This window comes from Rhinolophus hipposideros (assembly GCF_964194185.1).
Source record: "Rhinolophus hipposideros genome assembly, chromosome: 24".
Classification (NCBI taxonomy): domain Eukaryota; kingdom Metazoa; phylum Chordata; class Mammalia; order Chiroptera; family Rhinolophidae; genus Rhinolophus; species Rhinolophus hipposideros.
In genome coordinates, this window is record NC_138070.1 from 22,211,105 (window position 1) to 22,418,209 (window position 207,105).

General features: G+C 50.5%; 10 protein-coding genes across 22 annotated transcripts; 5 read left to right on the top strand and 5 right to left on the bottom strand.

The window, feature by feature from the left end:
* Nucleotides 1-12,726: 12,726 nt before the first annotated feature.
* On the top strand, nucleotides 12,727-29,296 carry YPEL1 (yippee like 1). The gene is made up of 5 exons (XM_081036677.1): nucleotides 12,727-12,940; nucleotides 21,089-21,371; nucleotides 24,145-24,188; nucleotides 24,678-24,786; nucleotides 26,214-29,296. Exons 2-5 carry the CDS (start codon nucleotides 21,255-21,257, stop codon nucleotides 26,301-26,303), a joined length of 360 nt encoding a protein of 119 aa, XP_080892803.1. The 5' UTR covers nucleotides 12,727-12,940; nucleotides 21,089-21,254; the 3' UTR covers nucleotides 26,304-29,296.
* Nucleotides 28,721-54,272, bottom strand: PPIL2 (peptidylprolyl isomerase like 2). Of its 6 annotated transcripts, none has more exons than XM_081036671.1 (21): nucleotides 54,135-54,272; nucleotides 52,382-52,431; nucleotides 49,590-49,635; nucleotides 47,351-47,413; nucleotides 46,303-46,354; nucleotides 44,758-44,809; nucleotides 43,209-43,300; nucleotides 42,278-42,367; nucleotides 41,213-41,288; nucleotides 40,377-40,537; nucleotides 39,203-39,278; nucleotides 38,485-38,591; nucleotides 38,015-38,104; nucleotides 37,721-37,754; nucleotides 36,991-37,108; nucleotides 32,790-32,846; nucleotides 32,050-32,122; nucleotides 31,885-31,947; nucleotides 31,656-31,795; nucleotides 31,287-31,409; nucleotides 28,721-30,364 (listed from the first exon to the last, which is right to left on the bottom strand). In XM_081036671.1, exons 1-20 carry the CDS (start codon nucleotides 54,164-54,166, stop codon nucleotides 31,313-31,315), a joined length of 1,569 nt encoding a protein of 522 aa, XP_080892797.1. In that variant the 5' UTR covers nucleotides 54,167-54,272; the 3' UTR covers nucleotides 28,721-30,364; nucleotides 31,287-31,312. The 6 variants fall into 6 exon arrangements, with proteins under 6 accessions (XP_080892797.1, XP_080892800.1, XP_080892799.1 ...); XM_081036674.1 differs by having other exon boundaries at nucleotides 28,976-30,364; nucleotides 46,303-46,510; XM_081036673.1 differs by lacking the exon at nucleotides 28,721-30,364 and adding an exon at nucleotides 30,405-30,652.
* Nucleotides 54,273-55,880: 1,608 nt separating this feature from the next.
* On the bottom strand, nucleotides 55,881-64,320 carry LOC308492654 (uncharacterized protein; the record flags this gene model as incomplete). The annotated part of the gene is made up of 6 exons (XM_081037808.1): nucleotides 55,881-56,055; nucleotides 60,516-60,620; nucleotides 60,915-60,985; nucleotides 61,684-61,898; nucleotides 63,737-63,860; nucleotides 64,099-64,320. 6 exons carry the CDS (start codon nucleotides 64,318-64,320, stop codon nucleotides 55,881-55,883), a joined length of 912 nt encoding a protein of 303 aa, XP_080893934.1.
* A 6,533-nt stretch (nucleotides 64,321-70,853) lies between these two features.
* On the bottom strand, nucleotides 70,854-72,914 carry SDF2L1 (stromal cell derived factor 2 like 1). Its single transcript, XM_081037653.1, has 3 exons — nucleotides 72,699-72,914; nucleotides 72,197-72,393; nucleotides 70,854-71,250 (listed from the first exon to the last, which is right to left on the bottom strand). Exons 1-3 carry the CDS (start codon nucleotides 72,883-72,885, stop codon nucleotides 70,969-70,971), a joined length of 666 nt encoding a protein of 221 aa, XP_080893779.1. The 5' UTR covers nucleotides 72,886-72,914; the 3' UTR covers nucleotides 70,854-70,968.
* Nucleotides 72,915-76,257: 3,343 nt separating this feature from the next.
* CCDC116 (coiled-coil domain containing 116) lies at nucleotides 76,258-81,308 on the bottom strand (the record flags this gene model as incomplete). Its single annotated transcript, XM_081037809.1, has 5 exons — nucleotides 76,258-76,427; nucleotides 77,348-78,020; nucleotides 79,016-79,828; nucleotides 79,949-80,506; nucleotides 81,237-81,308. 5 exons carry the CDS (start codon nucleotides 81,306-81,308, stop codon nucleotides 76,258-76,260), a joined length of 2,286 nt encoding a protein of 761 aa, XP_080893935.1.
* Nucleotides 81,309-84,223: 2,915 nt separating this feature from the next.
* Nucleotides 84,224-87,206, top strand: YDJC (YdjC chitooligosaccharide deacetylase homolog). Of its 5 annotated transcripts, XM_081037686.1 has the most exons (7): nucleotides 84,224-84,403; nucleotides 84,491-84,650; nucleotides 84,850-84,949; nucleotides 85,056-85,233; nucleotides 85,456-85,625; nucleotides 85,959-86,077; nucleotides 86,483-87,206. In XM_081037686.1, the coding sequence occupies exons 1-6, from the start codon at nucleotides 84,240-84,242 to the stop codon at nucleotides 86,060-86,062; spliced, it is 876 nt and encodes a 291-aa protein (XP_080893812.1). In that variant the 5' UTR covers nucleotides 84,224-84,239; the 3' UTR covers nucleotides 86,063-86,077; nucleotides 86,483-87,206. The 5 variants fall into 5 exon arrangements, with proteins under 5 accessions (XP_080893812.1, XP_080893811.1, XP_080893813.1 ...); XM_081037685.1 differs by lacking the exon at nucleotides 86,483-87,206 and having other exon boundaries at nucleotides 85,959-86,222; XM_081037687.1 differs by lacking the exon at nucleotides 86,483-87,206 and having other exon boundaries at nucleotides 85,456-85,544; nucleotides 85,959-86,222.
* Nucleotides 87,207-90,867: 3,661 nt separating this feature from the next.
* On the bottom strand, nucleotides 90,868-147,821 carry UBE2L3 (ubiquitin conjugating enzyme E2 L3). Of its 3 annotated transcripts, XM_081037322.1 has the most exons (5): nucleotides 147,643-147,815; nucleotides 137,718-137,894; nucleotides 123,251-123,346; nucleotides 97,530-97,716; nucleotides 90,868-92,298 (listed from the first exon to the last, which is right to left on the bottom strand). In XM_081037322.1, the coding sequence occupies exons 2-5, from the start codon at nucleotides 137,880-137,882 to the stop codon at nucleotides 92,144-92,146; spliced, it is 603 nt and encodes a 200-aa protein (XP_080893448.1). In that variant the 5' UTR covers nucleotides 137,883-137,894; nucleotides 147,643-147,815; the 3' UTR covers nucleotides 90,868-92,143. The 3 variants fall into 3 exon arrangements, with proteins under 3 accessions (XP_080893448.1, XP_080893449.1, XP_080893450.1); XM_081037323.1 differs by lacking the exon at nucleotides 123,251-123,346 and having other exon boundaries at nucleotides 147,643-147,821; XM_081037324.1 differs by lacking the exons at nucleotides 137,718-137,894; nucleotides 147,643-147,815 and adding an exon at nucleotides 127,839-127,856.
* Nucleotides 146,308-151,251, top strand: LOC308492395 (RIMS-binding protein 3A-like; the record flags this gene model as incomplete). The annotated part of the gene is made up of 1 exon (XM_081037321.1): nucleotides 146,308-151,251. One exon carries the CDS (start codon nucleotides 146,308-146,310, stop codon nucleotides 151,249-151,251), a length of 4,944 nt encoding a protein of 1,647 aa, XP_080893447.1.
* Nucleotides 151,252-164,211: 12,960 nt separating this feature from the next.
* On the top strand, nucleotides 164,212-192,209 carry HIC2 (HIC ZBTB transcriptional repressor 2). 2 transcript variants are annotated; one of them, XM_081037904.1, is made up of 3 exons: nucleotides 164,212-164,337; nucleotides 183,864-183,962; nucleotides 185,569-192,209. In XM_081037904.1, exons 2-3 carry the CDS (start codon nucleotides 183,937-183,939, stop codon nucleotides 187,391-187,393), a joined length of 1,851 nt encoding a protein of 616 aa, XP_080894030.1. In that variant the 5' UTR covers nucleotides 164,212-164,337; nucleotides 183,864-183,936; the 3' UTR covers nucleotides 187,394-192,209. The 2 variants fall into 2 exon arrangements, with proteins under 2 accessions (XP_080894030.1, XP_080894031.1); XM_081037905.1 differs by lacking the exon at nucleotides 164,212-164,337 and adding an exon at nucleotides 182,051-182,068.
* An 11,056-nt stretch (nucleotides 192,210-203,265) lies between these two features.
* TMEM191C (transmembrane protein 191C) lies at nucleotides 203,266-205,668 on the top strand (the record flags this gene model as incomplete). The annotated part of the gene is made up of 10 exons (XM_081037563.1): nucleotides 203,266-203,420; nucleotides 203,750-203,873; nucleotides 204,109-204,159; nucleotides 204,304-204,381; nucleotides 204,545-204,601; nucleotides 204,702-204,761; nucleotides 204,905-204,969; nucleotides 205,048-205,120; nucleotides 205,333-205,373; nucleotides 205,464-205,668. The coding sequence occupies 10 exons, from the start codon at nucleotides 203,266-203,268 to the stop codon at nucleotides 205,666-205,668; spliced, it is 909 nt and encodes a 302-aa protein (XP_080893689.1).
* Nucleotides 205,669-207,105: the final 1,437 nt, after the last annotated feature.

Genomic DNA, 207,105 nt, shown 5'->3' on the forward strand with positions numbered 1-207,105 from the left:
AACACAGGTCTCTGTGGGCAAAGGAATTCCAAAGGAAAGCAGTCGCACCCCCAGCCACCCGGGTGGGCCACTGTCTGGCCTCCGAACTGTTGACCAGGTCCCACCTAGGTCCAAGTACCAGGTTTGTTTGATTCGCTGCTCCAGCGAGAGGCACAGATGAGTTGGGGGCCAAGTAGAGAATGGGACATAATCTCGTCCTCACCTCTGAGTACCTGAGGGACTTCAGGCAAGGCCATCTCAGCCCTCAGTCTCTGCTGGTGAAATTGGGCTGACAGCACCTGCCTCCCAGCGCCTCTAGGAATCACGAGGACAGGTGTGTCCTACACCTGCAGTGGGTTCCACACCTGCACTCCCCTTCCCATTTCATTTGTTTTCTGTTGGTTTGGCTCTGCATTTTGTCTTTTCTTGGAGTAACAGATGTACATGTTTTGGTTCTGAAAGTCACGTCAGACCCCTAAGGAAGCCCCCTCCCTACCACTACTATCTCTGGTCCTTGGCACCATGTCCCCACCCTTTGTCCCACTTTGACAGCAGTCACAGGGCATCAAATCACCAGGTCACAGTGATCTCTGTGAAACCACTCCTGCGATGGCCCCGACCTGGCTCCCTACCCACAGCTCCAGCCAACTGATCCCGTGCCCTCTCCACCCAGCCCTGGGGGTGAATTTGTTCCCGGTGTTCTGGTTCCAGTGTCAGAACAAATTGGAGGACAGAGGAAAGGCCCAAGATCACAGGCCAACAGCCAGGCCAGGAGCAGGGCACTGCCTCCCCACTCCCACCCTATGGCAGCTCCGCTGCCGCTCGGGTTGGCCTGACAAATTGTCCCAGTGTCCTAAGGTTCAGGTAGCATTCTGGTACGCAGGGGAACTTCTATAGTGAAGTCGACAGAAAGGTATGTCAAGGGCCGCCCGGTGGCTCAGGCGGTTAGAGCTCCATGCTCCTAACTCCGAAGGCTGCCGGTGCGATTCCCACATGGGCAAGTCGGCTCTCCGGTTCGACTCCTCGAGTCCCACAAGGGATGGTGGGCTGCGCCCCCTGCAACTAGCAATGGCAACTGGACCTGGAGTTGAGCTGCGCCCTCCACAACTAAGACTGAAAGGACAACAACTTGAAGCTGAAAGGCACCCTCCACAACTAAGATTGACACACTGTTCCCCTTCCCCAATAAAAACATTTTTTAAAAAAAAGGTATGTCAAGAGGTGTTGTACTTTGTATCACTTTGGTAAGGGAAGCATTAGAATTAAAGAACATTTCGTGAAGATGCCATATCACATAGTAGGGAGCCTGCATATAGACCTAAGAATTCTAGTACATTCTGTCCACAAAAATCTTTCATTTCACCTGTTCCCATCAATGCCTTCTTCTGTTTACACTGCAAAAAGTAGACCTTGAGCTGTATTTACAACTGCATTCTACCCCCCAGGACTCTAATATGTGCATTGAATCTGGAAAGCAGTTAATGTTCCTTTGTCAGAATCCTCTCAGATCATGGGGAGCCCGTACCTCTCATTGACGGTGGTTCTCATATTCCCTCTTAGTCACTTCCTGATCCCCACATCCCCCGAGAGCTCCTCTCCACCAAATCTGGCCACTCAGTCCCTCTTGCTCATATCCTTCTTGTTTTTAGTAGACTTGTTCTTTTTAGTACAGTTTTAGATTTACAGACTGATTGAGCTGGTAGCACAGTGTTCTGTATACCCACTCCTCTCTCCTAGGCACACCTCTTCACCCTTTCCCTAACCTCCAGCATCCACAGATCTTTTTACTGTTTCCACAATTTTGCCTTTCCCAGAATGTCATATAGTTGAAAGTATACAGAATATAACCTTTTCAGACTGGCTTCTTTCATGTAGTGATGTACAGTTAAAGTTACTTTCTGTCTGTTCATGGCTTGATAGCTCACCCCCCCCCGCCCTGCAGGTTTATTGAGATATTGACAAATAAAAGTGTACATATGTAAAGTGTACCTGATGATTAAATATACATGTGCTTTGTGAAATGATTACCACTGTCAGATGATTCACGTATCCATCACTTCACATAGTTAGCTTTTGTGTGTGTGTGTGACAAGAACACTTAAGATCTACTGTCTTAGCAAATTTCAAGTATACAATACAATATCATCAACTAGAGTCACCAGGCTGTACATTAGATTCCCCAACATTTATTCACCTTATAATTGAAGATGTGTACCCTTTGACCAGCATTTCCCCATTTCCCCCACCCCCCCAGCCCCTGGTAACCACCATTCTACTCTGTTTATGATAGCTCATTTATTTTCATCACTGAATAATATTCCATTTCTTGGATGTACCACAGTTTATCTATTCACCTATTGAAGGACATCTTGGTAGCTTTCCGTTTTCAGCAATTATGAATAAAGCTGCTATAAACATTCAGGTGCAGGTTTTTGTGTAGACATGTTTTCAACTCATTTGGGTAAATAAATACCTAGGAGCATAATTGCACCAGGCACAGATGTTTTAAGGAAGAAATTATATGAATTCTCTGAAATTTCTCCCAGAAAATAAAAGCAGAGGGAACACACCTAACTCATTTGATGAGGCCAGCATTACCTTAATAACAAAACCAAGACATTAAAAGAGAGGAAACTACAAGCCTAGATCATTCATGAAAATAGATGCAGAAATACTCAACAAAATAATTAGAAAATCAAATTCAATAATGTGTAAAAATAATTATACACCATGACCAGGTGGGATTTATTTCGGGTATGCAAGGACTGTTTTTTTTTTTCGTTTTTTTTTTCGTTTTTCTTTTTTTTTTAAGGACTGGTTTTATACTCGGAAATCAATTAATGTAATCCATCACATCAACAGGCTAAAGAAGAAAAATCACATGATAGTAGATGCAGAAGAAACATTTGACAAGATCCAACACCCATTCATCATAAAAACTCTCAGCAAACTACCGAATAGAGGGGAACATCCTCAACTTGATAAAGAACATTTGTAAAAAACCTACAGCTATCATACTTAATGATGAGAAACTACATGCTTCCCCTCTCAGATCAGGAAAAGGTAAGGATGTTTCCTCTCACCACTCGTGTTAAACATCACACAGCAACCTCGTATTTTGTATCCAGAGAAATTATCCTTCAAAAATGGAGAAATAAGTAGTTTCTTAGACAAACAAAAACTGAGGAAATTGTTGCCAATAGATCTGCTTTGCAAGCAATGTTAAAAAAAAAATTCTTCAGAGAGAAGGAAAAATAGTATGTCAGAAACTCAGATCTACTTAAACATTTTAAATATTCCAGTCCTCTCTCTTCTTGCTTGCATGGTTTAGGACAAGAAGTCTGATGTAATTATCCTTTTTTCTCTATAGGTAAGGATTTTTTTCTCTTCTTCTTCTGGCTTCTTTCAAGTTTTTCTCTTTGTCTTTTGTTTTCTGCAGTTTGAATACAATATGTCTAGGTGTAGAATTTGGGGTATTTATCCTACTCAGTGTTTTCTAGGATTCCTGGATTTATGATTTGGTTTCTGTCATATTTTGGAATATTCTCAGCCATTATTACTTCATATATTTCTGCTTATTTTTCTCCTTCTGGAATTCCCAGTATGTATATGTTACACTTTTTATAATTGTCCCACAATTCTTGGTCATTCTGTCCCTTTTCCTTTTCCATTATTTTTTCTCTTTGCATTTCAATTGAGAAAATTTCTAGTGGCATTCTGTTAGCTCACTGATTCTTTACTCTGTAGTGTCCAGTCGGCTGATGAGCCCGTCAAAGGCATTCCACATTTCTGTTAGTTTTTTTCTTCTAGCATTTTCTTTTGATTATTTCTTAGAGTTTCCATGTCTCTGCTTACTTTGCCCATCTGTCTTTGTATGTTGTCCACTTTTTCCATTAGAGCTTTTAGTATATTAATCATAGTTGTTTTAAATTCCCAGTACAGTAATTCCAAAATCTCTGCCATATCTGAGTCTTGTTCTAATGTTTGCTTTGCTCTTCAGACTGTTTCTTCTTTTCTTTTTAAATTCTTGTAATTTTTTGTTGAAAGCCAGACATATTGGGTAATAGAACTGAGGTAGATTGGCCATTAGTATGAAGTTCTGTTTTTCTGACTAGAGTTAGGCTGTGTTTACTGTTTGCTCAACTGTAGGTGTCAGAGGCTGAAATTTCCTTCAGTATCCTTGTTTTTGTTTCCCCTGTGATTTTTGGTTTTCACTAAAGACCCCTTCTTAAAAAGAAGCTGAGCCTTGCCATTCCTTCAGCTGTTAACCTCTATAGTGTACGGGAGCCCTATTGATGGGGTGGTAAGGCTTGAAGGAATGGGAAGTGTTCCATAATCATATGATTATGTCTCAGTCTTCTAGTGAGCCTATCTCTTTGGGCTGTGGCCTTCACAAGTGCTTCTCAGGGTCTTTTTGCCCCCTTATGTAAAACAGAAAGTCTAGAGGGGCTGGAGTTAGGTGTATCCCTTCCCCCATGTTGGCTGAGGCTCTGAGGAAGTCATCTACCTTGCTGGCTGGACTTTGTTATGGAGAATGAACAATCTGGGAGTATTTCAAATGGTTAATTTTCCTATCCCCTAGTCAAAACCAAGGGGATTTTGCTCCAGTCTTCACTGTAAGAATCTGGTGGGGATCCTTGGAGGTAAAACCTACGAAAGTGTGGGGTTCCCTTAGAGTAGGTCCCCATGAGTTTTTAATGCTCAAGCTAGTCCACTCTCAGCCTCCAGCATTTCATCAATGTTACCATTTAAGAGATCATTTTGAGTGTTCCTACTAGTTCCTAGCTCCAGTGGCTTCTGGTGAGCTGTGATTCTCTGTCTTCTCCTGTCTCTACAGTTTGAGGTGAGCAGGAGAAGGGGTGGGGAGTTCCTGTGACCTCAATTCTCTGATGGATCTAAGAACAGTCATGGGATTTTAGTTTGTCCAGCTTTTTTCTTGTTTTGAGGGCAGGAATGATGATTTTGAAGCTCTTTGCATGTAGAAACTGAAAATCACCCCAGTTTTTATTCTTGCTACCCATGCCTCTTCCAACAAGTGCATCTAGAAGGGCAGGGTATTCACTCAGCAGGTGTGGTTGGAGAAAAACTAGTAAATCCAATGTCTTGGACAAACTGAAGAACTGGAGGGAAATACCTCTGCATCTGGTTTCAACACAGACTAATATGGATAACACGGTGTGGGAACCACAGAAGCTAAGGGCATATCTGCCATGAGTGACTAGTAATAAAAGTCAATTTTCTAAAACAAAATGAATCACAAAAATACAAACACTTTGCCTCATTCCCAACTGATAATCAATCAAAGAATATTGTCTGCTTCCATGAGAAAAAGCATCCAGGTCCATTAATAAATAGGGAAATGCAAAGTAAAATAAAGACGAACTGCCATTTTGTGCCTAACCTACTTTCTGTTTTTTCAGCAAAAGCAAAATTACAAAAACCAAATGTTGTGAAGTCGTAAGAACAAAAAATGTGCCCTTTGGCATTGTTAATAATGCCATAAATGAATACGGTGGAATCTGGCAGATGTGGCTGGAGTCTATCAGAAGATGTATTTTGACTCAGTAATTCCATTACAGGGAATTTTTTCCCTAGACAATAATTGTAGAGAGAACAGCCACATATACAAAGGCCTATGTACCAGCATTATTTGTAATGGCAAAAAAGAAGGTAAGTGGCCTCTATGCCCAGCGTTAGAGAATGATCTAGCAAACTTGCAAGTCAGAACAGCAATGACAGAGTTTTAGGTGTCTTCATGTTACCTCCTCCAGGCTTTGATCCTCCAGCACGCAAACCCCAGCCACACATCTGAATCAGGCAGCTGTCTGTCCACTCCTCAGAAGTGATGTTGCCGCTTATTTTGTCCACTTGCTAGGAAGTTCCTGGAAAGCACACTGTGTGTCTTGCTCATTTTGATACTCCTGTCACCTCCCTGAGGCTCTGGTACAAAGAAAGGCCTGATGTACAAAACATGGGCCACTTACCCGCAGCATTACCATCACCTAGAGCCTGTTAAAAATGCAAAATCTCTGGTTTAAGATTGTAAAGTTTATGTTATGTATATTTTGCCATAATTAAAACTTAAAATGAAGAATCTCAGGCCCAACCTCAGGCATACTTTATTTCAGCATCAGCTTTTTAACAAGATTCCAGGTGATTTGTTTAAATTTTGAGAAACACTGTATGTTGGATATATACTGGGGTGCCAAAAAAAAAACGTATACAAGTGAACACTTGGGTCAATGTTGCTCAAGCAGTAGTTTGCTGTCATCAGAAGTGTCTGGGCAGCCGAATGGCTCAGTGGTTAGAGCAAGGTGCTTATCACACCAAAGTTCCTGGTTCGATTCCCACACGGACCAGTGAGGTACGCCCTCCACAACTAGACTGAAAAACTATGACTTGACATGCAGCTGATGGGTCCTGGAAAAACACAGTGTTCCCTAATATTCCCCAATTAAAATGAAAAAGTGTCTGGACGCTGATGGGAACCACTTTGAGCACCTCTTGTAATTGCCGAAGTCAAACGTGACTTGTATTCATCTTTTGTTATCGGTATATATTGAGTATTACAATTTTAATAGTTTTTTTACTTTCTTAAAATGTGTATACATTTTTTTGGCACCCTCTGTAGTTACTCTTAAACTGTAAATTCCCATAATTAGTTACTGTTTCAAATTAAGATATATACTTCATTTTTCTTCTCTTGGACTACTTCATTTTCAGGAAAAAGGGGGAAATCACAGTGGCAGCTGGCAGACTGCAAGAACAGCATGATGCCATGGCAACCACTTTCATTAGTAACTTAATTTCATCTCTGCTTTTACATCTTTCTCTGCTCAGTTCTGAAGCTGGGAAATTTTTAGTTTGGAAAGAACATAAGATGGCTTGTGGTTGCTATGCCGACAGTAGCTGCATACTTGCTAATGCACTTGACTATCAGCAAATCATAGAATTTTAGACCTCAAGGGACTACCAAGAGCCTTCACTCCCCTACTTGGCCGAGGAGAGCCCATGTCAGGAGGTCGGGTTCCCTATCTGCTGCAGGGCAACCAGCCAGCCTAAGCAGAATGCTTGGTCTGCAACCTGAGGCTTTCAGGCAGAATTTGGGGACAGAAGGCAGACTGGAAGACCCTGTAGAAGAACTGCGTTAGGTGTCTGTCTACCCCTAAAACCCAGTGTACTAGCTTGCGAGGGCTGGCATAACAAAATACCACAGGCTGGGTGGCTTAACAAAGATTTTTTTCCTCACAGTTCTGGAGGCTGGATGTCTGAGATCAAGGTGTCAGCAGGTTTTGTTTCTCCTGTGGCCTCTCTCCTTGGCTTGCAGATGGCTGCCTTCTCCCTGTGTCCTCACACGGTCGTCCCTCTTGTGTCTGTCCTAATCTCCATAAGGACGCCAGTCCGACTGGATTACAGCGCACCCTAACAGCCTCATTTTAACTTAATTACCTTTTTAAAGATCCTATCTCCAAAAGCAGTCACATCTGGGGGAAAACACTTGAGCCTGCGCCACCCAGCCAGACTGGATCCTCTGGGAATGCTGACTGCCCTAGCCTTCAGCCATCTCTGTGTGTGAGCCCCATGCACCTGTCAGCCCTATGCACCGGCCCCATGCACCTGTGTGTCAGCCCCATGCACCGGCCCCATGCACCTGTGTGTCAGCCCCATGCACCGGCCCCATGCACCTGTGTGTCAGCCCCATGCACCGGCCCCATGCACCTGTGTGTCAGCCCCATGCACCGGCCCCATGCACTTGTGTGTCAGCCCCATGCACCGGCTCCAGCACCTGTCAGCCAGCACATGCTGTAGTACTTGCTGCAGGAGGCTGGAGAGACTCCAAAGTTTCCCAGGCCAGCTCTGGGCCATCTTGGAGCTCAGTGAATCCTCAGTCATCCTGCAGGAGTTGCTCATTCAGCAAACAAATGCCGGAGATACCGTTGAGAACCAACTAACTCCCTGCCCTCAGGGGTTCACATCCTGATGAGGGGAGACAGACAATAAACCAAAGAAGAAAATGCAGATTCTGGGGTGGGAGGTGAGCAAGGAGAAAAACCAAACCTGGGTGAGGAGAAAGAGGGGAGGATGGGTGAGGGCCGCTGGTCCCCAGAGCCGAGCAGAATCCTGAATGGAGAGAGGCAGCAAGTGCAGAGACCCTGAAAAGGAGCAGCCAGGAGCGGGTGTGTCCAGGGAGCAGGAAGCAAGGTGACTGCATAGGAAAGAATTTAACCTTGCCCCCCCAAAAAATGATCTGGCCTTTGCCCTCTGCTCGGAGGTAATCTTGTAAGCCCTGACAGGAGTGTCTATCTGCCTGGGGGCCTGGGTCATTTCTGATAGTCTAACAATGTGATTTAAAGTGGGAACACCACGTCAGATAGTGCCAGGGTGGGGCTGAGTACAAGAAGGACCAAATACAGGATTTATGGTGGGTGTTTTAGGTCATGCCTACCCTAGAGGGTTGGAGACTGATGTCAACCACATGAGCATTCAATCAATCATGCCTGTGTGCTGGAGCCCCAATAAAAACTCTGAACCCCCAGGCTCTGTGACTCCCCTGCTTGGTCACTCTGTGAGTGTCGTCACTCGCTGATGCCAGGAGAGGAGGCTCCACAGTGGACACTGTCTTCTCCCTATATAGGCCAGTTTGGCACTTTCCTGCACTCTCCAGTGTGTGCTTTTCCCCAGGGCTTATTTTAAAATCTGTATCCTTTCTCTGTTGTAAACTGCAACTGTGAGTATAACAGCTTTCCATGAGTCCTTCTCGGAAATTACCAAACCTAAAAGCCTTGTCAAGCCTGTAGTTGGGGTGAGAAGTGAGGGTGGTCCCGTATGGACTTTTCCATCTAAACGTTCAGGTTCGCTAACTGCCTGCAGGGACAGAAGTAGGAAACGAGAGACAAGGAGAAGTGAAGTCATGTGGGGCCATTGGAAGGACCCTGCCTTTTAGTCTAAGTGAAATAGAAAGCTCCTAGGGGCTTCAAGGATTGACAGATCTGGCTTTTGTTCTAAAAGAGTCTATGAAGAATACAGTTACAGAGGAAAAATGTGCCTCTCACAGACCATTTCAGCTATGGCAATAATCTAGGCAAGAGATGAGAGTGGCTCAGGCCCTGGGTGCTGGCAGCAGGAATGGGAGTCGGACTTGCTGAGGGGTCGGCAGCGGGGTGTGACAGGAAGAGGGGAGGTGAAGGGGGCTCTGAGGCTTTGGCCCGCGCTGGAAGGAAGTGGTGCCTTTTGCCAAGGTGGCAAAGACTAGCTTGATTTAGGGCATGCAGAGTTTGAGGTGTATCAGAGACCTCCGAGGGAGGCTCCAAGTGGGCAGTGGGAAGTGTAAGCCTGAAGTTCCGGGGGCGGGGAGGTCTGTGCTGAGCTGTATGTTGGGAGCTGTCAGGCTGCGGCTATTCAAGGTCATGAGCTTGGAGGAGACCACCTATCACAAGAATGTAGGAGAGAGAAAAGGCCCAAACATGGAGCCCTCAGGGCCTCCAACCTCAGGAGAGTGGAGAGAGCTGGTGAGCTGGTGAAGGTGTGGCCAGTGAGACAGAGTGGATCCCCGGAACCAAAATAAAGAGTGTTTAAAGAAAGCACCTGCCTGTATGAAATGCTGCTTGGACCATCCAGTAAGATGTGGCTGAGACCCGACATGAGGTTTGGCAACATGCAGATGGAGTGGTTGGGATGAAAACCTGAAAATGGGGGTGGGGCAGTTCTGCTGCTCCTGGGTAATCCTTGCTCTGAAGAGTTGCAGGAAGCACGATGACAGTGAAGGAGGGACATGGAGATGACAGTATGCCTCATTCATCTGGGACAACTCAGTAAAGATGGGATTGAGGCTGCAGGAGAAAGAGAAGGTCATGATGAAAGCGACCCTCCAGCATGCACAGGGATGGACTGCATGTGACATACGGGTTTTGGAGAGAACACAAGTGACAAACTCGTGGGGGAAGGGCAGGGAGGTAGGCTGGTGGAAGATTAGTGGTGGGAGCAGGAGGTATGCTCTCCTGTTAGTGTGGGTGTTTTCAGCAAATTAGGACACAGAGCTAGCAGGGGGGGAACGTGTGGGATCATCTTCCAGGAAAGTGGGAAGCTGAATGGACACAAGAGGTGGAGCAGGTGTAGGGTTGCCAGGAGGACTGCACTGCCCTAGAAACTAGTCTCCCCAAGGTAAAGCATTTCTCCAGCCACACAGTCGCATTTACCCAGGACGGGGGTCTGCCAGGCAAGTATGTGGTGTGAAAAGGGAGCTAAGGGAGGAGGTGAGCACATGAGGGAGGAGGGCGGCCAGCAGGTAGGTGGAGGGGACAGTGTGTTGTGGAGATGACTGTGATCAGCACGCTAACAGGAGGGAGCCAGAGAGCACAGCAGTGTCCCAGAGTGCCCAAAATTGAGGTTGTAGAGGGTGGTGACGACAGTGACAGTGGTGGCAGACTGCTGTCCATGGCTGGTGGGCACCTTGTGAAATCACGTAGAGAGTCACGTGCAGGATGTCATTAATAAAAACAAAACAGAAAAGGATAGAAAATGTTAGGACATTGCACACAATAAGAGTACATATTAAATCATGAAACTTTGCTTATATATGTGTGTGTATTGGATCATAATGAAGAATGTATTTTTATTATTTTTTATTGTAGTACTATAAAAGAACATAAAAGTTGCCATGTTAATCATTTTGAAGTGTATAATTCAGTGGCATTAAGTACATTGACATTGTTGTGCAACCATCACCACTATCTAGTCCCAGAAATTTTCATTATCCCAAACAGAAACTGCATACCCATAAAATGTATCTCTTACTGTGGTCATAGTTAAAAAAAATAATAATAAACTTTGAAAGGCACTGATCATTGGTCAGCAAGAGTGTTTCTATTTGGGGCCATGCAGAGGACAATATCTTTGCAGGAAACAGGCCAGTGAGCTGACAGGCCAGGGCGCTAGAAGGATCATCTACGATTCACATACACACTGGAATAACTTACATTCTACGGAAAAGCTATGTCTCCAAAAATGAAGTTAGGGACCGTAATGCAAAGAACAATACCGTATTTCCCCAACAATAAGACCTATCTGGACCATCAGCTCTAATGTGCCTTTTGGAGCAAAAATTAATATAAGACCCGGTATTATATTATATTACACTACATTATATTATTAGTATAGTATAGTATAGTATAGTATTATATTATATAAGACCTGGTAATATATTATAGTAAAATAAGACCGGGTCTTATATTAATTTTTGCTCCAAGAGACATTAGAGATGATGGTCTGGCTAGATCTTATTTTCGGGGAAACACAGTAGCGAGTCTGGTGCTAAAATTTTCAAAGAATGAAGGGGTCTGCAGAAACAGAGCAGAAATAATTGAAGTACCCAACCACCACACATAGTTATGTAGATAGGTATATGTTAAGTTTAACACTGTGCAGCCACTAAACGTATTTATAGAAAACTGCAATAACAGAAAAATGCCCCTTCAAAAAGCAGAATACAAAATTATATAAACTTTGGCTCACATCAAAATTAGGATTTTTTTTCCAACAAAGAATTGTCTGAGAAAAGACATTTGCAATAGCAAAAACAAAAGTCTAATATTTAAGACAAAGTAATCTTGACAAGTCATAAGAAAAAGGAAACCCAGAAGGAGACTTGAAAGGCTTAACAGTTAATGAAGAGATGCTAACACTTATTTGAAAAAGACATCTTAACTGATCATGAGGTCTTACTTTGCAGCCAGGTTTGTGGAAGCAGGAAGCTGGAGACATCGCTAGGAGAACGGCTGAATTCCCACAAATGTTTAAAAGGCAATATCCAGCAGCTTTGTAAGTAGTAAATCAGGTGCACATCCAAAGACACATAGAGACCTTTACAGATACATTGCATTGCAAAAAAGAAACAGGATCTAAAGGATGCTAATATGTATCAAAATGTTATATACATTGTGACCTCAACAGTACGGGTTTTTAAAAATTATTATGTAATTTAAAAATCAATCTATATTGAAAGGCTGTGGGGCCAACACAATAATGTCATGAGAGGCGTGGGGGACGAGTGTGGACACCGAGAGGGGCCGGGCTGCCTGGGGGCCGGGAGAGCTGCCCCAGGAATGGGTTTTCTGTCGGTTCCAATTTGGGGGTTGCGGAGCAAACTTAGGGGCCAGGTACAGATACAGAGGTTCTTAGTTAGAATGGCTTGGAGAGTTCAGGGAAGGTGGTCGGAGGAGGCGAACACGCAAGACCCCGTACTCTGGGGACCAGGTCGAGCAGGGTCTGGCCAGAAAAACCCTGGCCCCACGCCCCGCGGACCCGCGTGCCCCGCGTCGGTCTCGGGAGCTATGGGCCCAGCGTGTCCTCGTCCGATCCACGCGAGCTGCGAGTGTGGGTGACGCATAGGTTTCCCCGGACGCCGACTCCGAAACCTAAGAGAAACCTTCGGGCCCAGAGCACCAGCCCGGGTCACCCCGCGCCTGCGCACTCGGCTTCTCCCTGAGCCCACCCTCGCGCCCCGCCCCTTGTGGCCCCGCCACTGAGCCCCTCGGCCTTCACAGGTTGGCTTCGAGGCTGCTCTCGTAGGATTGGCCAATGGGAGCGCGGCGCGCCCCGTGGCACGTGCGCCTCCGCCCCGCCCCGCGGAGTGCGAGCCGGCCGGGCTCCCGGGCTCGGAGCGCGCAGGGCGGGGGCGCGCGGGCGGGGCGGGGCGTCGGGCGGGGCGCGGGCGGCGCGGCGCGCTGATTGGCCCGCGCTGCGTTCCGAGGCCGTTAACGGCGGCGCGGCGGTGCCGTGGCTCCAAAACAAAGGGCAGGCGGCCCGCGGGGCGGCGGCGGGAGGATGTCTCGCGCTGTGCGGAGGCGCCAACGGCCGCAGCGCGTCCCGGGCCCTACTGGGGTCGCCTGAGAGCCGATCCCGCGCCGACCGAGGCCCGGGCTGGATGGGTGCTGCGGGCCGGGGCGCGGACCGCCGAGCGGCCGTGAGTACGGGCGGGCCTCGACGCTGTTGCGCGGGCGGCTACTTTGTGGCGACCCGAGGAGCCTGCGGCTGCGGGCGGGGCCCCGAGGCACCTGTTGGGCGTCCGGGCGGGTGGGCGGGGCGCGAGCGGACCGCACCTGTAGAGGTTTTCCTCCTGGTTTGATTATTTGATTTGTTAGTACTCGCTGCACTCCGTTTTGGAGAAGACCATAAAACCTAAACCTTTTTTTCCACCTTTCCTTCCCTCCTCCCCGCCCCCTCCCGACGCGGCCATGGGAAATGTACCGAGAGAATGAGCTACGTGGTAACAGGCTTTTCCCTCTTAAAAAAAAAAAAAAAAAAAAAAGTCGCGAGAGGGGAGGGAAATGAGGACAAAAGAGGTTTCCTAGGAATGAGAACGATTATGAAAAGGGGGAAACGTTTTCAAGTTGCCCACATGAAGATCGTGACTAAAACGAATTGCCCTCCGTGTTAGTTCACCACTTGTGGCACTAGTCTCTAATAAAGCACAGCCTGCAAAAGCCTTGGCTTCGGAGAACTGCTAAGTAGGGTCCTCCTCCCCGAAGCCTGCCTCTAATTGGCACCTCTGGTGGACAAATTACGTGCTGAGTTCTAGGATGGCAGGAGGCTGGATTCCGCTTTAGATAATGGCTTTGGAAGACATCAATTTCCCCACCCCCAAGCCTTTTCTGTTCAGTTGCATTTCTTCTTCCTCTTTGTGTCCAAAACATGCACACCTTAACCTGTTGTTTCCTTTGCCAAGAATGTTATTGTTTCCATCAACCAGTAACCCTTCCCAGCTTAGGCTACCCAGGCCTCAAACGAGGCTTGCCTCTTGGGGGAAGCCTTTCAGGTGCCTCACCTGAGCAAGCTGCCCCTCCCCTTCCTATCACCTGCGCATCCTCCAGCCTTTGTTCTAGTGGAGGTAACAGGATTGTTGAGCCCTTGCCGGGTGCCAGGCACTGTGCTGGATCCCAGTGTTACTGGGTTTCATAATCCTACACTGGTTCCCTCTCCCCCAGCCATGGGCTCTTGGGTGACAATAGCGGAATGTCTGAAGAAGGCTAATACTGAGGCTCTCCTAGACGCTCATGCTCCCTTGCCTTGCATCTCACAGGGTACAGGTGTCTTGTGGGAACCCCTCAGAACTAGGACCAGGGCAAAATCATGTCGTACCATGGCCATGTAGCTCAGGGTCTGGCCTGTATTGGGCACTTCAATAGTGTGTTTTTTAAATGAAGTTCTCATTTTGGAATAACTTTAGATTTACAAAAAAGTTGCAAAGATAGTACAGACGGTCCCAAATGCTCCATACGCAGTGTTTCCCCATTGTTACCATCCTACATTTGGCCGAATTAACAACTGACATGGGTACATTCCTTTAACTAACTTCCAGACATTAAGACTTTCCATTTTGAAGCACAAAAATTTGTAAAGTTTTTTCTTTACACGTTGAGAGCGGTGTTCCTAAAATGTCTGTCTTTGATTCCGCCTGTCTTCACTAAGTCTATGAAGACCCTGTGTCAAGGGACAGGGTTGGGAATGCAGGGGGCCGCGGCTGCCATGTAGTTTTAATCTATTTTTATCCCTAGACGACTGATAAAGGGAAAATAATTGAAAATACAAAGCAGCAATAGAAGTCCCTCTGCTTTAAAACCATTCTCTGACACTCTTCACTCGAGATTTATTTGGTCTAAAATTTTTAGAAAAGTAGTTAGATATGCTAATCAACAAAACCTCTAGGGAGAATTTGGACAAGAGATTTTAGCAGAGGTTGGAGAAAGTTCTGAACAGCCAAGTCACTGGAGGGCTAAGAGTTCTGGGTCGGGCAGTATGAGTAGGTTTCCGAAAGAAATCAAGAGGATGAGATGGAATTGGCCTGCCTTTGAGTTGTGACAGAGAAGAAGGCATTGCGTGAGGAAAACCTATCTACTGCTGAGAGTAAAATGGAAATCCTGGAGCCAACCCACTGATTTCCATGCCCCGGGAGGGGACTCCTTCTCTGGCACCTGCTGCGCCTCAGAACTAAGACCAGGGTTCCCTGTGGGTTTCGTGAGGTGCTTACTCTTTGCCATACTGTAACAATGCATGACCTCTCGTGTGATTCTCTGGGCCACCTTGTGAATTGCGTATTACTCCCATTTTACGAAAAGGTAACAGCTTAGCCTCTAAATTTGTGGCACAATTTCAGTTGAGTCTTTTTTCAGCCTTATCCAACCCTCACTGCTGACAACCTGTCTGTTGCCAAATGCCACAATGCCACCTGTCTTCCCAGCATCATCACACCCTTCCCTGAGCACTGGCCCCCTTTTTGATTCCTCTTGTTTCAGGTTTTCCCTTTTCCCTTGCACCAACACAGGGCTTGGAGTGTTTGTTGTATTTAGTATGTGACTAATAGTTTAAGATTCCCAATCTCTTTCCTCCTGCTTCTGTCCAGTCCCAATCCTGGCAACTGGAAAGAAGGCCAGCCTTGCATGTGTAGTTCCTGCATCTATCCGCTTCTTGTTAGCAAGGAGGCAAGCAGCCTCTGCTAGGATGTGTCCCAGGGCCACACTGGGAAACTTTGTTACTAGTGGGAGAAATAAAGAAGAATGTATTGAAGGTTCTTCCCAAAGAAAGTGCAAACTCATTAATCAGTCGTCTCGACACGGAAGGAGGACCAGAGCACAGGCAAGATGAGAGCTGAGGGTGAGAGCGTGGAGGGTAGAGGTGTCCCGGCCACTGGGCGATGCAGGGGCCCAGACCCCTCCGGTTCTCCAGAGAGGCAGGGGCAGTGGACTCCGCAGAGGGCTGAGGTGACTGGCTAAGGACAGCCATGTAGGTGATAGGACTGAAGGTGTCTTCTTGCCCCTCCCAGTGGATCCACTGGTCCATCAAGGTTGCAGTTCCTGAAATGTGGGGGAAAGCTTTTCATCCTGTAATTCAAGTAGGAAGGAAGTCTGTGTGTGTGAAGTGGAGCTGGTACTGCCAAAGGCAAATTGTACCCTTACTGTCACCCTTTGATGCAAATCCTTCTAGGCCTTTCCACGCCTGTGTGTGCATGTACTGTGTTTGAGAGTCTGAATCATCAGTACATACACTTGGTGTCAAGATCAAAAGTTGCAAAAAAAGCAGACAGTGAAAAGGAAGTCACCTTCTCTGTCCTTCCTAGCTTCAGCCTGAGGTCCCACCTTGGAACTATTTCTGATTCATGTATCAGGACCTTTGGCCAGTCTCTGGGTTAGACTTGTGGTTTCTAGTCTTTTGTTATTATAAGCAACATTGTAACACGCAGTTATTTTGCACATGTGCAAGTCAGTCTGGAGGAAAAGGCCTGAGCTGGACCCTCGGTCCAGGGGTGTGTACCTGGCAGCACTGATGGGTGTTACCAAATGGCTGCACCAGAGCCAGTGGTGTTACCAACGTTCTGAAAATCTTTGCCAACCTGCTAGGTTGTAAGGCAAATATCAGTGTGCCTTTAATTTGCATCAATGAGTAAAGTTCACGTCTGTCCACCTGTCTATAAGCACAGTGGTCCAAGGTGTAGACTGTCTGGCTTCAAACCTAGCACCTCAGCTGTGCAACCTTGGCAAATTGACTAACCTCTTTAGGCTTCAATTTCCCTGTCTGCACAGTGGGACTAAGTTTCTTAGGGCTGCTGTTAATTCATTTGATTTTCATAGATTCAGCTGCTTAGAATAGTGCTGGCTGTAGCTATGAGGCTCTGTGGGAGCTGCTGCATTTCCTTTTCTTTGATGGACGCTGATGTCCCCACGCATGCCCCCCTCCTGGGATTCTATCTGGCTGGACACAGCAGGGCGCATGAACATGCTGTGCGTCTTTTTTTTTTTTTAAGATTTTTTTTTTTTTATTGGGGAAGGGGAACAGGACTTTATTGGGGAACAGTGTGTACTTCCAGGACTTTTTTCCAAGTTGTTGTCCTTTCAGTCTTAGTTGTGGAGGGCACAGCTCAGCTCCAGGTCCAGTTGCCGTTTTCTAGTTGCAGGGGGCGCAGCCCACCATCCCTTGCGGGAGGTGAACTGGCAACCATGTGGTTGAGAGGACGCGCTCCAACCAACTGAGCCATCCAGGAGCTCAGTGGCAGCTCAGCTCAAGGTGCCGTGTTCAATCTTAGTTGCAGGGGACACAGCCCACCATCCCTTGCGGGAGGTGAACCGGCAACCTTGTGGTTGAGAGGACGCGCTCCAACCAGCAACTGAGCCATCCAGGAGCTCAGTGGCAGCTCAGCTCAAGGTGCTGTGTTCAATCTTAGTTGTAGGGGACGGAGCCCACCATCTCTTGCGGGACTTGAGGAGTTGAATCAGCAACCTTGTGGTTAAGAGCCCACTGGCCCATGTGGGAATCGAACCGGCAGCCTTCGGAGTTAGGAGCATGGAGCTCTAACCGCCTGAGCCACCCGGCCCGCCCGCTCTGCATCTTTTTGAGCTATTTTCTTCCCCTGCTCCCCTGGAGCTCTGTCCACCAGCACATCAGCGACGGGGAGACCCCAGTTCCCTCTGACACTGGTGAGCCCGCTGCTTTGCCTGGTGTCTCCCTTCCTTCTCACAGGTGAAGTGAGGGGCTGAGACTTGAGCTTACTTGCCAGGCAGTGGTAACACTGAAAGGAAAGGTAAATGGCATTGGGAATAGAGAGTATGGGGCATCTGAGGGTCTGGTTCCCTGTGGGTGTGAGGACCCGGCCAGGTGGTTTAGAGAGAGGCAAGGGAGCCCTCAGGCTCCTGAGGTAGAGGATGCCTCGGGCCGGACACCAGATATAGCAAAAGTGGCACTGACAGGCGTAGGTCTGTTTCTGTCACTTTGACCTGTTTTCTGTCCTGAGCCAGTACCACACTGTCTTGATGATTCTAGTGGAAAATAACAGGACTTGCTCTCTGGCAGACTCCAGTAGAGAACATGCTCCCATCTTGCTCTTCACCAGTTTGTATCTTTTGACATGGTAAGATTCATAACACACTACCCCAAAATGTGGCACCGTGGCATATTGAATATCGTAAGTTGATGGAGTTTGAGAAAATGGCAGAAGCAGGAAGATCATTCTGACCTCTCTGCCTTACCCTTATGCCCTGAAACAGGCCATAAAACTCCATGAAGATGTTCTTATCACCAGAGACAGGGAATTTGGGGCCAAGAAATCTGTATAAACAAATCTTGTTAAACTAACCCTTATCTTTCTAGTTACTTCTCCACTGCTTTGTCAGTTCTTCACAAATGTATCAATTCTTTGTCTAAAAGGTATAAATGCTTCCTGCTCTGGTCTCTTCTGGTCTTCATTTTCTTGGGATGGCTCACATGGTAAAATTTCTCCTCTTGGTGTTGGTTAGAGCGTGGTGCTGATAACACCAAGGTTGCTGGTTCGATCCCCACATGGGCCACTGTGAGGTGCACCCTCCTTAAAAAAAAAAAAAAAAGAAAGAAGAAAACTTTTCCTTTTACTCTCTTTGTCAGTTTAATTTTCAGACCTAGCCAGGGTACGAAAAACTTTTTCTTCCCCTACAGACACTTCTCTAGGATAAGTTTTAGAACCAAGTCTCTCTGTCTCTTTCCGACTCTCTGGCTTGCGTGCACACACACACACACACTGACACACACCAACACACCTTCCCGGATTTTGATTAGAATTGCATTTAATTTAAAGGTTACTTTGGGGAGAATTAATTTATTTATAGTATCTTTCAGTCCTAATCATTTATTTCTCCATTTATTTAAGTCTTCCTTAATGTCCCTCAAAGTTTTATAATATTCTCTGTAAAGGTGTTTCATGTCATTGAATTTGTTCTTAGGTACATTGTACTATTACACTCTTGTGTGGAAGGCACCCTGGTTTTTTTCCTGATCTCAAAAAGAATGTTTTCTAAAGTATTACCATTAAGTGTGATGTTTACTATGGGTTTTTTAGTAGATAACTCTTAACAGGTAAAGAGGTTCCCTTATAGTTTTATTCGGCATGGATGTTTTTTTAAATTGTGAATGGATGTTAAATTTTGTCAGATGCTTTTTCTGCATCTTTGAGATAAACAGATTAAGAGAACGATAGGTGGTGAATATATTAACCAGATTTTTTAGTGTTAAATGATTTTGTTTTCCTGTGATAACGTCAACTTAATTGCGTCATCCTTTTAAAATGGTATTCGATTCTGTTCAGTAATATTATTTAGGATGTTTGCATCTTGGTTCCTGAAAAGAAAATTATAGTGAATTTCATTCACATACAGCCTTGATCAAGGTTTAGCTGGCTGCATTAGATGGTTGGAGAGGGTTCCCTCTTTCTCTTTTCTGGAAGAGTTTGTGTCAGATTGGAATTTTTCCTTCCTTGAAGTTTAGAATTTACCAGTGATGCTCTCTGGGCCTTTCAGTTGGGGTGTGTATGTGTGTGCGTGTGTGTGTGCGTGCATGCGTGCGTGTGTGCGTGCGTGTGTGTGTAGAAAACATTTTACCAGTGATTCCATTTCTTTCACGTTAATGGGGTTATTCAGGCTTTCTATTTCTTCTTGAGTCAGTTTTGTCTGAAAAATATCATTTCCCAAGTTCTTGAAAGATATTTTCACGGGATATGGAATTCTGGGATAGCAGTTAATTACCTTTCAGAACCTTAAAGATACCTTTCCCTACTGCCTTCTGGATTCCCTTGTTTCTCTTGGGAAGTTGTTCTGTTGAAAGATGATTTTTCCCTCCCCTTTTGGATACTTGTTTTCTTTTTCTTTTTTTAAAGACTTTATTTTTTAATTGGGGAAGGGGTACAGGACTTTATTGGGGAACAGTGTGTACTTCCAGGACTTTTTTCCAAGTCAAGTTGTTGTCCTTTCAATCTTAGCTTTGGAGGGTGCTGTTCAGCTTCAAGTTGTTGTCCTTTCAGTCTTAGTTGTGGAGGGCGCAGCTCAGCTCCAGGTCCAGTTGCCGTTGCTAGTTGCCGGGGGCGCAGCCCACCATCCCTTGTGGGAGTCGAACCGGCAACCTTGTGGTTGAGAGGATGTGCTCCAACCAACTGAGCCATCCGGAGCTCAGCGGCAGCTCAGCTCAAGGTGCCGTGTTCAATCTTAGTTGCAGGGGACGCTGCCCACCATCTCTTGCGGGACTCGAGGAGTTGAACCGGCAACCTTGTAGTCGAGAGCCCACTGGTCCATGTGGGAATCGAACAGCAGCCTTCAGAGTTAGGAGCACGGAGCTCTAACCGCCTGAGCCACCGGACCGGCCCTTTTTTTCTTTTTCTGTAGTGTTCTACGGTTTCATTGTTATGTGACTAGGTTTGGCTTTATTTTTATTTATCCTACTTGGAATTATGGACTTCTAAGTCTGTGGATTGGTGTCTTTCTTCAATTCTGGAAAATCTTTAATCATTATCTTTTCAGAATAGTGTCTCTGCCCCCATTTTCTTCTCACTTTCTATAAAGCTACATACATGTCTGTGCTTTTGGTGTAATATTCAAAAAGTCACTGCCAAATCCGATGTCATAAAAATTTTCACTATATTTTAAGAGTTTTATAGTTTTAGTTCTTACATTTAGGTCTCTGATCTATTTTGAGTTTATTTTTGTATGTGATGTAAGGTGAGGGTCCAACTTCATTCTTCTGCATGTGGATATTCTGTTTTCCCAGCAGCATTTGTTGAAAAGACTGTCCTTCCCCCATTGAATGGTCTTGGCACCCTTGTCGAAAATCATTTGACCATAATGCAAGGGTTCATTTCTGGACTGATACGTAATTTCTTAAGATTAATTAATAGTGGATCATCACTCATATTCATAAATGTCATGTTGCTTTGAGTCATTAATACCATCGTTTGGGACAAGATGTCTCCAGTGCTCCTGCTGGCCTCACTCTGACAGGGGCCTTGTTGAGTGCTTTTCCGTACACATTTCCTGAAACCACACTTGATACAAGGTGTATCTGATGAAATATTTTTCTCAAATTATTTGTATGTAAGAGTAGTTCACCTGCCACTTCCAACTAAATTTAGAGTGGTTAAATGGGGATTAAGTATTTGTATTCTTTTTACGTACAATTAATATTAAAGAACTAGATCTTTAACTTCTAGTCCTGCCCACCCTCATCCCCTACACCCCCATTCTTCAAAATACATCCATCCTAAACATACCTTCTCGATGTATTTCATTCTCTCTGTAACTCGCTCTATGTCTTGATTTGTTGACAGATTGTGACATTTTTCTCTCGTCCCAGCTGTGTGGACAGTGCCACACGCCCTCTGAACAACAACGGCTCTTGCGTGCATATTCCAGTGTTTCTTCTGTCAGAGAGCACAGCAGAGTCGTAATTCTTCCAGTGCCAGCCCAGAGCTGAGCGAGGAGTGCCCAGCAGAGATGGTGAAGATGACAAAATCCAAAACTTTCCAAGCTTATCTGCCAAACTGTCACCGAACGTACAGCTGTGTCCATTGCAGAGCCCACCTGGCCAATCATGACGAGCTGATCTCTAAGGCAAGTGGTTTGTGTCTAAAAATTAACTAGATACCCTTAACAATGATTATCATACCTAATTAGTGGATGGGTATTGAACTATCACATGGCTTCCTGGGTTTACTGTGTCCTAAAAGTCTAGAGCCTTCTGGGCAGTGTTGATGACAGTTTTGTGCGTGGCTGCATCACGGTTTGGGTTGTGATCTTTACACAGTGGGTGGGTTTGGAGGGCCGGGCAGCTGGGACTCCCAGATATCACGAAGAGCAAGATGAGTCAGTTACTTGTCAGAGCAGTAAAATTAGTGTGAAAGCAGAGACACTGAAGGAACAAAGGAAGTCTAGAAAATCTGTGGAAATAGTTTAATAGTAAAGGAATTAAGAATTTTTAAAACTCAGAATGGTTAAGAAGAAGAGGCTATAATATTGAATGTTAACTATAAATGAAAAAAAAGAAAACAGAAGAAAAGGCTATCATGGGGGACGTGGGGTCTTTCAGGAAAATGCCCAGGAGACAAACTGTGGGCGCCCTGTGCCGGATGGGGAGCAGCCTGGTAAATGTGAAAAGAAGAGCATGAATCTTCCGTATTAAGTTGAGCACTTTATTAGCAAGTAGTGTGTAATGTTGATAATGAACCACTTATGAACATTTATAACACTCCCAGCATAGTGGATGAGTAAATGCTCCCCTGGGAAACAGTGACAGTCCTCTCCCACTCATCCTCACAGGTCTTGACCCCCACTCATCCTCACAAGTCTGCCTTCCAGGGCTGCATGAACTTCAAGCTCGTTTGAAAACAAAGTCCATCAGGAAGTTGTTCCTTTCAGGAATCTCCGCTTAGTCTTCTTATTTCACTCAGAAGAACGTTTATCTACTTGTGTTTTAACTAGGTAACAATGAGGGGCTGTCTCATTTCCATTCATCATCTAAAATAAAAACTGTTAAACAAGGCAGACTTTCTGTTCTCTCATTGCTTCTGTGTCTCCATTGTTCATTCAGAAGTTTCAGGTCAGAAGTGGAAGTACCTCAGGCACCTATTTTCTTGGTTGCTTTCTAAGGCTGAGCTGCTCCGAGGCCTCTGGGTTGGAGCTTTGTGGGTTGGCGACCTCGCTGAGCCGGTGACACCTGAGCAGGCATCAGTGGCAGGCACCATTATGGTCTTTGTTCTGAAGCATGCCAGTGGATCCATCATGAGGTGGGCCAAAAGGAATTTGAGCTGCTTCTTTCAAAGAACCTTAAAGCCATTAAGCTGTTTTTTAAATTACATCAAGAGCAGAGGCCTGCTACGTGGAAACAGTCATGACATTGAGTGAGCGTTTCAGGATGAAAGGGTGCTGAGAACCTAAACTCTCCAAGCACATGGGCTGCCAAGAGGCATCAGACTTGTGTTTCAGCTGGTGATAAAGTAAACAGCTGCTTGTTCTCCCTTACATTGTTATGCCATGGCACGTACCACGGAGAGTAGAACTCAATTCACAGGAGACTAGAGGTACTGTCCTGAGAGGGGCTCATCAGCCTCTGGGTCCATCTTTGCACCAACAAGCAGTCCCCTGGCCCAAGGGATCCTTCGTGGTGTAGGCAGGTCTGACTGTTAGAAGGTCTTTCTGGTTTGCAAACTGTATCTGCAGGCCACATCTCGCACCCCACCTGTTTCTGCAGTTTTATTTATCACGTGCGGCTACTTTTGTGCCACAATCGAGTAGTTGCAACAGAGGCTGTATGGCCTGCAAAGCCTTAAATATTTATCATCTGGTCCTAATTTACAGAAGTTTGCAGAGCCCTGCTGTGGGCAGCCCGTGGCCTGAATCTGAACCACAGATCTGGTCACATCATGGATCTAAACCCTGTGTAAGAAATAAGGAATCGCAGAATAGGTGAGAACTAGGAAAATCAGTCTAGAAAATTGAAGCCTGAAAGGGATGTGTGGAAAGTCCATAAGGTGATTGTTAAATTGGACATAAAGTAGGATTCCTAATTCTAGGAAGTCACATAAGGGAAGATCCTTTTTTTTAAGTCTGAAAGCTGTATATTTAAGCCAAAACACTGCTAACCTCAGGCTAGGTTCTGCTGCAATAACAAAGAACCCCAAATCTCAGTGGCTTAAAACGAAGGTTTATTTCTTGCTCAGGTGAAACAACCAAAGACAAGTTCTTGATTTGGTTTGTGTTTCATTGATTATTTTTGTGGTCTGTCTTTTCCATTTATTTGGTCTTGAGCCTGGAATCGGAGCAGATGACTCCCTGCAGCTGGTGTCCCCTCTTGTTCTGTGAGAGTGAGGGTTGCGGGAGCTATGACCCAATTATGTCAGGGAGGTACAAATCCCCTATTCTGCCTCCTTAGTCATCTTAGAATACATGAATATGCTACAAGGTATTTCTTGTAACTCTTTCCTGGGGTGAGCTGTCACTAGAAGGTCCTTTCCTCCAAGTAAGGGGCCATCTTAGGCAGTGACCAATTTTTATTTCGGTGGAAAAGCTTGGAAATGCCCTCTTGCCCCTAAAATCTGACAGATGTGGTCTGTGTATCTTGTCCTAGTGGATCGAGTGAGAACAGCGGGGCAGCCCCCCGGGGCTGTAGGAGCACTGGGATGCCCCGGGCCCTCCTTTCGGGAAGACGCTTGTCCTGCTCAGGGCCCTGAGTGCAGCCCCTTCATGCTCTGCAAGGCAACCCTTCAACTCATGTCCAGGTCCATGACCTGAAACCCAGCTTCTCCACTTGTCATTCCAAAATGCAAAACTCACCATCACTTTTTGTCATAGCACAACAAATCTTTTATAACTTTTTTCTTCTTTGCAGTCCTTTCAGGGAAGTCAGGGACGTGCCTACCTCTTCAATTCTGTGTGAGTATCGCTGCCTTAGCCTTGCAGACATGCAGTGTTTGCTGTCATCACAGTTATTGCTCCCGTACATACTCAAAGCTGGAATACATAGTGTTCGCCGATGGTCTAGATTACCCAGTGTCTCTTACATGACCTTAAAGAACTCTATCTATAGTCTGAGAGTTTGGGGAAAGCATAATGCTCTTAACTGAGGAACTAGCTCCCGCATACATGCTGTGGTTTGTTTCCCATTTGTGGTAGGTTTTGAGTTTTGCTACAGCAGAGCTATAGTCCCCTCCCCACAGCCTGGCCTGTCCTTCTAAGAGGTGGTGGTGGGCAGGGGGTGGGGATGGTGGGGAGTTAAGAAGAAACACTGCTGCATCTCTGGTAACCTATTGGTTCAAGAAAGGCGGGACCAGGGTGGGAGCCGGGGCGCCCCCTCCAGGTGGGGGAGGAAATGCCCCCGTGAGGGCAGAGGGTGTCCGGCAGCTCCTACCTCTTTCCCTGCAGGGTGAATGTGGGCTGCGGCCCTGCGGAGGAACGAGTCCTCCTCACTGGCCTACACGCTGTCGCAGACATCTACTGTGAAAACTGCAAAACCACGCTCGGGTGGAAATATGTGAGTAACCACCTTTTTTTGTTAAGAGAATGCAGGTTTACTGTAATAAGTGAAACAATTACAAATGGAAACAAAATTTGCAAAGGTGTAAGACCTGCCCCTGGAAGTGTGATCCTATCAGTAAAAGAAGACCTTTTAAAATAGAATTGATTTTGAGCCCATTAAAGATGTATGGGCATATCTTCATTTGCAGGCCAGGAGTGACAGCCACGCTGGTGGGGGGCAAACGGCCCCAGCCCACAGACCCGGTGCTCTCTGAAGACCTCATGGAACAAGGGGAGGGAGGCAGTTCCCCCCATCTGGGGGACACTCACTGGCTGGCCAGAGCCCAGGGTAGCTGGTGTTATTTTGCAATAGTGATCGCAGCAGACTCTGCGGCACTTGGTGCCTGCTTGCCGGGGACCACCTCTGCCACGGGCTCTTTCTCCTCGCACCTGTGCCCACTGTGGCCCTCCCAGTGGGCCTTTACCTCTCCCTGGCCTTGACCTCCGTGGCTCTTCCCTCTCGTGCTCCAAGCTTCCTGCAGGTACAGGGGCAGCTGCCCTCACCGCGGCCCGGCCTCCCCCTGCTTGCTGAGTGCTCAGCCTGGGGAAGTCCCTCCTGCTCCACACTCTGCTGCTTATTCTTCCCGCCTCTCTGGCTGACCCTCCTCTGATCTCACCGTTTTGACCTCCTGTCTGTTGACAACTCCCAAACTTGTCCCTTGGCCCCAGCTTCTGTCCCATGTACCCAGTGCCTCCAGCCATCTCGTGCACAGCCCCACCCCAGACTCGGTATTGAAGAGGCCCGTCTGCAGTGGTACCTCCTGGAAGTTGTCTTCTGCAGCCATTCTGGGTTTCTTGGTCAAGGCCACCTGCTCTCCTTCCTTCTGGAATTCTCGATCGCTGGTGTCCCATATCCCCATCAGATGAGGGGACACAGCCCCCAGCCTGGGGACAGGCTCAGTGAGGCCTGCATGCTCCCCTAGCCCTTCCACCTGCTCGCCTGTTCCATCCCTGGCCATCCCCCTCAACCCCCCCTCCCCGCAACGAAGGGCCTTCTGTCCCACCAGCATCTTTGAACTGTGCCCGGGGCTTCTGGTGCAGTTACCTTCACTGGTGCAGTTACCCTTTGGAGTCCCTGGAAGGGCATCTTGGGCCTTTTCCTACCTTCCAAATTGCCCTGCACATGGTAGGTGCTTATTAACAAACGTGAATTCATTTCTCTACAAGTTTAACCATGACTTGATGACAAGTGTACCAGAGGCCTACACTGGCCCCCATGCGTTTGTCACCTGAGACAGACCCCTTCTGCCCATCAGCCTGGCACAGGGGACATCTGGGGAGACGTGATGCTATAGACTTACTTTCTCTGACCAGAGTGTGAAGAAGTTGAAAAATGAAACAGAGTCTGTCCTAAAACCTCTTCTTTCTACTTTTTTTTTTAAGGAACATGCCTTTGAGAGTAGTCAGAAATATAAGGAAGGAAAATTTATTATTGAGCTTGCCCACATGATCAAAGACAACGGTTGGGAGTAGAGTGAAAACTTCCTGTTCTCTTTTGAATACTATTTTGTGAAAGAGACTGTAATATAATGGAAACGTAGGAGCGTCCTGGATGATAATACTTCTTGAACTTGAACCTCGCAAGCCACCTCTCCTGGCCATTCCTGTGGGTAAGGCTCTATCCGGTCTATGTCCTCTTCACGTGCGTGGTCATTTCTGAAATGTTTCAGTGACCTTTTCCTAACGTCTCAAATTCTAGAGAAAGAATTCATCGACTGATGACTTATCCATCTAGTTAATACCTTCTTTAACCTACGCCTTTAAGATGAAGTTTGGCTGTGCTCTTTCACGTTCGATAGTAACAGACCACAGGGCAAGGGCTCGAGACAGCAGGTTCACCCGCCAGAGTGCGGGTGTTGTAGCCCACTCTTTTCCTCATTTGCAAAATTACAAATTGGTTAATCCTCTTGCAGATGAGCTGTTGTCATAGTGCTCATTTAAGAATCTTCCAGAAGCAGTTATCAAATCTGTAAACAAAGGGTGTTTTTTTAGCCTTGTTCAAAAACAGAGGACACCACTGATGTATTTAGGTAAGCTGTGGAGAAATGTGTCTAACGGAACCTCTTGGTTATTTAGGACAATACCTTCCTTGTGTAGAAAGCAAGTTAACAGTCGTTAGCTAAGCCTGTTCCAGGCCCTGCAGGCGTATGTCCGTCAGTCCGAGTGGCTGGTCCATGGAGTAATAGTTTAACACACTGGACTGAGTAAATGAGATTTCCTTTTCTACTCTGATGTACTTGAAGACAAATAATTATTTGTGTATGAAAGAGGCCAAAACTAACAGGATGAACTTCCAAACTTGAGATTTGCTAGATTGTTTTAATATTTTCAGAAAAGGTTAAAGTTGCAAGACAGGTTTAAACTTTGTAAATGAGATGTTTGGTTTGCTCGACAGGTCCCCCTGCCCCACCTGGTTCTGTCCCGTGGGCTGACACAGAAGGGACCTGGACGGTCCCCTAAGTCCTGAGTTTCCGCCACGTAAAGTTCCGATCCACCTGCGCTTCTGCAGGGAGTGGGGCATATGCAGGGGTTTGCAGAGAGTGGAGACCAAAAATCATTCCCAAATAAGTTTTGGTTTTCACTGTTCTAACCAATGCCAGCTGGTGGGCCTGGCATGGCGCCCTAGGCATCTGGGGAGGCCTTTGGTGTGGTCACCATGGCATGAGACTCATGGGACCCCAGCTCCAGGGGCAGGAAAAGGGCCTGGGGGAGGCAGGCCAGGAGGAGACCGGGGTGCCCAGGTGATTCTCAGCCTGTGGACGGCTCTGAAACTGCCTGTAGACAAGGTTAGTCCAGTGGCAAGGAGTGTTAGTTGGCAGGGGACATGAGAGAAGGGAGGCCCCTTCCCTGACTCCCGCCTCCCCTGAACCTAGAGCCCGTTGCCCATGCAGACACTGGGCTAAACTGCCTGGTTCTGGGTCAGCAACTCACCAAGTCCCTTTTGGCCCCATCTCTGCCTGATTCAAAGCCTTGGAATGTGGGAAACGTCGCAGCCCTGGGCATGGACGTCAGGGCAAGTTAGTGCACGGAGGAGCCCCTCACGCGTACCTTGGACTATGAAGGGAAGATCTTTGTGCAGCTGTGGAAGCCTCTGCGCTTAGCAGGCACTCCAGCCGGCTGCTGCTCTCTGAGCTGGTGTCCCCACAGATCGAGGCTGTCCCGGCTCATCCCCGTGTGTCCAAGTTAGTGTTCGGCTGTGCAGCCGTCGAGCCCCCAGGGCAGGGTCATTCACGTGGCACAGCCACTCCCGGTGCTCTCGCTGCCATGGTCCAAAATCTGAAGATGCTTCACTTGCACGCTGGCATGTGAAACTGTAAACATCTGCGGCTCAGTCCTCAGTGAAAATGTGGGACTGAAAGACACCTTCCTTGAGGAGTACCAAGCACTGAAAACGTGGCCTAAATTGACATTTCCCTTCTCGTCTTGGTCCCTCTACAAACCTCAGTACTGCATCTGGAGGCGAGGACCAGGGAAACGGGGCCGTGGGACTCCGAAGGCAGGCCCTGAGGGCGGCGGCTCCTGAGCGCTCCTCCACAAGATCTTCACTTAAACCGAAGAATCTTCTAAAATTCTTTTGACTGATTTTTGTATATACTAAACTTACATTTAAAGCTTTTGTATGTTCTGGGCAAGTTTACTGCTCCTTTGATTTGAGCACTTTGGTTTTTGTATCGTCTCTTGTGATGGCATTGAAACCTTTTCCTAGTGGCTCTGAACGAACTTGTAGTTTTTTGTAATTGATGCCAACACTCTTACCACTTTTTTGTTGGTCTTTTGCAAAATCCAAGCTCCTTTTGAAACCAAATGAACTGACCATGAGCTGGCTTCAGGGAAGGACGTCCACGAGACCATGATGTGATGGTAAAGTGCTAGAATGTTCCACCCTCTTAAATTCCTAAACAGTAAATATCAACCCTTTTATTTAAATTATTTAAAATATTTTTTTCCTTGAGGGGAGTGGGAGGTGATGCCAGATTATAAATGCATTTAACTTAAACTACGTTGCGTCCTCTGGCACAGTACATTTGCTTTAGAAATGTGGTTTAATTTTGTTGCCATTTTATATATACATACATATAGTATTTTTATACCTTAGCACTTATTCTTGATGGCATCTGTCAGATATTAGGAAGGATCAAAAATGGGAATTTTTCAAGTCATTTAATTTACTTGATGACCTCACCAGATACTTAACAAAATCCAAGTGGTTTTAATATCTGGAAAACTACAATTTAAAAGCTCCGAAATGACCACAGAAATGTAAGCCCTCATTTATCAAAGGCGCTGGGCTGGCCTGTTCTCCCGCTGTGGATCGGCTCCTGGGGCTGCAGCCTGGGCCGGCCCGGAGGTTTGCCCCTCGGAACAGGACTGACAAGCTCAAGTGCACAAGCCTCCCTTGGCCTCCACGTCCAGCATTTGGTCCTGTGTCTGTATGAGGTTTACAAATAAAGCTTCCATGTCCAATGTCTCCTTTTCAATAGCACGCCTGTCTTAGGTGCTCTGAAGCTGAGGGACAAGGCCCTGGTGTCCTGCACTGGGGGTGCGGGGTCCCCTCTCCATAGGCGGCTTTGGTCCTGTGCTGTCATACGTGGCCTGCAGCACCGGCCACCGGGCTCCCCACCTGTTTGGGGCCTGTGAGCGTGGCATAAGAAAAGCCTACCCCTGCAGTTAGGCGGCTGCAGCTACGCTCCACTCACCTGCTGCTTCTGAACTGCTGAACGGTGAGGCCCCTTCCCCTAAGGAGTCCAGAAACCCTCGGTACACTCTACCCCATCCCCAGGGCCTTCACCCCCATTCGCCCAGCCCTCTCGTCCCGTGAGGCAGGCTTTTGGAGAGTTGGTGCAAACAGCGGTAAGCCTTTCACAAGTGAGTTCTCTCTCAGACGTCTACAGCTGGAAGGTGGTCGTGAAGAAGAGCGGGACCGGGCCTGGCTAAAGGTGCAGAGGGCCAGTGACTGTGCAGCTCAGGTCCCTGGCCGGCGGTTCTGGGCAGGGAGACAAGCTGTAGGCGGGTGCAGACCTTGTTCTCAGTGCAGTGAAAAGCCCGTGACTGGCCTGAAGCAAGATGACCGCGGGCTGGCGAGCTTTGGGAACGTGACATGGCATCTGTGTGGACATGCATGAGGGGCACGGACAGAGGCAGGTGAGAGACAAAGGGCTTGGGCCTGAAGCTCAGCATCAGAGGGGAAAAGAAGAGCCATGGTACATTCTGGAATTATGACCTGTCGAGACTTCTTGGTGGAATTGAGGTTTGGAGTGGGCGGGGGGGGAAGCAAGGATCGAGCCAAGTTAGAAGTTTGGTGTCATGAGTGTGGAGGGGTGGGCTGGGGGTTAGCGGGGCAGCCTGTGCCATCCCGAGGGCCATAGGCATTGAGAGGCTGTGACGGGTGCACAGTGACCGGTTCAGAGCCCCAGGGCTGGAGCAGATGGGCGTCCTGGGAGGAGGTAGCTGTCCCCACGCTTTTGCAGAGGCACTTCGGGCAAGCTGAGGTAGTGGTGTCAGGGTCAGGAGAACGGAAGCTAGGCTGGCATAGGCTGCAGAATGAACGGAAAACAAGAACGGGCAGGCAAAAATAAGTTTTTGAAGACATTTATAGAAAAATAAGGTCAGGGAAGGGATCTTTTTAAGTTAGGAAATGCTGGTGCGGCTGGCCTGGAAGCCCTAAGAGCTGGGGCTGAAGGTGTTTGAGCATAAGGACAGGCCCTGAGGCTGGCGGGGAGGTGGGGGCGAGGGGCGCCTCCCAGTTCCCCGGGGCCTTCTGCACATCCATTGGGAACAGCAGGAGCCAGCTGGCTTCACCCACGTGTGGGCTCGTCACCACCCTGAGGCAGAAAGGTAGGTAGTCCTGGGTGAAACTACCTGAGCAGGTGTGCCAGAGCAGGTGTGCAGTGGGCATGGCTGTGACCACCCATGGTCCTTGCTGGGTGGGCTGCACTCAGCAAACCCAAGCAACAGACAGCAGAAAAGGTTTTTGAAAATAAACATCAAGGTTCTAGTCCAGGGTCCTTAAACCCGAGGTTGTCAAAACACAGACCTTGGAGCCCTGCCCCTAGCCTCCAGGTCAGAAAGTATGGGGTCTGAGAATCTGTGTTTCTAACAGGGTCCCAAGTGACACCACTGGTCAGGGACCACGGTGAGATGATGGCAGTGAGTGGACGGAAGATAACCGGAATCAGGCCAGCAGACATAGCCCTTCCTCCCAGGCCTGCGCCCCAGGCTGGTCTAAGGGCCACTCCCAGTGCCTGGGAGGCTAAGACGTGGGCTCTGGCTGGTCCCAGGCCTGGAAACAGGGCCAGGCCATTCTGCACTGGGTGCAGGATGAGGAGGCCATGGCTCCTGGGGCCAGGAATGGGGACCCAGGCAACAGGTAAGAACTTTATTAGAGTTGCAGCCCAAAGGGTAGGCTGATGAGGGCAGAAAACTCAGGGGACACAAGACCCAGCCCTGCGTCCCTACCAGGGTCCAGAGCAGCAAGCCTGCTGCTACCATGAGCTGAAATCCCCAAAACCGCGGCTGGGCTTTTTCTTGGCTACAGGGACAGCTGTACTGGTTGACGGTTCTTCCTCTGCTACACGTTTCCTGGGAAGAAAAGAACCAGACTCCAGCTGCCTTGGGAGTATCAGGCCCCGAGCTAGGAGTCACATGCCTAGAAGTCACCTCCAACCCAGAGTCCCAGAGCCTGGACTGAGGCCCCCAGCACCCGCTCACTGCTTGATCCAGTGCCTGGTGTCCCTTCCCCTCGCCACCAGCGGGCTCTGACCTGTGGGCATCGGTAAGCATGTGGCGCGAGCCATGGAAATGGATGCCAGCCCCCACCCTACTCACGTGGCTGCCGGGTTGATGTACTTGCCCACCCCTTGGCGGTATGTCGGGGGGCCCTGGCTCCCTGGCTTGGGCTGGCTTTTCTTCACTGTGCTCTCTGGCACGGCCTCCTGGAGCTGCGTCGTCTTCCGCTCCTCAGCAATCTGAGGTGGAGCAGGACAGCGGCTGTCCCCGAGCCCGGTGGCTGGCTGAACTCCCTGGGGCCCCTCCCAACGTGGTCCACCCTCCTCACCTGAGCGTCAGCCTCCTCATAGGGGTCCACAAACACCGTGGTGGAGTCTATGCGGATCTCCTCCTACAGCGGGGGTGGGGGGGAGGTGAGTGAGTAGGGCCCACACCCCCGCACCTGTCCAGCACCTAGCCAGAGGAGCAGACTGTGTGCTTCGGGAGTGCATACCTTAGGGCGATCAGTTTTGGGGTCACTCTCCACATTCTCCATGGCTGTCAGTGTGTCAAAGCCTCCAACAACCCTGCAGCAGAGGGACAAGGCACCTGTGAATGTGCCCAGCCCAGGGCACCCCAAAGGCCTAGCCCCCACAGCATGCCAGGAAGAGGGGCCGAGAGTGGGTCCAGGCTGCGGGCCCACAAAGGCCCCACATAGGCAAAGGGCGCCGACAGACTAGAGTCAGAAAGACCCACAGGCCAGGACAGGGCTTTGGGCCTGGAGAGGAAGCCCCGAGAGGCAAGTCGAGCTGGCTGGCAGTGTTTTATTGGGACCCAGCACACCACTGCGTCCGCACTGTGGCTGCTTTTCCGCTACAACCAGAGCTGAGGAATGTGACGGAGACCACGGGGCCACAAAGCTGGGCCTTCACAGGAAAAACCTGCTGACCCCTAGACGAGAGGATGGAGAGAGACAGGAGGCAGCCCAGACGTGGGATTCAGGACTGTCCAAACGAGAGCCCGAGGGGTTGACTGGGCAGCGCAGTGGGGCTGAGCTGGCCTCTCCTCAGCCAGCGTCCCCCACCCACCAGAGAAGCCCGAAGGCCCCCTTCTGCACAGCCACGACCATGACAGGGACAGTCATAAGGACAGAGGAGTGGAGGTCCAGGCCTGGGGAAAGGCAGTGAGACACCCCATCTGGGAAAGGAAGCCGCTCTCCCAACGCCCCAGATGTCACGCAGCAGCGTCTCTTACCGCCCAAAGATGGTGTGCTTCTTATCGAGGTAAGCGCAGGAACGGAAGGTGATAAAGCTGGGGGAGAGGACAGGAGAGTCAGGGAGAGCGTGACCACTTCCTTGCCCGGCCTGCTTTGGCCCCCTAGGACACACACAAACCAGGACCCACACACACGCCCACCAGATCCCACTCGGGGAAGCTGCTCATCGTGTGCTGGGCCCACACACCCTGCCAGGGCAGGCACCGAGGCCCCTGGCTTCCCAGGAGAAGGCCCAGGGCACGGCCACCAGGAAGGGCCAGGTGAGGCTCTGCCTCGAGGCCCAGCCACTGCCAACTTCCTGTCAGGCAGACACTGTGCCCAGAGCCTGGATGCGGAGGTTTCTCTGGAGAGGGCCCAAGTGGAAGACCAGAGCCCTTTCCATCAAGAGACCGACTAAAGGACCAAGGACTCTGAACCAGAAGGGAGGAGAGGAGCAGGAAAGGGAATAAAGACACTGAGATGCAGGTACACATACAGAAACAGTGACCTAGAGAATGTTCACTTCTGATTTGGTATAAAAATGGATGGAATTAAAATCCCTGACTACACTAACGTGTGGATGGTTTGGGGTGATGACAGATTTTGTCTGGGAGGGAGGTAGAAATATTAACTAGTAACTTCAGATTTTAAATAGATGTACTTGACTTAAGGCCAGAAGTAAAACATTTAACTTGCAAATCGAGAAAGAGGAAAGGAGGAAATGAAATATTTAAAAAGGGTAATCAGAAAGTACAAATTAAGATAATAGCAGTGTATTGACTAGAAAGTTAAGTACAGCACTTAAGGTTATCAGGTTGAATTAAAATGAACCAAATCTAGGTTGTGCCGTTAAAAAGACAGCCCTAAAACTTTAAGAATCTGAAAGGCTAAAAGTAAAAGGATAGAAGATGATATCAGACGAGAGAAAGGCAAAAACTGTTCCAGGGGCAGTTACTGTGCATGAAGCCATTTCCCAGAGAAGCGGTGCAGGTGGAGAGGTCCTGCCCGCTGTCACACAGCGCAAAGCTGAGGCAGAAGAAGGGGGGGGGGGGAGGCAGGAAACAGAAAAATAATGAAAACAAAACAAAGATATGACAGAAAGTAAATAATGTCTAAAATTAGTTCTTTGAACTAGGAAGAAATTGAAATGACTAAGGACCAGCAAGCAGAGAAAAGGGAAACGCATGACCTCCCCGTGTACAGACTCAAATGTCCTCACTGGTATAGAGAAAGACATGAAAGTGAGAAAGGAGAGAAAGAGAAAAGAAACAAGGAAGAAGTTAAAGATGGAAACTGAAAATAATTACACAGAAGTAAAAACAGACAAGCCCTTCATAAACCATTAAGGAGAAAAGGAATACAGGTGTGTTCAGGAATGAGAAAGGAGCCGTGAGCACAGGGGAGACACCAGGGAAACGAGTTTGGATGAATTAAATTTGGCAAAATACAAACTACCCAGTTGGCCCGTGAAATGGAACCCGACTAAAGAATGAGCATGAATGATCTGCAAGCTGTCTTTGACCAGCTAACTTAACAAGCAGCTGTCTCCAGTTTAAGTTAAACTACCCCAGGCCATAAAGTCACAGCAGGCTCATTGCACATGGGCTGCACCCCGCTAACACTCAGACCCGATCAGACCAGAGCAGGCTCCCGTATGAAGACAGTGGCACACAGTCAAAAACAGTAGCCAGTGGAAAACCACAGCACAGCAAGAACCAGCCCGGGTTGACTCTAGGACAAAACCGTGACAGAAGGCTGGTCGACCCACAAGTTCTAGGAGGAAAAGAAAATCATATGACCATAGTAACAGATGCTAAGAGAAAAGCATCTGGAAATTCTACGACCTCTCCTAAAAACGTAGGCTCAACAATACTTTGATCACATGGGCAACCAGCATGTCACTTAGAAAGGAAGCTCATGTCCTCTCCCTCACAGGCCTGTTAGTGAGGTAACTGGTTCACACCGGAGAAACAGAGGGGACACCCCCTTGTGCTAATAAGTGAGAATATCTAGAAAATCCAAGACATTCTTAATAAAAACTATTGGAATTATAGAATTTGACAAAGTGGCTAGATATGAAATAAACAGGTTCTCTATATGAGCAACAGAATTGGGAAAAAATTCCATTTATAAAAATGTCACAAATTATAAAATACTTAATGAGTAGGTTTATCTGGGACCCATGTGAAGAAAAATATAAAATCACACTAAAAGATATGAAACATATCCACAGGTAAAGTCAAGCCAAATTCCTTGATGGAAGATCTCGTATACATGTCTACTCTTCCAAAACAGAGATGTCACGTCATTCCAGTTAGAGTCCCACCGTAATTTTCAAAGCTGTAGATAAAATGATCTTAAAGTTCAGATTAGAGAATAAACAACCAAGGAAAGCCACAAAGTGAAAACAGCGAGAGTGGACCTGCCTACAGGACTTGCTACAGAGAGCCAATAAAATCAAATAGTAGAATATTGGTGCAGGAATAGCAAACAGGCAGTGAACAGAATAGAGTCCAGGATGAGAACCCAATTTACATGGAAATGGAATATGACTGGTGAGGAGAGGAGCCGGGAACCTGTTGTGGATGCCTGAGGAGGAGCATCTTCTCTGCAGGGCGCTCAGGAGGAGGACCATGGTTAAGGAAGTACAGGATTTATGGGAAAATCACCTGAAACTAGTCACCTCTAAGCTAGGGGACCGTGGGATATAAAACGGTCCCCACGGGAGAGGCCCAGAGCCCCGAGTGGTCGCAGCCCCTCCCTGCTCCACCTGTGCCCGTGAGGCCTGGAGCCAAACTTGACAGGTAAGAGCTCAGATGGGCGACCTCACTCTGCATAGTCAACAGCGAGGCTGTAATTTAACTGGGAAAAGGAGGGATTACTCTAGGAGTGATGTTAGAACAACCAGAAGAAAATAAAAATGCTTTGTTCACATTCATATACAAAAATGTGTAAATATGTACTACAGAAATAAAATCTTCCCACCTTCAAAAAAAGTAAAGCCTTCCAAAAATTAAAAGAGAACCAACGTCCAATTGAAGTGGGGAGACCCCCTTAAGTACAACTGAAAACTAGAGAGATACTGGAATATATGACATTTAAAAATATTGTGATATCATTCCAACCAAATAAAAATATCTGGAAAAAATATTTGGAATACAGATGACTTATCTAAAAGGCTCTTAGCAAGAAAAATACAAACCACTTAGTAAAAAGTGGGCAAAAATTAAAGGGTCGACAAAAGTACAAATAGGAATGAAGGATTTTTTAAAACTGTAAATAATGAAACTCAGATGAAATCATAAAGCTCCTAGAGAAGATGACTAGGCCAATTAAGAGATAGACAGACCCCCAACTAGATGGAACCCCCCCAAATTCCTCCACGCCAGGTGCTTCTGTAGATAAATCCTATCAAACATCCAAGAAAGCTGCCACTTCAAACCACCCACACCGGCCTCCATCACCGGCCTCCACGTTGCCCAAACCAATCCCCTGCCCTGCCTTGGTCCATGGCTTGTGGCTCCTTCACAAAACACTCCTCCCACAGCCTTGCAGACACCCCTCCACTTCCGCCAAGCTGGGGCCAGCCACTCCTTTCCCCACCCTTGCTCCTGGTGGGCCCGTCACCCCCGCCTTTACATCTGGACTTGGGGACGCCCAGGCCTGTATATCTAGCCCATCCCACCTCCTCAGCGCCCACTAGGACCCACCAGGACCAAGGTGGGTGTGACACTTAAATGTTCAGGGCACAATTCCTGCACCAAGTGCTTCCATTTCCATGTACCACAGCCAATGGCTGCTCATGCTGGACCTCGATTCCAGCTCCTCCTGCATAGCTGCTCCTCCCTGCCACGCCCTGGCCCGGGTACCCATGCCCACACCCACATCTGCTTCCCGTGGCACCTTCTCCAGGAGGCCTTTCTGGCTCTGCTGGGAACTCCCGACATCTCTTCCTTCGCAGGCCCGTGCCCCAAGGCGCAGTGCTGCCTGCTGACTTGTTCTGTGTGCACAGAGGTGCACACGCCCGCGCCTGGGCAGGTCTGGGCCATGTCGCGTGAGGGCCACCTACCCAGGGGTGTGCTGCACATCTTCTGGATTGGATTCAGGTCAAGCACGACCTTCAGGGCAAGGCTGACAGGGAACCTGCAGGGAGCCCCAGCCGCCTCCCCATATCCATCCCATGGCGACCCAGCAACTCACAACTGAGACTTGTTGGTGTTGGGCCCCGAGTTGGCCATGCTGAGGACGCCCCGGCCCGTGTGCGAGAGGTTGGGCCGGAACTCATCTCTGAAGGGTTTTCCCCAGTGCGACTCCCCACCTGGAAGAGCAAGGAGCACGGATGGCAGCAAGAACGACTGGTCCTAGCCAAGCGCAGCCAGCAGGCCACAGTCCAGCTCTGCAGATCTGCTGAGTTTCAAGGGGCGCTGGGCATGCCGGGGGGTGTCTGGGATAGGGGCACCTGGGGGGCAGCCTCGTCCCCAGTCCCATCCGATCCCCTACGTGGGCCTGGCCCTGAGGACAGGGAGTAAACGGTGAAGGCTAAGTCGCTGCGCTCACATCACACAGGATGAGGGAGAAGGTCTCAGCCCAAGCAGCTGACAGGCTTAGGGGGGCTGTGAGAGGCGGCGGGGAGGCAGCTAGATATCGGGGGCTGGGTGACACCTCCCCGTGGGCTCCCTGTACCCTCCCTTGGTCGGCTGACAAAGGTGGGTACCCTGGAGGCGTGTGGAGGCAACATGCTCCCACTTCCATCTGTCATTCAGGCCTTACAACAATCTCAAAATGACAAACCAGGGACAACCCTGAGGTCGAAAAGCACATTGGTGGCTGTTCTATCAGATTCCACATCTCGGCGTGGCCCCCACCCACCTAACCCCACAGCTGACAGGACAGCCACAGCTGCCCAGGGAGTCCCAGCACCAGTACCTACCTGTGCCTGTGCCGGTGGGGTCACCCCCCTGGATCTGCAAGAACAAAAGCCAGTGAGCAACCCGTCCCCATGGCCTCACGACCCTCCTGCGGTTGCCCACCACACATTGCCCACTGACGGAAGCAATTCCCCACCTGCCAGGCGGGCTCAAGGGGGTCTGTGGCCGGGCTGGGGACTAAAGGGGTGAGCCTGCAGGCCCCCTACCCCTGAGGAGAAGGGGCTCCCAGGTATGACAGGCGTCACTTCCAGGATTCACCTGACCTTGTGCAGCCAGTGCGGACCCACATGACTCACCACAAAGTTCCTGATAGACCTGTGGAAGATGGTGCCATCGTAATACTGCTTCTTGCATAGCTTGATGAAGTTTTCGCAGGTTCTTGGTGTCTGCAAAACAGCCCAGATACTCCTGTGAGGCACGTAGCAGCCAGTGAGAGGGTCACGAATGCCACGTGGGCCCTCGTCATGCAGCGGATGAGGCTCAGCTGCCCGGCCCGGACACAGTAAGGACACTTGCAGTCGCTGAGCCCCAGAGCTCCAGGGAGCCTCAAGCAGAGTGGCGGGGAAGCCCGACGCCTCGTGAGCTGGGTGTGTGCTTGGCTGCCCAGACTCGGGCCAAGGAAATGCAGCGCACGGCTGACAAGGTCCCTTCTGGGGCCACACCTTCTAGAAGACAATTTTCTACTACAAGCACATCCTAAGTGCAGCTCCTCGTATAAGACCCCGGAAGTACCCTGGACAGGGAGAGGGATGGCTGCCACACCCACCATGTCACAGTGCAGCTCCAGATTGAGGTCGCCCCTGTTGGTGTGCAGTCGCACATAGCCCTTCTTCTTCACAAACTGGTAGCGCAGCACGTCCTCGTCAATGGCGGCTGCAAGCAGAGGCCCAGCTCTGTGCCTGCCCTCAGCCTGGGGGCAGCCACACCCCATGCCAGGCACGAAGGCAGGAACGTAGCCGCAGCTCTGGGGAGAGCCCAAGGGTCTGCCCTGGCTGAGCACAGGAGGAGGGCGCAGAGAGGGGCTCAGCAGTCAAGGCGGGGTGCTGGAAAAGCCTGCCTCCAAGGTGGGAGAGGACTGAGGAGGGGGTGGGGAGGGGAGAGCTGGTGCGTCAGGACGGTGGGGGCCTGATGGGCCGGAAACACAGAGGAAGAGGGCCTGGGGACCATGCCAACGGCAGCCTTGGTGGAGGGCTGCTGCCAGCGGGCAGCTTGGGCGGAGGCCAAGGAGCGTGCGTGTGGGGGGGTCCCAGCAGGCAGGACATGGTGGGGGGAGGGCCTCCTGCCCCCTGCCTAGCCTCACTACAGCCTCCTCCCTCCCAGACACAAACACAGTTTCAGAGGGTCCGACGCTCCTGACCACTCTGGAGCTGCCTAAGAGCCCACGAAGCCAACATGACAGAACGATGCTGAAAAGGCAGGGTGCCCCACCCCCCTCAGCCAGTATTAAGCAGCTCCACTGGTGATGGAGGAGCAAAGGCAGCTACCTGCTTCATGCGTGGTCTCTGGAACCATGGCGGTGGAGGTGAAGGAGGCACTAACCTTCCCAGTGGAGTAGTGCGCCTGCCAAGAAAGCCACGTCAGCACATTAGTGGTGCCCCGAGAGGCTGGTGCGGGACGTGGAAGCTACGTGTCCCCAGTGCTCAGGGCCTGCTTGGCACCTCTCCTCCAGGAAGGCACCCTGGCCACCACCCACAGACACCAGCAGGAACCTCCTGGGGGACAGGACCGCCCAGCCCACACTTGCCTCTCCCTAAGGGCCCAAGGAACAAGGGACTCTAGTTTCTCTTTACAGGTTTTAAGTTACTACAATAAACATATTACATTTTTAATTAGGAAAACATAAACCCCGATAAATATTTTTTTATCCTAGGCAGAGGGAAAAAATAAAGAGGGATTTCTCCCCACCAGAAGGAAGTACACCAAAATGCTAAGAACTATTGTTTCAGAGTAGAGGGATTATGCAAAACAAACTTTCTTTTCTTACTTTTGCCAATTTTCCTCAGAGCCCTACCTCCCTGCCCCTAAAGCCCCAGTTCGCCAGGCCCTGCCTGAAGAGGGGAAGGGACAGCTTTGGGGCCAGACAGGCCAGGGCACAAATCCTGGTGCCACCACTGCCAACTGAGGCCTCAGGGCCAACTACTGGGTGTTGTGAGAAATGAATGTGCCTGCCCAGGCGCAGGGGGGACTACGCAGCCCCAGGCACCACTTGTTCCCTCCCCTCAGCACCATGGCACCCCTAAAACACCCCTGCCGTCTCTCTCTGGGTTTACTCTGGGCACCAAATAACCAGCTCTGTACCTCAGTGACTCTGCACCCCAAAGGACATCCCCTCCCTGCCACCCACAGACCAAATGCCTGAGGCTATGTCACGTAGTACTACAAGAGCCACCAGGCAGCTAGCCACCCAGAATGTGCATTCCCGGCTGTCCCGCTTGGGCCAGAGCACAATACAGACTTTCCACGGCAGGGGCCACCTTCCGTGTGTGACCCCAGCACAGCTGTCTGTCAACCCCAGCCTCCTCAGTACAGCTACCCTCTGCACCCCCAGGGGCACCTCGGCTCTGGGGCGCCCAGCCGCCTCCCCTCCAAATGTATCCCAGAACCACTCCGACAGGCAAGGTGGCTGAGCTGGCAGTGTGCAGCCCTCCACCTACTCACAGCATTCAACTTGTCCACCTTCTTCTTCTCTGGGACCTTCATGGTGGCCGCCAGGACCTCGTCCCCTTTGAAGTCCCTGTACAGCTCCTGCAGCGTCTCTCGAGTCTCAGCATTTGTATTTTTCAAATAATACGATGGGTCTTGTTTGGCCTTTTCTTCATCTACAAAACAGCATGGTGGCACTGAGCAGCTGAACACCCAGGAATGTGCCCAGATGTGTGTCACGGGGACAAAAGGCCAGAGCTGACTGCAACAGCGGAAGCCCCGAGGCCAGGACACAGGCCAGCGTCCCCCACAGTGACAGCTCGTACAGTAGCTGCTACAAACCCAGGGAGCCACCTGTGGAGGGAGAGCGCGAGGGAGCAGCCCGGCAGGGCAGCAGTCTACCCGCATGGCTCCCGCTGCAGTCACTCGGTCTCTGTTCCCCAATAGTGTCTAGAAACCGGCCGGCACCACCGATCCGGTGGTGGTGACCGGCCAGCTAAGCAGCACCCACACTCACAACCCCTCACGGGACCCGCCTACCTGCCTACCCACGTGTCCCGGCAGTGGGAACAGAGACAATTCTCAGGAGCGAGGACAGGGCCCCATCCAAACACCTGAGGGCTCTGGAGCTGAGTCGTGAGTGGGGCAGAGGCAGCGCCAGGCCTCCCCCACGAGGCTGTGGGCACCTGGGTGTAAAGGCCCAGCTGGCACCCATGTTACACCCCTGTAGGTGGGTGTGGGCCAGGGTGGTCCTGTCAACTTCAGGCCCCAGGAAGGTGGGGGCTTTGCCCAGGGAGCACTGGCCTATTCCCTCCAACTCTGGCACCCGGACCAGCTCTGGCTGTACATACCTGGGTCTGTCATTTTCATGTTATTCTTAACATGAAAGAAGTTGGAGACGTTGAATTTGTCCAAATTGGTGGGGTCCTGCAACAAAAAGAAGAGGCGCAGCAAAGTGAGCCCAGCACCACAGGTGGGTCCTGGGCTGTGGCCACGTGGTTGCTTCAGGCAGCAAAGCATGGACAGGTAGCGTGAGGGTCCTGGGGCCAGGAGGGGAGAGACGCCATCCGTCCTGTGGCTGCCCGGAGGCCTTGGGGGTTGAGCAGGCAACAGGGGCCAGGGGTGGGGAGAGGGCTCTGCTCCAGGCAGAGCCACGAGAAGCAGTGGGGTGGGGACAGTGGCACCAATGGCGAGCTGCCCACCAAACTGCATCCGCTTCTCTACAGCACACAGCTGACATGCGTCCCTTGTTATGCAGCCACAGGACAGATGGAGTCTTCTGGAGGGGACATGGGCAGGCATGGGGCACCTACCTTCAGGCCTCCCACACACAGCCCTGCACTCCCTTCAGCCTGGCTGCCAGGCACAGACCCCACAGTGCTTGGACCCTGGGGACAGCAAGCCCACCCCTTTGGAGGGAACATACGCTGACCTCCAATTACAATGCGACAAGCCACAGAAGGGAATGGCCCCCAGATTTTCTAAGTCCATGTTTTTCATTAACTCACTCAGGGTTCTCTGATGCCTACAGGGGTGCCCTATGCCCAACACTGGGGTACAGATCACACACCAGCCCCCACTCTCAGGGGTGGGAGTAGAGTCAGGCCTGCAAAGGGGCCACTCGGATGCCAAGATGGCGCTGGGGGCAGAGATGAGGGGCCCTGACAAGCGGGGGCAGGCATCAAAGGGGGAGATCTGAGAGCCAGACTAAGGAAGTGGCATGTGCAAAAGCCCAGGTGACTGAGCAGAGAGGGCAGGAGATGGGGGCACTGCCAATAGCAGCGGGGGAACTGCAACCAGGCAGGTGGCAAGGAGGCCACCGAGCCTGGACAGAGAAGTGGGGTTGGCAGAGGGGAGCCATGCCAAGGTTCTCGGGGTGGTCCCTCCTGAGAACCACAGTGGGAAGGGACACCCACCTGGAGGGTGATGATGTCCTGCCGGGAGAAGGGCTCGTCGGTCAGCAGATCTCGAAAGTTCTTGGCCTTGATATTTAGCTGCTCCACTGCCTAGAGCCAGGGGGAAGCCAGCTGTTACAGTGCCTGTCCCCAACCCAGCCCTGGGAGCCCGCAGCCAGTCCAGGCGACGGCACCATTCCAGCAGTAAGGAAAAGGATGGGACAACCATGTACCCACCACAGGCTCATAACAACAGCCCAGCCACTGGTGGTGGGGCTTGCTGTGCCCCAAAGACTCCAATTCCTCCCTCTGAGCAAGGCTCCTCAGAGGACACTCATGTGACACACGTCTTACACATCAGCAAACAAGCTCCACGAGGCCGCCCATCTTTACCAAGCCCCCTTCCATTCATGCCTGCTTCAGGCACGCGTCACTCTGAGTCATTAGGGCAGCACTGGCCACCCAGCCCCTACCAACAGCCAGGGACAGGCATAAAAACAGCTCAGGGAGAGCTTTCCCAAAATGTGGGGCCCACACCCCTGCTGTCTGTACCCTCCGCCGGTACACCCAGGGCAAGAGGGCTGTTGTGGAAACCGGGTCTCCTCTTCCCCACACCCACCCCACGGCCCGCATCCAGTCCTCCTGGGGACTCCGCCAGGAGCTGGGGGCTCAGCTCTCCCCGCGAAGCGCTGGAGCTTGCCCTCAGGGCACAGGCTCCCTCCCAGGGCCTGGCCAGTAAGTCTGCAGAAGATACTGTGAGGATCCCTGGGTACAAAAGAACTACCTGGGTTTCAGGTCCGGAGACCACAGCAAGGCCCCGCCTTTCCTGGACTGTGCCAGTAGCTCTCAAAATGTCAGCTCCATGGAGACAAGCTGTGCCCGCTGCCCAGCTCAGGGTTCCCCAGAGCACACCCCGGAAAAGCCTGATGCCACACAGTCCCTGAGAACCCACCTCGTAGGCGTAGACGTTCCCGCTGGTCCTGATGGCTACGATGTGGGTGTTGTTGGTGAACACGGTGAAGAGCACCGGGCAGTGGTACTTGTCTAGCGAGAAGGCACAGAGAGGCGAGTCAGAGAAAGGCCCAAGGTCAGATCAATGGAGGCAGAACCCTGCATCAGCAGGCCCACTGCAGGGCCCAGAGGCACAGCCGCCTGCTCGAGCCCCCTCCTCTAATACTTCTAGAAAACTCCTATTCGTCCTGCAAGACCCAACCTCCACATGGCCTGCTCACAGGTGTCTGCTCCACCAGCCCACAACCCGTCACTGCTGACCACTGCCCTGGCCTCCTCCTCTACCTCACACCCTGTGACACCCCTTACCCTGTCGCCTGGGTTATTGCAACAAATTGCTTCCTGCCCCTGCCCCGCAATGCCCCAGAGGCAACCAGGAGCCTGTTCAAATAACTCCCAACAAATAAACTGCAAAAAAGGGGGTGGAGGGAAACACTTATAGATTAAGAGACTTAGAGATCAACCACATGTATTTGTGTGGACTTTTAAAAATCCTGATTTGAAAACCACATAAAAATAATTATGTGAGCGTTCTTGTCAGATTTCCACCCAAACCCTCTCTGTGAGTCTTCCTCCGACCCTCTCTCCTCACCCTGCTTTTCTTCTGTCCCTGGCAGAAGCAGCATCTGACACAGTATTGCGATCCATTTTCCAGTTTCCTCTCTCACCATAATGTAAGCTCCTTTCATTCCAGGAGAGATCTGGCCTGTTCTGCTCTCTGCACATGGCAGCTACTCGGTAAATATGTGCTGAACGAGACACACTGTGGACCTCCCCAAATCAGCTCACCTCTGAGTAGGGAGGCCCACGGCACTAGGCCACAAGGGCGGAGCTTCCTGACCCCCAGGGACTGCCCCTGAATCGCTGAGGCCCCCTCACTCATCACTGTGAACCAGCACCTACCATGGGCCAGGCACAAGTGTCGGATGGGCCCCACTCACAGGTGCTTCAGCTCACACCCAGTCTTGGCCATGGCATTTGTACGAGCCAAGAGAACTGTGCCAGGTCCGCAAAGAACCCAGAGCCCACAGGGGTTGCCTAAGCTAGGGCGTCTGGTCAACGGGAGGACGCCAGGGCAGTCCTGGGGCTGTATGACCAGTGGTGAGGAGAAGACCAGCCCAAGAGCTACCTGGCAAATCCCACTGCCCGGCTGCCTGCCCTGGGCTGCAGCCTGCGCAGCTTCTGCCTCCAGCCACAAGCAGACCAGAGCCACACGGCCCACCTGTGCCCACAGAAGCCACCAAAGGCCCACATGGCCCGACTGCTTCTGTGGGAAGAAGTACCCAAAACCCAAGGATTTTCCCCTCCACCATCACCTATAGAAACTACCTGGACCTTTAAGGAAAAATTACATTACATCTTTGAGAAATTACAAGCAAGTGTCCAGCCTGATCAGAAAGGAATGATTGGTTCTGCAGAGAACGTGGTGAGAGGCAGCGGCCGGGTTCTGCAGGCCAGGCCTTGAGTCCACTGTAGAAGAGATCCCTTACCTTCGCTGTTCTTTGCAAAGTTAAGCTTGATCAGGGACCGCCCATCCAGTTTCTAAAAGAAGTAGAATTAATAATTAATAACGAAGACGTGGCTGATATGAAAAACTGCTGAGGCTGGGTGTCACAGACGAAATGGAAAAATCCCTGACTGTCCAAGCCTCTGCAGCTGTAGGCAAGAGGGTAAGGCTTAGGTGGTGACCTGAAGGTCCCAAGACACAGCAATCAACCTGGATAAGGGGGCTGCACAACGAACCCCAGCTTCTGAGCCAGCAAACCAACCCTGGACCCAAGGGTAGGACCCAGGCTGGAGGCCGTGGCCAAGGGAAAGCTTTGTTTATACACTCTGTGATGTTAACACAGTTTTATAGCAAGCACTGATTATTTCTGAAATTAAAAACTGGGTGGTGTTTACCTTACTCTTCTGTCATATGACTATTTAAGAAAGATAAAGCACTAAAAAGTGGGGGGCAGGAATAAACGCACCCAAATGTTAAGAGCAACTGTGATGGGATCCTCTCTTTTTCAATGTTTCTATAATGTGTCTGAAATGTACCTGTTCTACAGGAAATTTCACAACAAAACAAAGTCCAGGCGGCCAGAGGAAAGAAGCCATCCAGGTGTGGAGGCCTCAGCGGAATGAATGAGGGCAACTGAATAGATGGGCCCAAGCTGCAGCACGAGGGAAGGAGAGAGACCTCTGAGAAGTAAAGGGACCAGGAGAACACAGGGGGTGATTAAGACGTGGGCACACCAGGGGTTTATGGTGAAGGCATGCAGCGGGGGGAGAAAAGGAGAATAAGCTAGAACTCGACCTCGGGGATCTCCTCCTGAGCAACACAGAACCTGTGACACTGGGCCTGGATGCACGACACATAAAAAGCTACTTAACCCAACTCACAATAAAAATACAAATTAAAACAATCTTTTTGCCCACAGTAGCAAAAAAACCAAAGAAACAGATGCTATCCCATGTTACCAAGGGTATGGGGAAACAGGCATTTTCTTTCACACACTGCTGTTAGGAGCTGAAACAGGTGTAACTTAGACGGAAATCTGCCAGCGACCAGACCCAAAACTGCACCGCCCCATCCCCAGCAGTCCCGGGAGAACGCTCAGAGAAAGCCTAGAGAAGCGTGCACAAGGGCGCTCCCAACCGACCGCTGTTTGCAACAGCAGGCCACTTCTGATGCCCTGCAGGGCCCCCACAAGAGGGCGTACACAGGCACCACAGGACGAGGCAGGGCTGCCTGCGCTGCCACGCTCAGCTCTCTGACACACTGGGGAGCGGAAGCAAGGTACGGAGGGGTGCATGCATGGGACGGCACCTGCGGCCCAAGGGAAGATGATGGATGCCTGCACAGACATGTGCACTCGTAGGGGACATTTCTGGAAAGGAATGGGTGTGGAGAGGGGTGGACAGTCCCCTCACTGTGTGCCATGAATGGTCTTCTCCCACGTTCGTGTGTACACGAAAACCACAGAACCAAAGGAGAGGCGAGAGGACAGCGTTCACCCGCATCGTTTAAATTCCTGCACAGCACCTACCTCGCCATTGCTGGGGTTGGTCCCATACTTCTTAAGCCACGGGACGATGTTCCTGAAGGGAGGAGAACACAGCATCAGCGTGGGGGCGGGCACAGCCTGGTGACGACAGCACCCACCCACAGTCCAGGAGGTTGCTTCCGGCGACAGATGTGAAGGGGCTTCACCTGCCTCACTTCTGCTCACAGGAGCCAAGCAGTTGGCGCCTTACCTTGTCAAAGGAAGCAGAGGATATTTCTGGATCCATAGGTTTCTAAGTATGTTCGGGGTTTTTATTGCAGTTATGTATAAACAACACAAACTAGCAAAAAAAGACGTACATAAATGTTGCTATGTCCATACAATGAGATACTGGGCCATCATCAAAATTGTAACTTCCAGAGACTTCTGAATGACATGGGGGAAAAGCTCCCATCACGACTGAGTAGAGAATGGATTCAGAACTATCTTCATGGTATTATCTCAACCATGTAACCACAAATACACTCACAAAAAAAGATGAGTGTAAGTATTGACAGTGCTTACCCCAGTTAGTGCAATTATGGGAAATTTTTCCTTTCCCTTTACAGTATTTTCCCATTTTTTTAAAATAAGTCTGAACCATGAGAAAATTATATAAGCTGACTTCTGTGGGACCATAAAACTGAGCATAATGCTTCAAAATACAGCACTGGAGAAGTATGCAGCCTGATCATGGCTCTGCTTTCATCAAGTGAAAAACACTCAGTTCATTAACATTCCAAAACAGGTACATAGGTGCCCACCAGCATACTAGGACCCCACGCGGCGGGAGGTCAATGCCAGGAGGACAGTAGCGCGTTCCGCAAAGCTGCCCGCCCCAGATCACAGCAGCGTTGCTTCCTCCTCCTCTCTGAGGCCTGGCAGTCCCTCCTGGGTCCCCCAGAGGCCCACCCAGGGCTCCCGAGACCTCAGCATGGCCTGGCTTGGCACTCCCCGTAGCCGCAAACCCTGCGTGCCACACATTCCCTTCCTGAGTGGGTGTCAACAATCTCACCCCATGTGTTAGCCCAAAAGTCAAGAGAGAACTCACAGCAAGTCGAAGACAACGCCTTCCGGGGTGCAGACTGGGTAGGTGAAGGGCTGCAGAGAGAGACTGAGAAGGGACATGGTCACTCCCAGTCATGCAGTGGGCTGGCCAGGTCACTCCCACGGGGCCCCTGTGACTTCTCCCTCTGCCCCTCCCTCATTCAGTCATTCCTTCAACAATTATGGCGCTCTTCTCCACAGCCAGGGATGGGTGCCCGCACGAAGGTGACTCCCACATCCCTGCCCCCTCAGAAGCTCCCAGGACAAATTGGTAAGTACAAGGCAAGGGCTCCAAGAGGTGGTGAGGGGGCTTTGGGACAAGAGTAACCTGGTCCTCCTCACACCCTCTGCTGTGACATGTCATACACAGGTAATCACGGTCAAGCCCAAAAGAGGTCCCTGGTGGTGGCCTAGGTGAGGCAGGACTAGAATTTGCTCCCCAAAACCTCACCTAGCAAGCACGACGTTTTCCTACTGAGAACTGTCCTCTCCCATCTCAAGAGACTCTAGTGGGGTTCTCACGGTCTGGGGGTGCCCTGCCTACTCCTGACCACAGAATGTGAACCCAGTTCTCCCCACATTTCTCCAAGAGGGGGACATGTAACTCAGGCAAGACCTGAGGCCCTGGGAGCCCTGCGTAAATTCTGATACGTGGATGGCGGAGGGTAGAGGGCCCTACAGAGGCCCAGACTGCCACAGGCTGTTTGCCACCTCGCAAAGGGTCTCCTTAGGAAAAGCAGAGTCCACAAATGAAGGGAGACTGTAGCTGGTAGACTTCCTTAAGCCAATACTTTTTTTTCTTGCATAGGGTTTCTGTCATTAACCATCAAGAGCGCCGGATGAGCTGGCTTGTTTATACACTGGTCACCTGTAAGTTTGGTGAGCACAGGTCCCCAGGACCTGGACAGCCTGGCAGTATGGAGGTTACCTCCCACATGCTGCCCTCATGGGGCAACCTCACCACCTCCCTCTCTGACCTAGTGGCGCTGTTGGTTGGGCTGAGGACTGACCAGAGCAGGTCCTATCATCCTATCAGGTTCTAAGCAGCAAGAAATGTGCATGCATCCTCTCGGGACCCAAAGGGCAAATTCTCAAAGCCCACTGTTACCCTGAGTCCCAGGTAGTTCAAAAATGGGCGAGACACAGATCAGAGTCTTCTTAGAGAACTGGGAACCAAGGATGGAAGTATTTCCATAAAACCAAACCATACCCAATCCGAATAAGACACTGTCATGAGGCTGATGACAAAACCTGGTGGGGGTGGGGAGAAATCCAACCAATGACACCTGGGCCTCATTTGTTCACTCTCCCTGAGCAAGTGCGTCTGCAGGAAAAGCCCACACACACTACTGCGTGAAAGCCCCCTGGGGGCGCCTGGGCAGAGCCAGCGGCTGCACCCCTCGGCCTTCCCTGCGCTCACACTGGCCCTGTGTTATCTGGCTGACCTGCTTCAACTGGCGTGCTGGGTCACCAGGAGAGCTCTGTCAGCTCTCAAGGCTCCCCCTGATCATGGAAGCAGAACTTGGGGGGTGGGAGAGAAGGCCATACAGACATGCATGTGTCCAGGGCAGAGATGACCATGGCTTGAGCTTGGGGAAACTCAGGCCCAAGGGGATCACCAGACCTGCCCACCCCCACCCCCCCATGTGTTGGGGTTCATTAGTCCTAGTCCCACTTTTCCAATAGACCCACCTTCTGTTCATACACATACCAACTGGGGTGAGAAGAAGCATTTGACTGGCTCTGCAGCTGGGTGCCTCCCTACCCCTAGCAGTGAGCTGAGTTCTCAGGGAAGGGAGAAGGGGCTCACGGGACCATGACTATTGCTGCTATGTTACTACTTAGACTGGACCAAAAGCAAAGCGTGAAAGGCCCTGGCCTGGAGTAGACCACTGGGTTCAAGCCTCAGTGGGACCACTTCCTGGATGTGACACCTGGGCAAGGAACTTCCCTCTTCTAAGCACTGATTCTCTCAACTGTAAAATAGGCTTAACATCAGAGTCTACCTACCTCAGAAGGTAAAAATGAGGTGAAAACGACCACGCACATAAACACAGACTCAGAATAAGCGGAAAATAATCATTAGTTCATATCATTGTTGGGTCACCTTCTCCCAATTCAGGGAAGGGGTGGGGGAATGCAGACAGAACCCACATGTTCATCTCCAAGGAATAGATTCATTGCCAAATAACTAGTATGAGAGAATAATTACAAGGGAAAGATTAAACTCTCAAAACTCTTACCTGCAGTGGTCAAAAGGTAAACGACGAAAATTTGTTTGTGGGATATCTGTTTAAAATGAAAATAAAAGACAGAAAATTTATTCTGTAAAAAATTTCACATTATGTGTTCCGACCAACAATTCAATTACATTTTAATAAAAAGTTCATGTAAATTACCTAGTGCAGCAATTGCTGTGGATTAAAAACCTTTCAATAGATAGAACCAAAACACATAGGGTATATCAGTTAAGAATTTAAGAGGAAAAAGCACATACAGGCATAACTCGGAGATACTGAGGGTTCGGCTCCAGACTCCCACAATAAAGCAAACATCGCAATGAACTAAGTCACACGAATTTTGGGGTTTCCCAGTGCATGCAAAAGTTATGTTTATACTATACTGTAGTGTATTAAATGTGCAATAGCATTATGTCTTTAAAAATGTACTGCACGTACTTTAATTAAATAACACTTTATTGCTAAAAAATGCTAACCATCATCTGGGCCTTCAGTGAGTTGCAATCTTTTTGCTGGACAAGGGTTTTGCCTCCGTGTTGATGGTTGCTGACTGATCGGCGGGTGGTTGCTGAAGGTTGGGTGGCTGTGGCCATTTCTTAAAATAAGCCAACAGTGAAGTTGTGTTGCACTGATTGACTCCCTTTCCCGAACAATTTATCTGTAGCATGTGATACTGTTTGATAGCATTTACCCACAGAGCTTTCAAAATTGAAGTTCAATCCTCTCAAACCCTGCTGCTGCTGTATCACTAAATTTATGTAAAATTCTAAATCCTTTGTTATCATTGCAACAATCTTCACAGCATCTTCACCAGTAGAATCCATCTCAAGAAGCAACTTCTCATCCATTAAAGTTTTATAAGATTATAGCAATTTAGTCACATCTTCAGGCTCCACTTCTAATTCTAGTTCTCTTGCTATTTTTACCACATCGGCAGTTATTTCCTCCACTGAAGTCTTGAACCTCTCAAAATCATCTGTAAGGATTGGAATCAACTTCTTTGAAATGCCTGTTAATGTTGATATTTTGACCTTTTCCCATGAATCACAACTGTTATTAATGGCAGCTGGAATGGCAAATCCTTTCCAGAAGGTTTTCAATTTACTTTGCCCAGATTTATCAGAGGAATCCCCATCTATATCAGCGATAGCCTTACGAAATGTATTTCTTAAATAATAAGACTTGAAAGTTGAAATGACTCCCTGATCAATGGGCTGCAGAATGGATGTTGTTAGCAGGCACGAAAACGACATTAATTTCATTCTCTTGGATGACCAAGTGCATTGTGAATGAGCAGTAAAATTTTAAAAGGAACCTTTTATTCTGAGCAGCAAGTCTCAACAGTGGGCTTCAAATATTCAGTAAACCATGTCGTAAACAGATGTACTATCATCCAGGCTTTGTTGTTCCATTTATAGAACAGAGGCAGAGTAGATTTAGCATAATTCTTAAGGGCCCTAGGATTTTTGGAATGGTAAATGAGCACCGACTTCAACTTAAAGTGCCAGCTGCATTAGTCCCTAACAAGAGTCAACCTGTCCCTTGAAGTGATGAAGTCTGGCATCGGCTTCTCTCTAGCTATGAAAGTCCCAGATGGCATCTTCTTCCAATATAAAGTTGTTTCATCTACAATCAAAAATCTGTTGTTTAGTGTATGAAGTCACCTTTATTAATTATCTTAGCTAGATCTCTGGATACCTTCCTGCAACTTCCACATTAGGACTTGCTACTTTACCCTGCACTTTTATGTTATGGAGACAGCTTCTTTCCTTAAACCTCATGAACCAACCTTTGCTAGCTTCCATCTTTTCTTCTACAGCTTCTTCACCCTCTCAGCCTTCACAGAATTGAAGACAGTTAGGGACTTGCTCTGGATTAAGCTTTGGCTTAAGAGAAATGTTGTGGCTGGTTTGATCTTCTATCCAGACCACTAAAACTTTTTCCCTATCAGCAATAAGGCTGCTTTGCTTTCTTATTTGTGTGTTGGCTGAAGTAGCACTTTTCATTTCCTTTTTGTTGCATTCACAATTTAGCTAATTGGTGCCAGAGGCCTTGCTTTCGGCCTATCTCGTCTTTCTACATGCCTTCCTCCCTAAACTTAACCATTTCTAGATTTTGATTTAAAGTGAAAGACATGCAGCTCTTCCTTTCATTGGAACATTTACAGGCTATTGTAGGGTTATTAATTGGTCTAATTTCAAAACTATTGTGTCTCAGGGAACAGGGAGGCCCAAAGAGAGGGAAAGAAATGGAGAATGGCCAGTTAGTGGAGTAGTCAGAGCACACAACATTTATTAAGTTTGCCATTTTATATGGGCATGGTTCATGGTGCCTCAAAACAATTACAATAGTGACATCAAAGATCACTGATCACAGATCACCATAACAAATATAATGAAAAGTTTGAAATATTGTGAGAATTACCAAAATGTGACACAGAGACAGGGAGTGAACAAATGCTGTTGGAAAAACGGCACCTGTAGACTTGCTCAAAAACGCAATATCTGCAAAGCACAGTAAGGCAAGGTATGCCTGCCTGTATTAATTTGATAGAATAAAGAATGTTATTTTAACCCATGTTAAAAAAAAAAACCACCACTAAAATTAAACCGTTTCTCATATGTTTAGTGTATTTCCTCTTTTCTGAATTTTCTGCGTCCACAGCCCATTTGTCTCTACCAGTTTCCATATTCTTGTTAACTGTTCATTTTTACAGGTTCATTGTATAGTAAAGATATCATTTTTTAATTATACCCCACACATACTGAGGGGAACAGAAGGATTTTATGCCTTACCTGGTTTTTTGCCACCATAAAAGTGAGTGTATTCAGCACAGGTAATGTACCTGAAGAAGAGAGAGAGAATCGTACTACCATCCTCTTTATAGAGAGGACAGAGTTTCTGGAAGTAATGGATAACTGAAGCATTTCAATCATTCAGCAAATGCCTATTGAACACCTTCTCTATGTCAGGCACACAATGATAAACACAACAGACATGGGGATACACAAGTTGGTAAACAAAGACAAACAGTCGTGCTTTGCTCTGAAGCAAATGAACTAAAACTAATAGGCGGGTTGGTGATGAGAAGGAGCTAGCCATGTGAAGATGTGGGGGAAGCGCTTTCCAGGCAGAGGGAGCAAGCAGGCCTGGCATGCATGAAAGCCCTGAGGCACAAAAAGCGGTTGTGTTCCCAAACAAGGGCAAAGTCAGTGAAAAAGAGTGTGCACGGGGGCATGTGGCAGCAGATGGAGAAACAGGTCCCAGTGGTCTGATCACCGGGGGCCTGGCAGGCCGCGTAAGGACTGGATTTGTGGGATGGAAAGCTGCTGGAGGGTTTGGGGCGGGGCCTTGATATGATCTACCATCCGTCCTCAAAGCCTCACTGACTGCTGCGTGTAGAGGGACAAGCAAAAGAGGCAGCAGAAATCCAGTGACTACAACGGTCCAAGAAGGAGCTGGCATACACTCCACCATAAATTGGTGGACAAGTGTGGTCAGTTCCTGGAAGAGCCAGCAGGACTAGCGATGGACTGGAGGAGGAGAGAGCGGAGGGACAGAGGCACCAAGGCTACCGCCCAGACTTCTGACCTGAGCAAACCGAGTGGCTATGTGACCACTGAGATAGGGAAGATGGAGGAGGGGCAGGCGCGGAAAATCAAGAGTTTGGGGCGTATTAAATTCGAGACGCCGGTGAGAACTCCCCGTGGAGATGTGGAGTAAGCAGCTGACTACTCTCCACAGACTGGAGAGAGCACCCAGGGAGAATGTAAACGGGAGACGACACCGGGGGGATGTCGACCTATGAGCTCTGGGGGGGGGGGGGGGGACCCAGCACAGGAGACTGAGAAAGGAGAAGCCACCGAGGTCGACTGAGAATAAGGAGCAGGTACCAAAGGGGGGCTTCCAAAGAAGAGGGGTGGCCAACTGCCAACTGCTGTCGACAAGGCCCACAAAGAGAGGACTGAGAATTGACCGCTGGATTTAGCAACATAGAGGTCACTGGGATCCTGATAAGAGTGGTAACTAAGGGGCGAAAGCCTGACCGGCGTGGTTTCAAGAGACGGCAGAAAACAGCAAGCAGATACAGGTCTTTCACGTAAGAAAACATGGTGGCAACGGGAAGGGAATACGGGCAAGGTTCGTTTGTTTTAAACGGGAAGATTCTGTAGCGTGTGTGTAGGCGGATCGCCGCGAACCAGCACACAGCGAGAGACGGGGGGTGAAGAGAGAGGAATTGATTCGGGAGCAGAACTCGCGAGGGGCCGGGCGCGGTCCGGGACACAAGCTAAGTGGGAGGGACGGTGCCCGCGCGGCGCCGAGGCGGTGGGAGGGCCGCGCTCCGGCGAGGACACGGACGGTGTATTACAGCCGGGATTTCGAGAGACCTCGGCGGCTGGGGAAGAAGCGGAGGCGTCCTGGAGGAAACGACATCAGAGAGGGACCCCCGGGACCAGCGCTGAGAGAGAAAGGGGGGCGGCGCTGAGTGCGGGACAGGCGAAGACTGAGGCAGAGTGGGGCCGCGCTGCCGGCTGAGGCAAAACTTACATCTTGTCCTTCTGATGCTGTCGCTTCCCCATGGCGGCGGCAGACGCAGTGGCAGCAGCAGGGAGCGCGGAAAGACAACACACAGCTCAGTCCGCTGCGTCTCCGCGGAGCTCCATAACTGGTTCCGGGTCCCGCCCCGGAAGCGGTCCCTCGGCTCGCGGAGAACTACGGTCCCTGGCGCCCAGCACGTCCGGTCGCCGGCCGTTCCGAGTTAGAGCCGTTTTGTCCGGGCTGAGCTGCCTCCACCTCGAAGCCCTATGTTCTTCGGGGGTCTCTCCCCGCAGCGCCTCGCCTACCGGTCCAGCTCCAATCGGCGCCATCCCCTCAAAACCCGCCCTGGTTTGACCTGGGTTCTCAGGTCTTTTAAATACAAGTCAGCCTGGAGCCTTCCGTTCCACCAGCCTTTGTCGCATCTCTGCTCCCGTCCTTGGCTGAGGCCTCCAAAGCGACGTCCACATTTGCTGTCAACACACTCACCTCCCAGTTCCCTCCACCTATACCTTTCCTACCGCCTCCGCCTCCGAGGCCTTCTCTTGAGCGGCCCAGGGGCAGGTGGCCATCAAGCCTCAAGGTCAAAAGCCCTCCCTGATCCCTTCTGTCTCTTCAGAGGACCCTTACCTCAATCAGGTCACTGTGTTGTGGGCCCCAGCCTACGCCCTGGGCCTCTGTCTACACACGAGCACTGCTTGATCTTCCCCAGGCTAGTGGCTTTAAATACCCTTTGACTCCCAACACTGATACACCAGCGCTCCAGATTCCTGACCTCTACTCGGGAACCCACTGATCTCAAATTTAACGTGTCTCCTCAAAGCAGAATTCTCCATTCCATTACTCCCCGCAACGGCACCACTATCCACCTAGCGACCCAAAGCCAGTTGTCCTTGCCTTTCTCACCTCATAGCTGGCAGCTGGCTCCTTCTCATTAATAGGTTTCACCTCCTCAGAGAAACCTTCTCTGACCAGCCACCCCATACATCTCCATCTCAGTTCACATAGGTCTTATCACAACTTGTAATCTGTATGAATTTGACCTATGCACTGGTTTACTTACACACACACACACACACACACACACACACACACACACACACACACACGAGATGGATGTAGTAAGCTCCTTAGGGCAGAAACCCTAACTGCTTTATTTAGTATCTCCTGTCCCAAGCAAGGTATGGGGCATACACAAAGGTTCAGGGAATATCTGCTAATGTCCAGCAGTTATCAAGCATTTTGTGAGGACTCACACCTCACATCAGGTTTGATTCTAAGGTCAGAGTGAGGCAGTAACGAGTCACTCACTGTCTTTGAAATTCCTTAGGGAGGTGCAAAGTTGGAAACTGACACACCAGCTCATTTTCTTCCAGGGAGGGAACAGATCCCTGATTCTAAACCTGCACCCAAATAAGGCTTGTGTTTAGGGGCCAGGTGTAGGATAAATGGTAGACTTGCATCTCAGTGGGGTAGAGGAGCCACAGAATCACTGTGGGGAAAGAGTAGCACTTTCTCCTCACTCATTTCTCTTTCAAAGTGCACATGGCAGAATTCCCATGTTAGAGGGCAAGCAAAGTAGGGCTGACCTGACCACCTGCTGCATGCAGGCTTAGGCCTCAGGATGGCACTACCCTAACAACCTGTTAAGGCTGGAGGGAGCCCATTGGATTACACAGCCCCCTAGAAAGCCCAGGACAAGGAATCCACCTCCATGGGAACTTTATTCATTCCTCCGCATGGTCTGTAGGGAAGAGGTTATGGGCCCCTCTTGTGGGGCACAGACTCTGCACTGCCAGGGTCATTCTCTGAGTCATCTTTAGGTCTGGGCACAGGCTGGAACTTGAGGAGGACAGGCGGAGTGAAGATGGAGGCCTTCACAGGAGAGGATGGTGTCTCCTCGGTGTTGCGGGAGTCACTACAGGCCGAAGTCCTGTGCAGGAGATAGCCAAGATACGTCCATGAGGTGGGACACCAGCACACAGGGCCATAAGAGGTACACTTGACAAACCCCCAGGTTGTGGGATGGCTCTCAACACATTTCTACTTCCAGAAATCTCTCCTATGGATGTTTGTTCAAGGCTGTTCATTGCAGCAATGTTTTGATTGTGAAAATCTAGAAACAATGTAAATGCCCATCGGGAATCAAGGTACAGCCATGCAGTGAACTATTCCACAGCTGTTTAAGGAATGAGGTAGGTCTGTATATTCCAACAAGTAAAAACTCCCCAGTGGTACAGTAATGGAAAAAAGCAACTTGCTGAGAAGTACATGCAATATGATCCTGCTTTGGTTAAGAAATTAACGTGTGTGTGTGTGTGTGTGTGTGTGTGTGTGTGTTGGAAGGGTACACACAAAACTCTTAGCAGCAGAGGACTCATATTTTATGTATGCATTTCTGTATTATGGGCTTTTATCCATGGAATATGTTCTGCTTTTGTAAACTTTTAAAAACCAATTTAAAAATAACCCACTTTTGGTGATGGCCTCATGAGAGCACAGCTCACTCAGAAATCAATACATAATTAGAGCCTACCTATTGTCCCTATTAGCAAAATATTTCAACAAGCAAGAATGGTTGAGTAAATGATGTTCCATCCACACAATGGAGCATTTTGCATCAATTGTTATTGGCAAATTTAAAGGTATTTTTAATGACAAAGGAAGAAACATATTCAAGAGCTGGCTACAAAACTGCCAAACAGGATTATGTAACAAGCTACTGTATGTGTACATATACATGTATCCACAGGAAAAAGCCTACATCAAAAGACAAATATATGGTAATAGCAGTTAATTCTGGCAGTGGGAATCAGAGTGACTGGTGTCTTTTTTGTGTAGTTTTCAAATTGTCTACAGTAAAAACATAGTGCTTTAGAATCTGAGAAAAGGTAGTCCTTTTGAAAACTGTTCATACCCTTTCCCTTGTAATTCCACCTCAGAAAATTAATCTAAAATTCTAGAACAGCTGAGCACATAAAGTTGTTAATCCCAGCACTAACTATACTAGTGGAAAACCAGATGCACCTCATGTGTCTCCCAGTGGAGTTAAATAAGCGATGGCACTACATACACCGGATGTTTGTTACACAATCCATGAAGCTTGTGTTCAAAAGACTGTCAAGAAGTGTACAGCTCACCAGGGCCTTAATGTTAAACGGCAAAAGAAAAAAATGACACTGTCAAATTGAATCACAGCTTTTAAAACTATGCCTAGCTTTATACATGATGTAATACAGAATTGTACACCTGAAAGCTATGTAATTTTACTAACAATTGTCACCCCAATAAATTTAAAAAACAAAACAAAACAAAAAAAACATTGTTTAGAATTAACATCACTGTTATGTTATCTGCCTCAATAGAAATGCTTTCCTTCTATTGATGTAGTTGTTCCCCTTCCGTTCCTCACAAATACCCATCGCAACTGTGTGGGCTTCTACCTGAATCAGTGCCTCCCAAATAGCATTCTTTGATTTCAAATAAAGTCTTTTTGCCTCTCAAAAAAACAAAAACAAAAAAACTATGCCTAGCAAAAGCTAGGAGATGTCACGACAGAAATGTCCTGATAATAACCTAACCCCGCTGTGTGGCTCCTGTTCTGTGAGGACTTAGTGTGCTCAATAATGCTTTATTTTTCAATTTCTCTTTGAAACAACATGAGAAAAGTGTTTGCTGCTGACCTCTCATTCTCTGTAACTCAGCAATCAGTCACCTTCCTACCCTTCCATTCCACCTCCTTCTCATCTGATAGCCTATTGCTTCCATTTAGACATAATTTATGAATCTACATAATCATGTTTAAAATTTTAATTTCTGCATAATATTCCATAATTACGTGAGTACACATGTAAGCTGTTTCCTGTTTTTTCTCTTTTCAACTGATATTGCCATAAACATTTTTATACACATGCACATATTTTCCCCATATCATCTCCTTGGGGCCAGTTTCCAGGATGAAAACTACTAGATTAGAGAATTTGAAAAGTTCTGTGGCTCCTGACATGTTTTGAAATATCGTTTTATTTTAACTAGTTTCAGTTGTACCAAACAATGTAATAGTTAGACATTTCACCCCTCACAAAGTGATAACCCCCCTCCCCCAATCTATTGCCCCTCTATCATAATATCTATTATAATTCCATTGACTCTATTCCCTATGCTGTACTCCATATCCCATGACTATACACATATATAATTATAGTTGACATACACTACTATTCAGCTTCAGCTTCAGGTGTACAGTGCAGTGGTCAGGCATCTACACCATCAATGAAGTGGTCTCCCTAATAAGACATGTGCCCATCTGACACCCTGTAAACTTTTTACAACATTATTGATTATATTCCCCAAACTGTCTTTCATATCCCCGTGGCAATAGTGTAGTTACCAATTTGTGCTTTCTAATCCCCTCCCCCCCGTCCTCACCCGTCTCCCATCTAGCAACCATCAGTTTTTCCTCTATATCTCTGAGACTATTTCTGTTTACTGTGCTCATTTATTCAGTTCGATATATTGTTTTCCAAAAGGAATAAGTCTTAAACTTTTGTGCTGCAAAGAACATCAAGAAAGTGAAAGACAACCCACAGATGAGAGGAAATATTTGCAAAGCAGATGTTTGATAAGGGCCTTGTATCTATGATATATAAATGTGTCTTACAAGTCAATAATAAAAAGACAATACAGTTTTAAAATGGGCAAGTATCTGAATAGATATTTCTCCAAAAGAAGATACATAAATGACCAATAAGCACAGGAAAAGATGCTCAACATTATTAGCCATCAGGGAAATGCAAGTCAAAACCAAAATGAGATAGTACTTCACACTAGAACTGCTAAAATCAAAAAGACAAGTGTTGACAAGATGTGGAGAAATTAGAACCTCATATACTATTGGTGGGAATGTAATATGATGAAGCTGCTTTAAAAAATAGTTTGGCAGTTCCTTAAAATATTAAACACAGTTACCATATCACCCAACAAGTCCACTTCTAGGAGTATACGCAAGAAAACTGAAGACTATGTCCCACAAAAACTTGTATACAAATATTCATAAGTATTCATAATAGCCATAAATTGGAAACAACTCAAGTGTCCATCAACTGAGAATGGATAAATAAAGTGTAGTATATCCATACAGGGGAATATTATTAACCATAAAAAAATTCAACCTGGGCAGCCAGATGGCTCAGTTGGTTAGACCATGAGCTCTCAACAACAAGGTTGCTGGTTCAATTCCCACGTGGGATGGTGGGCTGTGCCCCCTGCAACTAAAGACTGAAAACAGCGACTGGACTTGGACTGAGCTGCGCCCTCCACAACTAGACTGAAGGACAAAGACTTGGAGCTGATGGGCCCTGGAGAGACACACTGTTCCCCAATATTCCCCAATAAAATTTATTAAAAAAATTCAACCCATAGAATGTACACTACCAAGAGTGAACCCTAATGTAAACTATGGACTTTGGATGACTATGAGGTGTCCATGTGGGTTCATAGCTTGTAACAAACGTACCTCTCTGTTGCGGGATGCTGATAGTAGGGGGTGCTGTGCGAGGGGTGAGGGCAGGAGGGCATATGGGAACTCTGCACTTTCAGCTCAATTTTACTGTGAACCCTAAACAACTCTAAAAGATTTTTTAAATGATGCATCCTACAACATAATGCCAAGTGAAAGAAGCCAGACACAAAAGACCACATATCTTTTGATTCCATTTATATGAAATGTCCAGAATAAGCAAAACTATAGAGTATAATTCGTGATTGCCAGGGTCTGGAGGGGAGAATAGAGGAGTGATGGCTAAGGGGTTCCCTTTTGGGGTGATGAAAATGTGCTAAAATTGTGGTGATGTTTTCATAACTCTAAATATACTAAAAAACATTGAATTGTATACTTTAAATGGGTGAATTATATGGCATGTGAATAATAGCTCAATAAAGTTTTTTTTTTTACAAAAAACAGTTTTATTGAGATATTATGCAATGAAACTGCCAGTCTAAATCATATTTTGGAATAACACTCAATGACATAGGAAGTACTGAACAACTATAAGGGGAAAAAAAAGGTGATTTTTAAAAAAACCCATATTCAGTAAATCCCTGCTTTGCAAAACACACGTGTATATAAATCATAGGGCTGCCCATAAGTGATACAACTGTTCCCTTCTGTTAGCCCCTGGGCTGTTTGTTTCAGATTTTCACCATTGAGAACACTGGGAGGGGAGCAACTTTTCCAGCAACCCTGATTATATTAGGGTTCTTCCAGGTAGAAGAGACCATCATAAAGAACATTTGGTCAGCCCTCAGCCTCACCACCACAATGCCAGTTAGAGGTGGGGCAGGGGCTGAGCCAGGATGGTGTCTGGCCCCAGGGAGGCTCTGAATCACGCTTACCAGGGGAAGCCAGGGCAATGGAGCTTGTGCGCACTGTTTCCGGGCGGGTACGAGAAATGGAACCCTCCAGGGTAGAGGACCAACGGGGTCACATCAACCATGCGGCTGCAAGACGGCAGAGGTGGGGACATCAGCTCTGGACTCCCAGGCATGGCCTCCCCAGCCTCGGTGGGCATGCCTCTCACATGGGACACCTCTGATATGGGCACACGGGCTCTCTCACGCAGAGCAGATCTCTGAGCCCAGACTCCTTCCCTGGACAATGAGAATAACCACTCAGGACTGTGGTGAGGATTAACTAAGGGATGGGGAGGAAACAATAGCTGAGCCTGGCGCATGGCATGCTCCCCAAAATGCTCCCTTTTCATTTGCCTCAAGCCCAAAATAAATTCCTTTCACCTCTTTGGGTTCAATGACAGGCCAGTCCAATTTAATTTCACTTCAGAACTTGAAATTTCCAATTTCTCCACCTGTAGGGAATAAAGGTAATCTCAGAACAAGTTTGGGGGCCTCACTGCGAAGAAAATCACCTTATACAAGAACTATTACTATACAACTTTCAATCAGTGAATATGTCAGGCTCATCCTGTGTGCCCACCTTGAGCTTGGTGTTGGGGAGCAGGGAACAGGATAGGGGGGCTAGGAGCCAACTGAGGAGGTCCTAACCTAGCCTGGGAGACAGCAGGCTGGCTGGAATGAGAGTGCAGGATAAGCAGGACTCAGGAGGGCAGTTAGGAAGGGCCCTGTAGAGGCACTTAGAGGGCGGGGTGGAGAATGACACCCACAGGGAGAGGCAGAAGTGGGGCTGAGTCATGGTGGGGGACCCGTGGTTCTCCACCAGTCCTTTGGCAGCCCCAGAATTCTGCATGGTGCACTTGGGGCGGCCTTGTTCCGCTGAGGCCATGCAGGTAGAACTCTGTGCCTTCAACCACCACCCTGACTCTTCAACCAGAACGGCTCCCCTTTTATTGACTTTATCCATTGCCATTCTACCCAAAACTTTGCCTAGTCTTAAAAAGTTTCCTACTGCTTAAAAATAAAAGTTCTTAAAAATAAAGTTCTGAGAGCCACTGCTGTGGAACTGGGAGAACCATTGGGGTGGCTCTGAGCAGGGGGACAGTGTCTGTCCCTCCCAGGGCCCCATGGAGGGAGCAATGCACCCACTGACCGACTTGTTGGGTAGTGGAGGAAAGGGGCCAAAGACCCTGGGCATAGTGCAGACAGGGGGTGATGGTAGTGGCACCACAGAGGCCATGGTAGTGGCAGGTGGTGGCAGTGGTGGTGGTGGCAGCAGTGTTGGCAGGCATGGGGAAGTTGACCGGTCCTCCAAGAGGATGGGTTCTGGTTTCTTCCGTTTTAGCTTCCTTCTCTTCTTCTTGGCATCTGTGACAAAAGGTGCCAGTGAGTGCCTACCCTGCAGCCAGAACTGGGTAGAGTGGGGGCCAAACATGACGGTGTGGGGTCTTCACACACTCTCTCCAACAAGGAGGGGAGGTAGCCCCCACTTCAAAGCACATAATAATGCCTAGAGCCACCAACATGCACCATCTGCGCCATCTCACCAACCCCATAATTGCCCCACAGGAAAAGGGTACTTTCGTTTCTATCTTACAAGCGGAACTGGAAGCTCCAACTGTACAAGGCACAGCAGGATCCACAACCAGACTGTCAGACTCTGAAGGGCAGAATCTCATAGGAAGTGAGTGGCACTGCCAAGGAGGGCTGGTCGTGGCCTAGGCAGCTGGGTCTGCTGCCCACCCTTCCCCCCCAAGCATCATGGAAAGTTCCTGAATCTGCCAGTACTCTCAGGAGGGTATCCAGGCCCTGGGCAGTGAGCCCACTGACTACACCCAGCTCCAGGGCCATGCTGTGGGTGTGCGAAAGGACCTTCTGTGAGAAAACCCACGTGGAAGAGGTCTCGCAGGGGAGGGGCGGGACTCAGGGAGGGAATCTTTTGAGTGGCAGGACCCTGTTAGGTCTTCCTCCCGTATCCAGAGTCTGGCTATTTCTACTGTTCAAAGGTGAAGACTACCAGCAATGCGGGTGTTAACAAGCTCCTCATACAGCCCATCAGAATAGCTCATCTACAATGACAGTCACCAATGCCAGGGAGCACTGTCCTGAAGGCTAAGAGCCTGCACCCCAGAACAACCCAGACCTGAGCTCAAGTCCAGACTCCGTGACTTACTATGTGACTTTGCACATGTTGGCCAACCTCCCTGGGCCTCTGCTTCCTCTTCTGTAAAACAAGGATAAGTAACATCAATGCTACCTCAGCAGGCCGTGGTAAGAGCTACAAGTGCTATGCATCTTGTCATCGGATGAAATGGTAACGTGGAGCACTCACACTCAGCATCACGGAAAGTGAGACCCCTGCAGGTGGGCTGGGCCTTCCCATGTGGTGCAGAGGAAAGTAGCTCCACCACTGGCGTAGTCTATCACTGAACACAAGCACCAAAAGAACTGAGCCCATATCTAACCAAGGCTTTACAGTCACTGTCCAAGAAATACAGGCAGAGAGGGGACACAGCTACCACCACCAGTGACCATGACAACAGATCTAAACCCATAAAGTGGGTACCCCAAAGAATAACACCGTTCTTCAGGTTGATGGCAGGGAGTGAAAAGTGAGGGCATTCCATATCAAAAGGGACTTCCGATGTGGCTATGAATGCTCATTGGCCATCCCTGTGGGGTCACTATATGGCCCCCTTTCATTTCATCCTCACAAGTGCCCCAATGTGGACACAAATTATGGGGTCCCTCTAGTGAAAAGGAACCTAAGAGGCCTATCACCCACACCAGTGTGTGAGACTTGTTGGGTCCTGACATGACAAAGTGTAGACTTTTTGTGGACCACGAGGGAGACCTGATGATGGACAAAGTATCAGCTAATATTAGGAAATTGTCTAGCTCAGCTATAACGTTGTGATTATGTCAGAAACTTGTTTTTAATTAAGAAGCATTCTAAAGTATTCAGGAATACAGTGATGTCTAAGATTTCCCTTAAAATGCTCAAAAAAAGAAAAGGGGGTAGAGAGAGTGAAACAAGCATGGCAAGATGAGGCTAACTGCTGAAGCTGGGTAACAGGTACTCAAGTGTTCAATGCAGTCTCTAGTTTTGAGTATGTTCATTTTCATAATGAAGACTTTAGGACCAGGGACACGGGGTCCAGTCAGGTTTACTGGGTTACTTGATCCAGGCAGAGGTTGGGCCTCACCCTGGGAGTAGAGGTGCACGCGGTGGATGGTCCTCTTCAGCTGATCCAGCCGCTGGTGCATCTCCAGGGCGCCCATGCTGTTGCAACAGTTCAGCTCCCCCTGGATTGCACAGAAGAACTTCGCCTGCGACAACAGCGGAAGAGGTAGGGCAGGAGGAAGCTGGACGGGTGAGACGCCTGCTGCTGCCACTCCCCAAGCTGTGCTGCCTCGGGCTTCACCTGGCAAACCCAGCCAGGCCCGACGGCGCCTCCCTCCACCTCCGATCCCGCTCGGCTCTCGAGGACAGCCGGCAGGGGTGGTGACAACACCCACCCTCGTGGTCCCCACCCTACTCCCCCGCAGCCCCGCCGGCGGCCCGCACCCAGAGAAAGGAAAGGAGCCCGCGCCGCTCGCACTCGGCCTGCTTGCCCATGCGCACCACCCTCTCGGCCAGTGCCGGGTTGCGGTCGAGGCTGCGGAAGAGGCGGCGCAGCGAGCGCTCCGTGTAAGTCGCCGCCTGCCTCTCGAAGTCCTCCTTGGAGATGAGCTGGCAGAAGGTCACACTCTGGGGGAACTCGGGGTCGAACTCGTCCAGGACCTCCATCCCGGAAGGGCTGCGGGCAGGCCGGGACTGCCTGCTGGTGGAGCGGACGTCAGGATGCGACAACCCCACCTGCCCCTGGTCGGGGGAGAGGGGCGGTTCCCGAAGGCCGGGGTCGCACCCACTCTGACCCCCACAGCAGGTTCCCTAGGTAACTGCCGCAGCGGCCCGGTCCGCTCCAGCCAATCCCCGGGAGATCACGGGCCGGACCAATCTCGCGAGACGGCCGCACGTGACAATGCCCGCCGCTCTGGGCATGCGCTCTTCCGTCTTCGACGGGGCGATCGCCGCTGAGTAGGGGCCCGGCTTAGGGCCCCACTGGGAACTTAGTGTCGGAACTCTTACCCTCACCCGTCGGCCTGTCTCCAGCCACTTCCCATCCTGGATGCGCCCCCTCCTCATGGTCTGTAGCCTCCCCATCCTCCTTCCAGAGTCCTGCTACCCCCACCCCCCACCCCCCGCCAGACAACGCCCCAAGGATTTCATTATGGCCGGAACTCTTCCATCCTCGGAGTTTTCCTCTTCTTACCCTCCAGCATCAAACCCACTCGTCTCCAGCTTCTGTCTTCTCTTGTCACCTTCATAACCATTTCTTTGCTCTATACTCGCTGTTGCCTCTTCACCGTCATCTCCACCCCCAACTTATGCGTTTCAAAAGGCCCCTTCTCCACCATACCATCTTGGAAGTTCCTACCCCAGAGCTGACTTAACCTCTGACCTGCGTTGCATCTCAGGCTAAGACCTCCCTTGAGCTCCAGACCCACATCCAGGTTCCAACGGGGACGTTTCTTGGGCATCTCACGCCGAGCACATCCAGATTGGCACACAGCTTCTTTACCCCTCTCCTACTTGGTCAGTGGCTGACACCACCCCCACCCCAGCCACTAACTAACGCGGTGGGTGCACCCTGGACTGCTGCCTCCCTGTTCCCTCCACATTCCAAAATCAGCCCTGAGATCCATGGAGTGCACCTGAGAAGTATAATGAGGTTTTTTCACCTCCCACCGCCAAACAACCAGCCTTCTAGCCCCATCACAGAAGGTGGCACTCACTTCAACCTACTTTGGGGACAACCAATTAAGATCTGGCCTGTATATTTGCCTAGTGGTGCAGGCAGATACACCTGGGTTCAAATATACATTCTGCTTCCTGACCTCATGTAACTTACAAAAATGAGACTTTAGAACACATAGGACGTGCCTTTTTATAAACAGGAGAAACATCCTCTGAGGGGTCAAGCAGAACGACCCACCGCCCCCCCATCATATTATGCTAATATTACTTCACACTTTATGTATGTTTATTTGTATTTTTAAAAAGCATAATGGGCCCCCCCTCTGTGCCAAGCACTGCCAAGAGAGTGAAAAAAGTCATGGTCTCTACCCTCAGGGGTTCCTGAGCTAATGAGGACATCAGCCACAGGGAGAAAATTTCTATCTAACAGGCTCTGCTGGAGGGACATCGGATGCTGTGGATCCCAGAAACGTCTTCCCCTAGGAGGGAACATTTGAGCAGTCCTGAGTCCACAGCTACAATGGCAGGTGGGGGTGTCTCTGGCCAATGGGTACAGAATCTGCTCAGAAGTAAGGTGACCACCTCTAGCCATGGCACCTGGGAACTCAGGGCAAGAGAGGACAGGCCTGAGTCAAGTGGCCTTAGGATGGAGGAACCTCAAGGGGTCAGGCCTAGGAGGCAGGGGAGCATGTATCATTGCCCCTTATCCTCCCCACGGACGCCAGGGCTTCTACTCCCAGGGTGGGGGTGAAACTGGTATCCCAGTGTGCTCAGCCAAGGGTCAGGGGTACTCCCAAAAGCCCATCTGGAACCTGGACCTCCTCATAAGAAGACAGGCTTGAATGACTCTCACCGGGCACATAAAAACCTTGGGCATTGTGTCACGTCCTGATGGTGGATGTAGCTTCCCTGCCAGTATGCCTGGGGCCAGGCTCCTTGGCAGTTCAGCTCTAATCCCCCCAATTCCAGCTTACGGTGAGCATGCCAGGCACCTCACAGTCCCTATTGCAGGCTCAGGGCAGCATATCTCCCTGTAAGAGAACAAGATGGTGTAGTTGGTGGGCATCACCTGTGGGCTTTATATCCCAAGACCACCCCCCCAACACACACACCACGGATAATGCTGCTCTTTGTGAGAACCCAGGAGAACATTCTCTCCAGAGCCTGGTTCTCCCCAAAGCCTTCAAGGAGGGCTCGGTCCAGTTCACTTCCACATGGTCAAGGGTGAGCTGTGTCTGAGCCAGACCCAGACAGACCCTCCATGCAAAGCAGTGGGCCTCTACTTTTCCATAAGGCCCTGACCAAACCTGGAGTTCACAGGCTTACCCAAGGTGCTAGTACGAAAGATCCTCTTCAAACCAGACCTCTGAATCCGGGGCTTCTGCCCTTGCACCTGTCCAGCCATGACTCAGATGGAGAGCTTGTGAGGCAATCTCCCAGCTCTGCACTCATCTAATCCTCAGATAGAGGGTCCAGCTCAGCTCCGGACCTGTGCCTAACTGCTGGGAAGTGGAGTGAAGCAGCAAAACTCCCTCTCCCCAGGCGCTGTGGGTGGTGGGCTGGACCTGACCGATGCCCTTTCATCATTGCACTGCCTCCCAGCGGCCCACAGTAGTGCAACAGGGAAAGAGTGTCGGGCAGGCCTGCCAGCGCCTCTCCCGGTGGTCGGTGGGGATCTGAGACCTGAAATGCAGGCCCACTGGGGCGGGGCCTCCGCCTGGGGGAAGGGTGCCCTCTGACCCCAGAGGCCCAGGCCTGGCCAGGATCTCAAGTTTCCATGGAGAAGGGAGCCAGCAGGGCAGGGGGAAGGGAAGGGCCTGCAGGCCCAAGGGGCCCAGGCTGGGGAGGAGGTGGTGGAGGTGTGGGGGAGGGGGTCCCCAAGGCTGGTCCTAGATGCTTTGACAATATCATTGCACTGCTTCTCAGAGCAAAGTAGTGCAACCTCGTCAGAGCACCTGCGGCCAGCAGGGGGGACCCCACCTCCCCCAGTACACGCAGGATGGAAAGCTCAACCTTGGATGGGTGGGGCTAGAGGCCCGGTCCTGGACATCAAGGCCAAGAGGGGGAATTTTAGCGGGGCTGCAGTCCTCGAGGTCCTCAGGACCCTAGGGCATCAGGACCTTCCTGAGCACGCTCCAGATTGCGGTGGAGAGACCCCCAGACTGAGGGTTAGCTCCAACCCCGGTGCGGTAGCTGACGGGGGAGGGGGCGCACACACAAAGGAGAGGGGCTCGCGCTCCACTGCAATCCGAAGCCCACAGGCGCCCGGAGCGGGGGTGGGTACAGCTGGAGGACATTGCGCCCTCACCCGGCGCGCGGCTCCGGGAGAAGGGTGGTCCCACTCGGGGACGACGCACCCCTGCGGGCTCAGGCCCCCATCCCTAGCCCCCAACTTGCGCTCCGCGTTCTGTCTCAACACTGCCCCGCGGCCCAGAGCGTCTCAGAAGAACGGGGCGGTGGGGGATTCCTGCCCTTCTGGAGTCTCCTACCCAGAGAGGCACCCGGAGTCCGGGCTGCGCGGCTCCACACAGTCCGGCCAGGAAGAGCCGCCCTGCTCGCGCCAGCCACCTCGGACCCTGCTACTCACGCGGCGGGACACCCCTTCCGCCCTGGGCCGGGGAATGATGCAGAAAGTTAGCGGGAGAGAGGTCCCGCAGTCGTCCACCCCCGTCGTCTCCACCAGAACGATCCCGCACCTCGTGGCGCCGTCTCGTCCCCGGGCTCCATCTTTAACCCTCTGACAGTCGGCGGGGCCGGACCCCCGGCTTTTTAGCATAATGCCGCGCTCATTGGCCGGCGCCGGCGCGGGGCTTCGCCTCCCGCACGCCTATTGGCTGAGAACGGAGCTATTTCAAAATAGCCTCCCTGCCGGGATTGGTCCGGCGCGGACCGAGTCTCGGGCTCCGTGGTTTTAACAATGAGTTTTACAGACACTTTCTCCCCATTCATAACTTATCAAAAGGAACTTTGCCCGCCTTTTCTCAGCTCCAGCGTCCGCGAGTTTCCTACCGGCGCGGACGAGAGCACTTGGAAGTCCGGTGGGGGGCGCCGGCGGCGCAGCTGAGCCCTCAGGGGACCCTTGGAAAATACCCGAACTCGCGCCGTTCAAGCCTGTGGTGGAGCAGGGTCCCAAGCTGCTTCATTTTGCATGCTGATATTGTTCCCTGTGCCTCCCGAATTGAATATTCAGCTGCAGTGGGCTTCCTGGCTTTGGTGGTCCCCTCTCCCCTCCACACACGCACACCCTGCGCCCGGCTTGACCCGAGTGGGCTTTGGCGGAAGCCACCCGGGCAGGCTGGCTGCGGAGACTGGGTCCTGGAGCCGGTGGAGCCTTGTGGGAGGTACGGGAAAAGGGTTGTCGGCTTGGGTCCCTGAGGATTGCGATCCACTTTGTGGATCAGCATTCATTAAGTGCCGCTCCTGGGCTGATGACCTGGAAGGATATATACAACCTGGCCCTCACATAGCTGCATGTGTGTGTGTGTGGGGGGGGGGGGGGTTTTAGGCTACTATGCATCTGGGCCCCCTCCTGTATTCTCTAAATTCGACGGCGGAGAGCAAATGTTTTTGAGGCAGGCAGATCTGGGTTTGAATCTTTACAAACCTCGGTGCCTCCTCTGCAAAATTAAGAAAATAATTGAACCTACCTTATAGGTTCAATTATTTGGCGCTGGGCATGCCATGGACCTCAAACTGCCCACGGATGGAGCTCCCATACTGCTCACTGGTGAACCTACTTCGCTGCCAGGAGCAAAGGAGACGCTGTGTAAATCGTTGGTCCAGAGCCTGGCATTTAGTGTTCAATAAATGAGAGCTCTGCTGCTGCTGCTGTAGTTTTAATTTTTGGTCTTGTCCTGCAATCGGAATCGTTTTACCTGCTCCCACCTTGGTTTCCCAAGGATTCGTACATCCTCTGCAGTTTGATTCTGCTATTAACACTCAGTATTTGTGTGTGGTGGTAGTGAGGTAATGGACCAGAGTATCCCCTTGGATCTGCAGAGTGTGGTCCACACTGTTGGTGCCCTGCCCACAGCCCTTTGGCACTCACCTCTGTGGAAAGGATGCTCACTGCCAGCACCCGTGGTTCTGCCTGAGGGCTCCCCCCACCTCGCATCTCCCCTCCACCGCTGTGGAATAAAGTCCTCAATCACACTTCCCAATGTACAGGGCAAGTGGGAAGTGCTATAGAGTAAGTACCCCACCTATTCAGGAGCCCTCAGCCAATGAGGACAGATACTTGGGTTGGATAATACACCCCACTTCCTTGTCCCTTGGTTGGCATAACTTTGATGCATCCTACACTGGGTCCCAAAACTCCTCAGTGGGATTAAGCTCCAGTTGCCCACAGGGGTAACTTGCTCAAATAATGCAAACTTCACCAGCTGCCTTGCTTTCTCTCAGTCTTCAGTTTTCTGCCCGTGTTTTCTGGGATCACATCCTGACAATCCATTTGCACTCTAATCCTGTCTCAAGTCAGGTAAGTGATGGGAGAGGAGTGTAGACTTGTAGACAATGCTCAAGAGGTTTGGCAATGGAGGGGTCAGGAAAGGGTTTGTGAACAAAGCAGGAGCTCATGAGGGCAAGGATGGGGAGTAATGGGTCTACATAGGATCTGCCTCCCCTCAGGCCTCACAACTGGCTGCAGCTTTTCTCCCACGCCCATAAAGCCAATTGATTTCTCAAATGTAAGATGTTCTGCCCACACTCCTCCAAAGCCCCTTCCAACCAGTTGCTACCCCCAGCCTCTCTCTTAAACTCTTACACAGAACCCCCTGGGTGGAATTAGCAAATCCAAGACGCCTGTAATCTCTGCCATAACCTCTAGAGGTCACCCACACAACAGCAGAGCTGTTACTTTTATTTGGGCTCTCCCATTTATTGTTCCTGCCTTTAAGTTGTAATGCTGTGCCTGCCCAAATTGTGCCTCTTCTTCCAGGAAGTTTTCTCAGATCTCTGCAGGTAGCAGTTCTTTGCGTTTACCTACCCCTGCGATATATTTTGACGTTTTGTTTTCCCTTTGGGACCTTGAAGGTCAGAGTGGGGGCCTGAGATGCCACATGCCTAGACAGGCTGGTGTGCATAGGGTGCCATTTGTGCCAAAAGTGAGGGAACATGTGATGCTAAGTTCCAGCAGACAGGCAGAGTCCCAACCTGGTGCTTGCTCAAAGACAAGTGTCAAGACTGCTACAACTGCTAGGGTTGGGGTGCCAGGAGAATGAAGGGGCCTCACCTCAACGGATGAGAGGTCTGGGGGTCCCACTCATCCTGCTGAAGCCCCGGCCCCAGCCCTTAATAAAAAGTTTCCTGAAGCTCAGGGGTTAGGGAACAGGGATCCGTTGACATCAGACCATCTAAGGGTGATAGGGCAGTATTGGAGTGCATGGAAAAGCATTAAAAAGGTTTAGATGGGTTCAGCTGTCAAGGCTATGCAGGAGACATCGGTTTTGCACTGAGGAAGAGATAGTGAACTGAGCCCGGGAAGCTGGCACCTCCTGATCACCTCCAGGCTCACAACAAAGCAATCATAGACCAATATTCTTTAATTAACAAAGGCACTTGAGAACCCCTACAAACCCAAAGTCTCCTCCAAGAGTGGCCCTGCAGATGCCCCACCCTCTGTCCACAGATCCACGGCTCTCAGAGTTCATCATGACCTGCAGAGGGATCCACACTGGGTTTGATGAAGATGCCTTCCATGGCCTTCCACGTATTGTGTGTATTGGCGCTGGGCATACCATGGACCTCAAGCTGCCCACGGATGGGGCTCCCATACTGCTCACCGGTGACTGACAGGAACACAGAAGTGCCCATGTGCTGGAAGCGCACAGCAGCCTCCCGCTCCCAGTGCTGTCCTGAGCAGCGCACCATCCACAGGTCAAGGTCGTCACCCTCGCCGTCTTCCCCAAAGGCACTCACCTCCTATGGGTGCAGAGGGTGGTGGGGACAATAGTCACCACAGAGGGCACACTGAATCCCCTGTGGTCACTTGCCTGGCAGCAGCACTGACACCTAGGGCACTGGGCCTCAGGTCCTTCCCTGTACCTCTCTGAACCTCAGCTTTCACAGCTGCAAAATGGGACACTACAACCCCCAACCCCAGCACCCAATAGGGCCTCTCCAACACAGGCTCTTCAAACACATGCATCCCCCATCCCATCTGTCTGGGTGGTGACCACTTGGCCCCACAGAGCCAAGGACTCTTTGCTCTTTCCATGTTCACTGTCATAACTCCTCTGACCTTCAACAAAGTCCAACCCCTGAGGAGGACAGTCAAAGTCTCTATTTTGCTCACACTTTTTCTTCTGACAACCCTCCAAAAGCACCCTCTGTTGTAACCCGCTCCCTCCCTAACCTCCCACCCTTCCTCCCCCACACCCCCTACCCAGTTTCAGTGAACTCCATGCACAAGGTCTTTCATGCACAATCTCTTCCCCAGGCCTAGAAAGATGCTCTTCTCCTCTCTATGGCCTAGAGGACTCCTACTCATCCTTCCAGACCCAGCTTGAGTTCCTCCTCCCCTGCAGGGTTTCCTGTTCCCTACCCCAAAGGTCATGCGGATGCCCCCGTTGGGTCCAACTCTCCCCCAAGGAGTGGAGCTAGGAATGGAGCTATCCACTCTTCCTTGTTCATCTCCCTGCTGGGCTGAGAGCTCAAGAAAGCAGGACCCTAGCCCAGTCGCCTCTGTGTCCCCAGAGGGGGCGCTCAGCAAACATTTACGAATTGAAATTTCTATTGCACAGAGGAAGCTAAAGCTCAGAACAGGTGAGAGGAAGAGTCAAGTCTCGGTCGCCAGCTTTATCTCACACACACACACACACACACACACACACACCAGAAGCCTCTCGGGCTGTGGGAGGGAGCTCACCTGGTTGTTAGACAGCGGCGACGGGAAGTGGTGTGTGTGCAGGTTCTTACCGGTGAGCACGTGCGTCAGCCTCACCGCCTGCCCGCAACGCACCGGGGACCCGCGCGGGCACCCGCCCTTAGAGTCGCCACGGATCCGCCAGTAGCTATTGGCGTCGTCAGATGCCTCCACGCCGGTCACCGACTGCTGGCCGCTGCCTGAGGTGCGACACCCACCCCGGCGTCGCCGTCAATCCCGGAACTCGTTACCCTCGGCCGGGACACCCTCAACACTGGGACCCCAACGGCTCACACCCCAGCCCCCATTCCCGGCCTCCTGCTGAACTCCAAGTCCTTCGGCCACCCTCCTTGCCCCCCATATCCTGACGACCCCCTCGAACCGCCGGTCTTTTTCCCCCTCGGTCCTCCAACAACTCCAGCCAGATAACCCCCAGACTCCTGGCCCGCAGACCCTCACGATCGCCCCGTCCTCTGGCGATGCCCCAGTCCCGGGCCCCGCGCACCGGATCCGTATTTGATGTCGTGCGAGTGCAGCCGCACCCTGTGCTGCGTGTTGAACAGCTTCAGCACCGACCCGCAGGTCACGAGCCCAGCGCCACTTTTGGTGGCACCGCTGCCCGGCGGCAACAGGCCCAGCAGTAACCCCAGCAGTGCCGCTCCAGCAGCTGCGCTGCGGCCCGCGCTCCACATCGCCCCAGCTGGGCTCCGCCAGCTCGGGCCCTTCGGCCGCTTCCGTCTCCGCCGCCGGCCAATCCGGTTCTGACCCAGCCCGCCGTAGCAGCCAGTTGCCGGCCTGCACTGCTCTCCACTTGCCCTACCATTGGGTCGGCGTGGAGAGGCCCCGCCCCCAGCTTTCGAGAGCGGCAGCTGGGGGGGGGGGCAGGAGACACGAGGAGCGTTTTGATTGGTCCACGCTTCCAAGGACTCACCAATGAATACCAAAGGAAGGCTGATGCGGCGCCAAGCTGTAGGAGAGCCGCGGGGGAACCGTGGTAAGGGAGGACACCCCACCCAGCGGCCGCTGAGCTCCTGTTCACCAAGCTCCTTCATCATAGGTCCCCGAGCCCTCGATCATGGTCTCTCCCCTCCGATCCTAGATCCGCATCTGCACGGTTTTGAGGTTGCTCGACCGCTAGTTTGTGGTCACAAGGTCGACAGATCTCAGATACTGAACCACCTGGTCCTTCAGTTCCTGGACCCCAGGATTAACTAATTGCCTAGTCACTCGGTCATTGCCTCCTCTCTGACATTGGGTCATCTCAGTCCCTGGACCCTAGGGTTCCTAAATTCCCGTGGCCACTCACTGACTTCTTCCATGGCACTATGGCCATTGGGCAGCAGATGGCAGCGGGGAGCTGCGTTGTTGAGGATACTAGCTTGTTCTTGCAAGATAGCCCCAAAGCTGTTTTAGGAAACTAAGAGCCCTGCCTGGGAGACCAAGTGACTGTATGAACCAAGACTGGGTGACTGTTTTCCCCAGCATTCTGACATGTGCAAGTTCCAGTCTCACTGCCTTCTCAGAGGGCTGTCAGCTAAGTCTTCAAGGGTGGGAAACTTACACCACTGCTTATTTATTAATTAGTGGAACATTCTTACGTCGACTTCACTCCAAGCCCTATGCTGGGGCCAAGTGGGAACTGGCTCTGGGCTGACTACCCATGCTGACTACCACTTGAGGCAGTAACAAAAGCAGGGAGAAAAGTTCACATTTAATTAACTCAGCCAGAATTTTACATTCAGAAAATCCCGAGTAGAGTCATTTTAATTACAGCAACATGTTATTTTGGGGTTTTCATGTTAATGTTGTTTTTATTTTTCATTACGTAAGGGCACCTTGATCTTTCCAGCACTTAGAGTGTCTAAATTGCTAAAGATTTGCCTTGAATTGGGCAGACCCTACACTTGAGGGACCTCCAGTTCAGGTTGGAGGGGTTAGAGTTATAATCTGGGAAGCAGTGGACATGTCTGTTGGACATACTAACAAACATCTCAAACTTAGTATATCTAAAGCAGAATTTCTGATCTCCTCCCTCAAACTGCTCCTTTCCCAGTCACCAGCTGCTTAAGTCCAAAACTTGGGATTCATCTTTGATTCCTCTCTTTACTCCTCACATCTAATCTAATACGCCTTGATGGCTCTGACTCCAAAACAAATTGTGAGGCTTCTCTCCTGTGTCCCCCATAACCACCATAATCGAAACCACCTCATCTCCCCTCCAGATATCTACCACCACTTCCTAACAGAGTTCCCTGCTTCTGATACTTGGGCCTCTCCAAGACATTTTCTGCACAGGAAAGTGACTTATGCCTTAAAAAGCATAAATCAGATCAAGGCAGGCACCTGCTGAACGTCACCAATAGCTTTCCACTGGACATGGGACCACAGGATGGTGAACACAATGCAAGTAGTCTCCTTGACAGGCAAAGAAAGGATTCCTAGACCCAAAACTGGAGTAGGGGAATCCAACGTGGCTCTTCCTCAATTCTCTTGGGGCCTCATAGTTTCTCCTAGCTGTTCCTTTTTTCTGCCTCCCCTACAGAGCACCTTCCCCAGCTCATCCTATAGGCAAATGCTCAGGGCCAATTATGGCATCTCCAGGGCCCTTCACAATCTGGCCACAGTTTGTCTTCAACTCGACTTGGTTCCAGGGACTGCTCAAGGTACAATCAGCTATGGGAGGGAAGGGTAGCTAGGTTCTGAATACGGCCACTAACAATTCCTCCCATTCTGCTCAGCGCAAGCTGCTTTTCTCATCAAGACATGGAGTCCATTTCTCCTCCCCTTGAATCGGGGCAGGCATTGCAATTCATTTGACCAAGAGAATACTGCTGAAGTGCTATTTTGGGACTTCTGTCTGGGCACGGGCTGCAAGAGCAGCAGTGGTTCTTGCTGCCTCCCTCTCGGAAGCCAGCGGCTGCACCCTGCACCATGCTGTAAGGAAGTGCAAAGTAGACAAATGAATGGTCAGGGCCATGTGGAAAGAGACCCTGGAGAAGGAGAAGCCATGTGGAATGTTCTAGCCTCAACTCAGCCCCCAGCTGAAAGCAGCCACATGAGCCATTCTGCCTATACCTCTGCCAGTTGTCAAACCCCAACATCATGACAAATGGTTTGAAGCCACTTAAGTATCAGAGTGGTTTCCCCCACAGCAACAGATGCCTGAAACAGGAGCTAAGATCAGATGTCTCTAGTACCATGTACCAGAGGTTCCCAAAGGGGCTGCTCCCTCTCTAGGGACAGTTCCTAGACATGTGCCTTTGAGGCTGGGGTGGGGAATATGTTCAATTCTCCTTTAAGGACTTGGCAATGGGACCTGGGAAGCTGGTGGGTATCACAGCAGCCGCTCTCTCGGGGCCTTTGGGCTCCCCTTGTTGTCTGCTTTCTGCCATTAGAATTTCTTGCCTCTCTAAAGAGGGGTGGAAGATGGCTGCTTCACACCATCCATGCTTGTCTTCAGCCATCAGTGCAAACTGAACCAGAATCTCTCAGTACATCCCAATTGCATGCTCCTGGGAAAGAACTTGGCTGGCCTGAGTTGGATTAGGATGCACTACTAGGGCCGAGCAACTGTGGCCAAATGGTATGGCAATAAGGTATGAAAATGGCTGTTGTCACCCTACACAGCTGTGGTGATGGCAGTGGATGTCCTTCAGCGAATGGGTCTTTATGAGCTGAGCATGTGCCTTAAAAGATTCTTGGGGTGGCCAGTTAGCTCAGTTGGTTAGAGAGCGGTGTTCTTAACAAGGTCGCTGGTTCAATCCCCACATGGGCCACGTGAGCTGCACCCTCCACAACTAGATTGAAACAACTACTTGACTTGGAGCTGATGGGTCCTGGAAAAAACACACTTAAAAAATAAATAAAAGTGGAAAACAAAGAAAAAGAAAAAAGATTCTTGCCAAAAGACCTCTATGGAGAAATGCATCCCTGTCCCCCACTCCCCCTGCCCCCACCTTAAGACCCTAGTCCCTCTGACTGGCAGCGGAGCAAGTCCTCCTTCCTGAATTGCAGGGTGTGGGTAGGGTGTAGAAGGTTCACCCTGCCTGGCTCGAGAGGAAGCTCTACAGTTGCTGTGTCCTCACTGTGTGGCCACTGAGCATGGTCGGGCTATAGGCCTGTCCTCTCTGCACCCAGGTGGGCTTCAGGGCGAGGCATGAGAAACCCCCCAGGCTCCCAGCAATGGCAGCCTGCACAATGAGGCAGTGTGGAGAATCTTCACATGTTCTCTCAGCTATAGGAAAGGGTGGTGGGGAAAGAGGTTGAGCTTATCCCTGGCTGAAGATGTCTGAACAGGGGAGCAAACAGGCTGCCCGAGGATGGCAGAGGGAAGGAGGGTGCTGAGCAGGTAGCACAGGAAGGCCAGAAGCCCCACGGGAACACTGAAGAAGAGACCCACCATGCCCACAGACCCTTCTAGAGAGAGCTCAGGGCCACTGCAGAAGGAGTAGTCACGTGGCCAGCCTGAGGCAGCCAATCCATAGCTTGGCCGACAAGCAGCCCCCATGTGACCTGGCATGGAACCTCCAGATTCAGGAGTTGGAGGTGAGAAATACAAATTAGGAAGACAGGTGGCCATGGGAGCAGCAGCAGAAGGTGGTTCTTCAGTCGGAACATGAGGGCGTGGCATGCCAAAGAGAAGAGGAAGCTGCCCTGGAAGAGGAGGAGCCCTCTGGAAGCAGGAGCCATGATGTACAAAGGCTATGACAGAGGGGGACCATGAGCCCTGAGAGGCTTGAAGATCCAGGAAGATGCAGACTGGAGTGGAGAAGAGCCACAAGCCAGGGACTTGTGTTCAACACAGCATCTGAGTTCACGGGGGTCAGAGCACTGCCAGCTGTCAGGAAGGCCAGCTGTAGCCGGCCTGGCCCGCTGGAGTTGGCTCTCAAGGGCAGGTGCATGGAAGGGAGGCTGAAATTACCAGACAAAAAAAACTGCTTTATTTCTCCTGTTGGCTTCCCTGAGAGGCTGAGCAGAGCTCCTCATGGGCATCTGGCCCATTCTGACCTCTGCTCAGGGCAGAGGAGCATTACTCTGCTCAGTAATGCTCCATAGCATTACTATGGAGCAGGAGGAGGAAGAGGGAATCCAGTGTTCAATGTGGCTTAGGGGAACTCATTGGGGGCCTCCAGGGCTGTGTGCCGAGTGGCTGACCTCGGCTTCCCCTTGATGCTTGGGGGGGCTCTGGGGCTGTCACCCCCAAAGAAGTTGTAGTCTCTTCCTCCTCATTCTCACTGCTCAGGCTCTTGCCCGTGTCCACTGTTTCCTCAGCTGTACTGTTTTCCTGAGGGGTGGACAGCTGGGGGCCCAGTGACTCAGTGTGGAGGCAGGACTCTGCGGCCACCTCCTGATCCACGACAGTGGCTGGCTTGGGCAATGCGGAGGGGGACTCCGTGCTGTGCTGGGAGGTGCTGTGGCGGGTAGTGCCACTGTGGGAGGCAGTGCGCTTGGAGGCCTTGAGATGGGAGGCCTGCAGGGACATGGGCTGAGACCCTGGCCGGGAGACCTGCCCGGCCCACTGGGCCTCCTCCAGCTTGTGCAGCAGGCAGCTCCAGTCAATCTTCGAGGACAGGCGGATATGGGAGCCCTTCACTTTCTTGAAGCCCAGGAAGAGGTCCATTAGTGCCTCAGTGACAGGGAAGGAGATGAAGCCCAGCTGCTTGGTGAGGTTCCTCTCAAACTTATACTTACTGACAAGCAAAGAGACAGCCTGCTCCATCAAGTAGTTGACAAGCTCCTCGTACCCGGGATCAAAGAAGTGGGACACAGTGGACTCGGATGCGATGGAGGGCAGTGGCTTCTTCTTCAGGAAGATGTGACTGGGGCTCTGTGCAGCAGCCGGGAAGGGAAAGGGAGACATGTCATGCCCCTCCTGCTGCCCTGGGATGATGCACCTCACAGCCAGAGCACCCCCATGTCACCCACATGGACATCACACTTTTCACACTTAGGGTATGGCCTCGACACATCTGCTCTGCTGTCCTGCTCAATAGCTGAGCACAGGTCCTGCATGGCAGGCAACCCTGACTCTTTCCACACCATCATCACACCGACCCTACCAGTCAGGCCCAAGGCAAGGCCGGTGACTACAGTGACAATGGCAGCCAAACTCGAGTTTGGACCATCTGAGCTCTAGCAAGCACTCACCCGGGCCAGGGTTCAGAGGAGGGAAGCACGCCTGGGCCTTGATGGGTAAGAGGAGGGTTGGGGCAGTGCTGGAGACCCACCAGGGTTAAGCCACCTACATCTCCATACCCATCCTGGGTAGCTCCCTGGCATCAGGGTATACACAGTGGAGCCCTGTCCTAGGCAGCAGAATCAGAGGATGCTAGGCCTAGGATGCAGTGCCCCACTCTGGATCAGGCTGCTGTCCACAGGGGACAGGACCCTTCCCATGTGGGAGGGTCTCCGAGATTCATGTGCAAATATTAAAAAATACCCCAAATTAAAAATAGTCTTTATTCATCTTTGACAATGCCTGGCAGTAGCTAGGCCAGGGTTCCTGGTCCCTCATCAGCTTGTCCCTTGCTCAGATGGTTTCCACAGTGCAGCACAAGAGACCTGAACTATGGGCACCTGCCAGTAGCAGTGGCCACTAGGAATGGTAGCTGAAGGGGCTGTTCCCTGCAAACCTGCCCCTGAATCCCTCAGCCCTCGTCCCTTTGAGGAGCTCGTCTTCGGATGCAGTGAAGTGAGAGATGGGGAGAAGCTTCTAACCAAGGAGGTGAGTCGTGAAAACACAGGGAGGTGGTGGGAGGAGAGAGGGCAGGGGGAGGCATGTGGAGCTGGGACCTGGGTGAGGCGAGTCTGGCTTAAGGGCACCTCCACCTTGATCCCAGGGGCAGGCAGTGTGAGGTGTAGTCTCCGCCAGGGCCGGGCCTTCTGGTTGGAGCTCAGGGCCCCAGAAGTGGACATGGGCGGTCTCTGTACTTTAGGGTCTTGGTCAGGTGCCTCCTGCCTGGAGTGGGGTGAGGGGATCTTGGGCTTTTCTGTAGGTATCACCTTTAGCCTGATGCTGGTGGCCTCTTGTTCACTAGACATGGAAGAACCATCTTCCTTTGGCTTGTCCCATCCTCCGGACTTGGTGCTCTTTTTGTGAACCACCTTGAGGCTGGAGGCAGTGGTGGGGAGCGGGTAATCATAGCGCTCCTCCCCTTCATCGGTTGGGGCCCACTTGGAGTCAGGTGTGACTTCCGAGTTCAAGTCAGAGTTCAAGTTCGGCTTTGTGGTGGGCTCCCATTCTGACGGAAAGAGAGGGCAGCCATTGTGGCGGCAGGCGCCACTAAGCTTGTCCACAGCCTGGCTGACCACTCTCTGTAGGGCAGGGAAGAGGTGGTGCTCAGCCAGGAAGTCCAGGGTCCGATGGGGCTCTCGGAGAGAACAGTAGCCAGGCAGGTCGAAGGACGCTGGCTGGCTCAGCAAGGACTTGATCTCCCGTTTGAACTCTCGCTTGAGGAAGATCAGCTCCCGCTTTCCAGGCCCCAGCTCTGATGCTTCAGGAGTGCCCAAGCTTGAGTCCCGCAGGCCTGAGAACCCCAAAAGGGGATGCTCTGGGGTCCACTGGCTGCTGGATTGGCTGCCCATTGAGTCCCACACCAGGGAGTCCCGCTGTGAGCAGAACTGCCCCAGGCTTTTCTGTAGAGAGAGGAGCACTCTCAGAGGCATCCAGGAGCAGCCAAGTCAGGCTTGGCCCTGGCCCTGGGTTCTGGGCTGAGCTCCATCCTAACCACCCCAGGTGATGGCCCCAGATCTCACCCCTCTGTTCTCCAGCTGCAACAGTCGTTTGAGGCTCTTCTCCTGCAGGAGTTTGTCCTTCATGGGTGGCAGTGTGCCCAAGCTGTTGTAGCCCAGGTTGCTGTCCCGGCTATGGGAGCCGTGCCAGCCAGCTGTGAAGTTGCTATGGGAATCAGACATGGAGCTGGAACAGGATGGGTAGTTGTTGGGTTTCCCAGTGCAGAGGCTGGGCCGGACAAGGTGTCGGTGCATGGTACTGAGGCTGGGCCTGGCACGAACCCGCCGCCCACCTGCTGGCACCTCCACTGGGTCCTGCACCTCCACCAGTGGCACCCCGGCCTCTGTCTTCATGGTGGCTATGCGCTCAGTTGCCTTATCCACCACCGTCTGTAGGCTGTCCAGCACCTGGCCCTTGACAAGGAAATCCAGGAATCTACCAAAGTGCTGAGGGTCCCTCGAGTTTCGGTGTTGCCTGTGGAGTGCTGAGCTGGGGCTGTACTTTGACGGTGGGTGTGGCATGTGGCCCAGCTTGGAGGCTTGCCTCATTTCCGGGAACGCTGGCTTCTTAGGTGGCTGCACCTGAGCAGACAGACATGTCATAGTGGGCCGGAATGTCCCCACAGGAGGAGGGGTCCCTGGGGTCCTCCTAGGGCACAAGGAACTGGGTGGGGAGTGGGCAGTGGGAGGAACTCTGTTTTGGAGTCAGGCAGGCCATAGCTCTGCCACCTTGAGGTTGTGTGATTCTGGGCACAATGGTCCCTCTTGAGGTCCAGTTTCCTCTTCTGCAAAGTGGGGATCTATTTAGCACCCTGAAACTTCCCTGACACATACATTTCATGTACACAAGCCCAGGCCAGGGAGTCTAAAAGCCTGCTTCTGCCCTCTCATGGGGCATGAGTGGGTAATCACAAAATCTTTCTGAGTCCCACTTGGGCTCCTTATCTGTCTGTAGAGCAGGCCAGCCCTGCTCCACTGCACAGACCACCTGTGGTTCTGAGCCCTGCACGCTCCATGGATGTTTCTGAAACTTGAACCCCAGGCCCTGAGTAGACTCCATGCTCCCACTTGGGGGCCCAGTCCACCAAGCACCTCTCAGGCCACTGGAGGTCAGGTGGACACAGAGAATGAAACTGAGGATGACTAGGGCCTAGCAGGGGCTCAGAAGAGTAATCAAGGAGATAAGGACTCACTTCCAAGCCCAGAGAGAAAGTCAATAGGAAATGAGAAAGGGGGGCTGTAATTCAAGGCGCTGGAACTAATGAAGAACACGATGTGGGCCTCAGAGTTGGGTCCTGCCAGGCACACTTACCCGAGCCAGATACGTGGGGTGGCCGGCCTCGTCATCCGCCAAGTATCCGGAGTGGTGGCGGCAGCTGGTCATGATGTGGGTGGCTCGGCCGGCTATCGGCCTCCTCTCTCTTCAGTTCTGCGGTACAGCAGTGGATTCCTCTCTGTACCAGGCGGGGAGATGGCGTAAGGGTCTCCCCAGGCCATGGGTTCAAGTCTCCGTCCGTCTGTTGGACACTGCGTCAGTGGCCCGGGGGTACCCCATGTCCCTCACGTGTCTGGCTCTTCCTCTGCTCAGAGTCTCTTGCATACCATCTGCGTCCAGAATCCTCAAGGGTGGGGTCCCCGAGACCGTCCGCATCCTGTCTCTGACCATCTCCGATCCTCTCTCCTCCCAGACCCCTGGTGTCCATCCCTGGCCCAGAGCCCACCCGCTCACCAGAGTCCAAGCCTCGCTGGAGCCAGATAGTACCTACCATCAGCGGCCGCTGGAGGATGGAGACACTGTGCTCTGGGGTTGCCCCAAGTCCACCCGCTTGCTCATTTGCATGCCGCGTCCTGATTGGATTGCAACAGGCCGCTCGTTCTCTAGCTCCCCGACACAATGGTCGGGGGAGGGGCCCACATCGGCTCCTCCATTTGGTCCCTCTTAGTCCCTTACACATTCTCAGTGGGAGCTGGGGTTGGGGAATACTGCTGACCCGTGACTCGGCCCCCACCTCCGCCAGGAGCAGCCCCGAGGCTGAGACTCTGATCCTCGCTCCACATCTGCCCTGAAGCGAGCCTAAAGGACAAAGCCAGTGCCGCCTCTAGTGACACAGGCACCTTCCTGGGCTCCTCTCTGGTCACTGCGTTGTCCTGGGCCTCCTGCTCTCTGTCTTCGCCTTCCCAGTATCCCCCCTAGCCCAGTATGGACAACCCCAGGATCTGTCTTGAGCCCTCTCCCCTCTGAAGTCTTCCTGAGTCCAGTGGAAAGAGTCCTTGCTCTAAGTTACAGACCTAGCTCCAATTCCTACCTCTGCTGTTTTCTGCTTGTGTGACTCAATTTCTCTGATCCTCTGCTCCTCCTCTGTAAATGAAGTTGAGCGTTCTTCCACATGGGAGTATGGAGATTAAATCGACATTCTATAAGAGCCCTGTATATCTTTACTTCCTCTCCTTCTTTTCCCCCTCTGCCTGGTAAACTCCTCATGCAGCCCCCCTCCCAGGTGTCACTTCTTTGGAGAAGACTTCACAGAAGTCTCGCCATCTCCAACAGAATGATCGCACACCCCATCCCAGATTCTGCCACACTGTGTTGTTACTTGTCTACTGTTACTTGTCTACTTGGTGCTCCTTGCAGGTAGAAACTGAAGCGCTTGCCCCTAATCTCTAATATTTCTAGTATCACTAGTAGTATTAGAATAGGTGCTCAATAAATGTCAATTTCTTTCTTTCTTTCTTTCTTTCTTTCTTTCTTTCTTTCTTTCTTTCTTTCTTTTCTTTTCTTTTTTTTAAAGATTTTATTGGGAAAGGGGAACAGAACTTTATTGGGGAACAGTGTGTATTTCCAGGACTTTTTCCAAGTCAAGTTGTTGTCCTTTCAATCTTAGTTGTGGAGGGTGCTGTTCAGCTTCAAGTTGTTGTCCTTTCAGTCTTAGTTGTGGAGGGCGCAGCTCAGCTCCAGGTCCAGTTGCCGTTGCTAGTTGCCGGGGGCGCAGCCCACCATCCCTTGCGGGAGTCGAGGAGTCCAACCAGCAACCTTGTGGTTGAGAGCCCACTGGCCCATGTGGGAATCAAATCAGCCACCTTCGTTGTTAGGAGCACAGAGCTCCACCCACCTGAGCCACTGGCCGGCCCAATGTCAATTTCCTCTTTCCAATTTTCTGACACACAGGGTCTCTGGACTTTCCAGGATCAGCTTCCCAGTGGAGAAAGACGGTTCAGGTCTGACCTCATGTATGAACAAAACAGTGATTTAATGATCACGTTTGAAGACAATGGTCCCTATGTCAAGAGCTTGGTGAAGGGCTCTTTGAGGCCTCCCATTCTTACAATGCCCCCACAGAAGTATTATTTGTTATTATTCAGCTTGGCTCTGTCCTCTCTGCCCCTGACCTAGGGGGCAGCCACGGCCTAGAGGACTGAAGCCAACCCAGATGCAGGCCCAGAGTTTCAGAGGCCAGACCCAGTTCCTTTACTACTGGGAGGGCCACTTTGGTCAAGAGACTTCTGTTACCCGAACCTCAGTTTCTTCATCTATAAAACAGCTTGGTAAACAGGAATGACATTACCAATGTCATAGGCTGGACACAAATACTGCACTTCCAATGAGAAAATGAAGACAGCCACATCATAATGAAAACCCTGGCTATCAACCATGTGACTATTTGTATAGTCATGGGTAGGGAAAGCTTCTCTGGACCACAGAGAAAAAAATGAGGTTAGCCCTTAGTGTTACATGTTTTCTTTCATTTTCTTATTGTTTAGAGTTTTTACAAATCATAAAAAAGCCTCCTCTTAGAAAAATCAGCAAAAGACTAATGGGCAATATGAAAAAGAAGAAATGCAAAGAACTAATAAAAACGTGAAAAAGTTCATAGTCACTATCAAAAAAATGAAACATTACAAGAACAAGATAACATTGATTTATTTCTCAAAACAACAAAAATAACTTTGGGGTGGGGGAGAAGAATTGGGTGTGTCTATCTGCTTAGCGAAAATACTGGAAAAACACTACCCAATAAGTTAACAGTGGTGATCTCTGGAAAGGGTGAGAGATTTTATTTTCTGTATTTTTCATATTAAATATCATTTTTGCAGTTACTGAAAGTTTCGCGGTGCAGTAAATCAAGCCGTGGTCTGGTTAAGGGCGGAGCACACTGTGTGGAGATACCGAGTCGTTGCAGGGCCACGGTCGGACCGCTAGGTGGCGAGAACAAGGGCGGGGTGCAGGAGCGTCGGGGCGGGGCCTCGGGCTGCATTTAGAGGCCGGGCTTGGACTGTCAGTCCACTCCCCTTGGTCTAGCAGCCCGCGAAGGCAGAAATGGCCTGGCCGCGCGTACGGCTGGTGGTCACCGCGGATGACTTTGGTTACTGCCCGCGACGGGATGAGGGCATTGTAGAGGCCTTCCTGGCTGGGGCTGTGACCAGCGTGTCCCTGCTGGTCAACGGCGTGGCGGCGGAGAGCGCGGCGGAGCTGGCCCGCAGGTGAGGGGGCCCCTTATAGGGTCAGGGAGGGCTAGGGGCGCCGCCGCCCCGTGGCCGCTAGTGCTCCTGATTGCGTTCCGCCCGCAGGCACCAAATCCCCACGGGTCTCCACGCCAACCTGTCCGAGGGCCGCCCGGTGGGTTCGGCCCGCCACGGCGCCTCATCGCTGCTCAGCCCCGAAGGCTTCTTCCTGGGCAAGATAGGATTCCGGGAGGCGGTGGCGGCCGGAGATGTGGCCTTGCCCCAGGTGCTGTAGTGCGACTGCAGGAGGATACCCCCTTACCAAGGCTCCGCCCCGAGGATACCGTGACGCCATCAGGGGCCGGAGCAGGCGCTGGTTGCTTCCCTGGTTCCAACACTGGAGCAATCACACGGAAGCACCGGGATGGGTCCTCCTCTGTAGCTGCTCCGGGATGTTCGAGGTGCCCATTGTCCTCTCCTTTCAGGTGCGGGAAGAGCTGGAGGCCCAGCTGGGCCGCTTCCGGGAGTTACTGGGCAGGAACCCCACTCACGTGGACGGGCACCAGCACGTGCACGTGCTCCCAGGTGCATGGGTTGGTAGTCCCAGGCAGGGGGGCAGTATGCACGGGTGGGTTGGGAGATGCTCCCAGGTGGGGGGATGTGCACCTTACTGACTCCGCCCCGCATGCAGGCGTGTGCCAGGTGTTCGCTGAGGTGCTACAGGCCCACGGGGTGCGCTTCACACGGCTGCCGCTAGAGCGCGGAGTGGGTGGCTGCACTTGGCTGGAGGCCCCGGCGCGCGCTTTCGCCTGTTCCGTGGAGCGCGATGCCCGGGCGGCTGTGGGCCCCTTCTCCGGCCGTGGCCTAAGGTACCCCCTCACCCCCAGCACCGTGCCCTTCCCTCTGCCCGGCCCGGGTCCCAGTGGGTGCAGCTGGGTATTTGCTTGGCCAGCTGAGCCCCGTTTCTCAACCTCAAAGGGAGTCAGGTTTCGCCCAGCCGCACCTCTACCCCAGATCCGTCCAGTCTCCCGGCCTAGTCCTGCCCGTTGCTGTTCAGCCGGTTCCTGCCTCTGATGCCTGGGTATCCACAGGTGGACGGATGCCTTCGTGGGCCTGAGTACCTGCGGCCGGCACATGTCTGCTCACCGCGTGTCAGGGGCACTGGCTCGGGCCTTGGAAGGTACACCCACTGGTCACTTCTTGACAGCTGAGCTGATGGCCCACCCAGGCTACCCCAGTGTGCCTCCGGCTGGCGGCTGTGGTGAGGGCCCTGACGCCTTTTCTTGCTCTTGGGAGCGGCTGCATGAGCTGCGTGTCCTCACAGCTCCCACACTGCGGGCCCGGCTTGCGCAGGATGGGGTGGAGCTCTGTGCCCTCCAGGACCTAGACTCTAAGAGATCAGGGGAGGGGGTTCCTGGGGAAGCCACTCTGGTAACCTTCCTGGAACCCTCCCAACTGTGACCCTGACAGCCAAGAACTAATGCCTTAGTGCTCAAGTAGGGGGCAAGGGTTGAGTTTTGGCACAGTCCAACACCAGGCCCTAGAATGGGTGCTGTGACTTTCCTGGGCAGAACAATGTCACCTCTATGTCCAGGTCCTCATGACTCAGAATGGCAACCAGAGCTTCAGCAAGCCCTCTTGGCTACAGGCAGGTCAGCCTGTGACATCTGGGCCCGGAGCCTGCCAAGCATTTGGTGACCTTCACATTTCCATGTAAGCATCTCCCTTGTTTGGGAGTAGTAGGGAGAAATCGCTGTATTAATAAAACAAGGTGTCTTGTAAACTTGGTGAATTATAAACTGTGTCCAGAAAAACCTTCACAGACACAAGAATGGACACAAAGCAACTCCTTTGGGGGCCCAGAGCAGGTCACTGTTCCAGAAAAGATACGTAAAACAAGTTCCACAGTCTAGTTTTGTTCATGCTTAGGTTTTCTTTTGGGGGGTTGGGGGAGAAGAATGTCTCACCAGGGCTACTTTTGGCTCCGGAGATATATTATAATCTCAATTTTTATTTAAAAAGAAGTCAGCTGTTTTAAGTAAGTAGCCCTTTGCCATCCTAGAGGACAGATCTGAGGAGGTCCTGCAAGCTCAGAGGAGTGAATTTAAATTTTTCCAGGAGGGAAGTCTTCTGTGGAAATGGGATCCTGGATTCCCAAATGGACCCGGTGCTGTGGATGCCCTGTGTCTGGAGTCCATGTGGCTTGGATGAGGAGATGGAGAGAGCAGATGGGGAAGGGGGTAGGGAGTTCTCCGGAGCACACGAGTCCTGCCCTACACTGGAGGTTGGAAAGGCAGATGGTCCTTCTTGTCTCACGTAAGGGCCTATGCACAGGCACTAATGTCCCCATTTTACAGATCTAGAAGTGGGAGTGGCATAGCAGGGATCTGAAGCTACCCGTTCATGTATTTGCCATGCACTGCGTCAGGCATGGAATCAGGTGACAACAGAGCTCTCTCCTGGCCTATGCAGCCTTGAGGGATGTGCAGCTTTCTGAAGTTGGTAAAGGGGGGGGGGTCCTCTCATTCCTCCCTGCCCCCACCCACCCACAAACTCACCCTTGACTGTGGCTTCAGTCCCCTCTTTTCTGGCTCTATCTGTAACCTTCCCTTGACCTTGACTCTTCCAGGCACTGGCCCTTCCCTCCTTTTATGCATGTCTGTCAAGGGGAATCACTGTTTGATCCCTCCTGTTGCCTCACCATCGCCTCCTCGCCTCAGTCCACTGGGGTCTGGCCACACTCCTGCAGGCTTCGGGCCGGTGCTGGTAGGGGTGGTCTTAAGGCAGCTTGTTGCCACAGGGGTACCTCCCTTTGAGGCAGGTTCTTAGGTTCTGACGAAGAGACAGCTAGCTATGTCTCTGAGGTTCAGGATAGAGGTATGGGTGGACAGGAAAGAGATTGGGGGTCTGCACAGATGCTAGATGAAACTGGGAGTGGCTGTCACCCAGGGAGGGAAAGAGGGATGAGCAGAATTGAGGGAACAGACTAGCCCTAGGGACCATGAACTCATTTAATAGTGAAGAGGGTGGGCATGGCCAGCCTGGGAGGATAATCAGGAGAGCAAGGTCCAGCTCACAAGTGGAGGACAGGTGATAAGGCAGAGGGCACAGGCAGCACAGCGCCCATTGGGCTGGGCTCGTGTCCTAGCCACCAAGGAGATGGGGGTATTTCTTATGCCAAACCTGCTGTTTGCTGAGTAGCTTAGGCAAGGGGTTCTGTTATCCACCCATTCATCAGTCACATATGGAGCATCTGCTCTGTGCCAGGCCAGGGCTGGGTGCTGGGACACACAGCCCCGCCTGCAAGGAGCTCAGTCTGCTACACAAGGACAGATGGTGTGATTCTGGCTGCAATGGGGAAAAGGAACACACAGCTTTGTGTGGGGCCAAAGGGGATTCCTAACCCAGCCAGGATGGGTCAGAGAATGCTTTCCAAAGGAAGTGACTTTCCTCCCTGGGCCTCACTCTGATCCTCTGAGGCCTGCACGATGCCCCCAGGAGCACCCAGTCTGCAAGCAAAACCACTTCCAATCACCCAAGCTTGGCCATTGATCAAGTACTGCCTAGGACAGACACTATGCTGAAGTCCCAACTTCAGCTCTGCTCCTCAGGTTGGTACCACTCCCCCATGTTTCACAAGGAAAGCAAGGGGAAGCTAATGCAGAAAGGGCAGGAAGAACTCAGACCATTCCACTGGGTCAGGTCGCTGCCCTGCAGGGCGGGGCATGGCAGTACTGCCAAGTGAAGATAGTGAGAGCAGGGCTGAGAGCCACCAGCCTATGGACTTGGCCCTGAGGAAGTCCTGAGGCCCTTGACAGAGGAACCTCAGGGGGCAGAGGGTGACAGAAGCCAGGTTGCAGTGGGCATAGGGAGGGATCAAGTAGGTGCGTATTTCGAGCTGAACAGTGAATACAGGAGGAAGGCTAGAAAATGATGGCTCCAGAATTCAGGAAGTTGAGAGGGTCGTGTGGGACTCTGGCTTTGGGGAGGGGGAACTGGACCTGTGTCTGGGCTCCAAGAGACCAGTGGTGGAATGCAGCAGGAGCCAGACTGTGTAAAAACACAGGCCAGGTGCCCTTGGCTGTCACTGAACCTCGATTTCCTCCTCTGTAAAAACAGGAATAGTCCCGTGGGTTGTCCTGAGCTTCACAGAGGATAAAGTGATGGGACGTGGCAGAGTCCTGGGCAGATGATCAAAGAGTCTGCTCCTTGCTTCCTGGTAAAATGACACTCCCGGAAGTTTCCCTCCCAGAAACCTGCAGGCCTGGCAGACTGGGCAGGCTTGGTCCCCACGCTCGTGTGGAGTTACAGGCAGGGAACTTAGCTGACTGAAAAATGAAGTGTCAGGGCCCTGGGCTGAGTCAGCGCCTTAGCAGTCCATTGTCCTGGGGACTCAGGCAGCTGTCTGGCTGGAACCCTTCAGGAGGTGGCCTACCCACGCCCTCAGGCACACCCTCATTAGTTCCCCGACCTTCTTTAAGACTGCCAGTTTGCTTCTCTGCTAAATGGGATTATCACTCTTTTGGGGCTGACTGCAGGACTGAAGTGATGCATATGGTAAGTCAGACAATTAAGTTCGCAAACTGGTCCTAGAAAAAGTGCTGCATACCCCACTGCTGAATGTCACTACGGTCCCCTTTGAAGTCCTCCCCTTGGGAAGCTATGCACCGACGCCAGTGCCTAGTCCACCCCTCCAAGCAATTTTAGAACTCTTTTTCTGGAATGGCGGTCAGAGCTGTTGTCATATTACCCTTGATGTCCTGAATGTCATCCAAATGTCTTCCTTTCAATATTTCCTTTATCTTCAGGTAAAGAAAGAAGTCACTGGGGGCCCAGATCAGGTGAGTAGGGAGGGTGTTCCAATACAGTTGTTTACTGGCTAAAAACTCCCTCACAGACTGTGCCCTGTGAGCTGGTGCATTGTCGTGATGCAAGAGCCATGAATTGTTGGCGAAAAGTTCAGGTCGTCTAACTTTTTCATGCAGCCTTTTCAGCACTTCCAAATAGCAGACTTGGTTAACTGTTTGTCCAGTTAGTACAAATTCATAATGAATAATCCCTCTGATATCAAAAAAGGTTAGCAACATTGCTGCAACAAGTTTGCCAACATAATTGTCAGACCTCTATAGAGGTGCTGTCCGAAATCCAGACACCCAAGGGGTCCCTCTGCAGGCCCCAATGGTCTGGACTCTCCAGCCTTTTCTGCTTCCCTTAGGGAAGGGCGGGAATACCTCTGCGCACCTCTTTAGGAGGCTGGGTGTGGGAGAGAGAACAGGCTGAAGCTGCAGGAGACCGGAAGCCCCAGGACCTGTCCCCTCCCTCCCACCTCTCATCGCCTGAGAGCACAGGCCCCTGGCACTGCCCACCACCAGTAAGGAAGAAACCCACACGATCAAACCAGTGCCGGAGAGCAATTTTATTAAGGGCAGCAGAACGGGATCGCAACATCTTAGAAAGCCTATTCTCTGCCATGTGTGGCAGGGGCAGGCAGAAAGGCGAGGATCAGGCGCACTTTGGATTGGGCGGGTGTGGATTCCTGAGTGGGCTTGGGTCAGGGGTGGCAGCCCAACAGCTCTCCTCTTCCCCAGCTGGATGGTTGTGGAGCTGCCAGGGCTGCCTGCCAGCGTGCTCAAAGCCGGCTCCAAGGGCTCGGCGACCACCCGGAACTCCTTGGCTGCTGCCCGGCTTATTAAACTGCCCAGGCCCGAGGGAGGGACCACCCGTAGCCTCGCTCTCCGAGGGCCAGGCTTCTCCTGACTAGGACAAACCACAGAGAGCAATGCCAGGGCTGAGAGTCCAGAGGGGCTGCCAGCTTTGACAAAGGTATCCCTCCTTGGTGAGCAGAGAAGTGAGGGGTGACAGGCAGGTAGAGCTACGCTGGTAGAAACATGAAGCAATGGGAGTTTCCAAGAATGGCAATAATTCTGGATTCAGAAGCAACGAGAACAGATGGTGGCTTATTTGGATAGCTTTTGACAGAATTTGGCATTTTGTTACAAATCTGTGTAGGAGTGAAATAAGGTTCATCATCACCTTTCTGCTAACGAAGAGACAGATGTGGGAAGGCTGGCCCGGCGCTCTTGCCACACTGGGCACACAGGAGCCGCCAGAACCTGCCCCTGAATACCTAGCACTAAAGAAGATGAGTTCGTTGACAGACCGCAGGGGCCACACACCTGGACAACTAAACAATGTCGTGCTGCCTAACCTACCCATCACTCCCATTTCTGCATAGGTAAAACCAAGCTGTCTCACAGGTCATAAGCCCTGGAAAGATCTCAAGTTTTAGTACTAAAAGAAAAACAAAGCAAAGTTTCTTTAAGTCATTTCTCCACAGGATCTAGTCCCCCCCGAGAGCCAAGAGTGTAGCAGTGATGGTGACACATGGCGTTTGGACCATCGGCTTCCTTTGGGTGTGACATGTATTCTCTACTACTTCAGGGACAGTCCCACTTGCTTTGAAAAAGACATTCACATCCAATCCTTACAAGTTCATCTGATGATAAATTCTAAGGTCAATTTTTATTTCTACAAAAAAAGGCAGTCAAAACAAATGTTTTTGTTTTTGTACATAAAACACATGTAAAGGATATTACTGAGCTTCAAGTGGAGCTTGACTCTGCAAAGGCTGTGAGTCCAGAGGGAGAGGGAAGGCCATCTTGTTCCTGGGCTGGCCTGGTTGGCTGCTCCAAAGGAAGGGGTCAGCAGGGCACTGGTGACCCCAGACTGGTGCTGGCTATAGCCGAGTCCTGCCAATTCCAACCCCGCAAAGGGTCAAACCGTGTTGAGGGAGGGCCGCGGTGGGGCTGCTGCACTGAGGAGTTGGAGAGTGAGCTCCGTGGCACATTCGGATGGAGCTTGGTGATAGGTGAGCGTGGAATTTCAAATGGACATTCTGGCTTTAGCGTTGTCTGCAATGACCAGCACATCTTCTAAAATGGCTGCAGAGAGGAACGCCAACCTTTGACCTCAGGAGGCTCTCTGGTGAGAAATTCCTCACACAAGTGCACTGTGTCCTCTGGCTGGCAGGCCCTCTCCTGGAGTGGCCACAGACCTGACATTGCAGGGTTTCCCCAAACAGGCTAGGCCAGGCTGGAGTTGAATCACACACACAGACATGAGGGCTGCCATTTAGTCAATGTTACTGTGGTAACACTGGACAGATTTTTACATAAGAGCTGGGCTTCCCTTTGCACAGCTTTGTTTTTAGGGATGGTGGTGGTTTGCTTGTTTTTAAAAATTTTTTTAAAAGGATGTTATAAATTGGAGCCAGGAGAATCAACTCCCACACCAGGCAGTGCAACATGGGAGAAGAGAAGCCACCAGACAGGACAGAGCTCTCTCTTCTTTGTGGAGGAGATAGGCCTGGGTCTGGGGACGTGAATGAGTGAAAAATAAACTGTAGGCAAGAAAGTGGGAGTTGCAAGGGGATGAAAGGGGGAAAGGGAACCACAACCTTTTTTTTTTAAACCTTGAGGTCTAAATGTAAATTGAAAAATTTGGATAAATTTGGACAAGTAAAGAAACACCATTCTTTTAAGGAGATTGAAGCAGTGATTTTTAAAACAAAGAAAGCAGAACTAGAACATCTTAAGTTTTTAATCCTTTTATAGGTTACCTAAACCACTTTTGATTAAGAAAACTGTAGAAAGTTAGTAACTGCCACAAGCAAACGCCAGGCGGTGGCACATGTCAATTTTCCACAGAGTCCTGCTTTGCGGGGTGTCTGCACTGCTCTGGGTCTCTGCTCACACTTGCTGGAATCAATCGCGGCAGAATTTAGTCCACAGGTCGCTTTTCCCCATATTTCTTTGTAAACTCTTCAGCATTCTTACAGAATTTTTTACGGTCCTTAGAGTATTCTTCAGCTAGGTCAGCCCGAAGCGGGTGCTCGGGCTGGGGGTCGTTCACCAGTGCTATGAGGGACTGGATTACTGCCGAGAAAAGGAGAAGGCATCGCTGGTTAGAATGGGCTCAGAAAGGGCCTGGGCAAGATATGCAACTCTTACTCCACACCGATTTACATCTATGTGTTTCTAAGTCAACGGCCTCTGAGGTATCCACAATCTAACCACTAGCACTCAACTCCTTTCCTCTGTAGGAGGAAAGTGATGGACAACAAGCAGCCAACACTCCAGGGGATCACTGTTCACAGAGTACTGCCTTCTCCTCCTCCTCTGGGAAGCTTCCTGAACTGACACCCCAGGAAGAGCCCAGCCCCCAGTCACTCCCATCTCTCTCCGGAACTCTGGAGGCCTCAGGCCAGTGTGCGTGTGCTGCTCACTGGCCCGATCCTGCCTTCTCCCTCTCCCTCAGCTTCTCTGGGGCAAGGCATGGGGGATGCATTCCAGAACTGCACTCAGTTCAGAGCAGTTTCAATGAGTGACTGAGAATGAAGAGGGCGTGGCAGGCCTGCACCACGTAAATGCGTAAGGCGCCCACTCTCGAAGACCCTGGGGAGCTTCTGAACCAGCTGAGAAAGGTGCATTTGACCACCGTGTCTAACCACTGGGAGGGTTACAAGCCCCAGCAGGTCACACTGTCCATTCCAGAGGCAGAAGTCACATCGGTGGCTCAGGATGGGTTCCACAGTGCTCCCCCAGGGGGCAGTAAATTCTAGATGTGCTGGAAAGCTAGCCTGGGAACGGAAGGACCATGAGGGAAGGGCGGGGAAGGGAGGGAGAAGAAGGGAGGAGTATGGAACATGAAGGGCCAGGAGCCTCAGTCTCCTCAGAGGGTACACACAGCCACCACAGCTTCTCACACACACTTCTCTTCACCCTCTGGCCAACGTCAGGGCCAGGACTCTCAGAATGTTTCCTTCCTTCTCACTGCCACATTCTTAGCAAAAAGGCATCTCTCCTCTGGATTGCTGAAGTTATGGTTTCCTTCAGCAGGGCCCATGTTTTTCACCCCAGTATTACAAGGAATGGATTAAAATGCTGGTGCTGGCTGAGTCATACACAAAGGCATAACCAGTCAATAGCAGCACGCTGGGTAAGGGGGACAGCACAAAGTACTCCTGGCCAGGCATCCAAAGACCACCTACCCCCACCTCTGCTAATTAGTCCTACTAGGTGAGACGGAGGCAATCAAGGGTTCCTGTGAGCATGGGGGGCACAGATGAGGCAGTGGGGAAAAGTAAGGAGGGGGGCCTCTGCAGGGCTGATGGGGGCCAAGGTGGAGTAAGGAGGAGAGGCGGCTGGGCAAGGAGGGTAGACTATGAAGAGCAAGCAGGGGTCAAAGGCTCTAATTCAATCTCCACACCACCCCAGGGGCAGACGTTCTCACCTCCCTTTCCACACCACCTGGAGTATCTCTGAGAGGAAGCAGACCCTGGAAGTATATTTTGTCTCTTTTATTTCAAGATTTATCCCTTCTATATTTGATTCATGCCTAACTGAGCAGAAATGATGAGAAAGCTATTTTGCTTATTCCTATTTCCCCAACTTTAACCATTGATATTCCACTGTTTGCCATATATCCATCCACACATAGCCTAAATGAGAATTTACTTAATATACTCGTACTTCTCGTAAATCTCACTTTTTAATATAAATAGTTTTTAAAGGTAAGTAAATGTTAGTACCTCCATTGGAAAATCACTTTCACTTGCCACAAACAGAGGCATGCATCAACAAGGGACAAGGTATTGCTGGATGGAATAGTCTCAGACAAACATTAAAACCAGCACCGAACCTAAAGCTCCCGCCTGTCCAGCCAGGGGACAAACCCTCTTCCAAATGGCACCTTCACAGCTCCTCTAAGACACTGCCCTCAGCTCACAGGCCACGCTGTATTTTAGCACATTCTGAGATTCTCCACCCCACGCTCAGACGTGACTGCTCCATTCTCTTTCGTGTTCTTGATTTCATACATAGCATACATATATGCTACTTACAGCACTGAGGAACAGAGTGAAGAAATAAAATGGACTTACTATGGTCAAGCTGCTAAATTATTCAAGTGCAGTAGACTGAGGAGGTATGAGGCGTGCCTTGACCAGTCAGTCTTAAACTTCTGAATCTGCCAGTCTTATGTCAATACGTGCACGCACATGAGATCACTGTGCGTCAGCGCCTACACATACAGCCAACCTGAGGACCATCCATATGACTTCCAGAAGAAATTGTCCCAATGTCCAGACCACCGGACATCTGAAAATTATCTTTTTGGACCAATCCAGATGCTAAGAAGGCAGGACTGCATCTTCTTAGGAATGTACTTTTTACTACAAGAACCCTCAGCGTTTCTTTCTCCTTCGGAACACTTGCAGGTTTTGTCTAGCTGTGTTTCCAGTTTGCAAACTCTAAGAACCTTGAATCAATCTTTGTCATTTATTTTCAACAAAGCCCCTTCACTCTTCTTGAGTTCGTGTGACAGCATAAATAGATGGCGTGTCTGTTTCTGGGATTACAGATGGTTCTGCAGCAGAACTGCTGCTTCGTTAGCGTGTCAGGAACCTCACAGGGTTGAGCGCTGTGTTTTCCTGTCACAGATGTTCAGGCTCTCTGCTTTCTACTATGAGCATCTTGCTACCTAATGTATTAGTATAAAACCATTTGTTAATTATTAAAACTTGCTTTGCAAAAGATATTTTCACTTTGCAAGTTTGCTGTTTGTCTATTTAATTCTTTTCCAAGAACTTGCTTTTACTGATTTGATCAAATCTAAATATTTTCAAATTTATTTAGTAGTTCTGATGAGTACTTCATTCTTTCTCTGTTCCTTTGGGTGCATTTCTGGCTCCTCAGTTAAACCATAATAAAACCCAGCTGAGCTGAGCTTGTTATGACTGCTTTTCAAACTACATTTATGGCCCCATTGCATCATTTTTCACATACCGAATAGCATGCTCATCACAAAATTGGTTTCTTGATCTCTCCCTTGACCCAAATGCTCCTCAGAAGCATTTTTTTCTCTCCAAAATGTGGGACTAAAAAACAATAAAAATTTACCTTTTATTCTCTCTTGTATAAAGCCTATAAAATATTCTCCTTTTTGTTCTTATTAACAGTTTCTTTGTAATAGAGGATGTAAACACTATCTGTAATTTCCCCCTTTTCAGGGAGATCCAAGGGGCTCCATTCTCACAGAGTAAAATGAGAAGGGTGCCTTCCGTGGAATTCACCATAAAAAGTTAACTAATCTTATCCAGTTTGTTATATTTCTTGAGTCCTCTTTATAAATTCTATGTACTTGATTCGTTATAATAGTGTATGGCAAATTGAAACACTGAAGTTATGAATTGTTTGATTTTTCTCCTCATATAATTTTGTTATGTTGTATGGTACATAGAGTCAGTATTATGCTGGTTTTATTACTGGCTGTACTTTGTATGATATGGAAGATCTCATTCATCCACCAAACTAAGCCCTTGCTCAGCTGCTAGACATCTATTAGAACCAGACACACGGCTGAACACACCTTTGTTTCTACATTCTTTCTTCCTGTATTATTATTGCCAACTCCTATGATCTCCCTGTTTGATACAGTTTTCCCTTGTTTCTTGACTTTTCTCACGTTATTTTTGCTCAATTTTTAATGCTTCTTTACTTTCTTTTAAAGAAATTGAGATAAATTCTTAAAAGTATACAAATAAAGTGTTAGTACATTCAAAAAGTTGTGTGACACCACCACTATTTAACTCCAGAACATTTTCATCACCTCCCAAAATAGGAATAATACTACCACAGCCCTCTTGGGCAACCAGCCCTGTAAGAGGTGGCAAAGTACTTTTACTTGTGTCTACCTCCTGGCAAGCCTCTCTGCCCGGGTTGTGTCACGTCCCATCCTGCCCGCCCCCTGCCCCCCTCTCCACCCCAGTTCTCAGTAAAGGAGGAGAGACCTTGTAATTCTTTGTGGCCCAGCAGTCTGAGGTGCAGGGTCTGCCTGGGGTAGCCTAGCCTGGAAGCACTTTCTCCCTCCCCAGACATGGTGTTCAATACACACAACTCGGCAAGGTCTCTAGGAGTTGTGTGAGGGGCTGACAAGGCATTCCTGAACAAGTACAGCTATACGCTTCCAACAGACAGCTAGGAATTTTGTATGGGGGAAAAAAGAAAAAAGGCGTGTGCACTTAAGAGTAACTTTGTCAAGCTTTTCTAAAGACCAACTTGTAGATGACCAAGTGTCAGGTCCACTGGAGAGCGTTTAGCACCCACTCCTTTCTACTACTCAGCTGCGTTGAGCCTGAGCTCAACTTTCCATGTGAAAGGCTTTCAACTCCATCTTCCATGGCTTCCACTGAAAAATGACTATGTCAGTCACTGAAAAACTACCTGCAGCCAAGCAAATTCCAGCCTCAATCACTCTAATCTAAAAAGACCTTACAGTGGTTCAGCTGGTTATTTACAAGAAAGCCACCAAAAATATGAGATTAGGACTTCAAAAGAAAGTTCTGGAATTAGGGAATAAAAACTAGACACGAGTCATAACAAAATCTAGTAACTTCCAGGGGACGACAGAGGCTAACCACAATAACGAATTAAGTATTTTTCCCAGAAAAATGAGCATGTGTATGTTCACACAGAGACAACCAGACACATGGGACATACACAGCCACATCCAATTCCAGAAAGTTCTAGGCCTGCTAAAGCCAACTCTGCTTTCATCTGGGCACACAGCCCTCGAGTATGAGCATGCCCTTCCCCCCACACCACCCACTCTGCCCACTGGCTTTCTGCTGCCAGCCTGGTGGCTTTGGCGTGTGCCCTTCTTTAGTCTGGAAAGCCCTCTCCAACCTCCATTCTTCCCTCAAGTCTGAGTTCACATGCTAACTGCGGTGTGAGGCCACCTCCAAGAACAGCCCCCCTCCCCTCCTGAGGCAGCCCCATAATCTCCATGAAAATTCCCAGGAACAGTGCCCATATCTCTCATGGCTCATGCAGCAAGCACTGGACTGGTCTGTGAGCACGTGTCCCTGCTGGGCTGCGAGCACAGGAAGGGCCTCCTCAAATACCTGCGCAGGTCAACAGTCTCATTGCGACATGCCACGCCTCCAGGACGGGCGGGATCCCAGCTGCACGTCTGCGTGCACTGGGGTTGATATGGTAGGATTTCTCAGGACTCGGTGTGGCATGGCATTAGGAGGCACCGAGGAGCCCGTCCCCTAGCAGCGTCCCCAAAGAGCAGCATCCCAGGAAGACACAGGAGCACGCCTTACCTTGGTCGGTTTTGGTTGCTGGCTTCCAGTTTTCAGCACTAATTACTGGCAGACAGACCTGCCCCTTTTCATCAATGTTGGGGTGATAGATCTTTGTTTTAAATGTGATCTTCGGTGGTTTGAATGGGTACTCTGCTGGAAAGTTGATTTCGATTCTGAAGGCCCCCTTATCATATGGAGGGTTATCCTGCAGGGCAAGAGAAGAGATCAAAATGAACACACCATGGTTCGCAAACCTGGAGCTGAGACAGGAATGTTCAGTTTACCTGAAAAACTAATTTATTTCAAGCGGTATATCAACAGACTTGTTACCTTCAGGACAACCAACAATCAATCAGTATTTCTAAAGCAAGATGTCTTCTAAGCTGTGGAAAGGTCTGAAATCGATGTTCTGGCTTCTTTTTTTCAAAATAGACTATTTTAAAGAGTTGTATTAGTGTCATAGCAAAACGGGAGAGGAAAATACAGAGTTCCCATGTAGCCCTTCCGCTACACACACAGCCTCCGCCTCTATCAACAGCTCGCAACGGCGCAGTACATTTGTTACAACTGATGAACCCACAGTTTACATCAGGGTTCACTCTTGGTGTTGGACATTCTATGCGTTTTGGATTACCAGTACCATACATTTAGCTGGAACCATATAATAAGTAGCCTTTTCAGAAACTCTTCTTTCAGTTAATAATACACATTTAAGGTTCTTCTGTGTCTTTTCATGGTTTGATAGCTCATTTCCTTTTAGTGCTAAATAGTATTCCATTGTCTGGATATACCACCATTTATTTATCCATTCATCTACTGAAAGACACTTTGGGTGTTTCCAAGTTTTTTGACAATTCTGAAAAAAGCTCCTATAAACATCCGCATGCAGGTTTTTATGTGGACCTAAGCTTTCAACTCCTTTCGGTAAATACCAAGGAGCAGGATTGCTGGATTATAGGGTAAGAGTATGTGTAGTTTTGTAAGAAATGACTAAACCGTCTTCCAAAATAGCTGTACCATTTTACATTCCCACCAGCAATGAGAGTTTCTCAGACATATCCTCCCAGCATGTGATGTCAGTGTTTTAGGTTTCTGCCATTCTAATGGGTGTGCAGTGGTAACACATATTGTTTTAAGTTGTAATTCCCTAATGACATGATGTTGAATATCTTTTCATATGCTTATCTGCCATCTGTGTATCTTCTTTGGTAAATTTAAATTAATAAGAATAAGAATGCCGGTGTTGGACTGGCCCGGTGGCTCAGGCGGTTGGAGCTCTGTACTCCTAACTGAAGGCTGCCGGTTTGATTCCCACATGGGCCAGTGGGCTCTCAACCACAAGGTTGCCAGTTCGATTCCTCGAGTCCCGCAAGGGATGGTGGGCTCCTCCCCCTGCAACTAAGATTGAACATGGCACCTTGAGCTGAGCTGCCGCTGAGCTCCCGAATGGCTCAGTTGGTTGGAGCACGTCCTCTCAACCACAAGGTTGCCGGTTCGACTCCCGAAAGGGATGGTGGGCAGCGCCCCCTGCAACTAGAAAACGGCAACTGGACCTGGAGCTGAGCTGTGCCCTCCACAACTAAGACTGAAAGGACAACAACTTGAAACTGAACGGCACCCTCCACAATTAAGAAAGGACAACTTGACTTGGAAAAGAGTCCTGGAAGTACACACTGTTCCCCAATAAAATCATGTTCTCCTTCCCCAATAAATCTTTAAAAAAAAAAAGAATGGAAGTAGCTTTACTGTTATTTTTCATAGAAATATAACATTAATCTTTCCATCCCCCAGGATAGTGGCTGAGTTCCCTGCCGAATGGCCATGGTACGTTCTCCATGCACACACAGTGCACACAAAGGCTTTTCATTCTGGACATATACATACTACTCGCGTAGTTACAAAACTAGAGTCATACTGTCTACATATTCTTTCGTGGCTTTTGCTCATGCTGCTCTACAATGTCTTCCAGTCTGCAATGCAGACACTTCCCTCTTCTGTTAGGCCATCGCACCTGTGGCTTGTGTTCATAAAGCCTGTGTCTGGCTTATGCAAGGAGCTCCTCGGCCTCCGCCAACATGGAGGCATGCTCCTTCTCCTACGACAACCCCAGTGTACCCTGAGGTGGGCAGCAAAATTATTTTTATGTGTGGCCCTGTTTCAGAAAACCGGGCTCCCCTCATTTGGTGTCAACCATTATAGCTACAGAAAGGGAGAAGGAAGAAGCCACTGAAGAATTAGCAGGAAAGCGGAAAAGATTGGGAAACAGGCCAGTGCTGGGCCCCAAGGGAGGCGGGAGGAGGCTCCATCTTAAAGCCAGAACGACAACGCAGAAGGAAGGAAGGGGTCTGTCCAGTGGCTGATAATTTCGTGTGCAATGGGCTGCACAAATGAGGAAGAACGCAGAAAGGAAGGTGAGAGATCTGAATCACAAATGTAGCTACAAAAGGTGAAAGAAGGGAAACCACAGCCTCAAATGCACTCCTGGAGGCAGGGCTGGGGTTGAGGGAAATCTTCCTTCTTCGTTCACTGAAAAAATAACCTCTAACATTGAAGGAGCTTTTATATTGTGTCCAGGACTGTGCCAAAGGCTTTGAATTAAGAACACCACAACAATCGCCAGAGGCCAGCGGAAAAGAAGGGGGGGGGCGGCACACAAAACTGCCTCACAGATATCCAAACGTCCTACCAGCTTCAGTAAGTTTTTAGAGTTTGTTACTAGTGAGAAAAACGATTTTTAATTGAGGTGAAATTCACTTACAATTAACTATTTTAATGTATACAATTCAGTGGTATTTAGTGAATTCATAATGTTCAACTACCTCTAACTTCAAGACCCACGGCCCAGGCTTATTGAGAAATAACTGACATACATCACTGTGTAAGTTTAAGGAGTACAGCATGATGGTTTTATTTACACATACGAATTGTGAAATGATTACCACAATAAGTTCAGCTAATGTACACCTTCTCATGTAGATACAAAGACAAAAGAAAGAAAAAAGCAAGGAAAGGTTCCTCCTTGTAATGAGAACTCTTAGCTTTTACTCTCTTAACAACTTTCCTATATATCATACAGCACTGTTAGCTGTAGTCTCAAGGCTTTTTCATCACCCCAGAAAAATACTCTGTACCCACCAAGTAACAAATGGAAAATGGAGGCAATAAAATTTTGTTCAATAAATTACATTCTTGCTTCAAGGGAGGCCGAGGGGGCTTGGACAGAGGTGGCTAAGTTCTCCCAGGAGGCAGAGGAAAGGAGCTTAATGGCGAAAGATGTACCCTCAGGTAGCGGGCAAGCAAGCCAAGAAAGAACACACTTTCTTCTTAAAACCCAGCCTCCGGAGTTACTAAAGTAACACTCGTTCCTCTTAGAAGAATCCATGTTTGTTATAGAAAACATGAGATGCAGCAGGCACAGAGGAGAAAACACACTGCCCCAGTCACCTCCCTGAGAGAACTGGGGCCAGCACCCCAGCACATGGCACTCCTGCAACCTTTTTTCTAGGAGAATGAACACACACACACACACACACACACACACACACACAGCACTGTGACCACCTTCACTGCAGGTTGTTGCTCACATGACCCTCATCACCCGTGCGTTCTGATCTCCCAGATCTCTGTACTGGCTGCAACGTGTCCTGTCGCCTGCATGTACGATTTCTTCACTACTGCAGGGCAAGGACTCCATTTCATTTGTCAAGAATACATCAACAATGCCACGAGTATCTGTGGCAGTATTAAAGAACTCACATATATTTTTATTAAGAAACAAAGCAATCATGTATTGCCAAGATATCACTGGTGAGCATCGTAATCACTGTAGGAGAAAACCGGGGTGGCAAAGCTGTGGGGACCTGAGAGGAGGTGGCAGACACCCACACTGGGAGCCCCAAGATCAAAGATGATGTTTTCCAAGGAGGAAGAAGCCTGGGTTTATCTAAGACAGAGGTAAGTGGTGGTGAAGGTCCTTTGCTGTCCTGGTGGAATCCTTACAGCATTCTGATGGTTGCATTTTTATTACCTGTCTTCTCCATTAGTCCAGGAGATGCCTGAGAGCAGGGACCCGACGTGCCCTCGGAACCAGCTCTCCAATATTTGCTAACTGAACTGCTAACCTATCAGATTCTCTTCTTAACAATAAAATCATCAACATGTGTTTATGCTATTCTTTTGACCATGAACAAGAACGTTAGCTCTCAGAATAATGGCTTACCATACCTGGAACACAATGACCCCAGAACCCAGAACCAGCCTGGAACTTGCTATACAGACAACATTTCTACACCTCTGTACCCCACTCATCAGTCACAGCTTATGGTGGCTAATAAAGGAGAAGGTAGGAGAACCTCACCGCAAATCCACTAGGTAGGGACTCAATTCGAGGTCATTCACATGGAAATAAAGCTAACTTCTCGCTAGGAAAGAAAAACTGATCTTACTGCTTTTAAAAATCAAAACTAATTACAACTGAATAATTTTTTAAAAACCCCAATTAAAAATGGGCAAAACTGCTAAACAACATAAGCCAGACAGAAAAAGTCAAGAACCATATGATTTCACTGATATGTGGTATAGAAAACTGAAAACAACAAAAGAAGAAAAACAAGTGAAGAAACAAAACTCATAGACACAGACTATAGTTTAGTTGTTACCAGAGGCTAAGGGGGTTGTGAGGGGTGGTAGATGAGGGTAAAGGGGATCAAATACATGGTGATGAAGAGAACTGACTCTAAGTGGTGAACACACAACGGATTTATAGATGATGTATTACAGAATCATACACCTGAAATCTATGTAACTTTGCTAATGATTGTCGCCCCAATAAACTTTAACTAAAAAAAAAAAAAAAAAATGAGCAAACTACCTGAACAGACATTTCTGCAAAAAAGATATACAAAAGGCCAATAAGCACATGAAAAGATGTTCAGCATCTTAGCCATCGGGGAAATAGAAACCAAAACCACAATGAGAAACCACTCTACCCCTACCAGGATGGCTGCAATCAAAAAGACTGACAATATCAATTGTCAGCAAAGATGTGAAGAAAATGGAACCCTCTCACACTGCTGGTAGGACTGTAAATGGTACAGCCATGGTGGAAACGGTCTGGCAATTCCTCAAATGGTTAACCGTGAGGTTACCACATGACCCAGCAATTCCATTCCTAGGTAAATACCCAAAAGAAATGAAAACATATGTTCATATAAAAACCTGTACACGAATGTTAATAGCAGCATTATTCATAACAGCCAAAAGTGGAAACAACCCAAATATCCATCAATTGATGAATGAGTTAAGTAAACTATGATCTATCCATTACAATGGAATATCATTCGGCAATAAAAAGGAATGAAGTACTGATACGTGCTATACAACATGGATGAATCTTGAAAATATGCTAAGGACAGAAGCCAGATACAAAAGGTCATATATTGTATGGTTCCATTTACATGAAATGTGCAGAATAGCTAAATCTAGAGACAAAGTAGATTTGTGGTTGCTTAGGCCCGAGGGGCTGGGGGTGATGTCTAAAGGAAGGGGTTCTTTTGGGAGTAATGAAAAAGTGTTCTAAAATTGTGGTGATGGACACATAACTCCGTGAATCGACTAAAAACCACTGAATTCTATGTACGCTTTAAATGGGTGAAATGCATGGTTTGTGAATCTCAGTAAAACTTTTAAAAAAAAAATTAAAGCTAACTCAGGAAAAGTGGTTCTCAACTGAGGACATTGTTGTCCTCCATGGAGAGGTTTAGAGGTGGCTGAGGGTGTCTTTAGGTTGTCCACAATGACAAGGGTGGCTACTGGCATCTAGTGGACAAAAAACAAGGACCATCCCGTACACATAACCCATATGCACACACCAAAATGCAGTTTGCGATGCAATCCCATTGAGAAACACTGCTCTAGTATAACTACAAATTCGATTTAAAAACTATGGGGTGCTGGCGGCCGGTTAACTCAGTTGGTTAGAGCACAGTGCTCGTTAACAACAAGGTTGCCGGTTCCATCCCCACATGGGCCACTGTGAGCTACACCCACCACAACTAGATTGAAACAACAACTTGACTTGGAGCTGATGGGTCCTGGAAAAACACACTTAAATAAATAACAGGTAAAAAAACCCACAAAAAAACACAACTACAGGGTGCCTACTATGTGTAACACATAGTGCTAGGGACAGGAAATGGGAGGGAAACAGATATAGGCTAAAGGCCTCTGCTTGAACCAGAACTCACTGAGACAAGACATTCCATACAACAAATTACAAAGCGAAAGCTATAATGTGAGAAGTGCCCAAATAGGGGGTACAACGATGCTGGAGCTGGACCACAGCAGACCCGCACAGACTACCCAGACTATCCAGTCAACAGCCATTCCTCCTATTTCCTTGCTGCCCAAACCCCAGTTTTGTTTGCATATGCACTGCTCCCTCTTTGTGAGCCAGGGGTACATTCTGACAGGTCTAACCTGGCCACTTGTCCAATATTGTGGCGATAGTGTATGTGAAATGTGACTCTTCCGAGTTGACATGTGCTGTCAATGTAAAATACCACCTGGATTTCAAAGACTTTGTACAGAAAATATTGTAAACTATTTCATTAATAATTATTTATACTGATTACACATTGAATACTATTTTAACATATGGTGCTAAGTAAAATATTTATCAAAATGAATTCCATCTGTTTCTTAATTTTTAATGGGAGCACCAGAAAATTTTAAAGTATGGTTGTGGCTCACAGTATATTCCTATTGTGTTATTTTCTGACCACTGTGTTACTTGCCCCGGCCAGCGACAGACATGGGGTAGCCACGTGTCCTGGTTCTAGGTAAGGGGCCTGTGGGAGGGGGTCCTGGGATGTCTTTGTTCTCAGTCACACCAAACTACACATGATAAAAGTGCATAGGGGGAGGGCTGGCCCAGTGGCTCATGCTCCTAACTCTGAAGGCTGCCGGTTTGATTCCCACATGGGCCACTGGGCTCTCAACCACAAGGTTGCCAGTTCAATTCCTTGAGTCCCGCAAGGGATGGTGGGCTGCGCCCCCTGTAACTAGCAACTGGACCTGGAGCTGAGCTGCGTCCTCCACAACTAAGATTGAAAGGACAACAACTTGACCTGGAAAAAAATCCTGGAAGTATACACTGTTCCCCAGTAAAGTCCTGTTCCCCTTCCCCAATTAAAAAAAAAAAAACCTAATTATTTTTTTTAAAAGAAGTGCATAGGCGGAGGCCAGTTAGCTCAGTTGGTCAGAGTGCGTGCTCTCAACAACAAGGTTGCCAGTTCGATTCCCACATGGGCCAGTAAGCTGTGCCCTTCACAACTAGACTGAAAACAACTTGAGCTTCTGAGCTGCCGGTGGGGCGGCTGGATGGCTCAGTTGGTTAGAGCTCGTGCTCTTAATTCCAGTTCAATTCCCGCATGGGATGGTGGGCTGCACCCCCTGCAATTAGATTGAAAATGGCGACTGGACTTGGAGCTGATAGGTCCTAGAAAAAACACACTGTTCCCCAATATTCCCCAGTAAAAATTAAAAACTGGAATTCTCAACTTTCTTAAAAAAAAAAAAAAAGTGCATAGAAGTAAACACACACATTACAACTGGAAAACCTGAATAAGATCAGTGGATGGTATCACTGTCAATTTCCTGGGTATACTATGCAATGAGTGAAGGGTATTGGTGATCTCTCTGCATTATTATAATTGCATGAGAATCTACAATCCTATCAAAATAAAAAGTTCAGAGACAGAAGAAAAGAGAAGTTCCCTTTCCTATCCTGGACACTGAGGGGCCTGCATGAGTCTCCAGCTATCTGATGGTTGGGCGGACAGCTTGACAGAATAGAGCTGAGGACAGAAGAACAGACAGGTGGAATCTAGGTCCTTGCTCACCTCACTGAACTGCTGGATGAACCAGCCCAGGGCACCCACCACAAAACTTTTTGTCAGGTGTAATAACTTTCCTTTTTCAAAGCCGAGTTGGGGGTTTCCTTACTTGCTATCAAAAGTGACCTCACAAGTATGGATGTTGACGGCAGAGAACACAGAGAGGACATGATTCACTGATACCAGGGAATGGAGAGTTTCACAGAACACTCAGGAGGAGAGGATTAGGGGCCCTAAGTAGATGGGGTACACATGGCTTCATGAACAGGAAGAGGCGTGATGAGTCCTGAGAAGGCCTCTCTCTCTCTCTCTCTCTCTCTCTCTCTGAAAGCTAATAAACAGGGATTTAACGCAACAATTAGTTAGCTTTCAGTTCCCCAGCCCCAGACCAACTCAGAGTCAGCTGGTGGAAGGCACAGACCTGCAGCCCATGGAGCAAGGGAGCAAAGCTCATCCAAAGAGCCCAGATATCTGAGCCCAGGTTGGGGAGACTTGATGCTGAGCCAGTGAGGTGCTGCAAAGAACCTCTGAGATGGAAAGGCCTGCACAGAGGCAACGGTAGCTCCAGCTTTTGAAAGGCGACATTATTAATGGACCTGATGCCCATCGCCAAAAATACCCTAAAGGGAGTCACCAGAAGCTGGTGTGTGTGGGTGCTCAAAGGACAGCAGGGAGTCCCAGGAGCCAGCACGGAGGTCAGAGAGACTTCTTCATTCCCAACAGGCTGGCGAGGTGAACACCAAGGCAGAACAAGGCCTCTCCAGAGAACCTTCATTTCATTTTAAAAATAATGATGGAGGCAGACGCTGAAATACAAGGCCTTGGGGACACAAAGATGACTCACAAGTCTGTGCTTCCGAAACCCCAAGGCAAAGAAATCCAGGAGCAGGCGGGCTGGGGCCTTAACCAAAACATGACCCGAAGTAAGCATGGCCAGGCCCATGAGTGTCCTCCTGACCACTGAGAGAGGCAGGTGCTTACAAGCTCCATTTGACAAATGAGGAACTGAGGCACAGAGCACAGACAGTGAGAAGGAAGGAAGACTTACTGTCATTGTTGGAATGTTTCTCCCCTGTGCATGTCTGGCCTTCTCAATAAAGAATAAGAGCAGCAGCACCACAAGTTCAGGGTGACAATGACATGGGATGACAGTGGCCCAGGAAAGAAAGGAACTCAAGCTAGAATGAATTACCCACCTTAAAAAATGAAGTGTTCAAATACTGCAGTTAGAAAAGAACAAAGAGCAAACATCACAGAAAACAGAAGATATCATAACATAAAATCAGAAATTACCACGAAAGCAAAGATTAGCATATCAGAACATAGAAAAAAGAATGAAATGTCTACTTCATGATACATGAAGCCAATATGACCATCTATCAAAATCCACTAACATACAGAAAACACAATCCAATTTCACATATGAACACAGACATAAACACACTACAGACTAGCATTAAAGACAAAACCACAGGCCCAAAAAGACATCACTCATGTTAAAAGTACACAATACCAAACCTAGATTTAATACCTGATCTAACTGTAGTTTCAACATCTCCCAGAAATGTAATCTTAACCAACCTGGAGTTTTCTGGTCAAGCACCAGTAAGGTAATCTGTTATACGGGCCCGCTCTACCCTCCCCCCAATAGAAGATGTCCTGGTCTAAAAATAATCCTTTTTCTTTTGTTAATAGCTCCCTTGCCTCACCCTTCTTTCTATAAAGACCTTCCATTTATTTTATACAACCTCACAGAGCGCCCCACTAGTTGCTAGATTTGATGCTGCCTGATTCATGAATTGCTAAATAAAGTCAACTAGATCTTCAAATTTACTCAAATTTTGTGCTTTAACATTAGTAAATTTAATACAATGGACTATTTAAAAAATACAGGTATATCTTGGAGATATTGCAGGTTCAGTTCCCGATCACTGCAATAAATCAAGTATGACAATAAAGCAAGTTATAATCTTTTTGCTGGTGGAGGGTATTGCCTTCAATTTGTAAGCAACGCAACATCTGAAAGAGCGATAAAGCAAAGTCCAATGAAACAAGGTGTACCTATAGTCCACTGCGATGAAGGAAGAGTTAATCCAGAAAGGGAACAGGGGTTTAATTAACAGACCACTTAAAAAACCTGTGCACCTCCGAGAAGAAAGATTCATTTGAAGTGAACTCTGAGAAGGAATTTATCTGCTGAGATGGACTCCAGGGTCAACTGAGGTCCCAAATTTTACGAACAATAAGAGTTTAGCATTAGCCATTTGTTTACAGGGGCTCTCCTCACATACCTTGTTTCCCCGAAAATAAGACCTAGCGGGACAATCAGCTTTTATGCGTCTTTTGGAGCAAAAATTAGTATAAGACCCGGTCTTATTTTATACTATAAGACTGGGTATAACATAACATAACATAACATAACATAACATAACATAACATAACAATGGGTCTTATATTAATTTTTGCTCCAAAAGACGCATTAGAGCTGGTTGTCCGGCCAGGTATTATTTTCGGGAAAACAGGGTACTCTGTACACCTGGAAAAACGGAAAAACCTCAGACAGACGTCACTAGGCTATAGAAATTTTTCAGATCCATTATAATCTTACGGGACAACCATAATATATGTGGACTGTCTGACCAAAATGTCATTATGCAGGGCATGACTGTAATATGGCTTTTAATGAAATTCACTCATTTCTAATTAAAAGAGAAAAATGTAGAGAGTGTCATCAGCAAAATAGCAAAGCAGACAGCTCCAGACTCCCATCCCTCCACAGAAATATATACGTATACATATTACAGAAACTGTCAGAACTTTGTCAGAACTCTGGAAAACAGTCAAAGGTTCACAGCAACCAGATGAATGCACAATCAAGAAAAAGGCAACTAAAACAGCAGGAAATCTTTGCGGCGATTTTACTTGTCCATATCTCACCCCTTTCCTGGCTGGGCAGCAGACGTCTTGAAGATGGCAGCGTTCATTCCCAATGTGGGACCCTAGTCCTTGGTTCCAGAGGAAGCAGAGCAGATCTTATTCACAAATTACTATGTCTGTTCTCACCTGTCTGGGGGCTACCTAAAGGGCTGACACAAGGTGCTTATCTGTTTTATCTAACTCAGAATCCACGCAGGGTGGAAAACTGCAGGCATTGTTGAGAAAGACTGTGCAGTAATGAAAACCCACAGCTGTCTGAAGCAAAAGAGAACAGTTGACACATATAATTGCCTAAAGCCTAGAAGGAAAGCCAGGGAGAATCCTGGAGGAAATCAGGGCACATAAAAGTATCTAGGTATACAGGGGAGATGAGAAAGCCACACAGAGGCCTAGGGCATGCTCAGAAAAGACCTGCGATCTGAAGCTTTCACCACTGGCTAACTAAAGGTGCAACACAAGCAAGAAGTGAAGGCTGAAGCAGAATAGTAACAGTCCTGGCTACATGTTAAAGTTCCCCAACAAAAAGCCAATCTACAAAGACTGAGAGACTCTTTTTGAGCTCCTGGCATTCAAGAAAATTTCAATCAAAACATCTGTGGAACACAAGCAAAGCCTTCAACAGTCAAGAACAACAAAGAAGAAAAAGATCTGATTTCCACATTGTAATATTCAAATGTCCAGTTTTCAATAACAACAACAAAAATCACAAAGCATATAAAGAAACAGAAAAGTATGGTCCATTTAAAGATAAAAAACAAATTGACAAAAACCATTCCTGAAGAAGTCCAGACAATGGACTTATTAGACTAAGGATTAAAATCAACTATCTGAAATATGCTCGAAGATGTAAAGGAAATCATGGACAAAGAACTAAATGAAACCAGGAAAATGATGTCTGAACAAAATGAGAACACCAATAAAGATATAAATTATAAAAAGAAACCAAACAGTAATTCTGTAGTTGAACAATACAACTGAAATGAAAAACTCCCTAGAGCAATTCAGCAGTGGATCTGAGCAAGCAAAAGAATCAGCAAACGTGAAGTTAGGACAACTAAAATGATCCAGTCTAGGAAACAGAAAGAGAATGAAAAACAGTGATCAGGGCCTGGGGGCACCATCAAGCTGACCAACACACATTATGGGAGTTCCAGAAGGATAAGGAAGAGAAATGGGGTAGAAAGAATATTTTAAGAAATAATGACCAAAAACTTCCCAAATTCCATGAAAGATATGAATGTACACATCCAAGAAGCTCAAGGAACTCCAAACAGAATCAAGCCAAGATACAGAGTAAAATCTTTGAAAGATAAAGAGGGGCCAGCCCAGTGGCTCAGGAGCCCTGTGCTCCTAATGCCAAGGTCGCCGGTTCAATTCCTACATGTGCCAGTGAGCTGCGCCCTCTATAGCTAAGATTGTAAACAACAGCTCTCCCTGGAGCTGGGGGGCTGTGAGCAGCTGGAGGTTGGTGTGAGCTGTGGAGGGCCACAGTGTGCCGCCATGAGTGGCCAGTGGTCATCGTGAGTGGCCGGCAGCCGGCGAGAGCTACCATGAGCGGTCAACCAACCACTGGCGACTGATCTCCTCAGCTGGGGGAGCAGGGGAGTGCAAGGCTCATAACACCAGCATGGGCCAGGGAGCCGTGTCCTACACAACTAGACTGAGAAACAACGGCTTGAACCAGAGTGCGGGGGGTGGGGCAGAAGAAAAGGGAGAAAAAAAAAGAAAGATAGAGATAATCTTGAAAGCAGCAAGAGGAGAGGAATGACTTGTCACGCAGAAGGAATCCTCAATAAGACAAACAACTGATTTCTTACCAGAAACCATGAAGGCCAGATGGCAGTGGGATGACATACTCATATTCAAAGCACTAAAAGGAAAATACTTTCAGCAAAAAGTATCCTTCAAAAATGAAGGGGAAATAAAGATAAATAAAAATTGAGAGAATTCATCACTGGTAGACTTTCTCTAAAATAAAAAAATTAACCAAGTACACTTTCGGTTTCTACTTGCGTGTGTGGGGGGGAGCAGTCTGCAAACTAATCACCCAAATAAAGTTTCTTCTTTTATCACACCCCAGATTGGGGACTCCTGTCGATATGAGATTGATGGCAGCAAAGTTTTGCCAACAAACCCTAGCTAAAGTATCCAGCTGGGAACTTCTGCAAGATGGGATATTTGAGAAAAAGAACCAAATTATCAAGAGAACATAAGATTTATCCAGCCTTCCTTAAGTATCATCCCCACCTATTTAAGTCAAAGACAAAACATTTAAGCTCTTAAGGACTAAAATACCTATGTAAGGTTTTGCTGCAGAGGATATTATAGCTAATTAAACTTACAGCTTTGGACAGATTTCTGAATAACCAATAAGTGATCGCTTACGGAAGCGTACTAGCCACCATTCACACTGATACCAACCATAGCTCCCATTCTCCAGAACTTCCTGAGCCACAGATTTCACATAAATTATCTAGTTCACCTCACAGCAATCCAATAAGGCAAGCACCCTTATTATGCCCAATTTCCAGTGGAGGAAATTGAGTCTCACAGTGGTTAATGTTCCTTGTAGGCAGTCAGTCAGCGGGTGAATGCAGAGCCGGAGTTTAAACCCAACACTGACTGACTCTACATCCCATGTTTTACCCCATGACTGCATGCATGCACTTCTATACCCCTCCCAGCCATGAGCCTCCGACCAAGGGAAACCAATGTCCTGATTTCCACATCAGAGATCAGTCTTGTCTGTATTCGTACTTTATATAAATGGAATCATACAGTGGAAAAAAGAAAAGAAATATAAAAGGGAGTCCTTCAGGCTAAATGAAAGGACACTGGACACTAACTTAAAGCCACATGAAGAAGTAAAGAACAATGATAAAGGTAACTGCACAGAATATATAAACCAGTATTACTGATTACTGTACTTTGGGTTTGTAACTCCTTTTTGTGGTAGTAACAATACAAAGGGGAGAGGGGTAACGGAGATGTATGGGAGGAAAGTGTTTATATAATATTTAAATTAAGTTGGTATTATTCAAACTAGGTTGTTAAAAGATTAAGATGCCAATTATAATCTCCAAGGTAACTTTTAAGAAAATAACAACTACACAGAAAAGAAGAGAATCAAAATGATATGCTACAAAAAAATTAACCAGATACCAAAAAGGTACCTTTTTTGTGAAAAATTAGGAAAAAGCATTTGAGACATCCAGAAAACAAACAGCTAAATAAGAGAAGCAAATCCTTTCTTATCTGTTGTAATTACTTGAAACGTGAATACAATAAACCTTCCCCTTAAAAGGCAGATATTGCCAGAATGGATAAGAAAACACTATCTATATGCTGTCTACAAGGGACTCACTTTACTTACAAAGATATAAAGAGGTGGGAAGGATAGAAAAAGACAGTCTATGCAAGCAGTGACCAAAATAGAACTGCAGTGGCTATATTATTATCAGACGAAATAAATTTCAAGTCAAAAAGATTACAAGAGACAAAGCACATTATATATTGAGAAAAGGTTCAATCCATCGGTCAGATATGACAATTATAAACCTATACACAACTAACAAATATATAAACCAAAATACATGAAGCACAAATTGACAGAATTAAAGAGAGAAATATGTTCTAAAACAGTTCTAAAATAAAAGGTGGTGATGTCAATACCCCATTTTCAATAACAGCAGGCTACAAGAACAAGGAAATAGAGTACTTAACAAATTAAACCTAACAAACATATACAAAACACTTCACTCAACAATAGCAGAATACACATTCTTCTCAAGTGCGTATGAAATATTCTCCAGAACAGACCATATGTTAGTCCACAAAACAAGTGTTAATAAACTAACAAAGTATCTTTTCTGACCACCGTGGAACACAACTAGAAATGAATAATGGAAGAAAAGCTGGAAAACTCACAAATATGTGGAAATTAAACGTACTCTTAAACAACCAATGAGTCAAGGAAGAAATCACAAGGGAAATTAAAATAACACCTTGAAATGAATGATAATTAAAACACGAGATATCAAAACTTAAGGGATGAAGTGAAAATAGTACTCAGAAGGAAATTCACAGCTATAAACACCTGTAACAAAAAGAAGGATCTCGGGGCCGGCCTGGTGGCGCAGGCAGTTAGAGCTCCGTGCTCCTAACTCCAAAGGCTGCGGGTTCGATTCCCACATGGGCCAGTGGGCTCTCAACAAAATAAATAAATAAATAAATAAATAAATAAAATAAATTGCTAAAAAAAAAAAAGAAGGATCTCAAATCAAAAGCTTAATTGGATACTTAGGGATGAGAAAAGGAAGAGCAAACCGAACCCAAAGCTAAAAAGAAGTAAATAACAATTACAGAGGAGATAAATGAAACAGCATAAAAAAAAAAACAGAAAAATCAATGAAACAAAAAGTCGGCTCTTTGAAAAAATCAATAAAATTGACAAACCTTTAGCTAGATTGACTAAGGTAGAGGAGACTCATATTACTAAAATCAGAAATGAAAACAGGGACATACTACCCATTTTATAGGACAAAAAAAAGATTATGAGAGTACTATGAAGAGCTATACACCAAAAAATCGGATAACCTACATGAAACAGACAAATTCCTAGAAAAACACAATCTACCAAAACTGAATCAAGAAGGAAAAAAATCTAAATAAATCTCTAACTAGTGAGGAGGCTGAATCAGTAATCAGAAACCTCCCAATGAAGGAAAGTCCTGAATTAGATGGCTTTTTTTGGGTTAATTCTACCAAATATTTAAAGAATTAACACCAATCCTTCTCAAACTCTTCCAAAACATTAAAGAGGTGGGATCACTTCCTAACTCATTCTATAAGGCCAGCATCATTCTGATACCAAAGCCAAAAAAAGACACTACAAAAGAAAACTACAGACCCAAATCCCTTATTGTATAGATGTGGCTCTATATCAAAAATATATAGATTGTATATTGTATAGATTGTATAGATGAACAAAAAAGCAACTCTTCGTGCCCCAAATTTGTCTCATTTTTAAGTTCCATGCTGTGACATTTGACCAACCTTACAGCCCTATGTAAGCATACCAAAGCTGTCTAGTTGATGAGTATCTGTGTTCCTTAAACTTACACAATGTGGCCATAAATATCTGTTAATAACAGCCAGAATGGCATGACAACAGAGGTAAACATCAAACTGATGATAGCATTGATCATAAACAATCATCAGGAGGTATGGCCCCCACAGCATACTGCATTCTTTGTCCCTTTGTCTTGTCAATCATTAGTACCTGAGTTATACCGTTAAAAAAAAAAAAAAAAGGTACTGTTAACAGGAGTCTAGTTAGTGGAGAATAATCTGCGCAGAACTGCCAGTCGTCTGTCCTCCCCAACCCTGCATCTCTGCAAATAAATTACTCATTAATAAATTTCGTTATATTCTATGGAGTTGCCTGCATTGTTCTTTGGTCTGTAGATATCTTCTTGTTGCAGTGGCCATTACACCTTTGCCCCATTGTCAGACACTTATGAATTTTAATGTTAAAATCGTCAACAAAATACTAGCAAACTAAACTCAGCACCATATTAAAAGGATTATGCACCATGACTAAGCGGGATTTATCCGAGGTATGCAAGCATGGTTCAACATACAAGAATCAACCAATGTAATTACCACATTAATAGAATGAAGGAGGGAAAAGTTCATCCCAATTGATGCAGAAAAAGCATGACAAAATATAACACACTTGGGGCCGGCCCGGTGGCTCAGGCGGTTAGAGCTCCATGCTCCTAACTCCGAAGGCTGCTAGTTCGATTCCCACATGGGCCAGTGGGCTCTCGACCACAAGGTTGCCAGTTCGATTCCTCGACTCCCGCAAGGGATGGTGGGCTCTGACCCCTGCAACTAAGATTGAACACGGCACCTTGAGCTGAGCTGCCTCCCCGATGGCTCAGTTGGTTGGAGCGGGTCCTCTTAACCACAAGGTTGCCGGTTTGACTCCCGCAAGGGATGGTGGGCTGTGTCCCCCGCAACTAGCAACGGCAACTGGACCTGGAGCTGAGCTACGCCCTCCACAACTAAGACTGAAAGGACAACAACTTGACAACACACTGTTCTCCAATAAAGTCCTGTTCTCCTTCCCCAATAAAATCTTTAAAAAATAAATAAAAAAACAAGACACTTGCATGATAAAAACATTTTAAAAACTAGAAATAGGAAGGAACTTCCTCAACGTGAAAAAAGGCCACATACTCGCATGAAAACCTGACAGTCCATATCATACTCAATGGTGACCATCTGAAAGCCTTTCCCCTAAAATCAGGAAGAAGTCAAGGGTGTCATATGACACCACTTTTGCCCCTTCTATAGAACACAATATTCGGTACTTCCAGATAGGTCAATCGGGCCAGAAGTAAAAGGCATCCAAACTGAAAAGGAAAAACAACCTCTATTCAGAAATGACCTGATCTTATATGTAGAAAACTCTCAAGACCAAACACACACACCAAAAAATTGTTTCAATAAATGAATTCAGCAAATTTGAAGGATACCGAATCAACACGCCACTATCAGTCGCATTTCTACACACTAACAATGAACAATCCCAAAGGAAATTTAGAAAGCAATGCCATTTACAATAACATTGAGAAGAATAAAATACCCAGGAATAAATTTAGCTAAGAGGGTTGTTATACACTTGTGTTTCCTCCAAATTCAAAACTAAAGCCCTAACCTGTGTGGCTATATTTAGAGTAAGGAAGCAATTAAGACTAAATGATGTCATAGGATAGAGCCCAGATCCAAAAGGACTGGTGTCCTTATAAGAGACACCAGAGAGACCCATTGCTCTTTTTCCCCATGCACACAAAGGCAATGTGAGCACACAGGGAGAAGGATATGGAACAGACTCCTCACCAACAACCAACTCTGCCAGACCTTCATCTGGGGCTTCTAGCCTACAGAAAAGTGAGAAAATTGATTTTTGTTGTTTAAGCCATCCAAACGTGTGTGTGTTGACAGCCTGAGTTGAGCAATATAGAGATGTAAGGCTTGCTCACTGAAAATTATAAAATAGTGATGAACGATATGAAAGAAGATCTAAATAAATGGAAAGGCATTCTGAGTTCATGAATTATTAGACTTAATATTATAAACATGATGATACTACCCAAAGTGATCTAAAGATCAATATAATCTCTATCAAAATCCCAAGTGTTTTTTTTTTTGCAAAATGGAAAAACCCATCCTAAAATTCATATGAGATCTCAAGGGACCCTGAATAACCAAAAACAGTGTTGAAAAGATCTAAGTTGGAGGACTCACATTTCCTGATTTCAAAACTTAATACAAAGCTACAGTAATCAAAACAGTGTACTACTGGCAAAAGAACAGACATACAGACCAACAGAATAGAGTCCAGAAATAAACTCTCACATATATGCTCAATTGAGTTTTGACAACGATGTCAAGATCATTCCATTGGAAAGAACAGTTTCTTCAAGAAATGGTGCTGGGAAAACTGGACATCCACATGCAAAAGAATAAAGTTGTACCCTTACCATATCATCCTTATAACATATACAAAAATTAACTAAAATGGATCAAAGACCTAAGTTTAACAGCTAAAACTATAAAAATTCTTCAACTGTAGGGGAAAACCTGCATGACCTTGGATTTGGCAATGGTTTCTTAAATATGACACTAAAAGCACAGGCCAACAAAAGAAAAAATACATAAAATGGACTTTAAAAACTTTCATACACCAAAGGACACAATCAAGAGAGTAAAAACCCACAGAATGGGTGAAAATATTTGCAAACAATATGTCCAATAAGGTTTTAATATCTAGAATATATAAAGAACTCCTACAACTCAAAGACAGAGACAACCCAACTAAAAGTGTTTACAGCAGCTTTATTCATAACTGCCGAAAGTTGGAAGCAACCAAAATGTCCTTCAGTAGGTACTTTAGTACTTTAGATGATTATGATGTGTTGAAGTACATTTTTCGATTATAACAAACATATCACCCTCCAGGGAAAGTCAATCAAGACTATGCAGATATGGAGGAGGAGTGTATAATAAGCCAGATAATAGATTAGGGGTTACTTTTTATCTGGCTTATTTTCCTAAGCATAAGTTTTTCAAGGGTCTTCAATGTTGTACCATGTATTAGAACGTTATTTTTATGGATGAGTATTCTGTGTATATACCATATTATGTTTATCCATTCATCTGTTGATGGACACTAGGGTTGTTTCTACGTTTTGGCTGTTGTGAATAATGATGTTATATTATATGAACATTACATGCAAGTACCTGCTTGAGTTTTTGTTTTCAGTTCTTTTGGGTGTATATGTAGGAGTAGAATTGCTGGGTCATGTGGTAGCTCCATGTTTAACTCAGGAACCACCAAACCATCTTACATTCCCACCAGCGCTGTACAAGGGTGCCAATTTTTTCACATCCTCACCAATACTTATTTTCCCTTTTTTATTTTTTAAAGATTTTATTGGGGACGGGGAACAGGACTTTATTGGGGAACTGTGTGTAAATAAGCCAGATAATAGATTAGGGGTTACTTGGGGTTGGTACAGGAGAGTAGTAAGTTATTATTTAATGGGTAAAGAGTCTCTGCTTAAGGGATGAAAATTTTTGGAAATACAGTGATAATAGTTGCAAAACATTCTGAACGTAACTGTCACTGAATCGTACACTTAAAAATAACTAAAATGACAAATTTTGTTATATATATTTTACTACAATAAATTAATGAAGCAAACATTTTTCAAAAATTTTTAGAGAAGGGGTGGCCAGATGGCTCAGTTGGTTAGAGTTCGAACTCTGAACAACAGGGTTGCTGGTTCGATTCCTGCATGGGCCAGAGAGCTGCGCCCTCCACAACTAGACTGAAGGACAACAACTTGGAGCTGATGGGCCCTAGGGAAACACACTGTTCCCCAATACTCCCCAATAAAACTTTAAAAAAAAATTTTAGAGAAAACCTTCAAATTATTAATAGAAATTTTCAAATAAATAAAATTAAAAATAAAACAGTAAACTGAAAAATATTTGTCCCAGACACAAAATTAATCCAGAATTTCTATAATTCAATGAAGAAACATTCTAAAACTCTGATAGATTAAACAGACTGCAGAAAAATAAAGTCAATAAATAAGTGAAAAGAAACTAACTGTAATAACAACATTAAAAATGCAAATTACTATGTTCTGAATGTTTGTGCCCCCACCCTGCCCAGAATTCATATGTTGAAACCTAATGTCCAAGGTAGTGGTATTAGGAGGCAGGGCTTTTGGGGGTGATTAGATCATTAAGGCAGCGCCCTCATAAATGGGATTAGTGCCCCAGAGAGCTAGCATGCCCCTTCTACCATGTGAGAATACAAGAAGTCTGTGACCCCGAAGAGGGCTCTTACAAGACTGCACCCTGACTCAGGCTTCCTGCCTCCAGAAATGTGAAATAAATTTCTGTCTGTAAAGTAACCAGTCGACTAGTATTTTGTTATACAGCAGCCTGAATGGGCCTAAGACACAAATCAAATTGAGAACTTTTGCACCTATCAAATTGGCAGCAATGATTTTTTCCTGTCTGTTTCATAAGCTCTTTATTACATATTGCCAAACAGTTTTCCAGAGAGTCCCAAAAAGGCTTTAATAACAAGAGAAAAGCTAAGCACTTCGCACACATGCCTTATTGAACTTTTACACCAACCAGAGGTAAGTATTCCTTTAGAGGTGAGGATATTAGGACAAACTGCATAACTTGCCCTAGATCACCAAGCCAGTTGGGAACAGAGCTGGGGTTCTCACCTCCAGCAATCGGAACCCATAGCCTGGGCACTGAAGTATGTGCCACTCAGATCTCCCTTTAAAAACTCCCAGCAACCTCCACGACAGCCAAGGACACACGTGGGAACTTGTGCAGACAGTACCCATAGGAATGCAAATTGCAACAATCTTTTTGGAAAATAATTTGACCATATACATACAGATACTCTCGACTTATGATGGAGCTACATCCTGATAAACCCATCACAAGTTGAAAACATCCTAAATCAAAAATGCATTCAATTGGGCAGCCGGTTAGCTCAGTTGGTTAGAGCATGTGCTGTAAGTTGCAGGTTCGATTCCCACATAGGCCAGTGAGCTGCGCCTTCCACAACTAGATTGAAGACAACAACTTGAACTGAGATTCCGGAGGGGCGGCCGGATGGCTCAGTTGGTTAGAACGCATGCTCTTAACAACAAGGTTACCAGTTCGGTTCCCACATGGGATGATGGGCTGCGCCCCCTGCAATTAGATTGAAAATGGCAACTGGACTTGGAGCTGAGCTGCGCCCTCCACAATTAGATTAAAGGACAACAACTTGACTTGGAGCTGATGGGTCCTGGAGAAAACAGTTACCCAATGAAATTTAAAAAATAATAATGAAAAATAAATAAAAATTAAAAATAAAAGAAAATACTGATAAATTCAGCTACATAAAACAAAATAACAAGAAAAAAATGCATTTAATCTATGGAACATCCTAGCTTTGCCTAAACAATTTCTACTGAATGTGTGTTGCTTTCGCACCATTGTAAAGTTGAAAAGTCGTAATCTTATATTGGGGACTCTGTATAGCCCTACAGATGGTCCCTTCCTTATATATAACCCCAATCCTAATGGAATATAGAATATAGAATATTATATCTTAAGATCAGAATCTAAAATAAAGATGCACACTAAATTTTCCACATGAAGATGTTCATGGATAAATTATTTTAAAAATGGAAAAAGATCCATAATCGAAATAGCTAATATGAAAGGAATAATTAAATAAATGATCATATAAATATTGTGGGTATTGTATAATTATTAAAATTATATTCATGAAGAGTTTGAAGACAATGGCTAAATAATGATGAAAGTATGACATGATCCAATGGCCCACTAAAAAATGCATGTAAAAAGGCTGGGAGGTGTGCTTACTTCGGCAATACATATACTAAAATTGTCCGTGCAAAACAAGGATTATTGATGTGCTCTACAACGCATCCAACAATGAACCGGCCGGACTCTAGTAAAGAACTGCGTCCTGCTCGTTGACAGCACAGCGTAACAACAGCGGTACCAGTCCCACTACGCACTGCCCCTGAGCTGCAAGAAGGGGGCAAGCTGACTCCTGAGGAGAAAGAGATTTTACAGAAAGAGCTATCTAAGAAAATTCAAAAGAAACATGATGCAAGGAAAAAGAATGCCAAAATCAGCAGTGTTCTAAGGAGCAGTTCCAGCAGCGCAAGCTTCTTGCAGGTATGGCTTCAAGACCAGGCCAGTGTGGCTGAGTGCTAGAGGGCAAGGAACTGGAGTTATTCCTGAGGAAAATCAAGGCCGGGAGAGGCAAATAAATCCTCCGCCCTCCTGTCTTAGCTCCTCATCAAGGTGCTTATTGTTCTTAAAAAAAAAAGAAAAAAGCTGGGAGGAAATTTCTTCATGAAGGGATTAGGGGATTATTTGCTTCCTTGGATATCACATCTGAATTTCAAATAAAACATTTTTATATAAAACTTGTTTAAAGGGAATAAATCTGAACTGCCATGGTAACAATGAAGTGTCTCTGGAAGCGCCTTGCCAGCCTAACCTCCCACCTCCCCCCACACCCACAGCATGTTTACTAAGCAGCTCCCCAAGACCAGCCCCTGTTGTAAAGGCATGCTTCTGGGGTGCCATGCCTTTATAAGCCTGGCCCTGCTTTCCCCTCAGCTGGGTGGACTTCAGGTGAGTGTGGGTAGAAGATTCCCCATGTTGACCCGCCCTACAGTGCAGGAAGACCTGAGGCCGTGGTGTGGGGTACTAGTGGGGGGATCCTGGAGAGATGAGTTGCCAATTGCCTCCTTGAAACCAACTGTCTCCTCACACCAACACAGGGGCCCTGGGCAGTGACTATAGGAAGGGAGAGATGAATGGGAAGAGGCAACATGAGCAGGGGTGAGGACAGCCCTGGCGTGGCCTACCGTCTCAGGGCACAGCTTCCGCCAATGGAAGGTGAGGCTTTGGTGTGGACACTCCCCAGAGCCTTGGCTCAAGCACAATGGGATCCTACTGGCCAGTCACCACTCTGGGCTTAATGAGATAGTAGCCTGTTCCACAGGCTCTGCCAACACGACACCAGAGGGAGGCCTTGGTGTGCACTCAGCTCAGATCCTGCCTGATAACCATCTCCTCTTGGAGGCCACGTGCAGTCTTTAAGGCCTCTGAGCTCACAGGGTAACTACCCACGCCTAACTGTTTAATACGGTCCCATTCATTCGTATCAGTTTCCCAAAGATCCACGGACTAACTGTTCACTGCTTATACAAGTAGGACACAAAATCTCAAGTAGAAAAGGGCCTGGAGTCAGCTGGTCCTGGCCATCCTTCCACTCAGCACCTAACAGGTCCCTCCGGCAAGGAAGGGCTGGGGTAACCGGCCAATCCTTTCCACCACTTCCAAGCCTGGAGAAATCTAAAGGACTCTATCTTCAAAACCAGAATGGACGCTATCAGATTTAAAATTTTTGAATGTGTACTGAAAGATTAAAAAGTGTATTTGTCCTTAGTTATCCAAATGATTATGAAAATAAACTACAAATCCAGTATTTACCATTCAAGTTCCAGGGACTTTTTAAAAAGGGTATGACTACAACCAGCATCAAGGAAGCATCTACAGGGCCGGCCCGGTGGCTCAGGCTGTTGGAGCTCCATGCTCCTAACTCCGAAGGCTGCCGGTTCGATTCCCACATGGGCCAGTGGGCTCTCAACCACAAGGTTGCCGGTTCAACTTCTCGAGTCCCACAAGGGATGGTGGGCTGCGCCCCCTGCAACTAAGATTGAACATGGCACCTAGAGCTAAGCTGCCGCTGAGCTCCAGATGGCTCAGTTGGTTGGAGCACAAAATCTCAACCATAAGGTGCTGGTTCGACTCCGCAAGGGATGGTGGGCTCCGCCCCCTACAACTAGAAAACAGCAACTGGGCCTGGAGCTGAGCTGGGCCCTCCACAACTAAGATTGCAGGGCCGGCCCAGTGGCTCAGGTGGTTGGAGCTCCATGCTGCTAACTCCAAAGGCTGCCGGTTCAATTCCCACATTGGCCAATAGGCTCTCAACCACAAGGTTGCCAGTTCGATTCCTCAAGTCCCACAAGGGATGGTGGGCTCCGCCCCCTGCAACTAAGATTGAACACGGCACCTTCACCTGAGCTGCCGCTGAGCTCCCTGATGGCTCAGTTGGTTGGCATGGCGTCCTCTCAACCACAAGGTTACCGGTTCCAAGGTGGGCTTGCAGGTCCTCTTAAACTAGCAATAGCAACTGGACCTGGAGCTGAGCTGCGCCCTCCACAACTAAGACTGAAAGGACAACAACTTGAAGCTGAACGGCACCCTCCACAACTAAGATTGAAAGGACAACAACTTGACTTGGAAAAAAGTCCTGGAAATACACACTGTTTGTTCCCCAATAAAGTCCTGTTCCCCTTCCCCAATAAAATCTTAAAAAATATATATATGTATTAAAAAAAAAAGATTGAAAGGACAACAACTTGACTTGGAAAAAAGTCCTGGAAGTATACACTGTTCCCCAATAAAGTCCTGAAAAAAAAAAGAAAAGAAAAGAAAGCATGCTCCAAGTGAGGCTTTGGCAAAATAGCCAATCTGCCCCGAAGAAAAGATTTTACAAACAATTCAGGGCAGGGCCAGGCACAGGAAAACGGCCTGAGGATCAAATGGGGAAAGGTGGGGAAGAAAAGAGAAGGTGGGAGGGTATAGAACAGGAAGGAAAGGGAGTCCTCAGGATGAAGGTCCCAGTTCTGAGCTGGGGAGACTGGAAGGCACCCAATGTCCAAGTGAGGCCGCCTGTGGACAGAGTGTGGTTTTGGGGAGAAGGCAGGAATGGAGGCAGATGGGACTGCTTCCCATACAATAATAACCTATGATGCTGGAAGCAGCAGGGATCCCAAGAAACAAAACAGAAGAAGAGAAAAGCGAGGGACTAAACTAAACTAGATCCATGTCTCAGAGTTAAGAGGAAGCAGCAGGACAAGAGAGAGTGGCATGCTGGTTACAGAACGGGGAGCTGGCACGGCGCGGGGGCCATGGCTCCAGAACTGCTGAGCCAGAGGTGTGAGGACGGAGGGGAGCCTGTGTGCTGGGTGTGAAGCAGTTTCAGGAGGGTGGGAGAAACTGAGATGGCAAAAGGAGTTAGTCCAGGACAAGTCTCTTGAGGAGTAAGGAGATGAAAGGATGGAGAAAGAGCAGACACTAAATCAAGAAGGCAGTGAGTCCACAGGAGAGCCGCTGTCAGGAGGAGTCTGGAGCCAGTGTGAAGGCAAAGTCAGTGAGACATGGGGCTCTGGAGCCAGGAGGGGCAGACACTAGAGGCACAAGCCCCAGAAAAGATACTGGGTAAGAAGATACTGACATGAAGCAGAGAGACTTGAGACAAACGGGAGGCACACATTGGAGGGTACCAGGAATAAAGCCCGGAACACAAGTGTCCAGGGGGTGAGAGACACAGATGCAAAACCAGGCGGAAAAGCAAAGAGAGCTCGATGGGAACACCCGCCATCTCCCAAGAGAGACCATCTGGACAAATGAGGCAAGGCTGAGAAACCTGGGAAGACAGGAGTCCAGATACACTCCTTTCCCGGGCCAATAACCACAGACCTGGAAAGCTCGGGACCCCCAGAATGTTACAGTGCAAGGATGAGATTCTCCTCAGGAACCAAAGCTAGGGTCCCTACCTTATTTCCCTAGAGTGACAGCCCGCCTCTGTGCACCTGTTGGTTCCTGCACTAAAAGTCTCCTCGGGAGTAGAGAAGCCCAACAGCACACACATCACCTTAGAGAATAATCTGGTAAGAAGGGGAAGTGTTCAATACTCACAGGAACAATAAGCCCTTGCCAAGTCAATAAATTAGCTTCATCAACCTGGATGTTACGGAAGTTTTTCATTCCACATTTGCGGATTTCTTCAAGCTCCTGTTGATTAACAAAGCATAAAGGGGTGTCAAATAGGGAAAAGCACCACATATTAAGATCCCTCCTGACTCCCTCAAATTAAACTGAATGCCAACACCACATATGGCAAAATTTCCGAGTGTGGACTAGACTGTGTGCGGTCTGGGTAAGAGGCCCAGAGCCACAGTGGTCCCCTCAACCCATGCCCCAGACCAAGACAAGCCCCCACCTCTGTGAACCCGCGGTACTCGGTGGAGGAAATAACTGCTGCTGTGGACACACCACCTCCTCTTTGAGCTGTCTCCGCGTGGCAGGGGCACAAGAAAGGTACTACAGACCTGACTTCTTCCAGCCGAGATTTATTAAGCACTATGTGTCAGACGGGAGGATATAAAGATGAATGAAACGGGGACCAGAACATACACAGACCCACAAAGTTTTCTACCCAACGCTGTAAAGTGAGATTTCAGGACTCTACCTCAGCATGGGCACACAGCAAAGAGAACTATCCAGTCTGGGATGGGAGGGGAACAGGAAACCTTTACTGAGCCTCGGTTTCCTCGGCTATAAAACAGGGGCAGTAAGACCCAGAGCTGTCGACAATAAACGGAAAACCATACTGTAAGCAACAAAATCCCTTGCAAATATGAGGGATTATTATTATATAGTCAATGCAGCAAACGCCATTTCATCCAGGGTGAAACACCATTTCACCCTACTTCAAGGCCCTGCCTGAGATGTGTTTAGTCTAGAATTATCACTTGTTTTTCCACTCTGCACCAGCCTGACATTGCCCACTGCTTTCCCAACAATTCAAGTGAGTGTCCAATAGGTATTATAGCCCAGGGCACCCATCATGCGCCTGCCCACACCCCAACATCCTCCATTCCCAGATACCTGGAGTGATGTACTGACCCAATGCCCCAACCCAGCCTCCCGTTCATGGCACAACAGCCTTCTCTACAGCTTCTGTGTGCCTTCTCTGCTGCAACCCGGGGGCACCACCCAGCTGGGCCCTGCCTCCTCTGCTGGGCTGGCATGACAGCTTCCTCACCGGCCTGGCTTCCTCCTTGTTCATCCAGCCTGGGAACCTCTCCAGAACTGGGAAGCCCCTCCTTGTTTGGTGCTGCGGCTCACCAACAGCACGGAGGCTCTGAATCAGCTCCCAGTCAAGCCCCAAAGATCTGCATACCCCTTCCTCCCATCACACAGCCGACAGTTTACAAGGCACCCTGGGACATAGCTCCCGAGGAAGGGGAATGGAGCCAGTGATACAGGCTCTAGATTATAGGATGGACGATGTGCCTGGCATGAAGTGGGCTGAGTACAGCACGTCGAATGAACGTGTGCCAGAGGCAGCTGGGACACACGGGCACCTCATGGCAGGCAACAGGCCCAAGTGTCTTCCCACAGGGTGCTGTTGCTTGTCAACCCTCGCCACCCACCGTCATTGTCTAGGCCTGGGCCTCGGCCCAGGAATTCTGGGTCAGCAAGTGTGGGGTGGAGTCTGAAAAGGGGATTTTTAACAAGCTACACAGTGAGAGGAGAGAGTTGCTGCCACTGAGAGATGAGTTCATTTCTAAGTAATGTTCAGCTTGATCGAGGAAGACGCTAGCAGCAATGGTTGTGACGTCTGTAACAGGGGAAAGGGTGGCCTGGCCCCTCCTCCTGAACCTGCAGGAGGAAAACATGGGATCTGAGAGACCACTCCATCTGCCAGCCACCATCAGGTCCTCTTGCTAATACCCGGGACTCATCGGGAATGCTCACCAAGATATAATGTAGCCTGGACTGATTCAGGAAAGGGAAGAGGCCTCACACCCACACGACCACTCTGACGCACCCCCAAACAGAATGTAAACTCCATGAGGGCAGGGACCCCCAGAAGAAGCTCACGGTCGTGCTTTGTCAAACACTTGCTTAATCATCGGGTTAGTGAACAGATGGGAAGCTGGGGCTTGCAGAGGAAAAAAAGGCTCTGGGATGGGAAGGACTCTCAATGTAGTTTGATTTTCTCATCCTTGTCTCAAGATACTAGAGCAAGACTTCTAGCTTGCTAGATATCATGTTCCGTAGGGGTGAGTCCTACTAAACTATCAAAAATGTAGACAGGGAAGGGCAGCTGGATAGCGCAGTTGGTTAGAGCGAGAGTTCTGAACAACAGGGTTTCCGGTTCAATTCCCACATGGGCCATTGAGCTGCGCCCTCCACAACTAGACTGAAGACAACGAGCTGCCGCTGAGCTTCTGGAGGGGCGGCTGGATGGCTCAGGTGGTTAGAGTGCGAGCTCTCAACAACAAGGTTGCCAGCTTGACTCCTGCATTGGGTGGTGGGCTGCACCCCCTGCAACTAGACTGAAAACAGCGACTGGACTTGGAGCTGATGGGTCCTGGGAGAAACACACTGTTGCCTAATAAAGTCCTAGAAATACACACTGTGTTCTCCTTCCCCAATAAAATCTTTAAAAAAAAAAATGCACAGGGAAAAAAATTCTAGATAGAACTTAGACAATCAAAAAAGAAGAAGCAACAGAGGAGAATATATTCAATATTCATGGGAAGAAAATAAAATTTCAAATAATACGTTAACTATTCTCTATGGCTTCAGAAATCCACATACTAACAACATGAAGTATGGGCGATAAACACAAGAAGGTAAATTGCAAAATAATCATTAATACAAAAACATGGCAAGATGGGACTCAACGGTAACATGGCACTGAAAAACTGTACCTTGCTCAAGAGAAAGGGAAGAACGAGTGGTTACTGTGCGCAGGGGTGCAGGGAGGGCACCGGTGAACAAAGACAAAAGCCATACTGTGGGAGGAGTATGCCACACTCCCCCTGGACAAAGGGGTGGCACCCAGTGGTGGCAGGACTGGAAGGCTCAGGGAACCAAAGGGCAGTCATTGGGTAAATCTCACCTTATCTTACTGCCAAGTTAATTAAGCTCACCAAAGATAGAAGAGGCAACCTCCTTTGCATAATTCTAACCAACAAGGAAGAACCGATTATAAGGCCGAAGTGAGAGAAGGCAAACAAACAAGCAAGCAAGCCCGTAATCCCGAGGGAATGTGGACAGCCTCCTAGAACAGTGTTTCTCAACAGGGTGAGGCCGGCACCCAGCAAGCCTCTGCACTTGAGAATCCCTAGCCCTGCCCATTAGATGCCACGCATTGTGATAACACCCCACCCTGATTTCCCCATGTCCTCGAGAGCCCCAGCTGCTGAGAACCACTGGCACGATCATTGAACAAGATGGTCCTGCATACAAGAACAGGTCAACCTGAAATGTCAATCATGACTCTACCAAGGAGAACAACTTGAAGAAGACGGATCTGAGTCATTCAGAGGAACGACAGGTTCACCTGAAGGCCTGAGACTCGAAAAGGTAAGATAACGCAAGAGGACTGACAAACCCTCAAGCAAAATTGCACCCCTGTAACTGAGAGTGATCCTGACAATGAAGAACTTGGGAAGGAATGTAAAGAAACCAATCTAAATTCAGAGTTCAAATTTCAAATGATGGATGATGGAAAGACCTGACAAAGAAAAAGTGTGAGAGAAGAATAGTCAGACAGACCAAAGCCAAGAACGACAGGAGCTTACAAAATATGCCCCTCAAAGGTTTGTTTCAGTTCTGCTCAGAGCCAAGAAGCAGTCCCCAGTCAGCTGCTCTGGGCTGATGGCGCAATGCTGACAAACTGCTTGAGAAGAAGCAAAAGGGAAAGAGAAGAGCAAAAGGGAAAGCAGAACTAGCCAACTCGCACGTTCCTTCTCCCAGCGGGGGAAGGGGAGAGCAGTCTTCCCAGCCAGGGTAAGTGGGGAGGGAGAAAAGGCAACGCTTCTCACAAACAGGTCAGTTTCTTCTCACAAACAGGTCAGTTTCGGAGCCCAGAGGTGAGTCTCAGCGTATTGCGGGACCTGAAAGAGCCTGGAGACGCTGCTCAGCTCTTCAACAGGGGAAAAGCTCATTCCCCAAACTGCAGTTCAGAGAGCTTGATGCCCATTCCAGGCCAAAGTATGGCCCGTGGCAGAAACGGACCGCTGCCTAACAGCTCTGCAGGCACTAACAGAGGAGATGGCCCTGGCCCCAGCGGGAGCACATGCTCCGAATCCTGCACGAAGCCTGGCCCAATCCTGAGAGGAGAGGAGGAGACAGTTGTACACAGCCAGCCCTCGGTCACACAACTCAGACAGATGCATCCAAGTTTAGGCAAAGTATTTAACCAAGTGTTTCTCTTCTTTGGAGCTCTACGATGGGGCCTGGAAAATTGACTGTTCAAAATCTCCCAGGGTAATCCTCACGCATGGCCTGAGAACCCTCCGGAGCCAGTGACTCTTAACTAGCGTGTGGCCATGGTCCTCTTTAAGAAATTGAGACAGATATACAGAGGAAAAATCAGCTGTGAACGTCTGGGCTGCTTCAGGTCAATGCTCTGGACCAACAAGTCACAAGGTAGAGGGTGCTTGTACTTTTCAAAAGTGTATCCAGCATCATCCTGTAATCTTACATTTGCAAAATGAAAAAAGATGCATTGTGCCCCTAAAGAACTACAGGAAGTAAAGCTGAACGCCATCTTCTTGGCTGTTGAGGTTGGGTTAAGAGAGTGGAGAAGCGCTGCTCTAGGATCCTGCAGGTCAGAGCGGGGGAGGCCCAGCAGGCAGTGGCAGAGAGTAACAGCTTTGTGGAAGAGATGCTGAGAGGGCCGTGAAGAACGGGGAAAGAGGAACCTCCAGGCGAAGAGAATAAGCATCTGTGTGTGGGGAACATATTCAGAGACAAGGAAGAAGAAATCACTGGGAGTGTCAGGGAAGCAGCTGGAAACCGAGCATGGATGGAACAATTACTAACTTTGGGGACCCTATCAGGATATGGGGCCCAAGGCCCTGGGGAAGCTGCTCAATACCCACATTTGCAGCGGCGGGGGTCAGGGTCGGGACTGGGGTTAGGAGCAGGAATGGGAAGGAGAGAGGGGAGAGACGGAAAGACTGACTGGTGCCCAGGCCTCACCCCAGACCTGCAGAATCAGAACTTCCTGAATGCGGCTGAGCACTGTGCCTGGAGATCCCCAGGTTATGGTAGAGTACACCCTTGCTTAAGAAATACCACTCACATCCAACCCGGCCTTTTTAGCAAGGAAGACACTGAGGACCTGATTAATGTAGTGTCATTTCCACAGCTAGAAATAAGCTTCTAAAAGAGCTATCACCTTCCACTGATCCAGGCACATGGAAGCAATGTAAGTTGTGAACTTTTTTTAAAAAAGTGAATGCTGATTGTGGCTTATATTGTTCATTTTATTGTTCTCTATTCTGAAGATTCCTATAGGCAACAGAATCAGAATATTCCAATCCCCAACCATTTTCTTCTACATTTATTTTACATATTACACACAGAAATAACATTTTGATTTGGCAGATGGTTGCTTCAACAGCTGCCAAATTGTCAATGGACTAGAAAAAGCAGAGGCCTCCGGAGTCAGACAGGCCTGGGCTCAGCAACCCCTGGCCCCACACTTCACACCATCTGAAGCTCCAAGGAGTGTACAGTCTTACCTGAAAAGTGGTAGGAAACCTACTTCTCATAGGGCCCTAATGAGAATTACAAGAAACGTTACATGGGGGGGGGGGGGATGGTTCAGTTGGTTAGAGCAGAAGCTCTGAACAACAGGGTTGCTGGTTCGATTCCCACATGGGCCAGTGAGCTGTGCCCTCCACAACCAGATTGAGGACAATGACTTGGAGCTGATGGGCCCTGGAGAAACACAGTGTTCCAATATTCCCCAATAAAAATTAAAAAAAAAAAAAAAGAAAAACGGGAGGAGACATATTCTTTTTTAAAAAAGGAGTTATATAGTGCTTAACACTTAGCACCCTAGTAGGTACTCAACTAATGTTTCACTCCCTTCCACAATCGTGTCACCACATTTGTTAATATGTAAGACAGTGTCATCAACAGCCTATTACCAGAACTCACAGGGTCTTAAATTAGAAATGAATATGGTTATTGTTGTTAGCACAAACTTTCAAAAATGACTTGATCTCAATTAAAAAAAGAAATGAAATGTAAGGTGGATGCTTTCTTGCTAACTAACGGCACATCACCACCACACTCCCCTCTGGGGGACATCAGCTTCAAAATCCCAACAAAGAACAGACATGGAGAGACACTAGGGAAGACGTATGGCTTTGGTGCGAGAGGCATGCACCAAACGCAGCCACAAGAAAAGCAGGAGCAAGACCCGGAGAGAGAAAAGGGGGAGAAGTGGTGTTTACAATGAACACTACATAGGATATGACTGGAAGCTCACGACACCCCACATTAGCTTCACTTTACAGACGGGAAAGCCAAGGCTGAGAGGCCCACGTCACAGACCGCGTACAGGGCAGGGCCAGGACTGGAGCCAGAGCCAGAATGCCTCCTTTGTGAACATCTCAGCACACAAAGCAGTGGGTTAGGGTGGTGAACACTTTCATTGGAAACGGGCACCACAGGGTTCCTGTTTCTGGAGCAGGATTCTGGGAGGGCTTGGCTTGCTCTGGAATAGCACTTTCCACAATTTATAATGACAAAAGCATGAACATAGACAGTATTTGCCCTAGCCCTTCACAGCGAGTCACTAAGTGTTTATGTTGTGCAAGGAATGTTTCTAGGCTCCTTCTGGCCCGGCAAAAGGAAACCTGGCAGATGGAGCCGGATGTCTGAGGGAAAATGACACAAATCTGCCTTAAATCTAAGCACAGAATCACTCTCAAATACCAGCTACACAACGGGTAGGACATTAGTAATTTGAAAGAGCCACTCCCTGCTTTGGGGTGGCTGTATCAAAGTAACTAACTTTGACAGAAATGCACTTTCCAAGCTTGCGCAAAGCAGCCAGTGGCAACGACACTAAATCATGACTTCGATGTAATTCAATCCTGTAAGTCTAAACATGAGGCCTCGGCTACAGCTGACAAGGCTGTCATGCCAGCTTCATGCAGTCAGCTTCCGGCCACCAGCCTCGCGCCTGGAATGGATTTCTGTCTCCATCCGAACATGGGTGTGCCCGGCATTCTCCACCTACATCCCACACTCCCTCACCAGACTGAGAAACTCAAGGGCTGCGACACAGCCTCTTCAAGTCTGACCCAATGACACAGAGCCTGACACAGGACAAGTGAGAACAACAATTCCTTGTGTAAAACACACGGTGAGTCCTTCTGTAAGTTTAGTTTTCATGAGCTGCGTTTCTTACTAACAGGTACAGCGCTGTGAAGCAGATATTTGCAACCCATCTCAAAAAGGGCTGAGGGCGCAACTTCTGAGTGGTATCCTCTCCCCCATCCCGTGACAGTCAGGTAGCATGTCCTCTCAGAAAGATGGGCAGCAGCGCCATGAGCACTGGCTTTGATGTCAGTGGCTGCTTTGGTGGCAAACATGCCTGCTGGGCTGGAGGGGTTGTCCACAGTATTTCAGCCTTCTGCTGAACTACGCTAGCAAGAAATGGAAGCAAAATCTGACAAGATAATGAAAACTATAATCCACAGACACCTGGAAATGTGACAAAAGAACAGAACCCAAACCACCACCGACCTAAAATGAATCTTCTTACCCTCCTTCAAAACCAAGAGTAGCCATGTGAAAAGCAGGGGCAAGACCCTGAGAGCACAGAGAGCTGGGCAGTGAGTGCACCTGGCTCCACTGCCAGCCCGTGGGTGGCACCCGATAAACCTCAGCCTCCTGTCTGTCAAGGGGCCCCTCGCAGCTCTGAAATTCTAAAAAGACTGTGGCGAGGGCCAGGAGGAGAAACGGCACAGACACCAGGAGCAACCTTTCTTAACTTTCTGCTTCAAGGTTGAAAGAAAAGACAAAAGGCAATATTATTTTGGGGACTGCAACTATTTACTCAAAAAATGTTTTTTTTTCAAAAGCCCCACCCTCACCTCCCAGCTCAGCACCTTTTGGTGCCTTCCGTTAATACCTGGACCCATCTTTGGACAAAGTGACTGTTGCTGCAGTGTGTGTACATTCAGGACAGGAAAATAAAATACATGGGGCAAGATTCTGAGAAACTAGGAAGACAAATTTTGACTTCCAGAGCTTTTTGACTTCCTTGGGAAAAGCAAACATTTTTAAACAAAGACATTCATACAATTGTCTTGGTAAACCTTTCACTAACCCTAAGAACAGGTTAAGAGGCAGGAGAGCGCTGCAGGTAAGAGAATGGGCTCTGTCTCTGTGATGAGGTCACATTCAGGCAGACCCACCCCTACCTGGGCTCAATCCCTCAAACCCTCCCCTCCCCCCAGGCTGCTCTCCTCACCTCCCTGGAACTTTGTCTTAGTCCCAATAATAATATCTGTATGTATCTCACACTTCACACACGCCAAGCACTCTTCTAAGCACCTGATATATATTAACTCATTTAACCTTCATATACAAAGGAAGTTGCACAGAGAGATTAAGTAACTTGCCCCAAGTTCACCCAGCTGAGATGCTGCAGGCCCAGGACTCACACTGCAGAACTGGAGCTCTTAACCACGAAGCTGTATTCTCCCTTAATACCATGTTTCCCCGAAAATAAGACCTAAGACCTAGGCTGATATATTATATAAGACCTGGTCTTATAGTAAAATAAAACTAGGTATATGACTTTTTGCTCCAAAAGACGCATCAGAGCTGATGGTCCGGCTAGGTCTAATTTTCAGGGAAACACGGTAGCTTTGCCCTGAAAGACCTTTTCCTGCACCCCTTTCTTTTATTGGGAAGAAGGTTAAGCTTATCAACGCCCTCAAGAACAGACAGGATGAGCCTGGCCAGAGAACACATAGGCAAAAGCCCTCACAAGTGAGCAGCCTGCCACTTCTCCTGGGTGCTGCAGGAAGGGACAGGATACATCTGATTCCTCAACTGAAAAGCTATGGCATCTCTCTGCCATCTGTCCTTAAATCCATCAGCATCTCCCTCCACGACGCCTTGCATGGGGAGACAGCTCTTCTAGAGGCTGGCCGGAGAACTTAGCCCTACCACAGCAGAGGAAGGGAGGGCTCCTTCTGGAGGACCAGGTGTGCTGGGCATGCCAACCTAGAGTAAAACCAAGCCAGTTACCTGGTGCTTCTGGAAGGCACCCCAGGGGCTGGCCAAACTAAAACCTAAGGCAGGGACAGCACAAAGTCAGAAACATGCAGCCATATGGGTAGATTGTTACTGGGGTTCCTCAGGGCATCTCTCAGCACCACTGCCCACATCCGTTCTGAGGTTACTAGGGCCCTCTCCTCTTCAGCTACAGAAACGCTATTCACTCTGACGGGCCACCCCCTTCTCCATGTCAGAGGGTCTTTCCCTCCCCTGGACTCCCTTATTCAGCTGGCATATATCCATCGGTGGGCAGACCAGGAACTCTGTTCTAGGTCCATGCCATTCTTCTCCCTTACTGAGCTCCTCAAGGGCAGAACCCAGAAGAGGTGTCCCTTGAGCTGAGTCTTAAAAGACAAGAAGTTAGCCTGGTGCAGAAAAGATACCGGGAAGCCCATCAAAAGGCCCAGGGTATGCAGAGCATGCCTTGTGAGGGGATTCCACTGGCAAGTGGGAATAGAAATGACTGGCAAGACCAGACCTTGAAGGAACATGGATTTTTAAGTACAGCGTCCTGACCTACTGAATTTGGTTCCAGTCACTGCGAGCAAGGCCTGGGCATGTGCACTACTCTTGGATACACTGCTGGTTAGGAACCATGCAGGGATGAGGACAGACTTACCAGTAAGGAATAAAAGGAAACCGCTGAAGAATCTGACACAAGTGTCCCACCACAAATGGGAATGGCCTGAACTCCGATTGGCAGTGGAGATGGGGAAAAGACAGGCAGAGAACAGAAATAAAGGCATATATAGTCAAGCAGAATCTGGCAAGTGGCTAGGTGTGGGAGGAAGGGGCAAGATGGGCTCCCCCAGGTTCTTCTTTGGGCGACTGAGTAGACAAGTGGAGCATTACCTAAGTAAGGTTAGACAGAAGTGCAGGGCACAGGATGAGCTTATACTTAACCACCTATAGATCTCTGTGCCACTCAAAGGAAATCTTTCAAGGCGGTTAGATGCAGAGCCTGGCTCAGGAGGGATGTCTCCATGGTTCTCCAAGCTTTAATTCCTAACTTACTGTTGCAGCAAAGAAAACAGAAATATCTTGAATATTTAGTGATACTTTTCAATGGAATGAGACCTGGTACAATAAAACAGAGAATCACAAGCCTCTTTAGAGTTATAACAGGATCAGAAAGGTCCAAGTACCCCAAGACAAGTGCTTTTGTTCTAGCATAAATCTTAAGAAAAGGTACAAAATATTGCAATAACTAAGTATACTCTTTCCCAGGGCCTGTCCCAATTATCTCATAATAGAAAAACATTTACAAAAGATATCATTAAGGGAGGTTGAAATAGTCCCAATGTACTGAGATGCATAAATTTAGGATAAAAAATGGAAAGCTCTTCTTAATTCCTGAAACCCCAGCATAACATCATTTGTAAAATTCCCCCCCTCACTTCTTGACACACACAACACACTAGTACCAGACACACTGTTCTATCATGTTAGTTACCCAACCTCACAGAATAAAAACCTGTACTCAAAAGCAAACTAGTTCATTGCTTAATACAAGGAATTCCAAGGAATGAACTGTTATTTAGGGACTCCTCCTACCCATTCACATGTGATTATGGACTGAAAGTATACCAATACCGACATTAGTTAAATAGCATTAAAAGACTGCTATAAATCTCAATTCCTCATCTCAACAGTTACATCATGTCATCCCTCTCTTAAATTCACAAATTTCCCCACTGAGAAAGCCCTTCTGAGACGATACTTGGCTGGAAGGTCCCCGTGGGGAGATGGGTGCAATTGAAATGCTGAAAAGAAATGATCAAACTGCAATCAATTTCCTTAGCCACACCTACAGGTTTCACTTTTGCAGCTATTTCCCTCCTGATTGAACCACTGGTTACAATCTGGTAGTTGCCATCAATGCTGAATTAGCTGCTTGCAAATTAAAATGTATTTAATGTTTTATTAGCATTGTAATTCCTAAAAAGGGTTCTGAAAAAAGCTAATCCTTTTGGCAAATGCTTTTTTAAATTAAAGACTTTATGATACTCACTTTGTCTAAAATAACTCAGCCTGATATATGCAAATCACTCTACTTTTAATAATGTATTTTACACACTAACAGTCAGTCATTGTTACAAAGAAATCTGATTCTGAGTTCAGTCCTGGAAAACAGCTTTTAGGAAATCTAAAGTTCTTTAAGATGTAATACGTTTTATTATTCAACATCTGTTTACTTTTCAACATCAAAAATCCTTTTTATTATTTCTGCCCCATGTATTGATCAATCTGCATCAATCTTTTTTTGTTGTTGTTTAAACTAACCAGGTTTAAATATAGAATCTCAGAGACAATAATCAGCATCATGTAAGCAGCATTCCCCCTACTGAATTGACAGAATTTCCATCTCAAGGAATGACATACTCTTCCATGCATCCTTGGAATAAGAAAGAAGTCAGTGTGACAAAGCCCATAGATCTTGGGATTTGGAACCGGGGAGTTTTAGCAACTCATCTCTCCCCACTCAATCCTGCTACTCACCTTAGGCAACACTCAAACTAAGCCTCATAGTTTTCTCATTTGTGAAAATTATTTCTCAATTAAAATGACAGTACACTCACTAACTTTGTTATTGAAAAGAAAGAACTTACATAAATGATCTAGTACCTAATAAGTACTATTACATATTTTTTCTAAGCTCCAATTTTTTTGAAACACACATACACAAAAAATTAAAAAACCATAGTAACTCCCCTCTCAGACTCCTGGGAGCCCAGGAAACCCAAAGTGGGTCAACTGGCTAGACTAGGGGGACACCAGGATGAATTAGGCCAAGATCCTTGCCCTTGAGGAAGTCAGAACCAGGTAGGAAAGACAAGTGCAACACAAATCAGATTGTGACAAGTGCTCAAAGAGAAACATAAAGAAAGTGCTGTGGTCACACAAAGGAGGAAACAACTCATCTGAAGGGGGATGGGGGAAAGCTTCACAGAGTAACTGGCATTGTAGTTGAACCTGGGACTTCCCCGGAAGGGAGAGGTGAGGAGAACACAGCCTTTCTCAGGTAGAGCAAACAGCATGTGCAAAGGGAGACTACATAGCAAGTAAGAGCGGGGACTTTGAAGTCAGAACTGAGATCACAGCTCACTCTCTCCCTACCTAGCTAGGAAAACTTGGGCAAGTCAACGAATCACTCTGCATTCCATTTCATCATCTACAAAACGGGAATAATAGTGTCTACTTCACAGGGAATAAACGTGATCATGAATGTGAAGTACTGAGCTGCACAGAGTAAAAGTGCAAATAAAGAAAGAATAGTAGTATTAGTTAAGGTAGATACTGTGATTAGGAGCAAGGGTAGTGGGAAACCAAGGGGCAGGAAGGGAGGCTGAACAGATTACTTTCCGCCAAGCTAAGAAGGGTCTTGCATACCAAGTAAGAAGTTAGGGTTAACTGCTGAGGAGGACAGGACCACAGCGGTTTTCAATAGGAGTCAAAAGACTAAATATTGACTTTAGAAAAAGAATTCTGGGCCAGCCAGGTGGCTCACGCGGTTAGAGCTCCATGCTCCTAACTTCGAAGGCGGCGGGTTCGATTCCCACATGGGCCAGTGGGCTCTCAACCACAAGGTTGCCGGTTCCAGTCCGCAAGGGATGGTGGGCTGCGCCCCCTGCAACTAAGACTGAAAGGACAACAACTTGAAGCTGAGCTGCGCCCTCCACAACTAAGAGTGAAAGGACAGCACCTTGACTTGGAAAAAAGTCCTGGAAGTACACACGGTTCCCCAATAAAGTCCTGTTCCCCTTCCCCAATTATATCTTAAAAAAAAAATCTGGTATCCCTGAAGGGGAATCAGAGACGGGGGGAGGGCACCTGAGACATACCGGTATGAATTCAAGTAAGTTGTTCTCTAAGGTTAGGAAGGAAGGCACACACAAGAAATCTCTCTAAAGTAAAACTCACAAGGCTTAATGGGTGATAGCATTTGGGGAGTAGAGTAGGGAAATAAGTGAGTAACAGTAATTTTAAGTGAATAACAGTCCCTTCATCTGCATGACTAGGTGAATGGTGGTGTCACTGACAGAGAAGAGATACAGAGAGGTCTGGAGTCTGCTGACTGTCCTTCTGTGCACACTTCCAATCCAGTTTTTTGAAGTTAAACGTCGTCTCCCGCCCTTAGTGAACAAAACAAAGGAAATGTTCCCCGAGAGGGAGAGGACCAGGAGGGAGGGCCCAGGAGCTGTGACTCCAAGTTCAATGTCCAGTGCTACCAAGCACTGCTCTGCCCAGGAGGAACCCCAGCGCTTCATCTCCCCATCAGGAAACCAGCTTCTGGGCCTTTTTTATTTCGGGCGCGGTGCTGCCGGGCAGCCCACTCACAAATGTTGGCGAGGTCGGTTCCGGAGGACGCCGGCAAACACACTCGAGAAAGAACTAAACCAGTTGAGCATCTGTGTTCCTCATCAAAGGAGCCAATTAGGAAGAAGACACCCTACTGCATTCAAGATACAAAGTACCAAGTTATATTTATAAACTTTAGCTGGTTTTGAGTCCAACGGCTGAAGCCAACCCCCACCCCTTCAAAAATGGCACTCTGCCTCATCAGGGAAAGGAGACTGGTATGACTAAGTGGTGGGTAGGCAAGGAGACGGGGAAGGAGAACCGCGCCGCGACCGGCGCCGACTCCACGCCTTCCTGGAGTTGGAACTTGCCCGTTTGTGACTCTGCAGTCACAAGGCGACAGTTTGCTTAGACCCAGAGCGATTTCAAGCGACCCATCAAACACTGACCTAACTTTTTCGTCTCCCGGCCTCCTCCTTCCTTCCCCAGTCTAAACCTCCCGGCCTCCCCGTCCGCGGCGGGCGGAGCGGGGCTCCGGGCCCGGCGCGCTGCAGCTCAGGGCGGGGCGGCTCCGCGGCGCGGGATCCCGGCCGGGGCTCCAGCGCTCGGGCCTTCCCCGCGGGCGCCCGGTTTAGGGCCCCCCGGTCGAGGCCCCCGATCAACGCCGCTCCCGGCTGGGAGGCGGCCGCCGCGAGGAAAGGGACCCGGTCGGGCTCTGGGCGGAGTGGACGCCCCCGGGCGGGCCGAGGGGCCGGCGGCGGCTACCAGCGCGGCCTGGAGCTCCCGCCCAGGCTGAGGCCTAGACGGCCCCGTTAGCTCCCTCTGCCCGCGCACGTCCCGGCGGGGCAGCGGGGCCACTCACGGTGGGAGACCAGGTGCCGGCGCCCAGAGGAGCCCGGGCCGGCCGCGGGGGCCCCGAGCTCGGGACGCCGCCCCCGGCCCGGCCGGCGCTGGAGAATGGCTTTTTTACCTTCATCAGCCTCCTGCTGGCCGCCATCTTGGATCTGGTGCTGCTGCTTTCCCAGTGTGCATCGCGGCCGGCCGGGCGGCTGAGTCCGTGCACTTCCTGGAGAGCGGGGGAGGGGCGGGCGGGTCGCACCGGACGTGCAAAGCGCCTACTGTGTGCCGGCCACATTGCTGGGAAGCCCTGGATGAAAAAAGCAGGTAGAGACCCTGCCTTTACAGGGTGTCCGATCGATGCCAGTTACAAACAGTGCCTGGCACATAGTAGGTGCACAATAAATATTGGTTGCATAAGATTGTTGAATAACCAGGATTATTTCAGTACTGATGAGAGCTGTGAAGAAAAGAAAACTGGGGGCCCGCCAGGTGGCTCAGGCGGTTGGAACTCCCTCCTCCTAACTGAAGGCTGCCGGTTGGATTCCCACATGGACCATTGGGCTCTCAACCACAAAGTTGTCAGTTCAATTCCTGGACTCCCACAAGGGATGGTGGGCAGTGCCCCCTGCAACTAACAACGACAACTGGACCTGGAGCTGAGCTGCGCCCTCCACAACTAAGATTGAAAGGGCAACAACTTGACTTGGGGAAAAAAAGACCTGGAAGTACACACTGTTCCCCAATAAAGTCCTGTAAAAGAAAAAAAGAAAGAAAAGAAAAGGAAAGGAAAGAAAAGAAAACTGGGTGATAGGAAAGTGACTGGGGGGACCTACTTTTCATGTGGAAGCCAGGGGAGCCTCACTGAGGAAATAGTATAAATAATAGCTAACGCTTGTTACCAGTAATAGCCCCATTTCAAAAGCATGGATAAGTCCAATGATCTGCCCAAGTTCATGTAGCCAGCTAGGAGCAGAGACCAACTCCTGTCCACAGCCAACACTGGGACCTGAAGGATGGGAAGGAGCAGCTGCAAGGCTTAGAGGAGAACGTTTCAAGTAGGGGAAATGACACTGGCAAATACCATAAGACCGTCTGAGTGGTAGGTGGACAGAACGGAGTAAGAAGGATTAGAGAGAGTGAGGGAGGCTAGTGACAGACTGTGGAGAGCCTTGTAGGAACCAGAGGGATTTGACTTTTCTTCTAGGACTATGTGCTGTGAGAGCCCCTGGATAGATGTGGGTAGCTACCAAATAGACAGATGCACATGTTTAAGGGGAGTTCTCTGACTGGACAATGGAAAAATGGAGGTAGGTAGGAGGATAAGAAGGGGAGGAAGGGCCTTTTGGAGGCCTGTTGCAGCTATTCAGGCAAAGAGGTGATGGTGCTTTGGACCTCAGATGGCAGTGCAGGCAAAGAGAAGGATACAGCTTCAGAACACATTTAGGCCTTGTGAAGGTGCTTTTCTCCATTCTAACATGAAAGGAGAGAGGAAAAGCACACTGGAAAATATATAGCCTGGAATAGAGCTGGCCTCCCAACCAGTGCCCTGGAAGCCCAGGCTTGACATCAGAGGAAGAGGGGTAGAGACTAGGTAATCCTTAAGTAATCAAGGACCCTGTCTGCCTTTTATCTCCCCCAGGGCCAGCACACAGTGGATGCTCAATAAACATTTGGCAAATCTATGAGGGATTCCATCAGCCAGCTCCGTAGAGTCATGGGAGACTTGGAAGACTGGCCGGGGACTGACTCCATGGTCCTACTGTGTGCACTAGGCCCAGTGCTTAGTGGGCCCACGTCAAAGGAAAAAACGCAGCTTCATTGGGAACTCCTTTCCCCTATGGAGAACTACAGAGGGAAAGGGATCCTGCCTTGAAGAATTCCAAGCCAGTTGAGGAAACACAATGCATACTCGACCTTGACGTGCTAAACTGGGAATAGAGGCTGGGGTTGGGAGAGGCCAAGTGCTGAGAACTAGCCTTGGCTGTGGCATCTTCCTGCACCCTCACCACTACCCTGCAAGATGGCTCCCTTGTATCCACTTTGCAGGTAGAGAACCGAGGCCCTGAGCAGCGCACAGGAAATATACCCAGTCCCAGTGGAAAGCTGCCTGGTCTTTGAGGCCCTTCTCCTGCTCTGGCTTCTGGTCACACCAGCTCCTCCCTCCACTCAGCTAATCCTCTTCATTCAGCCCTGACCTTTTCATGCCACCTCCCAGAGCCTCCCATCAAAAGTGGCTTTTTCCTCCTCTTCCTCCTCCTCCTGGATTCCAGGCCCTTCTGCTCAAACTTACCACATGCTGCTCTTTCCTCCAATCAGCACAGGGTCCCGGGTGCTCACCTGCTATGTTCACAAAGGAAGATACAAAGGTGGCCTCTGCCCTTGAGGGGCTGGAAGCATCCTGGGAAGGCACCATAGAAAACCACAGAAGGTAGGAGGATTTGGTGAGGTGTAGGCACTCAGAGAGGGGGCCTGACAGAGGCCAGAGGCAGGGCCAGGGCCAGGGGAGTACTTGAGCAGGACAGAGGACAAGAGACATTGCAGGGAAAAGAAAGTGCCTTTGCTAAGGTAGGGGCTGACAATGGACACTCGTGCTCAATAAGGCTGACTATGTGCCTGGCACTGGGTGCTGGACATTTGCACCCACCACTGAGTTCATTGGCACCCCAGAGCAATGCTAAGATGTTCTATTTCACAGGTGATGAAACAGAGGCCCTGAGAGAATGGCTCACCTGGCATCACCCAGCTAGGAAAGGGGGCTCCAGGAGGTAGACCCCAATCTGGTCCATGCTGGTGAGGCTCTGCCTTGATCTTCCTTTCCTGGCCCAAAGCCTCATGTCCTGCATCCCTCCCTTCCCATAACCAGTGCGCCATCCACACCACACCTCCTGCCTGTGATGCCTTTTTCACTCCTTCCCTCCGGTGCCTCATCCATCTGGCAAGTGCTAGTCATTCTTAAGGACTCAACTTATCACACTCACTCGCTTGAGAAACTTGACAACCCGCTGTATGGTGGGCTCCCAGAAGTGCAAAATGCACAAGCATTGACTTGCCCCAAATGCCCTCTGAGGTTGGAACTATTATCAATCCTATTTACAGTAAGAAACTGAGGGGTCAATCAACTTTCTTTCAGCTACCCAGCAGGTTAGAGGCTTGAGCCCAAGTCTGCTCTTGGACTGTGACGGGTAAACCAAGGTCTGACGCAAAAGTCTCCCTCCCTTCCTCCTTCTCTCCCTCCTTCTGTTCTATCCTATCTTCCTCGCTCCCTCCTTCCTTCCTCCCTTCAGCAAACACCGTTGGAGGTTCTCTCTGTTTGAAGCATAAAAAAATTAACATGGTGCCTGGCTCCCACCCCACCCTGACCAGATTGAGCACTCAAAAAGCATTTGATAGGGCCGGCCCGGTGGCTCAGGCAGTTAGAGCTCCATGCTCCTAACTCCGAAGGCTGCCAGTTCGATTCCCACATGGGCCAGTGGGCTCTCAACCACAAGGTTGCCAGTTCAGTTCCTCGAGTCCCACAAGGGATCGTGGGCTGCGCCCCCTGCAATTAGAAACGGCAACTGTACCTGGAGCTGAGCCGCGCCCTCCACAACCAAGATTGAAAGGACAACAAGTTGACTTGGAAAAAAAGGCCTGGAAGTACACACTGTTCCCCAATAAAGTCCTGTTCCCCTTCCCCAATAAAATCTTTAAAAAAAAAAAAAAGCATTTGATAAAGAACTGTCCTCTGATCCAGAGCAATAGCCAAATGACTGGACAAAGTCATTTGGCAAGGCCTCATGCTTCAGGCTGCAGAGGAAGGAAGGTGATTTAAATAGGTCCAGAGGGGAGAGAAGTAGAGACGGCAGAAGAGGAAAGATAGATCTGTCCTGGCAACAGTGGGTAGCTGGAACACCATGATGCTGCCAACAGCAACAGGGTTCTCGGGAAGAAGCAGCCATTTGTCCGAGGGCTTAGGGGTTACAATTACACTCCGGCTGTCACAGCCACTGGGCTAGGCTATATGGCACCAGTTCAGAGCCCAGACGTGGGTCACACAGGCCTAGGTATAAATACTTGTGTGACCCTGGGCAGTTTCCTCATCTAGAGAGGATAGAGACAACCTCCCTGGCTATGACGAAGGGACAAGGCATGTAAAATACATGCCTTTGGGCATAGTAGGTGCTTGGTTTGCAGTGGACAGGTGGGAGCAGGCTGGCCACCCACAGAGGCACATGCCCAAATTGCTTTGCCAGGGCTTCCAGGGCAAGAGACCAGCCCAGAAGGCCAGGGGCCTTGGTCCGAGAGCTGGAAGCTGGCACACACTGCCCGTCCCTGCTCAGCAACATGTAGACCATCCAGAGTAGGCTGCAGGGCCCTCACCAAGGCCAGGCAAGCTCTGCAAACCTCAGGACTTGGGTAGCAAAGCTGAAACATGGCTGGGCTAGACGGAAAGAGATGTGAACCGGATTACCCAGGATTCCAGACCCCATCACTACATGGCCCAAACAAAGGTCATAGGCTGGTGCTGGGGCAGCGGCTGCATGGACTACAGGGCTGGTGATGTGGGAGTGAATCAGATGTAAAAGGGGCAAGTGCCTTCTCTCTGGGGTAGTGGACTGCAGACTGCGGGGGCAGCATGTGTGCATATAATACATAGAAGGGTCTCTAACCCAGAGGTTTTCAAACTTGTTTCTAGCAGTGCACCTCTTTAAAACACTATTAAACCGAAGTCCTCCTTAGAAACTGATAAATGACAATAATAAGTGGCTGTGTCCTACTGAAGTAGTAGGGGCAGTGTCTCCCCTTCAGGTCCTGGAATATCTTTTCCAACCCCAATGGTCCTATCGTATTTTCCAGGAACCCTAGAACCCTAAGGAATCCAGTTTGAAAACCACTCATGTAATCCATCCCTTTCATGTTATGGGCAAGAAAGTCGAGACCCAAAGAATGCAGCAATATGGTGAGCTAATGTCGGTCTCTACTCTTCTTAAGCTCAGAATTGATGGGAGTGACAGGCAGGTCACTGGACAATCAGTGTACAACATGACCAGTGTGAGGATGGCAGAAGCCCGGCACTGGGGAAGGCCTGGTTTGCTCATCCACTCAGCCATATGTAGAATGCCTCTGACATGCCATGGGTGGTGCCATCACGGATAGCTCCTGGATGGTGACTGTGGGGTTCACAGAGACTTACCCCAGAGTCCTCCGCTTTGGCGGGCTGCCTGCTCTCCTGACCTGTTGGATGCCCTGCTCCAGGCTGCAGCAGGACAGCGGGCTGTGAAGTCCCACCCACCATCCTGAAGTGACAACATAGCTCTGCCATCGCTGCCCATGTGCCCTGGCAAGCCACTCGCTCCCACTGAGACCTATGTCCTCCTATGACAAACAGAGCTGTAGTGAGTATTCCGTGAAGACATCCTCCCCATGGCTACCATGTGCAGTGGCCTAGCACCAGTTCAAGGGTAAGGCCATTCGTGCATCTTGCCAACCACCCCACCCCACATTCACCTCACCTCTCAAAGAGAACATTTGGAGTTAAAATTCCCTGTGTTCTTGCAACTCACCACTGCCCAAAGGCAGCTCCTATGGCATACCAGTGGCTCGGGGGGACCTGGTTTGAGAAATATGAGTATAGCAAAAAAGGTGGGGCCCACAGGGCCGCAGGCTGAATAAACATAGCACCTGCTTCTTTGAGCCTCGGTTTTCCCATCTGTAAGATGGGGCCATTCCCTGTCCATCTACCTGAGAAACTGACTGTGCATGTGAGAGGGCCTGTCTGTCTTGCACCAGGAGCAACTGGGGAAGGTCAATCACAGAAGAGAGGCTGTTGCAGAAGGGAAATTCACTAGGAAGGGTTATATAGGTGGCTCATGGCCAGACAGCCATCCTCAGAGCAGCAGAGCCTGAGTTGTGAGAGGCCTCGGGTGCTGCCCAGGCCAGGCCAACACCATAGAGAGAAGCAAAGGCGTCTCTAATGTGAAAACAACATTAAGGTCTGGATGCAAATGGCCAGGTAGCAGACACCCATCCCCATCTCTCAGGAACCACTTGGTGCCTGGACAGGAAGGGCAGGGAGGAGCCAGATTTAAGTAGGGTTCCTGAGCTCCTAACCACACAGGTGGCCAGGCTGAGAGAAGCTGTGTGTGTGTGTGTGTGTGTGTGTGTGTGCGCACGCGTGTGTGTGCACGCGCGCACACGTGTATGTGTTTCATAGCTGGGGACCCCATCACCATCTTTGCTGAGGCCAGACCCTCATTCCTAGCCCAAGTTGAGGCCTCTGTCCAAGGCCGATGGGCAGCCTGGAGCCCGCGGCCCCAGCCCTTGCTTCCAGGTGGTGCCTGAATATGGGAGGTAGGCAGGCCAGGTGGCCAGGTTGGGCAGTGCCCTTCATGTCCTTCCTGCCTACCTGGCCCTGGCTCCCCCTCCTTTCTGGGGAGGGACTTTTCACTTACACTTCCCCTCAGCCTACACTGGGCAGCGACACAAATGTGTATCAGACATGTCCTTGCTCCAAAGGGAGAGGTGCCAGGTGGGGGTGATCAGGGATGTAAAGTCCTGGAGAGCCCAGGTCCAGCCTGAAGAGTCACGGAAGGGTTACTGGAGGAGGAACTGTTAAGCTAAGGCTAAAGGACAAGACAGGATTAGTAACAGGTGAGTGGACAAACCAGGGGTTTTGTGGGACTAATGAGCCAGATCATCTTGAGCAGAACTCTTAATCCACTGGGGCTTGAGACTCCTCATCTATTAGATAATGTATGGCAAGCGCTTAGCATGGCACATAGTAGGTGCTTGGTTTGCAGTGGACATTGCTATTTTTTTGTTAGGCAATGCTGTCATCCCAGGCAAGGGAACCACACATGCAAAAAGACCCAGAGGCATTTGAGCCAGGTATATTCTTCAGACCCCTGGAAGAAGCTTGTGAGGGTCCAGACCAAGCCCTGGATGGGAAGATGAGAACTCACCCAGACTTTGGTATACCTCCTACAGCACACCCATCCCTCAGCGGAGACAACCTTGGTGTCCCTCCAACCTTGGGAGGCAGGTACTGCCAATATACTCATTGTGTAGAAGCTGACAGAGGGGAAGTAACCAGCCATAGGTCACTCAGCCAAAAAGTGGCAGAGTCTAGATGGAAACTCAGGTCCCTGAGTTTTCCCATCTGCCATGAGTCATCCAAAGTGAGTCCAGAAAGCACAGAGAATGCCTGTGCTGCCTCCATCATGGCAGCCCTGCCTGAACTCAGCCAAATCCCTGCCTTGCAGCCTCAGTTTCTCTAGCCACCAAAGGGGACAAGGATTAAAATTAGTGAGCTGCCAACCAGAGACTTGCTCTGTTCTGGGCACTGTGTGTTCTCACTTCATCGAAACCTCACAAACAGAAGAAATGGATGCTCAGAGAGGTCAGGGAACTCTGGAAGGTCACACAGCCCAGAAAGGGGCTATGTTATTGGCTGATTTTACAGATGAGGACATGGAAGGGGCACACGAAGCTGAAGGACTGTTTTGACTCCAGAGGTCCTCCAGCCCTAACCATCTAATCACACTACCCTTTGGAGAGCCATGAAAAGTTCTCTAGTCTTGCTTTCTCCAGGGAGATGGTGTGGGGAACCAGATGGACCCATAGGGACCTCTGGCTTTACCTTTTGGAGAAGCAGGCAGCCCTGGGCACTCCTGAGCCAGACCAAAGGGCAGCCCCATTCTCTCACCTCCTTCCCTGACTCTCCAACTGGTCGGCACCCCACTCAGGGTTCTTCTTGACCCTCTCTCCTTCTGCAGATGCAGAATGTGACTCTCCCTTGGGAAAAACACTGGGAAGGGATCTTCACAGCTGCGACCCTGATATTGGGTAAATAGAGTCAGAATGCTGATGGACCCTGGAGGCAGAATTTTGCAGTGTTTAATTCTCACCTACTTCTGGGCTGTGTTACCATGGAGATGCCTGTATCTCTCAGGGCATCCTTCCAGAATGATTGTAAAAATGAACCAAGAAAACACAGGTCAGGGCTTTGGTCCTTGAAGAAGCCCTACTCGGGTCTCAGCTGGTACCATAACCAGGATACAGTCTCAGAACTTCCAATCTATAAAACGGGCATAAGAAGTTTAAATAGATAATGTACGCAAGTGCTTAGCACCAAGGAGTCCTTGGAAGGGTAGGCACAGTGAGAGTGCAGGCACCAGAGTCACCCTGCCCTAGCTGGGGGCCAAGGGCCCACCCCCAAGTTTGGGCATATCTTGTGGTTTTCAGCCACCTAGACTAAATACACCGCCTGAACTCATGGCAGGGCCAGGCTGGGTCTGCTTACACCCCATCTGTAATTTTGACCCATACAGGGAGCCCCTTTCTCCAGGCAGCAGAGCAGCCTGGCTTCCCACCCTCCGGTTGGCCTGAAAGGTATTGTACAGCGTATGGGACCCTGCGGTGGGTCGCAAGGGACATGGTGCCAAGAACAGGGAAAGGCCTGGGGCCAGAGAGACCCTTAGGCATCCTGGGAAGGACAAGGGCTGGGTTGAGCAGGGGTGTCAAGAGCCCAGCCCAGCTTAGGCAACCTGGAGAGGAGTGAGGGCTGGTGCACCCGCGGCAGGGGGTGGGGGAACACGCCCAGAAGCGGAAGGGGCACGCGGAGACCCCCAGGAGAGCCGGAAGGGGCGCGCGGGGCGGTTGGTCTACGCCAGGGCGGTGGCCGTTGCCGAGCGGTGGCCTGGGCCAGGCGAGGTCAGGCGTCTGGCCGGGCCGCGGCCACCATGACCAGGGACTCGCCCAACCCTTCGGGTGGCAGCCGCGCGACACCCAAAAAGCTGGCTAGTCCGGGGCCGGCGGCAGGGATGCTGGAGGAGCAGAGGCGGGAGCTGGAGAAGCTGCGGGCCGAACTGGAGGCGGAGCGAGCACGCGGGCTGGCTGAGCGGCGGCGCTTCGCGGCCCAGGCACGCCAGCTGCGGGAGGCGGCCGAGCGGGAGCGGCAGCAGCTGGTTGACCATCTGCGCTCCAAGTGGGAAGCACAGCGCTGTCGGGAGCTGCGGCAGCTGCAGGAGGAGGTGCTGCGGGAGCGAGAGGCCGAGATCCGGCAGCTGCTGCGTTGGAAAGAGGCCGAGATGCGGCAGCTGCAGCAGCTGCTGCACCGCGAGCGCGACGGCGTGGTGCGCCAGGCCCGGGATCTGCAGCGCCAGCTGGCCGAGGAGCTGGTAAACCGCGGCTACTGCGGCCGCGCGGGGGAACCCGAAGTCGCCGCCGCGCAGTGTCGCTGTCGCCTGCAAGAAGTGCTGGCGCAACTTCGCTGGGAGACCGACGGCGAGCAAGCCTCACGCATCCGCCACCTGCAGGCGGCGCTCGATGTAGAGCGCCAGCTCTTCCTCAAGTACATCCTAGAGCACTTCCGCTGGCACCCCGCTTTGTCCCAGACCCCCGACCCTCAGGCTGTGCATTTTTCGGAAGAGCCACACCTTAAGACTCCCTGCGAGTCTCACCGACCCCCAAAGTCCGCCTGTCGACTCGAATCCTTTGACAGCCTGAACGCCCGCGTCCGCGTGCGCTCCGGCTCCCTTGACCTGGTACCGGCGGCATGCTCCAAGTCCCCAGACAGCCTGCTCCCCACGCGCGCCAGCTCCCTCGATTCCCTGGCACTAGCGCGTTCCCACTCGCTCGACAGCACCGCGAGTCTCCCCAAAGCCCCCGAATCCGAGGAGCGAGCTTCCTCCTCTCCAGACACCTGCATCCTGGGCTCCCCGAGCCCTTCGCCGCCGCCGCCGTCACCACCACCACCACCACCATCAGAGCACAGGGAACTTAGCGACCCGCCAGGAGGAGAAGACTCCGGGAGCCAGCCCTGCGAGACCCTGACCCTCTCGCCGCTGAGCCTGGACTACCACGAACTGGTGAAGCAGAACTCGGAACTGTCCGAGGCGTTGCAGGTGCTGGCGCGGCGCTGCTCTGGCCTGCACGCAGAGAACATGCAGTTGAGGCGCGCAAGCTTCCCAGACAAGGTGGACGAGAAGGTGAAGCGGCTCAAGGTGAAGCACGCGGAGCTGACCGGCCTGGCGCGGCGCCTAGAGGACCGGGCCCGCAAACTGCAAGAAACCAACCTGCGGGCCGTGAGTGCGCCTGTGCCCGGCGAGAGTTGCGCTGACCTGGAGCTGTGCCAGGCTTTCGCCCGCCAGCGCTCTCGAGACTTGTCGGAGCAGGCGAGTGCGCTGCTGGCCAAGGACAAGCAGATCGAAGAGCTGCAGCAAGAGTGTCACTTGCTGCAGGCGCTCGTCGCCTCGGGCCTGGGCAGCTCCCCGCACTCTAGTGGGGGCGCGGCTAGCGCCCTGTGGCTCAACGTCAGCGACTTGGACCGGCTGCAGCGCGAGTCCCAGCGGGAGGTGCTGCGCTTGCAGAGGCAGTTGACTTTACAGCTGGCCACCCGCAGCGCCCCGGAGGAGGCTGGTGGCCAGAAACCCCACTGCGAGGAGGCGCGGCGCCAGGTACAGGCGCTGGAGCGCGAGTTGGGCGAGCGGCGGCGCGAGTGCGAGGAGCTGGGCGCGCAGGCGGCGGAAGCGCGGCGGCGGGACGAGAAGGCCCAGGAGCAGCTGCAGGCGGCGCTACGTGAGGGCGCCTGGTTGGCCAAGGAGAACGCGCGGCTGCAGGCCCAGGCAAACTGGTCGCGGAAAGTGGCGGCCGAGAACAACGACGTGCGCGGGCAGCTGGGCCGCGCGTGTCAGGAGCGCGACGCGGCGGGCTTTCTGGCGGAGCAGCTGCTGCAGCAGGCGGCGCACGGGCAGGACAGGGAGCAACAGCTGCAGCATGACCTGCAGAAGGCCCTGCGTGATCTCCAGGCTGCCCAGGAGGAGATGCGGGTGCCACAGTGTCAGCCAGGTCACCCTCCCCTGGAATCCCGGAAGGCCCCCGAAGCCCCGGATTCCCAAGGTAGGAGTAGCAGAAAGATCAAGTTCCAGCCAGGGCCTGAAGACCAAGCATCCTCACAGATCTCCAGCAGAGACAAACAGGAGAAGAAGGAAACCTCTCTGTCGGAGAGCCAAGTTTCCCTTGGGAAGCCAGTCAGTGACCCCCAAGTGCCAGACAGAGTCCGAGTTGGCCAACCTCTGGACTCCAGGCCCCAGGCCAAGGAAACCAGCTCCGAGTCAAACTCCTCCTCTGAGGTGGAGTCCACGTGTGTCACCGTACCATCTTGCCCCACTCTGGTCATAGACACGACCAGTGAAGAGGAGGATCTGGACCCCGAAAGTGTGTCCTCCACCCTGGAAGTGGGTAACTCAGAGGCCCCTGCCATACCGAAGCTCAAGATCTTCCTGGTTCGATACAGCTACAACCCATTTGAGGGGCCCAACGAGCATCCTGAGAGTGAGCTGCCCCTCACTGCTGGGGATTACATATATATCTTTGGGGACATGGATGAGGATGGTTTCTATGAAGGGGAGCTGGAGGATGGCCGGAGGGGCCTGGTGCCCTCCAACCTGGTGGAGCAGATTCCAGACAATGACATCCTTGGCTGCCTGTCCCCCGAGTCCCCTGACCTTGGCCCCTCTCGACTCCCAACTGGGCAGGGCAAAGCTTTAAAGGAAGATTTTGGTCACAGCTTATTGCCTGGGAAAGCTCAGGGAGCTGTGCAAAGGATGGGGAGGGCAGTCTCCAAGACAGAAGTGGCAATACAGCTCTCAGATACCAAGACAGAAGACGGCTGGCTGGACTCATTGCAGAGTGTGGAGGAACAGGGCCTCTCTAGACCCCTTCTGGGAGACAGAGCGGTCCTTTGTGTGGCCCCCAAGCAACTACACTTGCAGAATGTTGCAGCTACATTGGCTGAGATCACCTGGGTCTACAGCAGCAGCAGGCACCCCCATATGGTGTACCTTAATGACCAGGAGCATGCCCTGACCCCAGCAGGTGTGAGCAGCTACGTCTTCCACAACCTGCATCCCAATACACGGTACCAAGTGCAGGTGGAGGTGCGGCTGCCATGGGACTCGCTGCAGGTGCTCTGGGAAACCATGTCCTCCACCATCACCTTTGACACACCTGTGGCAGGACCCCCTGACCCTCCACTGGACGTGCTGGTGGAGCGCCACACCTCACCAGGGCTTCTGGTGGTCAGCTGGCTCCCAGTGACCATCAATTCTGCTGGGTCCTCCAACGGAGTCCAGGTCACTGGCTATGCTGTGTATGCTGATGGGCTTAAGGTTGCGGAGGTCACTGATGCCACTGCTGGGAGCACCCTGTTGGAATCATCCCAGCTCCAGCTGTCCCTCATGTGCCAGAAGGTCTCGGTGAGAACCATGTCACTTTGTGGTGAGTCCCTGGACTCAGTCCCGGCTCAGATCCCTCATGACTGTTTTACCTGTCACCTGGTGCCGGAGAACTCTCCCTTTAGCTACACCTGTGGTGACCCATCCGCCTCCAGAGTCACCTTCCCCAAATGCCCTCAGAGACTGGCACTGGCTCCTCTAAATGCCAAGGCCAGTCCCCACACGCCCAGAAACTGTGGGGAGCCCCAGGCCGAGTTCCTAGAAGCATTCCCTGAAGAACCCCCAAAGAGGTGCCCCCCAATGCCCAATTTGAGTTCAGATGGAGAATGTCCAAGTGTAGGGGCTGGCAGCCAAGCCCAGGCATCCACAGAGGCCTGGGAGGTGTGCAGAAAGGAACTGTGCTTTCAGAAGAGTCTCCAGAACTCCAGGCCACTTCTGCCCAGTGGTAAGTCTGGGGGAGAAAAAGACCACTACCGGCACATGGGCACCAGCCAAAGCTCTGCTCTGGGAGTTGTCCATCTGTCCCCTGAGTGTGGGCCCCAGAGAGAACCATGTCAGGAGAAGGCTGCCCTTGAGAAGATCCTTAGGCAAAAGCAAGATGCCCAAGTAGTCACCCCTCCCAAGCTGAGCGCCAGCCAACAATACGTGTCTGACTTCCATGACACTTTGCAGGAGGAGGAGGCAGTGTGCTTCTGTCCATGGGGCACAGAGAAGCAAGAGCAGAGAAGGGAGCTTAGGACCCAGGGCGGGCAAGGTCAGGCTCTGGGCGGCAAGAGAGAGGACGAGCTCCATGAACCCAGCTTGGCGCTTTGCTCAGCTCCATCCAGCAAAGTTATTAAGTCATCCAGGGGCAGCCCCCCACTGCTGGGGAGAGGTATGGACACTCCGGTTAGGGTCTTTGTGGCCCTCTTTGATTATGACCCCCTTACTATGTCTGCCAACCCTGCGGTTGCAAAGGAGGAGTTAGCCTTCCAGAAAGGACAGTTGCTGAGAGTGTGGGGTTCTCAGGACCCACGTGGCTTCTACCATGGCGAATGCAATGGACAAGTGGGAAACATCCCTGGGCACCTGGTGGCTGAGGCAGAGGTGGGCATGGAGCAGACTAACAGGAAATGGCATTTGCTGGCACAAAGGCACATGCCTTCTATGGCCCACCTTGATGACTTCGGGGGGCTCACCAGCCCCCAGGGCTCCTTCCCCATGCCCCAAGGGAACCCCAGGAGGCCCCCACTGAGGACTCCAACAACCATGATGGCAATTCTGGACTATGACCCCAAGGATGGGCAAGTAGGGGGCCCGGTGAAGAGCAAGCTGTCGCTGAAGTCAGGAGATGTAGTCAGAGTCTACGGGCCTGTGGATGAAAAGGGATTCTATTATGGGGAGTCAGGTGGCCAGCGAGGCCTGGTCCCAGCCCACCTCCTGGATCACATGTCTTTCCATGGAGAGTGAGCAAGGCTACTCGTGGGGGTAGTGGCCTCTGGCCACCCATGCCCCACCAGAGAAGCAAGCACTTGGACCCCTCCACAAGCACCCCTCCTCACCTTTGTGAGCACCACTGTGTGAAACGGATGGCAGTCTTCAGGCGTCCCCTAACTTCTGAGAGCAACAGGGCTTAAGTCTGCACTGAGCTGTTTCCAAAAGAAAACAGGACAAGCAGCCCCTAGGATGTGACAGGCTGGTTCAGACTTGGTGGTAACAGATATTTTGAGAAGTGCCTTTTTGTACTCAGTATGTGTTTTCTTTAGGAGGTTAACATTAGTCATCCATTACCTTGTATGAGTCTCAAGAAAAGCCTGCCTCTTTAAAAAAAAGTGACCAGAATGTTATTTTTCTATGTTCAACCCCTCATTAAAATATTGGTAGAAAAAAGAAAAAGAATATTTGAGAAGTGAAAGCACAACCAAAGGAAACATCAGCCTGCTTCTCTTCTCCCTCTTCTGTTCAGGGGACCTGCAAAGGCTGCAGACATGTTTTCCTAGCTGGGAGGGGGAGGGCACCCCCTTGCTCTTTAGGGGGTTGCAGCACAGGGTCTGTTGGCAGGGCTGCCACAGGACCAGCTAAGAGCCAAGGCTACAGGACTCTCAAGGAATTCCCTGCCAGCGGGCTATGTGTTCCTTTGTGGAGGGTGGGGTCACTGTCTTCCAGCTGGAGATCCCTTTGCCTAGTGCTTTTTTGGGTGTATTTTGGCCATATTTACCCACATTGACCCCGTTTTACAGACGAGCCTCTGACGCTCAGGAGGCCCCCTCAGGTTCCACAGCTCCAGAGCTACTTCCTCCCTTGGTCTTCTGGGGCTCACCCTCTAGGAGAATGGGGATGAGGAGTGGTCTTCATCCTTCTCAGCTTCTGTTTGATGTCCCTTTGTTTCTCCAAGTCCAACAATGATGTCAGAGGAAGGGCATCACCTTCCTGAATGCAGGAGGAAATTACTGGAAGCATTCCTGCACAGACTTGGAACCATGAGCATGTTCTTCGGGGAGTTGGTGAATTGGGTTCAGAGGGTTCCACCACGCTGTCCCAGGGCTGAAGGTGGGAACAGGGAAGGTGCAGGCCCCGGGGATGTCTCAACTTGACACACTGCTGTCTTACCCACAAAGAACACAGGAACCAATGAGGCAGCTGCGGTATGTACACACACATTTACCACTCGGGAGCAGAAGGATGAGGAAGAGGAAACCCTCCTCCCCATCCACTGAGAGCCGTGCTCATTCCCTCAGGCTCACAACCACCCATTTTAGTGTGAACATAGGCTCAGAAGGCTCTGCGGCTGGCCTGAGTAGGCAACCCAGACCAGCTCGCAACTTTTTTAAATTGTCATAAAATACATATAACATAACATTGACCATCTCAACCATTTTTAAGTGAATACTTCAATAGTGTGAATACATGTGCATTGTTGTGCAACCAATCTCCAGAACACTATTCATCTTGTAAAACTGAAACTCTGTACCCATTAAATAACAACAACCATTCTCCTTGATCCTCAACCCCTGTAACCTCTAATTTATTTTCTGTCCCTATGAGTTTGACTACTCTAGGGACCTCATATAAGTGAAATCATGCAGTAAATTTGTCTTTTTATGTCTGACTTATCCACTTAGCACAATATCCTCAAGTTTCATCCATGTTGTAGCAAGTGTCAGAATTTCATCCTTTTGTTTTAAAGGAGGGTGCAGCTCACAGTGGCCCATGCAGGGATCAAGCCGGCAACCTTGGTGTTATTAGCACCACGCTCTAACCAACTGAGCTAACCGGCCACCCTGAGAATTTCATTTTTTTAAAGGCTAAATAATATTCCATTGTATGGACGTACCACATTTTGTTTATCCATTCATCAATCCATGGACACTTGGGTTGCTTCTACTTTTTTGGCTGTTGTGAATAATGCTGCTATGAACATGAGTGTGCAAGTATTTCTTCCCAGCTTTCACAGTTTTTCAAACCATCAGATCCCTGTGAACTCACAACCCAAAATGGAACCTGAGGACCAGGAGCAATAGCAAAACTGCTCCTGCAAGAGAGCCTGGCCCCTCTCAGCTCCTGGGCACTGGGTTGGAGGTCGTGGTGCCCACGGGCTTAGAGGTGGGGATAAATATGGTTCCGGCACACAGGAAGAGCAACAACAATTTAGCAAGAGAATAGAAACTTTAATCCATGCGTTTTCAAAACTGAATACAATAACTCCGTAAGAACCACAAATGCAATCCAACAGGAATTATGCTAGCCACATTGCTCCACCACTTTTAATTTAACTTCACATCCATCAGCTAAGACTGCTCTTTTTTTCCAACAGCTGCAGGATAGTCTATGGCTATGAAGTAGCACTCCCATCCTTCACTCCAGCCCCCCCACCCTGCTTTATTTTTCTCTCTAGCCCTCATCCACACCTGGTATGTTACCTAAGATTTTTCTTTTTATTTTATCCCCCTTCTTCCTCCTCCACCTCCCCACTCCGGTTCAAGCCATTGTTTCTCAGTCTAGTTGTGTAGGACACAGCTCCCTGGCCCATGCTGGTGTTATGAGCCTTGCGTTCCCTTGCAGCTGAGAGAGCTGGTCACCGGTCCTCGGTCGGCCGCTCACAGTAGCTCATGTCAGCTCTCACCAGCTGCTGGCCACTCACGATGGCTGCCTGCCACTCATGGCAGCACACGGTAGCCCACAGCAGCACTCAGCAGCCCGCAGCAGCTCACGCCAACCTCTGGCTGCTCGTGGCAGCCCAGCTCCAGGGAGAGCTGTTTTCAGCTCACTGGCCCACATGGGAATCGAACCTTAGACCTTGGCGTTAGAAGCATGGCACTCCAGCTACCTGAGCGACTGGGCCGGCCCCTTACTTATGGTTTTTCTGTTGTTCTACCCCCACAGCTATCCCTCTGCCAGAATGTAAGCCCTCCAAAGAAGGGACCTCTTTGGCTTCTTCATTGCCCACCACATAGTAGGTCCTTAATAAATGTATGCTGAAGTTTTTGACCATCCCCTGTATGTGACCCCTATGCTGGACCCCAGACACTGGCCTGCACTCCAGGCATTTACACCATGTACTGGGCTGTTTCACCCACTAGAATCCTGTGCAACAGAGGAAGGCTTTGTAGGAACAGCAGAAGCAAAGGCCCTGAGCATGAGAATAATGAGTGATTGCACATTTTGGGAAGCTCGGGGAGCAGTGGCACAGGAAGAAAGAAAGGGACTGGGGATAGTTGCCCACCAGCTGGTAGGGTCCCTTTCTGGAAGGGTTTCAAAGTGCGTGCCCTGGAGCTTCTTCATGTTGCCACTAGGGAGCAGCCTGGGTGCACTGAGGGTTGCTCTGCAGGAACTGCACCTTGGGAGAGCCAGAGCAGCCTGGTCCCACACTTGCCTGCTCAGACCCGGAGCCCCAATTCCATGGTGAGCAGGAAATGTCTCTTTGACTCTGCAGGCCTGGGATTCAGGCCCTATCCAGCCCTGTTTTTCTCCCTTCCCGCTCCCCAAAGCACCTTGGGGAACCCTTCCCCCCCAACCATATACCCATAAGGGACATTTTTTTAGGGGAATGGAGACCAGTATCTGGCTTGGCGAGTCTGAAACCCAGCCACAGGAAAGCCTCCCTCTTCACTCTTCTTGCATACCCATGCCTGCAAATCCTATTTCCCCCAAGGCCATGGGAGGTTTTGGTGAACGAATAAAGAAGCTGAAGGCCTGGTGGCCTGTGGGAAGCAGAGCCACCGAATGAGTGGTGGAGTAGTGGTACTTTGGAACCCAGCCAACTGGGTCCGAGCCCTGGCCTGCCAGCTGAGAGGCCTCTTTGAGCTTGTTTCCTCATCTGTGGTGGGGCTGGGTGTGTGGGGGTGTGTTTTGAGCAGATCTGGTGTGCAGAGAGCACTTGGCCCAGGGGCAGGACCCAAAGGAGCGCTAAGAAAGCTGGTGAGGGCATAGGAGGCAGGAGTCCAGGGCAGGGGCTAATGGTTCTGGGTCCAGTCTGCCTCTCCCAAGGGGTCTGAGAACCTGAAGACTTTGATCAGGGGCAAGGGGAGGCCACGCAGGTCTAGTGAGGTGGGCTGGCTGGGAAGGAGTGAATGGCTGGTCATTGCCTGCACTGGGCCCCTCCCCAACTGACCAGATTACCTGGAGCCTGGAGGCCCAAAGCCTGTCCAGGCCTGCCCAGGAGGGGACTGAGGGATGGGCAGCCCAGCTGGCCAGTGGGCAGAGGAGCCTACAGAGTGGTCAAAGAAGAAGCAGAGAGTTCTGGAGTGAGCGTCACTGAGCCTGACCTGGCACTGTCCACTTCTGCCCAGGTGACTCTTGTCAGGGCAGGTCTCAGCACCATACCAGCCCTCCCCTAATAGAGAAGAGACTTTCAGTCATTTCTCAACGTTTCCTGCTCTCACTCTCCACATGTAGGACTGGTTAGTCAGTTTTGCAAACCAAGACCCAGAGACCCTGTGGCAGGAGCAAAAGCAGCCTCCACAAAAGTACGTAGCATGAAGATGGCCCAGTGGCTCTTCCCAGCCTTTCCCATGGCCTGTCCTGCCAGAGTACCCCAAGACTAGACTATCTGTCCCCCTCTACCTCTGTGTTTTTAAAACCTAAGGTTAACTGATCAATTTCAGAGTCATTATATGAAATCTGCGTTCACAAGAACACAACATGTAAGACACAAGTTAGCAAGAGAATAGAAAAAGCTCAGATTCCATCTTTTGGTCACACCTCCTCTCCCTGTCTCAGCCCCATGGAGGTCAGATTTGGAGGATGGGTAGGGGCGTATGAGAGGTCACGGGTTCCACGTAAGGTAGAACAATGCTGAGTCAACTCCAGGCTTGTGAAACCAAGCAAATTGCCGGGTGGAGCTGACCCTAAGAACCTGGACATGAAGTGTTCCTAGGGTTCCACACTTGCACCACTGACACCCCTCCTTGCCCTCACAGTTCCAGCCAGCCTCTGGGCTGTCCCTGTCCCTGGCGTTTAGAGTCTGCAATGGGTCTGTTCTGGGCTGGGATGCCCTATATTTAGAGGTTCCCTCTCTCAAAAACCTTAGCCTCTGATATCTGTCTATAGGTGTGTATACCCTGCTGTGCCCCAAACTTCCAGGGAAATGCCCTTTAAATCCTTCAATAACTAACCACCTGACTGGCTGCGCCCACTTGGCTGGACCTCCAGGACATGGACTTCAGCCTGGGGGACCCCATTGGCCACACCCCTTTGGTTAGGGTGTTTGGCTAGAGGGTGCCCCCTGGGAGGTTGGCCCCTCCTGCTCAGTCCAAGAGTGGGGTGCGAGCTGGCTCTGAATCCTGGACCACCCACTTCCTGGTTGGGTGACCTCAGGCAGTTCCTTGACTCAGCCTCAATTTCTTCCCTAAAATTGGCCTTCCGGCTGCCCTGCCCCTTCAGCCAGCTCACTCTAAGGTGTCCTTCAAAAGTGCCCTCCTTCCTATCTTGGGAAGCCCTCCCCATCACGCCCTGCCCTCACTGGATTTAGCTGCTCCTCCCATGTCCATGGGCAGCCCCCAGGCATAGTCCCCGTGCCCTGGAATTACTCATTTACTCTGCTCCCTCTCTCTCCCAACAGAGTGTGTCTTACTCCACGTTGCACACTCAGTGCAGACCCTGGTGTGGACCTGGTGTGGAGCAGTCCTCAGGGTTTGTGTGCTGGCATGTTCACTTCTAACTTAGGAAAGGCACCGACTGGCTTGTGACTGAGATGCCCAAGAAAGGGTTGGCCTGCGGCTCTAGATGGCTGCATTTCCCACTGAGAACTGACCTTTGCAAGCCCTCACCATGTGCCTTAGCTCACGTACTGCCCACGTACTGCCCACGGCAACCCTACCCAGATGGTGTAATTATTTCCCCCTTGTACAGATGGAGAAACTCAGGCTCAGAGAGGGGAGGTCATTCATCAAGGTTGTTCAGTGAGTTGGTGGCAGAGCCTGGGTCTGAACCCAGGTGTGTCCCTTTGCCCCTTGCCCTTATCTGAAGGATTCCAGCCTGGGGGCAGGGCCTGGGTCTAGGGAGGAGGCCAGAGGGAGGGAGAGTCAGGAATTCAAATTGAGAGAGCTGGTAGGTGGAGGGCAGGCTGGAGGCACTGGGAGTGGCCAGCAGTTCGGGCTTGGGCAACAGGGTGCTCTGTAGAGCTATACTGGGTGGAGGGGGGGCCATGGGGCAAGTACAGACCTGCTGAGTCAGAGATGCCCCAGGGTCTTCAGGACAGGCACCTGGAAGGTGGCTCTGGGCTGGGGCCAGTGAAATCACCCCAGGGTGGTAGTAGGCCAAGGGGTTGAATTTGGTGCTGAGGCCCCACCCCAAGACCATTGGGATTTCAGGAGAAAGAGGCCTCAGAGAGGGCAGGGGGCCACCTCTTCTAGAAGGAGGGAGTAGTCAACCTCCACAAGGTCAAGAAAGATAAGGGCAGCTGGGCCCAGCCTCCCTTGTGACTGTGACCAGAGAGGATTCTGTCCCAGTCCAGGGGCTTGCTGGTATCCTGATCATGAGGTAGCTAGCCCTTTTCCCCATTGCCCTAGGAAGCCCCGCTGGGCCCTGGTGATGGGGAAAGGCTCCCAAAAGAAAACTGGAAAGCTGGAATTTGGAAAATCCAAGGCCCGCAGGGGCCATTCCCACTCTCTGGCTATAGGAGCAGAGCCCCCAGGAGCTTCTCCGTGTCCCAGGATCCTGTGGCCCAACCGGAAATGAGGGGTCTACAGATATGGCTATCAGCCCCATTTGGTAGGTGGGAAAACTAAGGCTGACAGAGGTCAGTTCAGGAGCAGCTGACTGGTCAGGGTCACAGCCAGGATGTAGATCTCTCTGTGGCTTCCCCCGGAAACAGTCCTGCAAGCCAACACCTCCATTCCGCCCATCTCAGAGCCATGGCTGGACCCCCTCCTTTATCCATTCACATGGGCCAGGTGCTGTTCAGATGCGGGGGCCATAGCATCCTGCAGACGGACCCCAGAACAGACCTTGATAATGTGGCAGGGGAGGAAACCAAAGGGCACTTTGGGGCTTGACCAGGAGCAGGGGGCCCAGGGCCTGGGGGAGCTTTCCACCAAGCAGGTGGCAAGCAAAGCTTCCCAAGAAAGGGAGGACTCCGTAAGGCATTTATTTTCCTTTACTTCATAATTGTTTTTCTAAAAAATAGCAAAAGTAATACATAGACATAATAACTCCAATCATAAAAGTAGCTGAGTTAAGTATGAAGTGTCGTTTCTCACCTCTCCTCCATGCCCCTCTTCCTGCCCCAGCTTTCTGTAGGAATATATAAGCATATATAGGAATGGAAGCAGGTATTGAATTTCTAAAAACCATAAATGTAATTACATTGTCCATGCTTTTCTGCATTTTGCTTCTTCCACTTAGCATAACGTCTCGGTCTACTTAGTAAACCGTTTACTCTTTGCCTGTCTGCCTGGTGACAGTGCCGCCACCTTCAGCAGGCTTTCCCAAGGCCTTCTCTGGGTTACTGGTGGTTACTCCTGGGTTCCTCCACACGCCCTTAACGCTGGCCTGGGCTGACAGTGCTCCCTGCTCTAGGCTCCCATTGTATCCATGGTCCCATGTGCATGGCACCTGCTCTGCCAGCCTCCTCTGGATGCCTCAGAAAGCCCTCACTCCCTTCAGACATTTGCACACGGTGCTCCCCTCATTGGCCTTGTCCTGCCTCCCCCTCTAGTTTGGCCTTCGGGTCTCACCTATGAATTCATGCATATACCAACTCGTTATTGACCACATAGGTACTCAGCCAGGTCCCAGACATTGGCTGCAGCGGTGAACAGTGAATGATTGATCATGGTTCTCACAGAGCTCATGTTTTAGTGAGGGCTAGACGTGAGCAAGGAAGCATGTACATCAATAAGGCATGCTGCAAGGACTGAGAGGGGAACTGGAAAAGAGGACTGAGAGTGAAAGGCAGCTGTTTTAGAAAGAGCACTCAGAGAACGTCACACCAGGAATGATAGTGGAGCTGACGCTGAAGAATGGCATGTCAGGCAGAGGATACAGCATGGGCAAAGCAAGCCCCTTCCTTGACCCCACACATAGGGCGGTCAGTTCCCATTATGACCCTGAAAGGCAGATTGCACTTCTCCCTGCCCAGCTCCAGCCCCTGTGAGTATTCATTCCCTCATCTCTCCCCTTGACCCTAGGGGCCAGGGACCATCAAGGAGCTCACTAGCCCCGGGCCCACCTCATTGTCTTGGGTATCAGCAACTGTTGACTGAATGACAATGGAATGTGTGTCTTCTCTTGGGCTCAGGGTGCCTGGCTTTGCCTGGGGCTGTGGGATGGCAAAGTGAGGGGAGGTGGGTGCTGAGGGAGAGAGCCCTGTCACATGGCACAGCCTTTACTCTAGGGAAGATGCATATTTGGGTTTTCTTTCTTTAGATGATGTGTTGTTTTAAGAGGTTGCACCGAGCTCTTGCCTGTCAGAGGGGTCCGGATTGGAGCTTAGCTGTGTGACCTTGGGCAGGTGACCTCAACTTCTTGAGCCTCAGTTTTCTCATTTATAAAACAAGGTACTAGTAGTAACAGCACCCCTCTTCTACGTGGTGATGAGGAACAGCAGGCCCATGTGTGTAAAGTACTTTGGTCACAGGTAGAATGAGGACTCAATGTTGGGAGACAATATCAGCAACCAGAATTTGGGTGCGGCTGTTGTTCTCGCAAGAGAGTTTTGGCTTCCCAGTTGAGCGACCTGAAAGCCGAGTTTTTGCAGTGCCACTCTACCTCCTGTGTGTACCACCCACATTGCATTCCCCACGACAAGGAATGAGTGCACTCTACATGGCTTGGGAAGCAGCAGGTGGGGTGCGTTGTGGCAGGAAAGCAGTGGGGGTTGGGAGGACATTCATTCATCCATTTGACTTTTAACTGAGCACCTATTTAGTGTCCGTCATCAGCTGGGTACTGGGTCTTCAAGAATGATGCAGCACTATCAGGACTGTGTCAGGGTGAACAGCTTAGGATCAGGGGAGACTTCCTGAAGCAGATGATGTCTGAGCTGAGTAGGAGTTCACCAAGTAGAGGCTGGGAGAAGGAGAAAGGGTGGTCCAGATAGAAGGAGTCCTGGATGCTAATGCCTAGAAGTGGGAGGAGAAATTGTGGCATGTACAAGAACAGAGAGTTTGCCGATGTGGCTTAAGCTTGGGATGGTGAGGTGTGCTATTATATGGGATGTACTTATACTAAAATATTATTATTGGTTGTTTATCTGAAATTCAAATTGAACTGGACATCCTGTATTTTTTATTTGTTAAATCTGGCTGTCATGTTAAAAAGTTGTGATTTACCCTTTTGGGATTTTTTTGTGTATATATATATATATATATATATATATATATATATATATGTTTTTTTTTTTTTTTGAGAAAAGATGATGGTAAAAGTAATAGATTAGCTCTATTGTCCTTACTTAATTCATCCTACATGACATAACAATCATAGTTACTTTACCCAGGGCTTGTCAGAGCCTGATTCTGTTCTCCACCTCCCTAGCCTCATCTCATTCAGTCCTCCCAAGAGCCCCATGGGGAGGTGCCATTATTATTCCCAAATGACAAATGAACAAAGATGATCAGAAAGGGTAGGTCCCACCGTAGGCACAGAGAATCCAGAGGGAGTTGGAATGCAAAATAAACCCAGTCCTCCTTGGTTTTCCTATCTCCACTGCTGTGTGGGTTTCTATATTGATATTTACCTTGTACTCGGATATAGTTTTATTGGGTTGCTGTCAGTGAGAACAAAATTTGAAATCTGCTATTTTCATGTAATATCATATCAAGAACCTTTCCCCAAGTTTTAAAATTTAAGTGCTATGTAAAATTGCACTAGAAGCAGAGGAATAACCAAGCTTGGATTTTATCACGTGCTTTCAGAAAATGGGCTTGGGGGTGGGTACTGGAGGTGAGAAGACTGCTCATGCAGACATGTTGAGAGTCTATTAGAAATGGACTAGAAATCTTTTTTTCCCGATTTCAAAAGGAATATGTATTAAGTATATAGAACTTGGAAGGTTTGGGAAAGTTAAAGAAGCAGAAAAAATAAAAACTCACCTGCAACATATGAATTGCTATACCTTCTTGGGGAAGTATATCTGGAAGGACCTGTTAAAATTGAAAATGCCTGCATATCATTCAGCCCATAGATTTTACTGCTAGTAAACTATTCTGCACATGTAAAAACAGGGTTATAGAAAGAGACAAGGGACTTAAAAATAATTTTAACAGCACCAAACTATAAATAACCTGAATATCCATAATTAAAGAGAGTGTTTATGGAAACCCTGTACTCCGGAATCTGTCAGCTATTAAAAAGAATGAATTATGGACAGGAACTAAAAAGATGTCTGTGATAGGTTCTTAGGGGACAAAGAGCAACTCTAGTGTAAGTTCTATAGTGATTTACAGTTTATATATTTTTATAGTTGCAAAAAAGTAAGATCTTTTTTTGTAACATGTGAACAGACATATGTTGATGCCAGAGAAGGAAGTGAAGACACAGGTCAAACTGTTCATGTTACTTCAGGGACAGGTGGAATTCTGGGAGGGAAGGGAATTAGTAACTTTTAAAAATGTATTCCAGTATAAGCAGAATTGTTCTAATTAGAAGTGTTACTTTTGGAGGGGAGACGAAGTAGGTAAAGGGGGTCAAATATGTGGTAATGGAAGGAAATGACTTCAGGTGGTGAGCATGAAATAGAGTACACAGATGTCATATTATAATGTTGTGCACCTGAAATTACATAATCTTATTGACCAATGTTACCCCAATAAATTTAAAAAAGAAATGCTACTTTTGTAGTAAAACACACACTAAAATATATGTGTATTAAAAACAAATCCCAACCCCTAGAGAGAACCTCCGTAAATATTTTGATGTATTTTCTTCATTTGCTTCCCCATAGATCAATATTTTGCATGCATCGGTTACATACAATTTTGTACTTTGCTTTTTCCCCTTATTTTCACATTTCCAGATCATAAAATATCCTTATGAACATTTGTCGTGGCTGCTTAACAGTTCGTCATGTGGACTATTTAACCAATCCCCTATTGTCAGACTTTCACTTTGTGTGTGACTTTTTTCATTATGAATGACACTTGGGAAAAAATGATTATACATTAATTTTCAAATGTAAATGGAACAAGTGACTATTGAATGCCTATGAAGTCTTTCTCAGTTGTGCTCTTGGCAGTGGAATTTCAAACTCATGGTCTGGTTAGAGAAATAGATAATTGAGCACATGGTCTGATTAATTTCTTTAGAATAGGATCTTGCAAGATGAATTAGTACTGGTCCAAGGGAGTATGAAAATTAAAAAAAAAAGATTATTATTTTTGGCTCATACTGCTAAATTCACATTCAGGAATTTTGAGGCATATTTACTTCCAACAGTATATGGGAGTAATTACCCATTAGATCAGACCCTGCTTCTGTTTGAAGGTTATCATTTGAAATTGATTTCTAATTTGGTAAAAACTGAAAAACTGGCATCTTGTAGTTTTAATTTGCATGTCTTTGATTTGTAGAGCATTAACATTTTCCTAGTAGTGTCTTCAAATAGTGAGTCCTCTACAGAGCTCTATTGGTGGAATATTCCTTTACTTCTTCACAAATATTTGATATCTCCTTTTTCATGGATGTTGGATATTTTTTCATTTATTATGTTCTTACCATTTCCAGGATCTGTTCCTAGGCTTTCTATTCTGTTTCTTGGTCTGCACAGCACTGAATTGACTACTGTAGCTTTATAATTTGCTTTAATATGTTAGGGCAAGTCCACTCTCATTCCTTTTTTTGGTTCCCAAGGGTGGAAACCATAGCTGTTTTTGGCTATTTATTCTTCCAGGTGAACTTAGAATTTTGTTGTCTGAGAAATGTCCTGTTAGAATTACATTAAACATATATTAATTTGGAAAGAAGAGTCACAAAATCAGCCTTCCTGAAGGATTATTGGTTTTCAACCTTGACTAGTGCTAGCGCACGACTTCTCTACATGGCAAATCTGAGTTCCTCTCAGACTTTGACAGTGGTGTGTTCCTTTGTTTGCTGTTCTAAGTGGAGAGAGGTCCATTAAGTAACTCCCTAGAGAAGTGGCCACGGCTCAAAGCCAGCTCCGGTCCCTCATCAGGCCATCTTAAGGACGGCTACGAGCTTGGGTCCAGGCGGGCCAGCTTTAGGCGCGTCGCTTGACCCCAGGGGCCTTCGAGGGGCTGCGGTCACCGGAAGGGGCTGGCTGAGCACGGCGTGATCTCGACCTCTGCGCCCTCTGAGCAGGTAAGGCTGGTCCAAGGATCTGCGGGCACGGGGCCCCGAGGGACCTCTGGGGTTAGGGGTAGGGGGCTACTCTCTCCTCCGGCTCCAAACAGCCCAGGTCTCCCTGGGAGCCCAGACCACTCAGCTTGCAGTCCCCTGGGGCTGCGCCTTTGGCTGTGGGATCCCTGCGGGGGGCACACAGCAGGGGTGAAGTGTCCCGGAGGTGGGCGCAGGCCGCTAGGGGTCCCTGATGGGGGGTGCTTCAAGGGGTCAGGGTCAGGCTCAAGGGAGTCAGCTCTCACTGTGGGGGGCTGGGCGTGGGCCTGTGGGGGGGTCAGAGGCCCCTTCCCTGGGGTGTGCGGTCCGGGTGTTTCGGGGGCGAAGTCGCAGTCCGGTCTTCGCAACTGGGGTCCGGGTCCCACGCGGCGCCCAAGGTCGGGGTCCCCGGCTCCTCCCGCGCGCCCCTCCCCCACGGCGCCGGTCTGCGGCCGCCGGCCCCGCCCAGACCTCGGACCGCTCACCCGTCGGCCCCGCCCCCTCAGGCTCCGCCCCGCGATCGGGCCCCGCCCCCGCCCCTCTGCTCGCCCATTCAGTTGTGGGTCAGGGGTGAGCGGGCGGCGCCTACGTCACAAGCTTCCAAGATGGCGCCGGGCGGGCGGCTGTGAGCGGCGCTCGGGGCGCGCTGGGCGGGGAGCCGAGCCGGGCCGGCGGCGGGAGGACGGGGCGGGCGCGGGCGGCGCGGGCCGGGCGCCGAGGACGAGGAGCTGCGGGCAGGACCGGCCGGCCGGCGGACGGGGCGCCGCCGCCGACGCACACGAGGTGAGGGGCCGTCAGGGGTGGCGGGGGGCGCGGGCGGGGGCCGCGGGCGGGCGCGCCCCCGTGGAGAGGGGCGTGGGCGAGCGCGCGTCCGGCCGACGTGGGGCTGCGCGCGTGGGAGGGGCGCGCGTGTCCGCCGGGCCTGGGCGGGGCACAAGCGGGACCCCCGGCCGGCCCCTGGCAGCCCGGGCTTTGTGGTCCCCGTGCCCGACGGGGCGCGGGCGCCTGGGGACCCCGGGCACAAAGCTCCTGGGGCCGCGCCAGGCCGGGACGCGGGTCTGCTGAGCGGGGGTCGGCGGGCGAGCGGGCGCCGGCTCTTTGTGCCTTTTCATTAGCAATCTAATCCGAACAGCGTCGGGCGAGCTGCGCTGCCTGACAGGCGGGCGGGCTCCCATTATGCAAACGGCCCTGCGCCAGCAGCCTCCCCTCACATGGGGATTTTGCTATTTACAGAACTGCGGCCCTGCACGGTCTGAGGTCCCCTTCCCTTGCCCTCTCACCACAGGAAGACCGGCCTGGGCAGGGACAGGCCTGGAGGGGCCGCTCCCAGAGCGCCAGGCCCCGCGGCTGGTGGGCTCGCTGCCCTGCCCCCAGACCTCTCCTGTAGGCAGCCGCTTGGCAGGAAGAGAGATGGGCTTGGGGGAGGGGGTCGGCTGGCAGAAGGCGGGGACCGGCTGGCAGAGGGAGGGGGCTGAAGGGCCCCAGCTTGTCACTTTCTGTTTATCTACCAAGATGGTTCATATTCACACAGGCCTAGCTAGTGGGGGGGGGGATGCCTCTCCCTGGGGGGTAGTGACTTATGGAGAGGAGGGAACAAGGCCAGATAAAGCTCCCAGCGGCCCCACCCAGAATAGCGTTGGACTGCTTGGGGAAGGGGGCCCAGTGCTGATCGGGATGGTCTGGAATGGTTTTGAAGTTATTTATCCATGTCGTCTCCAATCCCCTCCACCTCCAGTGTCTTTTCTAGTTGGAGTTGCCAAGTACATCTGGAAAGCTAGGTTCCCGCCCCCCCCCCCCCAAACAGCAGGAGGGGTGTAACTCTGGGAGGCCACCCCTCTGACATGTGGTGGGGGGGAGGGGCAGAGCCTTGCCCATAGGAATCCTGTGGCAGGGGGTTGTTGACTGATGTGGGGATTGCTGTGCCTCTTGTACTGGGGGGAGGGGGGAGCTGGCAGGTAGTGGAGGGGCCTCCAGAGCCTCTAGGCTGATCCTGGGGGCTCTTCTCCAGGGGTCCTGGATGGAGGGATGGAGTTGGGTCACCCAAACTCAGGACCTTTCTGGAGCTAGCATTTATTGCTTCCTGGCTTCTGGCTTTACTTCTTCCATTCCATTCCCATCTGCCAGCGTCTGGACTCCCTGGGTCTTTCAGCAGACATTTTCAGGAGCACAGGCCATGTGGCCGGTGTGTAGCTCAGGCTCAAGGAGAGGGTGTATGCTTAGCAGAACAGGGTTGTTGGAGTGGTCTGAAAAAAAGCAGATGGGCCGGCCTCAGGCTGGCCTCTAGAGACAAAGCTGTGTGGTGAGATTGCTGGTTTAGCGGGCTCTTAGCACTGGGATGGGGTTGGGGGCGGCTGGATGGGAGGCTGATACTTGGGGGCTGAACTGAGTCCTTTGACCCTGGAGTAGGTCACCCTGCCTTCGAGTGCAATTGGGCTTATTAAAATGTTTATACCATGGGCAGGCTGTAGACTGGGAAGGCTGATGGGAGGCTCCCCACCTGCCTGCCTACCCTGGGGTCAGAGCTCCCAGGTTGGTCTGCTTTCCTTTGGCTCCTGGCTTCCTGCTAGCCAGTTTTGGGGTGTCACTGAGTGCCTGTTGCCTGGCTTCTCTGGCTTTTTGACCAGACTGCTGGTTTGTGCCCAGAATTTCTCCCTGCAGTGTTTCCCTGCCAGTTGTTGGGACTTGTTAGATTAGTCACTCCGCTTTTACAAGCGATTCCTGAAAAGAAAAATCTCCCTCTGGTTGTTGGCTTTGGGTAGAGGAAGAAGCAGCCCGAGGGAGCCCGGCTTTTAATTAAAGCAACACTGAAGTGTTTGCTGTGATTGCTGGAAGGAGGAGGAGGAGGCACAGGTGGGGCAGAGGTGATGCGTCCTGTCCTGCTGCTTGGTACCTGCTCTGGGGACAGGTAGGCACGATCCCATCCTGGCTCCCTGGTCTTGGCCAGCAGCCCAGGCTTCTCCACAAGCTGCAGTCCTGGATTAATCCTCACGTAGTGTTTTCTTTCCATAGATCAGATTTCTCATTTTGTTAATAAGCACAGCCTCTGATCCACTTGAAGTCAGCTGTTGTGGACCCGGAGCAACAGGGTTTTGCATTATTGAGCTGACAGGCCTGCTGCCTTCCCAGAGTCCTTATTGTCTGCCAGGGTCAGATCTGGGGGTTGGGGTAGGGCCTTTTAATTAGCAGCTAGCCCCCGAAGAAGGGCTGGCTGGGCAGTTCTGGAGAATCAGAGGAGTGAAGAAGGAATAAAGTTCAGTTTACCCAGGGGACCTGTGTCTCTGCCCTTTTGCTTGGCCTGTTGGCCTCTAGCAGTCAGCCCCACCCCATAGCTTGCTTGCCTTGCCCACTGGGGTTGAGGACCACTGCCCCTGGGACAGGATCACAGGATCACTAGGAGGGTGGGGGCTCTTCTTCCTGGCTGCTCCTCCTTCCTGGGAGGCAGCTTTCACCTGACAAGTCAGCTTCCACCCCTCCTGGTTCTTGCAGCTTGGCTGAGGGACTCCTGAGGGCTGTGAGAGGGAACTGGACTTAGTCAAAAAGTCTGTTGGGTGACACTCGCTCTGCGGGTTACTCTCCTCTGTGTGACCTTGGACAGTGATTGACTCTCTGAGCCTTAGTGTCCCTGTTTCTAAAATGGGAACAGAACTTGCGTTTATATTCATGTATCGCTGCCCTCCAGAGCTTAGTCTGGGGAAGACAGACAAGTAAACAAATGATTGTAAGATGGGGCGATAAGGGCTGGCACAGTGACAAATGGAGTGCAGAGGGCACCATGGGGATAGTGGTTGTGAGGCATGGACGGAGGGCCGGCTCTGGGCTGGAGGAGCGCCGTCGATGCCACGCTGAGTTCAGGTTGGCTGTAGGAGAGGGGTTTTCATGGGGAGTCCATTCAATTTCAGTAAGGCAGTGTGGCTGGGAAGACAGGAGAGCAGTGGGAAGAGCATGACCCTGCAGATACTGTTGTGAGAAGCACCCACTGTGTGCCAGGCGCCTGTGAGGCTTTTTCACAAGCTTTTTATTCATTCAACGAAATTTTTGGAGAACAAAGACAGTGCCCAGCCCCTGTGGCTAGACTAATTGTGCTGGTCTGCCCTCTGGCACTCACAGACTTGCCAACAAGTGGTCGGTTGTGGGGCTAGCGGATAGCGGAGGATAGCGGAACTCGGGAGTTTTCGCTGAATTGCCCAGTGCTCTCCTCTGACGGAGGGGTACATGAGACTAGGAGGTTAAAGAACTTTCTGGGGCTGCAAGTAAGCAACTGGTCAGGTTGGGGCTGGAGGGTAAATGCCTTGCCTTTGACTCCAGAGCCTGTGAGGAGGCGCATGTAGTATGAAACCTGGAGAGGTCTGAGATCCCAGCAGGGAATGGCAGGGAAGAGAGCCCCCCTCCCCAAGAGGATCCTGTCTCCCCGTTAGGGGCTCTGAACAAGCTGAGCCAGTTTGATTCTGCCTGGCACCACCAGGCCGTGCTTCCTGTTGGGAGGGGCCTTGCCCTAAGGGTTAGGGACCTGGATGGGGGGAGGGCTCTGAGAGGGACTGCAGGCTCAGCCTGGAGCCCAGTTTGAGCTGGGAGTGGCAAAGCAAGAAAAGCGGGTGGGGGTTGGGACTGTGTGTGGGCCCCCAGTGAGTTTGATAAAGGAGAGAAAGCCAGGAGCTGACTCCACGCTTCACCACAGGCCAGGAGGCAAGGGCCAGGGCACCTCCACCCAGTGGGGAGAGTAACCTGAAGAAACTGCCTGGGACAGTTGGGAAGGAGTTCAGAGCCCTTCCTTCTGACTGTTCGGCTTTCATGTTTTTCATGGTAATGTTCTGTGTGGGTGAAGCGAAGGGAAGGTGGGGCATATGGTCTTGGGGTTAGAACAGGTCCTTCTGCCAGAAGGGGTAGCCGACTGCTGCTGGGCCGAAGGGCCTTGCCTGCTGCTTGTGAGATTCATAGAGCATTCCTGTTTGCTGGTGATCCACCTCGGTGAGCACGTGGGGTGTGGGTGAGAAGGGATAGTGGGATATGGAAAGGCAGGTGGCCCAGTCTTCCCGTCCATCCCATGGCAATCCCAAGGGGCACTCCCAAAAAGCAGAGCTTGGGCTTGGCTATGGGGCGCTTCTAGGCTGTGGAGTTGGCCTGTGTGGCGGTGGAAGGGCCGCAGGCTCTGGCACGGGCGTGGCCGCGACGCAGACTACTCCCAGGTCTTCCCGGCTGCTGTTGGAGCCTCGGGCCGCTTTCCGGGCGGCACCTGTGGGTGGGTGGGTGGGTGGGTTTTCTCAAGCTACTCCAGGGCCTTGAGAACAGGTGGGTGGAGGTACTGCTCCCATCACCACACTGGGGTCTGAGCCCCCGCTCTCTTCATCAGCCTCGTCTCAGGGTCTTTAATTAAGGGGGAGGGCTCTCCTGTGGCCTTTGCAGTTCCCTCCCTTGTGCTCCTCTGCAAGGTGGCCGGGTCTCAGTGGATTGTTGTTCATAACATGAATGAGAAAGGAAGTAGGGTAGGTGGCTGGGGTCTGGGTCCACAGTGGCCTGTCCCTGTGTGGACACCGTGGAGTTGTTCTTGGTGATGAGCGTGGGCTACACATTGACCCACCAAGTGCGTGCCATTACTTGTGCTGCCTGGCTGAGGCCTCCCTGCCGGAGCGCTGGTTTTCAGCTGTGCGTCTCAGGATCAGCTGGGAGCTGGCGGGCCCGGCCTGGCCCGGCCTATCTCTGGGGTGGGTCCAGGCATGCATGTGTCCTAAAGCTTTTGAAATGAATCCCATGTGCAGCCAAATTTGAGACCCACTGCTTTAGCAGGTCCTAAGCCTTTGTTGATAACAGAATCAAGCAAGTGGTGAGTCCAAACAGACCAGTGCGTGTGACCTAGGGTAGTCACACACTGCTTTACTGTGACCGCCTAGTGGGATCAGGCTTTCTCTGTTCGTTACCAGGGTCTCAGAGAAGCACTGGGCACAGAGGGGCCTCACTCTTTCATGGCCCCTCTTACCTGGGTGGCAGTGGAAGGGACTCCAGGACTCTTGATCTTTCTTGGCCTTCAGAGACTGCCTGTCCTGGTTTTTGGTTACATGCTTGGGCCCTGCTGGTCTCTGCGTGTCCTGGCAGGGCCTGACAGTGACATTTGGGTTCCTTGTGGCTCCCTAACTAGCCCACTGTGGCCGTAGCTGGGGACCGCAGGACCTGTGCCTTTCTTTTTCTTTTTGTCCTCAAGGTCCCTGGGAGAGAGAGATTGGTCCCTAAGGTTGGTTTCCTGGGCTGTTATCTGGGTAAGGTGTGTGAGGGGGTCACTACCAAGGGTCCAGGAGGCATAGTGGGAGGGGGGCTGGGAAGGGCCCTGGGAAGGGCCCTGGAGGCAGAGCTTCAGGTAAGGCCTTCTCATCCAGCCCCCTTTGCTGGAACAGAACAATGGGCTGTCCTGGGGTTTAGTTCCTATCTAGGGGCAGACAGGACACAAGACAGCCCCTGCCTGCTCTGGCAGCTTCCCATGTGAGGTGAGCGGCAAGGCCCCTGGGTGTGCTGTGGTCTAGGCTGGTCTCCTGGGTAAGAAGTGCTGTTCTGTAGAAAAGGAAGAGCAGCCTGGGCTGGGGCAGTGAAGGAGATGGGATCGAGAGCGGTCTTGGCTGGATAGTCAAGGAGGAAGGGGGGGTTGTGGGGTGTCGTCACGATGTCCTCCCTCAGCTCCTTTTCTGCCTGCACACATCTTGGTGGGTGGACCCAGGGGGCTGTATTGAGAGTGTATGTCTTTGGGGGTGAATTCCTGTCTCAGTGCTTTTGCCTCTTCACCCCATTCTTCCCCAGGGCCTCATTGCCCTTTCCTTTGGTAGGAGGTAGCTGATGGTTTCTGTCTGGCAGGTGCTATAAAGGCAACGTGGCTTGAAAACTGGGAGGAGGATGATTCTTGCAGAGTTCCTGGCAGAATGCAAAGAAAGTAGTGGCAGAAGAGGGCCGGGTGCTCACTTTTGGATTCTTACCCCATGCTAGGCCTTGTGGGAGGCATTTTACATCCTAATGTAATCCTCAGAACATACCTGTGCAGGCCCAATCATTTTCTCAACTGCCACTGTACAAGTGGCTCAGAGAGGTTAAGTAATTAGTCTCGAGTTGCACAGCTAGGAAGTGGATAGAGAAGTTCTAAGAGTTTGAGAAACAACCACACGTGTGTGGAAGCCTTGAACATGTGGGTTCCTTCCTCTGGGCAGTGCTTGGGCCAGAGGACAACCAACGTTTTCATTTTGAGTGGGATGGTGGGATGGCCTCCTTGTACAAAGCCATGGTGTCCAGTTCCTTGAGCTGGAGCGGGAGGGTAGTCCCTTGTACGCTGGGGAAGGACAACTATAAGCCTGCTGAACAGGTGCCCTCCCCCTTCTCCCAGGACCTGGAGGGTAGAGAGGACTCTGGGCCTTCGTTCTCCTTCTAGTCACAACTCCTTCCCTCTGGCATGTGGGAGTCCCCTGCCCTGTGGAAACTCACTCCAGGAGAGCCATGTGGGGGACACTGGGTGTCCTGGGACTTGGAGCTGGGCTCCTTTCCTTGCGTGGGCCAATGAGAGGTGCTCAGGCTCTCTGGTAGTACAGAGGGTACACGCTGGGCGGCCTCTCTTGGCAGTGGGAGTCTGTCTCTTGGTAGATGGGCCCAGAGGTCTGGGAGATCCTGGCAGTGAGGGGAGGGGCCAAGCCACAGCCCGAGGTGCCTTTCTCACCTGCTGGGAGGCTTCAGGCCTGGGTGGGCTTGGGTTGTCCTTTGGCCCTGGTAGGCCACCCTGAGCCTCAGAGGGGTGCAGGCCTAGGGGAGAGGATTGTTTCCAAAGTCCCACATTCCATGCATATGTTGACGCTGATAAGGGCAGCAGGGCTGGCTTAGCCGCTTTGGGCAGGAGGGGACTTTGACTTCATACCCCCAGCAGACAGCATGCACGTCCTGCTTCCTGTAGCACCCCTCCCCCATCACCCCACAGACCACCTTTGCCTCCAGAACACCCAGCCCAGGTCCCACAGCCTGCAGAGGCCTGCCTTGCCTCTTGAAGCATTACCAGGTCCATGAGCTCACAGGTCTTTGGGTCCCTTAATATTAGTTTGTGCCGGCTATGCCTCTAAGTATTTGCGGATGCCATTTGAAATGGCACTTCCTTTTATTTGTTTGAAATTTGTTATTCTCAGGTTTGGCAGAAGGCACCTTTCCCAGGATTTCACCATTTGGTGAACAACTGTGGTTTTGTGCAAAGGAGACTCTGGTGTCAAGACTTTCCTCCAGACCTCTCCGTGCCTCGTTTTCTTTGCCTATAAAATGGGTTGGTAGAAATATTTCAGGTAATGGTTATCAGCTGTTCTCAGAGTGTTTTGCATACCCCTGGGGGTCCCTAAGGCCCTTTTCTTAAAACTTAAAAGTTACTGGCCTTTGTCTCATGTTGACACTTGCACCAATGGTACAAAGCCATGGCAGGTGGCCTTTGCGGTGGTGCCACCGTGCCCCACCAACCCACCCCGTGCCCGTCAGTGCTCTGGTCCGAGGCTACCAGTCTTACTCCTGTGTCGTGGGGAGGCAGTACAGATAGATGATTGAGTAGTGAATCCTGGAGTACATGTCTCTTTAGTACTGTGTGTGGCAAAATGGGGGTGCACACAAAGCTCTCCTGCTGCAGATGGAAGTATGATGGTTGTCTCCCCGAAAAGCACTTCACATTGGCTTGGGCTGTGTGCTGACCCAGCTGCTTTCCCTCATGGAACTTTATTTTTACCTGAACGAACGACTGACAGACAAGGTAGGGTTATTCAGACTCACAGAATTTGTCAGACATTTTCTTAAATGAAAAGTGATCCTTGCCACTTTTAGGAAAACAGTATTTGTTGCCATTGAAAGCAGTGTCGCAGGAAAATGAGAATTTTAGAAAACTTGTGTCTTTCATCAGGAGCCTGACTTAAAGACTTCTGTAAAATTAGTGGCGATCTTAACATGGAATTTTGTTTTGTTTTGTGTAATAAAATGTGACAACATTTGGAAGATCTGATTAACTCAGTGAACCAATATTTTCCAAATGACCAGGGCTTGATGTTACAAAATCCTGGGTGGATATGAGTTTAGGGTAAACCAATGGATTTTTATGTAACCAGATATGAATAAGTCACTAATGTAATTTCAGATTCTACATTGCAGTTTTTAAGAAACTAACCACTTGTCAAGTTTTTTTGTGTAGTATCAATGAAGAATAGCCACAATTATCTGAAAGGGCTATTAAAATACTCTCCCTTTCTATCTGTGTAAGGTCAAATTTCTTCATAGATTTTAATCAAAACCACATATCCTAACAGACTGAATGCAGAAGCAGATACGGGAATCTAGCTATTTCCATTAAACCAGACATTAAAGAGATTTGCAAGAATGTAAAATAGTGCCACTCTTCTCTTTGTTTGGAATAGTTTATTTTAAAATGTTAGTTATGTTAACATAAATGAGTTTATTATTTTTATTTTCGGTCAATTAAATGTTTTTTAATTACCAGTTTTTCTAATACAGTGACTGGAATAGTAAATAGAATATCACACAGTAACACCTACTATAGTATCATATAGGCCTATAAAAGTTCTTCGGGAGTCCTTACTAACTTTTAAGAATGTAAACAGTTTTGGGACTGCTGACACGAAAGGGCTCTGGGCCCTCCTTTCTGTCCTTTATCATTTCCACCTCTTCACCTCCACCTTATCTTTTCTCATGTATTATTTCCTTCTATCTCTTCTCAACACTTCTTCCTGACCAGCATTTGCTCCCCTAATAAACACTTGTGAGGGCCTGCTGCATGCCAGGTGCCGCTGTGGCTGCTGGGCTAGTGGGACGCAGGGTCTCTAACCTTGAGAGCCTGGTTGAGGGGGCAGGGCGGAGGGCATGGACCGAATGGGAGGTACACGTGGAAAGCAGCTCGGTTGTCAGTGCTGACACTGGCTGGGGAGGGGGCACTCAGGCATGACGGGGCCCCAGCTGAGAAGTGGGCCAGGGCACCTGTGGGAAGCGCTGTGCAGGCCAGGTCGCAGTGTGGACTTTATTCAGGTATCAGGGACCCATTGAAAGCTTGAAGCAGGGGAGGGACTTGATGAGATCGGTGTCTGAGAAAGATAACTCCAAAATGGCGGGGCCAGGGGCTACAGGGGAGATGTGGGCTAGTCTTCCATGTTTTCTCTTGGAATGGCTTTAACTCTTCCCTTGTTCCCCTGCAGTCCTTGGGAAGAGTCTTGGGGTTCCCCTTCTTTTGGATGAGGCATTCCCGCCCACCCAAGTATGGAGGCCCCGCCTTGGCTTCTGTTGCTTTCTACTCATTAGGACAGTGATGTTTTCTGGGCGTCTCCTGTGGGACTGACCCTCCCAAGCCCTTGTTCACACATTGTTGCCTTCTCCCAGCTGCGTGGCCCTGCTGGTTTGTGCTGTGCCTGGCTCAGGTGATGTGAGGGGATGCTCAGAAGTGTCACAGCTTTAGCCCCTCTGTCCTCCCTGGATCTAGAGCATCTCGTGTCCCTCTCCCCTTTCTGTGGGACTTCTGCACAGAGCATGCCAGCTTCCTCAGTAGATTGTGAGATTGTGCTCTAGATTATTTATGGAAGTGTCAACCAGAGGGTGTAAATCACATGCACACACATATAGGCCTCACTGTATGGAAACACGGCCCTGGCCCCCCCGTCCCATGTAAGACGCCCGCCCCCTGTGCCCACCCCGCCTCTCTCCAAGAGTCTGCTCTTCTGAATTTCCCGTGGAGCATTCCCTGGCGTTTCTTCATTGTTCCCGGCACTTGTCTGGATCCTTGAATGGTGGGTGGCTGGTTTTGGCTGTTTGATCTTTGCAGGCACGGAACTGGGTGCTAATCTCTATTTTGAGCTTCCCTGACGTGCTGTGTTGTATTAACTGGGGTCCCTGTGTTCCTGTCCCCCACTTGGAGTGTTCCAAGGTGGCGCTGTCCCACGCCTCATCACTGCTGACAGGAAAGGAATGTCAGGGTTGTTTTCAGGGTTTTGGGGGGGGGGCAGGTTGCCTCCTCAGTCGCCCAGTTTTCACAACCCCCTGGCTCTACTTCTCCAGGCAGAGAAGTACCTGTTTATTTTGTTTCTGTCTCTAAACCCACTTCCTTAATACTAAACAATTCTTCCAGCGTCACCGAGTCCATGTTAAAAGGAGAGTGAAACCCGGTGCACACTTCTTTTGCCAAGTCTGAGTGAGCCCTCTGTCCAGTTCCCTTTCTAGGCTCTTGGCCTCTCCTCTGTTAGCCCCTTCAAGTACCTGCTGGACAGATGAGACCTCTTCTGCCAAGAGCTGTAGCTCTTCTGCACAGTGCCACAGATGGTAATATTTTCCGTAGCAGTTCCCTAATTTTAAAAATTCTGGTGGATGCCCAAGGTGTTTCTGTTTCTTCCCGCCTTTTGGATTAAAACAACCTGATCCTTGATCTTTGGCTTTCGTTCCTTAAACCCTTTGTGTGAGGCTCTCGGGGTTTGGGGGTTGATCACCCACACGGGAGCAAACGGGCTTTTTTCCTGCTGCCCAGCAGTGTCCTTTGACCCCAGTCTCTGAGGGCCTCGTCCATTTTCTTCCTGGCCTCCTCCCTTTAATGCACCCAGTTGGCTGTATCCGGGACCTGCTTGCTCAGGCTTAGCCTGCTCTTCTTCAAGTTTCCTCTTCTCTGCTGGGCTTGTCTCTAGCATCTGAAGAGCCCTTCCTTTAGAAGTATTAGACTCTAGGACTATTAAAAACACTGTTGGGTTGTTGTTTCCTTTGGAAGGCAGACACTGGTCTGCCCCTAATAAGAGACTTGAAGGTCGTCTCTAGGTTTCCTGTGGGTGGGTTCCTGGCCGGTCTGTAGACTTCCCTCTTCTAAGACGGACACTCCATCCTGGATTTGGCTGCCTCCCTCCTGTCTTGTCAGTGTTCCGCTTCTTGTCTTGTGATCGTTGTTATTATTTGGGGGTTCGGGGACCTTACTGCCTGGCTCTGGTCTACTTGCTAATCAGGACCGAGACCGGAGGGACCCTGTTCCCCCTGCTGAAGGTTTCTGTGCACTGGATCGCATCCCGTAAGAAGTGTGCACAGTCATGAGCTCCAAGGATCCTTCACAGATGGACATGCTTGTGTAACCAGCATTTAGACTGAGAAACAACCCCAGAAGTCCCTCGTGTGTCCTTTGAGTCACCCCTCCTCTCCCCTCACCCCTAGCCCCTGGATTCTTGCTTTCCAACTTGAACTTATATGAATGGGATCGTACTGCATAGTCTCTTGGGCCTGACTTCTTTGGTCATTATATGCTTGAGAGACTCACCTGTGTACATGTAGGTCAGCCATATGACCTTGCCAATAATCAACTATTTCTGACCAGTAAAAGGCAACTTCGTAAGGTTCAACCTAAACGTGCAGTCCTGCTCACTGCTGGCTAGATGGCAGTCCCCACACCTGCAGTGGCCTCTCCTGACAGAGCTGGGCTGCCGTGCGAGTGCTTGGCCGGTGGGTTTCCGGTCGTGCACCTTGGCGTGGACCTTCTGGCCCACAAGCTTTGCATGCTTTCAGTCTAGGTCTTATTTTTAAATATGACCTTTCGATTTCCTCCCCGGGAGATAATTCTTTTAGTCTTTGTCCAGCTAATTAAAACCCTTCATTACTGTCTGGCATCGTTTTGTTTTGTTTTTTTTCTGATTCCCCTTTAGCATGCCATCTCAGTCTTATCCCAGCCAGAAGGGTCATGCTGTGGGGCAGGGCAGAGGTTCCTTAATGCCAACTTGCCTCAGTCTTTACCAGCCCATGGCAATGATGTGGGTGAGGGCTGTCCATCATCCTTTCTTGGGAAGGACTTGTGCACATTGAGAGGTGGTTCTTCCTGCTTTTAGAGTCTGTAGTTGGCATAAGAAATTGTTAGCTAAGGGCTGTTTTTGAAATTGTGCAGTTGGAGAGCCTCTTCCCAGATCCTTGGGCCAGGCAGCTGCAGCTCTGACTCAGCTGTGACTGCCGTCTCCCCCCAGGGCTCAGGTGTCTTTTGGGAAGGGTGTCCTGGGGCCTGAGATGATCGAGATAGCCGCTTCAAGGGGGGCAGACTAGCTTCCCAAGGGCCCTTTTAACTCCTTGTGTGTGGGATTTCCACCTACTGAACTGCTCGGCCGTCCCTGCTTGGCCTTCATCCCTTCCTTGAGTCCTCTGCCTGCTACCCCCACCCAGAAGCCCTTGCCCACCATCCTGGCTCCATGATGCCCGTGGTATAACCAGGCTCGGCCTCACGGTCTCACATTCTAGGCCCACTGGTTTTATTCATCACTCTCTGGGCCTGTTTATGTGGGAAACGTGTCTTCCCTTCTGGGGCTCTCTCCTTCCTCTTGAGACCTACCGGCTGAGCATTTACTGCTTGCAGAAAGAACACTGGGCTTTCTGGGCGGTAGTAGAAAGCTCATAACCCACCCCAGTGCTTCCCAGACTCGACTGTGTGTGCAAGTCCCTTGGAGTTGAAATGTGGGTTCTGCTTTATTTGAGAGATCCCGGGTGCTGCTGCTGGTTGTTGGACCAAGGCCTGTGAAGAGCAGGACAAGTAGGAAGTGGGACTGGGGGTACAGGAGCCAGCACACCGGGCCTGTCTGCCTCCTGGCTGACGTGCCCCTGGATTTGCACTTGTTCCCGGCCTCATAGGGTTAGCTGATTTCTCTGCTGTCCGATTGGCAGGCGCAACCTGCCCGCTCTGCCATGTCCAGGCTCCTATTCTGGCACGGTCACTGCTAGTGAGTCTTTTACCAACATTGCCCAGCCCCCCACAGGTGCAGTGCAATGTGGGGACAGAGCCTGGAGGAGAACGTAGTCTTTGTAATAATAATCATAACCTTAAATTCTTATTTCCCTTTGAGCAGTGCTCACCTGCCTCTCCCCAGTAGCACTCATGGTCTTGGCCCAACTCGGAACTCTTGGCCAGACTGTGTCAGGCCTGGGGCCTTGCTGGCAGGACTCTGCCCTTCATCTTTCCCGGTGCCAGACAGCCAGTTGTGCCAGCACCAGCAGGGGAAATCCAGCTGCGCTGTCCCAGGTTGTCCTGGCCTTGTTTCTCTCTGTGGCTTCAAAGCTAGGAGTCACAGGAGGGTCGTAGGCCTGCGTGGGGGAAGGAGGAGAGGACCTGAGGCTGCTCTGGAGAAGGTGTGAGGGTCCCGGGGCCTGGTGCGGGGTGATGTGAGCCTCCTGCCAGGCTTGCCTGCAAAACGCCACTTCCTCCTGCTGGTGAGCTTCCCACAAGCTTCGCACCTTCCAGATGGGAGTGGAATAGATGGGAAGGCGGTCAGGGCCCAGGAGGGACTTGGCCCCGCATGGGCAGCACAGCGTCTTCATGGGAGTGGCGGCATAGGGATTTCAGGACAGATTCAAGTGGAGTTGGGGAGGATGCCCTCTCTGTGATTAGGGTGAGCTAGTGGGTGAACAGCAGGGCTGGACGAGGGCTGCAGAAGGAAGGCCGCTCAGGGGCCCTGACCACCACGCCACCAATGCGCAGAGTGGGGCCTGAGTGTTTATTTCATAGAAGCTACGTTGGAGGGAGGTCTGGCCTCCTGGCGTTCACGGAGCCTGTTGCTTTCCAGGAGGATGGTCTGGGAGAAGAGCCAGGAGCTGCTGGCCGCCATCCAGATCTGGGCAGGATTACACGGCTGGGCTTGCCCAGAGCACTGAGTCCCACCCACCAGCAGCCCCTGCCTGGAGGGGCAGGCCAGAGAGGTCACAGAAGCCAGGGAGGGTCCCAGAGGAGTAGCAGGAGCAGCTGGGGCCCCCAAGTAGGCTGCACGACAGGCCCCACCTTGTGGCTTCAGATCTGAAGCTCTTTACTGCCCTGGGGTGCTGGAGGAGCTGGACTGACCCTGCACCCCAGACAAGGACACAGGCTGGGTGAGGTGGGTGGTGGGGAGCGGGGAGTGAGGGTGCAGGTGTGCAAGGCCCTCTGTAGCTCCATGTGGGGGGCAGCGCTGCTGTGAGTGGCACCCCTACGCCTGCCCAGGAGGGAGCACAGGGTATCCATCCCGGGGGCAGGAAAAGTGGCCGCCGCTCTGGAGTCCCGCTTCGAGTCCTCACAGCCACCTGTTTGCTCTTAGGACCTTGCAGTTGCTTACCCCCAAACTTTGTCGTACCTGCCCCTGGAGGTGGAGGTAACTGCCGTGTTTCCCCAAAAAGAAGACCTAGCAGGACAATCTGCTCTAATGCGTCTTTTGGAGCAAAAATTAATATAGGACCTGGTATTGTACTATACTACACTACTACTATATCACGTTGCATTATATTACACCTGGTCTTATAGTAAAATAATACTGGGTCTTATATGAATTTTTGCTCCAAAAGATGCATTCGAGCTGATTGTCTGGCTCGGTCTTATTTTCAGGGAAGCAGGGTAACCTCTCAGAATCTTCTCCATATGCAGGCTGCCCTCTCACAGGGCAGACTGGCACCGGGCGAGGTGTGGCGTAAGCAGTATGAAGGAGAGGGGCTCCTGGCCCTGTTGCGATTTAAAAGGCTTCACACAGGAATCCCCGGTTAAGGAGAGAGAGGCCGTAGGGCTGGCATGAGTGGAGTCCTGGGCTGGTGGGTGTGCAGGCCTGGTGGGGTGGGTAGGTGAGGGCCGGGCCTTAGACTCTTCCGGATCCTGGGCTGCTTGGACCTTCCAGGCATTGTTCACTCTGCCCTCCTGTAGGTAGGGAGAGGCCAGGCCTTCAGGGCAGAGGCAGTGCTGCACCTCTGGGGCCACCCCTGGAGTAGCAGGTGACCACAGGGGGGTTGACTGGGGCAAGGGCAGATCCTGCCTTGGGACTCAGGCTTGGAGGCAGTGCCAGCGTGGTGGGGGTCCTCTGACACAGTCTGATGTGCTTAAACCCCCGGGAGTGTGGAACCTGCCACCCAGCATTACCTCTTTGGCCTGCCATGCCTGTGCCTACCTGGCAGTGGAGCCCTGTGGGTCGGATGATTCCTGTGTCACTGTCACTTCTGACCAAGGAGGTGGGTAAGGTAGAGGAACAGTCTCATGGGGGATGCCTTAGGGTGGGCTGGGCAGTAGCTTCTCCTCGCCCCCCGGGATAGCTCCAGGCCTCCTGACGGAAGGCTGCCAGGGAGGGAGATGGGTGAGGATGTTCCCAGGAGATCTGGGCAAAGAGGCCTGCCCAGGGAGGGGGTGGGGGGCCCTCCATCCTGGCTGGGCGTGGACCTGGGGAAGTTTCCTGAAATCAGGCAGTGTTTTCATCAAGGTGCCTGCAGTTACCTCTGTGAGGCCTCGTTCCTGCCCCGAGGTCAGGCATTGAGTAAAGGGACAGCATTCTCCTGGGGGGCACCCCTCATGAGGGTCAGGAGTCCAGCTGGGAAACCACACCCTGAGTGGCCCCCACAAGAGGGGCTAGTGGTGGGCATGGGTGTGTTCCTTTGTTCCCAGAACTGTCAGCCTGGTCTCCAGAGGGTACCCATTGTGGGTTAAATGACTGGAGAGTTCTGAGTGCCCGGGCCTCCTGGAGTTGGGGCAGCTCCTGTCAGAATGGGGTGTGAGGTGGGGGGAAGCTGGAGTCAAGTCATTTTTGGCTTTCTGCTTAAGCAAGTATCACTTTCACCTTAAAACCTCCTCTCATGGCCTCTGAAAGGTACAGGGCCAGAGCACGCTCTCCTGCTTTTTGTGGGGTGCTAGAAAGAGAGGCCTCAAGGTGGCCCCGTACTAGCCTCCTCATAAGCTCCTGCTGCCTTATGGAGTGCCTAAGGTGGGTGGGGCCCCTGGGATTGTGGACAGGTGGGGGCTCCCATGGGGTGTTGCTCCCCGGGTCAGGAGGTCATGGGCCCCGCCTCTGCCATCCTTGTCAGCCTTTTGGCTGGTGTGTGTTTGGGGGGTGGGGTGGGACTAGGGATCAAGGCTGCCTAGGGGATGTGGGGGCAGACCTGAGGGGTGTCCTTGGCTTGGGGCTTCGACTGCCTGCTGGAGACACACGAGGGCTGCCCAGACAGGGAAGAGCCAGGAGGGACAGGGATCTCCTTCCACCGTGGTCACTGCCCTCATGAGCCACCTGCAGTGTGCCCAAGGGCTCATGAGGCTGAACTGGTACCCTGGGTGGGCTCGAAACCAGCAGTGAGGAGGGGGTTGCAGCCATGCCACGGATGGCATGTCCCTCCACACTGCTGGCCCCTGGCCTTCCTGCCTCCGGGGAGGTGAGAGGTGAGCAGTTGGGGTGGGTGCTGGAGCAGAGGCTGGATGTGCAGAGATGAGAGTGGGGAGAATGCAGAGCACACAGGCTCCTGGGGTGCGGGAGGGTCAACGGGGTGAATGCAGTTGGCATAGGGCAGCGCCCAGTAAACATTAGCTGGTGTTGAGCAGGCGTGTCCTGTCAAAACCTCTGTTCTTTCTCTCCTTTTGTTTGGAGTTAATTTTCCCCCATTTGAGGGAAAATTTACATGCAACATGGTACCCAAACTTCAAGTGGCTCCTTGAATTTTGACCAGAGAGTGCATTCACTTGACTTACCCCAGACTCCTAAGAAGATAAAGAACCGATCTCAGTCCCGGAAAGTTTCTCATGTCCTTTTCCAGACAATGCTCACTTCACCTTCCACTGGCTGCTCTGATTTTGTTTCTACCATAGATTAGTTATAGAACGTGACATAAATGTGTAATTCCACCCCCCAGAGATAACCTCGTTTAGTAATTGGGTGTGTGTGCCCCAAGATTTTTCTTTGCACAAGACGACTGCCTAGTGGGGCCTTCCATTCTGTTAGTTGTTGAGGGTGGACAGGAAAGGAGCAGCAGAGGGGGTGTGGGGATCTGTGGCCAGCTCTCCCTGGCTCAGCTAGCAGGGCCTAGCCTTCCCTTGGACGGATGTGTGCTGCCAGTAGCATCTGGGCCCTGGGTCTCGCGCGTGCGCGCGCGCGTGTGTGTGTGTGTGTGTGTGTGTGTTGGGGTGGGGCAGTTGCCTCTCTGGCTTTTCTGTGGTAAGGGCCTGGAGGGGAAGAAAAGGAAATGAGATCTCAGCAAGGCCCTGTCCCAGTTCCTGGTGTCCCCGACCTGTTGGGTAGGTGGGTGTTGACCATTCTGTAAACAGGACCCGAGAAGGTGATCCAGGTCTTCCGCCAGGTCTCTGTTCATTCCCCCACACCCTTTGTGTTCACAAGTGGGCACAGCTGATCTTCCCCCACGGACTTGTGTTCCTTCTCTTCCCTGCCAGGGGGAAGCCCAGCTGCCAACACCACCCACCCACCCAGCTGGGAAGGGCCAGGTCTCCACCTTAGAGAAGAAGCCGACTGTCCCACTGCCCCAGATCCTGGGATTCCTGGAGCCCGCGCTCCCGGCGGGCAGCGGCCTGAGCTGGGTGTGGGATCCCGGGGGCTGATAGGCTCACTGCCTGGGCCTGCTGCCAGGGGCCGCTGGGTGCCAGGCAGTGTCCTCAGCCCAGCCTGTGGTGGGTTCCTGCCAGGGCTGGGTACCAGCACCTGTGCTCAGTGGGCCATTGTGCTGCCAGCTTGCTGGACCAGCCCCCACAGCCGTGTTGCTCCTTACCTGGCACCCTCCCCCCAACCCAGGCTGCGTCCTCTCCCGGGTAGGTGCTTGCTCTTCCCACAGCGGACGGTGAGTGGGAGGGCAGAGGTTCCTGGCTGTCATCATTTCACTGAGAAGAGCAGTGCTTCATAGGGATTCTGGCCCTGCATCAGGGGGCACCACCTCACCTGTTGTCCTGTGGCTTACAGGCACAGGGGTGACCCATGCTCGGCCTGGCCTGGGGTAGACAGGTGGTAGGCAGGCAGCATCGAACTGGCAGCTTTGCTGAGGCCCCACCCAGTGAAGGGTGCACACTGTCCTGCTGAGTGTCCCTGTGGGAGGTCAGGCTCGAGAGGAGTCACATGTGACCCGGCCTGGGAGACTTTGGTCAGTCACTCAGCCGGGCCGTCCGCGGGCGAGTGAAATGGTTGTCGGGCTGAGCAGGAGGCCCCGTCCTGTTCTGCCACCTACCCCCTGCACTGCTCTAGTAGTTGCTGGCCTGATCTCTGACACGAGCAAAGTAACCCCTAGTTACAGGCTCTGGCATGTGCTGAGGCAGAGGCCCCGGGCAGACGCTGTGCCCATGCAGGGCTTGGCTTGTCCTGCGGTCCAGGGAGGCAGGGGGGCACGGGGCTGTGTGACAGGCGTCTCGTCAGCTGTGGCTTCCTGTCCGTTCTTACTGGCCGATCACCAGTGTTGCAATGGTCTTTGCTGTCCTTCCCAAGGCTGGGCTTGGCTCTATCCTGCTGGCTGTCTCTGGCCTCACCTGGTAGGGGAGCCTGGACTGTCCACACAGGTGAGGGGCCCAGGCCTTGTTAAATGTGAACCCTCTTAGGCCGTTGGACCTACGGAGTTGGTTCTGCTGCCCTCTGGGCCATCGGTGGGATCCTGGACCAACTGTGCCCCCTCCCGCCTGGGCCACCTCTATGAGAGGGGAGTTGTGCTAGGGGCCAAAGAGACAGCTGGCAGGCTGGGGCTGAGGCCTCCCAGCCACCCCGCACCCCGGGTCTGGTCACATTCCTGAGGGACCTGCTGAGCCTCCCTGGCCCTGGGGGTGGGGGAAGGGCAGTCAGGGATGGGCTCCACGCTGCTGCAGGCCTCCTCCCCCACCCTGGCTCCATTCCAAGGGAGCCAAGGCCTGCCTGAGAGGGGTTCGAGGAGCCAGAACCTCAAGACCCCTTCCCGTGGGACCTGAAGCCAGGGGTGGTGGTGGGGCTGAGGGAGCCCACCCGCATCTGGTAGCAGCTGCCAGCTGCTTTGGCAGGCTGGTATTGAAAGGCGAGCTTGCAAAAACTCCTGTGAGGGGAGGCCATGTGGTCAGGCTGGGCAGGGCAGGGCAGGAGGGGGCTGGGCCCTCTGGGCAGGGAGGGGGCAAGAACAGATCTGGAAGGGAAGGCGACCAGAGAGCCAGAAGCCAGAAGCGGTTGAGACTGGTTCTTATAAATAGCCCATTGCACCAGTGCCTCCAATTTTGACCTTTTGTTATGTAAATGTGGCCAGTCTAGGCAGGGCCTTGTCCGGGCCGCTGACCACTGTACTCTCGTCAGGAATTCTGTGCCTGCCCCCAGCTCCCCAGGCGCAGGTGGCCCTTGGAGCACCCTGACTCTCCTGGGTGGGAGAAGGGTGCAGCACCTCTGAGCTTTCTAGACCTGCCACCTTCCCTGCCACTCGGCCCGGTGGCAAGTACTGTGGCCACTGTCTCCTGCCTGGCTGGCTGCCCTTGGCGTCCCAGCCAGAGAGACCCCCCCAGACCTGCTGGGAGCAAGGGCTCCAGGGCTACCAGCCACCTCTTTCACTGTCCCTCCCCTTCTAAATGATGGATGTCTGGGTGACTGTGTCCGTTTTCTCCTCCCCAGGTGACCAGGCATTGATGCCCCCCCAAGGGAGGCCACGTGCTCAAGGAGGCCACCCCCGCTGGCTGCTGCTCACATGGTTTCTGGGCCCCTGGCGCTCCGGTAGGCTGAGGCCGGGGAGCTGGCAGGGCCGGGGAGGGGCAGGGCGGCCTGGGGGAGGGAGGCCCGTCCACCTGCTCCTGCTGGGGGCTTTCTGGGCGGCCCACACAGCCCTGCAGCTCTCGGCTGCATGTGGCCTGCAGTCCTTTGTGTGCATGCCGTGCTGGGCAGCGTGGAGGGGAGACTGTGGCATGCCGCTCTTGGCCTGGGGACGATGAGACCTCCTGTCCTCAACTGTCCTTTTGCCGGGCTCAGAGCACCAGGTGTTCTGGGTGCTGGTGGAGGTAACATTGCATTTCCCTGGGGTCAAGTGTCCTGCCTGGCTGACGGGGGCGAGGTTGGTTCCCACAGGACCTGGGCTCCAGCCTCTGCACCCCGACTGAGCAGCCTTACAGGGCCAAGCAGGTGTTTGCTGCCTCCTGCTGTCAGGCCCTGGGTGCCGCCTGACACCCATGTGGGCAGGTAGCGGGGAAGGGGGAGCATTTGTATCACAGGGAGACTGGTGGGTGCAATCCCTCTAGGCTCTGCCCCAAGGGAGGCAGGGCTGGGCTCCCTAGTAGGAGTCGGAAGTCGCAGGTGGGGTGAGGCTCAAAGCACTCAGTTCCTTTCAGAGACGGGGCCCTGAGTAGGAGGTGCAGGTACCTTCTTCAGGGTACCTTCTCTGTGGTACACAGTTGCCTGTGGGAGGGTGGGCGCATGGTGACGCATTGCCGCACAGCCAGCGCAGAGTTCTTGAGGAGGCCAGAGGCCTCTGCGTGTTTATTACTTAATGACATCAGTGTCTGTGCCAGTCTGCTGAGGCCAGGTGGCCATCTTTCCCAGGCCCAGGTTGCGCTGCCCTGCCCAGCAGGGACCCTGGGCCCAAGCAGTGCCAGGGGCTTTGCCCAGCCCCCTCTTCTGCATAGCACTCAGAGGAGCAGACTAGGAAGTGTTCTGTGCCTCTGGGGGGGGTGGGGAGGCACACGCGAGGGAAGGCATGTGGGCTGCAGTGTCTGGGAGGTGGCCACGGGACATAAGCAAATCTGAAGGCTTGGGAAGCCTCTCGGGTTGGTTGAGAGGCACCCAGTATGGAGCGGGGGTCACAGACCAGAGCTCCATATTTGATTTGGCCCATGTGGTTTTCAGGGAAAAGGACCTTGATTCAGCATTGGGAGATTTCACCTAAACATCTGGTTTCTGGGTGGTCTTCAAAGCTGGGACGCTGCATGCTTACAGAAGTCAGCCTACCCACGGCTCCTGCTCCCAGCACCTCAGTCCTCTGCTGGTCATTTTTGGGTCCCCTGCAGACTTCCTTTAGCGTGGAGGTGGTACCTGGGCTGTGGGGCCAAGTTCAGTCCCAGCTTCTCTACTTGGCACTGAGTGACTTTCATTGTCCTGCTTCTGTTTTGTCATTGGTGCAAATGGGGCCAGCGCCGTTGTCCCTTCTTGGGCAGCGTGAGTCCTTGGTGGGCAATGTGAGTTCCCTCCCCAGGTACTGTGCCCAAGGAGGCGGCCAGGGGCCAGGTCAGCATGGAGGCTCCTCTGACTGTCACTGTGGGCCACCTTGGCCTTGGGCCCTTGCCCAAGAGTCCCGGTCAGCTAATGTGCATATGCCTGTTCTTGCCCCCAGGTGGTACACGTGGGCAGGGCGTGGGGACATGGGGCCCGACATGGAGCTGCCCAGCCACTCCAAACAGCTCCTGCTGCAGCTAAACCAGCAGAGGACAAAGGGCTTCCTGTGTGACGTCATCATCATGGTAGAGAACTCCATCTTCCGGGCCCATAAGAATGTCCTGGCCGCCAGCAGCATCTACTTCAAGTCCCTGGTCCTGCACGACAACCTCATCAACCTGGACACGGACATGGTCAGCTCCACGGTGTTCCAGCAGATCCTGGACTTCATCTACACGGGCAAACTGCTGCCCAGTGACCAGCCCGCCGAGCCCAACTTCAGCACTCTCCTCACCGCCGCCAGCTACCTCCAGCTGCCCGAGTTGGCAGCCCTCTGCCGCCGCAAGCTCAAGCGAGCCGGCAAGCCCTTTGGCTCTGGACGGGTGGGGGCTGCCGGCATGGGGCGACCCCCTCGCAGCCAGCGGCTCTCCACAGCCTCTGTCATCCAGGCTCGATATCCAGGGCTCATGGATGGGCGTAAGGGGGCCCACACCCCGCAGGAGCTCCCCCAGGCCAAAGGCTCAGATGATGAGCTCTTCCTTGGCGGTTCCAACCAGGAAAGTGTGCACAGCCTGAGTCGGGCCGTGTGTCCAGCCAGTGGGGAAGCTGGCCTGGGCAGCTGCAGTACCAATGGGAGCAGTGGGGGCTGTGAGCAGGAGCTGGGCCTGGACCTGTCCAAAAAGAGCCCCCCTTTGCCCCCCGCCACGCCCGGTCCCCCTCTCACCCCCGATGACCCAGCCCAGATGAGCGACAGTCAGCACGGCTCACCCCTCTCAGCCTCTGCGCCTCCGATTGCCAACAGTGCCTCTTACACTGAGCTGGGGGGCACCCCCAGTGAGTCCATGGATCTGGACGGGGCTGAGGACAACCACCTGAGCCTGCTGGAGGGGCCCGGGGGGCAGCTCCGGAAGAGCCTCCGGCATTCGGCCCGCAAGAAGGAGTGGAGCAAGAAGGAGCCCCTGGCAGCTTCTCCCTTTGAGCGGAGAGAGTCCGGGCCCAAGGGTCCCTGCCCAGGGGAAGAGAGTGAGGGGCTCGGGGACAGGGTTCCTAATGGCATCTTGGCCAACAGTGTGGCCGGGGGTGGCCCCAGTGGGCCCTACGGAGAGCCCCCGTACCCCTGTAAGGATGAGGAGGAAAATGGCAAGGATGGGAGCGAGGACAGCGGGCAGAGTGGGAGCGAGGGAGGTAGTGGCCACGCCAGCTCCCACTACATGTACCGGCAGGAGGGCTATGAGACGGTGTCCTACGGGGACAACCTGTACGTCTGCATCCCCTGCGCCAAAGGCTTCCCCAGCTCCGAGCAGCTCAACGCCCACGTGGAGACCCACACGGAGGAGGAGCTTTTCATCCAGGAGGAGGGCGCCTACGAGCCGGGCAGTGGCGGCGCCGAGGAGGAGGCCGAGGACCTATCAGCACCCAGCGCCGCCTGCGCAGCTGAGCCCCGGCCCTTCAAGTGCTCAGTGTGCGACAAGACCTACAAGGACCCGGCCACCCTGCGGCAGCATGAGAAGACGCACTGGCTGACGCGGCCCTTCCCCTGCAACATCTGCGGCAAGATGTTCACGCAGCGTGGCACCATGACACGCCACATGCGCAGCCACCTGGGCCTGAAGCCCTTTGCCTGCGATGAGTGTGGCATGCGCTTCACCCGCCAGTACCGTCTGACCGAGCACATGCGCGTGCACTCAGGTGAGAAGCCCTACGAGTGCCAGCTCTGCGGGGGCAAGTTCACGCAGCAGCGCAACCTCCTCAGCCACCTGCGCATGCACACCTCCCCCTCCTAGAAGCCAAAGACCTTCTCCGGCCTTCGGGCGCCCTCTGCAGACTCGCTGCCCTCGGGAACAATGGAAGGAAGAAACAAGGAGGCTGAGCGGCCGGCCGACCGGACCCCAGGTCCAGCGGGGGTGGCTCCTGGCCGCACCTCCGGCCAGCCCCCCCACCCAGAGCTTTAATCCACAGTCTGTACCAAGGGAAGAGAGCGGAAGGAGGCCGGGTCCCGAGCCCCGCGGGTGTCTTGTGGGTGTGCAGTCTACCTCCCGATCCCGTCCAGGCCCCCCGCTGCCTGCCAGGGCTGCTGCAGGGCCTGTGGGAATGGGTCACGGGGTTCGCAGGGACCCGGCCTTTTTCCCGCAGGTTGGGGCAGGGCAAGTAGGGACGTCCACCCACGCCGGGAGGATCAGGGCTGCCTGTGGACAGGGGCAGCGTCCTGCGCATACGATGCTAGTCTGTGCGGCCTACCACGGCTCTGTGGGGAGGGTGCTGGGTGGGAGGGAATGGAGCCCTCCCTCCTCGAGCCAGGGGGGCCCCCACCGCCTACCTCTCCACAACTAAAGAGCCCTCTGGGCCTGTGTTGCTGTTATTCCTACTGATCTGTTCCTTTTTTCCTTATGAATTTTGTTTTTTAAACCAAAACCAACAAGAGTTTATTTTCCTCCCGGCCCCTTGGGGCTGAGCCTGGGTCTGCAGACTGAATGTATGGGGCAGCTGCCCCTCCCGCCCCCCCGCCCCGGTTGCAGGCCGCGGGGCGCCCACCCCTCCAGGCCCCAGAAGCCCTTCTTGGCCAAAGGCTTCCCTGGGCCCCGAGCCCCGCCTCGGCTGCCTCAGGAGAGAGAGTGCTTTTCCTATAGTTTCCGAGGAATCTTCTTTGTTTAGAGGTACTTGTTTTTTATTAAGAAAGAAACCAGTGTAACGTTTATGTGAATGTTTGAACTGGAAGGTCTGGGGTTCGCGGGGGGGCGGGGGGAGGCTGGACTGGGTGCCAGGGCCGTCGGTACTCTTGTTTTTCTTTTCTTTGTGTGTGTGGTGTGCGCGGTGCGTGTGGACAGATGTTGCGCTTTCCTTCTTCCTTACCTGTCAAGGTGGAGAGACTTCTGACCTTTTGCTACCTCTTGAATTCACGAGAACAGTAAGTTGGTGACTGGCAGTTGAGGCCGTGACACTTTTGTTTTCCTCCCGTTAGTGCGCACAGGAAGATGTGTGTTCGAGTGAGCCAGGCTTGGGCTGACCAGGCGGCCCTCCTGGGCTTGGCTGAGACCCAGCCCAGGGCCCTACCACCCACACTCTCAGTGGGGTCCTGCGTGCTCGCCTGGGGGTTTTCTCCTGAGCACAGGGATAGCTGTGGCTGCCCTGAAGGTGTTTCGAGTATGCTACTGAGCTCCAAGAAGCCCGCATAACTCCATTCTGGGCCCGGGGAAGGGTGTGAGTAGTCCAGCCCCATGGGAGCTCCCAGTGTGGGGCCAGGCGCTGGCAACGCCCGCTGGGCAACGGGGGAAACAGGAGCAAGCTCCTTGTAGCTCCCTGCCAGGGCCAGGATGAGGCAGAAGGGAGCCCCACCAGCCTGTCTCCTAGGCCTGCGAGAGCTTGAGCTTGAGCTTGGGAAAGCAGAAGCCCCGCCTAGCCAGTGCAAGGGTGTGGGGAGGGGCTGACTAAGGTGGTGTGGCCTGGGGGCAGGGAGGGGACTGCCCTGCTGGGCATCACTGGAGGCAGTTCTGGCCCAGGGCCACTCTGCTGTGTAGTTGGCTGCCTCCCATTGTCTCAGCCCTGTCTGGGGTTCCATCCCTCGCCCCTCACCTTGAGCTTTCTCTACCAGTCTCAGACACCTCCATGGGCCCAGAACCCACTTGAAACGCCAGACTAGGTTGCCACAGGTGGCTCCACTGTCCTCGGCCACAGGAGCCACGGGGCTGGGTCAGCGGCTTTATATTCTTCGTTTTGCTTCATGCTTTACTTCTTTTTTTCTTTCTACTTTAAGTTCAGACCAAAAAATTCCAGAGTCATCCCCTACCTCCACCCCTCCAGAGACCCTCCAACGAAAAACAGAGCCTGAGATCAGGGACCCGAGTGGTGAATGGTGTGTTGTGGGAGTGAGGGCTCCTGGCTGAGCCCTCTGTGCAGTGCCCCCAGCCCTGAGCCGGCTCCTCGTCCCTTTGGCTGGGAAACGGAGGACTGGACCCAGGGTTTCTTGTTCCAGCAGGTCAGTGAGGGCAGGGCCTGTCCCAGGCCCCTCTGCTCTCCCAACCCCACCCCACTCCATCAGCACTTAAGCCACACGACACAAAGTCTGTACTGCACGGGGGGTGTACACACGCCCAGCCTGTGTGTGGCCTCCCGGGCCATGGGCAGCCACAAACGTGAGGTGACTTGTGAAAAGAGGTGATTCATTTGCAGAGTTTCAGGGACTGGGCGCAAAGGCCCCTCACTCAACGATATGTTCGTGCGACATAGTATTGTACCCACCTGAGTATTGTATCGAGCCTTTTCTGTATTTTAACAAGAAAGCAAAACACTAGTTTCCTATTTAAGATTTTAAGGGTTTGTGGGGTGGGACGGGATTGACACAACACTTGGTTTTGTTTTCTTTTTCCTTTGATTTCATGTGGCGTGTGTGCTTTTGAGAGTGTGCGTGGAGATGTGATAAGAGCCTCACAAGGAAATTAGGCCGTTGGAGGCCCAGGGCGGCTTACAGTTCTCTGCTTTAGTCACTTAATTCCTGAATGTTTCGGAGAAACAGGAAACAAAATAGCAGATACCATGTAGGAAAGGATAAACGACAACAAAAAAAAAAAAAAGAAAAAAAAAGAAAAAGAAAAGAAAGAAAAAAAAAAAGCTCATACCCAAATTCACAAAACCTATTTTTTAAACCAAAGCACATTTTGAATGAGTATGGAACCTCAACGGGCTCAGAAAAAAAAAGATACTAATATATTTATCTCATTGTTTACATAAACTTTTACAGTTTCAGACCTCAGCAGCTGTAAGGCCAGTCCCAGTGAGTCCCCACCTTCCTCTGAAGGCCCTGCCACGCCGGCCCTGGAACAGCTCGCGGGCAGAGGAGCAGGTGTGGGCCCCCTGGATTCACCTGAACCCTCGTCCCCAGCCCCGGGCCTCCCCAAGCCCAGCTGGCACCAAAGAGCTTGGGCCAGTGCTGACCGGCCCCCAGGCCTCCTGGCCAGCTGGCACAGCAGGAGGTGGCCGTCGGCTCTGGCCACTGGACCCAAGTCTGGGCTTGGGCCCCGGGATAGAGGCGAGCCCCAGCCCCTCCACTCCTCCATCTCCCACCCCCCTGCTGCTCTGCCTGCGACCCTGGGGTGGGTTGATGTGAGGGTCCTTCTCAAGCCAAAAAGCCAGGACCTTTGCACCTCCATTGACTCTGGCTGGTCCCCACCCCTGGGGGACACCCCTCCCCACACCTGCTGGCAGCAGGAGGGGCTCACTGGGCTGGTCCTTACCAACACAGATGGTGCAAACACTCTGAACAGTGTTGTTTTTGTATCAATATGTTTGTGCAGTGATGAATGTATTTATTTCTCAGACTGGGGGCAAGCGAGTGGCAGGCCGGGCTCTGCCATGGCATGCTCCTACCAGACCGAGCCGCCACAAAGGCTCATCCAGGATTGCAAAAAAGGCAAAAAAGAAAAGATGAACCTTTAAGCAAATAAGAATCTCAGAGACTCGCAGCATAGCCATACACCTCAGCCTGTGAAATGAACAATCTGGACCCAGACTTTCAGAACCTCATGCAGCCATGTGTGTGTTTCCTGTTCGTCACCACTGGGGGGCACTGGGCTGTCCCCTGCCCCCACCCCGTCAGTATTCACTGGACTTGGCCGAGTGCAGGAGTGTGATCTGGGTTGGTTGGCTGGGCGGGCACATGCCCAGCTGCCCTCCCCCGTGGCCGTCCTGAGTTGGGGTGAGGCCTCGGCAGCCATGAGGGCAGGGCTCAGGGAAGAGGTGCCTGCATCCGTCCTGTCCCCTAGGCTTGTGGGGCGAAAGCAGAGGTTCCAGGCCTTAGGAGAACAAACAAGGAACCCCCTCCTTGCCATGCCCCCTGAAGGGACCAAGGCCCTAGCTCTAACCAAGAGTCACGTTGGGGCAGATATTACTGAACCTGTGAATCCAATGCCAGGAGTGGGGATAGAGGGACCTAACCAGAGCCTCAGTCTGACATTCCAAATTCGGGGGTGGGTATGTGCTGTGGGAATTGAGGCTGCCCAGGACCCCCCAGCTTCAGTCACCCCACTTTAATTTTCTACCGGGAACCCCTCCCCCTACCTCACCTTGCTATTTATTGCTGTAATTTATTGACCTCAAAAATGCTGCATAACAGACCTCATTTGGGGCAGGGAGGATCCCCAGGGCTCCCCCCCCTCCACTTGGCGGGGCCCTGTGGGGCCAGGTGCTGAGGGGAGCCTCTCTGTACCCCACCTATCACTTGCTTTCCCCCTCCCCCCTTGGGGGACCCCAGGTTGGGCTCTGGCCCATTCATAAATACCTCGAGGGGGAGAGGGAGGGATGGGGTTATAGCTGTTTTGTTTAATCAGAATTGGAAGAGGGATCATGTCCTACTTTATGCCCTTCCCATAAAGGGGGAGGGACACCGTGATCACACTCCTGTACTGGCCACCGCCGCTGTCAGTCATTACATTGAGTTCACGTCCCTCGAGAGTTTGGATAAATTCAGGTCAGAGCTGCAAGTATGCAGCCCTCAAGTGTCATAGAAAAGCAATTCACCGACGACTGATCTCTCCATTCAGAAGCGTGCAGTCTTAATGTACAGTGATGAGAAACTGTTATTTTATGATCTTTTCATTAAAAGCTTGATTGAAAACTATCTTTTATGAATCCTGTGCTTTGTGGCTGTCCTCTCTTGTTAAATGGCAGACAGCTCTCTCTGTCCAGTGCTTCTAAGACCCAGGAGGGTCTGAGCTGGATGGGCATCTGCCCACCACCATCCTAAGGGCGGGTTTCTGCTGGGCTGGACCTCACTTGGTAGTGTGTGTCCACCCCGGCGTTGAGCACTGGTCCAGGGAACCAGCGCTCGGGGGCTGGCATCCTCTTGGGCAGCGTTGGCCTCAGTTGGCTGAAGCAGTTTAGAAGCAGTGAATATGTAGATAGGGGTGTGGACCTGGTGGTCTGGGTGAGGGGACATCTGTCCCATGCCCAGGACCACCTGTTCGAGTAGCAGAGTCTGTCTGGGGCTTGGTGGGGGCTCTCGTGTCCAGTCCTTCCTGTTGCTTCCTGCGTGGCTTTGGGGTTGAGGAAAAGGAGGATAATTTTAGTCTCTGGGGGCAGGGACAATAGATCCGATCCCCTGGGGGACTGTCTCTCCCAGCCACCAGGGTGGGAATCCCAGGATGAGTGAAAATGCTGGAGGAGGATCAGAGATGGGGCCAGGAGGGCCGTTAACTAGCTCAGACCCCGGACATGAAACTTGAGGCTTCCAAGTGGCTCCAGGACAGCAGCGGAGGAGCCTGGCACCCCAGACCTCCTAGAACGTGGGCATTCGTGCTCTACGTAGTGGTAAGTGCCATTCGGTTGTTTTAAAATTATTTTTGCTTTGCCAAAGCAATACCTAAACCTAGTTTAAATAATCAAATGGTTCATAAAAAGGCTTAAGACAAAAAATAGTGTTTGTCCCCCCAACCCAATCACACATTATGCCGGCCACCACTTTGAATCCTTGTAGCAGTTTCTTCATGTATCTCCACATTTCTAAATACGAGCCTTAACACTCCGGTCTTACTTCATTCTATTTAGAGTCTGGACTTATAGATGAGGATTTTAATTTTAGTTCGATTTATACCCTCTTGCCCTTATGTCGCTCACTCAGATAGTTTAGTTTAATCTAGAAGTTGGCCAACTTTCTATAAAGTAGCCAATAGTAAATATTTTAGGCTTTGTGGGCATGCAGTCTCTGGTGACTACTCAGCTCTGCTGTCACTGCAAAAGCAGCCATCACTGGTGTAAGCAGACGGGCACAGCTGTGTTCCATTTAACTTCATATAAAAGCTGGTGCAGCGTGCAGTTTGCCAATCCATACTCCTTATCACTCTGTAACTGTTTACTTCTGAGCCAAGTGGTGTACTGGGTTATTTTTGTACAATTATTTTTCTTGAGGTTAATTTTTTTTTTCAATAGCTCAGTTTGGCTTGAGTTTCCATCTTCCTTCACCCTTTAACTCAAATGCCTCCCAGTACAGTTTTCCACAGAATCAGATATTATCTGTTCTGCAGGTTTGTTTTTTTTCCCTCCGGGGGACATCCTTCTGGAGCCTGCTTTGTCCTGTGTAGATTGGGCTAAGGTTCTCCTGCCTTTTTGTCCTGCATTGGAAGCCCTGCTTTCTGGACCCCATGCATTCTCTTGTTTTGGTAGCATGTAACTCCAGTACCATCCTGAGAAAGAACACATGGGAAGTAGATTTTTTGAGACTTTGAATGTTGAAAATGCTTTTAAACCACACAGAATTGGTAGTTTGGCTGGTTATAGAATTGAAGGTTGGGTATCATTTTCCTGCGGAAATTTAAAGGTTACTCTATTGGCTTCTACCTTCCAATGTGATGAAAAATCCAGTTCCCTTTATATGTGACCTTGCTTCCTCTCTGGAAGCTTTTAGTGTCTTGTGTCTTAGACAGTTTGTCCATTCATTGGGCTGCACACTTGATGGGTTGGTTTCATTCTGGAAATACTCCCTTCGGTAAACTCAGTGATTTATATATAAATCCAGCAATATATATATATATCAGTGATGTATCAGTGATATATAAATCCAGCTGATTATATATATATATATATATATATATATATATATATATATATATATATATATATGTATATATCAGCAGTTCTTTTTAATTTCCTCTTCTGTTTGTTCATTGATTATTGGATTTTGTTCTCTTTTCCTGAATGTAACCTTCTGTCTTTCTAAGGAAATTTTAATTTTTTATGTTTTCTTCTGTTCCTTGCATCGTATCTAGTTCTCTTTTAGATTCCCACTTTTGGTTTGTTATAATGTTAAAGGCTTTCCTCAAGTGTTGGGTGAGCTTGGCAGGGTCTCATTATTTAAGAATGAGTCCCTAGTAGGCTGCTTGGATGCAATCCAGTGGTCACCTAGGATTACACTTACCCTTTCATGGTGGAATGGAGGGAGGTGAGACAACACTTTCATGTGTTCTGAGCCAGCTGTGGTGCTTCTACAGAGAAGGACCAAGGCTAGGGCCTTATGCCAAACTGGCCTGGAGCTTCTTAGCACCAGAGCCTTGAAGAACACTAGAGAAGGGTGAAAGGTGCAACGAAATACTCTATTGCAGCCTGAGCTGAAGCCAGGGTGAGGATCGGGAATAATTCTGAGGTTAGAGTTGTAGGTGCTACTATTTCCTTTCATCAAGTGTTTTGTTTAAAACAAAACGAAGACGAAGATGGCAAGAGGTTAAGGTGGGCAGGGCCCCAAAACGGGGATGTTGTATGCCAGGCAAAAGAAGTTGGGATTTGGATTTCATTCTTTAAGTTAATGGGGTCTTTTGTTGTTGTTGCTTAAAGCCACATAACTCTTTTTATTAAATATTTGCTTACATGGAAACACCTCCATTTTTTGATTGGTCCTAGTTTACTTAAATCTTTTTCTATTGGGCAGAAAAAATAAGTTTCAGATCCAAAAAAAGGGGGACTACACAATAGGCACAGATTTTATAATTGTTCTTTCTTTATTCAACAGATGTTTATGGCTCTCCTAGCGTCATATAGATGTTCTCACAAGACTGTGCAATAAACATGAAATTACTGTATTCAGCCGTAAAGAGTGGAGTGGACCCTGTGCCTGGACTGACAGTGCACCTGCCTTTGGAGTGGAGAGCCGGCTGGATGTGCCAGGAAGCAGGCAGACCCGCCACTGGGAGACCTGGGGCTGGCTCAATGGAAGTCCACTTTAAAAATCTCTCAGCTTTTCTATATGTTTGACATTTTTCATAAGTTCATAAATTACTTAAATTCTTAGCGTTCATAACTATTGAGGAAAAGGCCTCCTACACATACTAGACTATTTATAACCACCTGTAACATCAAAAGTACCAAAACGTTAAGAAATCTCATGGGTGGTGCAGAATGGTCCTTCAGCCGACACAATGTCCCCTTCCAGTTCTGAGCAGCCCTCCCTCGGTGGGGTGGACTGTCAGGCCTGTGTCGCCCTGATGTACACCTGGGAAGAGCACATGGCCGAGCGGGGAGGAGACGACCTAACCCAGCCTGGTGGAGGAGGGTGGCTCCCCGAGGAGGATATTGAACCTGAGCCCTGAAGAAAGGGCAGAAATGGCCCCCCCAGACTGACTGGGAAGACAGGCTGTTGCTTCTGGGGGGGGTCGGGAGCAAAGGCACAGTGGCTTAGAATCATTCCCCAGTGGGCGGTGTCCTGGGTGGTTGGGGCTTGGAGGCCAGGAGGGCTTCTGTTTGCATGGCTACTGGTGCCCAGCCCAGTCCTGACCTCCAGGCCACTGCCGGGGCTCGGGTTTTATGCTTCCCGAGTGGTATCCTCCCCTGCCCCCCCATCCCCATACACACAGACTTTCCTGGGCCGTGAAGGGGAGGGGGTAGGGGCAGGTGAGGAAGAGTCAGCAGCCCAGAGAGACCCAGCCCCCAGCCCCCTGCCACGTGCATCCCCAGAAATGCCCGTCAGTTTTTCTGTGGCTGCAGAACAGTCACTGAGGGGTGGGCCAGTGTCACTGCCCATCATGGCTAGACACTGCTTCCAGCTTCTCTCCTGAACTCAGGCAAGGGCATGGTCACCTGCACTGCCACTGCCTAGTAACCTGTCATCGCTGAGCCTCAGTTTCCCCATCTGTAAAAGGGGATCATGATGCCTGCCCAGTGGGGGTGGGGATCTTGGGAATGCAACAGGCAAGGGTGGGAGAGCCTGCAGGCTGGGCCTGGAGGAAGACGTGACCACAGGGCGTTGGAGGCGTGGCACTGTCCAACGGGACTGACCTTAGAGGTGCCCTCCAGCACTGTCAGCATGTTCTCGAGGGGCCAAAGAAAATGTCAAAAGAAACGCGTGAAACAAATTTTAATAGGTTTTATTGTCCCCAATCTACTGAAAATATTTCAATATGTAGTCAATATAAACATTTTGTTTTTTCTTTCAGTCGTTTCTTTTTATTTACGGTTTGTGTTCAATGCAAACATGAGAAGTTACTCTGAATCAAAGCATAAATACACAAACACAATATACAATCCAAAATAGATGTACAGCATTCAGGTATGAAACAAAAGGGAATGTTCATTCACACACATAGTGGCTGGAGATCTGTTGGGTACATGTGTTCCTGTGTAGATTTCTAAAGATGGGCAGAAAATGACTGGTTATCAAGACTGTGGCCATATTAGATACTGGGACATCTAAGCATCAGTGTGTGACCATGCGGACAAAAGACTTTTAGGACGTGTCTATTTTTTAAAAGGTTTCTGTGCATCGAGGCAGTTGTGGAAAAATTTACTTTTCAGAATCAAGTCCACATTGGGCTTCGGATCAAGTTCTAAGAATACTGAATGATAACAGAAAGTGTTCCAAATGTGGTTATTCTGATTCATAGTTCTAAAAACATATATATATCCTTCCTCTCAAGATAAGATAAAATCTATTCATTTTCCAGGTAGTTTCATGTGTCCATACTTAAGCCACATTTAAGGAAATTATCTCTCAGCTAATTAGGGATGTGTCTCCATCTTGTACATGAAACTCCAGCAGATTTAATATTGGCATCTAGTCAAGCCTCGCCCATGCTCTTCATACCCGTCAAATCTGAGATCCCCAGCACTTTCTGTGTCAGTAAAACAAGGTGTGGGATTAGCAAATTCAGTGAAGACCTGTTTTTTTCCTTATCACGTTGGATGTCTAGACACCATTTGGATTGGGTTTAGAAGCTACAGAGGTACAGACGTTTCTTGCTCTGAGTCTCCGCAGGAGAGATGTAGGAGGGAGAAGGAGACCATGAAGAGACTGGCTGTTGACTGCAGACCAATGCCACTTGCCCTGGTGGTGGCATGCGCTGGACTTGGGCTAGTGGAGGTATTGTGGGAGGGGCTACTTGAAGGTGTTACAGCAGTTGTTTGATTTGAATAATCAGTCCCAGTCCGAGCCTGGCCACCATCGCTCCGCCCACGTCCGCCCCGGTGATGGCAGCGCGTCTCCCTGGATGCCCGGTGTGTGGAGAACCTCTGGCTCCAGGCAGGCGCAGGCAAGATGGGAATATAAGCCTTACTTGAGATGAGTGTTTTCCAGTGCACCACATCTCAGCTTGGACTAGCTACTCTCTGGTGCTCAGTGGCCGTCACGCATCTCGAAGGGAGGTGGTGAGTGCTAGTGCCAGAGCCGGCTGACGAGCCACAGCCTACGTGGTGCTGAGCTCAGTGCTCAGAGCTTTAACTGGTGACCACTGGCTTCCTCAACCTCGTGAGGGAGAGTCTAGTAATGGCCCCATTTTCCAGGTGGACAAACTGAGGTACAGGGTCTGAGGCCGAACCGCTGCCACTGCCCCCCAGCCCCACAGTTTGAGAAAGGACTTCACTCCCAGACAGCCAACGAGAGGTGCCCACACCTAATCAGTGCTTCCCATGGCCTGGATCTGCCCCAGGCGCTTTCCGATACCCCAAGTTTCCCCATCTCAATTCCCACCGAGGTCCCAGCACTCATGGCCATTCCACAAGACGGGGTCTTTCTGTGACCCTGCTGTGTAAAGCTCAGACCTGGTCCCCACTGCTTTTAGTGGCCTGTGCTAATCTGCCCCAACCCCTCCCCAGATGCTTTGGCCTCTGTCACCAGTGAGTCCTGGGGTGGTAGGGCCCTTCCACTGCAGGACACTGTGCATGCTGAGCACACCTTGTCTTCCCTCCGCACCCCCTGCTCCACTGCATCTGGGGAGAGAGCCACCTGGAGAACTATGACAGCGGCATGACATCTGAGTGTGTCACGTGGCAGTAACAAACTGCCACAAACAGTGGCTTAAACAACAAAAATCTACTCATGGTTCTGGAGTTCGGAAGTCCAAGATCAAGGTGTCAGAGGGCCTTGCTCCCTCCGAAGGCTCCTGGGGAGGGTCTGTCCCGGTCTGTCTCCACCCGGGTGGTTCCTTGGTGGGAGGCAGCATAGCTCCAGACTTCATTGGTTATTCTCCCTGTGTGCACCTGTGTGTCCACTCTCCTCTTTTTATAAAGGACACCAGACACACTGGATTCAGGTGCGCACCGCAGTAAGATTTCATCTTAACCCATTATGCTTGCATAGCACTATTTCCAAATACAATCACATTTTGAGGGAATGGGGGTTAGGGCTTCAACAAACGAATTTGGGGGGGCAGGGACACATTTCAACCCATAACACATGTATACTACGATTGTTATTTAGAAAATACAATTTTTTTAAAGCCTTTTCATAATAGTAACAGAAAACGCAGACTACCCCAGCATAACCTTGATAAGTGTGCTAACCTTGTTTGAAAACGACAAAAGCTGAAAACAAGACTTGCAGGATTGGACAGAAGTGCTCTGTCCTGGGGCAGATCTCTGAAGAGTGGAAAGTGACTATTCAGAGTTCCCTTTTAATAGACTGATTTCATGTAGGGGATATTTTGCAATCACAATACAGATCTCAAAAAAGCACTTGAGCATTTGACAAGACAGCTCTGTAGTTTATCTGGAAAATGACTGATCCTGATGGTTGTTTACCCCCCAGGCCCTGTGCTGCTGAAGAACAGGATCTGCTCCCTGCCCTCTGGGAGGGAACAACAGCAAAAAACAAAACCAACCCCCGCCCCACCCCCCCCAAACCTGTCCTGCTGAGAGTGGCCTGTATTGTAACCTGCGTCTGTGGGAATGAAATCCATGGGGACATTGAACCAGAGCAGATGTCAGGGCTCATGTACGGACCCTCAGTAGGTGGAAAAAGTGAGTATCAGATGCGTGTTCTCTGGATTCAGATTGACCTGGGTTTGAATCCAGAGGTGCTGGGGGGCCCTCAGGGGACTCATGCACCTTCACGTCTCTCTGTAAACTGATGACCTAGTCTGACCTCCTTGGGGATGGAAAGATTGCAGGAGTTCACAGCATCATGTGTCTGGGGAGGTAGACACTGAGAAAACACAAATCCTATCCTTCCCCCCATTCTGTCCCTGCCCCCACCTCCATCCCACCTGGGGTTAACCTTTGACCTCTAGGGGACAGATTTCCAACACAAGAGATGCCAAATATAAAGTTACCCACCCCCACCCCTAGTGGCTTAGTCGCTGCATGGCGTCATATTCATATAAGTACCGTCTAGTAACTAGTAATCCTTTGCTACATAACAGACCTCATATTGCAAACAAAACAACCTCCCTCACCCAAACTCAATGGCTTAAAACAAGAGCCATTTTATTTGCTCTTAATTCTCTTGGGTCTGCAACGTGGGCTGGGCTCGGCCTGGTGGTTCTGCAATCTTCCCTGGGGTCCGCAGGTACCTCAGGGCCAGCTGGGGCTGCGTGGTCTAAGGTGGCTGCCAGCCCACCAAGCTTCTTCCATGGCGCTAAGAGGGCAAGAGGGGCTGCCAGGGCTCTGAGGCCCAGGCTTACAAGTCATTTCTGCTTCAGAGACAGGCATGAGGATGAGACCAGATTCATGGGCTGGGGAAACAGGCTCCACCTCCTGATGGAACGACTGCAGAAAATTTCAGTCTTGCTTATATTTCTCAACATTAGTGAGAGGAGACCCAGCTCTTGGATCTAGTAGGTTTCATAAGCCCCACTTGTCTTCTGTAGAGTTGTCACTGTCAGAGTCCATCCTCCCAGTGACCCTCTACTGGCCCCCACGTACAGTATGCACGACCTCGTCCTCTTCATCCAAGGTCCATGCACAGCCCCCTCTCCCCCCTCTAATCCTGTTTTCCTTGTCCTCACCTCCCGGACTCACCGTTGTGTATTTAGTTTATGTAAATATTATCATGGCTACATCTCATTCTACTTCCTATTTTTTACTGTCAACATTATTTTCAGATCTCTTCATGTTGATTTAGTTGGTCTTAGTTCATTTTAAGTGTTTTACCAGATTCCTTTAGAAATTGTGTTCACATATCACATTTCACTCTGATATTGGTGGAGCACTCAGGTTGTTCCCAGTGCTTTGCAAACATGGAAGAAATTTCTGGGGTGGATACACACAGTAGAATTATGGGTCATGGGGTCCACCATACAATGTGACTCTTCGTACTCAATCATTCCCCCAAATGGCCCACAGATGGTGCTGTTCTCTCACATCATTGCTAATGTTTGATGTTCACCAACATCTCCATGTTAGCTGCTCTGGTGGGGGGAAGTGCAGTGTCTCTGCCTGCTCTTGTTGGGCGTTAAAGGTCTCCCTTTGGGCATTGCCCCATCAGACCCTTTGCTCTTTAATATTTAGTCTTTCTTGTGGTGGCCGCAGAATGTCCCATATGTTCTAGTTATTGATCATTAGATTACAAAGATTGCAAAGATCTTTTCCCATTCTGTCACCCATTGATAACTTGCCAATGGTACCTTTTTGTTCTAAGTAGATTGTTTTTAAGTGAGACATAATTACGTAATTACTCTGGTAAAATGCACAAATCTTAAGTGTCCAGTCTGATGAGTTTTGACCAATGTCTACAATCAGGCACTCAGCCTCCAATCAGGGTAGAGAGCATTGCCATCACCAGGTGTCATTTATTTATTTATTTATTTACTTACTTATTTATTTATTTATTTATTTTTTATGAATAATGGGGAACAGTGTGTTTCTCCAGGGCCCATCAGCGCCAAGTCGTTGTCCTTCAATTAGTTGTGGAGGGCGCAGCTCAGCTCCAAGTCCAGTCGCCAACCATCCCATGTGGGAATCGAACTGGCAACCTTGTTGAGAGCTCCCGCTCTAACCAACTGAGCCATCTGGGTGCCCCTCCAGAAGCTCAGCGGCAGCTCATTGCCTTCAATCTAGTTGCGGAGGGCGCAGTTCATTGGCCCATGTGGGAATCGAACCAGCAACCCTATGGTTCAGAGCTCGCACTCTAACCAACTGAGCCATCCAGCCGCCCCCAGGTGTCTTTGATAAACGAAATCCCTAAATTTGATATAATCAAATCCATCAACTTTCTCTTCACAGATTGTGCTTGCTGTGTCTTGCTTAAGAAATCTTTCTCCAAACCAAAGTCTCAAATCCAGTACCTTCTCATTTAAGTCTCTGATCCTTCCAGGGTTACTTTTTATACGGAATGGGAAGTAGAGATGTACTTTTATTTTTCTTTTTATCATGAGCTAGTTTTCCCAGCCCCACTTGTCAATGGTGATACCTCTCCAACATGCACTTTGCCCCATACCTTCATCTTGGTTCCATTCCCATTTGCTGGTGGCTGCTTCAGGAACAAGTTGGCCCATGAGAGATAAGGGAAAAAAATCTATGGGAAGTTTCCCCCCACACAAAATAGAGCAGATTGACTTGCTTTTTTAGGTCCCTCATGGTTACAAGGTGGCTGCAGCAGTTCCAGGCGTCAGATGCAGACAACATCAGTATGCAACAAAGAGAATATCCCTCCCTGTGTCTCTTTTTATGGTGAGGCAAACCTCGCAGAAATTCTCAGTTGACTTCCTCTTGAGTTTCACAGGCAGAATCCTACAACAGGAAAGCAAGACAACCACAGTTGGTTTAGACCAATCCTGCTTTATTCCTGGGGCTACCCCAGAAGAACAAAACCCTAGGAAAGGAGTAAACTAAAGGGCTATGGTATCTGCATACTCTTCATACTTTCCTATTTTTCTTGCTTGGTTGCAGGCCCTCCAGCACAAAATCTTATAAGGGAATGCAGCTAACGCTTCCTCCTTACGATATTGTTTACTCCCACATTTTTACTAAGTAGTCTTCATCAGGTTAAAGAGTCCCTTTTTATCCCTCTTTGGAAAGTCCTGTTTTCTGCATCTGTTGGAAGGGACTGCTGAAATGATGGTGTTTTTCCTCCTCTGTCCATGTGGTGAATGACATGGATTGTCTGATCTTGACCAATCCCTGGAATAAATTCTGCTTGGTTTCCGCGTACCTTTTTTATGCACCCCTTTGGATTTGGTTAGCTAATAACTTATTTAGGATTTTTGCATCCAAGCTCATAATTGAAATTGGCTAAATGCAGATTTTAAAAGGACAAGCTTTACCCACTGTATCATCAAAGAATGAAATAGCTTGTCTTGCTCCTGTTTCATTTAAAGACCTTGCCCATATACCTTTTTTTTCTTTTTATTAAATTTATTGGGGTCATATACCTTATAATCTTAGTTATTTTAGCATAAATGCTAAATCATATTCTACTTTTTTCACTGACATCATCATATCTTTATGTATGACACATAATATTCAAATAAATCATTTTAATTACAATTGTTCCCTTTTTGTGATTACTGTAAGCACTTCCATGAACCATTTAATGCATAGTGGTTTAAAACATTTTTTTCATCCCGGTATAAATTTCCAGGAGTGCGACAACTGGGTAAAAAGTTATGAACATGTTTATGGATCCTGGTTATATGCATTTCCAAGTCTTTTCCACAAGAGAGATTGATCAGTTTGCCAGTGCCATCTAACGTGGGGCAACCAATCTTGCCTCAATTTTTCTGCATTTAGGTATTAGTATTTTATAGATCCGACCGTAGCTCTTTCATAACTTTTTAAAATGATGGGCAATAAATAATATTTAAATGAATGAATGAATGAGCTAATGACAATAAAGGTGTGATCCCGCCTAAGTCCGATTGGTCTGGCTGGAGGCCTGCGCCCGGGGGCCCACTGCAGCCCATTGTGACGAGGGCCGCGGCCGGCTAGTCACCCAGGCAGGCAGCCGCGGCTGGGCAGAGCCCGGGGAGCCATGGCAGAGACGCAGGAGCTGCTACTGCAGCTGCAGAAGGACAACCGCGACGGGCGCCTTCGGAAGCAGGAGCTGGAGGAGCTGGTGCGCGGGCTGGAGGCCGAGAGCGAGAGCCTCACCGGGCGCCTGCAGGAACTGCGCGAGCGCGAGCGCAGGTGCGCGGGGAGCGAATCTCCAGCCCGCGGGGCAGGTGTGCGACGGCCGGTACTGAGGGTGGCCGCGCCCCGGGCTTCGTAGTGCGTCGGGCCGACCCGTCGGTTACTTTTCCCCTCCCGGGTCCGCACCTCTGCTCTAAGCCATCGGGACCGGGGCGATCTACTCAGGTGGCCTACGAAGGGGAGGCTGGCGACTGGTGCGCGGAGACCCGACGTGGGCTTCCTCTGCCCCACCCACGGCGGGTTCCCCCCCCCCCCGCCCCCGGGCCGAAGGAGCCTGAGCGTCCGCCGCCTCCCGCCGTGGCACCGCCTCCGTCTCCCCTCTGCAGCCTGCAGCGGAGGCGAAGCCAGGCGGCTCGGGCCCCGCGAGGGGAAGCGCGCGAGGCGACGCGGGAGCGCGCAGAGCGGGCGCGCGGACTGCTGGAGCTGGCGGAGCAGCGCAAGCAGGACGTGGTGAAGGCGCGGCCCTGGGGGGCGGTGACTGCAGGGGCGGTGCCCTGGATGGGACCGTGCCTTTCGGGAGAGCACGGCCCTAAATGGGGCGGTTCCCACGGGGCGGCGCCTTTGCCTGTGGAGAGCGCGGGCCTTATTGGGGCGGAGTCTGCGCGGGGTGCAGGGCCTTTGACGGGGCGGGGGCGAGGACAGTACCTCGGAGGGGCCCAGACCGTCTCCTGGATCCTGTTGGCAGGAGCGACAAAACCGACAGCTGCAGGAGCAGTGGGAAGAGTTGTCAAGTCAGGTACATTCGTCAGATGCCCTGTTTCTTCCCCTAAGAAGTCCCGCTCTCGTCCCCGCCCCCGGTTCCGCCCCTCCCTTCCACCCAAGATATTTCCCCGCCCCTAGAAGCCCCGCGAACCCCTCCCTCACAAAGTTCCACCCCCAGCTCTTCTACTACGGAGGGGAACAACTGAGTCAGCAGCGGGCGGAGCAGCAACTCGGAACCCAACTGGTGGCGTTGCAGGTGCTCGGGCGGGGCCCTGGCGACCTCGGGAAGGCGGGGAGAGCCGGGCGTCGGCGGGGTCGTGGCACCCTGGGAGCGGTGGGGTGGGGGCCTGGGGGCCCGCCGAGGCGCGGCAGGACCTAGGGCTTGCCGGACTTCTGACCGTCTGTGCATCCTCTGGAAGAAACAACTGGAGTTGCTGGAGGCCAAGCACGCCATGCAGGCAGAGGGCCTGCGGCAGGTGCGTGCGAGGCGGGGGTCTGAGCGGGAGGCTCGGCCGGTGCTGGAGGGTGGAGAGGGGTGTGTCTCCCTGAGTTTAAGCGAGGCTCCCCGCACCCCAGGGCGCACAGCGGACGGAGGAAGCCTGGGCCAGCTTCCAGGAGCAGAGCGGAGTTTTGCAGGTGCCACGACCCTTCGTCCTGAGAGCCGCTCACCTCGGACTCCGCTGCGGCCTGGCCCCTCCTCCCCCAGAGAAGCGACAGCCCTCCCCCGCCCCCCCCCCCGCCCTACCCCAGGCTTGAGACCTCACTCCCACCCCTTCCAGGAGCTGCAGGGGAAGGTGATGGAGGCGGCGGCTGCGCTGGACGCTTCGCGGGGCGGCCCAGAACTGTAAAGGATTTAACTGTTGGGTATGGCGGGCGACTGTGGCTGGGGCCAGATCGCCCATCTCCGCGCTTGTCCCCGCAGCTGCAACTCCCAGCCTCGCCAGGTGCAGGACTGCGCGGGCTCCCTCATGGAGGAGGTGGCCAAGGCCGACAGTGTGAGCGCGCACGCCGCGGGGGTGGGCTGCATGGGAGTCGGGATACGTGCCCACGGGGATACCACACGCCCACGGGGTCCCGCCTTCCCACGAGGACCCGCTCCCCACGGGGACCCCAAGTCCTCGGGGACTGGTCCCTGAGACTCCCGCCCCTCCTTGAGGGACCGCGTCCCGCTCCTTCCGCGGAGCTGGATGCCGCTGCTCTCCTGCAGGAGAAGAGGCTGTTCAGCTGCGCGGGCGCGGCGGGCCTCAGGTGAGCCAGGGGCGGCGCCGGGCCCGGTCTGCCCCCTGCACGTGCCCCGCGGACCTCGGCTCTTCTGTCTGTGCCTCCATCGCTCCGCAGGTTTTGGGCGTTGAGTGCCCTGCAGACGCTGCTGCTGCTCCCACTCGGCTTCCTGGCGCTGCCGCTGCTCTACCTGGTGCTGGTCAATCCCGACGCCTTCCGCCGCGGGCTCCCGCGCCTCAGCACCGACGCCGCCTTCCGCCGCCTGCGCTACACGCTGTCCCCGCTGCTCGAGCTGCGCGCGCGCGGGCTGCTGCCAGCCTAGGACTCATCACGTCGGCCGCGGCCGCCTGCACCTCTGTCTCCCGTGTGGTTTTTGGTCGCCTGGGGGAGCCTGCAGGGGGGGACGCCCGAGGGATGGGATGTGTGTCCCTCGGGGCTCAGCGACCCGCCCTGGCAACGCGGTCTTAGCGGGCACGGGGCCTTCCAGGCGGATCTTTCATCTGGAGCGGCTGCCCCGGGAGCCCCGCAGCGGAGCCGGCGACCCCGGCCAGGGCTTTGGGCTTGAGGTGAGCGCGCCCTCGCCCGGCGCCCCCGCCTGGGCAGCTCGCACCAGGGGGCTCCCGGTGGCCCTGCGGGGAGTCCCCTTTCCTATAGCCCCTGCTGCTTCCCAGGAGCCAACTCAGAAGTTGGTCAGTTTCTTATTACTAAACTTGCCTTTGTTTCCTGCCGGTCAGCCTGCGGCGGTGGCGGCGGGTCAGGTCTGAGGACGTGTGTGTCCTTTGGCCCGGCTGCGTGCTCAGTTCTCCGCAGCGTCCTTTCGTTGGTTCTCTCCGGGAGGGTTCTCCCCGAGGCGGGGCCGCGGGCGGTCCTCACTGTGGTCCGCTTCTCTGTCGGTGCTTGTGGTCCGTGCTCGCGACTGCCGTCTTCGTAGGGAATCAGTTGTCTTTTTATGTGAAGTGTTCTGCTTAGTATTTGTCTGATACAAATACTGCTGTAAGTTTATTATTCACGTGTTTTTTTTATTTGGTAGTGAAATTGTTCAATGTATCACCTTGTGCACACATACTACATGGGTTTTTGCTATGAGCCTTTAAACAATCGTTTTATTGATTTGTATTCTTTAGTCTTTTTGGGTTAAATGTGTTTATGGAATCCTGTGTATCAAATTTTATCAAATTTAAGAATTGTGCAATGTGTCCTAAAAAATATCCAATCTTGCCTGGAAGTTATAAAGATATTCTCATACTCTAAATACTTTAAGTGGTGTAAATATTTTTGTTTATCCATTCATTATAACATTTCGTTGGTAAACATTTGGTCGACTCAGCCACTGATGGACATGGGTTGTTTGATCTTTTGGCTTCTGTGAACATAGGTGTACAGATATCGGTTTGAGTTCCCTTCCCCCACCCACTTCTTTTGGGTATATACCCAGAAGTGGACTTGCTGATCATTGGTAATTCTGTGTTAAATTGTTTTAGGAACTGCTGTACCGTGTTCCACAGCAGCTGCACTATTTTACATTTCCACAAGGATTCCAATTGCTCCACATCCTTGCCAACACTTTTTCTGTTGTTTTGATAATAGCCATTCTAACGGGTGTGATTTTTTTGCTTTCAATTTTTAGGCATTGCATTCTCTAATTTAATTTTTATAATTTATAATTACAAAGTCAAATTCCTAAACGCCATCTTTGGGAAGTCTAGCTCATATCCCTGTTGCCCACATGCCCTCCACTAGTTCCCCACTCCCTTAGAAA

What these genes read in the sequence shown, in the direction of transcription:
- YPEL1 (XM_081036677.1), top strand. Translation starts at nt 21,255, where the DNA reads ATGGTGAAGATGACAAAATCCAAAACTTTCCAAGCTTATCTGCCAAAC. An exon ending in GCCTACCTCTTCAATTCTGT is followed by an intron (nt 24,189 to 24,677) that starts GTGAGTATCGCT and finishes CTTTCCCTGCAG; the next exon opens with GGTGAATGTGGGCTGCGGCC. An exon ending in CCACGCTCGGGTGGAAATAT is followed by an intron (nt 24,787 to 26,213) that starts GTGAGTAACCAC and finishes TTTTTTTTTAAG; the next exon opens with GAACATGCCTTTGAGAGTAG.
- PPIL2 (XM_081036671.1), bottom strand. Translation starts at nt 54,166, where the DNA reads ATGGGGAAGCGACAGCATCAGAAGGACAAGAT. An exon ending in CAGCATCAGAAGGACAAGAT is followed by an intron (nt 52,432 to 54,134) that starts GTAAGTTTTGCC and finishes TCTCTTCTTCAG; the next exon opens with GTACATTACCTGTGCTGAAT. An exon ending in CATGAAAATGACAGACCCAG is followed by an intron (nt 40,538 to 41,212) that starts GTATGTACAGCC and finishes GCTGTTTTGTAG; the next exon opens with ATGAAGAAAAGGCCAAACAA.
- SDF2L1 (XM_081037653.1), bottom strand. Translation starts at nt 72,885, where the DNA reads ATGTGGAGCGCGGGCCGCAGCGCAGCTGCTGGAGCGGCACTGCTGGGG. An exon ending in CGACATCAAATACGGATCCG is followed by an intron (nt 72,394 to 72,698) that starts GTGCGCGGGGCC and finishes GTCGCACCTCAG; the next exon opens with GCAGCGGCCAGCAGTCGGTG. An exon ending in CGCCGCTGTCTAACAACCAG is followed by an intron (nt 71,251 to 72,196) that starts GTGAGCTCCCTC and finishes CTGCACCCATAG; the next exon opens with GAGGTGAGTGCCTTTGGGGA.
- YDJC (XM_081037684.1), top strand. Translation starts at nt 84,240, where the DNA reads ATGGCCTGGCCGCGCGTACGGCTGGTGGTCACCGCGGATGACTTTGGT. An exon ending in GCGGCGGAGCTGGCCCGCAG is followed by an intron (nt 84,404 to 84,490) that starts GTGAGGGGGCCC and finishes TTCCGCCCGCAG; the next exon opens with GCACCAAATCCCCACGGGTC. An exon ending in GAGATGTGGCCTTGCCCCAG is followed by an intron (nt 84,651 to 84,849) that starts GTGCTGTAGTGC and finishes CTCTCCTTTCAG; the next exon opens with GTGCGGGAAGAGCTGGAGGC.
- UBE2L3 (XM_081037322.1), bottom strand. Translation starts at nt 137,882, where the DNA reads ATGTGGCCGGCACACAGTAGGCGCTTTGCACGTCCGGTGCGACCCGCC. An exon ending in GGCAAGGGCTTATTGTTCCT is followed by an intron (nt 97,717 to 123,250) that starts GTGAGTATTGAA and finishes CTTGCCCTGCAG; the next exon opens with GATAACCCTCCATATGATAA. An exon ending in AGCAACCAAAACCGACCAAG is followed by an intron (nt 92,299 to 97,529) that starts GTAAGGCGTGCT and finishes TTTTCTCGGCAG; the next exon opens with TAATCCAGTCCCTCATAGCA.
- HIC2 (XM_081037904.1), top strand. Translation starts at nt 183,937, where the DNA reads ATGGTTTCTGGGCCCCTGGCGCTCCG. An exon ending in TCTGGGCCCCTGGCGCTCCG is followed by an intron (nt 183,963 to 185,568) that starts GTAGGCTGAGGC and finishes TCTTGCCCCCAG; the next exon opens with GTGGTACACGTGGGCAGGGC.